The 288,358-nt window shown below is 43.3% G+C and overlaps 4 protein-coding genes and 1 long non-coding RNA gene across 8 annotated transcripts; 3 read left to right on the top strand and 2 right to left on the bottom strand.

Annotated features, from left to right (window-relative positions):
* Window positions 1–28,786: 28,786 nt before the first annotated feature.
* Window positions 28,787–54,696, top strand: LOC141133930 (uncharacterized). The gene is made up of 7 exons (XM_073623544.1): window positions 28,787–28,902; window positions 32,174–32,239; window positions 36,791–36,889; window positions 43,482–43,586; window positions 48,583–48,678; window positions 52,554–52,664; window positions 54,514–54,696. The coding sequence occupies exons 2-7, from the start codon at window positions 32,219–32,221 to the stop codon at window positions 54,694–54,696; spliced, it is 615 nt and encodes a 204-aa protein (XP_073479645.1). The 5' UTR covers window positions 28,787–28,902; window positions 32,174–32,218.
* Window positions 54,697–64,478: 9,782 nt separating this feature from the next.
* Window positions 64,479–69,724, bottom strand: LOC141131696 (uncharacterized). 2 transcript variants are annotated; one of them, XR_012242802.1, is made up of 3 exons: window positions 69,433–69,724; window positions 66,285–66,417; window positions 64,479–65,535 (listed from the first exon to the last, which is right to left on the bottom strand). It is a non-coding gene; the product is annotated as an uncharacterized lncRNA (long non-coding RNA). The 2 variants fall into 2 exon arrangements; XR_012242801.1 differs by having other exon boundaries at window positions 64,480–65,535; window positions 66,285–66,392; window positions 69,433–69,723.
* LOC141131695 (probable serine/threonine-protein kinase pats1) lies at window positions 66,214–100,563 on the top strand. Its single transcript, XM_073619257.1, has 8 exons — window positions 66,214–66,469; window positions 66,580–66,673; window positions 66,787–66,950; window positions 72,448–72,562; window positions 79,710–79,858; window positions 84,732–84,785; window positions 93,564–93,689; window positions 95,025–100,563. Exons 1-8 carry the CDS (start codon window positions 66,263–66,265, stop codon window positions 96,216–96,218), a joined length of 2,103 nt encoding a protein of 700 aa, XP_073475358.1. The 5' UTR covers window positions 66,214–66,262; the 3' UTR covers window positions 96,219–100,563.
* Window positions 100,564–115,230: 14,667 nt separating this feature from the next.
* Window positions 115,231–203,604, top strand: LOC141131694 (protein tyrosine phosphatase domain-containing protein 1-like). Its single transcript, XM_073619256.1, has 13 exons — window positions 115,231–115,324; window positions 119,897–120,033; window positions 124,537–124,736; window positions 130,572–130,652; window positions 131,329–131,447; window positions 132,571–132,708; window positions 133,409–133,956; window positions 134,154–134,270; window positions 147,843–147,965; window positions 157,098–157,196; window positions 158,398–158,475; window positions 196,632–196,742; window positions 202,653–203,604. Exons 3-13 carry the CDS (start codon window positions 124,555–124,557, stop codon window positions 202,818–202,820), a joined length of 1,764 nt encoding a protein of 587 aa, XP_073475357.1. The 5' UTR covers window positions 115,231–115,324; window positions 119,897–120,033; window positions 124,537–124,554; the 3' UTR covers window positions 202,821–203,604.
* A 15,665-nt stretch (window positions 203,605–219,269) lies between these two features.
* On the bottom strand, window positions 219,270–285,000 carry TYMP (thymidine phosphorylase). Of its 3 annotated transcripts, XM_073619252.1 has the most exons (13): window positions 284,742–285,000; window positions 284,484–284,697; window positions 279,475–279,642; window positions 259,331–259,361; window positions 256,807–256,932; window positions 246,890–247,092; window positions 241,679–241,777; window positions 240,239–240,368; window positions 228,920–229,038; window positions 228,581–228,743; window positions 226,211–226,423; window positions 223,563–223,703; window positions 219,270–219,689 (listed from the first exon to the last, which is right to left on the bottom strand). In XM_073619252.1, exons 3-13 carry the CDS (start codon window positions 279,484–279,486, stop codon window positions 219,496–219,498), a joined length of 1,431 nt encoding a protein of 476 aa, XP_073475353.1. In that variant the 5' UTR covers window positions 279,487–279,642; window positions 284,484–284,697; window positions 284,742–285,000; the 3' UTR covers window positions 219,270–219,495. The 3 variants fall into 3 exon arrangements, with proteins under 3 accessions (XP_073475353.1, XP_073475355.1, XP_073475354.1); XM_073619254.1 differs by lacking the exon at window positions 279,475–279,642 and having other exon boundaries at window positions 284,484–284,522; window positions 284,655–284,999; XM_073619253.1 differs by lacking the exon at window positions 279,475–279,642 and having other exon boundaries at window positions 219,271–219,689; window positions 284,484–284,999.
* Window positions 285,001–288,358: the final 3,358 nt, after the last annotated feature.

Genomic DNA, 288,358 nt, shown 5'->3' with positions numbered 1-288,358 from the left:
GAGAACTGACCATGTTGTGTTCTGCTTAGTGTGGTCAGTTTTTAATTGGAAAGCAATACAAAGAGAACAGGATACTTTTTCATATGTACATGGTACAGCAGGCAGATATCAGGAATATGAAATATTGGGTCTACATATTCTTTAACACTAAACTCCAGCGAAAGTAAACTTGCTTACCTGTAGTAGGGTTGTCCCCACATTATGCGCATGGGTAATGCTCGTTTAGGTCTAGAGCAGTGATGGTGAACCTTGGCACCCCAGATGTTTTGAAACTACATTTCCCATGATGCTCAACTACACTGCAGATTGGATAAGCAACATGGGAAATGTAATTCCAAAACATCTGAGGTGCCAAGGTTTGCCATCACTGGTCTAGGGGATGGGAAAATCACTAGTACTTACATGATCCTCCCACTGGCTGCCTCAGCGTTGCTAGACCAGTCCCTGAAGCCTCTTGAACCCCATGCTCCAGTGGTTGTAGGTCCACTGATGTCATCCAAATCAATACAGAACCTATAGTCCAGCACTGGACATGAGGGCGCCAAAGGACAGTCCACCACCGGAACACAGGGGATAAGGGAGTGCAGCTGCCAGGGGAACAGAGGATCAAGTAAGTGAAAGTGCTACCCGCCTGGACCCAAGGCTGCGTTCACATACGTGTGGCCGCGGGTTGGAGCCTGGGGTCCAGTGTGTGTTTGTTCACCGGTTCAGGTGCGATTCAGGTCTGAATTTTGCCTGAATTCGCACCTGAACCAGACCCAAACAAACACAGGACCCTTTTGCAACTTGCTCCGTGGTCGCTCCAGACCTGTGCAAACCGGCTCCATTGGGAGGCGGTCACACTTGCATGTCATGCGAATTGGATGCGGAGAAATACACATCCGATTTGCATATGTGTGAACCCAGCCTAAAAGGATATCTAACCCCTGTAATACAGGGCAGTAAAGGAGGTCTCAACTCCAGGACCTAGGAGATATATAAATGGATCCATACCTCGGACCAATACTAAAACGCCTAAGATGGATGGTACCCGGGCCCCGTGATAAGAAGAAACAAGGTTTTGCCTGTAATGTCTCTCCTTGGAGGTCTGGGATCCAGGCTTTGGTGTACTAATATAACAGTGGCACGAAAAGTTTCTGGCAGAGTCTTCTACAGGTCCAGGGAAGAGGTTCCTGTGAGTAGGAACTCAGAACCCTGAAGGTTGGCACAACGCTATCCACCGTGATGGGTGAAGGCTGGAATCTGTCTGTTCTCAGTAGTTCCTGCGGCGGGGATAAGGTAAGTGAAGACAATCATAAAGTTTACACATTATGGATTATCTTCTGTGAGTAGTTTGTATGTCTTACCTGGTTTCTGCCACTAGAGGGAGTAAGAGACATACCTGGTGTATACTTACATGCCTTCCAGGATACACACTCTGTGAAGCCGCTCACCTCCTTCGCTGCAGGCTCTGCCACATAAACTGAAAGGGGGGATCCCACACAGTCCGGGGGTCCCACGCAGTCCTCAGGGAGTCTCCTTTCTCACCCTGGCCGCAGCCATGATGATCCTACATGCGCGCTTTTAAGGCAGGGTAGGCGGGAAAGGAGGGGGGGCGTGGCTGCGGCCCGTGCAAATGTGGCGCGCCAGTGCACAGGAAGCCCAAGACACCAGAGCTCCTGTAAGTGGTGGGACACAGAGCTGTGGGCAGTAAGCATCTCAGTGGATCGGATCCTGGCAAACCTAAGACACCTACTCGGCATCAGGTTGTGCAGTTTGTAGCTAATGTTTATATTGTAAGACTATAGCACAACAGTGATTGCACTTTACACTAGTACCGCTGCTTTGCAGCTTAGGACTATGTCTCCTCGTAAGAGGGCTTCAGGGGGAGGTAAAAGAGGCACCAAAAAATCACCGCCTACATCTAGGGGTTCTAGACATGCCTGCAGGATACCACCCCCCCCCCCCCCTGCAAGACTGGAGGCAGCCTCACAGGATGAGTCTGTACCCCTGTCAGGTTTTGCAGCATCTCCCAATGTTTCAGTCCCTGTTTATGTCACAGAAGACGCTTTGAAGGCTGCATTGGATGGTTTAAAAGGAAGGATTACTACCTTTGTCACAGCTTCCTTAAAAAATAGCAGAAAAAAGGGGTAGATCCCCTCCCTCTGCTTTGGGTTCAATATCGGATGAGCATTCTGATAATGAGGAAATATCCCTATTTGAGGATAGGGATCAGGTGCAGTCGGACGAATCAGGGGAAGAGGAGAATCTCTCTTCTACCTCCCAGGCCCTCAAAGTGCAGGTGCAATACTATACTGAATTGGTGCGTTCCACATACAGATTGCCCTCCCTTGTTTCCTCCCTGGGGTCCCGGAAATCCCCACAGGCTGCGTACGCCTTTACAACTCATCCTTTACTGGATGAATTGTTGTATGAGGACTGGGTCACCCAGATAAACTATTTTCTCCTCCTAAAAGGTTTTCTATGCTTTTTACGTTGGGGGAAAGTTTCACCAAGAAATGGGGAGTCCCAGCCATAGATGCAGCTCTTTCTTGTGTGAATAAGAGCCTGACCTGTCCTGTGGACAAAGCTCAAGGGTTTAAGGATCCAACTGACAAAAAGCTGGAAACTTTATTTAAAGCCTCTTTCTCTGTGGCGGGCGCTGTGGTCCAGCCTACGGTCGCAGCAATTGGCATGTGCCAGTTCCTCAAGGAACAAATGAAGCAGGTGCTTAGCCTCCTTTCCACTTAGGAGGCTGAGGTTTATGCAGACCTTCCTAAAGCCTTGTGCTTTATGGTTGCTGCCATTATGGATTCTGCTCAGCAAGCATCTCGCCTCACTCTCCTGCTGGTACACATGCGCAGGTCCCTTTGGCTTAAATATTGGGCAGGCTTCATGCAAAAAATATTTAACTGGGTTCCCGTTTGGTGGAGAATGCATGTTTGGCGATGATCTGGACAAATATATCCAGAAGATTACCGGGGGTAAAACCACGTTGTTACTGGCCAAAAGGAAGAGTAAACGTCCTTCATTTAGACGTTCTTTGTCCCCAGCCCCTGGAGCCTAATCGTCCAGGCAGTGGCGACGGCCTCCCCAACCAAATACTAGGGGAAAAGTCAAGCACAAGGGCAAAAGAAACCTTGGGGTCCAAGATCTGGTAAACAGAACCCCAAAGCCTCCCTATGAAGGGGTGCCCCCGCTTGGCCGAGTGGGGGGAAGGATGCTGCAATTTTCAGGTGCCTGGCAGGAAGAGATTCAGGACAGATGGGTAGCCTCCAGGGTGTCCCTGGGCTACAAGCTAGAGTTCCGGGAGCTTCCGCCATCTCGTTTCCTAAGGTCAAGAGTCTCCAGGGATCCAGAGAAAAGAAGGCCCTTACTTCTGGCCTTAGAACATCTGTTATCCCAAGGGGTAATTATAGAGGTGGCCCCAGAAGAGCAAGGCTCAGGGTTCTACTCAATCCTCTTTACGATTCCAAAACCAAACGGAGATGTCAGACCTATTCTGGATCTAATAGACATGAATCAATTTCTAGACATTCGTCCTTTCCGCATGGAGTCTATCCGCTCAGTAGTCTCCTCCCTTCAGGGGGGAGAATTCCTGGCATCAATAGACATCAAAGATGCATATTTGCATGTGCCAATATTTCCCGCTCACCAAAGATTCCTAAGGTTTGCGGTGGATCGGTGCCACTTCCTTTTGGTCTTGCTACCGCTCCTCGAGTGTTCACAAAAGTCCTAGCCCCGCCCCTGGTAAATCTAAGGGCTCAGGGCATAACTGTGACAGCTTATCTGGACGATTTGCTACTCATAGAACAGTCCATAACACGCCTAAGCCACAATGTGCTCTGCATAGTAAAGTACTTAGAGTACCTAGGCTGGGTCCTTAATCTAGAGAAATTCTCCTTGCAGACCCTAAAAAGGCTGGAGTATTTGGGCATGGTCATAGACACAGTCCAAAGTAGAGTGTTCTTACCCAGATCAAAAGCCAGGGCCATAAAAGATTTGGTCCGGGTAGTCTCAGCAAGGAGAAATCCCTCCATCCGACTATGTATGAGACTATTGGGGAAAATGGTCGCCTCTTTCGAGGCTGTCCCTTACGCCCAGTTTTACTTGAGGCCTTTACAAAGCAGCATCCTCTCTGCCTGGAACAAGAGGGTTCAAGCCTTGGATCTTCCAATGTGCCTATCCCCAGGGGTGCGCCAGAGCCTCAATTGGTGGTTACTGACCAAGATAAGGAAAGTCCTTTGTTCCAGTTACTTGGAAACTCTTAACCTCAGATGCCAGCCTAATAGGCTGTGGAGCAGTTCTGGAAGACGCTTACACCCAGGGAAGATGGTCCAGAGCTCTTGCCCATCAACATTCTGGAAATTCGGGCAATTCATCTAGCCCTCAAGGTCTGGACTTTCAGACTACAGGGTCATCCTGTCCGGATACAGACCAACAATGCCACGGCTGTGGCTTATATCAATCACCAAGGAGGAACCAGGAGCCTGGATGCCCAAAAGGAGGTGAATCACATTTTTTTCTGGGCAGAAAGGCCTGTCTGTGGTCTTTATTCCAGGGGTAGAAAATTGGCAGGTGGATTTTCTAAGCCGCCAGCAGCTGTGTCCAGGAGAATGGTCTCTATACCACGACATATTTCAGACCATATGTCAAAATTGGGGCTACCCCGGATGTAGACCTGTTTGTGTCCAGGTTCAACAAAAAACTGGACAGCTTTGTGTCAAGAACAAAGGATCTGCTAGCACAAGGGTCAGATGCCTTAACGATTCCATGGGATCGGTATTCTCTGATCTATGCCTTTCCTCCAATTCCGCTTCTTCCGCGGTTCCTTCGGATGGTCAAAAGGGAAGCAAAGTCGGTCATTCTGGTGGCCCCGACTTGGCCCAGACGACCTTGATATGCAGAGATCGTAACGATCGCAGTGGGAAGACCTTGGGTTCCTCCGCTGCGTCCAGATCTACTCTCACAAGGTCCAATATTCCATCCTGCTTTACGAAGTCTGAATTTGACGGTTTGGCTGCTGAGACCCACATTCTGAAAAGCCGTGGGCTCTCGGAATCAGTCCTTTTCACTCTGGTTAATGCTAGGAAGCCGGCCTCCAGGCTCATCTACTACAGAATCTGGAAAGCATATGTTTCCTGGTGTGAACCCAGGGGGTGGCATCCTAGAAAGTATGCCATTAGCAGGATTCTTGCTTTTCTTCAATTAGGCATTGAAATGAGGCTGGCTTTGAGCACTATCAAGGTCCAGATCTCGGCCTTATCAATATTCTTTCAAAGGCCACTTGCCTCACATTCCCTGGTCCAGGCCTTTGTTCAGGGGGCACTGCTCTTGAATCCGCCAGTCAAACTTCCGGTGTGCCCATGGGATCTGAATTTGGTTTTGTCCGTTTTGCAAGAACAACCCTTTGAACCATTGCACCATGCTTCTTTAGTTCTTCTGACAAAGAAATTGGTCTTTTTGGTAGCCATTTCCTCGGCTAGAAGGGTATCAGAATTAGCAGCTTTTTCTTGTAAAGAGCCATATTTGATTGTGAGAAGGAGTGGTGAAGAGAGTCAGTAACTTTCTTCTGTTGACATCGTGATCAGCTGTGATTGGATACAGCTGATCACATGGTAAAGAGTGGCTGATTGGCTCTTTACCTTAATCTGTGTTTGGCAGTGTCCGGAGGACAATGCAAACACAGTGCACCACCGGCTCCCAGCAGCAAATGCGCTGCGGTCGCCATCACAAACTGGACGACCGCATTGTAGCCGTCATTCGGCTATAGCGCGGTTGGCAAGTAGGTAAAGAGTAACTTCACTTTTGTTGAGAAAAAAAGTATTCCACTGTGGGTAATATGTGATTTTAACAAACTATGTTGCAGAGTCCTACCTTTTGTTATCCTGGAGAAATTGCTGTTTGTTTGTTTGTGTCCATGTGCTAAGTGAATCAGTAGTGGTTTAATAATCATCAGTCAGCTGCTGCACCTGCATGGCTCTAATGAGGAAAATTGCAGGGTCCGCATTTCTTTAGACACAATTTACCTTAGGGGGTATTTCACCAAAAATGCAATTTTTGTTGCAAGAGATGCTCAAATTTGTTGGGCGATCTGTGATTTTTATCATGACTGCGAAATTGCAGCGGACAGGTCGGACACTTTTGACACTATTTTGGGACCATTAGCATTATTACAGCGATCTGTGTTATAAAAATGCACTGATTACTGTGTAAATTTCCCTGGCAGGGAAGGGGTTAAACACTAGGGGCGATCAAGGGGTTAAGTGTTTTCCCTGGGCGTGTTCTAACTGTAGGGGGGATGGGCTCACTGGGACATGATAGAGATCACTGCTCCCAATCACTGGGAGCAGTAGATCCCTGTCATGTTGCTAGGCAGAACAGAGAAAGCCTTGTTTACATAGGCATCTCCTCATTCTGCCTCTCCGTGTCACGATCGCAGGCCACTGGCGGACATTGAGTACGCTCCCGCTGCCGCATGCGCCCGCTAGCTGCTGATGACACAGCGATGTACGGGTAAGTGATTTTGCGCACCCGTGCCACTTTGACACTGTCAGGGTGTTGAGGAGAGGAGAAAAGAGCCAATAATAGTCTTCTGCCAATCTGTGCCCACCACTGCTGCCAACCACTGCTGCCAACTACTGCTACCAATCAGTGCCCACCTGTTTCTCCTCATCAATGTTGCCTATCAGTGCCACCTACCAGTGCCATCTACCAGTGCTCATCAGTGCTGCCTACCAGTGCTCATCAGTGTCGCCTACCAGTGCCCACCAGTGCCGCCTCATCAATGCCCATCATGCAGCCTATCAATGCCCATCAATGCCACCTCATCAGTGCCCGTCAATGCTGCCTCATCAGTGCAGCCTATCAGTACCCATCAGTGCAGCCTATCAGTGCCCATCAGTCCAGCCTCATCAGCGCACATCAATGAAGGAGAAAAATTACCTGTTTGCAAAATTTTATAACAAACTATGAAAATGTTTGTTTTTTTTTCTAAATTTTGAGTTTTTATTTGTTTAGCAAAAAATAAAAAACCCATCGGTGATTAACCGCTAGCAGATCAGCCGCTGCAGTTATACTGCGGCAGGTTGGCATGGCTGCACAAATTGCCATAGCTATACGTCACGCCACCGCGTTTCCCCGGAGCCGATGCGCATGCAGGCGGGCGTGATGTCCGCCGGGCACCAGCGATCGCTCGTGACAGAACGGGAACGGGGATGTGTGTGTGTAAACACACAAATTCCTGTTCTATCATGGGAGAGGAGACAGATCATGTGTTCCTACTAAGTAGGAACACCGATCGGTCTCCTCCCCCAGGCAGTCACATTCCCCCTACAGTTAGAACACACCTAGGAAATGTAGTTAACCCCTTGATCGCCCCCTAGTGTTAACCCCTTCCCTGTCAGTGACATTTATTCAGTAATCAGTGGCTATTTTTAGCTCTGATCGCTGTATAAATGTCAATGGTCCCAAAATAGTGTCAAAAGTGTCCGATCTGTCCGCCGCAATGTCGCAGTCCTGATAAAAATCGCAGATCGCTGCCATTACTAGTAAAAAAAATATTCATAATAAAAATGACATAAATATATCCCCCTATTTTGTAGACGCTATAACTTTTGCGCAAACCAATCAATATACGCTTATTGCGTTTTTTTTTTTTTTACCAAAAATATGTAGAAGAATATATATTGGTCTAAACTGATGAAGAACATTTTGTGTTTTTTCAAAATTGTTGCTCTTTTTTTGTTTATAGCGCAAAAAATAAAAACCGCAGAGGTGATCTAAATAAAGCTCTATTTGTGGGTAAAAAAGGACATACATTTTGTGTGGGTACAACGTCACACGACTGCGCAATTGTCAGTTAAAGCGTCACAGTGCCGTATCGCAAAAAATGGCCTGGTCAGGGAGGGGGCAAATCCTTCCGAGGCTGAAATGGTTAAATACCACCAATAGAAAGCTCTACTTGCCTCATCCCTACTCTGAAATACTGAATTAATATTGCACTTGCATAATCGGATCATGTGTATTCCATTCCTTTTCTTGTTTTGTATATTGAGCTTCAGTATAGTGAATTCAGACAAATTAGACATGAACTTTTATTATATAGTTTTTCAGTGATGCTAAACTGAAAGCATATGGAGACACAACTCCTTCTTTTTATTTTTTTTTGCTGTTTAGAGTTTATATTTCATCACTGTCATCTGCATACAGTGAGGAGTTTCCTATTGCCGGGAAATCAGAACATTCAGATGAAGGCTAATGCCGCGTACACACGGTCTGACTTTTCAGCCCGTCCGACAGACTTTTGACAGACTTTCAAGGGACTTTTGGCGGACTTTCAACAGACTTTCTAACGACCGGACTTGCCTACAGGCGATCACACAAAAGTCCGACGGATTCGTACGTGATGACGCACACCGGACTAAAATAAGGAAGTTGATAGCCAGTAGCCAATAGCTGCCCTAGCGTCGGTTTTTGTCCGTCGGACTAGCATACAGACGAGCGGATTTCTGGGTCCGGCGGAGTTACGACGTAAAGATTTGAAGTATGTTCCAAATCTAAAGTCCGTCAGATTTGTGGCTGGAAAAGTCCGCTGAAAGTCCGGGAAAGCCCACACACGATCGGATTGTCTGCCGGACTTGGTCCGTCAGCGTCCGTCTGACTTTTGTAGCCGAAAAGTCCGACCGTGTGTATGCGGCATTAGAAGACAGCCATGGCATCCAAAGTTGTCGGATCAGGTAAGAAAATTGTTGAACAAAGTCCTAGTTCTATTCACTATAACCAGAAGCATACATAATAGTGTCAACTTTAGATAATAAACTTCAGAAAAAAGCATAATTAACATAGAATATAATATAAATAATTAGTTGTTTTTATTCTAGTTTATTCCAAAAGAATGTGTGTTTAATCCTTTTTGTTCTAATGATTTCTTGGAATGTTTGAATATGTTTTCTGGAAATAAAAGCTGTAAAAATGATCATAAACAGTTCTTTCAGATTTGTGATTAGGAATATGCATTGTGGGTCTTATTTATAAAAGTTAGTACAAAGGAATTGACCTGAGTACATACAGGTTTCAACTTTCAGTCTAGTTTTGCTTAGATATTAATGAAAATTCCTGAGTGGTTTCTGTTAGTGAAATCACTGTGTTTTCATAGATAAGTGCCTTTATGTTCTTTGTAGGTTACATAGTTACATAGTAGGTGAGGTCGGAAAAAGACACTAGTCCATCAAGTCCAACCTATGTGTGTGATTATATGTCTATATTACCTTGTATATCCCTCTATGTTGTGGTCGTTCAGGTGCTTATCTAATAGTTTCTTGAAACTATCGGTCCCCCCTACTGAGACCACCGCCTGTGGAAGGGAATTCCACATCCTTGCCACTCTTATGCCTCGTACACACGGTCGGATTTTCCGATGGAAAATGTCCGATCGGAGCGTGTTGTCGGAAATTCCGACCGTGTGTGGGCTCCATCGGACATTTTCCATCGGATTTTCCGACACACAAAGTTGGAGAGCAGGAGATAAAATTTTCCGACAACAAAATCCGTTGTCGGAAATTCCGATCGTGTGTACACAAATCCGACGGACAAAGTGCCACGCATGCTCAGAATAAATAAAGAGATGAACGCTATTGGCCACTGCCCCGTTTATAGTCCCGACGTACGTGTTTTATGTCACCGCGTTTAGAACGATCGGATTTTCCGACAACTTTGTGTGACCGTGTGTATGCAAGACAAGTTTGAGCCAACATCCGTCAGAAAAAAATCCTAGGATTTTGTTGTCGGAATGTCCGAACAAAGTCCGACCGTGTGTACGGGGCATTACAGTAAAGAACCCTCTACGTAGTTTAAGGTTAAACCTTATTTCTTCTAATTTTAATGAGTGGCCACGTGTCTTGTTAAACTCCCTTCTGCAAAAAAGTTTTATCCCTATTGTGGTATGACCAGTACGGTATTTGTAAATTGAAATCATATCCCCTCTCAAGCGTCTCTTCTCCAATGAGAGTAAGTTCAGTGCTTGCAACCTTTCCTCATAACTAATATCCTCCAGACCCTTTATTAGCTTTGTTGCCCTTCTTTGTACTCGCTCCATTTCCTGAGGACTGGTGCCCAGAACTAGACAGCATACTCCAGGTGCAGCCGGACCAAAGTCTTGTAGAGCGGGAGAATTATTGTTTTATCTCTGGAATTAATCCCCTTTTTAATGCATGCCAATATTCTGTTTGCTTTGTTAGCTGCGGCTTGGCATTGCATGCCATTGCTGAGCCTATCATCTACTAGGACCCCCAGGTCCTTTTCCATCCTAGATTCCCCCAGAGGTTCTCCCCCAGTGTATAGATTGCATTCATATTTTTGCCACCCAAATGCATTATTTTACATTTTTCTACATTGAACCTTATTTGTCATGTAGTTGCCCACCCCATTAATTTGTTCAGATCTTTTTGCAAGGTTTCCACATCCTGCGAATTTATTGCCCTGCTTAACTTAGTATCGTCCGCAAATACAGAGATTGAACTGTTTACCCCAGGGATCCTCAAACTACGGCCCTCCAGCTGTTACGGAACTACACATCCCATGAGGCATTGTAAAACACTGACATTCACAGACATGACTAGGCATGATGGGAATTGTAGTTCCTGAACAACTGGAGCGCCGTAGTTTGAAGACCCCTGGTTTACCCCATCCTCCAGGTCATTTATGAACAAATTAAACAGGATTGGTCCCAGAACAGAACCCTGGGGGACCCCACTACCCACCCCTGACCATTCCAAGTACTCCCCATTTATCACCACCCTCTGAACTCGCCCTTGTAGCCAGTTTTCAATCCATGTACTCACACTATGGTCCATACCAACTGACCTTATTTTGTACAGTAAACATTTATGGGGAACTGTTTCAAATGCTTTTGCAAAATCCAGATATACCACATCTACGGGCCTTCCTTTATCTAGATGGCAACTCACCTCCTCATTGAAGGTTAATAGATTGGTTTGGCAAGAACGATTCTTCATGAATCCATGCTGATTACTGCTAATGATACCATTCTCTTTACTAAAATCTTGTATATAGTCCCTTATCATCTCCTCCAAGGTTTACATACTATTCATGTTAGGCTAACTGGTCTGTATTTCCCAGGAATGTATTTTGGGCCCTTTTTAAATATTGGTGCTACATTGGCTTTTCTCCAATTAGCTGGTACCATTCCAGTCATTGGACTGTCAGTAAAAATTAGGAACAATGGTCTGGCAAAATGACTTGACTGAGTTCCCTAAGTACCCTCGGATGCAAGTCATCTGGTCCCGGTGATTTATTAATGTTAAGTTTCCCAAGTCTAATTTTAATTCTGTCCTCTGTTAACCATGGAGGGGCTTCCTGTGATGTGTCATGAGGATAAACACTGCAGTTTTGGTTACTGAAGCCCCCCGATTCCCTCATGAAGACTGAGGAGAAAAAAAAATTCATTACCTTCGCCATCTCCCCATCCTTTGTAACCAGATGTCCTTCCTCATTCTTTATGGGGCCAATATGATCTGTCCTCCTTTTTTTTTTTTAATTCTTCACTTATATTCATGATATTTGAAAAACACTGGTTGAAATTATACTTTTCAATAATTTTTGGCATTATAACACTAGCTTTTTACACATCAAACATGGACATTTGAAGTTAGCAAACAGGTGTTTTTCTCCACTGAACCTATATTATATTTGTTTTTATCTCATTTTTATTATTTTCAGTCAACGTTAAACATAAATACATTTTCACATCTTCCTAAAATCTTCAGAATACTTTGACTCTATGTTCCAGATATACATTGAAATATTTTCTATGTTCCATTCTCTTACATAGGGTCATTAATATTAACTTACTTCCATTCATTCTAAAACACCCACATCTCCACCCCCCCCCCCCGAACAACAAAAAAAAAAAAAAAACACCCCCCTCCCTCCCTCCCTCCTCTCTCCTCCCTTAACGCCTTGAGGTGCATGATTCTCTCATATATATCGTATTTATCGGCGTATAACACGCGCCGGCGTATAACACGCACCCCAAGTTTAGGAGGGAATTTTAGGGAAAAAAACTTTTAGGAGGAAAGTTTAAGGAAAAAAACTTACATTTAAGTGCCCATCAATGCAGCCTCATCAGTGTCCATCTGCAGCCTTGTCAGTGTCCATCTGTAGTGTTGTCCCTGATTGCAGCCTTGTCCCCCATTGCAGCCTTGTCCCCCATTGCAGCCTTGTCCCCCATTGCAGCCTTGTCCCCCATTGCAGCCTTGTCCCCCATTGCAGCCTTGTCCCCCATTGCAGCCTTGTCCCCATTGCAGCCTTGTCCCCCATTGCAGCCTTGTCCCCCATTGCAGCCTTGTCCCCCATTGCAGCCTTGTCCCCATTGCAGCCTTGTCCCCCATTGCAGCCTTGTCCCCCATTGCAGCCTTGTAAGTGTCCATCTGTAGTCTGTGCATCTTTGAAAATGGCGCCGCCATTCTCGGCCGCTTTCGGCCATTCTCGTCGGCTCTCGGCCGCTTTCGCCCATTCTCGGCGGCTCTCGGCGGCTCTCGGCTTTCGGCGGCTCCCGCGGGACTGCGAGAGGCGCCGAGAATGGCCGAAAGCGGCCGAAAGCAGTCGAGAATGGCCGAGAGCCGCTGAGAATTGCCGAAAGCGGCCGAGAGCCGCCGAGAATGACCGAAGGCGGGCGAGAGCTGCCGAGAATGGCCGAAAGCGGCCGAGAACGGTGGCGCCATTTTCAAAGCCGCCGAGAAAAGCTAAAAGCCGCTGAGAGCGGCCGAAAAGCTTGCAATCGGCGGGGGATCGGCGTATAACACGCACCCACGATTTTCCCCTGATTTTCAGGGGAAAAAAGTGCGTGTTATACGCCGATAAATACGGTACTTAAGTATATTTGCTGAGGACCTAAACTCTCCCCATTCTTCCCATATTTTTACTTTTTGGGCACTCATTTTCTCTTCAATCATTATCCTTGTCTCTGTTTGTTGGATTTTATTCATCTCACATATCCATTCTACTATTATAGGACTATTTGCTTGCACTTTCTGGCTATTATTGTCTTGGCTGCTGATATGGTGAAGGATATATGTCTTAACTGTCTTTCTAGCTCCCAGAATGATATTCAATGTTGAGATAATTATACTTGATTGTATCTCATGACTCAATATTTCCTGATAGATTTTAAAAACATTGTCCTAGAAGTCCTTCACCATAGAGCAGTTATGCCATATATGTGTCATAGTCCCCCTTTCCCTCAGACATCTTCAACACATTTCTGAATTATTTTCATTTATCTTATATATCTACTGGTGTCCTATACCATCTCATAATGATTTTATAATTCCTTTCTTGATTTCTTATTGCTATTGAGGTTTTATGTTTCAGGGAAAATGCTCTATCCCATTCTGCCTCTGGGATCGATATCCCCATTTCCTTCTCCCATTTCTTCATATATATTAAGTCATTTAGAGGTTCCTTAGGAAGTAGGAGCTTATATATAGTTGATAAATTATGGGTCTGTCTTTGTTCTTTTAATAATAATTGTTCAAAACTAGTTAGCTGTCTATCAAGTAAGGGGGGTTGTATACTAGTCCTAATATAGGTGTCTAGTTGTTGATATTGCATCCATTTATGCTCATGTTCAGGCCCCAGTTCGGATAATCGTGGAAGCTTACCATCCGCTAGGATCTGAACTATGTTTACATTTTCCGTCTTTTTCCATTTAAGGAAATTTTTCACCTTTAGCGCTGGAGGGAATTCTGGGTTCGAAAATAATGGAGTCATCGAACCCATCAATGTGGATAGACCTCCCTTTTCCAAGACTTTATCCCATATCTTTAAAGTTGATATCGTAAATAGGGTTAAATCTTTATTCTCTGGTCTAAACTGAGGTTTAATCCATGGAAGGGATTTAAACTGCAATCCAATAATGTCTTCTTCCAAGATTACCCACTGTTTATATTCCATATTATGATGCCAGTCTATAATCCTGTTTAAGGATGCAGATTGTAGATATTTTATAAAATCTGGCAAAGCAAGCCTCCCATCCTTTTTTGTGTCCCTAATTAACACATCTCTTCTTATTCGTTGGGTTTTATGAGCCCAGATAAAGCTTCCTACTGCCTTGCGTAGCTGCATCATTAGATTTATTGGGGGGATTAACGGTATGGCTTGGAATAAATACAGCAGTTTTGGTAATTTATCCATTTTTACTGTATTGATTCTCCCCATCCATGAGTGGACCAGTTTATCATATTTTGGGAATAGCTTTAAAATCTTACATATCATTGGGGAATACCGTATTTATCGGCGTATAACACGCACTTTTTTCCCCTTAAAATGAGGGGAAAATCGCGGGTGCGTGTTTTACGCCGATCTCCGCTGATTGTGATTAAAGGAGCGAGCGGAGCCAACATGCACAAAGCCGAGTGTACTTCGGCTGAACTCGGCTCCTCCCGCAGTCCCGCCCATCTCCTCTGATTGCGAGAGGAGAGAAGCGAGCACCACCGACATACACAAAGCTGAGTGTACTTCGCCTGGACTCGGCTCCTCTCGCAGTCCCGCCCCTGACTGTGAGCAGAGCCGAGTCTAGCCTAAGTACACTCAGCTTTGTGTATGTCGGCGGCGCTCGCTTCTCTCCTCTCGCAACCAATGGAGATGGGCGGGACTGCGAGAGGAGCTGGGTCTAGCCGAAGTACACTCGACTTTGTGCATCTCGGCGCCGCTCCTTCCTCTCCTCCAGCAGCGCCAATTTTAAAAGACACTGGGAAGGCTGCAAAGACACTGGGAAGGCTTCAAAGACACTAGGAAGGCTTCAAAGACACTGGGAAGGCTGCAAAGACACTGGGAAGGCTGCAATGACACTGGGAAGGCTGCAAAGACACTGGGAAGGCTGCAAAGACACTAGGAAGGCTGCAATGACACTGGGAAGGCCGCAAAGACACTGGGAAGGCCGCAATGACACTGGGAAGGCCGCAATGACACTGGGAAGGCCGCAATGACACAGGGAAGGCTGCAATGACACTGGGAAGGCTGCAATAATGACACTGGGAAGGCTGCAATAATGACACAGGGAAGGCTGCAATGACACTGGGAAGGCTGCAATAATGACACAGGGCTGCAAAGACACTGGGGAAGGCTGCAGATGGACACTGATAAGGCTGCATTAATGGGCATTTAAATGTAAGTTTTTTTCCTTAAACTTCCCTCCTAAAATTTTTTTCCTTAAAAATCCCTCCTAAACTTGGGGTGCGTGTTATACGCCGGCGCATGTTATACACAGATAAATACGGTAATTAAATTCCTGTAGTTTAGCCATGTCAGTTGGGATATATATCCCAAGATATTTAATTGCCTCTCTTTACCATTTAAAAGGGAAACTTCTCTGAAGATGTTCCTGAGCTATTTTTGGGAGTGAAATATTTAACATCTCTGACTTATCGTAATTGACTTTAAAATGATTTAAATTCCAGAATCTCTTAAATTCCTTCACCAGATTTGGAATGGTTATTATTGGTTTGGTAACATATCAAATCGCGGGTGCGTGTTTTACGCCAATCTCCGCTGATTGTGATTAGAGGAGCGAGCGGGGCCGACATACACAAAGCCGAGTGTACTTCGGCTGGACTCGGCTCCTCCCGCTGTCCCGCCCATCTCCTCTGATTGCGAGAGGAGAGAAGCGAGCACCGCCGACATACACAAAGCCGAGTGTACTTCGGCTGGACTCGGCTCCTCTCGCAGTCCCGCCCCTGACTGTGAGCAGAGCCGAGTCTAGCCGAAGTACACTCAGCTTTGTGTATGTCGGCGGCGCTCGCTTTTCTCCTCTCGCAATCAATGGAGATGGGCGGGACTGCGAGAGGAGCTGGGTCTAGCCGAAGTACACTCGGCTTTGTGCATCTCGGCGCCGCTCGTTCTTCTCCTCCGGCGGCGCCAATTTTAAAAGACACTGGGAAGGCTGCAAAGACACTGGGAAGGCTGCAAAGACACTAGGAAGGCTGCAAAGACACTAGGAAGGCTTCAAAGACACTCGGAAGGCTGCAAAGACACTGGGAAGGCTGCAATGACACTGGGAAGGCTGCAAAGACACTGGGAAGGCTGCAAAGACACTGGGAAGGCTGCAATGACACTGGGAAGGCTGCAAAGACACTGGGAAGGCTGCAATGACACTGGGAAGGCTGCAATGACACTGGGAAGGCTGCAATGACACTGGGAAGGCTGCAATGACACAGGGAATGCTGCAAAGACACTGAGAAGGCTGCAATGACACTGGGAAGGCTGCAATAATGACACTGGGAAGGCTGCAATAATGACACTGGGAAGGCTGCAATAATGACACAGGGAAGGCTGCAAAGACACTGGGAAGGCTGCAATGACACTGGGAAGGCTGCAAAGACACTGGGAAGGCTGCAAAGACACTAGGAAGGCTGCAATGACACTGGGAAGGCCGCAAAGACACTGGGAAGGCCGCAATGACACTGGGAAGGCCGCAATGACACTGGGAAGGCCGCAATGACACAGGGAAGGCTGCAATGACACTGGGAAGGCTGCAATAATGACACTGGGAAGGCTGCAATAATGACACAGGGAAGGCTGCAATGACACTGGGAAGGCTGCAATAATGACACAGGGCTGCAAAGACACTGGGGAAGGCTGCAGATGGACACTGATAAGGCTGCATTAATGGGCATTTAAATGTAAGTTTTTTTCCTTAACCACTTGCTTACCGGGCACTTAAACCCCCCTCGTATCCAGACCAATTTTCAGCTTTCGGCGCTGACGCACTTTGAATGACAATTGCGCGGTCATACAACACTGTACCCAAATGAAATTTTTATCATTTTTTCACCACAAATAGAGCTTTCTTTTGGTGGTATTTGATCACCTCTGCGGTTTTTACTTTTTATTAAAAAAATTTTAAAAACTGATTTTTTTTTAAAAAAAAAGTTTATTTTTTTTATATTTTGTTTTAAAAAATTTTAAACGGGTAATTTTTCTCCTTCATTGATGTACGCTGATGAGGCGGCAGTGATGGGCACTGATAGGCGGCAGTGATGGGCACTGATGGGTGGCAGTGATGGGCACTGATGGGTGGCAGTGATGGGCAGCACTGGCAGGTGGCAGTGATGGGCACTACAGGTGGGCATTGATAGGTGGCACTTGTGGGCACTGATAGGTGGCACTTGTGGGCACTGTTAGGTGGCACTGTGGGCACTGTTAGGTGGCACTGTGGGCACTGTTAGGTGGCACTGTGGGCACTGTTAGGTGGCACTGTGGGCACTATTAGGTGGCACTTTTAGTGGGCACTGATGAGGCAGATGTGCCTCTTCCACTTGGGGACCGATGTCCCTCACATCCGATCCGGTGATCGGCTTTTTTTTCTACTCGCGCTGTCAGCGTGAGTAAAAAAAAAAAACGATTACCGATCTTTTGTTTACATCATGTGATCAGCTGTCATTGGCTGACAGCTGATCACATGGTAAGGGGCCGGGACCGGCCCCTTACACAGATCGGTGATCAGCCGAGTCTCAGTGACTCGGTGATCACAACGCGCCCGGCGCGCGCCCTGTAGGGCGCGCGCAGGGAGCGTGCACAGGGGAGGACGTCATATGACGTCCTCCCGGGAATGTAGGTCCGCGCTGTAGCCGTCATTCGGCTATAGCGCGGATACCAGGTGGTTAAACTTCCCTCCTAAAATTTTTTTCCTTAAAAATCCCTCCTAAACTTGGGGTGCGTGTTATACGCCGGCGCATGTTATACACAGATAAATACGGTAATTAAATTCCTGTAGTTTAGCCATGTCAGTTGGGATATATATCCCAAGATATTTAATTGCCTCTCTTTACCATTTAAAAGGGAAACTTCTCTGAAGATGTTCCTGAGCTATTTTTGGGAGTGAAATATTTAACATCTCTGACTTATCGTAATTGACTTTAAAATGATTTAAATTCCAGAATCTCTTAAATTCCTTCACCAGATTTGGAATGGTTATTATTGGTTTGGTAACATATCAAATCGCGGGTGCGTGTTTTACGCCAATCTCCGCTGATTGTGATTAGAGGAGCGAGCGGGGCCGACATACACAAAGCCGAGTGTACTTCGGCTGGACTCGGCTCCTCCCGCTGTCCCGCCCATCTCCTCTGATTGCGAGAGGAGAGAAGCGAGCACCGCCGACATACACAAAGCCGAGTGTACTTCGGCTGGACTCGGCTCCTCTCGCAGTCCCGCCCCTGACTGTGAGCAGAGCCGAGTCTAGCCGAAGTACACTCAGCTTTGTGTATGTCGGCGGCGCTCGCTTTTCTCCTCTCGCAATCAATGGAGATGGGCGGGACTGCGAGAGGAGCTGGGTCTAGCCGAAGTACACTCGGCTTTGTGCATCTCGGCGCCGCTCGTTCTTCTCCTCCGGCGGCGCCAATTTTAAAAGACACTGGGAAGGCTGCAAAGACACTGGGAAGGCTGCAAAGACACTAGGAAGGCTGCAAAGACACTAGGAAGGCTTCAAAGACACTCGGAAGGCTGCAAAGACACTGGGAAGGCTGCAATGACACTGGGAAGGCTGCAAAGACACTGGGAAGGCTGCAAAGACACTGGGAAGGCTGCAATGACACTGGGAAGGCTGCAAAGACACTGGGAAGGCTGCAATGACACTGGGAAGGCTGCAATGACACTGGGAAGGCTGCAATGACACAGGGAATGCTGCAAAGACACTGAGAAGGCTGCAATGACACTGGGAAGGCTGCAATAATGACACTGGGAAGGCTGCAACAATGACACTGGGAAGGCTGCAATAATGACACTGGGAAGGCTGCAATAATGACACAGGGAAGGCTGCAAAGACACTGGGAAGGCTGCAATGACACTGGGAAGGCTGCAATAATGACACAGAGCTGCAAAGACACTGGGGAAGGCTGCAGATGGACACTGATAAGGCTGCATTAATGGGCATTTAAATGTAAGTTTTTTTCCTTAAACTTCCCTCCTAAAATTTTTTTCCTTAAAATTCCCTCCTAAACTTGGGGTGCGTGTTATACGCCGGCGCATGTTATACACCGATAAATACGGTAATTAAATTCCTGTAGTTTAGTCATGTCAGTTGGGATATATATCCCAAGATATTTAATTGCCTCTTTTTACCATTTAAAAGGGAAACTTCTCTGAAGATGTTCCTGATCTATTTTTGGGAGTGAAATATTTAACATCTCTGACTTATCGTAATTGACTTTAAAATGATTTAAATTCCAGAATCTCTTAAATTCCTTCACCAGATTTGGAATGGTTATTATTGGTTTGGTAACATATATCAATAAATCATCAGCCTATACCCTTAACTCTTATTCCTTGAATATCCCTATTATATCGGATAGCTGTTGTCAAATGCTCCATAACTATCGTATACAACAAGGGAAATTAAGGGCATCCTTGTCACGTGCCATTTGATATTTTAGGATAATCTGAAAGTATCCCATTCGTTCTTATTTTTTCTCTAGGATTTGAGTATAGCGCCATGATCCTATATAGCATCCCTGGCCCTATACCAAAATTGAATTAGAGCTTCCCTCAGAAATCTCCATTCCACTTGATCAAATGCTTTCTCAGCATCGATCGATAGAAGGCATGCTGGAATATCTGTCTTTTGGGCATGTTCTACTAGTATACATGTTTTTATTGTGTTATCTCTAACCTCTACCCCCATTGTAAAACCAGTTTGATCCAGATTAATATGTGCAGGTCAAATAGTTGTAAATCTATTTGCAATAATCTTGGAATATAGGCGTAAGTCTACATTTGTAAGAGAGATGGGTCGAAAATTACTACAGATCGTATGGTTCTTTTCTAGTTTATTATAGATATTGCTGTTTCTCTCATATATTGACGTATTTCTTCTAAATTGTCTTTCTTACCTTCACTCTCCTGCTGTATCGACAAGTTATAGAGCTTAGAATAGTATGTGTGAAATGTTTTAGCAATTTTCCCAGGGTCATATGTTATTTCTCCTGATATCTTTTGAATTTTAATTATAAGAGTCAAAGGTTTTTGTTGTTTTAAATTTCTCGCTAATATTTTTCCTGGTTTATTCCCGTGTTGATAGAACAAGGTTCTATTTCTATCTCTTAATTGTAGGGACTGTTCATCCAACATTGTTTGTAATAGTCGTTTATCCTTTAATTTTATTTTATTCACTGAGTTAAGATTTTGTTTATGCATATTCTCTAATACCGAGATTTCTCCTTGTAATTGCCTTATTGCATGCTCTTTCTATTTTTTCAATCTGGTTCCATGTTTGATGAACATTCCCCGCAATACACATTTCAATGTTTCCCATTGTATGGATATTGATGTATTATCTGTTTCATTGATTTGCAAGAATTCTTTTATTGTTTGCGAATCTTCTTTTCACATTTATCTAAGGAGGTTATCATTTAGCCTCCAGGACCCAGGAGATTTCCTGTCTTGGGTCACTGTTAGTTCCAGAAATACTGGGGCATGATCTGACCACAAAAAATTGCCAATATCGGAAGAGGGCATCATCATTAGTCCTATCTAGCTGATTAAAAAGTAATCTATTCTATGATATGTATTATGTATATTTGAATAATATGTATAGTTTTTCACCTTCTGGTGTTGAATTCTCCATATATCTATCATTTGATGCTTCTCTAATAGTTGTTTAAATTCCTTTAATTGACCCCTGTTCCTCTGTATTCTATTTGAAGTTGTATCCTATTTTGTGTCCATTACAAAATTAAAATCTCCTCCGACAATTACCATTCCTTCTGTTTTTTCCTTTGCCTCCATCACAGTCTCCATCACAGTCTGTATTCTTAACTTGATCATAATTTGGAAGGTAGAGATTAATAATTGCGTATATTTTCCCATATATTAAGATTTTCAGAATTAGTGATCTACCGTCTCCACCTTTCAATATTTGTAAAATTTGATGGGGCACAGTCTTATGGATTGCAATGGAAACTCCTCATGATTTAGAATATGGAAATGCATTGTGAATCCATACTGGATAATCTTTATGTTGTATATTGGGAATATGATCCAGTCGAAAATGTGTTTCTTGGAGCAATATAATTCCAACTTGAAGCCTCTAGCATTGAACGTGCATAATTTTATCATGTCCACCCCTAAAAGAAAAAAAAAAAAAAAGGGAAACTTTTACACAATCCCCAAACCAAAAAAGAAAAAAATAAGAAAAAAAACCTACATATAAATCTCATACTTTACTTCACCTATCTGACTTCTTAGTCTGTCTTACTACAGTAAGGTCCCTATTGGGGGGGGGGGGGGGCTACTACCCCACAACATTGTTAGGCTAGCCACAGTATTATATTATATATTGACTCACTGAGAACAACTTTCCCCTTCACTTATATTCATTTGCTTTATATATCCCTCATTTAAGCAATAGCAACAGGCAAAAAAATAAAAATAAAGAAAAAAAAGGGACCGGGGGGAGGGGCCTGAAGGGGGTTGTGGGGGTTACTCCCGCTCCCATTTAAAAATTAATTATACAATGTCATCAATACCTTATTAAAAAAATGGGGGACTCCATCTCTGTTGATTGTCCCATCTATTCTACTTCTAATTGTGTATTAATAAGTGTGTATTATAATTGTGTGCCCATAATATCTGCAAAACAAAAATTATAAAAAATAGTGCTATAAATACATAAGCTGGATAAATCATGTGTATAATATTATGTAGTGTATATCTGTGACATTATCATTTACTAAGGTTTTACCCTCCCCTTCTTAATTTAACCCCACCTTCCCTCCCCCCTCCCCCATCCCTTCCCCCAAACCCCCCTGCCACTGCCCCACCCCCCCAACCCTATTGTCCCCAAAGATGCTTTCATTCTCTTCTTCTGACCCTGGTCCTTGCTTCAAAAAATGTCCTAGGCCATTCTGGTAATTCTATTTCTGGGAGCTGGAGGGTCTTCACAAGTCTGGGTAGATCCTCTATGTCTTGAAAAGTTGCTATAGCACCTTTATATTGAACCTGGAGTTGAAATGGAAATTTCCATCTGTAGTGGATGTCTCTCTTTAATGTTCTTCTTAGGCTCGGTTCACACTAGGACGACTTGGGATCCGACTTGTAAGCCCTCAAGTCGCCCCAAGTCGCCCCAGAAAGAGATTCACATTACAGTGAATGGGAGCGTCTTAATAGACACTACTGAAGTCGCTCCGACTTCAGAGCGTACTCCCTGTACTACTTGGATCCGACTTGGTAGGCGAACCTGTACCATAGAAATCAATGGAAGTCGCCTCCAAGTCGGATCTCTCTCTACAGTCAAGCGACTTTGCAGGGAAAAAATTTAGTTTGCCCAGGCAAACCCCTCCCTCCCAGAAAGCTGATTATCCTGTGATTGGCCACAGCCAAAGTCGCCTGTCCTGGAGGCGACTTGAAGTCGCGTTGTAATTTGCTTAAAGTCGCGCTGAAGTCGCGCTGAAGTCGCGCTGAAGTCGCGTTGAAGCCACGTTGAAGTCGCCGTACAAAGTCGCGCTGAAATCGCGTTGCCCCTGTGTGAACCGAGCCTTATGCCGCGTACACACGGTCGGACTTTTCGTCTACAAAAGTCCAACGGACGCCGACGGACTAAAGCTGGCTGGTAATCCGATCGTGTGTGGGCTTCTCCGGACTTTCAGCAGACTTTTTCAGCCTCAAATCCGACGGACTTTAGATTTGAAACATGCTTCAAATCTTTACGTCGTAACTACGACGGACCCCGAAATCCGCTCGTCTGTGTGCTAGTCCGACGGACAAAAACCCATGCTAGGGCAGCTATTGGCTACTGGCTATGAACTTCCTTATTTTAGTCCGGTGTACGTCATCACGTACGAATCCGTCGGACTTTTGTGTGGTCGTGTGTAGGCAAGTCCGTTCGTTAGAAAGTCTGCTGCAAGTCCGCCGAAAGTCCGCCAGAAGTCTGTCGGACAGGCTGTCGGACTTTTGTAGACGAAAAGTCCGACCGTGTGTACGCGGCATTAGAGTTAGAGTATGCCTAGAAATATCTTGATACAATGTTATATGTGCTTCTTCAAACTCCATATTCTTCTCCTGTCGAGCTGCTGACATGATCTTTTCTTTTATTTGATAATAATGAATCCTACAGATTACATCTCTTGGTTTCGTAGGATCAATTTTCTTAGGTCCTGCTGCTCTATGGGCTTGATCAAACATAATGTCTGTGCTTGATGGATTTTGCAGCAGAGTATTAAATATACTCCGTAATGTTGGTATTAAATCCTCTGGATTTACACTTTCAGGAAGACCTCTAACTCTTATATTGTTTCTTTTATTTCTATTTTCCAGATCATCCATAGTGCATATAACATGTTTTAAGCATTGATCTTGTTCTTGTATTCTATCCTCCATTCGTGCAAGTTTTTGCTCCATGATCTCCGATCTATTATTTATTGTTTCCATCCTTCCAACAGATATTTTAAGATCTTGCATTTCTGTTTTATATGAGGATTCTAACCTATGTACATATAGATTCATATCTTCCCTCATAGGGAGAGAGCAGATATAGGCTTTCATGTCCCAATTTTCTTTCTCCGTTTCCTTTGTCTCCTCTATTGATCGTATTATATTAATTGGAGAGCTGTTCGCAAATTGGCCCATTTCTTCCTCTGTTGTGCCTGAGGTTATAGAGGTTTCCATTGTGTTAGACAGACCCTGTATTGGTTGTAGTTGTTGAAAATATTCCTTTATGTCAGTAGTTTGAGTTGATTGTGCCGCTGTAGTGTTTTTATTTACTTCACTGATTGCCCACTTTTTAACTTTTTTTTTCCTCTGAGATTGAGGGGTTTTGTTTTTTTTCTGTGCCATAGCGAGACACACCACTGCACAACCACAGCAACAAGCCACAAAAGCAAAAAGAAAAAATTATTCAAAATCAATGTGTTAGATGCATACAACCGCAGTCTCTCACACTCAGATATTTAGTGAATATTAGTCAAGGTTTATCTTATCATATAGTTTTTCTTCTTATTTCTTATCTCCTTCAATGAAGTAACATATATTGATATCTATGCAAATATCCTATTTTATGTCCATTCATTTATACTCTGTTCCACGCTCTATAATCAGGGCATACTCAGATTACTCAGATATATATAGATACCTAAATAGCAGTTTACTTTGACATGTTCCTTCCAATTTTAGTGTCGGTATTAATGATATGTCTCAATACTGTCCCAATATTGTCATCAATTTAAACCAACACTTGGGTCTAGATGTTTTAAAAACATCTATTCCAGAGATCTTATCTCTTACCCTAGAGATTTCCGATCCTCCAGACAGCTCCTAAATCTCACCCAGCCAGGGTGTATATTCCGGGTCCCCGGTTGCAGCAATAGGTCTCCACCATAGACCGGAGAGAGCCGAAAGGGGCCGAAGAGTTCAGAGCGCTCCGGAATCTCCCGAGATTTCCCGAAGCTGTCAACCACGCTGTTGTGCTGGGACGCAGACGTCCTCCTCCACTTCAGGGAGACAGCCGAAAGTATCCGAGTGCCCAATCCGACTGCACACGAGGCTCCGGCAGCAATCTGAGCTCCAAATCCTCCGACTCTCACGCCGATAGCGTACAGGGCAACATCACAGTCTGCCTCATCCAGGAGCACAGAATGCCCTGAAAGCTCCACACCAGCCCACCACTCAGCCGAGGGTCACCCCAGCTCCAGGTATCATCTGCTGCTTCCCTCAAGAGTATTCAGGGAATATTCATATGATCTGCCATAGCAATACTCAGTGGTTGGAGCTACAGAGCTGCATGCTTGTGGCTTCACCAGCTTATTGCGCGGGCATCTTGGCTAGCAGCTCCTCATCCCCGCTATGTCCTCCCTTTTTTACTGTTTACATACTTAAAGAATTTCTTGATTTTTTTTGCTCTCCTCCGCTATGTGTCTTTCATGTTCTATCTTAGCCATCCTTATTGCACCCTTACATTTCTTTTTGCATTCTTTATAAAGTCTGAATGCTGATGATGATCCCTCAACCTTTAAGCCATCCAGGACTTGTGTTCGCTCTTTTAAATTTATTACCCAATGGGATGCATTGGCTAATGCCCTTATTTAATATGCTCTTAAAGCAAACCCATATCTCCTCCGTGTTTGTTGTTCCTAAGATTTTATCCCAATTTATGCCTTCTAGCAAGGTTCGTAGTTTAGGGAAGTTGGCTCTTTTGAAATTCAGTGTCTTTGTATTCCCCTTATGTTTCCTATTTGTGTGATTTTTACTGAATCCAATTGACCTGTGATCGCTATTACCTAAATTGCCCCGTATTTCCACATCCGTGATCAGGTCTGTATTGTTGGTAATCAGTAGATCCAGTAATGCTTTTTTTCTAGTTGGTGCTTCTATCATCTGACAAATAAAATTGTTCTGCAAGACATTTAGGAACTGGCGAGAGGGAGTAGAGAAGAGGGAGGGAGAAGGGGTAGAGAGGGGGTGTGTAGCAGGCAAGGTAGAGGAGAGGGAGGAAGAAGGGCTAGAGAGGGGGATGGGTAGCCGGCAGGGTTGAGGAGAGGGAGGAAGAAAGGGTAGAGAGCGGGTGGGTAGCCGGCAGGGTAGAGGAGAGGAAGGGAGAAGGGGTGAAGAGGGGGTGGGTAGCTGGCAAGGTAGAGGAGAGGGAGGAAGAAGGGGTAGAGTGGAGGTGGGTAGCCGGCAGGGTAGAGCAGAGGGAGGGAGAAGGGGTAGAGAGGGGGTGGGTAGCCGGCCACGTAAAGGAGAGGGAGGGAGAAGGGGTAGAGAGGGGGTAGGTAGCAGGCAAGGTAGAAGAGAGCGAGGAAGAAGGGGTAGAGATGAGGTGGGAGAAGGGGTAGAGAGGGGGTGGGTAGCCAGCAAGGTAGAGGAGAGGGAGGAAGAAGGGGTAGAGAGGGGGTGGGTAGCCGGCAGGGTAGAGGAGTGGGAGGGAGAAGGGGTAGAGAGGGGGTGGGTAGCCGGCAGGGTAGAGGAGAGGGAGGGAGAAGGGGTAGAGAGGGGGTGGGTAGCCGGCAAGGTTGAGGAGAGGGAGGGAGTAGGGGTAGAGAGGGGGTGGGTAGTCAGCAAGGTTGAGGAGAGGGAGGAAGAAAAAAAATCACATATCACCCAGAGTGGAATATTTTTTTCTCAACAAAAGTGAAGTTACTCTTTAACTGCTTGCCGACCGTGCTATAGCCGAACAACAGCTACAACGCGGTCATCCAGTTTGTGATGGCGCCCGCTGCACGTTTTCTGCTGGGAGCCGGCGGCGCTCTGTGTTTGGCACAGATTAAGGTAAAGAGCCAATCAGCCACTCTTTACCATGTGATCAGCTGTGTCCAATTACAGCTGATCACAATGTCAACAGAAGACCGACTCTCTTCACCGCTCCTTCTCACACTGTCAGGGAGTGGAGGAGAGGAGAAAAGAGCCAATAATCGGCTTCTCCCAATCTGTGCCCACCACTGCTGCCAACTAGGAGTGCAACGGATCAACCTCCGCGGATCGGCACACCCGCGATCTGCGGAGCGCTCTGCAGCCTCGGCCATAGGAAAGGCTGCGGCTTCGGCCTAGCTCCTGAGCGGCAGCCATCTTGGTACACCCGGAAGCGGCCGCTGTCTCGTCAGGAAGTGACGTTTCGTCGCCGCCATCTTGCTACACCCCACACTCCTGTACAGTACAGTAATGATAGAGTGAGAAGGGGGCAAGCGGACATCTTGTTACACCCACCGGAGTTTTTTATTTAAAAGCTATTTTCAATACAAAACCGAGCTTATATGCATGAATACAGTATTTGTAAATCGGACGGACTGTTTAGATGTTAGATTTTAAAAGCAACAGCAAACCTGCTGACCTTACATGGTTGCTAATGTAACAGAACACCTCTGATTTTCACATTTAATGTTAAATGTGAAAATCAGAGGTGTTCTGTCACATTAGCAACCATGTAAGGTCAGCAGGTTTGCTGTTGCTTTTAAAATCTGACATCTAAACATTCTGTCCGATCTACAAATACTGTATTCATGCATATAAGCTCGGTTTTGTGTTGAAAATAGCTTTTAAATCTAAAACTCCGGTGGGTGTAACAAGATTTGTGTGTTTTTTTTGTTTTTTTTGTTTTTTTTGTTTTTTTGCTGATCTGAAAATGATCCGATCCGTGACTCTGATCCGAGGATCGATCCGATCCGTGAGTTTTTTGATCCGTTGCACCCCTACTGCCAACTAGTGACCACTACTGCTGCCAATCAGTGCCCACCTGTTTCTCCTCATCAATGTCGCCTATCAGTGCCACCTACCAGTGCCCATCAGTGCCACCTACCAGTGCCCATCAGTGTCGCCTACCAGTGCTCATCAGTGTCACCTACCAGTGCTCATCAGTGTCGCCTACCAATGCCCACCAGTGCTGCCTCATCAGTGCCCATCAATGAACCTCATCAGTGCCCATCAGTGCAGCCTATCATTACCCATCAGTGCATCCTATCAGTGCAGCCTCATCAGCGCACATCAATGAAGGAGAAAAATTACCTGTTTGCAAAATTTTATAACAAACTATGAAAAAGTTTTTGTTTTTTTTCTAAATTTTTAGTTTTTATTTGTTTATTTAGCAAAAAAAAACCCATCGGTGATTAACCGCTAGCAGACCAGCCGCTGCAGTTATACTGCGGCAGGTTGGCACGGCTGCGCAAATTGCCGTAGCTATACGTTGCTCCTTTAAGACGTCATAGCAGGCGCGCACGCGCCGCCGCGTGTCCCCCAGAGCTGATGCGCGCACCAGGCGGGCGCGATGTCCGCCGGGCACCCACGATCGCTCGTGACAGAACGAGAATGGGGATGTGTGTATGTAAAAACACAAATCCCTGTTCTCTCACGGGAGAGGAGACAGTAGGAACACCGATCAATCTCCTCCCCCAGGCAGTCCCATCCCCCCTACAGTTAGAACACACCTAGGGAACATAGTTATCCCCTTGATCGCCCCCTAGTGTTAACCCCATCCCTGGCAGTGACATTTATACAGTAATCAGTAGTTATTTTGAGCTCTGATCGCTGTATAAATGTCAATGGTCCCAAAATAGTGTCAAAAGTGTCCGATCTGCCTGCCGCAATGTCGCAGTCCTGATAAAAATCGCAGATCGCCTCTATTATTAGTAAAAAAAAATTAATAATAAAAATGACATAAATATATCCCCCTATTTTGTAGACGTTATAACTTTTGCGCAAACCAATCAATATTCGCTTATTGCGATTTTTTTTTTTACCAAATATATGTAGAAGAATATATATTGGCCTAAACTGATGAAGAAATTTGTTTTTTTTAATATTTTTTGGGGATATTTATTATAGTAAAAAGTACAAAATATTATGGTTTTTTTTTTTCAAAATTGTCACTCTTTTTTTGTTTATAGCGCAAAAATTAAAAAGGTGATCAAATACCATCAAAATAAGGCTCTATTTGTGGGGAAAAAAGGACATAAATTTTGTGTGTGTACAACGTCGCCCGACCGTGCAATTGTCAGGTAAAGCGACACAGTGCCGTATCGCAAAAAATGGTCTGGTCAGGAAGGAGGCAAATCCTTCCGAGGCTGAAGTGGTTAAATACCACCAAAAGAAAGCTCTATTTGCCTCCTCCCTACTCTGAAATACTGAATTAATATTGCACTTGCATCATTGGATCATGTGTATTGCATTTATTTTCTTGTTTTGTATATTGAGCTTTAGTATAGTGAATTCAGAGAAATTAGACATGAACTTTTATTATATCGTTTTTCAGTAATGCAAAAATGAAAGCAGATGGAGACACAACTTCCTTTTTTTTTTTTTTTTTTTGCTGTTTAGAGTTTATATTTCATCACCGTCATCTGCATACAGGGAGGAGTTTCCTATTGCCGGGAAATCAGAACATTCAGATGAAGGCTTAGAAGACAGCCACGGCATCCAAAGTCGGATCAGGTAAGAAAATTTTTGAATAAAGTCCTAGATCTATTTACTATAACCAGAAGCATACGTCAACTTTAGATAACAAACTTCAGAAAAAAAGCATAATTAACATAGAATATAATATAAATAGTGAGTTGTTCTCATTCTGCTTTATACATCGCATTCCAAAAGAATGTGTGTTTAATCCTTTTTGTTCTAATGATTTCTTGGAATGTTTCAATATGTTTTCTGGAAATAAAAGCTGTAAAAATGATCATAAACAGTTCTTTCAGATTTGTGATTAGGAATATGCATTGTGGGTCTTATTTATAAAAGTTAGTACAAAGGAATTGACCTGAGTACATACAGGTTTCAACTTTCAGTCTAGTTCTGCTTAAATATTAATGAAAATTCCTGAAAGGTTTCTGTTAGTGAAATTACTGTGTTTTCATAGATAAGTGCCTTTATGTTCTTTGTAGGTTATTTTAGTTTTCACTATCCAATTTCACTGTTGACATTAAGCACACGTCCCTTAAGAACCTAGCGCAAAAATGTTTGTCATGCTTTTTATTTAACTATTTCACACAGGCATACCTTTTCTTTTATAAAAATTGTATTTATTTTCAAACTTAGAATACAAGCTCAAGAGTAGGTTATACTAGATATTACGATTTGTAGCTTGAGTCAACAGATGAAATACAATGATGTGTTCTAATCTAAACAATAAGCAGCAATATCTTTGCAGGGATGGCACGGCATAGAGCCATGAATATACTATTTGGTATATGTTTAAGACTTGTCAATGTAGAAAAGAGAGAGATAATGCTAAAAAGAGCAAAAGAGGAATGTGTCAAAGAAGGGTAGAGGAGAGGGAGGGGGAAGGGGTAGAGAGGTGGTGGGTAGCCGGCCGGGTAGAGGAGAGGGAGAGAGAAGGAGTAGAGAGGGGGTGGGTAGCTGACCGGGTGGAGGAGAGGGAGGGAGAAGGAGTAGAGAAGGGGTGGGTAGCTGGCAGAGTAGAAGGGAGGGAAGGAGAAGGGGTAGAGAGGGGGTGGGTAGCTGGCAGGGTAGAGGAGAGGGATTGAGAAGGGGTAGAGAGGGGGTGGGTAGCCGGCAAGGTAGAGAAGAGGGAGGACGAAGGGGTAGAGAGGGGGTGTGTAGCCGGCAGGGTAGAGGAGAGGGAGGGAGGAGTAGAGAGGGGGTGGGCAGCCTGCAGGGTATTGGAGATAGAGGGAGAAGGGGTAGAGAGGGGGTGGGTATCCGGCCGAGTAGAGGAGAGGGAGGAAGACAGGGTAGAGAGGGGGTGGGTAGCTGGCCAGGTAGAGGAGAGGGAGGGAGAAGGGGTAGAGAGGGGGTGGGTATCCAGCAGGGTAGAGTAGAGGGAGGAAGAAGGGGTAGAGAAGAGGTGGGTAGCTGGAAAGGTTGAGGAGAGGGAGGAAGAAGGGGTATAGTGGGTGTGGATAGCCGGAAGGGTAGAGGAGAGGGAGGGAGAAGGGGTAGAGAGGGGATGGGTAGCCGGAAAGGTAGAGGAGAGGAAGGGAGAAGGGGAAGAGATGGGTGGGTAGCCCGCCGGGTAGAGGAGAGGGAGGGAGGAGTAGAGAGGGGGTGGGCAGCCTGCAGGGTATTGGAGATAGAGGGAGAAGGGGTAGAGAGGGGGTGGGTAGCTGGCCGAGTAGAGGAGAGGGAGGGAGACAGGGTAGAGAGGGGGTGGGTAGCCGGCCAGGTAGAGGAGAGGGAGGGAGAAGGGGTAGAGAGGGGGTGGGTATCCAGCAGGGTAGAGTAGAGGGAGGAAGAAGGGGTAGAGAAGAGGTGGGTAGCCGGCAGGGTAGAGGAGAGGGAGGGAGAAGGGGTAGAGAGGGGTTGGGTATCCAGCAGGGTAGAGGAGAGGGAGGAAGAAGGGGTAGAGAAAGGGTTGGGTAGCGAGCAGGGTAGAGGAGAGGGAGGGAGAAGGTGTAGAGAGGGGATGGGTAGCAGGCAAGGTTAAGGATAGGGAGGAAGAAGGGGTAGAGAGGGAGTGGGTAGCCGGCTGGGTAGAGGAGAGGGAGGGAGAGGTATAGAGAGGGGGTGTGTAGCCAGCAGGGTGTAGGTGTTCAGGCTCTATGTCGTATCAGAGAGAGAGAGAGTAATGATCGACTGAAGTTAGGGTTGGGGTTATAGTCTTACCATAGAGACCATGTTTATAGGAATTTTGATTGTTCAAGACAGAAGTTAATTTCTCTTGAACCATGGTTCCTGTTTCACTTCTATAAATATCAGGGATGGCTGCCTCCAAACTTTGGTGACAGTCTGACATGCTGCTAAAAAAATAAAATAAACCAATTTCCTCTTTGATCTCGTCAGGTCCAAATTAGGTTTATGGAGCAGGGCTTCCCATGGATTCCGTTCTAGAAGTTTGTTAAAAGAGAAGTATGGGAATTTTTTTGGCTTAGGTGGATGCAGCATCGGTGCGATGCTGCATCTGTCCCCCTCCGGCTTTAAGGCTGAGAACCGAGTGATCAAATACTGCCGACCGTTCAGTTCTCAAGCTCCCTGAGCAGAGAGCTGGTGACTGTCAGTCACTGCTCCTCTACTCTGCCCCACCAGGTGTCAATCCAGGCATGTGGGTGGATCCCAACCATATGGTCGCGATCTTTCCCAAGCCTGGACCTGCTCTGTGACATCAGCTGGCACTGGGATTCAGCCCACTGTCTGCTGAAAATAATCAGCACTCCTGTGATCCACGAGAGGTACAGCCATGTGCTTTGGCTGTACTTCTCCTTCGATATCAGTGCAAATCATACTGTATACTCGTATCCATAACTAGCACTTCTGCCTAGCAGCACTAGGCTCATCAGTTCGAATCCCGGCCACGACACTACCTGCCTGGAGTTTGCATGTTCTCCCTGTGCCTGCGAGGGTTTCCTCCAGGTACTCCAGTTTCCTCCCACACTCCAAAGACATGCTGGTAGGTTAATTGGCTCCTCTCTAAATTGGTCCTAGTATGTGTATGTATGAATGTGAGTTAGGGACCTTAGATTGTGAACTCCTTTAGGGTAAGGGACTGAAGTCAATGCACAATATATATATGTATAAAGCGCTGAGTAAATTGACGCCGCTATATTAAGTACCTGCAATAAATAAATAAAATAGAATAAATAACTTCTGGGCTGTGGCATTGCCTCCTGATATGAAATAGTGTGCCCTAGCCGCCACATCCTCAGAAACACAGGGGGAAAATACTACAAAAGACGATGCCGATACTGCACACACTATCTGTAGCTGTAATTGTATTGTGTAATGTGTTTCTCATGTATTGATCCATCCTCAGACTGACTGCAACTTGTGAAAGCAGCAAAAGAAAAATCTGGGAAGAATGCCTTCAGCTACTGATGAGGTAACAGTTTCAGTCCAATAATCCATTTTCTTTTAACTTTCAGTAATAGAGCAAATTATCCACTAGGACTTGTGTCGATAGGGTTTTGTTCCCTTTAAGTGGGTTATGCATTTCCATACAAGTCTACAGGATTGTAAAACCTACTTGAAGCGGGTCAGAAGGAGGTTAAATAAACCTGTCAATGAATTCTGAAGTATCTCAGAAGTGTGTCAAACTGATGCCATCGACACTAGCCCAAAACCCATTGACGCAGGCTCTTATAGTTTATATAGCTCTTATAGTCTGCAAGATATTGTTTTCTATCTGTGTCCCCAATCATTGAGATTTTCGCTCACTGGGACAGAAAATAAGGAAAAATGTCTCCAATTGGAGGTCATTGGAACAGGTGCTTCACTGGAAGATTTGTGCGTAAATGACAACAATGTAAGAGGGATTTGCCTTACATTCGGAGAGATTTCCTTCACCTTATGTCTCAAACTCAGAAGTGAGGGAATATATTCCTAATAGGACAGAGACAGCAATTCAAAGCTTGAATAGGTACTATCCATTCCTTACTGTATCCAAAACCAAAAAAAAATTTGGACTAGAGATACATATTAATGTGATACTAAACACACACTGTTTCATTTACATTGTCCCTTCTATTTCTGTATGTGGATGATGGCACTGTAATTATTTTAATAAAAAAATACTTTTTCCTAATTGATATACAGCTGTCACATGACCCAGATTTTTCCCAGCCTGTTTGCACAGAAACATAGGCAGGAGGAGCTTCTAGTCCTCTGCTACTGGTCACATGTTCAAAAAAAAAAAAAAAAATCACAGCCTTTTGGGATGCAGAGTAAACATAAATAATTAATATCGATAAACTGTTTAAAATTGTCATACAAATATATATTTATAATCAAATCTTTATTATTTTTTGGCAATAACTAGACATGTGCAGAATGGAAAATTTTGTTTTGGATAAATGCATTACGTTACTAATTTCATTTTGTGGATCTGTTTCTGAATTTGTTTCGTTTATTCATTTTCTAACAAATTCCACATTTTCAGAGCGTTTCAAAACGGTCAAAAATGTATCGACCGATCCGAATTCTGTGTGAAGAGTAGCTGGTTGTTAAAGTGGTTGTAACCCTAAAAACACCTTTCACTGGCAGCCCCTCTCCTTTATCTGGCAACAACTCACTCTGTAAGTGTTTGTTTAAAAAGATGCTTCTAAATACTTTTTTCCAGTTATCTTCAGGCTGCTCACGTGATTCCCGGCTGCTACTATGATCCAGGGCTACAGTGGGAGGAGCTGAGATCTTCCCCTGACGTCGGCCCGGACTGTAGCCCACTGTAGCCTAGGATCGTAGTAGCAGAGCGCCCGGGAGTCACGTGACCGGCCTGAAGATAACAGGAAAAAGGTATTTAGAAGCATCTATTTAAACAAACACTTACAGAGTCAGTTATTCCCAGATAAAGGAGAGGGCCTGCCAGGATATTTTTTGTAAAGTTTTTTTTTTACGAATAGCAACAGGAGCGGGGGGGTTGCGGAGACAGAGACACAGACAAAATCCATACTGGACCCTTATCCGAGCATGCAGCCTGGCAGGTCAGGAAAGGGGGGGGGGGATGAGCTTTGGGGAGTGCCTGGTATGTGGCCTGGTATGGTTCAGGAATGCGGCCTGGTATGTGGCCTATTATGGCTTGCCCCCCCCTTTACTGACCTTCTGGACTGCATGCTCGGATAAGGGTCTGGTACGGATTTTTGGGGGGACCCCATGCCTCTTTTTTTCTACATTTTGGCGTGTTTTGTTTTCATTTACTTCTCATTGCCGGCATTCTTTGGTTTACATTCAGCTGTCAGTGGGGAAATCCGCTGACAGCTGATGAGTCATCGACTGTTAAGGATGCGATGCCTGGCTTCCTGGCCTGCTCCTTAACAACCAGCTATTCTTCAAACAGAATTTGGATAGGTCCATACATTTTCAACCGATTCAAATTCGAATCATTCAAAAAATTTGGAATTAGTTAGAAAATGAATAAACGAAACAAATTTGAACAAACTTCGTTACTATTGTTATTCACATATTCGGATACATCCGAACCTCTGAATAACCAAAAATTCATCCAAATTTAGATTCGGGCCAAAACGAATTGCACATGTCTAGCAATAACATGGTGTGGGCGGATTTATAACACTTACAGACTGTCATCACATGCCCCTCCAGCCTGTGTCTTAGAATAAGAGGGAGTTGAAGCCACTATTAATCTACATGTAATATTCCACCCCTATTGTGTTTAGCTGGTTAGTGGGCATGGAGGAGGAGGGAGGGAGTGGGCTGTCATTTACCACTGTGTATACGCCCACATGTGTGACTCTATAGTCACATGGGCTGCTCAGATGTGATGGGGAGGAAATTCTTAGGGTTGAAATACACTATAAAAAGAGGTGAGGTGCCAACACTGTTCTGCACTGTTCTGCAAAATCCCTAGCTGAATTGGGGATACAAACAGAAGGTTGAGATAGTGAGCAGCAGGATCAACCAGGATTTTTGCAGAATACAGAAAACGAATCTCATAGTGAGTGAGTATGAACAGCATGTACCCTAATACACCACTTATTGATAGTTTTTTTTTGATGTGGGCTTAGTGACACTTTAACTAACTGATTATATACCAAAAACTTTAATGCCAGTTTTGTTGGTGGATTGACCTTTTTGAAGAAGATATATTGATAAAAAAAAGGAATACCAGCAGAAGGTTTAGTTAGCGATAGTTGGGAAAGGAAAGTGTAAATACATTTCCTGCTGTCTGTGCTGGCAAACACTACTCAACTGAAGAGGAATGGTCCCCTGAATTCTGCTGTGAATCTGATTTGTTTATCTCCTTGGTCCCCCACAGATCTCACTGGTTTATCCTGCTGACCTCCACATCATTACTGTATCCTGCAGTAAGTGGAGGTCAGAGGATGGGAACAGTGAGAGCTGCAGGGGACACAGGAGACTGACCCTCAGTTCTTCCTTTACAGGGTATTTGTCTTGGAACGTCTATAATTCAAGAGAGGGTCACTATCAGTGGCGGCTGGTGCTCAAAATTTTTGGGGGGGCGCAAACAAACTGAAAAATTCTGAAAAAAAAACATCAATCGCAGCCACTGTCATGAAAATGCAGCCACTGTGTCATCAAAAACGCAGCCACTGTGTCATCAAAAACGCAGCCACTGTGTCATCAAAAACGCATTCACTGTGTCATCAAAAACGCATCCACTGTGTCATCAAAAACGCAGCCACTGTGTCATCAAAAACGCAGCCACTGTGTCATCAAAAATGCAGCCACTGTGTCATCAAAAACGCAGCCACTGTGTCATCAAAAACACATTCACTGTGTCATAAAAAACGCAGCCACTGTGTCATCAAAAACGCATTCACTGTGTGCACTGATCCCAGAAACCATGATTGTCTCCTTAATAGCAGCCAGCATCTCTTTGAACAAGGGGGAAGGGGGGCAAGTTATTAAAGAAAGATAATCACAGTGATTTGGGGGGCTGGGAGAGGATGCTTTATGTGCTAGGGGCCACTTTGGGAGCAGAGAGGATTTGTGCTGGGGGGGGGGGGTCTAATTTTATATTCAACCCCCCTTCTAGCACAAATCCTCTCTGCTCCCAAAGTGGCCCCTAGCACATAAAGCATCCTCTCCCAGCCCCCCAAATCACTGTATCTTTCTTTGATAACTTGCCCCTCACGTCCTGTGTATGTGTCCATTCTCCTCCCCCTCCCCCTCCCCCTCTGTCTGTGTATAGGTGTCTTCAGTCCGTGTGTAGTGAGACAGGAGGGAGGGGGGGGGGGGATGGGGAAGAGAGGGACAGATACATGCAGCTGTGCTGTGCTGGAGCTCACCCTGCTTGCCAGACAGCAACCCATCCCTCATATGGCTCTTACCTTCCTCCTGCAGCTCCGCTCAGCCGAAGAACGGAGCTGCCGACATCACTTCCGGCTCTCGTCTTCTTCATGAAAGCCGGAAGTGACCTCACGATTTGAAAAGCAATGCTCCCGCCCATAGAATCACACTGATTCTATGAGCGGAAGCTAATCGGCGTTTTCGTTTGCGCCACAAGGCGGGTTAAAAGCCTGCAAATGAAGCGCCGCGTCTGCAATCTCGTGATTGCATTGACGTGGCGCTTCCCATAGTGCACTGGCGTCCGGCGCCACAGTGCACTTTGTTAAAGGACTTTTTTTTTTTTTTTTTGTTCTTAAAGGGGCCGTTTTAAAAAATTTATTTATTTTTTTTTTTTGACTACAGGAGGGGGGGGGGGGGGGGGGCGACGCCCTGGCGCCCCCTATGGACGGGCCGCCACTGGTCACTATATTTAAGCAATATGCATAAAAACACATAAATGCTTTCTCATCTGTTGTTCTTATATCAGTTTGTAACATTTGCATACCTGTAATGTTCATTGTGTGTTACATATATTCAATGCTACATAGCTAGTCCTAAAGCTCAAAATACATAACATAAGTGAATTAGCGCACATGTAAGTTCTTATGTCTGTGTGTATCCTTTTCAGAGTGGGAATACACAGTTGCATTACGCTGCCCATGCTGACAACTTGGAGAGAGTAGTCAACCTGCTGCAGGACAGAAGTGACATTCTGGGCCGAAATGCGGTAAGCATGTGTTTGTAAATGCTAAGTCACCTAAAACTGAACATTTTATGGCGTTAGAACTAGGGCTGCAACTAACGATTATTTTTATAATCGATTAGTTGGACGATTATTGTTTCGATTAATCGATGAATCGGTTAATAACCTTAAAAGGAAGTGTGGTGTATAATTTAGTTAATATGTAAAGTTTAAAAAAAGGCAATTTATTCCTAAATATCTTTATATGCAGGGGTAAATATAAATAACCAACTATATGGTTAGGGAGTAAAATCTTTAATCCTCTCTGAGAATAACAGACAGAATACATATACTCTATATACTATTAGAGGCTGAATCTGGTAAATATCATCAGACTCAGATCAAATTTTTTTATTTAAAGAAAAAAAAAATTCTAGACTGTTTTGTAGATTTTCAAACAGAACTGTAATATTTTTTATTACAATCTGGTACGTTGTTAGCATTGGGGAGGTGGTTATGGTGTTTATCATTAATAAAACGGAATTACGCTATATATGCCTTATCTCGTTTTTTGAATGGTTTGGAGCCCCTGCATCTCCCTATTGCCCAGAGAAGTGCTGTATTGAGGTGGTCCAGAATATCTCTTAAAATTGGATGCTTTGATTTTTAAAGTTCTGGTGAGTTTGACCCCCGAAGGGGAGTGTGTTCACATATGGTGGAGTTGGAATGTTCGGTGGAAGGTGCACGCTGTGACATGCTCTAGGATCTACTCAAATACTCTCTGAATCACAACTGATACTGCACTAGTCTTATGGACTTTTTATGTGTGTAGTTGGCCACACTTCTGTTTATGTTCAACCTAGCGCTGTTTTGGTATATGACCATCTATTATCATATGTATGTCTTATATACTGTTTATTTATATTGATTTGCTTTTTTAAACAGCTGCTTTTCTTTTTCTCCTTACCCTTGGTTTTTATATCTTTATTTCAGAGGGTCAGGTAGATAGCTCTTTGTATGTCCTTTTATCTGCTGAAGGATCTAGATTAATGTGGTTAGAGGTTCTGTGGCGCTGAGTGGTGTACTATAGGCCGAAATTTACACTGTTCTGTGAGAACTGTAATATTACATGCTTTTCTGCAGCTTCTCCATTGAAGTATATTGAACCATAAAAGCACCGTTTTGCATTGAAAAAGGTCCTTGACCCTTTCCAAATACACAGCAGCTGAAAAAAGCATAGATGTTAACGTTAAATGAACTGTAGTGCATTTCTGCAAAAAGCACCAAAAAACACATGGGTGGGAACCAGGCCTAAGACATTTAGTAACATAATGGAGTTAAAAAAAAAATTAAAAAGTAGCCCTTTGTTTTTTTACTGTGCAACAGTGAAAGTAATATTTACAGTAGAGATTATTTGCTCTTTTTGTACTATGTAGAGCTAATTTTAGCTTCTTTAACCCCATTATGTTACTGGCTGATTAATCGATTATGAAAATAGTAATCGATTAATTTCATAATCGATTAGTTGTCGATTAATCGATTAGTTGTTTCGGCCCTAGTTAGAACACAGTGTAATAAGGATTCTCAGCTTGAAAGTAAAAGTGATGCAGAGGCTATGTAGCCACCGATCACTTTCACAGTGCAGGCGGCACGGTTTCCCCCTCTTACTGGGAGCCCCAGGGCACAACCGCCCACTTCAGGATGGAGAGCAAGGGGAGACAGAGGCACATCCACAGCCTCAATCTAACTGAGCAGATCTGTGCTTGGTTAGATGCTGTTACCTGGCCAGTGCTATCACAAGGGAGTTTAATAACCCCTTGGTATAAGGTAACAATTACATACATATATATGTAAATAGTAAAAAAAAAAAGAAAGAAAGTCATGATAAAATATATATATCCCGGTTAACTTTAAACTGCTGAGCTGTAAAGGCTTTTAAATTGTCACCTATGGAGCTATTTGAGTACCATAGTTTTTTGCGATATTACGGGTGTGATATCACCCAAAAGGGAATTTCAGGTTTAAGTCCTCCTCCCCTCCTCCTCTACCACATTTGGCATGTAATTTTTTGGTGGAACGGGTACCTAGTTTTGAAAGGTAAAGATTCCTACTTCCACTTAGATTGCCTAGGCAATCCGGGTGGAAGTTCACCCCCTCTTTTTACCCGAAGAATTCTGGGATACGTCACAAGTCCCAGAAGGCAGTGGGGCCATTTACAAAGTGCAGCACGGCTAGCAGCAGTAGGAAGCCAGTTCTAAAGCTGTCACAGACGGCTTCCCTCACTAAAGATGCTGACACAGGGAACCTGGAACTAGCCCAGGTGATCCCTGGAACAGTTAGTGTCCTTTTGTTAAAAGTCAGCAGCTATAGGATGCGTAGCTACTGACTTTTATTTATTTTTTTTCTAAAGTGAAGAACCTCTTTAACCACTTGCCGACCGCGCTATAGCAAAATGACGGCTACAGCAGTGGGCACGCCACCTGCGTGCCCACTGCTATGTATGTTTTGTTAACTGCATTTTTTATTGCAAGTTGGAGATTCAAGGCATAATAAAAAAAAAAGAATCAGTTACATTCATTACAAATTATTTGATCTTTTATGTAACACCTGACAAATTAGCTGTTTTTTGCTTAAAGTCTTATTAAAGCAAATTCCACCTTTTTTGTTTCTGGTGATCCTGCCCAGAACACACTTCCTTTCACTTACTCATTTGTATCTATGGAGGAGCAACATTGTCACCCACGGACAGGAAGTTTTTAGAAGTGCAAAACACCCCCCTCCTCTACTCATCTCCAAAACATAGCAGGAGGTGTTCTGTAGTCCAGGGAGAGAACTGGGAACAATGCTAACTGTTGTTGAGTGCAGTACAAGCAGAAAGCACGGGAAGTTATCAGCTCTCAAGATCAACAGGTTTTTTTTGTACTTATCAATCAATCAATGCTTTCAACTGGATACCAAAGGGAGCAAATAAGAGACGTTCATAGCTAGGGTTTACATCGGGGTGCCCAACTGATGTGGCCCGCCACCTCCTGCTTCGGGATGGCGAGTCGGCAAGCCCAGTTCCCGACCCGGCATCCCCAAGCATTGGTTTAAAGAACAGAGCCGGCACTAGAGGAAGCAGAGCCTATGCCTCCTGTATAGCGCCGGCTCCTGTCACAGGCAGAGTGATACCAAAAATGTTCTCTGCCTGTGCCAGGAGTGATACAGGGAGCATCAGATCTGCTCTCTACTGCATGCGCATGCTTCCTCCAGCACCGGCTCCTGTCACACTGATGCTCGGGGATAGTGGGTTGGGAACCTGCCAACAGTATCCAACAGCAGTACTCAGCAACAGCACCCAACAGCAGTACCCAGCAATAGTACCCAGCAGCAGTACCAGACAGCAATACCGGACAACAGTACCCCCAACAGTACCCACCAGCAGTACCCACCAACAGTACTCACCAGCAATACTGATCCTAGAGGATATCCAACAGCAGCCACCAGCCATACCCGCCTGGGGGACAGCAGCAGCCAGCGATACCTGCAGAAATCCTGAGGAAGAAGTGAAGATTGAGGTCAGTTGAGGTGCAGGTACCGCAGTGCATAAGCGTAAAAGCAGCCTTAGGCTCCTTTCACACGATCGGTCCGTTCGGGTCAGCCTGTCTGTTTTTCAGGTGGACCCAGACCCTTAATTCACCTCTATAGAGCGGCAGATGTAAACGGACCTGTGTGCTTTTACACCCGCCTCTCCAAATCCGATCCACTTAAAAAAACAGAAGGGGATCGGATCAGACAGCCCATAGAGTAGACATGGCTGTGTCCATGTCTGCTCTGCATATGCAGAGTGAACACAGACCCATAATCTGCCTGCTCTGCTCATTGTGGCCCGCGACCGGTTACCAAGTCGCTAAGGTGGCCATCGCTCCTCAATAAGTTGGACACCCCTGGTTTATATACAGTGTATCCGGAAAGTATTCACAGCGCTTCACTTTTTTCCACATTTTGTTATGGTACAGCCTTATTCCAAAATGGATTAAATTAATTATTTTCCTCAAAATTCTACAAACAATATCCCATAATGACAACATGAAAGAAGTTTGTTTGAAATCTTTGCAAGTTTATTTAAAATAAAAAATTTAAAAAATCATATGTACATAGTTATTCACTGCCTTTGCCATGACACTCAAAATTGAACATCCTGTTTCCACTGATCATCCTTGAGATGTTTATACAACTTGATTGGAGTCCACCTGTGGTAAATTAAGTTGATTGGACATGATTTGGAAAGGCACACACCTGTTTATATTAGGTCCCACAGTTAACAGGGCATGTCAGAGCACAAACCAAGCCATGAAGTCCAAGTAATTGTCTGTAGACCTCCAAGACAGGATTGTATTAAGGCACAGATCTGGGGAAGGGTACAGAAAAATTTCTGCAGCATTGAAGGTCCCTATGAGCACAGTGGCCTTCATTATCAGTAAATGGAAAAAGTTTGGAACCACCAGGACTCTTCCTAAAGCAGGCTGCCTGGCCAAACTGAGCGATCGGGGGAGAAGTGCCTTAGTCAGGGAGGTGGCCAAGAACCCAATGAAACCTCTGACAGAGCTCCAGCGTTTCTCTGTGGAGAGAGGAGAACCTTCCAGAAGAACAACCATCTCTGCAGCACTCCACCAATCAGGCTTGTATGGTAGAGTGGCCAGACGGAAGCCACTCCTCAGTACAAGGCACATGGACTATCAGACCATGAGAAACAAAATTCTCTGATGAAACAAAGATTTTACTCTTTGGCCTGTGTGGCAAGCATAATGTCTGGAGGAAACCAGGCACCGCTCATCACCTGGCCAATACCATCCCTACAGTCAAAGCATGGTGGTGGCAGCATTATGCTTCAGGGATGTTTTTCAGCGGCAGGAACTGGGAGACTAGTCAGGATCGAGGGAAAGATGATCCAGAGCGCTCTGGACCTCAGACTGGGATGAAGGTTCACCTTCCATCAGGACAATGACCCTAAGCACACAGCCAAGATAACAAAGGACTAGCTACGGGAAAACTCTATGAATGTCCTTGAGTGGCCCAGCCAGAGCCCAGACTTGAACCCAATTGAACATCTCTGGAGAGATCTGAAAATGGCTGTGCACCGACGCTCTCCATCCAACCTGATGGAGCTTGGGTGGTCCTGCAAAGAAGAATGGAATAAACTGCTCAAAGATAGGTGTGCCAAGCCTGTAGCATCATACTCAAAAAGACTTGAGGCTGTAATTGGTGCCAAAGGTGCTTCAACAAAGTATTGAGCAAAGGCTGTGAATACTTATGTACATGGAATTTTTTTTGTTTTTTATTTTTAATATATTTGCAAACATTTTAAACAAAGTTCTTTTATGTTGTCATTATGGGGTATTGTTTGTAGAATTTTGAGGACAAATAATGAATTTAATCCATATTGGAATAGGGCTGTAACATAAGAAAATAGGAAAAAGTGAAGCGTTGTGAAAGCTTTCCAAATGCGCTTGAACACTTTAATTGATCAACCTTACAGACAGCATTCAAGACGTGGATAAAATAAGAGAATGCATACAAGTGTAGACGTGATCCAATTGCCCTCAGGCACTATGCTGCCTTTTGCCAACATTCACACAAAAGCTTTCATGTGTACCTTTATGCAGAGCGGAGGATCGGGAAGGGGCCAAATGCTAGCAGCACTGTTTATCTTGGCCAAGGTAATAATAGCAGTTTGATTGTTTTTTCCAACCCATTTGGTCTCTTAAATTGGAACTAAGGCACAGATACTGACCTAGGCACGAGGTCCCTTGCTGGTGCTGATATCTTTTCCCTAGTTTCCTACAGGTGCCGGTTTTCCCCTGTTTTTAATTGGCTGGTGCAGGGTGACATCGCTTCCACATATGTGCAGAAGTGCAGTCACCCCGACACACTGGGTTTGATTTACTAAAATTGGAGCATGCAAAATCTGGTGCTGCTGTGTATGGTAGCCAATCAGCTTTTAACTTCAGCTTGTTTGAATAAGCTTTGACAATAAAACCTGGAAGCTGATTTCTCTGCAGAATTGTACCACATTTTGCACTCTCTAGTTTTAGTAAATCCACCCCTTTGGCAGTGTGCTGGAATGTAAACCTGAGCTGCGCACAGCTCAATGTACACTCTGAAGGGGATTGCGAACAGGCAGGTAAGTGTATTTTATTGCAGAAGAGAAATTGCATGTCTCTTCTGCAATAAAGAACCTGCCTGTTGACTGTTGTTCATATTTTAGCTTTAGCTCCATGTCAAAGGCATTGCCTGCTGTCTGCTGGAACCATAGATAAGAGATTATTGCCTGACTGGACTAAAATAGGGGGGTTAGTGACAGCCATCTTACGTCAGCCGTACCATAGTTAATCAGACTCTTTCTTTGTTGTGCAGAAGTAGCCTATAAACTTACATCACTATTTTTGCTTTTTTAGCTTAACTTATGCATTTTAATTTGTATTATAGGATAATATAGTATTATTAAAACAATAATGTATACAATAGTTTTCTAATCATTTATTTTTTGGGAGCTGGCTCTTATAATATGCAAAATGTATAATAATCGACATTGTAATTTATCCTCATCATTCATTATTTTGGTGTGTTTATAAGTATGATATTGTATTCTCTACAGAGTGGCTTAACTCCTTTGCATTTTGCGGCTTTTGGAGGAAATCTGAATGTACTTCAAAGGCTTCTTTTGGAGGCTCCTGATGCAATAAATGTCCAAAGTATTAAGGTATAACTAGAAATGATAGAAACAAAATTTAAGCTAGCCTATTTTAGAAATGTATTTTGTCTTACCAACTTCTATTCTCCTACTTTATAACTAACAGAATTAATATCTATATCATGTGACGGACCCCCGTACTCAAGATGAGTATGTCTGCCATATAAGCTTCCTTTGCTCAATACCAGCGCGATCCAAGTTCCCTTTGCCCACCCAGTCATTTGTCGAGACATCAGTGTAGGGTGAAGAGAAGCATAAGACTGTTTATTCAAACACAGGTATAAAGAGATATACCCTCAGGGGACAATCCCCCCTTCTTTACATAATGACACAGGGCGGGGTAAACTACATTCAGTAACAAGAGACACACAGGTGTATACAACTTTCCAACAGTAGACCGTCTTTAGGAGGGGCTTCTGGAGAAAACCCCCTTCCCCTCTATCATCTAATCCACATAGACATATACATCCCATAATACTTTTCTCCCAAGGCAGACAAACAATAGAACAATGGGATACAGGCACTAAACAAACACATAACAACCCCCACCCCACCTCAAACTATCTAGCAATGGTCTGAGACAAAAAGTGGAATTTATCTTCATATATTTCTTGAGGGATATTGTTCAGAAATATTACTGTCCCAAGTGAAAGAGCTCCTTCATTCTTTCAACACAAACCACACATATAGAACCCTGAAATACAAAGGTAACACGAAATGCTGAGTCAGGTGTGGTTGTACGGTGAGTCTGGTTAGTGCAGACTCAACTGGGGTTCTCGGTCACCCTGTGCCCCTAATAGACACAGGGTGACTTACACATAAGAGGGCCCGGGGGAGCTGGACAAGGAGTTTCCCCGACCTCTCTAAGGTAAGCTGGGTTCCACGGGCCAGCCGCCCAAAGTGACTCCCGTCACAATATCTATTTTGAACAATGAATTATGTAATTAGTTGCTTATTAGCATGTCCAAAAATGTCTCAATTGTTAAAGTATACCACAGTATACATCCTCACTTTATGGGATGTTAAAGGCAACCCAAATACACTTTTTATGTATAAACATATTTTATTCTTATTCTTTAAAAATATTAAAAAGTAATTCAATAAAATCTTGTACAACCATGATTTTATATATATACATGAACAATGTACACCATAATAGCACATCTGTAATGCAACAAGTGGTATTCCCCAGCTGCTTGCTGTTCAATCCCACCACCACATGAAACAGTAAATGGTTCCAAGAGTTGGTGATGTCTGTATGTAAAACCATGGTTGTAGAAAAATATTTTGTTGAATGACTTTTTTAGTATTTTCAAAAAATAAGAATAAAGAATAAAATATTTTTATACATAAAAAAATGTGTTTGGGTTGCTTTTAAATTGAGGATGTATACTTTGGTGACCAATAAAGGATGATGGCAACCACGCCCCCAGTCATACGACCTCTTTTTTCTTTCAATTGCTAAAGTACTGAGGGAACTGAAGTTGAACTCCAGGAAGGTAAAGACAAGACCCCCCACCAAAAAATAAAAGTTTTGTATTCATTATGTAACTTGTATTATATTAGAGACTAATTAAAAAAAATGACATACATTTTAAATGCAACTAGTTTAAGTTTCTAGATTTGACTTGATATCTTCCCATCTTAACACTGTGCACAATGGCAGTACTAGGGGCCAGTCAGGTGTGTTGTATGCAGATGCACTGACAGGGAACATGCGTTTGTGAGTTTATCTTTTTGCAGGGGCTCCTTCTTCATTGTTCAATCACAGATTGAGGGCAGAGAGGGGTCACAGAGAAAAGTCAGGTCACCAATCTGTCACCGCTATCTAGTAGGGCTGTGTAAATCTCAGGACTGGCTGAACAAAGAATACAAAAACTTTGGTATATATCACACATATCACTATAAAGCAATAATAAACAGTGTTCCAAAATCTATCTTCATTTGAAAAAAAAGCATCTGTTTAACCACTTGCCGCCCGCCATTTAGCAAAATGACGATGGCAAAGTAGTTTCAATATCCTGACTGGACGTCATACGACATCGCCAGAATATCAAGCCTCTGCGCTTCTGGGGGCACATCGCGGTGATCGTTGTTGCGCCTCTGACGGGGAGGGTCTGTGCTGATTGATTATCAGCGCAGCCCCCCCCCCGAGGATGCCCACACTGGACCATCAGGGACGCCACTAGGACCACCAGGGATGTCACCACCAGGTATGCCACCCTAGACCACCAGGGATGCCAATCAGTGCCCACAATGGATGCCAATCAGTGCCCACAATGGGCATCACTGATCGGCAGGCATTATTGTTTGGCACTGATTGGCATCCATCCGTACCATCAATTAGTGTACATCAGTGCCACCTATCAGTGCCCATCCGTGCCCATCCGTGCCCATCCGTGCCACCTATCAGTGCCCATCCATGCCACCTATCAGTGCCCATCCGTGCCACCGTTCAGTGCCCATCAGTGCCACCTATGTGTACCCATCAGTGCTGCATATCAGTGCCGCATATTAGTGCCCATCATCAGTGCCACCTCATTGATGCCACCTCATTGGTGCACATCAGTGCCGCCTTATCAGTGCCCGTCAGTGCAGCCCCATCAGTGAATGAAAAAACTTACTTATTTACAAAGTCTTGTAACAGAAACAAAAAAAAACATTTTTTTTTCAAAATTTTCGGTCTTTTTTTTATTTGTTTAGCAGAAAATAAAAATCCCAGAGGTAATCAAATACCACCAAAAGAAAGCTCTATTTGTGGGAACAAAGTGATAAAAATTTAGTTTGGGTACAGTGTAGTATGACTGCGCAATTGTCATTCAAAGTGTGACAGCGCTGAAAGCTGAAATTAGGTCTGGACAGGAAGGTGTATATGTGCCCTGTATTGAAGTGGTTAAAAAGGACATATATTCCTTATTCCTTTATTCTTTAATTTTCTCCTTTTCCGTTCCCTGGCATTTCTTGGAAAAGATGGCCTTGATAGTAATTTGAATCTAACCCCATTTTTGTAGGTTTCATATTCTTCCCGGGACTTTGCTTTTCCCCTATAATCTGTCTAGCCCTCTTGGGTGCTTGGCTTGCCTTCTTCCATCCTTTTAACTGGACCTAATTGATATAGCCACCTAATTGGTCATCGAAGCTTGCAGCTGTGGGGATTTCATAGTCTCTGTATAGTCCTCTTCCCTGAGCCATTTTCAAGTTGAGTGTTACGCCTTGTCGATGATATTCTCAACTATTGCATGTATTATCTTGGTTATGGTATAAGGCTCAAATGTCCATTGCTGTTATTACCGTCACTGTGCCATATCTTTCAATAAAACGTTACTCTTTTAAAAAAGAAAAGGACATACATAGAAATCATGGTAAATTGCATACATAATTAAAAATAGGTGCACTAATTAATAGTATTTAGAACAGTGCAAAAAAAGGCATACAGTTCTCAAAACTGAATCAATATGTAAAAATTGGTGAATACCATATATATATATATATATATATATATATATATATATATATATATATATATATATAATATATATATATTAAAAACCTCATGTTAGCAAAAATAAAATAAAAATAAAAGAATTATATAAAAAATTAAATTCAATCCAAAAATTTAGTGAATGACCAAGTGGAAGACCCTTATAAAAAAGCCCTTATAAAAAATGATTGAGGTGAACCTGGTGAATTAATATTTCAGTGTCCTTCAAATTTCCAACAGCATAAATCGTAAATATCACCTCACCTCTTATATGCGCCTCTTACCAAAGCAAGTGGATCTCAGGTTATAGAGCTCCCCAAGCTAGATGACAATCCCGACAGACTCTGGCAGGCTGGGCCGTAACAGCGGATCGAATTTTCCAGCAATCACAGAAACCGCCGCATCAATGGATATACAGACATCCAATAGATGAACTCAAAGATAGGCTCAAAACATGTGTGGATAGGAGAGGGAAGCCTCGTAGTGCAGTAGGTTTCAACAAGGGATTTATTTAAAACACACTACACACTTACATCAAGGCAACTCAAAATCAGCAAAAAAGCAACAAGCAGAGCGGCGGTCTGCACCAGCCTGCATTAAGGATGGATTCATGCCTATGCATTTTTAGTGCTTTTTGCATTTTGCAGATTTGCACTACAGTCCATTTAACATGGTTTCCCATGGAACATGTTCTGTAGTGCAAATCTGCAAAATGCAACAAGCACTAAAAATGCATAGATGTGAATCCAGCCTTACAGATTGACGTCTCACAATTGGCTCCACCTGACGCGTTTACCCGTAATAGGCTTCAGCTGGGAAAGGAGACTCAGGTGGGTTGCTTAGGTGAGTCTCCTCTTTTTTTAAATATATATATATATATATATATATATATATATATATATATATATATATATATATATATTTATTTTTTTTTTTTTCCACCAATTTTTACATATTGATTCAGTTTTGAGGACTGTATGCCTTTTTTTGCACTGTTCTAAATACTATTGATTAGCGCACTTATTTTTTATTATTTATGTTTGTGTCAGGGGTTCGGACCTTTATGGGTTGCAGCTTTTCTCTATTGTTTCATTTACTAAAAAGTCACAATTATTATTTATTTATTTTGCCCCACCTAGGTGGGCGGATAAGGGCAGGACTTTCCCATTTTGTTGACATCTTTAAATTGCATATATAAAATGTGCTCCGAAATTACTGAAAATAGTCCAATAAACAAAAAAGACAAGAGAAAAGTCAGAAAAACAGCATTGATGTTCTATTAGTATTTGATTTTAAAGTTTTAAAAACATTTTTGTTGTATCTTGCAATGATGATTGACCTTGTTTTTCATTAACTGCTTTAATTTCTCTTAACAGCTTTGTGTGATTTTGCAATTTTGTTGCTTTTATTCTCTCTTTGTTATAATCATGTTACTCTTTTCATTCATTTATTCTTCTTGTTGATTGCTGTAGTTTTTCCTATTTTGTTGCATACAACCACCTTTAAGATGTTTCTCTGTTTTAGGGTTCATCCCTTCTTCATGAAGCCATTCGGGGTAAAAGCTTAGAAGTTGTCAATTTCCTACTGGATAGAGGAGCTGACGCAAATCTGCAGGATAAGGTGAGCGAGTTGAAGCAACTCAAAATTCAACACTAACAATTTAATTTAACAATGTAATGCAAGCCATTTATGGCCAACTAGGGAAAATAATATGACCAGTTCATATGTTACTTGTAACAATCAGGCCAGTTAGAAATGTTTCCTATCAATACAAATAATTTACAAAATGTTAGAAAATGTTAGAAAACCTTTTGGCGAAAAAAGTTGATCACAGAGAAAAAGGAGTCAAGCAGTGATTTATATTTCAGATTTGTCAAGCTGTGATGTCATAACTCTGCCCCCAGCTACATCAATAACCTGGTCCCCATCTACCAACCAAATTGCTCTCTTCGATTTTCACAAGACCTTCTGCTCTGCTCTCTAGTTCCTTGTCACCTCCTCACATGCTCAGCTCCAGGACTTCTCCAGAGCCTCTAAAATCCTCTAAAACTCCTTACCCCAATCTATCCGGCTACCTCCCACTCTTACCACTTTTAGGTTAGTAAAAGTTAGTAAAGTTAGTAAAAGTTCGTAAAAACCCATCTCTTTATAATAGCCTATCTAGCTTCTAACTAATACAATGTGAGGTTGATTTACTAAAACTAGATGCGAATCTGGTGCAGCTGTGCATGGTAGCCAATCAGCTTCTAACTTCAGCTTGATCAATTAAACTTTGACAATAAAACCTGGAAGCTGATTGGTTTCTATGCAGAGCTGCACCAGGTTTTGCACTCTACAGTTTTAGTATATCAACCTCTGTCTTTTTACTTTTTCCATCAGCTCATCCCCCACAGTTATTACTGTTTGTATCACTTGACCATTTCTCTTAGATTGTTAGCTCTAATGAACAGTGTCCTCCGATTCCTCTTGTGTTGAATTGTATTGTAACTGTAATGTCTGCCTTAATTTTGTAAAGCGCTGCGCAAACTGTTGGCGCTATATGAATCCTCAATAATAATAATATGTACTCTGAAGGAGCAGTGAAAGGATGAACAAATCTTCCCATTTTTACCCTTATATCTGGTGATTAGAGCCATCGGACATCAGAGAACATCATAAAAGTATTTATTTTTTGGTAAATTTTTTCTTTTGCTTCCTTATAAATGGTAATTACAGAGGCTTCTTGGCTCACTTCAAAAGCTCAAAATAAAACTATATTTAACTGCCTGCCGACCGGCTCACGCCGATATACGGCGGCAGAAGGGCATGTACAGGCATATTAATGTACCTGTATGTTGCCCTTTAAGAAGCGGTTTGCGGGTGCACACACTGCGGTCTCCGTGAGTGTGATACCTGCGATCGTCTCGCGGAGAGGAAGAACGGGGTAATGCTGATGTAAATAAGCATTTCCCCTTTCTGCCTAGTGACTGGACACTGATCACTGGTCCCTGTAATCGGGAGCGGTGATCAGTGTTGTGTCACACATAGCCCCTCCCCTCCACAGTTAGAATCACTCCCTAGGACACACTAACCTCTACAGTGCCCCCTAGTGGTTAACCCTTTCACTGCCAGTCACATTTACACAGTAATCAATGCATTTTTTATTGCACTGATTGCTGTATAAATGTGAATGGTCCCAAAATAGCGCCAAAAGTTTGTGATCTGTCCATCATAATGTTGCAGTCACGATGAAAATCGCTGATCGCCGCCTTTACTAGTAAAAAAAAAAATTATTAATAAAAATGCCATAAAACTATCCCCTATTTTGTAGACACTATAACTTTTGCGCAAATCAATCAATAAACGCTTATTGCGATTTTTCTTACCAAAAATATGTAGAAGAATACATATCGGCCTAAACTGAGGAAAAAAATGTTTTTATATATATTTTTTGGGGATATTTATTATAGCAAAAAAGTAAAAAATAATGCGTTTTTTTCAAAATTGTCGCTAATTTTTTTGTTTATAGCGCAAAAAATAAAAACCGCAGAGGTGATCAAATACCACCACAACAAAGCTCTATCTATGGGGAAAAAAGGACGTCAATTTTGTTTGGGAGTCCTGTTGCACGACCGCTTGCAAAAAGTGCTCTGGTCTTTTGCCAGCCAAATGGTCCGGGGCTGAAGTGGATAAACATGTACAGTGGAGAATAAGAATATCCTGGTTCTTTCTAAAGTATGGAAGGCTTCTCCTCTTCTCCTCTATAAGCACATATTGACCTAATTTTGTGTTTGGTCACATTCTTGTGGGAAGTGCAGACCAGGGGTGGCCCATCCACAGCAGCAGGGTTTTTTTTAAGCACCTGATTAGAGCCAAAGGCTTTAATAGGCTTCAAAATAGAGTGGGCTTGGGACACAGAGAATTGCGTCTGGAGCCCACCCAGTTGTGTTGCCACAGTGAATAAATATTCGCTGTTGCAACACTGATCCTCCTCCTGGCCATTCGGGAAGCGGGCCTGATACCTGTCACCCAATTGGCTGAAAGGACAGGTGATCCTATTGGACGTCTAGGAGGAGGGGAGGAGACACACGGTGGAAGCGAGGAGAAGAAGAGCTGCTGGCGATGCCTGGATGCCTGTTCCCCGCCGCTGCTTGGTTCCCCCGATCCTCACCGCTCCTCGCATGCCCGCGGATGCCTGATCCCCTCCGATGCCCGCCACCTAGATGGGGTAAGTGCCGGTGGACCGACCAACAGACAGCGGGGGTGATGGGGGCTTTGAGTTGCCTCGGGGGGGTGGGGGGTGCTTCAGTTGTTTGTCATCCCCCAAAACAAATAACCACCAGCCGCCACTGGTGCAGATATATTTATGTCAGATTATTGCGTCTCAAATCGGTACATTGTTTTGCATAGAAATTTGGCATTTTAAATTGTACGCTTGTAATTCTTAGGAATAACTCACTTAAATCTGTCCCAACAAGAGTCTAGTAAACATCCCAGGTATGTTAACGTTTGAAACACAAAATCATGATATATAATATAATAAATAACTATAAATAATTATCAAAAATAATAATAATATAATAATAATAAAATGTATTCAATAATGTAATCAACTCAAAAACACTGAAATTTGCTCAGTCGCAGAATTGTGGCTGTCGTTACTTTCAGTGTTTGATGACTAATATCCCCACAAATCACTATCGCTCAATTCTGCAAGTGATTCTAATTTACTATCGCTGTTTTCTATCTGGTCAAAAACTGCTTTTGACGTAAAGAGACGCTTTTTGGATGCCATGGACATTCTCAAGTTTCCAGGCAGAAAGAATGGCTTATATAATAAAAAAGTGCATTGGACAAAGCACTAGGGACACAAGGGATGTGAAATAATTTGATACAGTAATGTAATCTTACAGATTACAGTGTACTTAATATGTGTAATGTGTTTTTCACTTTTTGAATTTGCCATTGGGCTCCGCTCTCATGCGTCACGATGCTCGCAGGGAACAGAGCCTGGCACACAGTACATCGGGCGGAGTACATAGCCCGCGGACACAGCGGGAGGACATCACAGGATGCTGGGGACAAGGTAAGTAACTTTCCCTGGATCCTGCGATGCAATCCCGAGTGTGGCTCAGAGGTTACCACTTTTGGTAGGGAGAATCCACCCCGAGCCACACTCAGGAATACCGCTAGGGAGGTTAGTAAAACTGGATAGTGCAAAATCTGTTGCAGCTCTGCACAGAAACCAATCAGCTTAAGTTTTGTTTTGTTAAAGTTTAATTGAACAAACTGAAGTTCAAAGCTGATTGGCTACCATGCAGAGCTGCACCAGGTTTTGTAAATCAACCTCATTGTTTTATAATGATTTGATATTGTGTAACATTGGGGATATAAACAGTACTTTAGATATTAACAATACTTTTGGACTTCATAAGAGATGCTTGAATGCTTAGAAAAATCATTACTAAATGTTACAGTGTCTATAAAGTCATACATCTGTGATGTTGTTTTTCCAGCGTGGCAACACTCCTTTACATTTGGCTGCATCCTTGAAACCTGCTGGTACTTCCTCTAACATGTGCCAGGCTTTACTGGAAAAGGGAGCAAATCCTACAATACAAAACCAGGTAAGAATTCATCCTGTAGTAAGCAAAGGCCTTATTCCAGAGCATCAAACAGAGTGCAATGCAGAGGAACTACTTGTAGTAGGGGGCAAGGGCTGTATAGGCCGATGCCTCCTCTGTAGTGCTGGCCCCTGTCCCATGCAGAGTGATACCAACTGCACTCCACCTCTTATCCCGGTCATTGGTCTCCAGAGTGGTGCCAGCAGCAGGAAAGAAGAGATCTTCAGGTCAGTGTGAAGCAAAACAATGGGCATAATAGTATAGGGCTGCTTTCACACTGATGTGCTGTGGTTTACTCACGCCACAGTTGCAGTGCAGTGCACCTTCTGCTCTCCTGTGGATTTGCTGCACTTAGCTGTAGACTGAAATTATATCCAGCGGGTTTGATGCACTTTCTGAATGCAGGAGTTTTGGTGCTCATTCAGAAAGTGCACCAAACCTACAGGATATAACAGAAGTCTATTGCAAAGTGCAGCCAACTCAGGACAGTCACAGACGCACTGAGCACATCAGTGTGAAAGCAGCCTTATAGGTGTCTCAGAACAGTAAGGGTTTAGTTAAATTTGTAGTTTGGGGGGGGGGTAAAATCCCACATTTAAGACATGTTTTTACCACCCCTGCCCGACCGCACCCCCTTTAGTTGCAGTGGCCAGGGGTGTACACATGTCACAGCCACAGCAAGAGTTGTATGCCCCGTCATGGTTGGTGGGTGTAGCACCTCCGAAGCATGACCCATTCAAGTAAATGAGGTCGCTCAGCAAACAAGGGGTTAAAGCAGGCAGCATTGTGTTGCTTTCTCGCCACCTGCTTTATCCCCTTTGACCCCACAGAAGCATGCAGTTGAGGGGCATTTGCAGAGTGGCGCCATTTACTTGAATGGGTCGCATTTGTCAGGCGGTGGCACCCACCAAAAGCAATAGGGGGCTTAATTCCTGCTGCAGCATGTGTACACATGCCACTGCCTCAAATCAACTGCAGGGTTTTAGCACCCCCCAACTGTGTGTGAATGAGCCCTAAGTGTGCCACTGCCAAATGCAACTAAGGGCTTATTCACAAGTGCAGCAGGCACTGCTGCTCCTCTGAAAAGGGATCTGAGTGTGTTTGACAGGTGGTGAGGTGGCGATATGTTGCCTCCTCACCGCCTGATTTAAACCCATGTTTGCCGTGCAATGCACGTGATTGTAACACTGTAGTACGGTAATTAGAGGTTTAAATCAGGTGTGAGGAGGCGGCACTGTGCCCGGTGATCTTTTACTTCTCCCATGTTGTTCAGGTAGATCTCCACCTCCTTTAAGGTTGCCTACCCCTGCCTTATATTATTACACAAACCTTCAATTTGAGCTGTCATTTGTGCCACTTAAATTGCTTTACAGAATAGTACACAAAGATTCTTAAAGTAGATGTCTACCACTTGTGCTTCTGTGTTGTCACCCAGTCACATGGTCCATAAAGATATGAATGAGCGACTTTATGGTGGAGGAACTGGACAGGCCTGCACAGAGTCCTGACCTCAACACGATAGAACATCTTTGGGATGAATTTGAGCGGAGACCTCACAAATGTGCTTCTGGATGAATTCCCATAGACACTCTCCTAAACCTTGTGGACAGCCTTCCCAGAAGAGTTGAAGCTGTTATAGCTGCAAAGGGCGGGCCAACTCAATATTGAACCCTACTGACTAGGACTGAGATGCCATTAAAGTTCATGTGTGTAAAGGCAGGCGTCCCAATACTTTTGACAATATAGTGTATCTAATGTTGCCAGACACTTACCTGTATATTGTATTACAGTAAATACTAAGGAACTGGATGTGTTTCCTCACATTATTTCACTGTGTGAATGTTCTTAACAGGACAAAGAGAGTTTTATATTCACCCTTCTGAGAAGATCAGCTACCGAGAACATAGAACTTCTGATTACACTTGCTCTACAATACCAGCCTGACCTGCTGAGCAGAAACTCTGTGAGTATTATTGAGAGCAGTATGATATTTTGGAAGTGGATTAAACAGTGCAAAGCTTTTGCCAAAGAATAACTATGAAAAGACTATGATGCAAAGCCTATACTGAAATCATTATAAACATGCAAACAAAGGAATTAAATAGTAATGGATGCAGTCAGCTTGGAAAAGTCATTTCTCTTTTTTCCTTTTGGTCTGCCATAGCTTTTTATGTCTGATCGTGTGTACGGGGCATAACAGTTTTCGTTAAAAACAGGGGTTTAGGTAGCACACATTTGCAAATACATTTATAAGCTGCAGAGCCACTCCAAGGCACAAAGCACATAACGCAAACATTTAGACTGTTAGGATAATTCAGTTGGTTGCAGACTGGTTGGTGAGTTGAGCTGGGAATTGTCTTTGCTGTTTCTTCTCCCAGCAAAGCAGGGAGGAAAAACAGACAGATAGTTAAAGTGATTGTAAAGTCTCGTTTTGTTTGTTTTTTTATTAAAATAACAAACATGTTATACTTACCTGCTCTGTGTAGTGGTTTTGCACTGGGCAGCCCAGATCCTTCTCTTCTCGGGTGCCCAGCTGGAGCTACTGGCACCTCCCTCCTGTTGAGTGCCCCAATAGCAAGCAGCTTGCTATGGGGACACCTGAGCCCAGCTGCAGCTCTGTGTATCCATTCAGACACGGAGCCACGGTTCGGCCCTGCCCCCTCTCTCTTCTGATTGGCTAACTTTGTTTGATTGACATCAATGGGAGCCAATGGCGCCGCTGCTGTGTCTCAGCCAATCAGGAGGGAGAGTCCTGGACGGCCGAGGCACTCGTGGACATTGCTGGATAGAGAGGGGGCTCAAGTAAGTATTATGGGGGCTGAGGGGGGCTGCTGCACACAGAAGGTTTTTTATCTTAATGCATAGAATGCATTAGGATAAAAAAACTTCTGCTTTTACAACCACTTTAAGTAAAAACAGCAAATATTACACACATTACACATTGTTAGGTACGCAGTTAACTCTTGATTGTGCCTAGATGTTAACACCTTCCCAGCCAGTGTCATTAGTACAGTGACAGTGTATAGTATTAGCACTGATCAATGTATTAGTGTCACTATTGATGTCAGTGTCAGTTAGTGTACCTCCCAGCCAGCATCAGCTAGCATCAAATTGCCCGCCACCCTATCACAGTCCCACTATAAGTCGCTGATCACTGCCATTACTAGTATAGTACTAGTATACTACTATACTAATATAGTCTTCTGGATCCCATTCAAGGAACGCTTTGTATTTTTCTAATGAATGAAAAGTGTTCTCTGATTGGATGGAGTGGAGAGGCAGGGCAGTGACATCACAATCTTTACCCCATGCAAACAGAGAACACCTTGTACTCATTGAGAGAAATACAAGGCATTCCCTAAATGGTGCCCATGCCTAGTTTTAGAAGTCTCCGCTTCAACTTGGGAATCACAAGGGGACATTTGGACAGAAAGAAAGAATGGTATGTGCTAGTACTCTGCCATTCGGCCAACAACACATGCTCATATATTTTATTTGGAGACAGGTGCGCATTTAATAGCACACTATTAAATGTGGTAATATGGAAATGCAAAAAAATATTTTAGTCCTTATTTTGACACTGATCAGGACTGTCAATAAACATGGAAAGACAGCCACCCGGATGATTGTTTTTGACTGCCACAGGTAAGCAATCTTACACCCCATAGGTTAGTCACAAGCCTGTTGGCTGTCTGAGGGAACAGATAAGCAGTATCAATTGTGTCTACCTGCCAGTGTTAATTTCATTGATTAAAATATTTTCATCTACTAAAGTAACACTATTTTAGTAAACTAAAATACGATTAAAACTAAAACAATTCAGATCACTAAAACTAAAATGGCATTTTAGTCAAAAGACTAAAATATGACTAAAACTAAAATGGCATTTTGGTCAAAAGACTAAAATATGACAAAAAATAAAATGTCATTTCAGTCAAAAGACTAAGATATGACCAAAACTAAAATGCCCCCCCCCCTTCCTTTCCCGTCTCCTTCTTTCCTCTTTCCCTTGTCTTCTTTCTCTGTATCTTTCCTTATTTTTCAGTATAATATGCAACATTGTTTTCATACCAGTTCAGTATAAACTAGCACCAATGGGTTGCCTGCTAACCCAGATATCTTGTCTCTGACTAAGATGATTATTATTATTGGGGTTCCCTCATAATTGCTGTTTTTTCACTATAGTCCAGGGGCTTGTGTTAATACGTAGGCACGAACCCGATTAAGGGCATATGTTTCTTAAAACCGAGGTTTAAAGTTGAAAACATTTTTCTCTCTCTTCTTTTTTTTTGTTCTACGTTGTTTTTAGCTTACCATTATATGAGTGTCCAAATTCGGATACATTTATTCAGTAGCAACCTGTATTTGTATTGTAAACCTGTATGTTCTGCAAATACTTAATAAAAGAGATTAAACATAAAAATAAAATGGCATTTTAGTCAAAAGACTGACTAAAACTAAAATGAAATTTGACATCAAAATGAACACTGCACTTCCACATAAGAATAACCACTTCCCGCCCGCCGGCCATCATATGACGTCCTTGACTTTGAGCGGGTATATCTGAATGATGCCTGCAGCAGCAGACATCATTCAGATATTGTCTTTTTCAGCCGGTGACTCCCTACACCATAAGAATGATCATAGCGGCTGTTCAGGTGCTTGATCATTCTTACGGTTGGCGTGAGGGGATGTCCCCCCCCCTTCCGACGCCCTCCAGTGCTTCTACCGACTCACAGATGGCATCGGTGAGTTGGAGACAGGCTTCACCGGCCCCAGATGTTTACAATAGAGATTTCCTCACTGAAGTCTCTATGATTGTTTGGAGGCCGGGCGCGATGTTATGACATCACGCCCAGCCTCTGCAATCAAACAAACGGCACCACCTCGGCTGGGAAGCTGAGATTGTTTTTTTTTATTTTTTATTTCAGCCTTCCCAGCTAAGAGGTGAGAGGTGGGGTCTTACTGTAAAGAAGTCCTGACATGCCATATTCCTATTACAAGGGATGTTTACATTCCTTGTAATAGGAATAAAAGTGATCAAATTTTTTTTTTTAAAGTGTCAAACTAAAAAAATCAAAGTAAAAATTAACAATAAAAAAAAAAAAAAATGTAAAGCGCTCCTGTCCTCGTGTGCTCGCACACAGAAGCGAACACATACGTAAGTCCCTCCCACATATGAAAACGGTGTTCAAACCACACATGTGAGGTATCGCTGTGAACGTTAGAGCGAGAGCAATAATTCTAGCTCTAGACCTCCTCATGTAACCAGTAAAAAATTTGAAAGCGTTGCCTATGAGGATTTATAAGTACCAAGTTTGGCGTCATTCCACGAGCGTGTGCAATTTTGAAGCATGACATGTTGCATGACATGGCATGACATGACATTTTCTTAAGTTTGGCACCATTCCATGAGCGTGTGCAAGTTTGAAGCATGACATGTTGGGTATCTATTTACTTGGCGTAACTTCATCTTTCACATTATGCAAAAAAATTGGGCTAACTTTACTACTTTTTTTTTTTTAAAAAGCGTTTGAAAAATCGCTGCGCAAATACTGTGCGAGATAAAAAGTTGTTATGACCGCCATTGTATTCTCTAGGGTCTCTGCTAACAAAACATTTATAATGTTTGGGGGTTCTATGTAATTTTCTAGCAAAAAAATGATGATTTTTACATGTAGGAGAGAAATGTCAGAATTGGCCTGGGTGGCAAGTGGATATATAGGGAGCATTTACTAAGCTGCTGAAAGAAAAAAACATAGGAAAAAAGCTTTTCTTATTTTTTTTCTTAATATTTAATGTTAGTAATATATTACAGAATACAGAGAATACAGAATACTTTATTAATCCCAAAGGGAAATTGTGAAATTGTTACCCACACAGACACACTGAACAAAGACAACACAAGATCGCAACAATAAACTGAACAAGATGCAAAAACACAACAAAATTACCAATAACAGCCATTAGCACCAATTTAACAAAATTAAAATTACACTACAAATAAAATATCCATACAATTGAAATACAACATAGAATAAATAACACAGATTAAAATAACAGACAATCAAACACCACCCCAGATAATAACCAACACAATACCAACATACTATAAAAACAATACAAAATCTTGATCATAAACCAGAATTAAATCTTCACCTCCAGCCCTCATAGAAAATAATTATAAATCTTGATCGCCACAGGATATGTGCAATGGCATTGCAGCCAATAGAGTTTGCAGTTTTTTGGGTTTTTGTATATTTTGAAGTTGCACTTCTGTTTGACTTGAACACAGTAAAATGCATGAAAACGCATTTTTCATGCACTGGAATGCATGAAAAACGCACGGGGCCCCAGTTTAGTGGGGAAAAAAACAGAAAGAAAAAAAATCATCTGGAATGCACCCGGAAATGCATCAAAAACGCACATACAAAAACGCATTTTGAACGGATCTGGAGGGCGTTTTTGTGGTGTGAACCAGCCCTTACAGGAGAGTGCACCTCAAAGATTATTTAAAAATGGGTGTACTTGCACGCTGCTATGTTGTACTGTTGAGTGCTATAAGACTACAAAACTTACTAAGCGGATCGCTCACACCTATATACACTCTCTAAACGTGTATCAATGTGCAAAATTGTATTCAAAAATGGTGCTGTGCTCCCAAATGCTATTGTGTTAGTATCCCTTCTAATCTGTTTGCATAGCAATTTTCAAACTCAGCATATCATACCAAATCATATATAACATTAACAAAACAAAACAAACAATGCATCAGTCCATAAAGTGTCCTTAGGTATGAATTTGCTTGCATATGCTCAATCTTTCATAAAAAACAGGCTTGTGTTCACATATCCAAACGACTGCTTCCTTAATTAGTAGGGATGCACCGAAATTTCGGCCACCGAAACATATCGGCCGAAAATGGCCCTTTCGGCAAAAAGCCAAAAGAGAATTTTTGCTGATACCTAAAGGGGCGGGGCTCCGCCCCCGGTGCCGCCTATCAGGGGAGCTTCCTATATTGTAGAAGAGAGGAGAGCCGCCGCCTGTTTGATTACAGCGCCGGGAACATCACAGCTTTAATTTCAATAGCTGTGTGTTCCCCGCTGCGCGCCGTCACATACAGCCCCTTGTCCGGGCATTTTGATAGACAGATCACCCGTCCAATGGGACGGGTGATCTGTCTATCAAAGTGCCCGGACAAGGGGGAGGGGCTGTATGTGACGGCGTGCAGCGGGGAACACACAGCTATTGAAATGAAAGCTGTGATGTTCCCGGCGCTGTAATCAAACAGGCGGCGGCGGCTCTCCTCTCCCTTCACTGGCTGCAATGGGGACACTGGCTGCACTACTGGGGACACTGGCTGCACTACTGGGGACACTGGCTGCACTACTGGGGACACTGGCTGCACTACTGGGGACACTGGCTGCACTACTGGGGACACTGGCTTCACTACTGGGGACACAGGCTGCTCTACTGGGGACACAGGCTGCACCAGCACTACTGGGGACACAGGCTGGCTGCGTCTGATGGGCACTGGTGAGGCTGCATTGATCTCTTGTATCATGTCCGCAGTCTCTGACCATCTCCTGTACCATGTCGCCAGTCTCTGACCATCTCCTGTACCATGTCCCCAGTCTCTGACCATCTCCTGTACCATGTCCCCAGTCTCTGACCATCTCCTGTACCATGTCCCCAGTCTCTGACCATCTCCTGTACCATGTCTGCAGTCTCTGACCATCTCCTGTACCATGTCCCCAGTCTCTGACCATCTCCTGTACCATGTCTGCAGTCTCTGACCATCTCCTGTACAATGTTTGCAGTCTCTGACCATCTCCTGTACAATTTCTGCAGTCTCTGACCATCTCCTGTACCATGTCCCCAGTCTCTGACCATCTCCTGTACCATGTCCCCAGTCTCTGACCATCTCCTCTACCATATCCCCAGTCTCTGACCATCTCCTGTACCATGTTCCCAGTCTTTGACCATCTCCTGTACCATGTTCCCAGTCTCTGACCATCTCCTGTACCATGTTCCCAGTCTCTGACCATCTCCTGTACCATGTCTGCAGTCTCTGGCCATCTCCTGTACCATGTCTGCAATCTCTGACCATCTCCTGTACCATGTCTGCAGTCTCTGACCATCTCCTGTACCATGTCTGCAGTCTCTGACCATCTCCTGTACCATGTCTGCAGTCTCTGACTATCTCTTGTACCATGTCTGCAGTCTCTGTCCATCTCCTGTACCATGTCTGCAGTCTCTGACCATCTCTTGTACCATGTCTGCAGTCTCTGTCCATCTCCTGTACCATGTCTGCAGTCTCTGACCATCTCCTGTACCGTGTCTGCAGTCTCTGACCATCTCCTGTACCATGTCCTCAGTCTCTGACCATCTCCTGTACCATCTCTGCAGTCTCTAATCATCTCCTGTACCATCTCTGCAGTCTCTGACCATCTCCTGTACCATGTCCCCAGTCTCTGACCATCTCCTGTACCATGTCCCCAGTCTCTGACCATCTCCTGTACCATGTCCACAGTCTCTGACAATCTCCTGTACCATGTCCCCAGTCTCTGACCATCTCCTGTACCATGTCTGCAGTCTCTGACCATCTCCTGTACAATGTCTGCAGTCTCTGACCATCTCCTGTACAATTTCTGCAGTCTCTGACCATCTCCTGTACCATGTCCCCAGTCTCTGACCATCTCCTGTACCATGTCCCCAGTCTGACCATCTCCTGTACTATATCCCCAGTCTCTGACCATCTCCTGTACCATGTTCCCAGTCTTTGACCATCTCCTGTACCATGTTCCCAGTCTCTGACCATCTCCTGTACCATGTTCCCAGTCTCTGACCATCTCCTGTACCATGTCTGCAGTCTCTGACCATCCCCTGTACCATGTCTGCAATCTCTGACCATCTCCTGTACCATGTCTGCAGTCTCTGACCATCTCCTGTACCATGTCTGCAGTCTCTGACCATCTCCTGTACCATGTCTGCAGTCTCTGACCATCTCTTGTACCATGTCTGCAGTCTCTGTCCATCTCCTGTACCATGTCCTCAGTCTCTGACCATCTCCTGTACCATCTCTGCAGTCTCTAATCATCTCCTGTACCATGTCCTCAGTCTCTGACCATCTCCTGTACCATCTCTGCAGTCTCTAATCATCTCCTGTACCATCTCTGCAGTCTCTGACCATCTCCTGTACCATGTCCCCAGTCTCTGACCATCTCCTGTATAAAAATATTTTTAAAAACAGTCACTTTCAGTATCGGTGTTGTTTCGGTATCGGTTTCGGTTTTCGGGATCAAGGAAGATTTATTTTCAGTATCGGTTTCGGCACCAAAAAAAACATTCGGTGCATCCCTATAATTAGTGTTCACCACTATGTGCTCCAGTCATCCACATGCATCAGTGATAATCCCCTCTCCTGATGTGTCCCCGCTCACCTGGGGGATAAGACCTACCAATGGTCTATATTCGCTTTTGTCTCTCTCTGGGGATCTATTTTATGCTGTTTCACTCCTTTGCCGGCGATCCTGAGATTAGAATCCTCCTTCTCTTACAATTATCTCCATACGCCCAAATCATAAAGCGAGAAAGCTGGACAAAGTGCTTTTCACAGTTTCCATAGTAAAATAGAAATACAAAGTGAATAAACAGTTTCATGGTGATATTTGCAGCACCACACATTATAACAAATGTAAACTTTCTATAAAATGGTACTGGCATTTTGCCACCTGAGGTACAATTTTTATTATTAATGCTACATTAGTGCTTTTCGTGTTGGGTCTATGCCCAGAAAAAATTAACGTTTTTATATCTCTACAATATGACTCTCATTATTTTGCCAGAGTCTAATTAGAGGTGACGAGAAGAGATGATTGATTATAAAGAATGACAGGTTGAGAAAGAAGGAAAAGAGTAAAGAGTTATGCCATGTACACGCGGCCGGATTTTTCGATCAAACTTGTCCGAAGGAACGAATCCGTCGGACAATTCGACCGTGTGTGGTCTTCATCGGACCTGCAGCGGACCTTTTCTGTGGAAAATGTGACGGACTTTAGATTTAGAACATGTTTCAAATCTTTCCGACGGATTCGAGTCCGGTCGAAAAATCCGTTCGTCTGTATGCTAGTCCGACGGACGAAAACCGATGCTAGGGCAGCTATTGGCTCCTGGCTATGAACTTCCATATTCTAGTCCGGTCGTACGTCATCACGGTCGAATCCGTCGGCGTGATTGTGTGTAGACAAGTCCGATTCGACGGAAGTCCGTCAAAAGTCCGTCAAAGTCTGACGTTATTCAGTCCGTCGAAAGTCTGGTCATGTGTACACGGCATTAGAGATTTAGAAAGTGACCCCCGCATCCTGATTCCTGCCCCCCATCGGCTAGTCTACGCCGATATGGCTCTGGGGTCTCCCGTTAAGTATCGGATTCAAGTAACCCAAATCTTTTCAATCTGTTGTATTTTATCATTTAAGATTGCAGTCATTTGTTCATTAAGCATGATCCAGGAGAGTTTGTGTTTGAGCTGATCAAACGGCACCACCGCCGATTTCCATGATTTCGCTATTGTGATTTTTGCTGCTGTAAATACATACGTTATGAGACGTTTCCGGAATCTTGAGGCTGATTCTACCTCGGCACCCAACAGTGCTTGTCTAGGGGACTTAACAAGGTTTACCTGGGTGAGGGTGTATATAAAATTGTACACCCTAATCCAGTAGCGCCTCACCTTGGGGCACTGCCACCACACGTGATACATCATCCCCAGCCTCAAAAACATCGAGGGGATGCCTTGGGAATGAAGGTTGCCAGTCTTGCCGAGACCATGTACCATCTCATTATGACTTTGTAATTTGCTTCCATTAATGATGTATTTATGATAGATTTCGTGGCCCCCTGGGCTATTTTTGCCCCTCGCTCAATACTCTCCTGGAAGTCTATAACGAGCAATAATATATGTAAGACCGCGCTTAGGATGAGTATGCGTAGGTGTGCTGCCTCCCCTAATGAGACTCCCCTGAGGGAACTCTAAATGATGAATGACAGAAAGATGGGGAATATGGCGCTATCTACTAGCAAGAGATAGCACCAATATCAAAAATAACAAATATAACAAGGCGTGGGTGGGAGAAATGGGGGGAGCATGAATGCTGCACTGGAACTATGTGTACACCACTCATACACAAACCCTTACCTCAAATAAAGTGACTGTATATGTAAAAAAAATTTTTGTAACATACAAGTGGGTAGTGAAATCACATCATATATACAGATATAATATGTATGTGCCCGAAATTACTGCACAAGTTGCCCACCACGTAGTCACAAAACACAGGTGTATACCAAATATATTTAAGTGTGTCAGGTGCGTGCCATTAACTACAAGCCCAAAGGAAAAAGACACATGTGTGTCCAATGAGCTATGTGTGATATCCTGAAACTTCCTTATTAATAAACAATTCAGCTGCCAGGATGTGAAAATTCTTGAAGAAAATATAAAATAAAATATTATAGAAATAAAGTAAAGATAAATATCACATGTAAGCGTGAAAAACAACCACAATCAAGGGTGTAAAAATAAGGCTAAGATAAAAGTTCATATATATATGGATAAATGACAGTCCATATGGTGTACGTCTGATGCTCCTCGAATATGACACATACAAAATATGTTAGGTGACTTGAGTGCTCGTAGTGTCCACAGGTGACTTCTGTGCTCCCCCTCAAGGGTCCGCACTCACCTGATCCAGTGCAGCATTCATGCTCCCCCCATTTCTCCCACCCACGCCTTGTTATATTTGTTATTTTTGATATTGGTGCCATCTCTTTCTAGTAGGTAGCGCCATATTCCCCATCTTTCTGTCTTTCTCCTGGAGGTCTGCCTCCCATCTCTTCATATATTCCAATTTTCAGTAAAATTTGTTAGGACTGTATATAATTCAGAGATATGCCCTCTAATCTTATCATACTCAGGTTGGTGATGGGATCCTTCCGTTATTCCTGGGGCGTTGTGAGGACCAAATGGGGGATAAAGCTTGATTCTGGTGGTTGGTAGACGGTGTGGACGGGTGGTCCCTAGAGATGATTCCCAGTTCTAGTAGAAGCCCTTCTCCATCGTGGTAATTTGAAAAGGAATAGTTTTTGCCTCTGTATGTAAAGGAGAGATGGAAGGGGAAAGACCAACGGTATTTAATTTGGCAGTTCAGTAGTTGCTGTAAGAGTGGCTTTAGGGTACGGCGTTTTTGCACTGTGGAAGGGGCAAGGTCTGTGAATAGTTGTATCGGAGCTCTAAGTAAATTCAGATCTTGTTTGTACCTGGAGGCCGCCATTCATTTTTCTTTAATCTTGTAGTAATGCGGTTTCACTATTATGTCTCGCGGTAGTCTATCAGACCTTGGGGCTATCAAGACTCTATGGATTCGGTCGACTTCCAGGTGATGTGGTGATATGTCAGGTATTAGTTCTTTCATGAGGATGCGTATGGCTCCTTCCAGGTCTGTGTGGGTTTCTGGGAGTCCCCGTATGCATATATTATAACGTCGGGACCTATTCTCCAAATCCTTGATTTTTGTGTAGGCCTCCTCCAATCTCCCTGTAGTTCTGCTGCATCCTAGAATTTTGGTTAATTCTGTTCACCGTTTTATCAACTTTTGTTTCAGTAGTGTCCAGCCTAAGTCCAAAGCTTTGTATATCTTTCTTTCTTTCTTTCTTTCTTTCTTTCTTTCTTTCTTTCTTTCTTTCTTTCTTTCTTTCTTTCTTTCTTTCTTTCTTTCTTTCTTTCTTTCTTTCTTTCTTTCTTTCTTTCTTTCTTTCTTTCTTTCTTTCTTTCTTTCCTTCTTTCTTTCTTTCCTTCTTTCCTTCTTTCTTGAGGCTGTGTGATATGAGGCTTTAGGTTTACTTCCTGACAATGATGTACCCCTATCTCTCGATGTACTTAGCTATGAGTGACCTACAGTTTATTGAAATGTTATTTCATGATTATTAAAAAAAAAAAAAAAAAAAATTATTTTACGTTTGCAACCAGTTGCTGATACTTCTGGGTTTATAGCCTTAGACATATGGTTTCTTTACTAGATAGAGCCTAAATGTTAGGCTAAATTCTTCTTGATGTAGCTCCTCTTTGATTACTATGTTATGGCCTATGATTATATTGGAGGAAGCAATAGGAAGTTATATTGGAGGAAGTATATGAGTTTGGCATTACAATTTAACTAAACCCATTTGATTTTAGTCACTTAAAATGTAGGAGATTTTAGTCGACTAAAATACTACTAAAACTAAAACAATTCAGATGACTAAAATATGACACAAACTAAAATGGCATTTTAGTTAAAAGACTAAAATATGACTAAAACTAAAATGGCATTTTAGTCAAAAGACTATGACTAAAACTAATTCGAAATTTAATGTCAAAATTAACACTGCTACCTGCACTTTTCTCCTGTTCCCATAGCTGCTGAATAAATTCAGACACTTGGCTGAGCATTCATGTTTGTGTAAGTGCTGGGCAACAAAAGGGTAGTCCTATCGTGCCTACATGTCCAATCAACTTTAAATGTCTAGAGTCAATTTTATTCTGATCTGTTTAGGAGCAGCAGATGGTGTTCTTGAAAGACCGACCTTTGCCTTTTCCTGTTATGGAGGCTGGTAATCCTGTTATGGAGGCTGGTAATTCTGTTCTGGAGGTTGGTAATCATGTTATGGAGGTTGGTACTCAGAGTGGAAAGCCTAGGAAGAAGGTGAAGCTCTTTATCTGTGGGCATAGTGGAGTTGGAAAAACCACATTTGTCAACACATTAAAAGAGGTAAATGAAAGCTATACAAGCAGAATTTAAATTCCACATTTTTACATCACATATTTGTTACTGATTTGTCCTACACTACTATTATTTTATTCCCCATTTTTATTTAACAGACTGGGCTACTTTCAAAATTTCAGTATTATTTTAATGGAACTGAATCTCCTCCATCTACACAAGGGGTGTCCTGTTCAGAGACTAATCTAAAGGGTGAGTGGCTACGCATTTAACTTTGTTTGTGGTGGTGAGACAACAATAAGAGTGACATTTTTGTGAGATCAAAATAAGTTACACTATTTTTCTTTTCTGTCCTCTTTCTTCAGATGGTTCGTTGGTTATATGGGACTTTGCTGGGCAAATGGAGTACTGTTTTACTCATTCTCTCCTTCTCAACACTAGTGGACCCAACACTATATATTGTGTGGTCTTCAGTCTCAAAGGGATTGAGAGTGACCTGCATGGAGCACAAAAGCAAGCAATTGACCAGGTACAGAAGTCCCACTGTCTTTCTTGTTATTTTAATTAAAATATTATTAGCAGACAACTGATAAAGGTTTACAAAGTTCTCATGTCTTCGCTCTTATTTATATGCTTTAGTAAATCAACTTCACTAGTCACAACTAAACATAAGAAACCATAGTAGTATGCTTTTCTAGATTGACATTTGGTGACTATCACCACCTTACTTTTTTTATAAACTATTTAGATCAAAATATAGCTGCTTCTGTAGCATTTTTGAGACTTTTATTAGCTAGAAAAGAAAACATTATTATTTAAGGTGATTAGATGTTGTGGAGATGTTGTGTTTTTAATTAATTTTGTAAATATAATCATGATATTTTAACAGCAAAATTGTGTATTCAAGAGTGTTGTTCCTCAAATTCTCTTTACCAATATTATTATTTAAAGAACATCTATCACTTAGCAATGAACAGTGCCCTAAGGGATTGGAACGGGAAAGGCAGACATTGTACTTTTGTTATTCAGCAGTGTGCTAGTTTAACTAGCAATTGTGCATTAATGCAATACTGTACTAAAATGACACTTTTATCATTTTTTTTCAGGCAAATAGAGTTTCTTTTGGTGCTGTTTTTAATCACCACTGGCTTTTTTATGTTTTGCTATATAAAAAAAATTGGAAAAAAAACTTTTTTCTTCATAAATTTAAACCAAATTGTGGTCTGTTACCTTTCTTTGGTAAAAAATAACCCACATCAGTATATAATATTTAGTCTGTGTGGAAGTTAGATAGAGTCTACAAACTATGGTATATATATATTTGAAAACGGATCACTCCTGATGTACTGACTGCCTCATTTTGTCAGGCCCTAAAATGCCAGGACAGTATAATTTTTTTCTTTTTACATACTGTCACTGGTGTGGCGGTGATCAGTGATACTGACTAGTGACAGTATGTATAAAAAAAAGTATTTCATTTTTTTTACATCCTGTCATTAGAGTAGTTCAGTGTCACCATAGTGACACTGTACTAAACTGGGAGGATCAGGGATTTTCTTTTACACTATTATTGCTTATAATAGTGATGATCACTGTTATTAGGAATAGTTTTAGCTATCATGAATGGCTTTCATTTATGGCAGCTTGATTACTATTGTGACCTGAGATTGGTTACAGCTAATCACACAGTACAGAGTGCTGTGATTGGCGCAGGTACCATGTGATACCAATCACAGCATCACAATACTAAGCAAAACAGTTATAAATGGAAGCCATTCATGACTGTTTTGCCGACATTCTAATCATGTGATCGCTATGACCAATCATAGCAATCACATGATACCCCAGCAGCTCACAGTGGCCAGGTACCGGTCACAGTGATCCGCTGTGTGCAGCGGACACAGCGGTCACGAAATCACATCACTGCAAGCCCCAGTGGGTGCACCAGTGCACATGCTCACTGCAACATACCACTACTTCGCAATACATTTACTGTGAGCGGGTCAGCAAGAGGTTAAAGTAGAACTAAAGGCAAATCTTTTTTTAAATTTTGGACAGAGTAAGGGAGTGTTTTAACCCCTGTCAGATTTTTCCTGCAATCTGTGTCCCACTGGGGAGATTTCCATTCACTTCCTGTTCCATAGCCAATATAGGAAGATAGAGAAAATCCCCCCAAAATTAGGGAAATGCTTGGTTGGCCCTAAAATTACAAGATCTAGCATCCCCCATTGGAAGATTTCCCTTTATTCCTGTTCTAGGGACAACTCATAATGTGGGATTTTCTTTTACTTTAACTTTTGATAATAATGGTAAACAAATAGAGAGGGTGAATCTCCCTAATGGGGACACAGACAGCAATAAAAATCTGACAGGTGTTATAATCCCTCTACACTCTATCCAAAACCAAAAAAATGCCTTTAGTGACACTTTAAATTTATTTCTCTGGGCTTACATTCCAATAGCCAGTGCTGGCATTTGGATGGAAGATGACATGGTAGCAATTGAAGTAGTAGATAAATTGACTGCTCTTGGGTCATAACCTTGAGTTAGACCCGACTGTGACAGTGATTCACACACCAATGGAAGTATCATTGTGTTGTGCTTATTAGCAAGAGTGGGCTGTCATGCTCATAAGTTTGTGTAGCGCCTACCCCAAATTTCTGGGGAGCCTAGTGGTGACCCCCAGAGGTGGGGAGGGCTGACTTCCTCAGGGTGATGGTTACTAGGCATGGTGCTTGATGAATAAGATAGAAAATTGGGCGCCAGTTTTTTTTTTTTATGCTTGAACAGAGAGAAGTTTATTTCTCACAACAGGAAAAATGCGGGAGAGAGGGTATAGGGCGCAGGACACCCTTAGTCAAAAATAGTAATGATCAGCAGATAGGCAGACTCCTTAGACGAAAAGGTAAGATAAGGCAGACAGCAGTAGTGGAAAAGAACCTTTAAGCTGAACCAACACATCTGTACTTTGTAGAATAGGCTGTCTCCTATGGTAGCTGAACTTAACTCACAGGTGGTGCAGGAGCTCTATGGATGATTCCATCTTGACGCTTTACCAGGCTCTTCATGGGTCCCTGGTTCATGCAAGAGTCACCTCTGGTACTTAATCTCAGGTCTCCATCCTTTCCTTCATGCCTCTAGGTAGTAAGCAGGCTCTCTCTTGCAGAACCTTAAGCACATGGTTAGGCCTCAGGCTTTAGGCCTACCGAGTAGGAGCTGTTTCACACACATCCCACCAGACTGCAGCCTGAGCAGGGAAGTCTCCAATCACCTGACTCCAAATAAATACTTTTTCCCAGCATTCAAAGCAGCCAGTCTGATTGGTTGAGAAAGGTATGTTTATTCATAACCTGAATTCACTGTAGCTTGTCAAAGACAACAGCGCCACCTACTGACAAAAAGGAGGCCACAGCTAAACAGGATTAGGAAGGAAGCCATTTGACCACTAAACACTACAAATTAGCCAATTAACTAAATTTACCTGTATGCCTGCTTTGGGACAAGGGTGCTACATTTGTTTTACTTATTGCTGCATAAACATAGTTGCATGCTATGTTGAGATGCTCATATTCATGTTTTTTGTATAATCTTTATTTTTGCAAAAGACAAGTAACATGTCATGTTCAACATTTGTAAAATAAAATCTCAGGCCCATGTGGGCTCATTGTGCATAAACATTGCATACAAATGGATTGAACACATAAGTAAGAATATAGTATAAGGAAGAAGTACTCTGGGAATATCTGGCAAGGTAGCCGAAAGGCTATCCTCTTAAAAGGTTCTCAGTGGGGGCAGTCCCCGTGGATATCTTAGATATGTGTGCGAGACAACTGATGCATATAAGCCTTGGTATGGTAGCCTCACCATGGGTGTTGAGCCGATGGGGGCTATCATTAATTCCTCAATGAAAGTATGGTCCCGGGCCCACGGCCGTGGCGGAGGGGGGCTAACATAGCCTCCTGCTAACCTTCCCCTGCCCACGTGTGAGCCAGGGGCACAAGAGAGTAGTATATTGAAAGCTACGCGGGGATAAACAGTGCCCCCCTTAAATAGGTGGCCTTCCACGTGACTGTAGAGGCATCAGGCATCATGTCTATTAACATCATATTGGGTAAATCCTAGACCGGCCTCTATGCAACAGAAAATATGTGTCATTACTGAGGGGTTTCGAAAAGAGAACAGGAGAAGAAAGAAAGGAAAAAAGAAGGGGAGGGGGGGGGAGGAACGATCAGGTCATACCTGGAACCTTGTAAGGAGCTTTCATCACACCCACACCGAGCACATCGCATCTGGTTAAGATAGATGGTCCATCTGGAGTCCGGCAACTGCTGTATGGCAACAGTTGTCTCCCTGTCCTCTATGTTTTCAAAAGCCTACGGGTCTTAAGGGATGGGTCTGCCAGTTCTAGTAGAGCTGTGTCTAAGCTGGAGGGCACGTGACTTGGGTCTGAAACATATTCAAACCAGGGTGTCCATACACCGGTAAATCGGTCCCTGGAGCCCCCGGCAGGTCGCTATCCATTCCTCTGCCTCCCAGATGTCATTCACCCTGCTGATCCACTCTTCCTGGGTAGGGATTCTGGGTTGCTTCCAGTAAATTGGAAACAGGCGCCTTGCTGCGTTTAGTAAATGGGGCAGTGTGCTTTTCTTATATCGGCTAACTGGGATCGGGGGAACATGTAAGAGGAAGTGTGTCGGAGACAGAGGAACGTCTAGCCCCAGTACATCTTTTATTTGATCTTTAATGTCCTCCCAAAAGGATTTGATTAGGGGACATTCCCACCATATATGGATAAGCCTGCCTCTGTGTCCACATCCTCTCCAGCAGAGCTCAGACCCGGAGGATACGTGCCAAGTCCACTAGTACCGGTACCAGCGGGACAGTATCTTATAGTTTGTTTCCTGGGTTTTGGAGTCAATAGAGGATGAGTGAGTGAGCTGATATAGGTGAGTTAGTTGTGTTTCCGTGAGTTTGTGACCTAAGTCCCTTTCCCATCTCCGGATATAGGCGTGTTTAGGTTTATGCACGGCAGAGCCCAGCAATCGGTACAATTCCGACACCATGTGGGGTATTAGTTCGTCATCTACAAAGAGTTGTTTGAATGAGGTGATGGTGGAGGGGTCCCTAATGGAGTGGCCGTGTGTCTCAAAAAAGTGGTGTAGCTGTCTATACCTCCAGAAGTTCATGCGGGAGCCTTGATGTCTGTCTTGGAGGGTGTCAAAACTTAGAAGTATACCGTCCTTCATGAGTTTGCCACAACTGGCATTGCCGTCTCCTACCCATGGCCCAAAAAAGGCCATTTGTTCGCCTGGGGGAAACCATAGGAACCCGCCCAGTGGGGCCAGCGTGGATACAGGGGGGGCTATTTTTTGGAGTGGATTGATCCTGTCCCAGACTGAGAGCACATGTGTAGGTGGAGAGGTTGTATCAGACAGCCCCCTGTGTTCCCGGGTTAGCCATGGAGCGTAGGTTAGATTTCTGCCCACCAAGCTCTTCTCTAGGGAGACCCATAGCTTGAAGTGGATATGGAAGCACCAGTTAAGTATCCTCTGGAGGATCATGGCCCGGTAGTAGCGCCGTATCTCTGGGATTCCCAAGCTACCCTCACGCTTTGGGCGTTTCAGCACCCTTAGGGCTATTCTGGGTTTTCGTGCATGCCATACAAATTCGGACAGCATGCTGGACAGGCGGTCAAAAAAAAAGTCTAGGTAAGGGTATCAGTATCATTTGGAGGAAGAAGAGTATACGTGGCAGGATATTCATTTTTATAATATTTACCTGTCCCAACCACGTGAAAGCAGTCTGCGTCCATTGTAAGAGGTCTCTTTTAACAGTAGTAAGCAGCTGGGGATATATTCATGTTTTTTAATTAGGTCTGTAAACAATTTAGCGCCACCGCTGCCGATATGTCATTGTCAATTTGTAAATTAATTTGTTGGATATACTTATTAAAATGTACCTCTTTTAATACTTTCACTGTTTCTAATATCTTTTTGCATATGTTCTCTTTTAATATTCTCTATTAGATGATTTTCTGGCTGCGATTCCTGAGCTTAGCCTATAACCCTGACTCTTTGCCACATGTTATAATCATAGGAAGCCACTTAGACACCCTGCCTGAAGAAAACCACATGCTGATAGGTAAGAAAAATGAGAACCTGTAAGAAAAAGTTCAGTTTACTAAGGGGTTTATTTACTAAAGCTAGAGAGTGCAAAATCAGTCACAATTCTGCAAAGAAACCAATCAACTTCCAGGTTTTATTGACAAAGCTTAATTGAACAAGCTGAGGTTAGAAGCTGATTGGTTTCTATGCAGAAATGTGACCAATTTTGCACTCTCTAGCTTTAGTAAATACACCCCAATGTGCCTCATTTGTTAAAAAATGTTACCCTTACCCCTTAGCCTCCTCTGTCCTTCACAGTTAATCTGACCCCTAAAGCCAGTCATAGACAGATCAAAAGGAATTGATGGATTTCGATCCATCTATGGTCAGGCTAGCTGTACTGAAGTTGATCTACTGATCAGCTTCAGTGCAACTTGCCTGTCGGGTTTCTTTCGTATGATCACTGCCGCTTGCTATAACCCGCAGCCATGATCCTTGTATTCTGAAGGCGGGGAAACCTCTCAATGTCAGAATACAGTAGAGCCGAGAGAAGGATTCCCCCCATCAACAATGACTGTGCAATTTTCTTTCCTTCAACCTGTGGTTGAAGGAAAGAAAATTGCATAATGTATGGCCAACACAACTCTTATTTCTCTCTATCAGATAACTTTTGCTTTAACATCTAAACCCAAACACTTAACCTGAGCCTAAAATGTAGATTTTACCTAAAGACCACATGACAGATCAGCAGCCAGAGGTTCCCTTAAGACTTATCTGTATGCTTTTTTAAGCATGAATTATGAGTGTGGATGTTATTAATGATACCAAATGTTGTTTGTTACAGCATCTGCATTAGGGCATACTCATTGTTTTTTTTTACTCCTCATTTTAATATCAATACAGGAGTAAGACATCTAGTTGAAAAAAAGACGCGCTATCATTTCCATATAAACAAACAAATTGTACAGAAAGAGTCATAGGGGGTTATTTACGAAAGGCAAATCCACTTTGCACTACAAGTGCAAAGTGCACTTGAAATTGCACTGAAAGTGCACTTGGAAGTGCAGTCGCTGTAAATCTGAGGGGCAGATCTGAAATGAGGGGAAGCTCTGATGATTTTATTATCCAATCATGTGCAAGCTAAAATGCTGTTTTTTATTTTCCTTGCATGTCCCCCTCAGATCTACAGCGACTGCACTTCCAAGTGCACTTTCAGTGCAATTTCAAGTGCATTTTGTACTTGTAGTGCAAAGTGGATTTGCCTTTAGTAAATAACCCCCATTGTGTGGCTAGGAACTGGCACAAGGGCCCCCTTTAAGGAAAATAAGGTAAAGATGAACTTAGCAGAATTATTATTGTGGGACAACAAGTCCTGGCATGCCTGCTCGCTATGTAAAAAATGGGGGGTAAAAGGTCCTTGAATCCACACTCACCAAAGTAGCAAACAGCAAATAGAGTACCAGCCGATTCGTCAATATGTGACGGGATACCTGCCCTAAAAGCAATGGCACTATATCAACAACAGAAAGAGGAGACAAGGGAGTCCCCAGAAAGCAAAAAAGGGGAATGGTCAACTACGGCTTATGGTACAAAAATGCAAAAAGGCTTTATTAAGGGTAGGGGGGGGTGGGGGTATTTACATATACAAAAAATTCCAAATATATGTAAGATAAACAATGTATCTAAATAACACAGTCCGTCTCACTACACTAAACCAAAATTAAAAACCATGCTGCAACATTGATGAATAAAACTGCAGAGCGTGCCTGCAGGCCAAAAACGCATGCAGTGTCCATTTGAATCCAAAGAAAAAAGTATTGCACCAAACATTACATGGAGTAAGCTACTGATGGGATATCAAGTCCTATGTGGTCTAGTATTAACTGTGCATCAGATTGAGCAGTACTGAGAAAAAAAAAAAAAAAAAACACATATATCCACATAGACAGGACCTTACATAGCTGAATTAGGTGGGGTTTTTTTAAAAAAACCTCTGTTAGAAGGAAATCCTCCACAAGCAGCTTCCAAACTCAGTGCACTAAATGTGTGTTTACACCAGTTGTTTTGGAAATGGAAAGACCAGCGTTCCTATTACTAGGTATGTCCAGTGCACAAACACTATTTCCTCAATGCAGCATAAAAGGAGCAAAGGACAAACCACTCCAAAGAAAGGGCTTAGTCTCTTTTCCAATCTAGACCAGGATGATATTTTCACAGTTCATCAGTTTCAAGTGTGTCAATCCATGCAGGAGGGTGAATGGCAAACAGATGCAAAGACTATTGATAAGCAGGTAAGGAGGGAAAGAGAAACTGCCCATTGGGCTCTCACCTCTTTCAAGTACTGGGGATGTCCTCAGACTCTGCTGTCTTGCTGTTTGGCATGGAGCGGCTCACAGTCAGTTCAGAGCAACATTCAGTGTGTAGTCACAGCACACCATTCTCCTCAATAGTAGACACTGCAGACTGTGTGATCACATGACCGGTCACATGGTTAGGAAGAGACCAGGAACCAGGAACTTTGCATTCAATTGCTGATGCGGAATTAGCTTGTGAAGTATGGTGCTGTATGCAAATCACAGGGAAACCCTTTTACATTGCTGGAAAAGGAAGCATGTTGAAGGCCTGCTGACAAGCCCTGCAGGGGCTGCGTTGATGTTTCGTACGCCTCCGCGTACTTCTTCAGAACAATTTGGCATTGAATTAAGGTTGATTTAAATAGGGAACACTGTCCAATCAGATCAAACCATGCCAAATAGCTATTTTCTGCCATCTTGTGGTCACATCAGGTAATGCAGTGGAAAAAAGGTGCCAATCAGTTGCTCAAACGAAAAAGTACTTATTTGCAAGGGGGGAGAAAGAAATACAATCTCACATATCACCAGGCATCAAGTAAAGAGCGCAATAGACATTGTAATAAATTTCCTCATAAGGTGGAATGGCCCTCATGGTCAGAAATAAATTCTATCAAAAACAACCAAAACAAGAGATCAGCCGGGGAGCCTTTATAAAACACTTCAAACCTAATGTTTATGGTTCAAGAAAGACACTCAGGCTTAGTTCGTGGTTCAAGCCATTAGGTTGAAGAGTACCAAGCCTGAATATCCATTTTTTCTCTTTGCGTAGGAGTACCCTGTCAAAGTCACCCCTATGGTCTGTCAGAGAAAGGGCATAAAAGCCCTTTACCCTCAGACCTGTGGTTTTGCCCTGATGAAAATCCAAAAAGTGTTGAGCCACTGAAGTTTCTTCCTTTAGCCTGATACTCTTCAGGTGTTCCCCGAATCTAACACGCAGCTGTCTCTTAGTTTTGCCTACATACAATTTATGACATGGGCATTCGAGAACATAGAGTATTCTAGTTGTTGCACAGTTAATGAAAGACCGAATCTCAAATTGTTGACTACCATCCGAATTTCTAAAGGTTTTTGAGCGGTCCACATACTTACATGTGCCACAGTGGCCACACGGAAACATGCCGTTGACCCGAGGCATATCAGTGAGCCAACTTCTATTTGAGGACCGTACAAACTCAGATTGCACCAGCATGTCATTGAGGTTTTGGGCTCGTTTAGCAACCATTGACGGTCTCTCACCGATAATTTGCCTCGACCCAACAGCCCGCAACAGTATGTGCCAATGTTTTGAGAGGATTGTATTAACCTGGTGCCACTGGGACCCATAGGGGGTGATAAATCTCACCAGTCCCTCAGTCTCCTGTTGTGTCTTTTTCTGGGGTAAGAGGAGGTCAGCTCTCCTCTTATGTCCTGCGATGCTCATTGCTCGCTTGAGGGTACGGTGGGGGTATCCCCTTTCCCTGAATCTCTGGTAGAGTTGTTTAGATTCGGAAAAGTAGTCCTCCTCAGTAGAGCAATTTCTGCGGATTCTCATGAACTGTCCAACCGGGATCCCACGTATCAGAGACTTGGGGTGGTGGCTATCCGCCTGTAGTAATGTATTTGCGGCTGTTTCCTTTCGGAAAGTACTAGTAATCAACCTACCACCCTCAAGTCGGATAGATAGGTCCAGGAAGGAGAGTTGATGGGGATCCGCAGTATAAGTTAGATGTATATTTCTAGTGTCGTTTTCTAGCTCTGCCATAAACACCTCCAGTTCATCTGAAGTCCCTGCCCATACCATCAGGACATCATCGATGTACCTCAGCCAGCAGCATGCATGGCCGAGGTACATCGATGAGGCATAAACTTTCTCCTCCTCCCACCGGCCCAGGTGCAGACACGCATAGGCCGGGGCCCATGGGGCTCCCATAGAGGTGCCACGCAGCTGCTGATAGTTAGACCCAGAGAACTGGAAAAAGTTGTGCTTGAGTGCAAGCTCTAGGAGATCAATGATGAATTCATTTTGGGCTCCCATTTCTGGGAAGTGTTTCTCTAGGAAGTGATATACCGCCAAAATGCCCCACTCGTGGGGAATAGATGTGTAAAGCGACTCCACATCGATCCCCACGAGTAGGGCACCCTCCGGAAAGCCTTTTTGCATTTTTGTACCATAAGCCGTAGTTGACCATTCCCCTTTTTTGCTTTCTGGGGACTCCCTTGTCTCCTCTTTCTGTTGTTGATATAATGCCTGCTCGCTATGTCCCTATTGACTCTTTATGTCCTCCCCCCATTGGTTAACATCAGACTATGAGGAGGAGATGCTGTTAAAAAAGGGATTGTAGGAGATGTAGTTTCACTATGTACAGGCGGCACTGCATAACAGCTGGGAGGAAACTACAGTTCCCAGGGAGGAGGAGTGGAGTGTAGCTCAGTGAACTGCTCAGGGAGGTTCGGGACACTTGGCGCCAGACCAGGGGGAAGGAAGCAGATGTCCAGGCTAAAGTGCTGAGTCCTCAAGTAATTCGCCTTCCAGCTTGGCCCAAATAGCAGCATCTCCAGCAGTGCAGAGCAGGTTTGCCATCCACTTTTCTGCATGTCCAGCAGTACAGAGTAGGTTTCACCGAAGCTCAAGGCATTAATCTATGATTGGCCCCTTTGCCATAAGCATCTACAGCTGAAGTGCAGGATTGATGAGATTGTTGTCAACCTATCACACACACACACTGTGCAGCAGAAATTGAAACAACGCAGCCTTAATTGTCCTCCCGTTCCTTAGGAATTACCCTAGGAATTATCACTAAGTACAACCATTCTGGATTACCCCACTAATCCAGGACTACCTTTACTTTTTCCTGAACCTGTTGTATTTTTGCTGCTGTTTAAGTTCTTTTGCAAATTAACTTCACCAAATACCTCATAAATAGTTTGACCTCTTGAACTGAAAGCAGATGGAAACCACCAAGCATTACCAATTGTGCACCATCGTGTTAGTATTAACGATTGGCTCCAACACTGAGAAAGACAGCTGCCACAAAGTGGCAAACCCATAATCTTCTCCAAATTTTACTAAAGGCAAAAAGGAGTCCCAGGTCACACCTATAGTCCTGGGCCACCCCTACAGAGGCAGAAGAAGATATTAAAAAATCACCTAGGTTGGGAAAAAGGATGAGTATCAGATCGTAGGTCCACAAAAACGCAACATATCCACAGTAATAGCAAAAGGGAAAAGAGGAAAAAAGGGGGAGGGAAGTAGGGGGAAGAAGAGGGAGGGAAAATTGGGGGGGGGAGGGGGCATCTGCAAATCCCATGGAACAGATTCCAACCATATAAAAAGCCCTAGGGGTTGTACTGTAGCCAAAGAGGGCGAAGGTTGTTTCCATTTGAGCGGGATACATGCTTTTGCTGGATTGATCATGTGAATCAAAAGGAAGTTTTTGTATTGTTTTCTTGATAAGTAGATGCAGTAAGAATGCAGCAGGGTTGTTCCCCAGGTCAACATCAGTAAGCTTTTTAGTATAGGCTTGTACCCCACTCGAGAAACTTTTAAGAGTAGGACATTCCCCAGATATGTGTAGGAATGTACATTCTTCTTTTCACATTGCCAACAAACTGGAGGGACCTGTGGATAACATTTTTTGAAGGGTCATGTACCATCGAGAGAGACGTTTAAAGCCCAACTCTTGAATCCTATTGGCAATGGAAGACTTATGGGAAAAGTAACGAATATTGTCACATTGTTCAGGAATGAAAGAGATTCCAGGTCAACAGAAACGGTGGAACATAATCGGTAGGCAGTTGGTTCAGTGTACTCCAATTTAATGTGCGAGAATGTGCGGGAATACCCTTCTCATCTCCCTAGCGGGGACACATACCGCAATAAAAACCTGACAGAGATTCTGTCCTTTCCCCACTCTGACTAAACCTAACGTTTTCGCTGGAGTTGCACTTTAACTAGAAGCCAAATTATTATTTATTGAAATGCTATTGTCTTGAATATCATGCAAACCATATTACAGTTAGGGATTGGCAAATCCAGCATGAAGTCTGTGAACTCCAAACTTAGAGCCTAACCTCACTGAGTCTGTGGGAACTGAATCTTGTTATTTTGGGCCATTTTCAAGGGTAGTAGGCACACTATTATATAAAAAAAGGACACGGAGAACTGGACACTGCCATGGGAGGCATGTACCATGCAAAAAGAAATTTAAAAAAAATACTATTTATCAGGGAGAGGGTCTGTTCATGTGGCGTAAAGGTCAAAATGTGGTCAAAAGTTAAAAATACACTAATCTTTTGAATAACAAGCTTGTCAAATGCCTTAAAGCTGCATGGTGGTTTGCAATGTAGTCCTGACAGTACACATTAAAAGAAAATTCCCCTCAAAACCCCACTTGGACCCTTGACCCCCCCCCCCCCCCCCCCGAATCCCTTTATCCCTTTTTCTTGTACTAGACCAGGCCACGTGTCTTCCAATATTGAGTAGGGTATTTTGCAAGGGGGTGGCAAAGCACAGTGTTGAGGGACAAGGGCCTCTGCCTTGCATCTAATGCCTCAAGAAGCAAGTCTTAAGGACATGTGAGATTTCTATAATAGGCTTGTTCATAAAAAGTTGTTCAGGGAAAATAACGTCACAGATGTCCGTTGAAAAAATGCTTTGTCTGCCAAATCATGAAGTTTGAAAATGGTTCTTAAAGTTCCTGCTCAGTCATATCTACTTTTATGTTATCTGATGAAGTAGGAGGATACCTAATGAGAATTGCAGCGCCCAGATTGTTATGTTAGTTTTACATGACAAGTTACTGGAAAATACCCAGACAGTTATTTAAAACATTTTGGTGAATTCTTTTACAGCACAACGCTTTTATGAAAATGTGATGAAGAGAGAGACAGAGCTGTTTAATTGTTTTCAGAAACAGTTTTTCCCAATAAACTGTAAAAAGAAGACAGATGTGGAGCCCATCAAAGACGTCCTGGAAATAATTGTTGCAAAAACGAAACAGGTAATCACATCTGTAAGCAATGCATATCTGTTGCCCCATGATTATAGGGTCTAGTTTTTCAAAGATTAATCTGCATCTCAATTAAACTGTCAACCCAGGGAGATACATTTACCAGTTCATGGGTACCGGTCATATGGTAGCAAATGACATAAAAGTGCAAAACAGGGAGATGCAGACAGTCACTATGCTTTTTGTAGTTTTGAAGGTATTTATAGATTTTGTACATTTGCATTTATGTATGTATAGTTTCAAGTTTAGTTTATATATTTAAAGTGGATAATGTAATTTAATGAACATTGACTTTTTCTGACATTGCATCACTTTTAAGCTGGCCATAGATGGATTGAATCTTGGCCGGTTCAGCAGGGACTGAATCTATGGGCAGGCTGGTTGTACTAAAATCAATCCATTGATCAACTTGGCTGTTGGATATAGCCACCAGCAGGGATCATTCTGTTCTGCCAGTGGTGAAGGCTCCCTACCAGCAGAACAAAATAGTGTTGCCAGAGCGATTTCCCCCATCAACACAAATAGTGCTAATGGGGGATTCAAACATTTTTTTTCCTTCCACCAGTGGTGAAAGGAAAAAAAATTGCATAATCTATAGGCTGCTTTACAATATAAAATGTTTGCTTTCCGTTTTTTATCTGCCTGGAGTTCAAGGATAACAGCAATTGAGACAATATATCAGCTGTAGAGGGAGCAAATTGTTTTCAATAAATCAGCTGTCTCCGTGACCTGCATTGTGAAAAGATGCTGTAAAGCACAACTATTAGGTAGCAAACCAAACTAGTAAACAGAAACTATGTAATAGGCTAATATGACTGCGTCCAGGTACACCTATAATTACAAGTTATATGCAGAAAAAAAGATTTTTAAAAACATTTGCATGTACTGAATATATTATTTATATCAAGTGGATCTTTTACATATTTAAAAAAAAAACATTGGACAGACTATACATTCTCTTTATATGTATATTGTTTGTTTGAGTTATGTTTCAGCTCTACATGCCAATGTATGCACAACATGCCACATCAACGCTCCTTTGCAAAGTGCGGTCCCTAAACCTAAACTATCTGAGCTCTCCAATTAGAAAATATACAGAATGTGGCAATGAATACATTCTGAGCATACTTACCTTAGAGGCAGCACATCCTTATAAAGGGCTTTTGAAATGCAAAGCAAACAGATTTCCATCCACCTCAATGGTGCAGTGTGGATGCACACACTTTTTACACTTACTGTAATGTATTTCTGCATTTAATTGTAACACCCTCAGAGCTACTGTTTTTTTTTTTTTTAATTTCGTTTTTGGCTTCTCCCTGTACCCAGGGAGAGCACCTATTGATTAGTCAGGTCTGCTCTAGACTTTACTGGCTTGGCTCAATTTCTTCCCCCTGTATCCCAGGGGATCCTAGGACATAGTGGGTGGGTGACCAGCAGGGGATAGAGGGAGGTATAAATGGGCTTGGGCCTAGAGTGGGGGGATCTTGTTCCAGGGAGAGTAAGACCCAGCCACATGGCTGTGGCAGCCCTGGGAGTTTCACTTTGGACTGCAGCACTTTTGTGCAGTCCCAGCTACAGCTTGGCTGGGGGACCTCTGCCCTATCCTGGAGTATTCTTTAAAAGTCCACCACAGATCCAGGATACATGCTGCTGGAGTACAGACATTTGCTGACCCCTGCACATGGCTGCCTGTAAATTAGAAACAGCGAGTACCAGCCTCTGGAATCTAGAGACATTCCTAATCTCCTCTGAAAGATCTTTAGCTTCTTCTTTCTTACTTCATGGCTGCATCTCTATTGGGATTCCTGTTTGCCTGTTGCTCAGTGTTACAACTTCAAAGGGGGTGACTTTACCTCGAAGTTCTGGTTCAGAAATAAAGTCCTCTTTGTTTGTGCCATAGTTTTCTGGAGTATCCCCAGGCTCACCCCTACCCCATCCAAGTTCTACCCAAAAAATCTTAAAAAAAGAGCTACACAGCCCGTTTAATGTCTCTGAGTATGAAAATGTTGTGTGTCTGGCTGCTGTGTGCCAACTAGGGAATGGAACCCAGGATCAAACCGCCAGACCAGTCTGGTCTGTGAACTACATAATTCATATCCACTTAAAGCTGTAGTTCCATACAATATTAGACAATCACATGTATAATTACAAATCAGCCCATCATAAAGATTTATCAGCTATATAACGTTTAGGTACCATCTAAACTTCTACTCATATATACACTCATATACAACTTAACAAGCAGTATCGTGGGTTGCGATACCAGGCAGGGAGACCAGAGCTTTTCACATTTTTTGGCCATCCTTGAGCCTCATATATTAACTTATACATAGGGATTACTTGAGGTTAACAGCTCTGAGCCAGCTCTAAGCCATTGAGCTAGGGTAGGAGGATTGTGTGATTTTTAATGAATCGGTAAAGCCTTTTTGGCATAAAAGAGTTTCATGCAGTTTGGTAAATCAAAGTCCTCCAAATACCCAAATAACAGACATCTACATGAGTTGCATATCTTAGGTGTTTGAAGGATGGAGCTTCTGAAGTCTGTATCAGCCAACCAAAAGTAATACAACAGGGCATTCCTGGACCATGTAGTAAAATGTGCCATTTTCAGATGGGCATTTAGGGCAAAGGAGGGGAGGATTGTTTACCCATTTTGAATAGAATATATTGAGTGTAATATGCACTAAGTAGGAACTTCACATGGATAACCTTATCGCCGGAGGAGATGACTGTGAGGGCAGAATTTCCTGCCAGTTGTCATCTGATATTTCAGGTATATCTTGTTCCCAGTGAGATTTAGTTTGCTTATGCCTTTTAGTTTTGTACTGGAGTAGTGAGGAATAGTATGTAGAGATTTATTTACTGTGATTTGGCTGAGAAAACAAATCCTCTAACTTGGTAACTTGGAAGTTTACATTAGTTAAAGTTTGTTATCTTTAGTTTAAGCATTATCAGTGTGCACTGGCTTTATATAACTTTTACTATCAAGTGTAAAAATCTTGCTTGTGTTCTAAGAAGGGAAAAAAAGCCAGTTGATCCACAGTAAGGTGAAAAAATGCTTCAGATAAGAGATATTTTATGTTTGGAAAATTATTTGGTCGTACCTTTTGATTTTTAACAAATTTGCTTAACAAGAAACTGGTACTAAGACAAAACCCGCTATTTCTGGCCTTCTGCTAAAAATGCCAGTTGCCTGGTTGCTCCCGGATTCAGAGTTTTCTGAGTCATTGACTTGTCTGAAGTATGCAGATAAGAACGTCAGAGAAGTTCATATTCTCCAGCCAGCATATTTAGAAACAGGGCAGGTCTTCTCTAAAGGCTCCATCACACATTTTCCATCGGATTTTCCGACACACAAAGTTTGAGAGCAGGCTATAAAATTTTCCAACAACAAAATCCGTTGTCGGAATTTCCGATCGTGTGTACACAAATCCGACGCACAAAGTGCCACGCATGCTCAGAATAAATAAAGAGATGAAAGCTATTGGCTACTGCCCCGTTTAGAGTCCTGACGTAGGTGTTTTACGTCACCACGTTCAGAACGATCGGATTTTCCGACAACTTTGTGTGTGTATGCAAGACAAGTTTGAGCCAACATCCGTCGGAAAAAATCCTAGGATTTTGTTGTCGGAATGTCCGATCAATGTCCGACCGTGTGTACGGGACATTAGAATTAATGGATCATTTTTGCTGCAACTTGCAACCTACCCCCCCCCCCGCACATCTCTGCACCCCCTTGCACACCTTCACAGCCCCAGTACACTTCCATACCCCCCTCACACCTCTGCACTCCTCAGAATCCTCTGTATTCCCAAGTACTCCTCTGTGCCCCCAGCAAGCCTTTGCACCCTCTGCACACCTCTTCACCTTCACACACACTTCTACACCCCCAGCATGCCTTTGTAAATCCCAGCAGGCCTCTACAACCTCAGCACACTTCCGTACCCCTTGTAAACCTCTGCAACCCCCCAGAATCTTCTGTATCTTTTAGTAAGCCTCCGTACTCCCAGCACCCCTCTGCACCCCCCAGCACATGTACTCCAATGCACATTTCTGCACCCCCCACACCCCTAACACACCTCTGTACCCACTTGTACACATATATCTCTCCCCCCCTCCACACACACAACTCTGCATTTTCAGTATCCTTTGTACTCCACACCCCCCACAGAAATAAGCTCTCTGCAGCCTATTTAAAGAGGATCTGAAGTCACCCTATGGCCACTCTACTATGCTGCACTATTAGACGGCACCTCTGTAGTGCCAGATATCTCCCTTTACACCTCCGACCAGCATGTCACACTATTGGGTGGAGGGGGAGGGGCATCTGACCCGGGTAGACACAGGCAAGTTCACAAGCCAAACGACTCACTTGTTTGCTAAAGCCGGTGCCTACCAGGGTCAAACTCCCCTCCTACACCGCTGTATAGTGTGAACTGCTGGCCGGAGGTGTAAAGGGACATGGTGGGTACCTTATAGCTGATCCACACCCCACTGTATAGCAGGTTCGAGTCCTCTCCCCGAGTTCTGCCTCGCTCATTCCCTGCACATCTCTGCCACACAGAGAAGGAATGCAACCTGCTTCATGGGCTACAGCTGACAAAAAAAATCAGAATCCCCAGCAAGTGGCTGATGATTCAGATTTTACCCCCCCCCCATCCTTGCGCCCTAAGGTAGCTGCCTAAGTAGCCTTATGCTGGCACTGGCCCTGTCAATCATGTAAGAGATGTAATGTCTTCATTATATTAATTTAGAGTTGAAATAATTTAGATTCTACATTTTGACAAGAGATATTGTATGTGGAATTATATCTCCAGTTTATTAGTACTTATGAATAACTGTCTACTTTTGTGTTTAATGCCAGGAACCTAAGCCTAAAATATGTCAGCTTGTCATGGAGCATCTGGGCCTGCAGAGGGTAAGTGATGATATGCTTTATGATATTTTATCCACACACGTAATGGATAGTCACTCTGTAACATCTATGTCAGGACCCGGGTCTGAACCTGCGACCTCCGCTGTGTCTGGCGATGTCTCTTCTTGCTGAGCCTGGACTAATTAGTCCCCTTTTAATTTCAATCTAGTTAATGCATATCAAATATGCAAAAGGAAACCACCACTTTTTTTGGTGTGTTAATGGGCAAGTCATGTTTGCACCCTTACTGGTTTACTGCACTCCCTGTACAGCTTCTCTCTGGCCTTTGGTAAGAGAGTGAGTAACCAATAGGAATTACTTATTTACCCCTTTGGATAGGTCCCAATGCATTTTGAGTTTTCCTCCATGCTATCTGTCATAACCGCTTTAAGTTCATAATAGAATATGTGGTTAAACTGTCTTCTTTTAGTTAAAAAAGCAGTTGTAAATGACAGTGGAACAGGGAAACTTCCCCTAAAATAATCACATTTTGTTGCTTTGCAGCCTGAAATAAAGACAGACAGAGTTTTGTTTTATCCAGCAACTTATAACATCCAAGTGAAAGATATAACATGTCAGAAAAAAAATAAAAAACAAAATAAAATTTCAAAAAGAGAATCACTGAGTTGGAAAAAGGATCACCCCTTGTGTCAGTATTTTGTGTAAATGCGCCTGTCACAAATGAATGCTCAGATGTCATTTCTCCAGCTCCTGCACAGATTACGAATGTGAATACGCCTATCATAGGTGGATGCTCAGATGCTGTTTCTTCAGCTCCTCTACTTCTCTCAATAGGATGGCAGGTTAATGGTCGCATAAAGAGGTAGAGAAATCTCCCTAGTGTAATTCAGTTTTATTGTTAAAAAGATTTAAAACATGCAAATTTCCCACTCACAAGTTTCCTGTGCAAACAAGCATGTAACGCCGGTATAGAACCAGCAGAGTAGCATGCGCACCAAACGCTGATTGTGACGTCACCGGAAGTTCCCACCTAATGCATTTCACCCTCTTCAGAGTGAGGGCACAAAAGGGGAGCATGGCACCTTATCACACATAAGAAGATTTGGAGCACCGATTGCACTTTGTGGCTGGGTTCACATACTGTATAAGCGAATTAGATGCATTTTTCACCACATTCAATTCGCATAACATGTGAATATTACCGGCTTTTAATGGAGCCAGTTCACACATGTCCGTGGAGGCTGCAGTGCGAATTTTAAAAGGGTCCTGTGCATTTTTGGGTCCAGTTCAGGTGCGAATTCAGGAAAAATTATGCACCTGAATCGCACCTGAGCGGTGACTGCAAACTTTGATGATTTTTTGAGCAACTGAATTCTATGAAATAATTGTTTTATGATTTATGGTGTATATGTATGAATTGTAAAATTTAAGGGGACAGCGCTGTGGATCTGCATATACAGTATATCATTTAAAGGGACCACACATCTTTTTTTAACAGCAGCAGCCCATGCACTAGTTTGTAGCACTTCATTGTTAATATTTTTTAATAGACAGTTTTTTCAACTTTAGCTCGGGCATACAAATTTTAGATCTAGTTGAGTACTGCTCACTTCTGCTTGCACTTCACAAACCTCTGGCTGTACTGCACAAACTATTGGCTGCACTTGCACAAAATAATGTCTCACTGGATCTCTAGGCTGACTGTGACTGTGACCTGTTCCAGAGTTTCAAAGCTACACACTGTCACAACTCTTCAGCACTGGGTCGTGTACTGACTTAACCTAAGGATCATCCTTTGTCTGCTGCTGATATCCACCAGGCTCTTCCTAATGAGGGAGATGCAGACTCAAACCACCAAAGGACAGCTTGGGCTCTCTCCTACAACTTACTTTTGGCTCTCTCCTGTGAGCTTCTCCTGACCCAACTTGATCCTTGGATCTGGACTTGCAAATAGTCCCCCCAGCTAAGTCTAGCTGGGACCTTGGTGTCTTCTGGCTGGCTTCCCCCCAGATTCCTGCCCCAGGGGGCAGAGCCTCTGCACAGGGGTCTACTCCTGCAGAACAGGACTCAGGAACACTGCCCCTTGCTGCTCAGGCCTCAGATTATTTATGGGCTCTCTCATCACCTTCGGGGCTCACCTCCCCAGGGATTGACTGGAGTCCTATAAATATTCAGGCTGCAAACTCTGTCCTTCCTCCCGCTATGTTCCAGAATTCTCTAGAAGACAGGGAAATAACAGAGCAGCAGCCTGTGAAACAGGCCTAAGCAATCCACCTCTGCTCCTCTGATTACATTGGAGCTAGCTAAATTTACCCATCAGCTTACTCTAAACTAGGAGGATGATACACACATATGTTTTAGTCAAAAACCTTTGGAGATCAACAACATACTCTGTAAGAGTGGACTGGAGGCCTTCAGCTGCTGAGAAAAATAAAATTACATGCTGCCAAACAAAATCTCAAATCCAGTATTTCCCTTATGCTGCGTACAAATGAGCGGTTTTGCCTTCGGAATAAACTCTGAAGGTTTCTCCAACGGAATTCCGGCGGAATTCCGCTCAAGCTGTCTTGCATACACACGGTCACACCAAAGTCCGACTGTCAAGAACGCGGTGACGTACAACACGCACAATGGCACTAGAAAGACCGAGCGCTTCTGTCTCGTACTTGCTTCAGAGCATGCGTCGTTTTTGGTACGTCAGAACAGCATAAAGACGAGCGGGTTTCCCCATAGTAATTAGTTCCGTCGGAAAAATTTAGAACATGTTCTCTATCTAAGTCCGTCTGAATTTTTGACGGAAAAAGTCCGATGGGGCATACACACAGTCGGAATATACGATGAAAAGCTCCCATCGGACCTTTTATAACGGACATTCGGCTCGTGTGTATGCGGCATGAGGTGCCATCGTAACCTAATAGAATATTAGTAGGAGACATTCAGGCCATAGTTTTCTAGTTTCTGAAATCAACTTAGCTACTCAATTTTTACAGTTTCATAAGGTCTTTCTACTTTTCCACTCATTTGTGGACAGTAAGGGATGTGAAAAAACTTGTTCTATTCCCAATGCATTCAAAACTTGGAAGATCTCTCCCTTAAAGTGAGTTCCTTGTCATTCTTTATAGTTTCTGGGACTCCTTACTTACAAACTGTGTCTGATAACTCGTTTTTGTGGCCTTTGCAAGCATTTGCCACTGGTCAAGCTTCTGGCCATTTAGAAAACATTTCCACACGGACAAGTGCATACAAGTGCATTACTTTGTAATCTCTGAAGGAGCTAATCAGATTTTGGTAACACCTTTGGTAACAGGTAAAACAAAAAGCGTTATATTTTAAGGCAACTGTGGTGGAACCTGGCACTATCCAATGGCTATTTACTAATGCAGCCATAACTGTTTTTGCTTAATGGTCGAGTTGTCAAGCTAGCCATCAATCATGGGAAAAGAGTCACTGGCAGATATAAAAGCTTGCCATTTTTCCAAAGTCTTGTTTCATCATGAGTTGCCCCCCACTGTGGACCACTTGTTCTTCTTGTTCTGGGGTACTTTTATTGAAAAATCACAGCTCTACTGTGAGTTGCATAGACCTTGCAAGTGTCTGGGGCTGTAATGTGGCATTCTTGGCCGTCTGGTCTGCTTTATGATTTCCGTCTGTCTCTGGCATGTTTGCTCTAGTGTGTGCTTTAACTTTTATTAGGGCTACCTCAGAAAGATGTTGGAAGGCTCAAGACAGCCAATCAACTACCTTGGCATGCTTAATTGGTTTACCTGCTGAACTAAAAAAACTTCTAGCCCTCTAAATGAGAATAAAATCATGCACCACCTGCAAAGCACATCTGCTGTCTCTGTTAGTATTTACTTTTTTTTTCCTCCTGCCTCCTCTAATACAGGTAGTAGGGTGGCTGAGTTCAAAATGGTACACCTTTTGATTGTTAGATATTTGGATGATAATGGAAGATAAACTAGCCCTATACGTGGATGATGCATTATTATTTTTAGGTGACTTTAATAAATCCCTCTCCTCCCTCATGTCCCTTATTAGGACCTTTGGATCCTTCTTGGGATTTATGATCAATTAGGACAAGTCTGTGCTCCTCCCGATAAGCAGCAGGTGGGTCTCCTTCCCTGCGCACGGCAAATAAAAGTAATTTCTAGTTTTAAATATCTGGGAGTCTGGGTACTTCCTGAATGATGTCCGAGATTACTTGAAATACAACCTGCAACCCTACTAGATACATTTAAATCTAAAAGCAAGGCATGGTGTAAGCTCTCTCTAACGGCTTTGGGTAGGGCGAACCTAGTTAAAATGATTTGGGCTCCCCAATTGCTGTATGTCTTACACAATTCCTCCATATGAGTTCCGCAAAAAATGCTTCAAAAAGACGGATTCCCTCTTTCGCATTCAGATTTGGAAGGGGAAACAACCGAGAATCTGTCTTCCCATTTTGCAATTGCCTAAAGATGGTGGTGTATTGGCTGTCCCCTTGGCTAGACTTTTTTTTTAGCATCCCAGCTGCAACATTTTTTGGGCTGGGGAAATGTGGACACCCACTATCCCATTTAAGCAGTGTTGTCCAGATCTATTAAATATAACTTGTTAGCACAATTGGAGGCAGGTGGGTTTAGGACTAGATGCCAATATCCTACTCTACTCTACTCATGATGGCTAAGGTTTGAGATTTTTTTTCAATACTTCCAGCTTCGTCACAAACTTTCTATCCAGGCTAGTTCCATGTCCCTCAAACAGATAGACACCCCATTAATTGACCACATGGCTAATGTTACTGGCAAAAAGGTCTCATATCCTCGTATGGGTCAACGGTGCATCATCTTCACAGTATGGTACAGGTTCATGGCAGAAGGGACTGGTCATCAGATATCCCAACATTAGATGGTGGGATATGGCAGACTATTTTGGAACAGGTCCCCCTTGTCTCCATCTCAACTACTCCAGATTGCCCCAGAAGCGGGGTTACTCCAGCTGACCATCTGCATATGTTCTGGAGGTGCCCCAAGCTTGTACGATACTGGAACAAAATTATTTCGGTCATTAATCAAGCTTTTCAGGTCTTCCTTCAAAATGACCCTCTGACCTGCATTCTGTGTTTTCTTGATGAAGAACTATTTATATTTCATTTCCAAATTCCTAAAATTCTGAGGTACCCCCCTTAAATTTAATAAACTATGGGACCCCTGGTTACAGGTACCAAGGTTAGCTCCAAGAACCCTTGTCTCTATGCAAATTCTGCATGGCCTATAATGGTATTTTAAGCCTCGTACACACGATATGATTCTTCGCAGACAAAACCTCAGACTTTTGTCCGAAGTGCATTGGCCCCAAACTTGTCTTGCATACAAACGGCACACAATTGTCGGCCAACAAACCCGAACCTAGTGACGTACTAGACGTACTATGAGCCGATAAAGAGGAAGTTCAATTGTCATGCGCCACCCTTTGGGCTCCTTCTGCTAATTTCGTGTTAGTAGAAGTTTGGTGAGTGTTGATTCATGCTTTGCATTTCACGCTTTTCATTTCACGCTTTTCATTTAGCGCTTTTCATTTCGTGCTTTTCGGTTCGTTTCTGAACGGCCGTTCGTCAACCAGACATGTTGAGGAATCGGAGGAGATAACGTTTTATTTATTATTGGCCTTGGAGTTATTGCTTTGACCCAAATCCAGTCCAGGAACAAGAGGAGGAGGATTTATTGGACCAAAAATTGGTTGCTTTATTAATCGTGATCAATTATGTTATATGCCTTTGCTGCGGGAGCTCCAGGAGGATAATCTGGATGATTTTTGGAATTATCTCTGGATGACGGACCCCTGCTTTCACCAACTCTTGGCATCGTTGACCCCTATATTAAGAAGCAGGACACATGCATGAGGCTTTTATTTATTATTATTTTATTATTGTTATTTTTTTTATCTAAAATTAACAAGGGACACCAACATAGTTGTATCTTTGATCTTAAAAACTAGGGGATAATGGTGTTGTGGTAACTTGCCCAAACAAAAAAAAAAACAAGCATAATAATATTATTCTTGATATCACTAGAAAATAAAAGCCTTTTAAGATATGTTTGGCAGAACTCCATCAGTATCACCAGCAAAGCAGCTTCATTATTATCCCATTAAAGAAGAAGAGAATGTGCGCTGCATTTCAAGATTTCATAATTTGATGCGTCACGAATGTTAATTCTCCATTACGAACGCTAGTTTACAAGACTGACCGCTTCTGGCTCCTCCCTGCTTCCGAGCATGCGTGTTTGTACTTTGGACTTTTGTCTGACGGACTTGTGTACACATGATGGGAAAATCTGACAACAGACATTTGTCCGCGGAAAATTTGAAAGCCTGCCATCCAACAATTGTCTGATGGAGCGTACAAACGGTCAGATTTTCCACCAACAGCCTGTCATCACACAATTCCCGTCGGAAAATCCGATCGTGTGTACGAGGCTTAAGGCATACATATGTAGGCAAATCCAATATACAGTTAGTTGATATGTCTGGATTGTGAAGGAGGGCTACATTTATTGATTCTTGCTGTATACCTTGCTATTAGCAGTAAGAACACTTTGTCCTACATATATGATGTGTACATTACTCATACCCGAGCGACATTGACATTTATGTTAACATGTTTTATTGACTCATCTTACTGACCTTACTGGTCCACACCTAAGTATGCAAACAGTTCTGTGCGGTTTGTGAGAAAAGTCTGTAGGGCTTACCCCCGAAGGAGCGGCTGATTAATTATTATATCCGTAATTCACGTTTACCACTCGACCCATCACAGCCCATACAATCATAAACAGTCCATATTGCATTTTTCTCTTGCTTTTATTTAAGTAACTTGAACTGGGATAGGAGAAGGGTTTTTTTGAGATGCTCTTTTGTTGCTTTGTAATCTTTTCTTTGCCTTTCATGCAAAGACCTAGAATCACTGCGGGTAATAGGAAATCACACTATGTGATTTTCTTCATCAGGGAAGATGGAAGTAGATTTGATAGAGAATAATTGATAAAGAGTCACTCTGAATAACTTCTTCATCTGCAGAACTTTTCAAGAACAGTCTGTATCTCTATATGTGTACTAGTAGTTTTACCGCCACCTCTTTACCACTACTTCCCATCTGCATGGTACTTTCAAGTTGAGCTAAAGAAAAGTCACTCTGAATAACTCCTCCCGCTTGACTGATTGGAATTCTGGGGTATTGTTGAACCCAAAGTCACAGGCCACCACCACCTGTCTCTCTAACTTGCGTACCAACATCCCTCAGCCTCTGGCAGTACCTTTCCCTTGGGCTTTCACTCACGTGATCTATAGTCCATGTGCCACTCATAAACGATTGATCGCCCAGTTTCCTTCCGCTTAGCTGTTACTTCTTCCACAATGATTCTTTCATCCCTTTCCTCCTTTCTGGCACGCTCCCTTCCCCCCCAGGGGTGGCCAACGACACCAGCGACTACATGCTGTACGGTGTCATATACTCCTCTACAGGTTCCCCACCCTCTTCGCAAGGGGGGGCTCCGTTGGCTCCCCGGAGGGGGAACCTCTCCCCTCTGGGAACCAGGCTGGGCTCCTCTCCAACTCGAACTCCTGACTCACCACGTGACCCGGCTTTTTATATGAGAGTCCCGCCTCCTGCCAAACAAATTAATGATTGGCCAGAACTCGCATACAAACTAACTGTCACTCTGATCCCAAATAAACAAACAGGCCTGCTATATGGCACAGGCCTGCCTAAATTTACCTGAAATTGTAAGCTAACAAAAAGGTCACCTACATAAAAGTAGGTGCCCGCTACAAGTCATAATACTCTTGAAACTTGTGCCCTTTTGTTTTAAAATGTCAAATGTTTTGTTTGGTTGTTTGTATCTATGTAAAAAATACAAAACCCTTTAATCAAAAATATTTGAAAAAACAGCGCATATTCGTTTTGTGAACCTTGCCCTGGACAAATGTTTTTGTTGGGGCTCTCTGCAAAAATTTCTGAATGGAACATTACTGTTTAAATAATGGTCCAAAATAATGTCTGCAAATTTGTCTAATAGCACTTTGCATGCAGCTACTAGGTCTCATACAGCTGGGTAAATTCTTGATTACTGGGTTCAGATGGCATGAAATATATCTCAGTGGCTTGTTTTTTCTTGTATGTTCTTGTGTAAGAGCTCCAGCTGCAGGTTTTTATGGCAGAAAAGAGTAAAGGATTTCCCATGGTCTGGTAGTGTCAATGCAGGGACAGTGGTGAAGGCTTGTATTAGCACCTGCATCTGTCTTTTATATATTTATTTATTTTTTTGGTGTAGTATAAATTACCTTTACTCTGTTGTCAGTAAGGTATTTTGTACCTTGTGAATGCAGCTAGATTAAACTATTTTCCTGATATCACAACATAATAATATAACAACGCTATGTGGTCATTCTGGGCCGTCCATTGATCCAAAATTTCCTTGAGCTTACCACTGTAAGTGACATGATACTAGATGACATGTGACATGTTCTTCTAAACTACTTGGATGGACCGCAGAAATGGCCTATTAAAGCGGTAGTAAGCTTCGCTTTTTATCCTGTAACTACAGGTTAGCCTATAAAAAGGCTTAGTTGTAACCAGCAGAAATTTGGGAGTGTGTACAGGTTTCTCTATCCATGCATGAGCAGGAGTTTAGCCATTGCGGCTCGGCCATGCATGCTAGCAAATTATGACATGAACCTGTGGGGGACCAGTTTTTTTAATGCGATTTACTATCGTTCTAACATGCTGTGTGGGGTCAAATTTTAAAGATTGCCAGTTAAACCTATTTCATATTTACTTTCTAGGTTCGCTTCCAGCGCTGGCAAAAATTTATTGAGAGTATTACACAATGGCTTGCAGCAAGGGGATGCCAGCCAGTCTGCCCTCCTACTTTACTGACTGCCGTGGAATATCTGCACAACATCTCTGAGGTATTTAGAATTATGACAGCAGTGGACATAAAATGTTATAACTAATATATCACCTACAGAAAATACTTGTTTCTTGTTTTGTTAAATATTTGTTAAAATGTAGATTATGATTGCCATATGTAATAGTGTCATCAGTGTCAAGGGTTGTTAGATAATACTATTACTACTAATAAATGTGTTCATAACCAGCATAAATTTGGGAGTGTGTACAGGTTTCTCTATAATCACATTATAACTAAGGGCAGCTTCAGATGGTGTTCTTTCTGTAACAAGTACCTACCTTATAGGGAAACTCTACAGGTTGTGAGTCAATAATATTTTATTTTTTCCAAGTTTATATATTTTTAACTGTTTTTTTATATCTACACCCATGTCACGTGACAGCAATCAAGCAATCAGGCCTTTTAACGTGACTATTCATTATGTGGGTGCTGCAGAGTGAGGAAGCAAGATGAGCGTTAGGTTTTCCCCCCTAACTAGAATATTCACTTCTAAAGGTCCCTCCTGTGAGGTGAACTGGCTTTTTGCCCTGTATCTCCCATGTACAGGTACAGTATAATGAAACATCAGGCTTTGATAGCTCACTTTTGTTTAGAAGTCTAGTTCTTTAGCAGTAAGGGGGGGAAGCTTGGGAGCTTGAGGGAGTGAATAGATAGTGCTAAATCCCATGTGGTTTCCTTATTACTATTCAATAGGATGGAAGTGTTGTTAATATACAACCTCAGGCCACCAGGCTGGTTGCTTCTGCACACTGAGGAGCTCACATAAATGAAATTGATGTGCTTGCGACAAAAGCCTCATGATCCGGTAGTCTAGCTCAGAAGACACTGCCCATTTGTACTTGAGATAAAAAGAGAAGGTGTGAGAAGTCTGTGCCAAACAGAGATCACAGGTCAAGGGCATTTGGGAAAACACTGGGGAGAAATAGATAGAGGCATTGAAGAACAGAACACAAATATGAAAAGAGCAGATTGGACACAGAAGTATTAAGTAAAGAACTAGAAAGAGAAATATTCAGATTACATTTAGTAGGAGGACTAGAGCGTGCAGAGAAGAAGAGAAGGAGAGTAGGGGCAATACGAATGGCAGAGGAAACATGCTAAGGGATGGAAGAGAGAACAAAAACAAAGATGGAGTACACTGAATTGGAGTGTGGTAAAAAAACAACAACCTGGGGAACAATGGTTGCAGAGCAGGGTAATGTGGATATTAGAGGAGTCACAGTTGAGGGGATTGCAATTTTTAGGATAAAATTTGATGGAGGCTGTTTTAAGAACAATATCTGTTTTTAAATTGCTGAGTTGTGGCTTGATCTATGCTCTCTTTTTTTAACAGTTGTTGTACTTACCTCAGTACGGTCCTTCAAGAATAATCTCATCAGTCTCTTGTGACTCTACCTCTCCAGTGCCATCAGGTGTGATTATCTTGGACATGAACTGGCTCCTACAGAAAATCTTTGCTAGATTTGGCAACTTTGCTTTGAGCCCAGCATCCGGAACAAACAAACAGTTATGGAGTTTTGAGGAGGTGGTTGGAGCCCTTAGCTTGAATGATGGCGAAGGAGATGCTGAGGCTGCTTTGGAGTTGCTGGAGACATTGGAACTAATTTTAAGAACAACGGAAGGAGATTATGTTGTGCCAGCTTGGTTGAAAAGAGGGGGACTTCAGAGACGAAGGTGGGAAAATCTGAGAGGGGTAGTATATCGCTGGAGAAATGACAGCAGGATATTTTTTAGTCATTTCTTTGTTGGCAGACTTCAGATTCAACTTATTCGCATATTTGGAAAAGACAAATGCAAACTGTGGAAGGAAGGAGCGCTGTTAGTCACAGAGGCTCAGGTTAGAATTGAGGTCTCAGAAGACAAGAGATCTTTATACCTAATTGGATGCTGGGGAGACAAAGACAAAGACGGTGACTGTTACAATCTCTTGGAGAAGATAGAAAAAGAAGTTGAGACTCTTCTCAGGAATGGGTGGGATCAAAGCTGTGAAAAATTGTACCTTTGTCCTATCGAGCTACGTGATATAACTGAGGCATCGTGTACAAATTGTGACAAGGAACAACAACTATCAATGCAATCTGGCATAACTAGGGAAATCAAAGGATATAGTTTTGAGGAGATCCTGAATGCTGAAATAAACAATGGGTCCCTTTGTGGTAGTAATATTCGAACATGGGAAGTCTTGTTTCCACAGCATGACACAAGAATTTTACGCCATCTTGGATGGAATTGCAACACACGTTTTATTGAAGGTTCAACATTAAAAAAACTTTACCACCTACTGGATGAGATACATCCAACTGGACATGATTGGCGATGGTTGGCAGAATTGCTTGGGAAAGCAACCATCAGTATTGTCAAACAAATTGAGGAAGAAGCTACAAAAAAGGGATTATCACCAACAAGCCTTGTCTTAAATCGGTATCCTGTGACTATTTCACAGCTAAAGCAGTCTTTAAGTATAATGAAGAGAGAAGACTGCCTACCTGAGATTGAAAAAATGATGATACGTTTCAACTCCACTTAGTTCCAACTAAGATCTCTTTTGTATGTTTATTGAGGCAATTTTTCCTCAATGGGTATGGTTACTGGGACAGGAAATAAGCAGAATCTCTCCAGAGATGGGAGGGGTTAGAACCTCTCTAATGTTCTTATTGGTTTGAGCTTTGGTGAGCTTCTTCTCTCTTCCTATGCTTTCTTTAACAAAAAACTCTGGGGAAATTTTCCAAATATAGTTGCCAGGAATAACAACTCAACTGGTTCTAACCTTCTATATGTTACTTAGACCAAGAAAAAACATGTTGGCTGACATTAAGCTGTAAAAAATTGATACAGAGTTTTTAGTTATGATTCTTCATGGCCTAAAGTAAATCTGTGACACATTTAGCCAATTCCCTCTAGGCATACCATATGATGAAAGAATTTGTAAGTAAAGATTACCTTTAGTGAAAGAGGAACTTCACACCCCTCAATTCCTAGGGTTAAATTAGCTTCTAACGCTCCTTTAGCTTTTGCACTGGGGATTCTTGCAACTAGCCCCGGATGATGATAGAAAATAAAGGGAATCCTGGCCACGGAATTGTTTTCTTTTGGTTTATGTCACTGCTTGCAATATTTTTTAAGGTATAATACTTAATATTTTACTGGTTACATCATGCACTGTTTCTCACATTTCATTTTAAGCTAATGTTTACTTAAAATAAATATCAAGTTTTTGTAAGGTATTACAACGTACCTATTTAGCATTCATTTGCATGGCATAAAATATGTACACATACTGTATGCTTAAAGTGATATTAAAGGCAAGTTTATTTTAATTTTTTATAATAAACATGTCATACTTACCTGCTCTGTGCAGTGGTTTTACACAGAGCAGCCCCAATCCTCCTCTTCTCAGGTCCCCCCGCCGGCATTCCTTGACCCTCTCTCCTGCCAAGTGCCCCCAGCAGCTTGCTCTGGGGGCACCCAAGCAGGCTCGGTCCTGAGCCGCTTCTCTGCGTGTCCATTCACATACAAAGCCATGGCTTGTCCCCTCACCCTTCCTCTCCTCATTGGTTCACTGGCTGTGATCTCAGCCAATTAGGAGGGAGAATCCCTGGAGAGCTGAGGCTCTCGTGCACATTGCTGGATAGTATTAGTATTAGAGGAGGCTGCTGCACACAGAAGGTTCTTTACCTCCATGCATGGAATGCATGGAGGTAAAAAACCTTGAGCCATTAAAACCGCTTAAATTTGTCTGTAAAAAGTCTAATGCAAAAAGCAAACACATTATTATGCATTGCCTAATAGGACAAAATGCTTCAGGCTTTTTACCACCCTCTAAAAATGCTTGTTTAATATTTACCCCGTGCATTGCACTAACATATCACAGCATGCAATACAGAGTACAGTGATACCTATTCCTGCTCCATGAGCCGCTTTCCAACACACAATTACATGCACAAGGGCATGTTAAAGCGGAGCTCCGCCAAATTTTTTTTTTTTTAAAGTCAGCAGCTACAAATACTGCAGCTGCTGACTTTTAAAACATGGACACTTACCTGTCCAGGGCGCCCGCGATGTCGGCACCCGAGGCCGAACCGTCTCTCGGTCCTCGGGTGCTGCCACCTCCATCTTCGGTGAGGGAATCAGGAAGTGAAGGCTTGCGGCTTCACTTCCCGGTTCCCTACTGCGCATGCGCGAGTCGCGCAGCGCAGTACGGATGGTCCCTGCTGTCTCTGGGATCTGTGTGTTTCCCAGCAGACAGCGGGGGGACAGGAAGTGGCGTAAATAACCACAGATTCTGCGGCTATCTATGCCGGAAGTGGGTACAGATACCTGTAATATACAGGTATCTGCACCCCCCTCCCCCCTGAAAGGTGCCAACTGTGACACCAGAGGGGGGGAGGAATCCGATGAGTGGAAGTTCCACTTTTGGGTGGAACTCCACTTTAACTTGACAGTAAGTTTTTTGGACTGTGGGAGAAAACAAAATAACCCGGACCTCAACACTACAGGGCAATGCTAGCCAGTGAAAATTTATGTCACACTTCGCTTTCCTTCATCCCAGAGCCAGGTCTTCCCTGTGCTTCCTTTCCCATAGCCAAAACAGGAAGTGAGAGACAATCCTTCCAAAGTGAGGATATTCCTCGTTGTCACCAGGATCACTAGAACTAGTGTGGACCTGTGGACAGCCCAAAATTTGGGATTTTCTTTTACATTCACTTTTGATGACAAAAAGAGAATGGAATCTCCCTAATAAGGGCACAGACAGCAAGACTGACAAGAATTTTAATCCCTTTACACTCTATCCAAATATAAAAAAAAAAGCTTTGCCTTTATTTATACTTTAAGGACAGCTTTGGAAAAAAAATTCACTAAACTGTCCTCCAGCTAAACTTATTTTTTTTACTTTTTTTTCTTTAATATTACATTGTACACAAAGAACGAAGTACATGGCTGTAGCTAAAAAAATATTCTTAAAATGGCTTGTAATTGATAATAGATTTAAATGCCTATTATTATTTAATGCAGTTGAAAGACAATGGCCCTCATTCAACCATTTGGGCCTCATGCACACTGGTTTATTGTAAATGCTGTTTCTTCTGACAGGAGAAATTCAGCGTTAAAAATCACCTACGTTTTCAAAACAGTTTAGGAGAGTCTAGCAGCAGTTGGGGTTTGGACATTTATTTATTTAATTGGCCAGATTTGTTTGCTGGTCATTGAAAAGAATATCACGCTGAAGTGTTAAACGCACCTAGCTCTTAGGCGCATGTAGATGTGTTTAGCCACGTTTGGCGGTTTTTTACCCAAAAGCTCCTCTCCTGAACGCAATTCCTCTTAGTTAAGGAGAAGGAGCTTTGACTGCCTCTAAACTCTGCTGCTCCTAAACTCTTGTAAAAGCCTACAAGTGCATGGTTTTTAGTTAGTTAAGTTCAGGGGCTTTGGCAAAAAAACGCAAAAAGCTCCTAAACATGAGTTTAGGAGCAGCATTGTGCATGAAGCCTTATGCCCCGTACACACGGTCGGACTTTGTTCAGACATTCCGACAACAAAATCCTAGGATTTTTTCTGACAGATGTTGGCTCAAACTTGTCTTGCATACACACGGTCACACAAAGTTGTCGGAAAATCCGATCATTCCGAACGCGGTGACGTAAAACACGTACGTTAGGACTATAAACGGGGCAGTGGCCAATAGCTTTCATCTCTTTATTTATTCTGAGCATGCGTGGCACTTTGTCCGTCGGATTTGTGTACACATGATCGTAATTTCCGACAACGGATTTTGTTGTCGGAAAATTTTACATCCTGCTCTCAAACTTTGTGTGTCAGAAAATCCGATGGAAAATGTGTGATGGAGCCTACACACGGTCGGAATTTCCGACAACAAGGTCCTATCACACATTTTCCGTCGGAACATCTGACCGTGTGTACGGGGCATTAGAGGTATATTTATTAAGCAGTAAATGTAACGTTCACAGAATGTTCACTGCAGGTAATTCAAATAAGGCACATGCACAAGGCAGATACACCTGCAGTGAATGTTTGGTGAATGTCACATTCACTGCTTTATAAATACGCCACTTAGTCTATAAGATTCTTCATTGTAGACTAAGTGGTAATACTGTAGTAATATTCTTCTTAGTGTTCTTGAATATTTAGAGAAAAAAACTGCATTTCGGATCCTTCATTTTGGGAATCCACAACCATCTGAATCATTACGGGCAACTGCACTTGGGGTTATAGTCACGTACTGTATTTAAAAGCAATCTGGTATATGACATTTCATCCTGTAAAAATCAAAAGTAAGTCAACTGAATACATCAACAACAGTTTTCTTTGCTTGTCCTCCCACTTTAGCTCCCCTTTGGAGATACTAAAGCCTCGTACACACGATTGGATTGTTGGCCAACAAAACCGTGGAATTTTGTTGGGCGTTGGCCCAAACTTGTCTTGCACACACACAGCCACACAATTGTTGGCCAAGAATTACGAACGTAGTGACATACTACATTGTTTTTCAGCTCTTTAGCGCCACCCTTTGGGCTCCTTCTGCTAATTTCGTATTAGTAGAAGTTTGGTGAGTGTTAATTCGCACTTTTCATTTCGCACTTTTCATTTCGCGCTTTTCAGTTTGTTTCTGAACAGCCGTTCTTCAACCAGCCATGTTGCGGAATTGGAGGAGATAATGTGTTATTTATTATTGGCCTTGGAGTTATTGCTTTGACATTATTTTTTTGGTTGAATAATGATTTGATTTAGTATATTTTCTATATTTTTGGATGCATAGAATTAACCTTTTTCTTTAAGTTCTATTGGCACATATCATGTCTAATTTGATGTGTTTTCTTTTTTTAATGCACAATAAAAAAAATTGTGGAGAATAATACTTGACTATGTGTTTTACTTCAAATGACAGTTTGGGAGTAGGCAGTTATACTTAAAAAAAATACAATGTAAAATTGACAAGGGACACCAAATAGTTGTATCTTTGATCTTAAAAACTAGGGGATAATGGTGTTGTGGTAACTTGCCCAAATAAAAAAACAAAACAAAAACATAATAATATTATTCTTGATATCACTAAAAAAAAAAAGGCCTTTGAAAATTAGTTTGCAATAACTCCATCAGTATCACCAGCAAAGCATTATTATCCCAAAAAAGAAGAAGAGAATTGTGCGCTTCATTTCGAGATTTCATAATTTGCCACGTCACGAATGGTAATTCCAACGCCAGTTTACAAAACCGACCGCTTCTGGCTCTTCCATGCTTTCGGGCATGCATGTTTGTACTTTGGACTTTTGTCCGACAGACTTGTGTACATGTGACCGAAAAAATCCGACAACACACATTTGTCCGCAGAAAATGTGAAAACCTGCTAGCCAACATTTGTTGGCGAAAAGTCCGACAACAATTGTCCAATGGAGCATACACAAGGTCAGACTTACTGCCAACAGCCTGACATCGAACATTTCCCATTGGAAAGTCCGATCGTGTGTACGGGCCTTTAGACATTGTCAGGCCAGCTGAGGTTTTTGTCAGTTCTGAAACACCCAAACCATATAATCTATTAAAACGCAGGAGCTGCAGATCTACTTTAGGAAACCCTGTAAGCAATTTTCTATTAGATAGAGATTTTTTAAACTTCTCTTTTTTGTCATTTTGAACGCATGAAAGGGAAGTAAAAGATACAACAGTAACTGGTATTTCCTCTATATTAAGAGTTTGTAAATTCCCACATGAATAGACTTGAGCAAGATGTACAACTCAGAGTGAAAATAACATGCATTTTATAGATACTATTTTTTGTAAAATTTCTAAGATTTCCATTAAAATAAACTTTTTGTAAAATTCTACTCAGATGGTGCATATTATTTAAAGGGGCTCAATTCAGAGAATTTTTGCAGCCATGTATTATGGGATCTTTACATAAAAAAAAACACACTTAGGCCACGTACACACGATCGCACATTCCGACAACAAAATCCATGTTTTTTCCGCCGGATGTTGGCTCATACACACAGTCACACAAATCTTGTTGGAAATTCCGAACGTCAAGAACGCGGTGACGTACAACATGTACAACGAGCCGAGAAAAATGAAGTTCAATAGCCAGTGCGGCTCTTCTGCTTGATTCTGAGCATGCGTGGATATTTTGTGGGTCGGAATTGTGTGGACACGATCGGAATTTCCGACAACGAATTTTGTTGTCAGAAAATTTGAGATCCAGGTCTCAAATTTTGTTTGTCGGAAATTCTGACGGAAAATGTCCGATGGAGCCTACACATGGTCGGAATTTCCGACAACAAGCTCCCATCGAACATTTCCCGTTGTAAAATCAGACCGTGTGTATGTGGCATTAGCGTACCCAGCCTGGGAACGCAGCACACTAAATGCCCGCATACAGGTCAAAACATAATGATAAACTAAAAATAGGTGTGCTATCCCTTTAAAATAATATTCAATGGAGCAAAGACAGCTAAATGTCAGAATAAGCACAATACATATGCAAATATAAATAATTATTAGGTAAAGGGGTTGTAAAGGTTTGTGTTTTTGCACCCTAATGCATCCTATGCATTAAGGTGAAAAAACACCTGGCAGTCACCGGCCCCCCAGCCCCCCCGTTTCACTTACCTGAACCCCTTCATTCAGTCGGTGGGGATGTGCTGTCTCTCTCTCCACGGGCTCCCGGCTCTTGATTTGATAGATTGATAGCAGCGCAGCCATTGGCTCCCGCTGCTATCAATCAAATCCAATGACGCGGGCACCGGGGGGGCGGGTCCTGCATTCGTCCTCTATGGACGCCAAATGCTGGACTCGGGAGCGCGCCCCCAAGGTAATTCCCCGGGAGAGCGCTTCTCCCAGGGGGTTATATGATGTGGGGAGGAGCTGCGAGAGCCGCCGAGGGATCCCAGAAGAGCAGGTTCGGGGCCACTCTGTGCAAAACGAGCTGCACGGTGGAGGTAAGTATGATATGTTTGTTGTTTAAAAAAAATTTAAAATTACCCTTGCAATCACTTTAATTCAAAGAATAAAGCAAAACAATGCAGATATATTAAAATGTGTGCAGTGCTACCCCCCACAGGGGGGTACTGGTAATAACTGGTTCTCAAATAAATTGAGAATGCTTGTCCCCACAAGCACCTGTTCATACACACCGGCTCCAACACCTCAGCCTAGGGGATGGCTTTTTGATATCTATGCATGAAGAACTTTAAACAGGAGGGGGGTTAGGGTGTGGGATACTCTTAAATGCTGCACATTAGGAATGAGCTCGATGTTCGAGTCGAACATCGGGTGTTTGCCCGTTCGCCGAATTCAGAACATTATGTGGCGTTCGCAGCAAATTCGAGCACCGCAGAACACCCCATAATGCACTGCGAGTGCATTGGCGTCTTATGATTGGCCAAAGCATGCCCCTGACCTGCATGCTTTGGCCAATCACAGCATGCTCTGCTGAGAGAGCCATAATTGGCCAAAGGCACGGTGCCTTTGGCCAATCATTGCTCAGGGGGCTAAGTCCACGCCCCACACTATATAAGGGTGCTGCTTACACGCCAGCCGTATATAGTGTAATGAATTATGAGAGATTAGGCTAGTTAGTGGCATGCAGGCAGTGTATTTGATATAAATATACTGTCTAATATATATATATATATATATATATATATATATATATATATATATATATATATATATATATATCTTAGATTAGATATTCAGTGTAGAATCTATATTCAGACAGTGTAGTATATATAATATAGTGTATTGAAGTGGTTAAGGGGAACTCTGCGCCAAAATTTTTTTTAAAAATGGCGTGGGGGTCCCCCTAAAATCCATACCAGGCCCTTCAGGTCTGGTGTGGATTTTAAGGGGAACCCCGTGCCAAAATAGAAAAAAAAACTGGCAGTCTGCAGGAAGAGAGGGGGACGAGAGAGTGCCCCCCTCCTGAACCATAGAAGGCCACATGCCCTCAACTTGGGGAGGGTGCTTTGGGGTCCCCCCAAAGCACCTTGTCCCCATGTTGATAGGGACAAGGGCCTCATCCCCACAACCCTTGCCCGGTGGTTGTGGAGGTCTGCAGCCAGGGGGCTTATCGAAATCTGGAAGCCCCCTTTAACAATTGGGCCCTCAGATCCCGGCCCCCCCATGTAAATGGGTATCGAGTACATTGTACCCTTACCCATTCACCAAAAAAGTAAAAATGACAGGAGACAGTTTTGGACAATTCCTGTATTAACCACTTCAGCCCCAGAAGGATTTTCCCCCTTCCTGACAGGCCGTTTTTTGCGATACGGCACTGCGTCAATTTAACTGACAATTGCGTGGTCGTGCAACGTTGTTCCAAAACAAAATTTATGTCCTTATTTCCCCACAAATAGAGCTTTCTATTGGTGGTATTTAATTACCTCTGCGGTTTTTATTTTTTGCGCTATAAACAAAAAAAGGCCGACAATTTTGAAAAAAAAAACACAATATTTTGTACTTTTTGCTATAATAAATATCCAAAAAAATAATAATAAAAAAAGTCTTCATCAGTTTAGGCCGATGTATATTCTTCTACATAAGAATCTAAAAATCACAATAAGCGTATATTGATTGGTTTGCACAATCAGGCTCACTTCTGCATAGAAACCAATGAGCTTCCAGGTTTTATTTCCAAAGCTTAATTGAACAATCTGGAGTTAGAAGCTCATTGGTTTCTATGTGGAAGTGAGCCTGATTTTGCACTTTCCAGCTTTAGTAAATAAACCCCATTGTGTACTTAAAAGTGGGGTATGCCTGTATTTTGGAACCATTGACATTTAAACAGAGATCAGAGCTAAAAATAGCCACTGATTACTGTATAAATGTCACTGGCAGGGAAGGGGTTAATACTAGGGGGCGATCAAGGGGTTAACTGTGTTCCCTAGGTGTTACTCTAACTGTAGGGGGGGGATGGGACTGACTAGGGGAGGAGACTGGGCGGTAGGTCGGTAGACCCCCTTGTTAAAGGGGGCTTCCAGATTCTGATAAGCCCCCCACCCACAGACCCCCACAACCACGGGTTGTGGGGATGAGGCCCTTGTCCCCATCAACATGGGGACAAGGTGCTTAGGGGGGGACATGTGGCCTGGTATGGTTCAGGAGGGGGGCCGCTCTCTCATTCCCCTTTTCCTGCGGCCTGCCAGATTGCATGCTTGGATAAGGATCTGGTATGAATTTTGGGGGGACCCCCACCCAATTTTTTTATTTTGACATAGGGTTCCCCTTAAAGTCCATACCACACCTGAAGGGCCTGGTATGGATTTTGGGGGGGGACCCCCACACCATTCTTTTATTTTGTCCAGGGGTTCCCTTTAATATCCATACCAAACCTGAAGGGCTTGGTATGGATTTTGGAGGGGACCCTACACCATTTTTTTTTGTTTGGCATGGGGTTCCCCTTAATATCCATATCAGACCCAAAGGGCCTGGTAATGGACTGAGGGGAACCCACGCCATTTTTTTCAATGATTTTTTTATGTATATTGCTAGGATCCAGCAATACATTACAGTCACGAGCAATTTTAAATGACATTTTTTCCTTTAGAAATGTCATTTTGCTACGAGACTGTATGGGAAAAATGTGCTACTCTACAGGCAGACTAAGGGGACCCCCCCCCCCCAAGGCACAATATTTAAAGGAATATTTCATTTTTATTGTTTCACTTTAAGCATTATTAAAATCAGTGCTCCTGAAAAAATGGCCTTTTTTAAAACTTTTTTTTTGCATGGATACATGTCCCCTGGGGCAATAACTTGCATATAAGCCTTTAAAATGAGCACTTTTTATATTTCATGTTCGTGTCCCATAAACTTTAATGGTGTTCCCACAAATTTTTTGCCTGTTCGCATGTTCTGCTGCGCACCGAACCTGGGGTTTTTTCGGCTCATCCCTACTGCACAGTAAAAGCAGGACAATTTTCCCCAGGCTCCCATTCTGCTCTGGACACAGGGGAATGGCTAGTACTCTGAAATCCTCTGAGAGCTGTCTCAGTCCATAGCTACCCCTGGCACTTACATTCCAAAAGCACACAGTCACCAGGGATCTGTCAGGGCTGGGCTTTTAGCAGCTTCCTTCTCAATGTGTTTAGTACCCCCTCCTCAATGTATTCCTGTGAAAGACTTTGCCCGGCTGATGTCCCTTCTGGTTCCTGATCCTGTTCATCTGCCTCCGACTATGCTGATCTATAATTTCCTGATTACTGGCCTGTCTGACTACCCACTTTGGTTACCGATCCCTAGGTTATTGTTTTGACTATGTTTACTGATCTGTACCATTTTTACCATTAAAATAAAAGGTGCATTTTTTTACTGCATTCCTGTCTGATTCATGGTTCCTGACAGGATCACAACTCAGGGTCAGTACTCAGAAGTCCCCAGGACAGCTGCACAATTTCCAGCTTCCTCCAGACACACCCCAGAGAGGGAGACCTTCTCTAGACCAAATCCTGTAAGGTGAGACCTCAGAGAACACCTATGCAGTCCACAGGCTGCCTCAGGGGTCAGCAGCTTCAGAGGCTTCAGAACCCTTACACGACCGTAATCAACAATACTCCTCCAGGGCCATCACTGGTATGTAAGGAACTCACTCATCCCAAACACAGAGCGATGAAAAAAAGCCAGGCCAGTGATACTGTATAATTCAATATTGTTTAATAAAAGAATAACACTCACATTAACAATAGAGAGACTGGGCTTAGAGAGCACTGCTGCAATTACCTGCAGGCATGATGTCGTCACTGGCCAGGCCATGCCCAACATGTTTTGTCACCGAACAGACATCATCAAGGGGAGAGATCTATAGAGATGTATTTCAGATGTGAGGAATGAAATGTAGTCTCTAATCAAACCTTTCCTGGGAGAAACATGGAGGCTATCCTTGCTAACATTTCATTTTGTAAATGCTAGTTAGCTGTAATGCAGACACCTCTTCCTTTAAAAATATGAGCCCAAAATAGGTATGCAAATAAGAATGTCTTATTCACACTTGTTCCATTTGGTGACTTTTGAAGGAGCAGAAGGTCGTCATAACAGCTAGGCAGCTAGCATTTTCAGAACTAGGCTATCATTTGCAGCCTCTATAGTTCTTTTAGGAGAACATTACTTTAAATCCCAGTTTAATATAGGCCTCCCCACTCTTTTACAATAAAGCTGACTACATGAATACAATGTATTTAATAAAACGAATAATGTAAGTGTAGCGCTGTAGATTTGCAATCTACCGCATGTTAGGTAAATTTAGTAAATTGTGCGTTAGGAAAGTTAAAGTTTGCCTCTGTTCTAGCTTGGCTAAGTTGTGTGTGTTTCCGTGCTGGCCGGTGGGTGTCGCTGTTGTCACTGGTCAGGGTTGAAAAGGCAACATGTTGAAGCGTATGGTTGCTCCTCTGTCCCGGAGGCACGCTCGGTGGGGGTGGTCCTCCGAGTTGCATTCTGAGCGAGGGTATTTATGGGACAGACGCCATATTTTGGGGTTCATTTTACAGCCACCTGCTGGCCCTCCTGGCCGACAGGTATGCGTTAAGGAGCTACCTCGTGGTCCTCCATTCGGGAGGCTCACGATACAGCGGCGCAGGGGTGGGTCCAGAGGCTTGTCTGGAGCCTACCACCGCGGCCGAGGAATGGTCCTGAGCTGTCGGTCCTGTGTGACAACCAAGGAGATCCCAGGGGAGGACCCATCTTGGAGAGATCACGCAGCGTGCTGGTCTATAGAGGGGCCTGGTGACTCGGTTGGAGGACGTATCCAAAAGTAACTATACAGCATAGTGTTGCCGGCTCGGCTTAAAGGTTCAAGCACTGTGACTGACTTTCACTACAGAAAAACCTATACATCCTGTGGCAGAGGATCGTACGGATTTTGTTCCCAAACAAGTCTGTGGCAGAGACTTTGATTTGTGCTGCGTGCTGGCTGCTAGACCGGTGAGAGAGGCCTATCCAGACGAGTAAGGAGTGTGTCCCACGAGGGGAGCGCATTCCGTATAGTATTTGAATTCTACCAGGACATTTTGTCAAGAGAACCCTACCAGAGAATATTTGAGTTTCTTCTGCAAGTTTCCTTTCTGCCTCTTTCCTGCTACTTCCTAAGTCGTTTGTTTTAATAAAGCATTGAAAACATACTCCAGTGTTGGTGCGTGTGTTGTCCGGGAGTAAACTCAACGGAACCCTAGACCCGGTGCCGGTGAAACAGAGGGAAGCAGAGTGAAGGTAACAGACCCGCTTAAACCAGCAGCTCCACTGTGAGTCAGTGCTGCATAAGTAATAGGTACTAACCTCCATCTTACCTTGGTTTCCAAGTCTCCATGGTTGCCCCTGCGTCACCATTTAACAAAAAGACATCATCAGCGGCCAACTTCTTCTTTCTTGTTCATGCTGGCCCACTGGTGATGTCCTCACCTTATCTCATGTATACGCTGCATGACATTAGCTCATCTGTTGAACAAAAAAGCTTTTCAGCCCTTAAGTATATACAGTAAACACAAATGGGCTTAGCACACATCCTTGTGGCAACCCTGTACTAAGGTACACCTACGGAACAATTAACCTTTACCCTCTGCTGATTATTGGCCAGGAAATTGGCCAGGAAATTTAAAATCCAATTACAAATGATTGTGCTTAACCCCAGCGAATTTAAGTTAGCAAAAATTTGTTCGGTAAGATTGTATTTGTAGCGCTACCTCTGCAAGGGCCACTGAGTTGTGTTCCAGGTTCTTCTTCCACTAGTGTGTGGGCAGGGCCTACTCACCCGTGCAAGTGGGGGTACCTTTTTCATGTACATTGCTGAGCCCATGCCCTCTCCACCAGTCCAGCTTACCTGTGCCACCTCATTCCCAGCGACAGAATGGGATCTCACCCAGCACTAGCGTGGGCATCCTGCATGCTCAATATTAACTCCTTACACTCTCCCGTACCATTTAGCCAGGTATATGGGGTCTCCGTACCCCAGGTTCAGTCCCTGTGTCAAAAAAAAAAAAAAAAACAAGTTCGATACCATTTACTTTGTAGGAACTGACCGCTTGGGAGGGAACCAGAACCTTGACCACCCTCGCTACCGGAGGACCTGTCCCCATCGTCAGGTACCACTCATGAAGCCTGGCTGCTGTACACTTCTCACCAGCTCTTGGTTACCCATGACAACTGCTCTCCAACTCCAAATCCTCTGCCGAGTTAACCCTTTTTAGTGGCCTTGCTTTATACCACATGTGTGCTTTACAGGCCCTGTTCCTCTGACAAGCCATGTATCACCATGCACCCCTTGAATAACTTCAGACCAGGCGTGAAACAGCTTTACTGAAGATTCATCAAACACAGTTCAACAGCACAGTACACAAGAAACAGCATCCACTGTCTAAATCCTGCCGCCTCAACCTCCGCAACATCTCCAAAATACGCCCCTTTCTAACCAATGACACAACAAAGTTCTTAATTCACTCGCTGGTCATCTCTCGCCTCGACTACTGCAACTCCCTTCTCATTGGCTTACCTCTACACAGTCTATCACCTCTTCAATCCATCATGAATGCCGCTGCCAGACTCATCCACCTTACCAATCGCTCTGTGTCTGCCACTCCTCTCTGTCAATCCCTCCACTGGCTTCCACTCAGCCAAATAAGTAAATTCAAAATTCTAACAACTACGTACAAAGCCATCCACAATTTTGCCCCCAGCTACATCACTAGCTTAGTCTCTAAATACCAACCTACTCGTTCTCTTCATTCCTCTCAAGACCTCCTGCTCTCTAGCTCCCTCGTCACCTCCTCCCACGCTCGCCTCCAGGACTTTTCCAAAGCCTCTCCAATCCTATGAAATGCCCTACCCCAATCTGTCTGCTTATCCCCTAGTTTATTAGCTTTTAGACGATCCCTGAAAACCCTTCTCTTCAGAGAAGCCTACCCTACCCACACCTAACCACTGTATTTTCATTTTTTCCATCAGCTCATCCCCCACAGTTATTACCTTTTGTTACCACTTGACCCTCCCTTCTAGATTGTAAGCTCTAACAAGCAGGGCCCTCTGATCCCTCCTGTATTGATTTGTATTGTAAGTGTACTGTCTGCCCTCATGTTCTAAAGCTCTGTGCAAACTTTTGGCACTATATAAATCCTGTATAATAATAATAATCCAGCCCTAACTAACTAATGCAGGCTGTCCAGATTCTTGCCTTTCAGAGAAGCAAAGTCCATTCAGCATGAATCTAGTGATTGTAGGTTCCTAGTCCAGGGAGAATCCCAGCAGGTGACCCAAAAGAGAGCCACGTGCTCTAGTAGGACTACATGTTGCATAGTTGCCAACATTGTAAAAAAATCATAGGGACACTTTTTTGTCTGTAGGTGAAGTCTTATAATAAATAGGGGCGGGGCATTAATTTGAAGGCGTGGTGTAGAAAGAAAAGGAAAATGCGGTGCGCGTAGCTCGTCGCTGCAAACAGTGGGCGTGGTTTAAATGAAATAGCGGGCATGGCTTAAAGAGGGCGTGGCTCAAGGGTGTGTGGTCCGAGCCCGAGATGAACGAGGGATGGAGGGAGAAAGAAAGAAAGAGATAGGGAGGAAAGAAGAGAGAAGGAAGGAAAGAAAGAGGGATGGGCGGACAGCAGGCCCAGATCCTACACCACAATAGAAATATGTGTATGTCAGAAAGTTTAACAATCAGCAAATAAAGATATTCCAAACACCTGGTGTTGGTGCTTCAATCATGTTTGTTATGGTGTCAGGATGATTGAAGCGCATTATTTCTATTATTACATTGTAATATAAAATGAAATCGTTCAACTCACCATAATACAGAATTAGTGGGAGCTGTGAGTGTGTCACTTGTCACGTCGCCTGGCACCAGATGCCATCAGGTGTCCCCAGTGGAGTCCCTCCTTACATCAGGTGTCCCCAGCGGAGTCCCTCCTTACATCAGGCGTCCCCAGCGGAGTCCCTCCTTACATCAGGCGTCCCTAGCGGAGTCCCTCCTTACATCAGGCGTCCCCAGCGGAGTCCCTCCTTACATCAGGCGTCCCCTGCGGAGTCCCTCCTTACATCAGGCATCCCCAACGAAATGCCTCCTTACATCAGGCCTCCCCAGCAGAGTCCCTCCTTACATCAGGCGTCCCCAGAGAAGTCCCTCCTTACATCAGGCGTCCCCAGCGGAGTCCCTCCTTACATCAGGCGTCCCCAGCGGAGTCCCTCCTTACATCAGGCGTCCCCATTGGAGTCCCTCCTTACATCAGGCGTCCTCAGCGAAGTCCCTCCTTACATCAGGCGTTCCCAACGGAGTGCCTCCTTACATCAGGCGTCCCCAGCGGAGTGCAGAAAGAACAAAAAGAACAGTGCCCTCTAAGTGCAGTATGCAAGTATTTTAATGTAAATGAAAGGTATATTAAAATTCACTCACAAAGGTGTAATGGGAATGGGCATGTCATTCGCTCTGACTGCCGGGTGAAGAGGAGGTCCAATGATGTTATTATTGACGTGTGTCCGCGATCCTTTCGTTCCTCCGGCCACACTGCTGGTATACAGGGCTTCCGGATGACGGGGACAGCATTCAGCGGCGTGCACAGACAATCGTTACTTCCGGGTCAGACCAGCGGGCGGTGCTTCACGTTCGGGACATGCGTGTCCCCCAGCGGAGTCCCGCCTTACATCAGGCGTTCCCTGGGGAGTCCCTCCTTACATCAGGCATCCCCAGCGGAGTGCCTCGTTATATCAGGCATCCCCAGCGGAGTGCCTCCTTACATCAGGCGTCCCCAGCAGAGTGCCTCCTTACATCAGGTGTCCCCAGCGGAGTCCCTCCTTACATCAGGCATCCCCAGCAGAGTCCCTCCTTACATCAGGCATCTCCAGCAGAGTCCCTCCTTACATCAGGCATCTCCAGCAGAGTCCCTCCTTACATCAGGTGTCCCCAGCAGAGTCCCTCCTTACATCAGGCCTCCCCAGCAGAATGCCTTCTTACATCAGGTGTCCCCAGGCAGCGGAGTCTCCTTACATCAGGCATCCCCAGCGGAGTCCCTCCTTACATCAGGCGTCCCCAGCAGAGTCCCTCCTTACATCAGGCGTCCCCAGTGGAGTCCTCAATGGCACCCCACAAATACATTCAATGGCACTTGCAGCGGCAGCCAGGAAAACAGCAACATTCACTCCTCTGGCTCAGAAAACAGTCTATGGGTTGCCTTTTTGTAAAGGTTTATTGCAGAATAACTTGAATGGGGCCTAAAGAAGCTGTGGGATACTCCAGAACATTGAAGAGGAATGTGAGGACACTTCCTTTTTTGCAGCTACTTCGTAACACAGTCCCCTGAGCCATAGGACATAAAGTAAATAGCACTGGGACACCATTAGCAATGTTCCAGGCCAGACAAGCCTTAAACTTAGTTCATCAGGGGTTAACAGCAGCAACAGTCACTAGGATTCCTCTTTCAGGTCTGTATGCACAGTGTCCCTGGGACTTGGATGTCTCCCTCTAGACTTAGGCAGACAGTTTCTCAGTGGAGCCTCCAAACCAGATTCTCAGTGAAACCCCACTTCCAGGTCTCAAAAGACTTAGCAGCAGGAAAGTCCCCCCAGTAATGCACAGCTGAAACCTTGATAAAATAGACCAGATCTTCAGCTGGACTTTCAGGAAGGGCAGCTGCCATTCTGGCTGGGAATCTCTCATCCTGGGGAAGCACCTTGCTTTTTGAGGCTCAAAATAACTATACACTCCCCAACCACCATCTGGGCACACCTCCTCAGGGATTGGCTGGAGCAGCATAAATATTCAGGCTTCTCATTTGACTCTCCCACCCTCTACATTCTGAAAGCCTCCAGAAAACAGGGTAAGCAATAAAACTCACAGCCTGCAGAGCCCAGAGCAGCTTATGATTGCTGCTCTGCTGATTACAGGCAAGCCACAGAACTAAAATTGGCCTAACCAAACCTAGCAGCCAATCTGGAAGGGTGCTACATAATAAATGCTGAACTAAAATCATGGCTGTAAGGCTAATGCAATAGCATTTTCTGTGGACAGATTGGCTCTTAGGCTCTATTCACACCAATGTTTTTACATGTTTTTTGCAGAAACGCAGGACATTATTTTTAACATGTGTTCCTCTGGAACACTTTCACATCAATGCATTTTTGTGCCTTTCTGTGTTTTTGGTTCAAGAGACTTCAAAGAAGCTGCAGAAAAGCATGTAGTGTGATTTTACAGTGTTTTTACCGTGATTTTGCCGCAATTTGTGTTTTGTGTTTTTTAATCTGCCCAACAACAAATTTGCCAAACCCCCCCCTTCATAAACAACGCAAATCACAGCAAAATTGCATGTTCAAAAATGCAAAAAGCACAGCAAAAAGCACTGCAGAAACGCTCAATAGAAACATGCATAGATGTGAATCGAGCCTAAAGGCAAATTGTTAGTTATCCAACCCTGATCTAATACACTTTTTAATGTGGTTACATCTGCTACACACTTACTCAGGTATCCCATTACCACAGAACAATTGGTAAAAATGAATAATAATTACCACAGAACAATACTCCTCTACATTTAGGCTGGGTTCACACTATTGCGAATTGGATGCGATTTACCGCATCCAATTCGCATGTCAGGAGATTGTGAACGGCTCTCTATGGAGCCGGTTCACACATCTCTGGAGCAGCTCCGGTGCAAATTGCACAGGGTTCCTTTGTGTCTTCTGGTCCATTTCAGGTCCGAATTCAGCCAAAAATTCGGACTGAAATCGTACCTGAAACTATGAATAGGGACGTACCGGACAGATACACACAGGTTACATACGCCGCAATCGTTAAAGCAAGAGCAATAATTCTAGCACTAGACCTCCTCTGTAACTCTAAACATGTAATCTGTAAAAAAAATGTAAAGTGTCACCTATGGAGATTTTTAAGTACTGAAGCTTGGCACCATTTCACGACTGTGCGCAATTTTAAAGTGTGACATGTTAGATATCTATTTACTTGGCGTAACATCATCTTTCACATTATACAAAAAAATTGGGTTATCTTTAATAGTTTTTTTTCTATATTCATGAAAAAAAAAATGCGTTCCAAAAATTGCTGCACAAATACCGTGTAACATACAAAGTTGCAACAACCACCATTTTATTCCCTAGCGTGTCTGCTAAAAGAATATATAATGTTTGGGGGTTCTAAGTAATTTTCTAGCAGAACCAGCAGATTATTGGGAGACAAGTGTCAGAATTGGCTTGGGTGGCAAGGGGTTAATTACCATAAGTAATATACAAATAATTATTATATATTGTCTTAGGTAATTTACTATATTTTCAAAAACTGTACTCAAGCAGGTGGCTTAACGGACAAATTACTGAAGTTTGAAGTTATAACTTCAAACCAGCAATTTCACAGTAAATAGATTTATAATAAATTATTATGTTATAACATGTAGCATAATAATATATGATTTAGCTTGATTATAACAGTGCCTTTTCAACAGCAGCAGATTGATTCTTATTCTCCCTCTTAACTGTGTGAGAAAAACATGGGATTGTGGGTAAATTTTATACCCATAAACCCATGTATTCCCTTGTAGTTAAGAGGGCTGGGCTGGAAGGGAGCATTTGTCTTTTAGACACATGCCCCTTCTATGACACTGCAGTGAGAGGCGTGCCTCCACTGCAGCATTTTTATTAGACAGCTGGGGCTAATGGTATTTTATCACAGGTCCAAGACTCCAAGCTGTCCATTGAGCTCAGTGCCTCTGATAAGAAGTGAGGAGAGGCCCATTTGGGGTCTCTGTGACCTCAGGTCTCTGAGCTATGACCCTCAAAGCTCTTTTTTCTTTTTTAATGTTCATGGCAGGTGAGGCTCTGCCTCACCTGCCTCCCCTGACTGCACGTCCCTGGCCAAAATTGCACTGCAACTGCACCAAAGTAGCACTAGACCTTTTTTCAAAAATGCTTTCCGCTGTGCTACATTGATGTGAATGGGCACCATTGAAAACATTCCATTGTCATACTATTCTGTGCGACTCAAGTCACATCTAGTGTGATCTAGGCCTAAGTCTCACGCTGTAAACAGGAGAAAATATTACAGGATCTCTTTGCTTCATTCAGTTTCTAAATTTCTTCCAATTTATCCTATTTTGACTGACTGACTCAAGTGCATGCACACATTTTCCAGGTTTGCACTTGATAGTAACAATCTTATTACTATCCTGTGTTTTTTAAAGCCATTATTAAATACATCATAATTTAGATCACAAAGCAGTTAATTGCCAGTATCCTTTTACTCTGGCAGGATTATGTCTAGAAGAACTGGGAAGACCAGGAATGTAATTACATTGTACTAGTCTGGCAGTTTGTACACATTTCCTAGTTTTAAATGTTAAACCAAAGTAATGTTCAGTAAGACAGCTTGTGGATGTGCAACACTACAGGTTTATCATGAAAAAGCATTTTACTTACTACAGTACATTGTATCAGTTAATATTCTATTTTAGGCTTTAAAATAAATAACTGGAGTGTTGGTAATGGGAACACTAAGCGGCTGAAAATAAAGACTAATGTATTACACTAAGGAGATTACAACAAGCAGGCTGAAATGCATGAGGCCAGCTGGAAGAAGTAATTCTCTGTGAAGAACAGCTACGATGGAGACGTTACCAACACTGAGCTCACTACACACAAGGTAGAGTACCATTGATGAGTCCTATTTACCTTTGTGTAATATTTGTCCTATCTATCTTGTCCACAGCAAAAAGTCATATTCTGCTTTTCATTCTCTACCATCTAGATACAAAGAAAAATAAGCCACTATTTTTTAACTTGTCTTACATTAAAAAAGTGTTACCTACAGCACCCCATTTTAAACCTTCTTTGGAAAATACCAATTACAATCTAAAAACCAATACAGTCACCAGATGTTAATGAAGGCCTAACAAGGCAAAGGGGTAGATTTACTAATGCTGGTGCATTCAGAATCTGGTGCAGCTGTGCAGGGTAACCAATCACCTTCTTACCTCAGCTTGTTCAATTAAACTTTGGCAATAAAACCTGGAAGCTGATTGGTCTCTATGCAGAAGTGAGCCTGATTTTGCATTGATTTTGAATTGTAATGTTTGCTATTCATTGATCTATTTTCTGTAATAGGTTATCATATTATGGACCATGCAACTATGTTGTTTCTCCATTTGGAAGAAATAGTTTGGTGTTTTTAGTTGTAAAATGATTGACCAGAATTCTAAATGCAGGGTCAGATATAATAATCTTGACCCCTTGTCAAGTTTTGATTGATGTCTGCGTGCCCGCTAGGTAGACAAACAAGATATTTGGGGGGCACACCCTAAAAGATACATTAAATATGGTTCAGCCATAAGACCATACAGTAGAAGAAAATATTACAGCGCACACATACAAAAAAGACATTTACCTCCAGCAAGGCTAGTTTAAAAGACCTAAACATTTTCAACAAAAATTATTAAAAAATATGGGGATTTGGTCACACCATATTGCTATATGGTGCTAATCCCACTTACTGACAAAGTACCCCATGATTAGTGGGTCCTACACAAATCCTGCTCCTCTGAACCATGAGAGCAATACACTCTTCTAAATGGGAGAATCTTGAGGTCTCCATCCATGACACAAGTGGACACTAATGAGAGGTACTTAATGAGGGAGTGGGGTGCTCCTCACCCAAAAGGATTTGGTCAGAATCCATACAATAGACAAACAAGATATTTCGATCCTTCGAACACGTTTTCGATAAACGAACACGTGGTTGTGGGAGCAAACGATATTGTCATCATGTGATGAACAGATTTCGAATGATAAATCACTTAATGGACAAAAATGAATCTGTTTCTCGTTCGTTTTTTGCCTCTGGGTCACATATGCACTGTACCAACAGTTCAATTTTTAACGGGAGAGAAACACATTAACCTTTCAATTTATCATTCGTTTGGCAAAAGGTTTCCAAACTTTACCTTCGATTTTACCTTCGACTGTCCAAATGACAGATTCTTGAACGATCTTTCGTCTAGTGTATGGGCACCATTTCTTTTTCTGTTAGTGCATTCATCACTAGAATAGAAAGTAAAGGGAAATTCTACATTTTAGAGTTTTCCCCAGAACAAGAGGTGAGTGTATATCTTCCAGTGGGAAACCTGTTCTAGTGGAATTCCCCTCACTTTAATTAGTTTTCCCGCTCGCCTTCTGTTGTGCCTCGGGGTGCAGGAGGTGCAGGGAAATCTTCCTAATGAGATGTAAACAGCAAAAAATAAACTGACAGGGATTTAACCCTTCTCTCTATTCACAACCAAAAAAAAAAAGTTTTGGCCTTGCATACACTTCCACAACCTAGTCTGCTCCATATTTAGTTTTGTGTATACTGTAATAGCGTGTATTGTGTATTTAATACAATTCAATATCATTTATGATATTATGCTTATATTTCATTTTTTTTTTTTTTTTTTTTACAGAAAATTGTATTTTATTAATAGTGCAAGCTCTTCTGATTGATATGTTATGCAGTTTTCTGCAAAGCCAAAATACAGAACTTGTGAGTGGTTCTCAACTTTTTTCTAGAATAGGAATCATTAGGCTGGCCACAGTTGCCCTAACTGACAAGACTTGGCTGTACAGAGGTGCAATAATAAAATATTGCATGTGTCAGTGATTTTTTTTTTTTTTTCTAAAATTTTGTTGAGCTAATGGCCAGTTGTTTCTATGGAAAAAGGAAAGAGATTTTTCCTTGAATGCATTAAGTTCTTTTGTCAATTGAATAGGTGAGAGGATCATGGTGGGTCTAAACAGTGCATAAATCATTCATGAGCGGATAGACATTTAACGATTTGATGTTTTCAGTGAGAAATTTGCCTATTCATGGCTACCTGAATCAAACCAATATCTAATGCCCCAGCTAGTTTTAGTAGGGAGTAATTTTAACTGGGATTCCCTCACACAGGGAACCTCGGATTATTTTAGAAGGAAGGAGATACAATCAATGATTGTGCATGCTCCTAAAAGGTACCAGTTGTTTTCTGTTCAATAGATATCTTACAGTCTATGTTAAACCTAAGGATGGCATTTATCTTTAACAATAGTTAGAGAATCTACAGAAATTAGTCTTACTGTACTGTATGTCTCTAATACTCCTGTTTAATCACTCTTTAATATGTACGGTATATGATTTATATTTACTAATTGGCTTAAAAGCAATACTGCAGAAACCACAGAAAACACCAAGAAAAAAAGCTAATATTTTAATGTTAATGATGATAATTTATGTACTTGTTGGGAAGATAAAGTAATGTTCTTCACTGTTAATGACCTATGGCACTAAATACTTTTTTTATTTTTAGTTTTGAGTAGAGTAGGGAATGGTTAGAAGGGTTTATTTTTTACTGCCTGTGTACCAGTTGGGATATTTCCACTTATCCCAGAGGTGTAGCAAGAAGTGAGAGAAAATATATCAAAGGGAAAAAAATTCCCCTTAAAGACAACTATCCCCGTTGTCATAGTACACATAGATGGGTGAACCTCCCTGATGGGGACACAGGCAACAATAAATACCTGGACTGGAATCCGCAATAAATAAAGAGCTTCAAGTGTCCCACAAAAACTCATAAACAAAAAAACAAAAACCACAAAAATATTGTTATTCACATGATTGTACCCCAAAACCCTAACCCATGGCCAAACAAGGGGCTGAATTGGCTAAAGAGTCAAAGTTTGGACTGCATCTAGGACTAAACCACTGGCTTATCCCTAATTAGGACCGAGTTTTCTTGTGGAGCAGTAAAAACCTGACAGAGAAGCTAACTCTTCCATCAATCTATCCAAAATGAAAAAAAGATTTTGCCTATATAATATTTTAGGTCTTTTAAAACCGCTTAAGGACCACCCTATGTACATATACTGTGGCAGGGCGGTCCTTGAGCGCAAAATCACAGACCTGTATGTAATTCCATCTTCAGGGTCTCGGGGGCGCACGTGCCGCTGGAGACCCACTCCCACTGTGATTGGACACAGCGAGAGCCAATCAGCGGGTCGAGCAGATGCCATGTCCGCTGAGAACACAGCGATCGTTTGAAGAGAGGCAGATCGGCGGTCTGCCTATGTAAACAAGGCAGATCGCCGTTCTGCTAGTAAGGAGGACAGAGATCCTGTGTTTCTGCTAAGCAGGAACACGGATCTCTGTCTTTCTTCAGTTAAGCTATCCCCCACACAGTTAGAAAACACTCCCAGGGAACACAGTTAACCCTTTGATTGCCCCATATGTTAACCCCTTCTCTGCAAGTGTCATTTGTTTTAGCACTTATCACTGTATTGGTGTCACTGGTCCCCAAAAAGTGTTGCTTAGTGTCAGATTTATCTGCCTCAATGTCGAAGTCCTGCTAAAAATCGCTGATCGCCGCCATTACTAGTAAAACCACACAAAAAAAGTCCATAAATCTATCCCATAGTTTGTAGACGCTATAACATTTGCATAAAACAATCAATATATGCTTATTGGGATTTTTGTTTACCAAAAATATGTAGCACAATATATATTGGCCTAAATTGTTGAAGAAATTAGATTTTTTACATTTTTTTATTGGATGTGTTTTATAGCAGAAAGTAAAAAGTATTGGGTTTTTTTTCAAAGTTGTAAGTCATTTTTTGTTTATAGCGCAAAAAATAAAAACCAGAGAGGTGATCAAATACCACCAAAAGAAAGCTCTATTTGTGGAAAAAAAAAATGACATCAATTTTATTTGGGTACAATTTTGCACGACAGTGCAATAGTTAGTTAATGCAATACAGTGCCGTATCGCAAAAAATGGCTTGGTCAGGAAGGGGGTAAAACCTTCCGGAGCTGAAGTGGTTAAACATCAGCCTGCTTTTATCTGCTCTGGACAAAAGCTAGATATTACCTACAATGCAATTCCATCTATCAGTGACCCCCCATCCATCTACAAAATGTATCAGAGCTGTTAGGATGTAAAGTCCTGAGCAGATACGTTTGCAAAAAAATAAATAAACAAAAGACAAATGTAACAGGTGGAGTTTAGTCCTAAAATTAGTTCGCTTTTAAAAATGAACAAAATATTCGAAGATATCACTGATAACTATTTTCTCAGTAATCCTATTGCTGTCTGATGCCGACATTTGTTTAGACATACGTATTTTACAATTTTTCAGTTTAATGGTATGTGTCTGTAGAAAAAGACCAAATGAGCAAACATATGACAAGGTTTTCTTGTAATCTTTTCCTCAGTTTTCCCATTTTGCTGTAAAGATTTGAAGCTACACATTGTTAGTCCACCAAATGAGGCTGACCATGTCCAAGTCAGATTTTAAGAAGATCTGGAGTAATTGACTGGCAAGAAAGCTGATTGTCTTAATGGAAAAAAGGTAAAAGTAAATGCTATGAATTAGAGCTTGTTGTGATGATTAAAGTGTTACTAAACCCACAGAACATGGAAATGCAAATATTTTAGTAAATATAAACCGCTAGATACCTTTTCTCATCAGCAGAATATATCAGTCTTGTGACTTCTATCAGTGTCTGGTTAAAGCTTGTAGGAGGGGTTTTCATTCTCCTCTGACTGTCCTATGAGGCTGCAGGACCCCTGACCCTCTCTCTGGACAGTGCTGTGACCCATCCCCCAAAAAAATCTCTCTAGAAATACACACCAAACTGAGCATGTGCAGAGGGCCCCCAATGCTCTGTATTATCAGCAGCAGATGGATTGGGGACTGTGGAGGAAGGGGAGGATCAGAAAAGAAAGGATCAAACAGCCTTTTTGCACAACGCAGAGGATTAAACTATTAGGTTCCACATTGATTTTACTGTTGTGGGTTCAGTAACACTTTAATACAACAAAATATGACACACCAGTTATTTAGTGCAGAGTAAAAAATGCAGTAGGTCAAAAGCCCTACATTTCAGAAGATATGTAGACAGAGGATATGCTCACAATTTGTGCCTTAGGACAGTATTGATGTGTATAGGGTGTTCATTAGGACACAAGAATGTCTTATAATTTAAGCCAGAAATGTTGTCAAAATGTTTAGTTGAAAAACTGGTTTAGAAAATGCAATTCAGTCTGTAAACAACAGGTTCCTACTTCAAAATCTGAAGTTCACACTGAAAGGTCTGTTTCACATGGGCTTCAGCTTGTATGAGAGCAGTGTGAATAGTGAGCTTTTGCAGAGCTTTCAGCAAGCCTTGTTGAAGCTTTTAAAGTACCATTCAGCTTCAGTTTGTAAATGTTGAACACAGATCCTAGTGGGAACTCTGATTGTCACTTTAAATAAGCTACTAGCAGGCTTCAGCACTATTTGAAACCTGTTGCATGCAGTGGTGGTGCGTCCATTAAGGGTGGACGGGCACCGCCCCCTCTCTCCAGCCACCCCCTCTATGAATAATGTATAGATTCATGCATAGCATAAATCTATCCATGGCCGCCGCTGCCATGGCGCCTGAATTCCAGCAGTGGGGGTGTATTTTTGAAGCGCCCGATTAGAGCCATACGTTCTAATAGGCTTAAAAAAAAGTAAACTGCGAGGGCAGAGCATTGCGTTCGTAGTTCACCCAGATGTGTTAGAACAGGGAATGAATATTCACTATTCTAACACTGAACCGCCTCTCCGCCAATCAGGAAGTGCGGGTGTGTTACCCGTCACCTGATTGGCTGAAAAGACAGGCACTGTGATTGGACGCCTATCAGGAGGAGAGGAGGGTGAGGAGACGCATGGAGGACACAGCTGGCCGCTGTCACCCGCTGCCCCACTGAGATAGGTTAAGTGCCGGGCAGACGGCAAGCGGGCGGGGGGGTCACAGTGGCAACTTTTGATGGGCACAGTGGCAGCATTTGATGGGCTCAGTGGCAGCATTTGATGGGGCACAGTGGCGGTATTTGATGGGCACAGTGGCGGCATTTGATGGCACAATGGCTGCATTAGATGGGCACAGTGGCTGTGTTTGATGGCACAGTGGCTGCGATTGATGGGGACAGTGGCTGCGTTTGATGTAACAGTGGCTGCGTTTGATGGCACAGTGGCTGCGTTTGATGGGCACAGTGGCTGCGATTGATGGGCACAGTGGCTGCGTTTGATGGCACAGTGGCTGCAATTGATGGGCACGGTGGCTGCGTTTGATGGGCACAGTGGCTACGATTGATGGACACAGTGGCTGCTTTTGATGGCACAGTGGCTGCTTTTGATGGCACAGTGGCTACGTTTGATGGCACAGTGGCTGCATTTGATGGGCACAGTGGCTGCGTTTGATGGGCACAGTGGCTGCGTTTGATGGGCACAGTGGCTGCAATTGATGGGCACAGTGGCTGCAATTGAGGACACAGTGGCTGTGTTTGATGGGCACAGTGGCTGCGTTTGATGGGCACAGTGGCTGCAATTGATGGGCACAGTGGCTGCAATTGAGGACACAGTGGCTGTGTTTGATGGGCACAGTGGCTGCGTTTGATGGCACAGCGGTTTCAATTGATGGGCACAGTGATGGGCACGTCATTCATTCACATGTGAATTGGAAACTACAAGTCCCAAAAGCCTTTAGTGTCAATGTACAATGTATGGCACTGTTGAGTGCTCTGGCAGTTCATTATCTTTTCCTGACAATGGGTATCTGCCTGCCCCTATGAGATACAAGCAGACAGATAAACTGAGAAGTCTGCAGGAGTCCTACACGGCACCAGGGATTTGCTGATTTGCGGATGCAATGCATTTACAGGCTCCAAGTTAAAAAAAAATTATAAATGCAAATTTTTTACCTGCAAATTTATTTTTTTTAAACGTGACCCTATCTTTTAATGCAACATAAATACAAAATGGATCTGAATCAATTTGGATCATTTGTTATGTCGTTACATTTTTTCGGATGCTTTAAACATTAACAAAAGGTCTGAATGAAACGAATGAATACAGATTCCTTTTGTTGTTTTGTTATAATTTATTTCGGATTCATTGAAATTCATAACTATTGTGATTTGGAGATTCAGATACATATAAATCTCCGAATAACAACATTTTTGCCTGAATCTTGATCCATAATGAAATGGATCGCACATGTCTAACTCCTGCCGTGTGCATTAGTCAGTCATTGCGGCCCACAGGGACTGTTCTGGTGATGTAAGCTGAAGTGTGCATGCTCAGCTCAATTGACATGCCGGCGCCGCAGAAGACTGTGAGCAGGCAGGTAGGTGTACTTTATCATGAATGAGATGCTGCATGTTTCTTCTGTGATAATAGCCTGCCTGCTTGCAAGCTGTTGTAAAATACCTTCAATTCTGCTTTAATATTTTACTTTCTGTTTTTGAACCAGCAGGTGAAGCTTTAGATTTCCTGTTTTAAAGGCTCTCAGTTGTTTCTTTGATGACAGGAGCTTGTTATTGACACAGATGTATGCTATTTTTTCAAACCTTATTAGAAGGTTTGTTTGGGCAATATACTGTATATAATCAGTATTTTTTGCATTGGTACATGTTCCACAGTGTCTACTACTTTGCTATTTTTAATACTCTTTTGCATATGTTTCCATTTCATATGTAGCGCATATTTTATAATAAGGAAAAATGTTAACCACTTAAGCCCCAGAAGTTTCCCCCCCCCCCTTCGTGACCAGGCCATTTTTTGCGATATGGCACTGCGTTACTTTAACTTACAATTGTGCTGACGTGCGATGCTATACCCAAATACATCTTATGTTCTTTTTTTTCCCACAAACGGAGCTTTCTTTTGGTGGTATTTGATCACTGCTGCGTTTTAATTTTTTTGCGCTATAAACAAAAAAAGACTGACAATTTTGAAAAAAAATACTATATTTTTTTACTTTCTGCTATAAAACATACCCAATAAAAAATGTAAAAAATCAAATCTATTCATCAATTTAGGCCAATATGTATTCTGCTAAATATTTTTATCAATATATTATATTTAATATATATATACTATCTAATATTTTTATAATATTATAATTTATAACATTTATAATATTAAGCCCTCATGCACACAGGCTGTTAAAATAATGTTATGAAAACGCCAGTATCTTTGCAGTGATTTTTTTTTACTTTTTTCAGCTTTTTTCAGCATTTTTGAGCATTTTTTAGCGTTTTTTTTTTTTTTTCAAATTTTTTTTATTTTTTTTTTTTCAATGGATCAAAAACATTAAAAAATGTTGGTGAATGACGTTTTTGAGCGTTTTTGAGCGTTAGAGTGTTTTTACAGCTGAAAAACGTCTCTCAGAACCCACTGGTCCTGGGTTTTTTTTACAGCTTAAAAACGCCTATGCCACTTGCAGCTCAAAAACGCCTAGGTGGGCATGAAGCCATAGACTAACATAGACAGGCCTTTTTAAGCTGCAAAAAAAGCTCAAAAAAGCAGCTGTAAAAACGTCCGTGTGCATGAGGACTTATTGATATTTTTATCAATAAGCATATATTGATTGGTTTGCAGCGACATTTTGCAAAAGTTATAGCGTCTACAAACTATGGGATATTTTTATGGCATTTCATTTTTTTTTTTACTAGTAATGGCGGCAATCAGCGATTTTTAGCGGGACTGCGACATTGCGGTGGACACATTGCCAGAAACATGTTATGAAATACATATAGGTGTAACATGTAACATGTTATGAAAGCTGGACTTATCCTTTAAAATACCACGTTTTCACTACTAAAATACTGCATCACTTTAAGAAATAGTACATGCGGTATTTTAGTATTGTACAAATTTTTTTTTTCTAGATCATGTTCGATAACAAAAGCAATTTTTAACACTGTCAGTTCATTCCTTTTCACCATTGTGTGCAAAGTATGATGTATTTTAATGCCAGATATTTCCAGTTCTCTTGCAGCTATTTACTGACTGACCTTATTTACCAGTTACATATTTTTTCAGGTTTCCAGCACGATTTAGATGATGAGTTCTTCCGGAGAAGAGCCCCTCCCATCTTATTCTAATACCAGAGAGCGGATTGTTAAGGTTGTACCTCATCATTTAATTTGCTCCCTTACATGTGGAGGACGTGAGTGTCGCTATGAGGGACCTGAAAACTGGTCCATAGAACAACAAGCAATTTCAGGGTTGTACTCCTCCTGGTAAGACACTGTAGGCTTTGGTAATGCTTAAGGGCAGGGTAGAAATGCCTTCCTTCAATAACACTAAGGGGTGTATTTAAAAAAAAAAATTGCAGATCTATTCATCATGTAAATCTGCATGTACATTTGTTACCTGTGAATACGGGCAAAAAAATGACAAATATGGGCTATTTTCTCTCCAGGTCGAATGTTTTTTTAAATTTATAGAGAAAAGAATGCATCAGGAAGATGCTACATTATAGCCACTTGATGGACCTGATAACATAAATAAGTATTTATTTCCTATTATTATAAGCGCCATCTAGTGGCACTAATATGGAATTTTCACAATTTACTGTATTTTGTATTATTGAAAAACATTCGACCTGAAGAAAAAGAAGCCTAATAACATTGTTTTTGCCCCCATAGGATGAAGTTTTATGCAGCTAAGTTAGAGTAAACTTGATAATCCACAAAATCAGCAATAAGTAATTGCATTAGAAACATAGGTAACAGTGGTGATGAAATGTAAAACTCCCTAAAGTGGTACCTCTTACTATAGACAATAGCTAAAGTTCTCGTGGAGCAGTCTTTAGCCCTAGTTCTTCAGCTGGCTGGCATCGGGGCCCAGTCTTTCTGGTGGTGCACATGAGTACAGTACCAGTAAAGTCTGCATAAATAATGCTGATCGTTAGATAGCCAGTCCCTATGTGCTCAGTCCCACTCAGTCCCTGCTAGTAGCAAGAGAGCAACAGCAACAGAGGTCCCGCTGTTCGGATGTCAGTTCACTTCTGGGTCTCCCTGAAGTGACTCCGGTCCTCAGCACAGGGTTACAGGCTTGTGTCAGGTTGATGTGCACACAGGAGCAGTAATGGTCACACCTCAGACTCCCCTCTCAGTATTCAGCTTTTTATACTCAGCTCACAATGGGTATTGTAGTCCAATCATCCATAGACTGCCAAAGTAAAGTTTCTTTCCAGAACTTCATCTCCCATGATTTAGTGCTGCCGACCATCAAGTTGCACATCCCCATATCTGTAGTGATTCAAATTAGATAAATGTATAATAAATTCTTAATAACCACAAATAACAACGACAGAAAAATTATATATAGAATGCAATAAAAAAACAGTCCCCAAAAAAGTCTTTCACATCAATGTATGCTATAGATCACCAATAGTACCCATATATAATCCACATAATCTCCCTCTTCATGCAGTGCTCGTAACAACCACTCCCACTGTGCAGATTCAATGAGTGAGTCATTGATTCTGCACAGTGGAAGTGGTGGTCACGAGCACTGCATGAAGAGGGATATTGTCCATATCAGAGTCAATAAATATATAAAAAAAAATTTTATTGAAAAGTAATTACAAAAATCGCATTAAAAAATAAACAACAAATCCTGCACCTTAGACCATCTAAAGACAACGTTGTCTGGGGACAAAGACAAACACAAACAGAGCGTCTAGACACCATCCACGTATCCAAAATGATACTATATAGCACTATGTGTAAGTGCAAATGGAGGGGGATAGCACCACCGGGAGGAGGTGGAATTCTTATGGATAGAGATCCAAAGATATGAAGCTAAGGGGAAAATAATACTGGGAGTATGCTTTAGGCCCCCTAACCTGAGGGAGGAGGGGGAGATGGATCTCCTATCATAAGTTGGACTAGCAGCAAGGATGGGAAGTGTTATCATAACGGGGGATTTTAATTATCCAGACATAGACTGGGCGGAGGGAACCACGCATTTGTCTAAGGCTCGCCAGTTCCTAAATGCCTTGCAGGACAATTTCAAGGGTCAAATGGTAAATGCACCAGCAAGAAACAAAGCGTTACTAAACCTACTGATTACCAACAATACAGACCTGATCACGGATGTGGAAATCCTGGGCAATTTAGGAAACAGCGATCACAGGTCAATTGGATTCAGTATAAATCACACAAATAGGAAACATAAGGGGAATACAAAGACATTGAATTTCAAAAGAGCCAACTTCTCTAAACTACAAACCTTGCTAGAAGGCATGAATTGGGATAAAATCTTAGGAACAAATAACACGGAGGAGAGATGGGTTTGCTTTAAGAGCTTATTAAATAAGGGCATTAGCCAATGCATCCCATTGGGTAATACATTTAAAAGAGTGAACAAAAGTCCTGAATGGCTTAACGTCAATGTAAAAATGCATATAAAAGCAAAGGAGAAGGCCTTCAAAAAATACAAGGTTGAGGGATCATCATCAGCATTCGGACTTTATAAAGAATGCAACAAGAAATGTAAAGCTGCAATTAGGGCTGCTAAGATAGAACACAAAAGACACATAGTAGAGGAGAGCAAAAAAAATCCCAAGAAATTCTTTAAGTATGTAAACAGTAAAAAAGGGAGGACAGACCATATTGGCCCAATAAAGAATGAGGAAAGACATCTGGTTACAAAGGATGGGGAGATGGTGAAGGTATTGAATTTATTCTTCTCCTCAGTCTTCACGAGGGAATCAGGGGGGTTCAGTAAGCAAAACTGCAGTGTTTATCCTTATGACACATCACAGGAAGCAACTCCATGGTTAACAGAGGACAGAATTAAAATTAGACTTGGGAAACTTAAAATTAATAAATCACCAGGACCAGATGACTTGCATCTGAGGGTACTTAGGAAACTCAGTCAAGTAATTGCCAGACCATTGTTCCTAATTTTTACTGACAGTCTACTGACTGGAATGGTACGAGCTTATTGGAGAAAAGCCATTGTAGCACCAATATTTAAAAAGGGCCCGAAAATACATCCCTGGGAATTACAGACCAGTTAGCCTAACATCAATAGTATGCAAGCTCTTGGAGGGGATGATAAGGGACTATATACAAGATTTTAGTAATGAGAACTTAATCATTAGCAGTAATCAGCATGAATTCATGAAGAATCGTTCTTGCTAAAGCAATCTATTATCCGTCTATGAGGAGGTGAGTTGCCATATAGATAAAGGAAGGCCCGTAGATGTGGTGTATGTAGATTTTGCAAAAGCATTTGACACAGTTCCCCATAAATGTTTACTGTATAAAATAAGGTCCGTTGGCATGGACCATAGGGTGAGTACATGGATTGAAAACTGGCTACAAGGGCGAGTTTAGAGGGTGGTGATAAATGGAAAGCACTCAGAATGGTCAGGGGTGGGTAGTGGGGTCCCCCAGGGTTCTGTGCTGGGACCAATCCTAATTATTTTGTTCATAAATGACCTGGAGGATGGGTTAAACAGTTCAATCTCTGTATTTGCGGACGATACTAAGCTAAGCAGGGCAATAACTACTCCGCAGGATGTGGAAACCTTGCAAGAAGATCTAAACAAATTACTGGGGTGGGCAACTACATGGCAAATGAGGTTTACTGTAGAAAATGTTAAAATAATGCATTTGGGTGGTAAAAATATGAATGCAATCTATACACTGGGGGAATCTAGGATGGAAAAGGACCTGGAGGTCCTAGTAGATGTTAGGCTCAGCAATGGCATGAAATGCCAAGCTGCTGCTAACAAAGCAAACAGAATATTGGCATGCATTAAAAAGGGGATTAACTCCAGAGATAAAATAATAATTCTCCCGCTCTACAAGACTCTGGTCCGGCCGCATCTAGAGTATGCTGTCCAGTTCTGGGCACCAGTCCTCAGGAAGGATGTACTGAAAATAGAGCGAGTACAAAGAAGGGCAACAAAGCTAATAAAGGGTCTGGAGGATCTTAGATATAAGGAAAGGTTGCGAGCACTGAACTTATTCTTTCTGGAGAAGAGACGCTTGAGAGGGGATATGATTTCAATTTATAAATACCGTACCCCACAATAGGGATAAAACATTTTCGCGGAAGGAAGTTTAACAAGACACGTGGCCACTCATTAAAATTAGAAGAAAAGCAGTTTAACCTTAAACTACGTAGAGGGTTCTTTACTGTAAGAGTGGCAAGGATGTGGAATTCCCTTCGACAGGCGGTGGTCTCAGCGGGGAGCATCGATAGTTTCAAAAAACTATTAGATAAGCACCTGAACGACCACAACATACAGGGATATACAATGTAATACTGACATATAATCACACACAGGTTGGACTTGATGGACTTGTGTCTTTTTTCAACCTCAACTACTATGTAACTATGTAACTATATATGGACACTATTGGTGATCTATAGCATACACTGATGTGAAAAACTTTTGGGACTGTTTCTGTATTGCATTCTATATATAATTTTTTGTGTCGTTGTTGTTATTTGTGGTTATTAAGAATTTATTACACATTTATCAAATTTGAATCACTACAGGTATGGGGATGTGCAATTTGATGGTTGGCAGCACTGAATCATGGGAGATGAAGGCTCTATCAGTGTGGCACTTGGCACTGTGCCTCCTCTCTGGTACAGTGTCTTACTATTTTTGTAGGCTGGTTTGGCCACTGAGCCCCACTCTATTGGAGTGAGTGGATGAATATCAGGTGGTACCTTTGTGTATCTTGCATTTGTTGGTTTCCTTTTCTTTTGTTTATACAGTGTACAATATTACACTGTATATATTTTCTTTAACGTCTTCCCACCTGCGCTATAGCCTGCCCTATAGCCGAAAGCCCCCTGGGACACAGCTGATCACAGTTCAGGGTAAAGGGCCAATCACAGCGACCCTTTACCACATTATCAGCTGTGTCCAATCACAGCTGATCACGATGTAAACACAGGCTGATTATCGGCATTCCTTTCTTCATGCTAACAGCGAGAGGAGAGGAGCGGAGAGCCAATAACCGCCTTGTGTGAAAGGGACACCTACACTGATAATCAGGGCACTGATAATCCGTGTCCTGATTATCAGTGCAGTCCCAACAATGCCCACCAGTTGGGATTTCCAATTATTGCCTCCTCATCAGTGTCACCTATCAGTGCCCATCAGTGCCACCTATCAGTGCCCATCAGTGCAGCCTCATCAGTGCAGCCTATCAGTGCCCATTAGTACCGCCTCTTCAGTGCAGCCCATCAGTGCCACCTATCAGTGCCGCCGATCGGTACCACCTATCAGTGCCCATCAGAGCCACCTGTCAGTGCAGCCTCATCAGTGCCCACCTGTGCCGCCTATCAGTTCTGGCTCATCAGTGCCCACCAGTGCCGCCTCATCAGTGCAGCCTATCAGTGCCCATCAGTGCAGCCTCATCAGCACACATCAGTGAAGGAGAAAAATTACCTGTTTGCAAAATGTTATTAGAAACTATGAAAAACTTTTTATTTTTCAAAATTTTTGGTCTTTTTTTGTTTGTTTAGCAAAAAATAAAAAATCCAGTGGTCAGTAAATACTGCCAAAAGAGAGCTCTATTTGTGTGAAAAAAAATTCATATGGATACAGTGTAGCATGACCTCACAATTATCATTCAAAGTGCGACAGTGCTGAAAGCAGAAAATTGGCCTGTGCAGGAAGGGGGTAAAAGTGCCCTGTAGACAAGTGGTTAAACAACATGGTAAGGATTAAAAAAAAACAGTTTAAACAGTTTAAAGTATAAATTAGATAAAAGTTAGCAAAATCATAGTACTCTCTGAATTCAATGTCATGGGCTTATCATTTTTTTTTCTATAAATAGTAAAATAATTTACTTATAAATTATTTATGTAAACATTTTTTTACAAAACCTATTAAAATGTAATTGGTTTATGAATTATCTTTAACATCCTTTCAATTAGAAAAGAACCATGCAACTTCATAATAGGTGCCCAAACATTTGATTGTATATACTGTACCATTTAAAGAGCTGATCACTTGACATGCTGATTAGTATTGTAGTCATTTTATGTGTTTACCTATACTATTATGTTTGTGGCTTTATTTGAGGTTTTAGGATTACAGATGAAATTCTGGCTATGAGCCGCCCATCCACTCGTCTGATGCAGGAGTACAAGATCACTGAGCAATTCCACAGGTAAACAGAGTTCCTAGAATATGCATGACCTATTAGATTAGGTACATCTCCAAAATTCGAAGTATGGTAATTCAGTATTTTACAGATGTGTGTTTGACAGCTGGCCATGCTTACATCTACTTATTCAAGGCTTAATTCCTAAGGCCAATGCATTGAGGCTATCTTGTCATTTCCTCTTTGTGGCATACCATGGCAGGATATTTGTACTGCTGCAGAACCTTTACAGTAATAGCGGCTAGTAAGCTGACCACTATAGACTATAGACCTATAGTTACTATAGACCGGGGCCAATTACATTGGGTAGTATGAACATTCCAATCGTACTATAGCACAAAGTGTTTTGTGTACTAAGGCAGCCCATTGATTTTGAATGGGCTTGCCATGCAAGAATGGGTCCCCGCCCTAGGACCATTCCTCTGACACATTTCACCAATCAGGGCTAAATCCTAGAGATCAAGCCCTAATTGGGTGAATCCCATCATTGGGGTGGTCCTAGGGTGGGGACTGTTATTGCCATGCTTGTGGATGATTTATACAATAAATAAAGACTTGTGATACCTCCAGTGTTCACTGGCTTTTCTCTTTGCTTTACAGTGATTGTGAATGTGTAATGCCTACACAGTGCAATGGAGTAAGATTAAAATAAAAAAACTAATTGTGCTGTATAATTTGACAGATATGGGATACGTTCAGTTGTCAATGCACAGATTCCCTGGGAACATGGCTATTGTGGAGACTCCCTTGATCCTCAGAGTGGCTTTTCATACAGACCCCAGGATTTTATGGATTCTGGCAGTAAGTGTTTTTCTGTATATATTATGTTAGATGTAATTTCATGGTACACCCAGAGCATATATACATATAAACAAATTTATAACATATAAAAGAGTGAAAAGATCATTCCTTCAGTCACTGACACAAGAAAGGTCTCTTGTCAAAATAAATAATGTAGAGCTGCTTCAGGTCATCTAAGTTATTATCAGCTTTAGTGCATTTGCAACATTCTACCTATTCTCCCTAATTTCCCCAACTGTCAGTTGATGCTGAAAAAGTGTGAACAGTATTTTTTTAATTGTTACATCTGGTTAATTCATAAGTATATGGGAAGGTGGTAGGCCATCTCTCCCTTGTGCCTAGGAATGAGGACCCTGCATTGGCCTAGTTGTATTTGACCCAAAATCTACAGTTAAAACTACCACCATTCACACAGGTTTCAGTCTCTGGACAACCTCTGCATTCCATAGGTTGGCTTTTCACTGGCTTCCTCTACACACATGGTAATTAAACAGCATACAACTTAAGTGAGCTAACTTCTTCTCTTCTCCATTTACGTTAAATCAAACCTTGTCTTTACAGTGTCATAAGACATACACTAGTTCCTAATTAGTCCTAAAAATAAGATAAACTGTTTCCCTAGATTCTATTTCTCCCATGTGACAGGGCAACTCCTCTCAAAGAGCTACTCACAAATAATGACACAGTAGGAATAAGGCCTGTAGTAATGGGGAAATCACACGGCTTACTACACTGTAGACAACCTTCTCTGGATACATTTTTTTTTATTCTTTTTATTCTTATTCCTGTTTCTAAATTACCCATGGCCAATGACAGACAAGCCTGTTGCCTGGATCCTGAGGTACAGAATTAAAACTAAGACCTAACACCTTGAACCAATTAGGAAGTCTTTATTGCTTTGGTATGACCATGAAGGTAAAAATGATCAACTTCTAAAAACACTCATTGCAAATATTAATTAGAAATTGTAAATTTTTTGAAGTAGACCTGGTTTTTAATGATTGTACTGTACTTTAAAGCAATAGCTATGTTTGTGTACATGTTTAACATATACCTAGCAAGTGCTTTCATTACTGCCTTTCATTTTAACCACTTGACTTTGTTCCCATTTCGTTCTTTCTAGTCTGCTTCTATAACTTTGGTCTTCCGGACTTTGGAGTAGCTCCTGTTCCCAGAATTCTGGATGCAGTGAAAGTCATTGCATTTGCTCTTAGAGAGGGGAGAATCGCTGTGCACTGTCATGCAGGACTCGGACGCACAGGTAACAGTGACAAGCTGCACCACTTTCTGAATAGTGTAGAAATGCAGATTGCTATATCTTTCTTGTGATCAAGTTACACAATAGTTACACAGATTTGTTTATATTTTTATACACATTTCAAATGCACCATAATATGTACTGCTGCAGCTATATTTTATTTATTAATGTTTTGACTTGCTTTTCAGGATCATAAACTCCCTCTACTAATCCCAGTGTTATCAGTTTATTGGGAAATATCAGGAGCAGTCAGAATAACTTTTGTGACTTTTGTGCCTTCTTCCTTAGGCCCAATTCACATGTGCTCTATCTGGTCCGATCAGTAGGGGATCCATGAACAGAACGTTTGTGCCATCCATGTCCATTCAGTTTCCTGTTTCTTTTAAAAAACAGAGAATTTCAGACCCATGTTAGATGTATGACTTACATCTGTTTACCTCAGAGACATCGCCTTTAAGTATGAAAATACAGAAAAGAATGTAGACATTTTTTTTTACCTGGACGGACTCGGAGATAATCCGATGTAAATAGATGTCCATAGGTTTACATGGAGTTTTCAATCAGGCCTGCCTGAAAAACTGACAGGCAGACCTCATCAGATCACCAGCGTGAAAGGGTTAGGATCCATTAGAATAGTTAAAGTGATTGTGAAGACTCAAGGTTTTTTATCTTCATGCATTCTATTCTTCTGCTTTTCCACCAGGTGTTCTCATTGCTTGTTACTTGATCTATGCATGTCATGTAAGTGCTGCAGATTCCATTCGTTTTGTGAGACTGCGTCGCCCTGGATCTATACAGACAGGATCTCAGGTGTCTCTGGTGTGTGATTTTGCATTATTCCTAAGTTCACAATGGCCAGTCTTTCCACAGGCCCCCCTTGGCCACCGTTCCTTTACTCTAGCACAGTACCTGGTTCAGCAACGTAACCTTCTCCATGGTCAGGAAGCTCGGAGCTTGCGCCATCTTCCCAAGCCAGTAGTAGTAATATGTCGAAGACTGGCACAGTTGGCAGGGGGCAGGAGAGCAAGAGGACCATGGGTGGAGCTGGAGAGAGAGGCTGCACACAGGCTCCTCCGCCAGGTCATTGTCAGAGCAGCAAATGACCGCCAGTGTAAGAAGATGCCCACACCAACTTGTGAGACTGATGACAATGAACAGGAGAAAACAGTAAAGAAGAGAAGGGGTCTCCTACAGAGTCAACTTAGTTGTGACACTGGAATACTGCAACTGCTACTCATGGGTGACACATCAGTAAGTGATTATGGCACAGATATATTACTATGTAACTCCTTACAATAACTTGAACAGAAGCCCCTTATCTTTGATTATATACAATATATAATTTGAAGGCCATCATTTGTTTGTAGCAGTTTTGTGCATTTATTTTTTAGCTTACATTATCTTTATGTCCTGGATCTATGTGATATATTGTTTGTTTTTTTCCATAGGTAGATGTGGCAAGTAATGGTATTAGTCAACTTGAGCTTGCCAAAACAGCAACAGCTTTGACAGACACTAATGTCCCTGAAGATCTGCAGAAGGGAACATACAGCAATATGCCAAATGTGAGTCCCTATGTAAAGAAAATAATGGATACATTATTTTAATAAAACTATTGTTTACAGCTGTATTTACTATAAGGCACTTCAGGGCCGTCTTTACTATTGATTGGGCCCTGGGCAAAAAAAATTCTTGGGCCCCCCCCATGCAAATTGTCTCTCCACCCCAACATTCTAAAAAACAAAACACACACGTAAACTTATGTATTGTATTGTAACTGTACTGTCTGCCCTCATGTTGTAAAGCGCTGCACAAACTGTTGACACCATATAAATCCTGTATAATAATAATAATAATGATGGGGGGAAGAGATAGAGAAGTCCAGGATTATGGGTGTGGGGGGGGGGGGATACTGGAGTCCAGGATGATTGGGGGGGAGAGATGGGGGAGTTCAAGATGATGGCGGGAAGGGGGAGATAGGAGTCCAGGATGACACACGGGGATTGGGGGGTGTACTTTGAGGTGTTTGTATCATGCAGGGCACAGAAAAAAATCAGCACAAGGGGCAGTACTTGCATATCCTCCTCCCTCCCGCAAAGTTACCATCTATTGGTCACCTCTGCACATCACTTTGCTTACCTCTGCTCCCTCATCCACAGCTCATCTCTGTACCCCCCTCCACCCACAGCTCACCTCTGTATTCCACGTTCACGTCTGTACCCCTCCATCCACAGCTCACTTCTGTATTCCCTGTCTACCTCTTTCTCTCCCCCCATACACAGCTCACCTCTGTACCCCTCTATCCATAGCTCACTTCTGTATCCCCCATCCACCTCTGTACCCCCCCCATGTTCACCTCTATATCTTTCCGTCCACCTTTGTACCCCTCATCCAACTCTGTGTTCACCCCTGTACCTCCCCATGTCCACCTCTGTACCCCCCATCCATGTTCACCTCTATATCTTTCTGTCCACCTCTGTACCCCCCATGTCCACCTTTGTACCCCTCATCCACAGCTCACTTCTGTATCCCCATCCACCTCTTTATCCCCCCATCCATGTTCATCTCTATATCCTTCCGTCCACTTCTGTACCCCCCCATCCCCCTCTGTACATCCCCATGTCCACCTTTGTACCCCCGTCCACCTCTGGGTTCATCTCTGTAACCCCCCTCCACCTCTGTACCCCCCATGTCCACCTTTGTACCCCTCATCCACCTGTGTTCTCTACTCTGTACCCCCCTCCACAGCTCACTTCTGTGTCCCCCATCCACCTCTGCATCCCCCATCCACGTTCATCTCTATACCCTTCTGTCCACCTCTGTACCCCCCCCCCCCGTCCACCTCTGTACATCCCCATGTCCACCTTTGTACTCCCGTCCACCTCTGGGTTCATTTCTGTATCCCCCCCATGTCCACCTCTGTACCCCCCCATGTCCATCTTTGTACCCCCGTCCACATATGTTCACCTCTGTACCCCCTCATGTCCACCTCTGTACCCCCTCACCACCTCTGTTCCCCCGTCCACCTGTGTTCACCTCTGTACCCCCCATGTCCACCTTTGTACCCCTTCCACCTCTGTACCCCCCATGTTCATCTCTGTACCCCTCCCATGTCCACCTCTGTACCCCTTCCACCTCTGTACCCCCCATGTCCATCTCTGTACCCCTTCCACCTCTGTACCCCCCATGTCCATCTCTGTACCTCTTCCATCTCTGTACCCCCCATGTCCATCTCTGTACCCCTTCCACCTCTGTACCCCCCATGTCCATCTCTGTACCTCTTCCATCTCTGTACCCCCCCATGTCCACCTCTGTACCCCTTCCACCTCTGTACCCCCCATGTCCATCTCTGTACCTCTTCCATCTCTGTACCCCCCCCCATGTCCACCTCTGTACCCCTTCCACCTCTGTACGCCCCATGTCCATCTCTGTACCCCTTCCACCTCTGTACCCCCCCCCCCGTCCACCTCTGTACATCCCCATGTCCACCTTTGTACTCCCGTCCACCTCTGGGTTCATCTCTGTATCCCCCCCATGTCCACCTCTGTACCCCCCCATGTCCATCTTTGTACCCCCATCCACCTATGTTCATCTCTGTACCCCCTCATGTCCACCTCTGTACCCCCTCACCACCTCTGTTCCCCCGTCCACCTGTGTTCACCTCTGTACCCCCCATGTCCACCTTTGTACCCCTTCCACCTCTGTACCCCCCATGTTCATCTCTGTACCCCCCCATGTCCACCTCTGTACCCCTTCCACCTCTGTACCCCCCATGTCCATCTCTGTACCCCCCCCCATGTCCACCTCTGTACCCCTTCCACCTCTGTACCCCCCATGTCCATCTCTGTACCCCCCATGTCCATCTCTGTACCCCCCATGTCCATCTCTGTACCCCTTCCACCTCTGTACCCCCCATGTCCATCTCTGTACCTCTTCCATCTCTGTACCCCCCCATGTCCACCTCTGTACCCCTTCCACCTCTGTACCCCCCATGTCCATCTCTGTACCTCTTCCATCTCTGTACCCCCCCCCATGTCCACCTCTGTACCCCTTCCACCTCTGTACGCCCCATGTCCATCTCTGTACCCCTTCCACCTCTGTACCCCCCCCGTCCACCTCTGTACATCCCCATGTCCACCTTTGTACTCCCGTCCACCTCTGGGTTCATCTCTGTATCCCCCCCATGTCCACCTCTGTACCCCCCCATGTCCATCTTTGTACCCCCATCCACCTATGTTCATCTCTGTACCCCCTCATGTCCACCTCTGTACCCCCTCACCACCTCTGTTCCCCCGTCCACCTGTGTTCACCTCTGTACCCCCCATGTCCACCTTTGTACCCCTTCCACCTCTGTACCCCCCATGTTCATCTCTGTACCCCCCCATGTCCACCTCTGTACCCCTTCCACCTCTGTACCCCCCATGTCCATCTCTGTACCCCCCCCCATGTCCACCTTTGTACCCCTTCCACCTCTGTACCCCCCATGTCCATCTCTGTACCCCCCATGTCCACCTCTGTACCCCCCATGTCCATCTCTGTACCCCCCATGTCCATCTCTGTACCCCCCATGTCCATCTCTGTACCCCCCATGTCCACCTCTGTACCCCCCATGTCCATCTCTGTACCCCTTCCACCTCTGTACCCCCCATGTCCATCTCTGTACCCCTTCCACCTCTGTACCCCCCCCATGTCCACCTCTGTACCCCTTCCTCCTCTGTACCCCCCATGTCCATCTCTGTACCCCTTCCTCCTCTGTACCCCCCATGTCCATCTCTGTACCCCTTCCTCCTCTGTACCCCCCATGTCCATCTCTGTACCCCTTCCATCTCTGTACCCCCCATGTCCATCTCTGTACCCCCCATGTCCATCCCTCACTTCTGTACCCCCCCCCCCCATGTCCACCTTTGTGCCAGCAATTCTCTGCAGTCTGCACATATGGATCCCCTGCCCCTTCTCTCCACATTGTTATTTTTTACCTGGTCACACGGCGGTGCAACACAGTCTCCGCCTATCAGACCCAGCACACAGCCAGAAAACTTCACTCGGCTGTGTGCTACACAGGTCTGCCAGGCGGGGGTGGGGGCGGGAGGAAAACAGAGTGCCGCTCTCGCTCTGTCATTGACTCTGGTGCTCAGCTCCTGACAGAGGGAGAAGCGGGACGAGCAGGCTCAAACACATGAAGCCCGCAGCTGTCCCGCTCTCCTGTATAATGAATGTAGCCGCTTGGGAGAGCAGGGGGGGGATCGGCTCCCCCCGCTACTCCGCAAAAACTGCGGGCAGCGCAGGGCTTAAGTGGCAGCTGCTTTGGGCCCCACAGCAATGACAGGGCCCAGGGCAACTGCCCCTTTTGCCCTGCGTTAAAGACGGCCCTGAGGCACTTGTAGGCCATGGTCCAGCTTAGGAGAGCAAAACAACACAGCACTAAAGGCTATTTTGAGTTTGATATTTTTTTTTTATTTTCATCTTGTTTGTCCAACTCTGCACTTATGTGGGTAAAGGAAAGAGAGATGGGGTGGAGAGTGAGCTTAAAGGGCATGGTTAAAAAAAAAAACGGGCCTCTGTGTACCCATAAAATGTGCTCATATTGCTGTGTCACAAGGTAGGGTCTCAGACACCTGTATAAACCTCCATCCTTGTTAAAAAATGGGGTCAGGAGTCCATAACACATGGAGTGCAGGGGTCAGGGATACATAATGTACAGAGTGCTGTGGTCAGTGCTGGATTTAGGAGAACATAATGCACAGAGTACAGGGGTCAGGTGTAAATAAGGTACACAATTCAGGGGTCAGGTGTGTGTAACATACAGAGTGCAGATGTCAAGAGCACAAAATGAAGAGAGTGCAGGATTCACTTAGCAATAATTTATCCCTCTTTCCACTCTCAGCTACAAACCCCCCTCCGCCCCCAAAAAATCCAGCACCATCCTACCAGTACAATCTCCCCCATCCGCTGAGCCCCTCCTCCCAGTACAAATCTTTGCAGCGCTTCCCCCTAGATCCCCCCCCCCCCACCAGCATGCTTGTCTGCCACAGAAATAACTTCCCCACAAATCTTGCCTCCCAGCACATATCCTCCTCCCTCAACCCCCCCCCCCACATAAAATCCTCTCTCCCCACAAATACCTCCTCCCAGCTTAAATCCTACCTAAAATCCCTAAAATCCCCCCTCCCAGATCAAATCGTCCTTCCCACTTAAATTCCCCTGAAAAAATCCCCCTTTCCAGATCAAATCCTTCTTCCCACTTAAATTCCCCTGAAAAAATCTCCCCTCCCAGGACAAATCCTCTCCACCCATTAAAAATCTCCCTCCTAATAAAAATCCTCCCCCCAAGATCTCTCCCATTCAGCAGACTTCCTCTATCCCCACCCAAATCTCCTTCACACCACAAATCCCCCCCCCCCAGAACTTCCCTCCCAACACAAATCATCCCCCCATACTCCATCCCAGCACAAATCCTCTCCCCCAAGCAAGTATTTTTACCATCTTTGGTCGTTGTGTCCCCAGTACAATTCTCCTCTCCCTTGCTTACAGATCTCAGACAGATCACAGCAGAATGCTAGGGGAAATCCTTCCTTCCAGGTCCCCCTCGTTTTGTGTCATGTGACACATCAGAATTGAGAAGGAGCCTAGGGGAAGCTTCCCTATAAACTTTAAATATATTGTTCTAACAAGCAGCTGACGGAGAGAGCTGCAGAATGCTTCAGTGGTACAGTGGAGTGTGTTAATCATGTTGAAGACCTGGGGCACCCCACAGAAAATGCAGGCCACATGCCCTGGGTGACCAATGCTAGCAACGCCACTGCTCTTCACATAAGGTAGACAGCATATTTCCTTCAGTACCACATTCTGATTTTCATGGGATATACAGTAGCTATATAGATAGTTTTTTGATATGGCTGGTAACCAATAGGGCTAAGTCATACAAGCCTCGTTGGGGCCTAGGTCAACATACAGTAATTTATAATATAGCCCTGATCATGATACCAAATGCTGAACTCTACATATAGTATAATCCATAGTCAAGCGGTGCTTAAGTGGCTAAGTATTTACAATGTCCATGATATGGTTCCTTTTTTGCAATTTACATTTCTAGCTTTAGAAATGCTTTTATATCCACATTAAGTCATATCATTTTCTTCATACAGTGTTTTACTCTACAGTGGAAACTCAGTGTGTTGTTTAGTCTGCTGAATGGGAAACTGGTTCCCTCGTGTCTGGTCATATTTCAACCACTGGCTGCAAGCATGCAGTATATTTCTGAATTTATATTAATAAATGTAAAATGTGAAATTCAGGGACACAGCTATTAACTACATGGCCTTATCGCAAAATGTAACTGATGCTTCCTCATGTCTGATATCACTGACATTGTGCACACTATCATCTAATTCATGCACTTATAAGTCCACTGGGGAACTAAAAGACTGGGGAAGTAAAAGAATGCAAACAGGAACAAACCAAAATCACACTGGTAAACAAGTTTCAGTGGTCCAAAACTGCCTCTAGCTTGCAGCATACTATTGAAAAATGATAACCTTATACAATACATAATTACATGTGAAGTGGAGTAAAACAGTCGGGATTCTTTATTTTCTTTATCCTTGCTCTAGTTCCAGAACTCAGCAGTGGCAGATTCAATACATTTCTCATGACAGAGTCACTTTAAAGTGAAGGACAAGCAGGAATGTGAATTAGGAAAGCAGGAGGCAAAAATGGAATGGGAAAAAGACATAGGCCCCATAGGGGAGGACGACTGGGATGAAATAATGGAAGGGACCAGATTGACATCCCCTAAGCTATCAGACAGACTGACACAAATATACATTATACACAAAGCCTACTTGACTCCCCTCAAAAAGGCAAAATTTCTCCCTACATATGACCCATCATGCCATCTGTGTCACGCAGCACCAGGTACGTTCTTCTATCTCATATGCAGCTGCCCAAATATTCAGACATATTGGATGCAGATTGTCCAATTCCTACATGACAGTATGGGATACCCAGTGGTTTTGGACCCCAAATTCTGTCTTTTGGGACTTCTGCCAGATGTAGAAATGGACAAATACCAAACTACATTTCTAAATGAAACTCTGTTTATGGCGCGTAAGGGAATAGCCAAGGTGTGGATGCAGGCCCAGCCTCCCTCCATACGCCAATGGAAGAGGGATGTTAATGATGCACTGCCATTTAAAAAGTTAGTCTATGCCCAATTAAAAAAAAAAAAGTAGGAAAGCAGGGAAAAAGATTTTTTTTTATAGTTATTATACATTAGAAATAATATTTCAGCATTTTATTTTTTTCATCTTTTTTTTAAAAAAAACAGTAGTTTTCCTTGTCAAAAGAAGTTTATTGAGTATACAATGTTATAAAGATACATAAAGTAAGTTTACAAGGATCTATAAAGTAAGCTCATTGTTTTACAGTAGGGTTTATATAGGTAAATATCATGAAATTTCAAATATTAAACATTGGGTTCACGTAAACCTAAATTAAAGATATATATCATTTCCTTAATTACTTTTGTAGGTATTTAAATGATTTATACCTACTATACATATTGCTTACAAGTAGAGTGTATATAGGTCATATAAATTCTGATAATGAGCTTTAATCGTAAGGTGGAGAATAGGAAAGAGAAAGAAAAAGGGTTGAAAGGTAGAGGTATGGTTCACAAGGTTGTCCCGCTCGTCAGTTTATTATTCTTTTTAGTTCTCTTTGAAGCCTTAGAATGGGTGTCTCTGTAAGTCATTTAATCTGTTACCATGGCAACAGGACAGAGTCATTGAAGTTTGACAGGAACTGTTGTTTTATCCAAGGATGCCAAAGTTTTTCACATTTTGGAATTTGATTTTGATCGATGGCTACCATCTTAGCATGGGACATTGTATTATTCATTCTGTGAATTGTTTCTGCTAGTATCAATGTAGGAGATTTCCATGCCTTGGCCACTGTTTGTTTTGCAGCCGTTATTAGTTGGATCATAAGTTTGAATTGAGAGAGTGTTAACCATTCCGGTTTTAGATTAAGTAAAGTTAAATATGGATCTGGTTGTATTATTTTTTTAAATATTTTAGATGCAATCACGAAGACTTCCTTCCAGAAGGTTTGGATTACTGGGCACGTCCACCATATGTGTAAATATGTGCCTATTTCTGGGCATCCTCGAAAACAAAGAGCTGAGGTATTAGGTGAATATTTTGCCACTCTAGCGGGTACAAGGTACCAGCGAGTTAGGACTTTATAATTTGTCTCCAGTGCTAAGATGTTGGGTGAAGATGACTTAGATGTGAGCCATATGTTAGACCAGTCCGTGTCTTCTAAAGTTCGTACCAGGTCCTCCTCCCACCTCTGAACATAAGAGGGTCTATTAAAATTTGCTACTCCATATAATTGATTATAAAGTGATGAAATTGTACCTTTAGCAAATGGATCTTTTGTACAGATTGATTCAAAAATGGATAATTGGGATAATGGTGTATCCCCCTTTAGGAATGGTGTATAGAAATTTTTGATTTGGAGATATCTAAATATCTCAGAGTTTGGTAGATCATATTTTTCTCTAAGCGATGGGAATGAAAGGAATGATTTAGATGCTATGAAGTCATTTAGTGTCTGAATGCCTGATGTTGTCCAAGCTTTAAAAGAATTTGGGTAGATCCATGCCGGATAAAAGGCCGGATTTCTGATAAAAGAAAGGAGAGGATTGTGTGGACATTGTAACTGATATTTGGTTTTTAGTTTATCCCAGAGAGATAAGAAGTGTTATGGGATTATGAATTTTAAAGCGGTCTTTAGGATCAAGCCATAATAAATTTGATATTAATAGAGGGTCATTTTCTGAAGCCTCTATAAATACCCATAATGGGATTTCCTGTTTTGCATGGTATTTGGACAGACTGGCCAAATGTGCTGCTCTGTAGTAGTTAGTAAAATTAGGGTATCCCAGGCCTCCTTTATTTTTGGGAAGATGTAGTGTGTATAGGTATACGTGGTTTAGAAGAGCCCCATATAAACGAAGTTGCTCTTTTTTGTACTATTCTCAAAAAATAGGAAGGAATTGGAATAGGGAGGACTCTGAATAGATAAAGCAATTTGGGTAGAATAGTCATTTTGATTGCATTAATCTTCCCTATCCAGGATAAAGGAAGTTGCGACCATTGTTTTATTAGATTTGTGATCTGTCTTAATACAGGAGGATAATTGGTTGAGAATAAGTCAGAATGAGATGCTGTTAAATGAATTCCAAGATATGGGATTGATTTTTCTGCCCATGTGAATGGGAGTGCAGCCCTAGCCGGGATCAATTCCATGTTTGTGAGTGAAATATTAAGCACTAAGCATTTCTTAGGATTAATCATAAGGCCGGATAGGGCTGCAAATCCATCAAGAGCTGGTATTAAGTTAGGACCAGAGACCTGTGGTGATGATAGAAAAAGTAATATATCGTCTGCAAATATACATAATTTGTGTGTAATACCTCCTACTTCAATGCCAGTTATAGTTTGGTTTGTTCTGATGTATTGGGCCATGGGTTCGAGTATAAGGGCAAATAATAAGGGAGATAATGGGCAACCCTGTCGGGTACCTCTTTCGATATTAAAGGCTTCAGATTTGTATCCAGCATATTTTATATAGGCTTTGGGTTTATTATATAATGCTTTGATCCATGTTAAAAAGTGGGGTCCAAAACCCCATTTTTGTAATGAATATTGCATATATTGCCAGGATACTGTGTCAAATGCCCTCTTAATATCGAGAGATAGAAAACATAAAGGGATTTTCCGTTTTTTAGCAATATGTGCCAATAACACTGCCCTGCGTATATTATCGCCTGCCTGTCTATTTGGCATGAAGCCTACTTGATCTCTATGTATTAATTTTCCTATAATGCTATTGAGGCGTTTTGCTATTATTTTTGCTAATAATTTAATATCGAGGTTTAACAGAGAGATAGGCCGATAATTCACACAGGAAGTATCATCAGAAAGGGGTTTTGGGATCATACAAACAATTGCCATTAGTGTTTCTTGCCGAAAAGAATGTCCATCTAGAAGTTTGTTAAAAGTTTCAGTGAGAATGGGAGAGAGTATTTCTGAGAATGTTTTATAGTATAAAGCCGAGTAGCCATCTGGGCCTGGTCTTTTGTTAAGTTTTAGGTCTTTTATGGCGTAAGCAACTTCATCTATAGTTATAGGCTCATCCAAACTGCTTTTTTGATTCTGAGATAACTCAGGTAAGGTTATTTTTGAGAAGAAGGATTCAGCCTCTGTAGGATCTTGTATAAAGTTGCGAGATGTGAGTGAAATTTATGGACTATTTTAACTGGATTACATGTGTAAACATTTTTTGATAATTTCAAACGTATTGGTTTGAAAGATTTGTTAGTTGAATTTAATGCCCGAGCCAAATATGTACCTGGTTTGTTTGTATTCATGTAGAAATTGTGTTTGGAGCGTTTGAGGGATTTATCAACTGACTCAGTGAGAAATAGATCGTATTCCAATCTAGATTTTTCCAGGTGAGATTTTGTACTCTGAGATGGATTATCTTGAAATGATATGTAGGCTGCATTAAAATTGAGTTCTAGTTTTTTTGCTAGATTTTTGCGTTCCCGTTTAAATAGTGCCATTTGTCTTTGTATTGTACCACGCAAGACAGGCTTATGAGCTTCCCACAGTGTTATTGGGGAGATGTCTGTTGTATTATTAATTGATATGTATTCCTTTAAAGCTTGTTCAATGGCCATCTGATGTAGTGGGTGTTTGAGCATTATGTCCGGTAAGTACCACGTTGGGTCATGCGCTTTTGGTATGGCTGAGGCTATAGTAGTGTATACTGCATTATGGTCAGACCACGGAATCGGAATTATATCTGATGCAATAATTTCTGGTATCATTCCTATTGTTAGAAAAATATGATCTATTCTGGTGAAGGTTTGATGAGGGTGCGAGAAATAAGTGAATTTCTTTTTCATTGGGTTACTTTCTCTCCACGAATCTACCAGATTGTATTTGGAAAGAAGTTGAGAAAAAGGTAATCTAGAGGTTATTTTGGATGGTATAAAAGGTGATTTATCTAGAAATGGGAGGAGGACCTGGTTCGAATCCCCACACATTATCACTGTTCCTATTTTGTGTGTATTAATCTCTTGTAATATATGTGAGAGGAATGGTGTAGGTTGTTTGTTAGGAGCGTAGTAGGAAATCACCGTGATTGTTGTATCCATTATATAACCCATGAGTATCAGGTATCTACCTTCTGGGTCTTTAATTTCTGATGATAAGGTGAATGGTGTGGATCGGTGAAATGCAATTAGAGTTCCCCTTTGCTTGGTACAGGCAGAAGCCGTGTAAATTTGTTGATAAAAAGGAGAAATATATTTTGGAGTAGAATCTTTGGTGAAGTGTGTTTCTTGGAGGCATACTATGTGAGCCTTCTTGTTATGGAAAGTACGGAAGGCTTTGGTCCTTTTTTGAGGGACATTTATTCCCTGAACATTCAGGGAAAGTATATTCAGTGGTGCCATGGCAACAGATCAAATAGTTTTGACTTACTTTTTGTTATGCAGAGCTGACTGCGCAGATCAACCTGTGTGGACTGAAGAGATGAATAGATAGAAAAGAAACCAGTGAATTCTGGAGTAAAGAGTGAACAAAAAACATATGAGATTAGATGATACATTGTATAAATTATTTTTTGCAAGTAATCACAATTTACCCGTGAAAGAGAATAAATATCTCTCTCAGGGGAATAAGTGCCTTCGTCACACTCCCACATAATATGGTTGGGAGAATGAGGAGGGCTAATGGGGGTACACGGATCTACCGCTTACAGGAGAGAAGTGCTATGTCAAAAGACATCAAAATGATGTTTCATTAATTGGAGTGCAGAATATAGTTTTTGTTGAAATTATTTATTCCAGGGTGGTTGTATATGGTTAGTCTTGCCCTAGGCTAAATAATTCAGTTAGAAAGGTACTGTTAATAACTTTGGTATTGATGAAGATAGTTTGAATTATTTTGGGATTTTAACCCTTTTAGAGTAAACAATTACATATTTTATTCATATGCAACTGTTTAGATATGTTAACTCATAAAATTGAGGTTGTATTGCTTCAGATTAGAATAACCAAAAACATAATTCTAGGAACTAGTTAGGTAATAATATATTTGTTTTAAGAAAAGAAAGAAAAAGCTTCCATTACTTCTGGATTATTGAACATATTTGTCCTAAAAAGTAATAAATCTATTGTTATTACCTGATAATATATAACTGAACAAGAATTTCCTTATTTCACTTATATATTCTAAGGCTATATGAATCAGAAGTAATAAGAAATATAACTGGAATGTAACATGATCCCACACAGTGTGTGACTATCAGACTGCAGTTACATTCAGTTATAAATACAGGTTTTTTATAGAGAACCATCTCTTAGTATAATAAATGAAGAGATATCAGGAATTAGGATGTCAGTCCATTGAATCTTCTTGGTCCATGGATGATGTGGCATAACGGCCTCTTTTGTGAGAATGATGATTCCCATTTTGTTCTGAAATTTTCTGAGTGCTGCCTGAAGGTGAAGATGATGCCATTCTTCTGTGTGTGGGAGAGTTGCTGCTTGTGGGTTCTGTCAGATTTAATTTTAAAAGGGTTTGTTGTAGTTCATCTGCTGATCTGCTTCTGTAAATTGTACCTTGGTAGTTAAATCTGACTGAAAAGGGGAAGCCCCATTGATACATAATGTTCTGGCGTTGCAGTTCCATTAGTTGGGGTTTCATGGATCGTCTTTTAGTAATAGTAAGTTGGGATAGGTCAGCAAAAATGTGATAATTGTGTCCTTGAAAATTAAGTTCCTTTTTTTCTCTTGCAGCAATTAGTATTTGTTCTTTCGTTCTGTAATAATGAAATTTTGTGATTATATCACGTGGGGGTCCATCTTTCTTTTTGGCTGTGAGGGCTCTGTGTACTCTGTCCAGTTCTAAACGTTCAATAGGGATATCTGGCTTTAGTTCTTGTAATAGAGCAGTAATAGTAGATTGCAGGTCTGTCACAGTTTCAGGTATTCCCCTTATGCGCAAGTTTGAACGTCTGGCTCTATTTTCGTAATCTTCGAGCTTAGTTTGAAGTATTAAATTCTTTTCTTTTAATTGTTCCAATTCTGTTATATTTACTTGGGTTGTAATTTCAATTTCATCCATTTTTATTTCTAAGGCTGCGGTGCGGTTTCCCAGCTCTCTTATTTCTTTGGTTAGGCTTTTTGTTATTTGGTCTGAGGTTTGTTTTAAAGCCTTATGAAGCATCTTTTCAAATTGTAGTAATATTACTGGAGATGCTGAGGAGGCTTGTGGAGAAATTTGTGAGAGGATTTGTTCTGTATCTGACTCAAATGGAGAGTCTTGCTGTGACATTTTCTGTCTGTGAGAGCGCCCTGATGCTGTATCTTGTGAGGTGACTGGAGCTGCTTTAGTTGCAGTGAGTGCCTGTGAGCTCTTTGTGAGGTGATTTTTATTTCTGCCACGGTTTCCTCCCAGTACCATATTTCCTGCCCAAACTTTCAGTTTGTTCCCTGGGGCAAAAAGGTTCAAATGGATACCTTTTGAGCCTGCAGGCTCCGCTTTGTCCTTCTCTTCTCTCCTCAGCGGTGCAGAGCTCTAACAATGCATGTCTGCTCCGCTAGGCTCCGCCCATCTCCCCCTTCAAAACAGTAGTTTTCAATTCACCTAAATTGTTCCACTGCAAAATAACCAACATCCGTGAAACATCTTTTAAATAGAATATGTTGCATGTTTATTAAGCAGATGAACCCATAGATAGGTGTAAAAGTTAGAATTAATCTTATATGTGATGTAACCCTTTAAACCCAGAAGAAGGTGTAAGTGTGGGGTATGCAGTCTATTGTTTTTTGCCAGTCATCCTATTGGTGCTTTTGTGTTTGTTTTATGTCTGGGTTTTAAATCAATTATTTGTGCCCACATAATGGTCATATATTTCACTGCATTTCTCCTTAACACCATTGTGCTACTTCTAGAAAGTGATTAGTGACCATACATGGATTCTATTAATCATGTGTGTACTGAGTTACTGTTTCATCATGCCATGTCTTGGTGACTGATGTTCTTGCCTGTTTGCAGAAAGACAATATAACTGAGCCATGTCAGCCGGTTACTCCACACCATGTTTTGTGCATTGCAGAAGCCCTGGCCGAATTGCAGGCTGTTGAACTGGTGATAAAGCAAAGTGTGCAACAACTGCAGGTATGGCATCTCATCTAGTTATCCAAAAGAGGCTGGGTTCACACTAGTGCGAATTTGATGTGGGTTTTCCATGACAGGAGATTGTGACTCTGACTTTTGATTGTGAAATGGAGCTGGTCCGTACATCTCCGAAGCGTTACACAGGAGTCCTGTGTGTCTTTGGCTCCATTTTAGGTCCGAATTCAGGCAAAAATTTGGGCCTGATTCATCCCTGAAACGGAGAACAGGGACTCACCGGCCCCTGCTGTCAGCCGCATCGGTCTTTATTGTGAACCCAGCCTTTAACAACGTGTTTTAGCCCTCTTACAGTTACCCAGTCCCCAACTAAAACCTAATGTATTTGGGTAAATTCATGCCCTTCTGGGCATTGACAAAATTGCTTCTGATAAAACAAGGACAATTTTACCCATGCACACCTACTGCATTGATCTTTGATTTCTATATAAAGGACATGGGTACTAGTAGGATACACATGCTGCTGTATGATTATAGTAATTGAAGCTTGCAGGTGTTGTAAAATTCAGGACTTCAATCAGGGGCGTTTTCTGAGAGCAGTGGTCCTATGTACAAGACTAAAATTTGGGCCCCTTGGGTTGTGAATGATAAAATGTGGTGCATGTAGGGTTGCCACCTCACCCCTTTAAACCCGAACACATATTAATTACACAGGTTCTGTGGCTGATTAAGGTGGTAATTCAACTCACTTGGTGCCTTATCTGCATTAAATTAGCCTCAGAAGCTGTGTAATTCATATGTGTTCGGGAATAAAGGGATGAGGTGGCAACCCTAGGTGCATGTAGCATGCCAAAGCTAAATTGGGCATGTTTCTAAGAGTCTGAGTGCACCTACATAGCATAGAATTAGACAGTAAGAAACAGGAGGAAGAGAGAATGGGATTTTATATCAAGTATGTCCCTGAATTAATACCTCATTTGATAAATCATTTGATTATTTATTAATTACAATTAAGTTAACAATATCAATGATCTTTTGTAAAAACATGATATATTATAAATAACGGTCCACTCATATAGATACAATTATTATACAGAATTAAAATACAAAAATCAGAACAGCATGATTAGCAATACAAATTCATCAAACACTCATCCATATATTATAAATAAATATATAGAAAATGTATTTTGTGAGCCGAACTTGTCTTGGCATCTTGTAATGTAAACTCGATGTGTTTCATGGCTCACAGCCATTCGTCAGGGGTATGATGCAAAAAAAACACTCTAGAAATGAATTAACAACATATTTATTAATATAGGGTACCCCTTAAAAGGAAAAACATCTCTCAAGGAGGATTTAAAACTTACAAAACAACTCAACAGCAACACCCGACCTGTATCCAAGGGAAGGCTTGGGCCAGAGATGGATTATCTCACCCGGCTCTGAGGTGAGGAATCCCAACCAGAACAAAGAGGGCAGCCAGGGAAAGGCCAGGTGACCACATCTCAAACGTGTGGATGCTGTGTGGATGCTAAGCAAACCACACTAATCTGCAAAAAAATGTGATAGATAGATAGATAGATAGATAGATAGATAGATAGATAGATAGATAGATAGATAGATAGATAGATAGATAGATGCGTGAACAGGGGAGTGATTGAGCCTAGAACAGTTGGGTGAAAGGGATAATGCAAAAGTGTGTGATTACTATGGTGAACTAAAATTGGCTTATTGAGGGGATAAATAGCGATATTAATTTATTAATTTGGGTAGGTTTCCTTAAAATTAACATAAAAAAAACCACATGTAAAACCATACCCAACATGTACAGCCTATGTGCTCACCAAAGTAATGGTGTAAAGTGTAAATACAGCCAATGAAGTGTTGAATGTAGAATGTGAATGAACCCTCTATTACCTGTGTATTTCAGTGAGCATTGACGTGCATGAATCCCTCTCATGTGAATAGCCTGTATGAAGCGGTCAGCCGGCCAGCCCAAGCCACTCTTATCTCTGGTACAGAGCGGGTTCCCGCCAATGTAATGCGAGCCCACCGGATTTATAATGTTTTACCTCTTTTTTTCCCTCCATGTGCTTTCAGAGCTGCCATCACAAGCCCAAGCTATTGTAAACATGTTTCCATCTCCTTTCAGCTTGTATGTTGCACAAGGAAGACACAAGCTTTACCCCACATATCTGTTTGAATCAATGTCTTCACTTCCATAAATCTTAAAGATGATTTACATACTACACTGCACCTGTGTAATCGCTTGGAATCACAAGCTGCTACAACCAGCAGTCCAGATCTAAGAATCTCTCTAGACCTGCATTCTGCTTTCCACAGCTGTCTGTTTGAAAGCACATGTAAGGAGCAGATGGGTGGGTGCTTTGCTTCCTGCTTTTAGCTGATTGTAATCTTCAATAATTGCATGAGTGCATGGTAGCACAGAAATAATTATTTATGGCTCTTGATACGGAAGACATTGAAACATATATAAACACTATGTGGTGCAGATACTTTACTTGACTTCACACTAACTTTGGTTGCTACATATTTGTCACAGGTCAGTGACTCAGAAGTATGTATTGAAGGCATATTAGCAGCATGCCAGCCAGGGACCTATTATTTTTTAGACAAGGCAGCAGTGGCAGGCTAATATGACAGGCTTCCATTACCTTCATGTTCTCTGACAACCACAAGTTAGAGGTTATCATATATTCATATATATTTGTAGAAAAAATGGTCATAATTGATTTTTTACATAGTTACATAGTAGGTGAGGTTGAAAAAAGACACAAGTCCATCAAGTTCAACCTATGTGTGTGATTATGTGTCAGTATTACATTGTATATCCCTGTATGTTGCAGTCGTTCAGGTGCTTATCTAATAGTTTTTTGAAACTATCGATGCCCCCAGCTGAAACTACCACCTGTGGAAGGGAATTCCACATCCTTGCCGCTCTCACAATAAAGAACCCTCTACGCAGTTTAAGGTTAAACCTCTTTTCTTCTAATTTTAGTGAGTGGCCACTATTATGAAACTCCCTTCCGCAAAAAAGTTTTATCCCTATTGTGGGGTCACCGGTATGGTATTTGTAAATTTAAATCATATCCCCACTCAAGCGCCTCTTCTCCAGAGAGAATAAGTTCAGTGCTCACAACCTTTCCTCATAACTAATATCCTCCAGACCCTTTATTAGCTTTGTTGCCCTTCTTTGTACTCCCTCCATTTCCAGTACATCCTTCCTGAGGACTGGTGCCCAGAACTGGACAGCATACTCCAGGTGAGGCCGGACAAAAGTCTTGTAGAGTGGGAGAATTATAGCTTTATCCCTAGAGTTAATCCCCTTTTTATGGCATGCCAATATTCTATTTGCTTTGTTAGCAGCAGCTTGGCATTGCATGCCATTGCTGAGCCTATCATCTACTAGGACCCCCAGGTCCCTTTCCATCCTAGATTCCCCCAGAGGTTCACCCCCTAGTGAGTAGATTGCATTCATATTTTTGCCACCCAAATGCATTATTTTACATTTTTTCTACATTAAACCTCATTTGTCATGTAGTTGCCTACCCCATTAATTTGTTCAGATCTTCTTGCAAGGTTTCCACATCCTGCGGAGAAGTTATTGCCCTGCTTAGCTTAGTGTCGTCCGCAAATACAGAGATTGAGCTGTTTACCCCATCCTCCAGGTCATTTATGAATAAATTAAACAGGCTTGGTCCCAGCACAGAACCCTGGGAGCCCCACTTCCCACCCCTGACCATTCCTAGTATTCCCCATTTATCACCACCCTCTGAACTCGCCCTTGTAGCCAGTTTTCAATCCATGTACTCACCCTATGGTCCATGCCAACGGACCTTACTTTGTACAGTAAACGCTTATGGGGAACTGTGTCAAATGCTTTTTCAAAATCCAGATACACCATGTCTACAGGCCTTCCTTTAGATGGCAGCTCACCTCCTCATAGAAGGTTAATAGATTGGTTTGGCAAGAATGATTCTTCATGAATCCATGCTGATTACTGCTAATGATACCGTTTTCATTACTAAAATCTTGTATATAGTCCCTTATCATCCCCTCCAAGAGCTTGCATACTATTGATGTTAGGTTAACTGGTCTGTAATTCCCAGGGATGTATTTTGGCCCTTTTCCCTTTTTTAAATATTGGTGCTACATTGGCTTTTCTCCAATCAGCTGGTACCATTCCAGTCAGTAGACTGTCAGTAAAATTTAGGAACAATGGTCTGGCAATTACTTGACTGAGTTCCCTAAGTACCCTCGGGTGCAAGCCATTTGGTCCTCGTGATTTATTAATGTTAAATTTCCCAAGTCTATTTCTAATTCTGTCCTCTGTTAGTCATGAGGGTGCTTCCTATGATGTGTCATGCAGTTTTGGTTACTGAAGCTCCCCGATTCCCTCGTGAAGACTGAGGAGAAGAATAAATTCAATACCTTCACCATCTCCCCATCCTTTGTAACCAGATGTCCTTCCTCATTCTTTATGGGGCCAATATCGTCTGTCCTCCCTTTTTTACTGTTTACATACTTAAATAATTTCTTGGGGTTTTTTTTGCTCTCCTCTGCTATGTGTCTTTTGTGTTCTATCTTAGCAGCCCTAATTGCACCCTTACATTTCTTCTTGCATTCTTTATAAAGTCTGAATGCTGATGATGATCCCTCAACCTTGTATTTTTTGAAGGCCTTTGCTTTTTTATGCATTTTTACATTAGAGTTAAGCCATCCAGGACTTTTGTTCGCTCTTTTAAATTTATTTCCCAATGGGATGCACTGGCTAATACCCTTATTTAATATGCTCTTAAAGCAAACCCATCTCTCCTCCATGTTCTTTGTTTCCAAGATTTTATCCCAATTTATATCTTCAAGCAAGGTTTGTAGTTAAGGGAAGTTGGCTCTTTTGAAATTCGGTGTCTTTGTGTTCCCCTTGTGTTTCCTATTTGTGTGATTTATACTGAAGCCAATTGACCTGTGATCGCTGTTACCTAAATTGCCCCGTATTTCCACATCCGTGATCAAGTCTGTATTGTTGGTAATCAGTAGATCTAGTAACGCCTTGTTTCTAGTTGGTGCGTCTACCATCTGACTCATGAAATTGTTCTGCAGGACATTTAGGAACTGGCGAGCCTTAGACGAATGCGTGGTTCCCTCTGCCCAGTCTATGTTTGGATAATTAAAATCCCCCATTATGATAACACTTCCCTACCTTGCTGCTAATCCAAATTGTGATAGGAGGTCCGTCTGCCCCTCCTCCCTCAGATTAGGGGGCCTATAGCATACTCCCAGTATTATTTTCCCCTTAGCTTCATCCCTTTGGAGCTCTACCCATAAGGATTCCACCTCCTCCCTAGCTCCCTTGTTGATGTCATCTCTCACATTCACTTGTACATTATTCTTGATATTTAGGCATACCCCTTCCCTTTCTTTTAAATATTAATTCTCTAATTTTTTTTACATTGACAAAGCGAAAACAATTTGTTGTATTACAGTCTAGAGCAGTCATTCTCAACCAGAGGTTCCTAGGGTTCCTCCAGAGGTTTCTAGGGGTTCCTTGAGCTGTGGCTTATTGACCTCCGATTTGGTGGTGCTTACATAGTTCCAGGGCCAATGGCATTTGAAAAAGCCAGGTGCAGGACACAAATGATCTTTTTAGCTGTCTGCAAGGTTGGCATTCCCCTGGCTGACAAAATAAAAGGTCATATTTCACACTGACCCCCAATTATTTTTTTAGTTTTAGCAGGAGTTCCCTGATACTTGAAAATTATTTCAAGGGTTCCTCTGGGAGCAAGAAAGTAGTCCTGGATGGCCGCACACCGATACAACACCTTTACTCAAGATTTAAAAATCCAAAAAACAATCAGTCCATACTGTACAAAAGAAGGGGCAGACCGTGAGTTGGTGCTTAGTTATAGCTAGAGTAGCATTGTTTGGCGGTGTATATATATATATAGGGGGGTAAATGGCCAATCAAGATAAGTCTCCATTGAGATCACCTCCCCATACACAATCACCACAAAAATGAAGATCACCTGAGGGGGGTGGGCGGTAGAGAGCTCAGAGGCCAGCACAAGCATGTGAAATCCTAAGAAATAATATTCACAGACCACCTCCCTCCAAGAAAATCTCCCACCCAAGTAAAATTGAACTCATATTATCATATATGTCAAAGAATCAGTATGCACATCTAAAACTGGTCGATCAATAAATCATAAACCGCAAATAAAACCAGAAATATGATTTAAAATTATAGTCTTGGAAAGATGTGTTTATTCCAATGCCTAATCCATAAAGGACATCATGTGCAGTCACTATAACTGTATAACTATATATAATCCATATTTTAACACATAAAAATGTGTATAAATAATTATAATGGTCCCCGCATTAAAAGCAGGAAACCAAAAGAAAAAAAGAGTGATTTCTGGTTAATCCGTGTATAGATATAAGGCAGACCCTCAAAATGGATGTAAGAAGAAAAAAGATCAGAAATGATGAAAGGAATTCATGAGAGATATAGAGTGTATACATGTAAGCATGTCCATAATGTCAAATCTATCAATGTGATATTGTGTACATACTAGAAAACAAAGGGATACAAGAGAGAAAGAGACAAAGAATATATTGATAGATCTATTGGTCAATTAAAAACTTTTTTGTGTATCTAGCAGTCGTATAAATCTTGTCATTTGGTGTGAAAACCTGCACAAGGACAGATGTATTATAGCAATTGTTATCACACCAGTGATTTAAATCACTAGCCACTGATTGAACAGCCACCAATCAAATTGTCTCCAATCCCTGATATTAGATCTCAGTTTTATTAAACTCTTCAGCAAAATATACTGTTGTAAATACATAAGGCTCATATTGTTTACATTGAGAAACTGGGTGGGAGCTAAAAGTAGCACACAAGAAACAACCAACCGCATTTAAATTAGAAGGAGTAATTAGATTGCGGTATGATCTGTAATGCTGCTATATCACAAGCCTTTGTTGGTGGCAACAATAGGGGTCGGAAAAAACTTTTAAATGTGTACTGAGAGGCCGCAAAGATATGTCTCATCTATAAAACTCATCTCACTCATAAAAATGAAACACATCCCACTTTAGGTTGAGGCCTGCATGTTTTCTAGTATTTAATCTAAAGATCCAATGAACTTCTTGTTTACACAATATTTTGGATTTATCGCCACCCCTGGGTGGCCTCACTATTTTTTCCATACCCTGTATCACCAAGCTGGATACATCTTTGTGGTGATGATCATTCCAATGACGAGCTACGTTAGTGGAATGATTCTTCTCTATATCGTAGAGGTGATCGTAAAGACGATCTCTTAATCTACGTGTCGTCCTACCCACACATTGAATGGAACACAATGTGCATGTGATCACATATATTACAAAACGAGTGTTACAATTAATGAAGGACAGGATTTTATGGGACTTACCAGTAGTGACTGAAAGGACTGTGTCTCCCCTTTTGATGAAGGGACAATAAGCACAGCTATTAGTCCCACATTTAAATGTACCTTTAAACTGTAACCAGTGGGTGGATGCTGCTGTACTTATGTAGAGACTAGGTGACAACCATCTGGCAAGCGAGGGTGCCCTCCTAGAGACAGTCCGGATCCCTTTGGAGAATATTTGGGAATATATTGGGTCACAAGATAGTACAGGCAGATATTTGATAATGATTTTTTTTATTTTATCAAATTCTGCACTATAGGGCGTGAAAAAAATGGGGATGTAGCTGAACTGACTGGACCTTTCATGTTTGAAATTGTCCCTCGAAGAAGGTTTACCTAAATTACACCGATACCGAATACCCTATTAATGACCGATTTAGAATATCCTCTTTCCTCAAGTCTGGAAGCCATATGAATGGCTTCCCATTTAAAGTCAGAATCACTACTGCATAAACCTTTAAGCCTAAGGAATTGTCCAACTGGAATACTTTTTATTGTATGTCCTGGATGCCCGCAACAAGGTGTTGCCTGCAGTAGGCTTTCTATATATATTGGAAGTGACTCCATCATTATTTCCAGTTAGAACCACCAAATCATGGCGTCCAGTGAATTTTAGATTTAATTGATTCATTCATGTATTGCAACCATGTATCGAGGCTAATGTGTTGTCCAGAGACCACAAAGAGGAGGTCATCAATATACTACAGTCAAATACAGTATCAATTCAACGGGGACTATCGGGTCCAAAAATGCAGAATTTCTCCCACCATCATGTACAAGTTAGCCAGGGATGGTGAGAATTTAGCCCCCGTGGAGGCTCCGCATTTCTGGAAATAATAGTCCCTGTCGAACATAAAAAAATTGTGTGTGAGCAGATACTCTAAGCTCATCAAAATAAATTCCTGCAAGACTAGTGAAAACCTTCCCGATCTACTTAGGAAGTAGGAAACGGCTTGCAAACTGTTATGCTCCATACACACGGTCGGATTTTCCGATGGAAAATGTCCGATCGGAGCGTGTTGTCGGAAATTCCGACCGTGTGTGGGCTCCATCGGACATTTTCCATCGGATTTTCCGACACACAAAGTTGGAGAGCAGGAGATAAAATTTTCCGACAACAAAATCCGTTGTCGGAAATTCCGATCGTGTGTACACAAATCCAATGGACAAAGTACCACGCATGCTCAGAATAAATAAAGAGATGAAAGCTATTGGCCACTGCCCCGTTTATAGTCCCGACTAAGGTGTTTTACGTCACCGCGTTCAGAAAGATAGGATTTTCCGACAACTTTGTGTGACCGTGTGTATGCAAGACAAGTTTGAGCCAACATCCGTCGGAAAAAATCCTAGGATTTTGTTGTCGGAATGTCCGAACAAAGTCCGACCGTGTGTACGGGGCATTAAAGTCAACCCAAAGTATGTGGGATTGGAGAATAGAGACTTGACACATCACAAGAAATCCAACTGTAGTTACTGTTCCACTTTAAATCTTTCAGTTTTGACAGGAGTTGTTTAGTATCACTGAGAAAACCTAGTTCCTCTGGGGTAATCACTTGGGTAAGACTGGTCTAGAAGTTAGTATGTACAGTATTATGGAAATGCAAAGTAACAAACTTGTTTATAACACATATGCATCTCATGAATGGTAACATAACATGTTATGGAGTGTTACTTGTTTTATTATCTTCTGCAGAATCTTGTGAATGAGGAGGGAGCTTGGGCAGCGGTATCCACCGAGAGCAATCCCAAAATTCTTTGCACTCTGCTTTGGGATTGGTTGCATCAGCTCTCGGTAAGTCAGTATTCATAAATAAAGTTAAAAGAGAAGTTTGGGGCTTTCAAAAAAAAAATCATACTCACATCTATGTGGCAGCTGCAGCATCAGTGTGATGCTGCAGCTGTCTCTCATCGGCTCTAAGACTGAGAACTGAGTGATGACAGAACCATTAATTTCTCAGTTCTTGGGTGCTCTGAGCAGGAGAGAGTGGGAGTGGCGGCTCAGGCTTTCAGCTGCATATGGAGAGGCGGAGCCAACTGTCAACCAGGCATCTGGGTGGATACCGACAATATTGTCAGGGTCCTTAGAGATTCTGGAGCAGAGTCTGCTATGTCAGCTGTGAGCAGGCAGTAGCCCACTCTCAGCTGACTCTGGATCACAGGAGAACAAAAGTAATAGGTAAAAAGCCAAGGGGTGAATACTTTTGCAAGGCACTGTATGTAGTGACAAAATAGCAGATTATTGAAGTTTCAGGGACCTTTCATATACTGTAAATTTTATATCTGATCCAAGTCCTCCTTGTGATTAGACATGTGCATGATGAAAAAATGTGTTTGGTTTCGTTTAGATTTGTTAATCTAGTTATTTAGTTTAGTTAAATTCTGTTGATTCATTGAATTCGTATTCGGGATTTGTATCGGAATTCGTATTTGGAATTAGTTTTATGTCTTTTTCGAATCGTCTTTGAATTTACCAATTTCTTTCGATTCAAAGCGTTCGAATTGATAAATTTTGAATCGGCCGAATTGAAAACGTTAGATTTTTTTTCTGTTTCGAATGTGGCAAAGTGAACCAACAAAAGAAAATTCTTCATCAAATGCTTACAATGACTCTTTAAATCACCTTTGGCTTAACTAAAACAGCATTATTTCGAAATGGTACTCTAATAACACACACAGTCTTTGATTTAAGAAACATGTTTACAGTTCAAATTCGACTGGAATTCGATGTAATATTCTATTCGAATTTCAATTTGAATTTTGGAAATTCGTACGAATTTCCAAAATTGGAACGAATTTTGTTTAGTTATTATAGCATTTGGTAAACTTTGTTTATACTGTAATTCGGGTATTCAGATATATCCGAATCTCAGAATAATAAAAAATTTGTCCGAATAGTTATTTGGAACGAAATGAACCGCACATGTGATCTTTTCCTCTTTTGCCACGTTTCTTCTGTTTTGTACCATACCTTCTGACTATATTTCCTTTTTTAGGAGCCTGTACTAAATCAAGAAGACATAAATCGCTTCTGTGACGGGGACTGGAGAAACAATCTGACAAAACTAAGCAGGGTGAGACCACAGTCTTTTTTTTGGAGGTGATATAAACATCAACATTTTTTTGTAATAATCATTGTGTAAAGCAGGCTTATCAGTGTATCTTGAGCACTCTGAATTAGATTTCAGATATGCATTTTAGGGCTACTAAATATGCTAAAATATATCTTATTTTTATTTATAATTTAGTTTCATTTATTAGTCTTTTAAAATGCATGTGTAGGAAATGGAGACATTTTTATTATCCTTCTATTATGTTCTTCTTTCAGTTATGATGGTGTTAAAGTATTTTTGGAAATATGAAAATACTCCTTATATACTATTTAAGTAGAATCAGCCACAAATATGCAGTTGTAATAGTCAAACAAAGTAGTAAGAGTAACAATGCTTTAAAGCCCAAAGAGAGTCCATCATACTTTCTGCTGAAGATCAGAGCTGATCAGGCCCGGACTGGGACAAAAAATAGGCCCGGTATTTTGGATTGAGCAGCCCATGACACATTAACTGGCCCCTTCCCCACTCTCCACCCTGACAGATTCCCTTAGAGAGGGGAGGGGGGAACCCAGCAGAGGTGTGGGGGGGGGGGTGAGGCGGGACCAGGAAAGAGCATGGGGGGGGTGGAGAGCACAGGGAAGAACCTTGAGAACATGGGGTGGGGCGAGAGCACAGGGAGGAAGAGAAGAGCACAAGGGGCAGCGGAGAGCATGGGGGGAGATGGAGAGCACGGGGGGAGGTGGAGAGCACAGGAAGGGTGGCGGAGAGCATGGGGGGAAGGTGGAGAGCACAGTGGGAGGTGGAGAGCACAAGAAGGGTGGCGGAGAGCATGGGGGGAAGGTGGAGAGCACAGGGGGACTGGTGGAGAGCATGGGGGGATGTAAAGAGCACATTGGGGGAGGTGGAGAGCACAGGGGGGCTGGTGGAGAGCAGGAGGAGGTGGAGAGCACAGGGAGGGCAGCGGAGAGCATGGGGGGAGGTGGAGAGCACAGGGAGGGCAGCAGAGAGCATGGGGAAGATGGAGAGCACAGGGAGGGAGGCGGAGAGCATGGGGGTATGTGAAGAGCGCATGGAGGGTGGCGAGGACAGGGAGGGCGGCAGAGAGCATGGGGGGAAGGTGGAGAGCACAGGGGGGCTGGTGGAGAGCATGGGGGAATGTGAGGAGCACATGGGGGAGGTGGAGAGCACAGGGGGGGCTGGTGAGGGTAATGCACTCCTGAGGGTAATGCACTCCTGATCCCTGCATTTTGAGCATACCTCACTCCTGATCCCTGCATACTGAGCGTAACGCACTCCTGATCTCTGCATACTGAGCATAACACACTCCTTATCACTGCATTCTGAGTGTATCGCACTCCTAAACTCTGCATTCTGAGCGTAACGCACTGCTAAACACTGCACTCTCTTGTAATACTTTTTGTTTGTGTCCACTGCGTCTGGGCTCTATTTTGGGGTTAACAATGTATCATCACCCACAGTAGATCACAAAGGCAGTGCGTTTTGAACACTATGCAGGAAACACACATGGAACATGCCTTTCTAGCATCACGTTCTGGTGTGAACCGGCCCTAACAAGAGGACACTGTGCCCAGTGATCTTTGACTTCATCATTGTTGTTCAAGTAGATCTCCATTTCTCTAAGGTTGCCTACCCCTGCTATAGAGTATCACTTTGACTGTTGGGGCCACTGACATAACATCCAAGTCACCAAACTCATTCTGCACTTCATTCATAACCTCAGTTGTCTCCAAAATAGGGAGGTAGAGTCATCAACATTTTGCTATGTAGGCCCATGAAATGTCCTTGTATTTATTTTTCCTTGTGAAGATAGCCAGTGTTCTCAAATAATTGCCAAGCACATCTTGCTCAAGAAGCAATGTATCTTGATAATGCAATTTTTCAAAAGCTTCCTTCCTCGCTGTGCACGAGGAGCTATTAGAGTTTTCCCTTTCAGGAGAAAGGTGACACACTGAATTTAAAAACAGCTGCAGTGCCAACTTTTTCCAGTAAAGAGGAAAGAAACAGTGTCAAAGGTCTCAGCCAGTAGGCTTTCCACTAAATAATGAGAAGAGCGTAGGAACAAAATGAGAACACTTACAGTTAAGAAAATTCCACTTTGTTTCGTGTTGCAGTGTTGAATGTTCAGTCTTTTTTTTTTTGCATATACTATATGTATATCTAAGTACAATTAAAATAATCTTATCAAATATATTAGGGCTTGCTTGCACCAACCACCACAGTATACCATGGGTGCTGCTGTGCGCTGTGAAGCAATGCACTGTTTGCTTTTTTTTTTCAACTTAATGTGGAGGGCCACCCTGAAAAAAAAAAAAATTCACCAAAAATCCTAAAAAAAAAAAATTAAAAAAAAATTTGAAAAATTTTTTTTTTTAAACTTACCTAAACCCTTGTTGCTAGGCAGTCTTCCTAATCTGCCTCTTCCTGTTCCGCGGTGTGTTCTGCTCCTCGGTGAGCGGCCCTGTTGTCTTCTGGGAACTGTGTATGTTCCCAGAACACCACGGGGCCATTCACAGAGCGCCGCGCGGTAGGAAACTGGCAGTGAAGCCGCAAGGCTCCACTGCCTGTTTCCCTTACCTAGGATGGCGGTGCCAGGACCCGAGAGCCGAGGGACGGGTCGGCCTCGGGCATCCGACATCGCGGGCACCCAGGACAGGTAAGTACTTATTTAAAGTCAGCAGCTACAGTGTTTGTTTAAATCACCTTTGAGGCCTGGTTCACACTGGTGCAACACGACACCTGTCTTACTTTGGATCCGACTTTGCCCCGCGACTTGAAGCCGACATACGTCCGACTTTCAATGAACGGGGATCCGACTTGGATCCCCGCCAATACCAGGCACTGTGTTTGGTATGTATCTTGAGGGGGAACTTCACGCCAAATTTTAAATAAAAAAACGGCATGGGTTCCACCTCCAAGAACATACCAGGCCCTTCGGTTTGGTATGGATTTTAAGGGGCACCCTCTACGCCGAAAAAACGACGTGGGGGTCCCACCAAAATCCATACCAGACCCTTATCCGAGCACGCAACCCGGCTGGTCAGGAAAGGGGGTGGGGACAAGCAAGCACCCCCCCCCTGAACCGTACCAGGCCGCATGCCCTCAACATGGGGGGGTGGGTGCTTTGGGGCAGGGGGGCGCCCTGCAGCCCCCCCACCCCACAGCACCTTGTCCCCATGTTGATGAGGACAAGGGCCTCTTCCCGACAGCCCTGGCCGTTGGTTGTCGGGGTCTGCGGGCGGGGGGCTTATCGAAATCCGGGAGCCCCTTTATATGTCGTGCGCAACGACTTATATAGGGATGGGGAGTGATCACCGGGTGATGTCACCCGGTGACCCGCCCCTTATGACGTCACAGTCCCGGGGCATGATGGTACTGTGATGTCATAAGGGGTGGGGTCACCTGGTGACATCACTCGGTGACCACGTCCGACCCCTATATAAGTTGTTGCGCACTGCGCACATGGCATTCCAGTGGGAGAGAGCGTCGTGTCAACATCAAAAGAAGAGAAGAGGGAAGAAGACAGCGGAGAAGACTGGGCCACCGCTAGCAAAAGAGCGCGCAAAAGAGCAGAAGATAGCGGAGGATCCGGGCAGAAGATACCGTAGAGCGGGAGAAGAACCGGAGAGCGCGGAGAAGAGGCCGGAGACCGCAGAGAGTAAGGAAGAGACCCCCAAAGTCGGAAGAAGACCCTTTGAGCTGCCTAATAAATTACTTTAAAAACCTGTCTAGTGTGTTTTTTTATTGACACTTTTTTTCCTAGGTGAATGGGTAGGGGTACGATGTACCCCATACTCATTCACATAGGGTGGGGGGCCGGGATCTGGGGGCCCCCTTATTAAAGGGGGTTTCCGGATTCCGATAAGCCCCCCACCCGCAGACCCTGACAACCATCGGCCAGGGTTGTCGGGAAGAGACCCTTGTCCTCATCAACATGGGGACAAGGTGCTTTGGGGTGGGGGGGCCGCAGGGTGCCCCCCGCCCCAAAGCACCCACCCTCCCATGTTGAGGGCATGCGGCCTGGTACGGTTCAGGGGGGGGGGCGCTCGCTCATCCCCACCCCCTTTCCTGACCGGCCGGGCTGCATGCTTGGATAAGGGTCTGGTATGGAATTGGGGGTGAACCCCATGCCGTTTTTTCGGCGTAGGGGGTTCCCCTTAAAATCCATACCAGACCCAAGGGCCTGGTATGCTCTTGGAGGGGGAACCCATGCCAGTTTTTTATTTAAAATTTGGCGCGGAGTTCCCCCTCAAGATAATCTGAGTACAAGTCACATGCCAAAGTCGGATAATGCAAGACGGCGATCCGACTTCAATGATAGTCAATGGGCTGAAGTAGGATCAAAGTCGGACCAAAGTAGTACAGGGAGCATTTTCAAAGTCGGACCAGTTAGGATGGCTCCCATAGGGGAAAATTGAATTTCACACATCATGCGACATGAGCTCCCAATGTCGGAGCGTTTGTCGCACTAGTGTGAACCCGGCCTCAAACACCAGGGGGTTGCAATGTGATGTACTGCATCACATAATGCTGAGTACATGTCCTACTCTTATTCAGTACACACCATTGCAGTGCATGCAGTGAACTCATAAAACTGAAGGCAAATTGCTTTATTTTAATAAAAGCTGCATATTTAAAAAGATTGATAATTGCTTTTGAAGTTACAGTAACATGTTAAAGCTTATATGAGATTTTAGTGATTGGGTTTTCATATACCATATATACTAGAGTATAGGCCAACCTGAATATAAGCCGAGGCACCTAAATTTACCACAAAAAAAAAATGGGAAAACGTATTGATTCGAGTATAAGCCTAGGGTGGGAAATGCAGCAGCTACTGGTAAATTTCAAAAATAAAAATAGTTACTAATAAAATGACATTAATTAAGGCATCAGTAGGTTAGTGATGACATGACTGTTTGCATAGAGCAGCCTGTGTAAGAGCTCATAATATATATCCTACCAGTGCCCATGAAATGCAGCCTGCCAGTGCCCATCATGTACAGCCTACCAGTGCCCATCATGTACAGCCTGCCAGTGCCCATCAGGTACAGCCTGCCAGTGCCCATCAGGTACAGCCTGACAGTGCCTGGTAATGCGATGTCACGCTGTGTGTTAGAGCTGGATCTGAATCGCCGTGCAGCCGCTGTAACAATGTCCCGCCTCCTATGACACACGGCACAATGATTTCTAGCATTGGATCAGTGTGCCGTCTATCATAAGAGGCGGTCTAGGAGGCGGGACATCGTTACAGTGGCTGCACGGTGATTCAGATCTAAGACACACAGCATGAGATCACGCTACCAGGCATTGGTAAGGCTGCACATGACACTTGTGAGAAGAGCAGGGGGGAGGGGAAACTGACAGGGGCGAGCCAGGATGATACATGTGCGGCACTCATCGGGACGGCCCCGCCCCTTTTTCGGCTCCATTTTCGGGACTTTTTTTCTTAAGTGGGACCCTCACTCGAGTATAAGCCAAGGCGGGGGGGGGGGGGTTTTCAGCATAAGAAAATTGCTGAAAAACACGGCGTATACTCGAGTATATACGGTACTTTAACAGAGATTTAGAAATTGCACATAAAGTGATAGCTCCCTCCAGTGGTGAATCAACAAACATACAGTGGGGACGGAAAGTATTCAGACCCCCTTAAATTTTTCACTCTTTGTTATATTGCAGCCATTTGCTAAAATCATTTAAGTTCATTTTTTTTCCTCATTAATGTACACACAGCACCCCATATTGACAGAAAAACACATAATTGTTGACATTTTTGCAGATTTATTAAAAAAGAAAAACTGAAATATCACATGGCCCTAAGTATTCAGACCCTTTGCTGTGACACTCCTATATTTAACTCAACTTTAATTTATTTAAAGGTGCTGTCCATTTCTTCTGATCATCCTTGAGATGGTTCTACACCTTCATTTGAGTCCAGCTGTATTTCATTATACTGATTGGACTAGATTAGGAAAGCCACACACCTGTCTATATAAGACCTTACAGCTCACAGTGCATGTCAGAGCAAATGAGAATCATGAGGTCAAAGGAACTGCCTGAAGAGCTCAGAGACAGAATTGTGGCAAGGCACAGATCTGGCCAAGGTTACAAAAAATTCTGCTGCACTTAAGGTTCCTAAGAGCACAGTGGCTTCCATAATCCTTAAATGGAAGACTTTTGGGACGACCAGAACCCTTCCTAGAGCTGGCCGTCCGGCCAAACTGAGCTATCGGGGGAGAAGAGCCTTAGTGAGAGAGGTAAAGAAGAATACAAAGATCACTGTGGCTGAGCTCCAGAGATGCAGTCGGGAGATGGGAGAAAGTTGTAGAAAGTCAACCATCACTGCAACCCTCCACCATTCGGGGCTTTATGGCAGAGTGGCCCGACGGAAGCCTCTCCTCAGTGCAAGACACATGAAAGCCAGCATGGAGTTTGCTAAAAAAACACCTGAAGGACTCCAGGATGGTGAGAAATAAGATTATCTGGTCTGATGAGACCAAGATAGAACTTTTTGGCCTTAATTCTAAGCGGTATGTGTGGAGAAAACTAGGCACTGCTCATCACCTGTCCAACACAGTCCAAACAGTGAAGCATGGTGGTGGCAGCATCATGCTGTGGGGGTGTTTTTCAGCTGCAGGGACAGGACGACTGGTTGCAATTGAGGGAAAGATGAACGCGGCCAAGTACAGGGATATCCTGGACGAAAACCTTCTCCAGAGTGCTCAGGACCTCAGACTGGGCCGAAGGTTTACCTTCCAACAAGACAGTGACCCTAAGCACATAGCTAAAATAATGAAAGAGTGGCTTCACAACAACTCTGTGACTGTTCTTTAATGGCCCAGCCAGAGCCCTGACTTAAACCCAATTGAGCAAGTCTGAAGAGACCTAAAAATGGCTGTCCACCAACGTTTACCATCCAACCTGACAGAACTGGAGAGGATCTGCAAAGAGGAATGGCAGAGGAACCCCAAATCCAGGTGTGAAAAAATTGTTGCATCTTTCCCAAAAAGACTCATGGCTGTATTAGATCAAAAGGGTGCTTCTACTAAATACCGAGCAAAGGGTCTGAATACTTGGGACCATGTGATATTTCAGTTTTTCTTTTTTAATAAATCTGCAAAAATGTTAACAATTCTGTGTTTTTCTGTCAATATGGGGTGCTGTGTGTGCATTAATGAGGAAAAAAAATGAACCTAAATGATTTTAGCAAATGGCTGCAATATAACAAAGAGTGAAAAATTTAAGGGGGTCTGAATACTTTCCGTCCCCACTGTATATTTTATAATGACTATGGACAATAAATGTTTACATAATGTTAAAGTGGAACTTAAAGGGTAACCTCTTTCGTGGGGAAAAAGAATTTGCGACACTAATCACATTGTGATTGAATGTTATTAAAAATTACCTTTTCCTTTTAATCTGCACCCACTGTAATTTTCTGAGAATGCAATGCAATATGGCTACATGGATTTGTTCTGTACACAGAGTGTGTACTGACCACTCCTTGTAAACATAATTTCCTGCTTGTATGATTGACTCACCAACTTTCCCAGAAGTCTGCCTAAGATACAAGTAAGATTTCAGGCATCCCCTGCAAAAAAAATGTAATTTTCAGAGAGAGAGAGACTTTTAATAGGAGCATGTCTAAAGGGATGCAGGCCTAGCAGATTTACTCATTAGTGCCCTGCAGCTGCACCCCTGACAGTTAATTATGAAACCCATTAGACCCACTCAGAACAAACACACATGGATTTCTTCAGAATAACAAAAGGTAGCAATCTGCAACAAAGTTTGTTAATATCCTTGCAATGTACATAGATCACCCAGAGGGGAATGTTTTTTTTTCTCAACAAAAGTGTAGTTACATTTTAACTGTGTCTGGGCACCACAAACTGAAAAACTGAAAATGATATTTAAATCATTTTTAATATTCAAAGCAAATTCACCCATCCATACATGTATCCATGTTTTATTTTGTTAAGAATTCACTTTGAAAAACGCCCACCTAGCATTTCTAGCCACGGCCATCTTGTGTAAGGGCAGATGATTCATGAAGTATTTACTTCTTGGAATCCATCTGCCCTAAGGCCAAGCATGCAGTCAGGTGTGTGTGCTTGGCTGATCAAGTCCTTCCTTGTCAAAAGAAGTTTATTGAGTATACAATGTTATAAAGATACATAAAGATACATAAAGTAAGTTTACAAGGATCTATAAAGTAAGCTCATTGTTTTACAGTAGGGTTTATATAGGTAAATATCAAGAAATTTCAAATATTAAACATTGGGTTCACGTAAACCTAAATTAAAGATATATATCATTTCCTTAGTTACTTTTGTAGGTATTTAAATGATTTATACCTACTATACATATTGTTTACAAGTAGAGTGTATATAGGTCAAATAAATTCTGATAATGAGCTTTAATCGTAAGGTGGAGAAAAGGAAAGAGAAAGAAGAAAAAGGGTTGAAAGGTAGAGGTATGGTCCACAAGGTTGTCCCGCTCGTCAGTTTATTATTCTTTTTAGTTCTCTTTGAAGCCTTAGAATGGGTGTCTCTGTAAGTCATTTAATCTGTTACCATGGCAACAGGACAGAGTCATTGAAATTTGACAGGAACTGTTGTTTTATCCAAGGATGCCAAAGTTTTTCAAATTTTGGAATTTGATTTTGATCGATGGCTACCATCTTAGCATGGGACATTGTATTATTCATTCTGTGAATTGTTTCTGCTAGTACCAATGTAGGAGATTTCCATGCCTTGGCCACTGTTTGTTTTGCAGCCGTAATTAGTTGGATCATAAATTTGAATTGAGAGAGTGTTAACCATTCCGGTTTTAGATTAAGTAAAGTTAAATATGGATCTGGTTGTATTATTTTTTTAAATATTTTAGATGCAATCACGAAGACTTCCTTCCAGAAGGTTTGGATTACTGGGCACGTCCACCATATGTGTAAATATGTGCCTATTTCTGGGCATCCTCGAAAACAAAGAGTTGAGGTATTAGGTGAATATTTTGCCACTCTAGAGGGTACAAGGTACCAGCGAGTTAGGACTTTATAATTTGTCTCCAGTGCCAAGATGTTGGGTGAAGATGACTTAGATGTGAGCCATATATTAGACCAGTCCGTGTCTTCTAAAGTTCGTCCCAGGTCCTCCTCCCACCTCTGAACGTAAGAGGGTCTATTAAGATTTGCTACTCCATATAATTGATTATAAAGTGATGAAATTGTACCTTTAGCAAATGGATCTTTTGTACAGATTGATTCAAAAATGGATAATTGGGATAATGGTGTATCCCCCTTTAGGAATGGTGTATAGAAATTTTTGATTTGGAGATATCTAAATATCTCAGAGTTTGGTAGATCATATTTTTCTCTAAGCGATGGAAATGAAAGGAATGATTTAGATGCTATGAAGTCATTTAGTGTCTGAATGCCTGATGTTGTCCAAGCTTTAAAAGAATTTGGGTAGATCCATGCCGGATAAAAGGCCGGATTTCTGATAAAAGAAAGGAGAGGATTGTGTGGAGATTGTAACTGATATTTGGTTTTTAGTTTATCCCAGAGAGATAAGAAGTGTTTAGTTATGGGATTATGAATTTTAAAGCGGTCTTTAGGATCAAGCCATAATAAATTTGATATTAATAGAGGGTCATTTTCTGAAGCCTCTATAAATACCCATAATGGGATTTCCTGTTTTGCATGGTATTTGGACAGACTGGCCAAATGTGCTGCTCTGTAGTAGTTAGTAAAATTAGGGTATCCCAGGCCTCCTTTATTTTTGGGAAGATGTAGTGTGTGTATAGGTATACGTGGTTTAGAAGAGCCCCATATAAACGAAGTTGCTCTTTTTTGTACTATTCTCAAAAAATAGGAAGGAATTGGAATAGGGAGGACTCTGAATAGATAAAGCAATTTGGGTAGAATAGTCATTTTGATTGCATTAATCTTCCCTATCCAGGATAAAGGAAGTTGCGACCATTGTTTTATTAGATTTGTGATCTGTCTTAATACAGGAGGATAATTGGTTGAGAATAAGTCAGAATGAGATGCTGTTAAATGAATTCCAAGATATGGGATTGATTTTTCTGCCCATGTGAATGGGAGTGCAGCCCTAGCCGGGATCAATTCCATGTTTGTGAGTGAAATATTAAGCACTAGGCATTTCTTAGGATTAATCATAAGGCCGGATAGGGCTGCAAATCCATCAAGAGCTGGTATTAAGTTAGGACCAGAGACCTGTGGTGATGATAGAAAAAGTAATATATCGTCTGCAAATATACATAATTTGTGTGTAATACCTCCTACTTCAATGCCAGTTATAGTTTGGTTTGTTCTGATGTATTGGGCCATGGGTTCGAGTATAAGGGCAAATAATAAGGGAGATAATGGGCAACCCTGTCGGGTACCTCTTTCGATATTAAAGGCTTCAGATTTGTATCCAGCATATTTTATATAGGCTTTGGGTTTATTATATAATGCTTTGATCCATGTTAAAAAGTGGGGTCCAAAACCCCATTTTTGTAATGAATATTGCATATATTGCCAGGATACTGTGTCAAATGCCCTCTTAATATCGAGAGATAGAAAACATAAAGGGATTTTCCGTTTTTTAGCAATATGTGCCAATAACACTGCCCTGCGTATATTATCGCCTGCCTGTCTATTTGGCATGAAGCCTACTTGATCTCTATGTATTAATTTTCCTATAATGCTATTGAGGCGTTTTGCTATTATTTTTGCTAATAATTTAATATCGAGGTTTAACAGAGAGATAGGCCGATAATTCACACAGGAAGTATCATCAGAAAGGGGTTTTGGGATCATACAAACAATTGCCATTAGTGTTTCTTGCCGAAATGTCCATCTAGAAGTTTGTTAAAAGTTTCAGTGAGAATGGGAGAGAGTATTTCTGAGAATGTTTTATAGTATAAAGCCGAGTAGCCATCTGGGCCTGGTCTTTTGTTAAGTTTTAGGTCTTTTATGGCGTAAGCAACTTCATCTATAGTTATAGGCTCATCCAAACTGCTTTTTTGATTCTGAGATAACTCAGGTAAGGTTATTTTTGAGAAGAAGGATTCAGCTTCTGTAGGATTAAATTCATTGTTTGTCTTGTATAAAGTTGCGAGATGTGAGTGAAATTTATGGACTATTTTAACTGGATTACAAGTGTAAACATTTTTTGATAATTTCAAACGTATTGGTTTGAAAGATTTGTTAGTTGAATTTAATGCCCGAGCCAAATATGTACCTGGTTTGTTTGTATTCATGTAGAAATTGTGTTTGGAGCGTTTGAGGGATTTATCAACTGACTCAGTGAGAAATAGATCGTATTCCAATCTAGATTTTTCCAGATGAGATTTTGTACTCTGAGATGGATTATCTTGAAATGATATGTAGGCTGCATTAAAATTGAGTTCTAGTTTTTTTGCTAGATTTTTGCGTTCCCGTTTAAATAGTGCCATTTGTCTTTGTATTGTACCACGCAAGACAGGCTTATGAGCTTCCCACAATGTTATTGGGGAGATGTCTGTTGTTTTATTAATTGATATGTATTCCTTTAAAGCTTGTTCAATGGCCATCTGATGTAGTGGGTGTTTGAGCATTATGTCCGGTAAGTACCACGTTGGGTCATGCGCTTTTGGTATGGCTGAGGCTATAGTAGTGCATACTGCATTATGGTCAGACCACGGAATCGGAATTATATCTGATGCAATAATTTCTGGTATCATTCCTATTGTTAGAAAAATATGATCTATTCTGGTGAAGGTTTGAGGAGGGTGCGAGAAATAAGTGAATTTTTTTTTCATTGGGTTACTTTCTCTCCATGAATCTACCAGATTGTATTTGGAAAGAAGTTGAGAAAAAGGTAATCTAGAGGTTATTTTGGATGGTGTAAAAGGTGATTTATCTAGAAATGGGAGGAGGACCTGGTTCGAATCCCCACACATTATCACTGTTCCTATTTTGTGTGTATTAATCACTTGTAATATATGTGAGAGGAATGGTGTAGGTTGTTTGTTAGGAGCGTAGTAGGAAATCACCGTGATTGCTGTATCCATTATATAACCCATGAGTATCAGGTATCTACCTTCTGGGTCTTTAATTTCTGATGATAAGGTGAATGGTGTGGATCGGTGAAATGCAATTAGAGTTCCCCTTTGCTTGGTACAGGCAGAAGCCGTGTAAATTTGTTGATAAAAAGGAGAAATATATTTTGGAGTAGAATCTTTGGTGAAGTGTGTTTCTTGGAGGCATACTATGTGAGCCTTCTTGTTATGGAAAGTACGGAAGGCTTTGGTCCTTTTTTGAGGGACATTTATTCCCTGAACATTCAGGGAAAGTATATTCAGTGGTGCCATGGCAATAGATCAAATAGTTTTGACTTACTTTTTGTTATGCAGAGCTGACTGCGCAGATCAACCTGTGTGGACTGAAGAGATGAATAGATAGAAAAGAAACCAGTGAATTCTGGAGTAAAGAGTAAACAAAAAACATATGAGATTAGATGATACATTGTATAAATTATTTTTTGCAAGTAATCACAATTTACCCGTGAAAGAGAATAAATATCTCTCTCAGGGGAATAAGTGCCTTCGTCACACTCCCACATAATATGGTTGGGAGAATGAGGAGGGCTAATGGGGGTACACGGATCTTCCGCTTACAGGAGAGAAGTGCTATGTCAAAAGACATCAAAATGATGTTTCATTAATTGGAGTGCAGAATATAGTTTTTGTTGAAATTATTTATTCCAGGGTGGTTGTATATGGTTAGTCTTGCCCTAGGCTAAATAATTCAGTTAGAAAGGTACTGTTAATAACTTTGGTATTGATGAAGATAGTTTGAATTATTTTGGGATTTTAACCCTTTTAGAGTAAACAATTACATATTTTATTCATATGTAACTTTTTAGATATGTTAACTCATAAAATTGAGCTTGTATTGCTTCAGATTTGAATAAACAAAAACATAATTCTAGGAACTAGTTAGGTAATAATATATTTGTTTTAAGAAAAGAAAGAAAAAGCTTCCATTACTTCTGGATTATTGAACACATTTGTCCTAAAAAGTAATAAATCTATTGTTATTACCTGATAATATATAACTGAACAAGAATTTCCTTATTTCACTTATATATTCTAAGGCTATATGAATCAGAAGTAATAAGAAATATAACTGGAATGTAACATGATCCCACACAGTGTGTGACTATCAGAATGCAGTTACATTCAGTTATAAATATAGGTTTTTTATAGAGAACCATCTCTTAGTATAATAAATGAAGAGATATCAGGAATTAGGATGTCAGTCCATTGAATCTTCTTGGTCCATGGATGATGTGGCATAACGGCCTCTTTTGTGAGAATGATGATTCCCATTTTGTTCTGAAATTTTCTGGGTGCTGCCTGAAGGTGAAGATGACGCCATTCTTCTGCGTGTGGGAGTGTTGCTGCTTGTGGGTTCTGTCAGATTTAATTTTAAAAGGGTCTGTTGTAGTTCATCTGCTGATCTGCTTCTATAAATTGTACCTTGGTAGTTAAATCTGACTGAAAAGGGGAAGCCCCATTGATACATAATGTTGTGGCGTTGCAGTTCCATTAGTTGGGGTTTCATGGATCGTCTTTTAGTAATAGTAAGTTGGGATAGGTCAGCAAAAATTTGATAATTGTGTCCTTGAAAATTAAGTTCCTTTTTTTCTCTTGCAGCAATTAGTATTTGTTCTTTCGTTCTGTAATAATGAAATTTTGTGATTATATCACGTGGGGGTCCATCTTTCTTTTTGGCTGTGAGGGCTCTGTGTACTCTGTCCAGTTCTAAACGTTCAATAGGGATATCTGGCTTTAGTTCTTGTAATAGAGCAGTAATAGTAGATTGCAGGTCTGTCACAATTTCAGGTATTCCCCTTATGCGCAAGTTTGAACGTCTAGCTCTATTTTCGTAATCTTCGAGCTTAGTTTGAAGTATTAAATTCTCTTTTTTTAATTGTTCCAATTCTGTTATATTTTCTTGGGTTGTAATTTCAATTTCATCCATTTTTATTTCTAAGGCTGCGGTGCGGTTTCCCAGCTCTCTTATTTCTTTGGTTAGGCTTTTTGTTATTTGGTCTGAGGTTTGTTTTAAAGCCTTATGAAGCATCTTTTCAAATTGTAATAATATTACTGGGGATACTGAGGAGGCTTGTGGAGAAGTTTGTGAGAGGATTTGTTCTGTATCTGACTCAAATGGAGAGTCTTGCTGTGACATTTTCTGTCTGTGAGAGCGCCCTGATGCTGTATCTTGTGAGGTGACTGGAGCTGCTTTAGTTGCAGTGAGTGCCTGTGAGCTCTTTGTGAGGTGATTTTTATTTCTGCCACGGTTTCCTCCCAGTACCATATTTCCTGCCCAAACTTTCACAGTTTGTTCCCTGGGGCAAAAAGGTTCAAATGGATACCTTTTGAGCCTGCAGGCTCCGCTTTGTCCTTCTCTTCTCTCCTCAGCGGTGTGGAACTCTAACAATGCATGTCTGCTCTGCTAGGCTCCGCCTCCTGCCCTCGTCGGCTGATCAAGTCCTTCATCCCTCCTCAGATGCATAAGAAAATGCCTATAAAGACTCCTGGAATGTATGACATAATTTTGGTCTAGGCCAGAAACCAGGAAGCAAGTGGAGAAATCTAAAAAAATGTTTAAAGCAAGTAGTGTATTTCTTGGCGTATAACACGCACTTTTTCACCCTGAAAATCGGGTGCAAATAGTGTGTGCGTGTTATACACCGATACTGCAATTTTGGCTGCCTAGGAGGGAACAGGGAGGGGGGAGTGCCGTCAGATTACATACAGTGAATATACAGTGTAATAGGAAGTCCCGTCTCCTGGGCCAGCATTGGACCAGTGTTCTGTCTATCATAGAAGCCGGTCCAGGAGATGGGACTTTGTATTAAAGAGGCCGCAGAGTAAACAGGAGATTCTGAGAGTAATCTGATGGCGCTCGTCCCGCCCCCCTCCCTGTCCCCTCCGAGGCAGCTGAGGGTGCAGATGGGCATTGATCAGGCTGCTTTCATTGCAATGGTGAGGCTGCAGATGGGCATTAATCAAGCTGCATTGATGGGCAATTGTGAGGCTGCAGATGGGCATTGATCAGGCTGCATTGATGGGCAATTGTGAGGCTGCAGATGGGCATTGATCAAGCTGCATTGATGGGCAATTGTGAGGCTGCAGATGGCAATGGTCAGGCTGCAGATGGAATTGATCAGGCTGCAGATGGGCAATGGTGAGGCTGCAGATGGGCAATGGTGAGGCTGGATTAATGGGCACTGACCCTTATTTTGCTTCAAAGTTCTTTATTTAAAATTTAAGTTTTTTTCCTGAAACTTCCCTCCTAAAATGAAGGTGCGTGTTATACGCCTGTGCGTGTTATATGCCGATAAATATGGTAAATATAATTTATGGTCCCAGCCCTTCAACCGGGATGTATGTGAACCACATAAACATGCCACAAGACTTACAACTAGGGATGAGCTTCGTGTTCGAGTCGAACCCATGTTCGACTCAAACATCGGCTGTTCGATCGTTCGTCGAATTGCGAACGATATGGGCCGTTCGCGCCAAATTCGTGTGGCGCGTCACGGCCCATAATTCACTGCGGCATCGCAGTGCATTGCTTGCTGATGATTGGCCAAGCATGCACTATGACCCGCATGCTTGGCCAATCACAGCGCCGCCTTAACAGAGAGCCATAATTGGCCAAAGCCAAGGAGGCTTTGGCCAATTATGGCTCAGGGGATTTAGTACATGCCCCACACTATATAAGGCCGCCTGCACGGCGGCCCTGTGCAGTGTGTTCCGGTGTGCTTAGAGAGAGAGAGAGACAGTGTCATTTCATTTGAGTTAGCTAGATTAGGCAGGACAGTCAGTCAGTTAGCTGCACTTAAAGTGTATTGTGTATATATATGCATCCCAGGTGTTGCATATATATATATATATACACTGTATTCAGTTTAGCTAGATCCATTCCTGTTATCTTCTAGACTATTTACATTTAGTGCAGTGCGTCCTGCTCACAGTGTTCAGCTAGATCCATTCCTGTTATATTCCTACTGACAGGCAGGCTTGTCTTGTTACAGCATTTTGAAGAAAATTACTGGTGTTCTTTTGATCCTATTAGTACCACAGTCAGGCAGCTAGACTATTTACATTTAGTGCAGTGCGTCCTGCTCACAGTGTTCAGCTATCTGTTATCTTCTTACTGACAGGCAGGCTTGTCTTGTTACAGTATTTTAAAGAAAATTACTGGTGTTCTTTTGATCCTATTAGTACCACAGTCAGGCAGCTAGACTATTTACAGTTAGTGCAGTGCGTCCTGCCCACAGTGTTCTGCTAAACCTACAAGTAAGTGGGGTGCGTCCTGCTCACAGTGTTCAGCTAAACCTACAAGTTAGTGGGGTGCGTCCACCTCACAGTGTTCAGCTAAACCTACAAGCTAGTGGGGTGCGTCCTGCTCACAGTGTTCAGCTAGATCCGTTTCTGTTATCTTCTTACTGACAGGCAGGCTTGTCTTGTTACAGTAAATACAGCTACCTGAAGAAAATTGCTGGTGTTCTTTTGATCCTATTAGTACCACAGTCAGGCAGCTAGACTATTTACAGTTAGTGCAGTGCGTCCTGCTCACAGTGTTCTGCTAAACCTACAAGTTAGTGGGGTGCGTCCTGCTCACAGTGTTCAGCTAAACCTACAAGTTAGTGGGGTGCGTCCACCTCACAGTGTTCAGCTAAACCTACAAGCTAGTGGGGTGCGTCCTGCTCACAGTGTTCAGCTAGATCCGTTCCTGTTATCTTCTTACTGACAGGCAGGCTTGTCTTGTTACAGTATTTTAAAGAAAATTGCTGGTGTTCTTTTGATCCTATTAGTACCACAGTCAGGCAGCTAGACTATTTACAGTTAGTGCAGTGCGTCCTGCTCACAGTGTTCTGCTAAACCTACAAGTTAGTGGGGTGCGTCCTGCTCACAGTGTTCAGCTAAACCTACAAGTTAGTGGGGTGCGTCCACCTCACAGTGTTCAGCTAAACCTACAAGCTAGTGGGGTGCGTCCTGCTCACAGTGTTCAGCTAGATCCGTTCCTGTTATCTTCTTACTGACAGGCAGGCTTGTCTTGTTACAGTATTTTAAAGAAAATTACTGATGTTCTTTTGATCCTATTAGTACCACAGTCAGACAGCTAGACTATTTACAGTTAGTGCAGTGCGTCCTGCTCACAGTGTTCTGCTAAACCTACAAGTTAGTGGGGTGCGTCCTGCTCACAGTGTTCAGCTAAAGCTACAAGTTAGTGGGGTGCGTCCACCTCACAGTGTTCAGCTAAACCTACAAGCTAGTGGGGTGCGTCCTGCTCACAGTGTTCAGCTAGATCCGTTTCTGTTATCTTCTTACTGACAGGCAGGCTTGTCTTGTTACAGTAAATACAGCTACCTGAAGAAAATTGCTGGTGTTCTTTTGATCCTATTAGTACCACAGTCAGGCAGCTAGACTATTTACAGTTAGTGCAGTGCGTCCTGCTCACAGTGTTCTGCTAAACCTACAAGTTAGTGGGGTGCGTCCACCTCACAGTGTTCAGCTAAAGCTACCTGTAGAAGGTTGGTGGTGTTCTCATACTACAGGCAGGCAGTTGATTTTGCTAGCTGCAGTATCAGTACATATATATATATATATATATATATATATATATATATATATATATATCCCAGCTTAGTGCAGCTACAGGCCATTAGTATGTCTGGAAGGCCAAGAAGGAGAGGCAGACAGTCACAAGCCAATAAGAGAGGGCAAGCAGGCTCTGTGTCTAGTGCTGGTCGTGGAGACGGTGCATCCTCATCAGCACGTGGCCATGGGACACGCTTGGCCTTTTTTTCGGCAGCTGGCCATGTTGAGCCGCAACATGCGGAAGACTTGGTCAAGTGGATGACCAAGCCGTCCTCATCCTCCTCATCCTCTCTCACCCATGCCCAGGGTACTTTGTCTGGCAAAGCAGCGGCCTCTTCCCTCGGCTCAATGTCATCAGTGACTCCTTCCCTAGCCCCACCATGTCCTCCTGAGGAGTCCCTCGAACTGTTTGACCACAGTGTTGGGTACATGCTCCAGGAGGATGCCCAGCGTTTGGAAGGCTCTGATGATGATACTGAGCTCGATGAAGGCAGTAACACGAGCACGGACAGAGGGGGTGCCCAAGAAGGACAGCAATCTGGCAGTCATGCTCCCCCTGCTGCAGCATACTGCCAGGTTTGCTCCAGTGATGAGGAGGGAGGGGATGATGAGGTCACTGACTCAACGTGGGTGCCTGATAGGAGAGAAGAGGAGGAGGAGGAGGAGGAGGCGGCACATCACCAACGAGGCAGGATGCCCTCCAGGGGCCAGCCTAAGGGCAGCACATTGACTGCATCACACCCCAAAGCTCCACATGTGCAGGGCGCTGCAGTCTCTGCGCGTTATTCAAAACGTTTTTTGGTGTGGGCCTTTTTTGAGACGAGTGCATCAGATCGCACCGCTGCTATTTGCAACATATGTCTCAAGCGTATCTCGCGTGGCCAAAACATCTCCCGCTTGGGTACCACATGCTTGACCAGACATATGTTGACCTGCCATGCAGTTCGTTGGCAAGCGTATCTAAAAGACCCACACCAAAGAACAAAGAGGACCTCTGCTTGCTCCTCATCAGCTGAGATTTCCAACCCCACTAGACCTTCAGTCCTCTCTGAGACCTGCACTGAGAGGAATGAAGGTGTAGAATTAGGTGTGTCACAGCCACGTACTTGTGGGCAATCTGATTTTGGTACACCGACGTCAGATTGTACCAGGCAAATTTCCCTGCCCCAGCTGCTGCACCACCGAAAGAAGTTTGCTCCCAGCCATCCACATGCCCAGCGGTTGAATGCTAGCTTGGCAAAATTGCTAGCACTTCAACTGCTGCCTTTTCAGTTGGTAGACTCTGCCCCCTTCCGTGAGTTTGTGGAATGTGCGGTTCCTCAGTGGCAGGTACCCAAACGCCACTTTTTCTCACGGAAGGCGATTCCAGCTCTCTACCAGCATGTGGAAGGCAATGTCCATGCCTCGCTGGACAGGGCGGTCAGCGGTAAGGTGCATATTACCGCTGACTCATGGTCCAGCAGGCATGGACAGGGACGTTACCTAAGTTTCACGGCGCATTGGGTGACTCTGCTGGCAGCTGGGAAGGATGCAGGACAAGGTGCAGTAGTGTTGGAGGTTGTTCCGCCACCACGCCTCCAAAATGCTAATGATTGTGACACACCTCTCTCCTCCACCCCCTCCTCTTCTTCTTCCTCCATGGCCTCTTCCTCGGAACCAGCGGTGCTCTGTAGTCGTTCAAGGGGCTACGCAAGTACGCAGGCCAAAAAATGCCATGCGGTGCTTGAGCTGGTGTGCTTGGGGGACAGGAGCCACACTGGGGCAGAGGTTCTGTCAGCTCTGCAGGGGCAGGTTCAGAGGTGGTTGAAGCCACGCCAACTTAAGGCAGGAATGGTGGTTTGCGACAATGGCACCAACCTCCTCTCTGCCCTCCGACAGGGACAAATTACCCATGTGCCCTGTTTGGCTCACGTCCTTAACTTGGTGGTGCAGCGGTTCTTGGGCAGGTACCCGGGCTTACAGGATGTCCTGAGGCAGGCCAGGAAAGTCTGTGTGCATTTCCGCCGGTCATATAATGCCAGTGCTCGGCTGACGGACCTCCAAAAGGAGTTTAACCTGCCCAAGAACCGCCTAATCTGTGACATGCCCACCAGGTGGAACTCAACGTTGGCCATGCTGCAGCGGCTGCACACGCAGCAGAGGGCCATCAATGAGTACCTGTGCGACTATGGCACCAGGACAGGGTCAGGGGAGCTTGGTTTTTTTTCCCCACGCCAGTGGGCCATGATCAGGGATGCATGCACTGTCCTGTCACCATTTGAGGAGGCCACGAGGATGGTGAGCAGTGACAGTGCATGCATCAGTGACACTGTCCCCCTTGTCCACCTGTTGGAGCACACGCTGCGTGGAATAATGGACAGGGCACTTGAGGCAGAACAGAGGCAGGAAGAGGAGGACTTCCTTAGCTCTCAAGGCCCCCTTTATCCAGACAGTGTTCCTGCGTGCCCGCCGATCACACAGGAAGAGGACGAGGAGGAAGAGGAGGAGGAGGAGGAGGAAGATTGTGTCAGTATGGAGGTGGAGCCTGGCACTCAGCATCAGCAGCAGTCTTTAAGGGATCAGTCCCAAGAAACACATGGACTTGTACGTGGCTGGGAGGAGGTGGCTGCGGACCATGTCGTCCTTAGTGACTCAGAGGACTCCGGACCGAATGCCTCAGCAAACCTACGCTGCATGGCCTCCCTGATCCTGCAAAGCCTGCGTAAGGATCCTCGTATTCGTGGTATCAAGGAGAAGGACCAATACTGGCTGGCAACCCTCCTTGATCCACGTTACAAGGGTAAGGTTGCGGACCTTATCTTGCCATCGCAGAGGGAGCAGAGGATGAAACATCTTCGGGAGGCCTTGCAGAAAGGTCTGTGCAACGCGTTCCCAGAGACTGGGAGGTTACAAACTCCTGTTTCTGGACAACGTGTTGCTGAGGCTTCGGTCAGTCAAAGAAGGAGCGGTGGAGAAGGTGGCCGTCTGACCGATGCGTTCAGACAATTTTTTGGTCCGCAGCCCCAAGGTATGATCGGTTCCAGCAACCATCGCCAGCGTCTGTTTTACATGGTGCAGGAATACCTAGGGGCAAGATCAGACTTGGACACCTTTCCCACCGAAAATCCTCTGGGTTACTGGGTCTTGAGGATGGATCACTGGCCAGAGCTTGCACAGTATGCAATTGAGCTACTGGCCTGTCCTGCATCCAGCGTTCTTTCGGAACGCACATTCAGTGCTGCTGGAGGCGTGGTAACCGATCACAGCGTGCGTCTGTCCACTGACTCGGTCGATCGACTGACCTTCATAAAAATGAATGAGTCTTGGATCACCACCAGCTACCAAGCACCTGATGCTGATGTAACCGAATAATTTTTTTTGAAATCTCAGATCCCTTCAAAGACTGCCTATGCTGATGCTGAGTGACTATCCCTGAGTAATTATCCTCTTCCTCCTCAATCATCACGCTGATAGCTTGTAAGAACATTTTTGGTTCTGGGTGCCACCACTAGTGCCTAAGGCACAATTTTTCAGCCCCTGTTTAACAGGGGCGTGTAATTACGATTTTTGATGTAATACTTTGCAGCAGGGCTCGTTCCTGCATTCCAACTAGAGTGTCTGTGAGGGGTTGCAGTGTTGTGGCACCAGCACCAGTGCCTAAGGCCCAATTTTTCAGCCCTTGTTTAACAGGGGCGTGTAATTACAATTTTTGATGCAATACTTTGCAGCAGGGCTCGTTCCTGCATTCCAACTAGAGTGTCTGTGAGGGGTTGCATTGTTGTGGCACCAGCACCAGTGCCTAAGGCCTAATTTTTCAGCTCCTGTTCAACAGGGGCATGTAATTACAATTCTTGATCTAATATTTCACAGCAGAGCCCTGTGAGGGCTTACAGTGTTGTGGCCACAGCAACACCTAAGGCCCAAATTTCTGCTGAGTATATAGGGCAGGACCCTACTTTCAAACAACTAACTTACAAACAACTCCTACTTGCAAACGGAAGGAGACAACAGGAAGTGAGAATAAATCTACCCCTAGGAAGGGAAATTCTCTCCTGTAAGAGTTAATATGGGAAAAACATTTCTCCTTTCCACTGATGCTTTCCAATCCATTGGGACAAAAAGTGAGGTGAAATCTTCTGAAGAGGAGGAAAGACAGCAAAACAAATGTCACAGGGGTGATAACCCTTCCCTATGTTTTCCAAAAAGCTTAAAAAAGATTTTTTGGCTGGAGCTAAACACGTTAAAAATGTACCCGTTCAAAATTACAAAGAGATTCTACTTAACAACAAACCTACAGCCTGTATACTGCTGTTCAGAGTATATAGTGCCTGTGGCCCCACACCTTTCCTTATTTTAATTTGGGTGCGGGGTTCCCCTTAATATCCATACAAGACCCAAAGGGCCTGGTAATGGACTGGGGGGTACCCATGCCGTTTGTCTCACTGATTTTCATCCATATTGCCAGGACCCGACATTACATTAAACCCGCAAGCAGTTTTAAATGAGATTTTTTCCTTTAAAAATGACATTTGGTGCAGGGACTGTTCTAAACACGGGAAACACGCGTCACTTTACAGGCATACTATAGACACCCCTCAGGTACGATATTTAAAGGAATATTTCACTTTTTTTTTTTTTACTTTAAGCATCATTAAAATCACTGCTCCCGAAAAAACGGCCGTTTTTAAAAGTTTTTTTTGCATTGATACATGTCCCCTGGGGTAGGACCCGGGTCCCCAAACCCTTTTTAGGACAATACCATGCAAATTAGCCTTTAAAATGAGCACTTTTGATTTCGAACGTTCGAGTCCTATAGACGTCAATGGGGTTCTAACGTTCGTGCGAACTTTCGGTCCGTTCGCAGGTTCTGGTGCGAACCGAACCGGGGGGTGTTCGGCTCATCCCTACTTACAACATGAAATGGACCTGAAGTGTGCCCTGGTCTGCTAGTCGGTATACCAAAAAAGGGGGCATACCCAAGATAAATAGATATTTGTGGAGAAAAATTTTATAATTTATAAATGCCCTGAAAAAGGGGATGGAAGGGAGGGTATCGCGCACAGGAACCGACAAACACCACAGATGAGTGAGCTGCTTAAATACCCTTCGGACTCCTCCCATAAATTCAGGCCAACATACAGGCCTTTTTATTTATGGTCGAAGCACTTCAACCGGGATGGATGTGAACCACATAAACACGCCACAAGACTTACAACATGAAATGGACCTGAAATGTGCCCTGGTCTGCTGGTCGGTATACCAAAAAAGAGGGCAAAAACATTAAGGTAGGGGCAGGCCCAGATTGGCCATAGGGAAAACTGGGCACTTGCCGGTGGGCCAGGGCCACTGGGCCGCATGTCCTTGCGGGCCCAAGACAGCTGGGCTGCTCTTTGAGCCTGTGCCGCTCACCCGGCCTCTCCGCGGCCGCCCAGCTGCCAGTTCAGTTCGGCACCAGTGGGACAGAAACATGAAGGTGAAGGTGGAGGAGCTAGAGGAGACACCTTCGGTCTCTCCACGGGGCGTGTAGTTCAGCCGTCTGTGCCAGGGGGGTGACCACGAAGGGGGAGGAGCTAGAGGAGACACCTGCTGCAGACACCATGGAGCCAGATGAGAGAGAACATGAGCGTGGCCCCATGTAACCTGGATAGGAAGAGCGGTGGGGGTGGCTGCATATAGAAGAATTATTCTCTCCATCTTCCTCCCGCAGTCTCTGAATGCCTGCTTCTGCTCCTCTCCCTCTCGCAGACTTTCAGAGACTGCAGGAGGAAGATGGAGAGAAAGATTCTACTATATGCAGCCACCCCCACCCCTCCTCCTATCCTGCTTCCCCTTAGTGCTTTCAAGCCCCCCTCCCTGTGCCCTCTAGCCACCCTAGTGCTCTCCAGTCCCCCCCTGTGCTCTCTAGCCCCCCAGTGCTCTATGCCTCCCCCTGTGCTCTCTGCTGTCCCCTTGTGCCCTCTGCCTCCCCCCAGTGCTCTCCAGCCCCCCAGTGCTCTCCAGCCCCTCCAGTGCTCTCTGCCTCCCCCTGTGGTCTCCACCTCCCCCATGCTCTCCACTGCCCCCTGTGCCCTCTGCTTCCCCCCAGTGCTCTCCAGCTCCCCCCAGTGCTCTCCAGCCCCTCCAGTGCTCTCTGCCTCCCTCCTGTGCGCTCCCACTTCCCCCATGCTCTCCACTGCCCCCTGTGCCCTCCACCTCTCCCCCAGTGCTCTCCAGCCCCCCCAGTTCTATCCAGCCCCCCTGTGCTCTCCACCTCCCCCCTGTGCTCTCCAACTCCCCTGGTGCTCTCCAACTCCCCCCCTTGCTCTCCAGCCCCCCCAGTGCTTTCCAGCCCTTCTGTGCTTTCCAATTCCCCCCAGTGCTCTCCAGCCCCCCTGTAATCTTCACCTCCCCCCTGTTCTCTCCACCTCCCCCTGTGCTCTCTGCCTCCCCCCCCATGCTCTCCGCTGCCCCCCTGTGACCTCCACCTCTCCCCCAGTGCTTTCCAGCCCCCCCAGTGCTCTCCAGCCCCCCTATGCTCTCCACCTCCCCCCTGTTATCTCCACCTTCCCCCTGTGCTCTCCACCTCCCCCCATGCTCTCCGCTGCCCCCCTGAGCCCTCCGCCTCTCCCCTGTGCTCTCCGGCACCACCCCCATGCTCTCCACCTCCCTTCTCAGTGCTCTCCAGCCCCCCTGTGCTCTCGCCCCACCCCATGTTCTCAAGGTTCTTCCCTGTGCTCTCTGCCCCCCCTCTCCCAGGGGGAGCCGTCAAGGTGGAGAGTGGGGAAGGGGCCGGTTAACATGTCATGGACTGCTAATTCCAAAATACTCGAGCCTATTTTTTGTCCCAGTCCAGGCCTGGGTAGGGGTGAAAGCTCTTTATTGGCTTAGTGTTATTTACTGAGCAAGTTTGGTAAATGCTTGCGACATTTCTGCCTTAGGATTGGGGATGTACCGGGCAAAGCAGGCAGATTTCCACCTGCCTAAGCTCTTGATGATATGGTCTGAAGCCCGTGCTGGGATGCAGCTGAGGCTGCTCCAATTCAGAAGGAGTGTCCAGAGTACCGACTGGGGTCGAGGCCTAGGTTGCGCAGGAGGATCCCGAGGTGCTTGATGAACTGGCAGCCACTCAAGGGGTTGGTCAGGAAAGCTAATAGGGGACTAGAGTTTGATTGGCTGGGTAGGAGCGACAGTAGGCGGTCGAGTATTGCTACTGGTCACCAGATGTAGTTTGTCTTGAAAAGATGGATGTTGACCCCGGAGCCAGATTGCTGGGTTTTGGATACTGTGAGGTGGAGAATGAAATGATCTTGGAAGCGAGCCAGGTAACATCTACACAGTACCTGGCCTGCAGGGCTATTACAGGTAAACTCACTAGGCCGCAAAAAAACGCAGTAGGCCAGGTAGATGGCCGCTTGAATGACCAAGCTGGGAAGAAAGCCAAATGGGGAACGAGAGAGGATGGTCGACATGTCTCTTAAGATGGTACTCGTGATGGGCAAACGTTTGGAGTTGGCTATTGGCTGTTGCTTGGATGGCTTGGATTGCTTGGTTTGTGAACAAGGACGGCTTTGCGGGATCCTATAAGGTTAGGAAGTGTTGGATGCCGGCTAAGTATAGTCTGATGGTGTTGTATGATAGAGCCAATTGAGTGTTGCTCATGCCTTTAAATGCCCTGTTACCACGCGATGTTATTTTATTTCTTGTGATCACGTTTTACCCATTGAGGTGCACTGTTTGGCACCTTTTAATAAAGCTTTTTTTAACTGATTCATGCCCTATGTGGAGGATTTTTTTCTTATCTCCCCTCATGAACGGGACCTTGCTGAGCCCCAACCATTTCCACTTTCAAACCCCTTCCATCTGAGAGAGAGATCCTGAGAGACCGGGAATTTCCATACCATCGTACAGCGATCCTGATCCTGGATGCGACTTCCCGTCAGGACTCCCCCAGCCGGATACCCTTGGGATCGGTGTATCCCTCAAGCCTGTATGACACTCCACTATATGGTGACTGTGTCCACCTTTTCCGGTAAGGATATTCATTTCTACCGATTACAGTTCCCATTGTGAAATTAGAAGACTCATGTGCAGAGTGTCTCCTTATACAGAGCCCTCTCCAGTCCCCACTTTACGTGGAGGCACGACACCATCTACGCCCATGAACCCCCATGTGCGTTTGGGACCAACAGATGATTCACTATACACCTATGGACTTTTTTCTTAATATGGTTACATATTAGATTTTTACCTATCACCTTACTTAATGGGTATAGTTTTTCTTTTTAGCACTTCCCCACAGATATAAACTGTTCATTTATATGCACTTTTTGAGCGCTGCATGTTTTTTATTTCATTTTCCCTGTACATTGTCTACCACTTTGTTGCATGCCAGCAGCCACTATCTACATTATTTTCTGTAATAGCGCAATTATTGTTTGGTTTTATAATATGAAATGAAAGCTAGTATGTGCTTATTGCCTGTTGATGTTGCCACGGGGCAGGATGCCAGAAACTTGCAGAAGGCATTCTAAGCTGTGCAGTAGGCTTTGAGTGTGTTGAGAGATAAGGATTGATTGATGAGCTATGTTGCGCTGTAAAGGTGCTGCTTTAATCCAATGTCAGCTGAGACCAGGATGGGATAAGAGATGATGTTGGGTCGGCTCCGGGTTTCTGCTGAAAAAATTAAATGAAGTTAAAACGGGACATTGCGTCTGCTGCGCCGTTGCACTTGCCCGGAATAAATGTGCAGTGCACATTGAATTGATGCTGCAATCATAATTGTACCATCCTGCATAGGAAGGACATACTAGGGAGCGACTTGGACCTGCCCTTATTAATGATATCGGCTTTGGCCTGGTTGTCAGTGACGAAGGTCACTGTTTGTCCAGTCCAGGTATGGCCCCAGACCTGAGCGGCTGCCATGATCGGGTATAGTTCGAACAATGAGGAAGACTGGATGAACCCGGGGATTAGGAGTATTTCTGGAGACCATGGTCCTGCAAACCAATGATGGCCAAAAATTGCAACGAAGCCTGTGGAGGCTGCGACATCTGTTACTACCTGCGGTGATAGAAGCGATACTGATGGTATGAACATGGATATGCCATTCCAACAGTGGCGGAGCATCCATTAGGGCGCCCCGGCGCCGCCCCCTGTCTCCAGTCACCTCTCTATCACCAATAGATAGATTCATGCATTGCATGAATCTATCTATGGCCGCCGCTGCCACCCCCTATTCAGGTGCCTGGCCCCTTTTCGGGCCCCGGGCGCCTTAATTACAGGGGCGAAGTATTTTTTTTTAAACACCTGATTAGAGCCATAGGCTCTACTAGGCATCAAAAAGGGTAAACAGTGAGAGCCATGCTTTCCACGCTTTCCTAACACTGAACCGCCTCTCTAACCGTCTGTTACCCATCACCTGATTGGCTGAAACGACACGTGCTGTGATTGGACGCCTATCAGGCGTCCAATCATAGGAGAGGACGAGAGGAGCGGACAGGAGAAGACATCGAGGACATGGAGAAAACCACTGGTCGTCAACCGCTGCCCCACCGAGACAGGGTAAGTGCCGGGCAGATGGCGGGCAGGGGAGGGCACAGTGGCAGCATTCGATGGGCACAGTAGCATTTTATGGCACAGTGGCTGTGTTTGGGCACAGTGGCGGCAATTGATGGGCACAGTAGCTACCTTTGATGGTACAGTGAGGCTACAATTGATGTTTTTTTTTTTTTTTCAGTTTGTTTGCGCCCCCCCAAAAATTTTGAGCACCAGCCGCCACTGCATTCCAACTAATAAGGATCTAAGGATTTCATCCCACATAGACAAATCTGCTACTGCTGCTGTGTCTAATTTAAGGATTTGATCGGGGTCCTGTGTCTGAGAGCGGAAGACCAAGAGGCGCAAAATAAAAGATCGTCCTTGGGGAATGATTCTCATTGCAAAGTTGAGCATCCCTAAAAGGGATTGAAGCTGTTTCTTAGTACACCCCTGTGCACGGGTAAATTCATGAAGAACTGACTTGATGCGGGTCAATTTGTTGGGGGGCAGGCTGGCCTGCATGGAGCGAGTGTCCAGGTTGACCCCGAGGAAGGTGATAGAGTGTGCTGGGCCTTGCACTTTGTGTTCTGCTATGGGCACATTGAGATTCCCAAACACCACTTTTAACCTATCTACTGGGGGCACGCCGGGCTGTTCGATTTGCAGGAAGTCATCCAGATAATGAATGACCATCTGGCACTGGGCTTGGCGCAACAGGATCCAGGTGAGGGACTGTGTGCAGGTGTCAAACAGCCACGGGCTACTTTTAAAGCCGAAGGTCAGCTTGGTGGCAAAGTAATATGACTCTTTCCATTTAATGCCATTCCAGCCTCAAAGGCATGGTTGGATGGGTAGAAGCTTAAACGCGGGGGCGTGGCTTAGCAATGGCCGAGTGAGGAGGTGTTTTTGGAGAGCTCCTGGCCTACCCTTCTCCCAACCGCTCAATATACGGTTTAATCACATGAAAGTGAGGTATGATAGCATCTAAGAGGTACAGAACAAGAGCATCGGTCAGCGGGAGCCAGCCACCATCTTCACGGAACGGGATCCGGAGATACTTCCGCGACTCGCAGCAGAGATCACCGGGCGCCGTTGCAACAGCGCCGCGGGGCCTACATCGAGCAGAAGCCGACACACTGGACTTACCTACCTCTCCGGCCCCGTCCACTGCCTCGGAGGACTTCTCAACATCACCGGCTATATTCCGGTCCGAGATGGCGAGCCCTTACCAGACCCAGAGCGTTCTATCGGACGACCTACGCGCCATTTTACAGGCCCTGCCCACGAAGGCGGACATTGAGGCGCTCCCATCCAAAATGGACATTGAAACCCTCATACTCCGTGTGAAGGAAGCACACACTAGGGATATCCAAGAGGTCAGGGCCGAGCTGCAAACGATCTCAGATCGGATGGGGGCGGGAGAGGCCTCAATTTCTACTCTTACACAGAGAATCACAGAGCTGGAGCACTCCCGAGATTCCCAGGCGACCACGGCGGTGGAGCTGCAGCTCCACTTGGAAAACTTGGAGGACCGCAGCCGCCGCAATAACTTGCGACTGCGGGGCCTCCCTGAAGCAACAGGCGCGGAGGATCTGGAGGAGACGGTGGTTGCGATCTTCCGGAAAGTTTTGGAAGCACCTCCGCCTTCAATAGAGCTGGATCGAGTCCATAGAACCCTGGGGCCTCGCTCACCAGATCCGGGGAGACCCCGTGACGTGCTATGCAGGATCCACCGCTACACCCTAAAGGAACTGATACTTAGGAAGGCATGGGAGCATGGGGAAGTGGATTTCGACGGTGCTGCCATCAAGATACTACCAGACTTATCCAGGGCCACCCTACAGAGAAGAGCGATGCTGAGGCCCATCCTGGAGCTATCCAGGAGACAGGGATGCACGTACCGCTGGGGCTACCCTCTGGCGGTCACCTTCAGAAATGGCAATACCTCCTTTACCCTATGTACTCAGGCAGAACTACCAGCCTTTTTTACATTTATCGGTGTGGATCCGATCCCGGTCCCTAATTGGCTTGCGTTGGTGCCGCGCACAACAGGCCGCTCTACCCAGCGGGCTTATCAACCCCCCCGCCAGCAGCGATTGAGAAGGAGACAGCGGACCCCCTCGGCTGAGGGGCCACGTGAGGCGTGACTTCTCTATGCTGTAACAGACCTGGCGGATGCCTGATCGGATTTAACTTAAGTTGCCTCCGAGATTACTGCTGTCTCATTGATCCCGCTTGCCGCCCTGTGGAAATGACACATGAGGCCTCCACCTCCTAAATGAGAAGCAAGATCTGAACCAGAGAAGATGTACCACTCCACATAGATACAGCTTCCTGTCTCCACAGTCTGCCAGCACGTAGAGGTCGGAGCGGGACGCGGGACTGAGACACCTACACCTTGCCTCCTGGGTATGTGAACCCGATCCAGCACTTAGTGTTCTGAGATGACTCATGTTAAAGATCATCCCGATAATAGATAATCAGTCCCAGAGACACCTGTTCCGTTTTTTTTTTTTTTTTTTTGCGGGAGAAGAGAGGATGGTGTCGCAAGACCTCTCCCACACTCTTGGAGGCATTCACTGACATTACATGCTAAAGCTTGCAAGTAATACTATTTCATCATAGGGGAATAGATTGAAGATGAGATGAGGGCAGGTACTCTGATTCAACTGATGTATATTGGGATGGGAACGAACGGCAATGTCACAAAGGTTAGCAAGGTTTCACTGGCAGTGCCTGGCTCTACCCGTCCCGCCCCCGATTTCTCAAATCAACCTGGAAGGTCAGAGGGATACCATCTGTCCCCAGGACTTGGAGATCTCCATAGACCCAATATCAAAAAGAAACAGGGGAAAGTATATCCTTATAGCCTCTTCCCCCCTTCTGTTCAAGTCCTATATTTTGCGGAGCGAGGCTCTGACTGGAGGAGGCGAGGGGGATGAGCCATGTAGTGCTGACAGACAGGTGGAGACCATGTGATCACTGTTGGAGGACCTGGTATAAGGAGGGGGAGGGCTTGGAACCGGGGGGGGTGGTGGGAAGCTATGGCCAGTAAATTGGATAATTAATATCTATTTAGGCTCTTGAACCCTTGGGGAGTAGGGGCAGTATTACCCCCCCCGGATCTGGGAATTGAAGCAGTTCAGTACTAAGGCAAAGTGGGAAGTTGGATGGCATGGGATTAGTTGATCAGGATCAGGCAAAGGGATTGATTGGCATGCTTACATGATTAGATGGATTTACTGTACTTTAAACCTCTGATACTTCAAGTTTATTTGTTTTCTCACTAACAGTATATGTTACAACTGTGATTTTAAACCGTTAATAATAATATCTTTGACAAGTTACGTTTCAATGCGGAATGGGAGTGGGGAAGCCGGAGACCTCGTTGCCGGTTGTTTCTTTCCACGCCTCCACATAGGCCTGCGCTCGATTACTAGTCTCCTACTAGTGAGCGTTCTAGCACTTCAGTGCTATACATTTAGATTACTTCTCCTATCTCTCTTATTCCTCCTATTCTCTTTCTTGCCTTCTATCCCCCTCCCTTTCCCCCTCTTTTCCTTCTCCCTTACCTCCACCCTACCCCCCCTATATAGTTTACACCTATTTTGAGTATTTTATTTACGCGGGGGGGCCATGGAGGCGGTGACCGTGTTGTCCTTAAATGTGAAAGGCCTAAATGTGCCAGAAAAGCGACGTATGTTGCTGAATGATCTCCAGCGTCACAAGGCCAATTTGGCATTTATACAGGAGACCCATTTCAAAGAAGGTAATCTCCCCATACTGAGGAGCAGGTGCTACCCAACGGTATACCACTCTATGTATGGGGCTGTTAAGTCTCGGGGTGTGTCTATACTGATTTCACGCTCTGTTCCATGGAAATGCACAGAGGTGAAAGCTGACCCGGAGGGCAGGTATTTGTTCCTAAGAGGAGATATCGGGGGTATAGAGGTGACGCTGGCAAACATTTATGCACCCAACAGCCAACAAGATCAGTTTATATCCAGGACCCTCGAGATTCTAGAGGGGTTCACTAGAGGCCAATTGATTCTTGGGGGGGATTTTAATGTTCCACTGATCCTTGCTGAGGACACTTCATCCGGACACTCATCGATTACACCAGCAGTAAGGAAACGTATACCCCGCTCTCTACACAAGAGACAACTGATTGATGTGTGGAGAATTCTCCATCCGTCAGAACGGGATTATACCTTTTACTCTAATCCACATAAACACTATTCTAGGATTGATTACTTCCTAGTCCCTCATGCCCAACTGCATGCCATTCGTAGCTCCTCGATCGGTTCTATTACATGGTCTGACCATGCCCCTGTTCTAATGACATATGCCTTAACTGATAGCCTCACTTCTAGAACAAGGACCTGGAGACTGAATGAAAGTCTTCTACAAGACGTGGAGATCCACAAAGAGGTAGTTAGGGAATTGGATTTTTACTTTCAAACTAACGACACCCCTGATAGTGACCCTGGTATTGTGTGGGAAGCTCACAAGGCCGTATTACGAGGTGTCCTAATTAAGCATGGGGCACGTATTAAGAGGCAACACTCGGCACAACTGACGTCGCTATTAGAAGATTTGCATAGGACTGAGGCTAAACATAAACATGCGCAGACTCCTACAGGGGAAGCGGAACTCCTGTTACTGCGTGCCAAAATTACAGACATAATGCAATTTCGCACCAAAGCGGCAATACAGAAATGTAGACGGGTGACTTATGAATCGGGAAATAAGTGTGGCAGAATCCTCGCCAACTCATTAAAGGAACAAGTCCTGGCAAGTTACATCCCTCACATTAGGACGCCCTCAGGCCATAAAATTACACTCCCCAAAAGCATTGCACGAGAATTTAAAGATTTTTATGCCTCCCTTTATAACATACAGAAACCAGCCCCCGTACGCTCTCAAATTGAGGACTATTTGTCCAAATCTGGACTATCTAAACTGTCAGCTGAGTCCAGCGCCTTACTAGAGGATCCCATCTCCATAGATGAAATCAAATTGGCGGTAGGTACCATAAAACTAAGGAAAGCTCCGGGCCCAGACGGGTTTACTGCCCAATACTACAAGCTCATGTTGCCATACTTTGGAGAACACCTACACAAATTTTACAACTCCTTGGGCTCGGGAGGGAAAATCCCTCGTGATACCCTATCAGCACACAGTACGGTGATACCCAAAGAAGGGAAAGATGCTACTGCATGCGGGAGTTACAGGCCTATTTCACTACTCAATGTAGATCTAAAGATTTTCACCAAAATAATAGCCACTAGAATCCAACAATATATCCCGTCCTTAATTCACCAAGACCAAGTTGGGTTTGTCCCAACTAGAGAGGCTAGGGACAACACAATCAGAGTCCTTAACTTAATACACGTAGTCAATAAAAAAAAGATCCCCTGTATATTTTTAAGCACAGACGCGGAGAAGGCCTTTGACAGGGTGGATTGGAAATTTATGACTGCGGTTTTGGGCCACGTGGGACTGGGCGATAGAATGCTTAATTGGATCAATTCGGTCTACATGGACCCTACGGCCCAAGTGCGTGCCAATGGAGTCCTATCAGATCCTTTTACGATTAAAAATGGAACCCGTCAGGGTTGCCCTCTGTCCCCGCTCCTCTTCGCCCTGTCATTGGAACCCTTCCTGTGTACTATACGCGCCAACCCGGACATAACGGGGATTGCCCTGGGGGACTCACAACATAAAATCGCTGCATATGCAGATGACATGTTGTTTTCACTTACCAAGCCACTGGTCTCCCTTCCTAATCTTTTGCAGGAGTTTAGAGCATATGGGAGTATTTCTAATATGAAAATCAATTTTGACAAGTCCGAAGCAATGAGTGTGGGTTTACCTTCAGAGTTACTCCGAACACTTAAAGACAACTTTAAATTCAAATGGACTTCGACGGCCCTAAAATATCTGGGAACATTTATTCCCCCTAACATCTCACAGATATTTTCCCTAAATTTTCCACCGTTACTGTCCGGGGTTCGCGCTCTATTGTCCAAATGGCAAACAGGTATACATTCATGGTTCGGTAGATGCAATATCCTGAAGATGAGTATATTACCCAAGTTTTTGTATCTACTACAGGCACTACCGATTCAAATCCCCTCCTCCTTTTTTGCCCAAACTAGAGCCCTATTTTCTGACTTTATTTGGGCTCACAAAAGACCCAGACTCAACAGACGTCAGATAACACTCCCCAAATCTTTCGGAGGTCTGGCAGTACCTGACCTCCGCAAATACTACTATGCGACCCACATGACTAGACTAATCGACTGGAATCGTCATCAGGCCATCAAACAATGGATTAGAATGGAACAAACCCAATGCATAGTCCCCTTACACAGAACACCATGGATTCACACTATCTTACCTAAAGAGGTGAAGAATCATCCCCTAATAGGTTTGACAATACGAACGTGCTCATTTTTATTTACACGGTACCGACTCTCGTCACAACATTCCCCGCTCCGCCCGATATTAGGAACACCAGAGTTTACACCTGGATACACAGACCCAAGCTTTCACCTCCTGCGCCAGTCAAACTGCTTCCAAGCCTCTCACTTTCTGAGGAATGACCGATGGCCCACCATGACCGAACTTATGAGCCCAGACGGACAATTCCGTCTGGATTGTTGGAGAGCTCTTCAACTCTCTCACTTTCTCAAGTCACTTTCCCCTCCTGGTACTTACACTTCCACCCTGACCACCTACGAAACATATTGCTCGGAGGAGGGCCCAATGTCCCACGTTCTTTCTGCTACATACCAATTATTAAATACACCACTAGAGGAACCTACCTTGCATTGTCTCGAAGCATGGGAAAAGGACTTGCACTGTACCTTCACATCTTGTCAAAAGCAGAACATATTACGATTCACACACAAATCTTCAATATGCACAAAGATGCAAGAGACTAATTATAAGATTCTAACCAGGTGGTACAACACCCCTACAAAGTTAAAGGTCATGTTCCCATCTGTCTCAGATAGTTGCTGGAGATGCCAGGGTGAAAGGGGTACTCTACTACATGTCTTTTGGAGTTGCCCCACACTGGGACAATTCTGGAAGATTGTCCAAAGTACGACACAAAGATTCACTGAGCGCCCAATAGCGGCAGACCCAGCCCTCTTTCTCCTACATTCCTCCAATATTCCTGGTAAGGCATATAAAAAGTCATTGGTCTGTCACCTTCTTGACGCAGCCAAAGCGTGTATTCCCTTACTCTGGAAATCCAAACAACCTCCCACAGCTGGTATGTGGGTTAGGAAGGTGGAGGATATCAAAAAAATGGAAGATCTTGTGCTTACAGCCCGAAACCAAAATGAACGGTTCTCCAGGACATGGTCTAAGTGGAATATGTTTATTTTCTCAGCTGAGGGCCAATCCCTTCTGGAGAGCGATACCCCTATTTAATAATTAAGAACAAAAAACCAATTCAATAGAAATACAGCTCAGCAAGGAGGAAAGACTAAATAGAACAAATTAAGATTTGGGGCGATTGGTGGTGATGAGGGCGGTAGCGGTTGGTGCCTCCATGCGCCCCTGGGCTTGTCTTTCCCCCCTCCCTTCCCCTGCCTCCTCATTCCCCCCCTACAGACTTCCCTCTCCTCTCTTCAGCTTTGTTTCCCCTTCCCCCCAGCTAGCTATCTAAAGGCCTCTCCTTCCATCTCTCCCCTCCCCCTACTACTCTGTCTCTTCTCTCCCCTTCCCTCCTCTTCATCTTCATCCTTTCATTCTGATCTAATCTCTTCTGTATCTTTAAGAAAATCGGAAATGGAGAGGGACAGACGTATCTGACAAGGTAATAATATGTGACTAGAAGCATGGAATGTACATCAAAGGAGTGACAAACTAATCGATGGAACCGAGATGATTACATAGTTAGCAGTTGAGCCTTTGATTGCTTTGTGTACTAATAGAGGCTGCGTCCTCACGTGCTTCTACATGTTTATGTAAACACAAAATGTCATGCTGATGTCTTTTCCTCTCCGGAAGTTGAATAAAATTATATTTGAAAAAAAAAAAGCAGCTTAAACGCATCTGATATGGGTGCTGAAATGAAATGAGCCAAATTAAGCCGACATGAATCGAAGTGCTGCTAAAGTGACTGGACTCGGATCGGTGTGTGGGGTATATGAAATGAAATTATCGAAATGATTGCCATGACAGAGGCACGAATCAGTGTGTCACGATAGCGCCCGACAGCGAACCTGTCTATGGAACAGGAAATAATAATGGCTAACACGATTCAACATGAATTAGTGCGTCGCAGGTGTGAATAAATTCGATACAGAGTGAAGGGTATGCGAAATGTAACAAATGAAATGCTTGCCATGATAGTGGCACAAATCGGTGTGGCTCGATTGCGACTGACAAGGAACCGGACTGTGGAGCGTGGAATGCATGAGACGGAATGACTAGCATGAGTCGACATGAATCGTTGTGTTGCAGATGAGACTGGATTCGGATCGGAGTGACGGGTATATGAGACTAATGGAATGATTGCCATGACAGAAACACAAATCGGTGTGCCTCAATTGCGACTGACAATGAACCAGACTGTGGAGCATGGAATGGAATGAGATTGAATGACTAGAACGAGCTGTCAGGAATTGGTGCGTCGCAGATGCAACTGGATTCGAATCGGAGTGAAAGGTGTGCAAAGTAACAATGGATGCCATGAAAGAGACCCGAATCGGTGTGCCGTGATTGTGACTGACAACCGGACTGCAGAGCACGGCATGAGGTGACATGACAAAACTGGCCGGGATGAATCAGTGAGTCGCTGATGTGACTGGATTCGGACCAGAGGTTTAGAGGGTTATGCGAACTAAAATAACTGAAATGATAGTGTTTTTTTAAGTGAAATGGGCCAACTATGTGGGGTGTAACAACAAGGTACGAGAATGTACGAATGAAACCGATGAAAAACAGCTCGGTGTTTGTGCTCACAAACTGAGCCACGAGTTTGTGGTTTTGCATGAGGCTAACTAAGGCTGCATATGGAAACTTAATGAATGACTCGTAAGTTCCATAGCAGGATTTTGGTGATACGGGGTACCTGGCAAACAACGATGCGTGAAATAGAGAAATTATATACGAATCCTACCTGTGACAGTTGAGCAAAACTCGATCTACGAAAAACCACGAACGGAGAACCGAAAGCCTCTGGAAGTTCGGGCACGCAACTCACAAACACCGAGTGAGTTGGAAGAGTCGGCCTAGTGACATAACGAATCGCACACAGGAACCAACAAAGACCACAGATGAGTGGGCTGCTTAAATATGCCCCGGACTCCTCCCATAAAGTCAGGCCACCATACTGGCCTTCTTATATACCTTCCTATCTATTTACTAATGCTAGCAGCATAAACTAGTTCATGTTGATTGAGAGAGCTTAATTTCACTTTAAGGAGCAGGAACAGGTCATCCTTCTTGCTGCCTACAATGTGAAGTTATTCTTTCTCAAAATCCTCAAAGATCACAATAAAGACTGTCCGGTTTCTGCAGGTTTTCTAACAGCTTAGAAGTTCCTACTGGTTGTTTGCATTAGAAGGAAGACAGGCTGTTGTCATAGAAAAAAAGCTAAGATTTTAGTGCTTCTGTTGTAAACTTTGAAGATGAATTTCTCCAGCATGCCTATAGCTACAAAGATGAATGGGGGCTTGTTTTAAACTGCTTGTGCAGATTCAGTTCAATAAAATAGAAGAGATATTTTACTGACACAGATGTGGGTGGGGCCAGTTTATTGATATCCAAGATACAGTAAAGGCACATGTTGTTACTGCGGCACTGTTATTATTTTGTAAAAAAGAAGTAACAAATACTCGTGGTGGACAGCAGCAAAGTGCTTGCTTATGCTTAGCAATCCCAAAACATTATGGCTTCAGAGTCTTGGTAATACAAGCAATTTGGGTATAACAGCCTGTAGCAGCATTAACGGTACTTTAACGCAGGTCCAGTACTTAGCATTTCACTTTAACAATGTTTACATTACTGGGGAAGCAACTGAGTGAAGAGGGTGGCAGATAGGCAGAGCAGTTGTGAAGGCAGACTGACAGAGTTCTTTGTCCCAGGATAGCGAAGAAAGCAGTAGTATTCCTGTTCTGTCCTTCCTCATCAGGAACCTCTCCCTGGTGCTAAGTGCACTGTCCCTCACCAGCATGGATCCTGCCCCAACTCTAGCCACTTTGCAAACGCGCGCTGACTATAGTGGGACAATATTATTTATTTGCGCTACCCTCATGAAAGATGACCACAGAGGTAATCTTGTGTTGCCCGGTCTAATTGGACAGTTGCTCTCCTGGTGACACCTATGGAAGCTTCAGAAGAACAATGTTCCTCTCATCCTCCATTCTGTCTGTACAGCGGCCTAGCAACACAATGCCACCTAGAGAGGGGAGGATAAACTGCACCTGCCTACACACATTCACAAACACACTGCATAACTTCCACCCACCACTAACAGCACATCCCTCCCTAGCCACCTTATAATTTTGCCCACACCCCTTTCAGTTCACACGGCATTCCTTCCCGTTCTTGCAGTGCAAACCTACCCAGCAACTTCCTCCTTACATGTCATGACATTTCTCCCATTTATCTCATCACTTCCTCATAGCGTGTCCCTCCCCAGCCAGCTTACCTCCACCCTACACACAATGCATTGCTCCCTGGCCACCCCACCACCATTCTCATGCTGAATATCTCCCACCCTTTCCCTCCATGACTCCCTAACCCCCTTCACAGTGCTTCCCTTTCTGGCTACATCAGTCCCCATGCATCCAGCAATAACTCTATGCTCCCAGTATATCCCTCCCACCATCCAGCATTAATTTCTGGTCCAAAGTCCCTGTCCTGCTGTCATGACCACCTCCTTCACTCCATCAGCATTAAACAGTGTACTCTCCATTGCCTCTTTCTAGATCATATAAAAAAACAATTTTCTTGTTTGTGTATTCCAGAGTCAGGGGGAGATATTATGTTGTCTTCTGCAGTGTGTTAGCAAACTTCCTTCCCTGCCATGTACCCTAGAAGAGATGGTGTTAAAGCGACTCATCAGAGCATTGACAAAGGTAGGTAACGCCCTGAATTCTGCAAGAGATTTTGCAAACAAAATATCCTGTCAGCTACTTCTATTTATTGCAGTAAAAATGCTAAGGGCTATGGCTATGGATAACTGTTTAGCGTTCTGAATTCTCAGCATCAATTATTTCTTCTAAAACAGGAATTACTGCATAGTTTTGATACATACCATTTGCAGCTAACATGAAATGCTAGACAATTGCATCAGAAAGCTCAAAATTCCCTCCAAACTGAGTATTACAGAAGCACCCTGTAAAAAAATGTTATTGGTAAAATAAAGGTTTCATACAAATAAATACAAAATATTAAACATGTGGACTTTTATGAGCTTGAACCTAAATTTTCCCAAAACAAATTCTTTTAGGACTTCAGAGGTCATGATACATATTACAATCCTGTTTTGAAATCCGCAGAGCTTTAACAATAGCTATAATTTGGATCACATGACTGCTGAGGTGCAATGGGTCTAGGTCCCAATTAATGTAACCCAATGGGATCAAATCCCCCACCACCCTAGCCCTTTTACCCTATTAAATAAAACACTTACAACCATTCGGTTGGAAAGGGCAAGGCCACAGCTTTATTAAATACCAACACGTAACATGTAAACACATTTAACCAGTGCCAGTCACAGTCGTACTGTGAGCACTTAAATCCAAAAGGGGGTAACGGGGCCTGTCCTTACCATAAGTGCTGGACAGACAGCCTACTTCCAATTTTTCATTAAGGACATAGCCCATTACAGCAACTTTAAATGCTGGCAAGGTCAAGAAACCGCAGCAAGCTGTGCATACCGTAACAGAGGAAAAAAGGGGCGGGAGGGTGGGCAGCTCTTCCATCCGATTCTTCCGAAAGACCCAGAATTCCCTGGGGAACACGTTCCGTGAGCTCAGGCCCATCCCACCCCCAATCATTTCCCTTGTCCGGCACCTGGCCATGCCCCCATCAGTCAAGGCTCTCTTTCCCTAGGGAGGGGGCTCCAGAGGCCTTCAGCTTTGGCCCCAGACATGCATTGCACACAACCACTGTGGGTATGTCATTATCATGAATGGTTTAGCATTAAAAAAATTCTGCAGGCTGCCAAATGAACACATACTCCTTGTAATTTATCCAAACCCCTGTGCAAAGTAAAGTTTTTTATGCACTGAACACCATTGCAGTGCAGGGGATGCACAAACAGGAGCATTCAGCATGACATTTGAACAGCACAATGCCTCACTTTGTTCAAATAAAATGACAAAATGATTGTCTTGTGCTTCATTCATAACAATGAGGTTACATTGCAGATGGAAATAATGCTTTAGGGGACGTACTGCCAGATCCTATTTGTCATTATTCAGTAAGAGTGGGGTGGTAAGAAATCATTGTCAGTATTTAATGGCTGGCTCTAGATAACACTAGGTTGCCAACGAAAGCATTAGATCCAGCCTTTTAGTAGTGGGGGAAATGGGCATGAAACTTGCAGCTGCTGTACTCTCTAATGCATAAAACTAGCAAATATCTATCATAAATCTACAGAATTCTATTTAAAGTGGAGTTCCAGTCGTTTTTGTGTTTATTAAAAGTCAGCAGCTACAAAAAGTGTAGCTGCTGACATTTAATAAACACACTCACCTGTCCCACGATCCAGCGATGCGGCCGCCCGAATCCTCGGTTCTCTCCTTCGCCTCCCCCTGGCACCAGCATCACAAGTGTGGACACCCGGCTGTGATAGCTTGCGGCTTCTCTGCGCATGCGCGAGTCACGCTGTGCCTCCTTAATGGCTAGGCAATCTTCTGGGACCTATGACGTGTCCCAGAAGATTGTAGGGAGGGAGGGGCAGAGGAGAACTTCCGTTCGAATTGCCTAGGTGGCCCGAGTGGAAGTGGGAGCTGGGTAACTGTCAAAGCTAGCTACCCACTCCCCCCCCCCCCCCAAAAATGACAGGCTAAATGTGGCATGTAGGGTAAGGAGTCCTTAAAGTGGAACTTACACTTTTGGGTGAAACTCTGCTTTAAAGGCTAAGTTCAACTTTTTTGGAACATGTCATATGTTACACCTGTATTTAGGCTGTAACATGTAATATATTCCTAAACACCACTGATTGTGGGTGCAATGCTTTGCAGGATCCTGTGGGAAAAATAATAAATGCTCACTTTTTCCTGAAAAAATATTTGCATTATTTTTTTTCCTTAAAGGTGGACTTAGTCTAAAAAGGCTAAGTCCACCTTTAAGGAAAAAGGTGGACACTAAAAAGTGCATCTAAAGCCAATTTTTTTTTTTAATGTTAATGGTTAGACCCTCTATTAGCTTCGCTTTGACATCTGAATCCCCATTCTATTTGTCCCGGTGACCAATGTTACCATAAAAGAATGTAATGGGAAATCCAAAATTTCACAGATATCACTAAAACAGGAATACAGAGAAAATACAGTGGAGATTTTTCTCACTTTCATTTCCTCTCACTTGGTGTTCTGTTTCTAGGACAAGAGTGTTAACCATTCCGTACCTATCCAAAACAAAAAAAAATTGATGTTTGTACTTACTGTAAAATCCTTTTCTGGAGATCATTGGGGGGCACAGGATTTGAAAATGATTGGGGTATACTGTTGTCTATAGGAGGCTGTGGATACCAGCGAACAAAAAACAGTGAACAGCCTGGCATAACCCCTTCAATTTCCAACATGCCTCAGTTTTGCTATAAGCAGTGCCTAGAGAAAGACCATAAACACAGAGGGGTGGAGTCTGTGTTCCTTAAATCATTTTAAGGAAACAAATTTACAGTGAGTAAAAAAATTCAATTTTCTTCCTCATTCATTGAGGGACATAGGATTCAGAGACTATGGGATGTCCAAAAGCAGTCCAAAAGAGGGATAGGCAACACAACAAACAAAAAAAACAACAGATCCAAAAATAATTAACAGAAAAAATGGAATGGCCTGCAGCTCAAAAAGCCACCTGAAGGATGTTATGTCTGAATCTTGCATCATGTGAGGCTTGAACATCCAACTAGTAAAATGCATTGAACATGTGAACAGAGTGTTAGAGTGTGAGGGATCATACCAATGTTTTTTGTTGCCAGTGTTCAAATCTTCCTATGGGTGCAAGAAAAATCCAATTGGTTCTGAATCCTGTGTGTCCCTCAATGAATGTTTTGGGTTTAGACATGCCTTAAAGTAGAAGTGAACCCTTACCTTGTAAAATAACCCATTCAGTTTGACATAGAAATGGAAGGCAAAGGGGCCTTTTAAGCTGGGGTGGAGACTGCAGGGGGTGTGTCAGTATGAAGACAGAGAAACAGCAGTACACTGATCTTCCCAGTGAAGAGCTGTGCATGGTAGTGTGTGTCAGCAGACTGACTATTGGAGTACAGACTTGTAGGGGACCTGGGTTGGTATAGCAATTGGTGCCATGCTGTCACAGGTTCTACCCTGCTTCTTCTTGGATAGAGACCCCATATACTTGTCTTTGGATCCACCATCTTAGATACATTTCCTCCGGCCATAGTCCCGCTCACTACATCCCTGACCAGAGACCTTAGTATTCAGAATAAAGGAATGTACACTCTTAGATATATTTTCAGCACTTTACTGCAAATAATACTCCGCCAAATAATACATGAACATACTGGCAGAATCTTTAGTGCAGAACATCATTAGTAATAACATTCATCCTGCAGCAGTCTTTATCAGTGCAGCGCACAAGTACACATTTTCAGCCATCTTCCCTTTCTCCCTCTTCTCAGAAGCCCCACAGAGACAGGACAGATTCTCAATACTATGCTAAATTCCTGAGCCCAGGACCTTCCTACATCGAGTGATAGACCTGCAACTGGGGGTCAGGGTTTGGCAAGGTCTCTCCATTAGCATACTGCTTGCTCTCAAATTGTCCTATTTTGCATCCTTTCCAGCTGGGCACACTCTACGATGTTACTTTCTGCCAGGGAGTGTTTTCCTACACACATTAGAGGAATTCTACAAAGGCCCCGAGGCCAAACATACCAAGCTATGGACCCACAGAAGAAGGTCAGGGGTAGACAAGGCGACTCCATCATTCCCCAAGTGTTCTGACTTTCTCTCCCTGGGAGTTAGCCCTGCACATGACTCGTTGTGGCAACTTCAGCGTAGACTTACAAGATCAAGATTGTCGTGTTCACCTACCCTGTTCTAAATGGGCCCCACCCACAGTTGGTATTATATGAGTTCCACCAATTATATCACTAAGGAGGGGTAACAATTAAAGAGCTGTAACATTTGCTAACAGGCAGGCTGTGCTCTTAAAGCAGAACCAAACTGTATTTGAGCACCACAAACTGAAAACACTATTTAATTAATTTTTAATATTCAAAGCAAACTCCCCCTAACATTCCTAGCCTGGCCATCCTGAGTAAGAGCGGGTAATTCATGTAGCACATACCTTATGGAATTAATCTACCCTTAGCTCAGGCATTCAGCCAGGAGGGTATGCTTAAGTTGAAAAAGCCCCTCCTCCAGATGAAAGAAAAAAAATGCCCGTGAAGACTCCTGGAAGGTATGACATCATTTTTTGCCTAGGCCAGAAACCAGGAAGCCACAAAGAACTGTAAAAAAAAAGGTTAAAACAAGTAAACATAATAAACATTTCTATCTATTTACTAAGGCTAGTAACATAAGGATTTAAAATAGCCAATGTTCATTGAGAGAGTTAATTTTTGCTTTAAGTAGAATGGAAAAAAGGAATCCTGACTGCGCTGGGATGGATGTGCTTCCATGCCTAGTGTGGTTAGTTTGAAGTTTAAAAGCAGAGGGACTGGCAGGATCTCCAGGTATTTCACACAAATGAAGCAATGCAAAGAGAACAGGATACTTTTTAATATATGTACATTATAACACAGACACAAATTCGAAAAATGAAATCTTGGAGTAACATACAATTTAAAGTGGGGTTCCAGCCAGGGGAAAAAAATTAAAGTCAGCAACTACAAATGCTGTAGCTGCTGACTTTTAATAGGACACTTATCCAGGGATCCCGCAATGTCGGCACCCCAAGCTGATCCATCCATCGGCTCCGGGTGCAGGCGCTGGTATCTTCACTAAGGTAAAAAGGAAGTGAAGATAACAGCCTGTTTTCTACTGCACATGCACGAGTTGCGCTGCGCTTTCTGAATGATTCCGCTGTCTTCTGGGACCTGTGTGTCTCCCAGAAGGCAGCGGGGGAAGGAGGAGGGGCCAGAAATTGCGTAGATCGGCGCACAACAATTTCTGCGATCTTATTTGAAAGTGGGAGCGGGTACCTGGTTTTGACAGGTATCGGCTCCCCCCAAAAGGTGCCAGCAGAGGGGGTCAGGAAACAAACAAGCGGAGCTTCCACTTTTGGGTGGAGCTCTGCTTTAAGCACAACCTTCTCATAAACATAAACAATATTTCTTTATGTTGTTTTTCAAGCTGATGTTACAATGTGTATATTCTGGAGCTCACATGTTGCAATACCATAGATCAGGGGTCTCCAAACTGTGGCCTAAGGGCCAACTGTGGCCCTTTGTTTGCCTTTTATCCGGCCCTTGGGGCACTACTCCTCCAACTGACACCAATTCCACTGATGTTAAGGGCATTTTCTGCTCCCACTGGCCACAATCCGCCCCCCCCCCCCATAAAAGCCTGAAGGACAGTAAACTGGCCCTTTGTTTAAAAAGTTTGGAGCCCCCTGTCATACATCACCAGTAGGTGAAAACTAAAACTCAAAACACTTGGCCTAGGGAAAACAGGGGCACTGGATGTGAAAAATCATTTGGACATTCCAAGAGAATCCCTTTAAAGTCATGGATAAAATAGATGTAATTTTTGGTTCGCAATCTACAGGACAGTGTTCACTAGTCTCCTAAATCAAGCCAGTCCTTCCTGTGTCTCTCTTATGTTCAACATTGTATTTATTTCCTTTCACAGCAGCCACCTGATATGCCACATTTGCCTCCAGTACTGTTCCTGCAGCTTCGCTCTATTGTACAAGAGATAAGAGCTCAGGGAGTCATGTCCCGGGCACAACGCAAAGCAACAGATACAGCAAAACATGTACAGCAAAATACAGAGAAGAGTGAAGAAAAGAGCAGTTAATAGTGACCTGTATAGTAGTGTAGTGCTTGTGCACAAATCACAAGAAATATGTATTCATATTTAACAAAGACGGCAAGCATTTGTATTTACTATATGTTTACATTTTCTTGATAAAACAGTGCATGGAATATAAACCAGATATGGCCTCATTTATCACCAGTAGGAAACACATGTATTGCCTCACCAGTCAGGCTTGTAACTGTGTGCAAAATCATAACTTGCATATTGTTAATCAGTAGCATCAACAGCAGCAGTTGCTTTTTAGAAAAAAAGATTGAAGAAAAAGTCTCACTTCCATTAACGTGTTCTGTTTCCCAGGGGAGAAAGTACATCTCCCCAGTGGTGTATTCAGGTTTTGTGCTGCCCTAGGCCTGACTAAACTCATGCACCCCTAATTTAAATACGACCCACCCTTCCTGTCAAGGACACACCCCTTCCTATTTAAGATACGCCCTGTCATCTGTAAACCACACCCCTTCCTCTTTAGGCTCCACCTTTTCTTTTTAGAGCTCTACCTCTTCCTCTCTGTATTAGCACAAAAAAAAAAATCACACACCATTCACTCCATACTTGCATCAATCACTCCATCATGAAACTGAGATGATGATGTTTTTAATAACTTAGATAACTTTAATTAACCTAAAATTATAGCATGGAGCACTTTGCAGTACATTAAATGCCTCCGCCAATTAAATTACGTGCACCCGGTCTGGCCAGTCACTGGTCATTTTTTTGCCGTCCTCCTGCAAAGTGTCGACCTAGGCCTGGGCCCTGTTGTCCTAGGCCAGTGATGGTGAACCTTGGCACCCTTGATGTTTTGGAACTACATTTCCCATGATGCTCATGCACTCTGCAGTGTAGTGGAGCATCATGGGAAATGTAGTTCCAAAACATCTGGGGTGCCAAGGTTCACCATCACTGGCCTAGGCTGACAGACAGCACTGTCCACAGTACCACCCTGTGAGGACAGACCAAAAGTACTTGTATTATGCACATACATTGGAAATGAAGGCATTTACATATTTTTAAGAAGCAATAAAAAACATGTACTCCACAACTTCTGAGGCTGCAGATACTGCAATGAAATTGATCTTCAGCCCATGTTCAGACTGATGCGGTGCGGGGAACCACAAGAGATTTGGAGAGGAATCGCACCGCATTCCTGTTCAAATCACATGTCGTTCTTTACAGTGCAATTTGAGCCCATTCATTTTGTATGGTTCAAATTGCACCGCACCCGCACAAAAAAGGTACATGCACCTTTTTTTGCCATGCTGAAATCAGACACCCATGCAGTCCAATTCAGCAAGTCGCACTGCGTTTTGTAAACAGCTTTTGTGGTGTCATTATTTTAACATAGATGCCTGCAGCGGTTTGCATGAACGGAGTGCGACACTGATGAGGTGTAGAAAATGCACAGAAATTGCTGCAAATCCTACAGTGGCAGCAATTGATGGGCACAGTGCTGCGTTTGATGGCACAGTGGCGGCAATTGATGGGCACAGTGGCTGCATTTGAGGGCACAGTAGCGGCAATTGATGGGCACAGTGGCTGCGTTTGATGGCACAGTAGCGGCAATTGATGGGCACAGTGGCTGCGTTTGATGGCACAGTAGCGGCAATTGATGGGCACAGTGGCTGCGTTTGATGGCACAGTAGCGGCAATTGATGGGCACAGTGGCTGCGTTTGAGGGCACAGTGGCTGCGTTTGAGGGCACAGTGGTGGCAATTGATGGGCACAGTGCTGCGTTTGAGGGCACAGTGGTGGCAATTGATGGGCACAGTGCTGCGTTTGAGGGCACAGCGGTGGCAATTGATGGGCAGAGTGCTACGTTTGAGGGCACAGTGGTGGCAATTGATGGGCACAGTGCTGCGTTTGATGGCACAGTAGCGGCAATTGATGGGCACAGTGGCTGCGTTTGATGGCACAGTGGTGGCAATTGATGGGCACAGTGCTGCGTTTGAGGGCACAGTGGTGGCAATTGATGGGCACAGTGCTGCGTTTGATGGCACAGTAGCGGCAATTGATGGGCACAGTGGCTACGTTTGATGGCACAGTGGTGGCAATTGATGGGCACAGTGGCTGCGTTTGATGGCACAGTGGTGGCAATTGATGGGCACAATGCTGCGTTTGATGGCACAGTGGTGGCAATTGATGGGCACAGTGCTGCGTTTGAGGGCACAGTGGTGGCAATTGATGGGCACAGTGCTGCGTTTGATGGCACAGTAGCGGCAATTGATGGGCACAGTAGCTGCGTTTGATGGCACAGTGGTGGCAATTGATGGGCACAGTGGCTGCGTTTGAGGGCACAGTGGTGGCAATTGATGGGCACAGTGCTGCGTTTGAGAGCACAGTAGCGGCAATTGATGGGCACAGTGGCTGTGTTTGAGGGCACAGTGGCGGCAATTGATGGGCACAGTGCTGCGTTTGAGGGCACAGTGGTGGCAATTGATGGGCACAGTGCTGCGTTTGATGGCACAGTGGTGGCAATTGATGGGCACAGTGCTGCGTTTGATGGCACAGTAGCGGCAATTGATGGGCACAGTGGCTGCGTTTGAGGGCACAGTGGCTGCGTTTGAGGGGCACAGTGGTGGCAATTGATGGGCACAGTGGCTGCGTTCGAGGGCACAGTGGCTGCGTTTGATGGGCACAGTGGCTGCGTTTGAGGGCACAGTGGCTGCATTTGAGGGCACAGTGGTGGCAATTGATGGGCACAGTGGTGGCAATTGATGGGCACAGTGGCTGCGTTTGAGGGCACAGTGGCTGCGTTTGAGGGCACAGTGGCTGCATTTGATGGGCACAGTGGCTGCGTTTGATGGGCACAGTGGCTGCGTTTGAGGGCACAGTGGTGGCAATTCATGGGCACAGTGGTGGCAATTGATGGGCACAGTGGTGGCAATTGATGGGCACAGTGGCTGCGTTTGAGGGCACAGTGCTGCGTTTGAGGGCACAGTGGTTGCATTACTAAAGCTGACTGGGTATACAAGATGTTAAATTTGACTCCTGACACTCAATCCTTTTATATATATCCAGGACCTGGGCCGGGGATAATTCACTCGCTCTCATCCTTACCTGAGCCGTTCCCGCCGCTGTCCTCCTCTCGCTCCTCCTTCTCTGGGCTCTCTGGCAGTGGTTACAGAGAGCCCCGTCCCCGTCCGTCTCCCCGAGAACGTGTAATGCCGCGCGGAGGTGGGTAGGCGGAGCATTAGGCTCCGCCTCGCCCTCTGTCATTTAAGCTACTAGTAAGTGCATTGTGCACCACAGGTATTGGCCAGCCAGTGACACTGACGGTCACTCACGGTCCGTTGTATGGGGGCGGCAGTCGCTCCCCCCCCTCCGCCAAGTACACGCCCGGCAAGTGCTGAGTTCAGTGCACAATTGCACATGACAATGATGACATAGCAAGGCAAGCTGCGGGAGGCTGTATATGTACGGGACTTGAGGAGTACAGGTGTGGGGGGGTTTCGTGCGGGGGGGGGGGCGGCAAAAAGCCGCCGCCCCCCCGCAAAGTGCCGCCCTAGGCCTTGTCGGCCTAGGCCAAGACACAGCTCTGCATCTCCCAACTTTCTGGGTGCTACCTAAGGCTAGCTGTGAAGTCAGACAGGGCACCCCTCCTCACTCTGCGGCCGTCTGACAACACTGCTAGCAAGGAGACAGCTGCTTTTGCAAACACTTTTTTCTATCTCTTAGCACTTGGCTCTGCTTGGTGGTATTTAATAACTGCTGGGTTTTTAATTTTTTGTTAAAAAAACTAAAAAAGACCGAACATTTTGAAAAAAAACAAAACAGTTTTATATTTTGTTATAAAATTTTGCAAACGGTAATTTTTCTGCTTCATTGATGTACGCTGATGAGGCTGCACTGATGAGGTGGCACTGATATGCTGTACTGATGGCAACTGATAGGCGGCACTGATGGGCACTGATAAGGCAGCACAAATGGACACTGATAAGTGGCACTGGTGGGCACTGAGAGGTGGCACTAATGGGTGGCACTGATAGGTGGCACTGATGGGTGGTAGCGATGGGCACTGATGGGTGGCAGTAGTAGGCACTGATGGGCAAAGATTTGGTAACACTGGTGGGCATTGATAGGTGGCATTGGTGGGTATTGATAGGTGGCACTGCTTGGTGACATTGATATGCGCTGGTGAGCACTGATTGGTGGCACTGATATGCACTGGTGGGCACTGGCAGGTGACACTGGTGGGCACAGATGAGGTGGCTGTAGCTCTTCCTTTTTTGGGAACAATGTCCCTTTCACAGAAGCCGGTGATCATTTTTTTTCTCCTCACGCTGTCAGGAAAAAAAAAAAGATTACCGATCTTCTGTTTACATCACGTGATCGGCTGTCAATGGCTGACAGCTGATCACGTGGTAAGGGGCCAGCCCCTTACTCCGATCTGTGATCAGCCGAGTCTCAGTGATCACAGAGCGCTCTGCGCGCACCTCCCCAGGGGGCACGCAGGCAGTTCAAGCATGGGAGGACGTCATATGACGGCGTCCCAGCAATGTAGGTCCACGCTGTGGCCGTCATTCAGCTATAGCGTGGATGCAAGGAGGTTAATCTCAGTGTGGCGCTGTTGGGAAGTGAGGGCACACTGCCCTTCTTCCTGTCTACCTGTCATGTGACATATGACACGCCCAGAGATAGGAAGATAGGTCTTCATTCCCAGTGGGCACTGCGCTGAGAAGAAGGTCACATGTGCGCTGCAGCAGAGCCTTATTGGCTCCTAAATCTGGACTTCCATCTCTCAGTCTAGCTGTACACAGGGCTATAGGAGGCTGCTATTACGAAAAAAGTACTTACACTAGCTGCGTTTAAAAAACACATACAGTATTTTAGTTATTGAATTCATAACTGTATTAACTGATGTTTTCAATATCTATTTAGGATTTAGCTTTAAGCCCTCAGATTTTTGAACTGTTATTATTTCCTGTGTAGTGATGCTGTTTGCATTGTCTTATGATAAAATGACTAAAGATCACACCACAGTACTCATAGCTTTGTAGCTGCAGCACCATAGACTTTAAGTCCCACACCATCCTAAAGGATTTATGTACACATACTGCTTTTCTTCCTCATGCATGTCAATAATGAACATAAAAACACTCAAAGGTCTATGAAGCAGTCTGAAGCAATTGATAAGCTGATTATAGCAAACTCACAAGCAGGTCAAAATGACACAAAAGCATACAACTTACTTCTGAGTATGCTGTCTATGTACATGAACCCTAACATGGCCAATATATTTTCTTCTATTTTCCCAGTTCAATGAGATGGAATCATCTGTGAAGAGCTCCCAAAGTATGTGCTTACAGAGCAATCCCAGGCAATAGGCAAAAGCACTTGTGATCCACTATTGCTATAAAAAAAATAACACAGCTGTGCTAAAAACAGGAAGCTCATTCACCTTTCCTTGTTCTAAAGTCTGTGTAATTCACTGCAGAAAGATTTTCACAAACCTTCTAACCAGATCATTGTGAGGACAGTGGGATTATACATCCTGGAATCTGTGTTTTATAACTTCCTCTCTCTGATTCCTACATCACCAGGTTCACTAACGCATCCAAGGAAGATCTTAGGATAGGTTCACACGTTAAACGGGTGCGGGACTTGCTTTCCCGCACCTGCATCAAAAAAATGTGGTGCCCCTGATGACGTAACGTATGTTGAAATGCGTAGGGCAGAGCCAGTGGCTGTGACACTATTGCACATGCACACGCATCCTCAAGGATTCTGGGAGTTGTAGTTTATGTGAGTGCTTTTAACCTACTTTAAATTAAATTTACATCGGACTTACACTATGGGAAGTTGTCTTGTTTTGTTTTTTATGCCATGTACTTGGCCTTGATTGCATGGAGGATTAAAGCGGACCTGTGATCTAACCCATCTCACGCTGCTGCATATTGATGTTAATACCAAACGTTTGTAAACTTCTCTGGTAAGCCTCAGAGTGGTTGGGGGAGCACAAGTTGATGTCTGCTTGCACCTATTGTGGATTTAAAGAGGAAGATCACATATATTAGCTTTTGAAGAACTCACTGGTGGAAATTATTCACAGAAGTCACTGTGGACTATTATATGATTATTTACATTTATTTCTCTGTTTTGTGGATTATTGTATGTCAATTCATTTGTATCTCTTATTTTAAGCGCTGCAATTTTTGGATTTTATAGTTCATTGCTATAGTGTGTCCTATACTTGGTGTGCTGGCTGCAGCGCAATGATTTTTTTGTTTTGCATCAAAGATGCGCTGCTGTTAGCAGAGGCATAAGGATGCCACCCACACACTGGAACCCACACCGCAGTTTCCCGTGCTGGGACTGGCATAGTACTATGTGGTTTCTCTGCTGCTGCAATTTTGGAAAAGGTACAGGGACCTCCCCAACCCCCCACCCCCACCCCCCGCAAACATGGCTGCCGGCATAGCGTGAACCTAGCCTAAACCTGATTTTTGTCTGCATAGACTTTAGGAGGTGTATACCCAATGACCCAGTGAGGTGCTTTTTGAAGTCTTGCTGCAGCTGACTGCACAAAGCTCACATTAGTTAACTGAGTAAGCTCTATGATTATAAAGCACTAGTGTTTTCCGGATAGCACTAGCACTTTCATTTGTTGCCAAGAATTGCTTTTTTAATCAGAACCGAATGCATGAGTGCATTTTATGGGAACATTAGCAGGATCAGAAGCGGAAGGCTATTGATAGCAAATCAAACACAATTCCACAATATAATTCATTTTCTAATTCTTTAAAACTTTATTTAACAAAATAAACATTATAAATTATTAATTCAGGTACCTTTGTCGTATTTAAAATACAGAGTATGACAGGATACACACAGTATTACCACTTTCCTTTTCTACATTTGTGTTTAACTTGTTCTTAGAAGAGAGCTAAAATATTACCATTTCTGATTTTATTTCACTGTTGCAATTTTATTAGATTACATTTTGTGATCACATTATTTTCTGTCAACAAACAAGCTGGATTTTACAATAAAATGCATTTTTTCTATAATATATTAAAATTATTTGATCAAGTTCTGTCCTTTTTGTTTGGGGTAGACCAGGGAAGGGATTCACAGGGGTCACTGGGGTTGATTTACTAAAACTAGAGAGCACAAAATCTGTTGCAGCTGTGTATGGTAGCCAATCAGCTTCTAACTTCAGCTTGTTCAATTAAGCTTTGCGAATAAGCCCCCTGTTCACACCGGAACAACTTGTCATTACAAGTCGCACCCTATTATCGGCAATTGTGTGACGCATCGATTTGAAAAAGTAGTTCCTGCACTACTTTTGGTGATTTCTAGATTGTAAGCTCTAACGAGCAGGGCCCTCTGATCCCTCCTGTATTGATTTGTATTGTAACTGTACTGTCTGCCCTCATGTTTTAAAGCGCTGCGCAAACTGTTGGCGCTATATAAATCCTGTATAATAATAATAATAATAATATAATAATTTCAGATATGACTTGTATAGACACATAGGCATGCACAGGGGTTGTGCCTGGGAGCACCCTAATCACCCCCGTGCGGCATAGTTTCCCCCTGCTGCCTGGGTCCTTGTCATTTACTGGCCACATCCTTTTCTGAATGAGCACAGTGAGAGATTGGTATAGATCACTCATTGTGTTCATCCCTAACTGAAGTATAGTAAACTGTGTTTACTATGCTTCAGTTTGTAAATGAACAGGAAGCCGCTCAGTACAGAGCATTTCCCCTTCATACACTGTCCAGTGCAGCTGATGCTGCGGAGAAAGGGGCTGTGGAATCCCTGTCCTCAGCCCCTTTCTTTGTTGCAAAAGTGAGGCATCTGGGGTCTGTTTAGACCCCTGATATTTCACCAAAGCCCCCAGTGGGGCTCCTAAAAGAATTGTAAATAAAAAATATATATATAAAAAAAAACTACTGCCACTACCCCCAACTGACACCAATATCTGCCCTACTACACCATCCACTGCCCTACTGACACCAACCACATTTTATTACATTTTAAAATGTTTGTTTACATTAGTGAGGGTGTGTCCCACACACACAGACACGCATGTGTGTTTGAGCTTGTGTGTAATAGTCTGCGCACACCTATGGATAGACATCTGTACATGAAGCCACACAGATGTCTTCCAAGTCACACCTGAAGTTGCACTGACATGTGGCTTTGAAATCATGCAATTTCAGATGAAGTCGCATGGTCTCAAAGCAGCATTCAATGTGAACGAGGGCTAAAACCTGGAAACTGATTTCTATGCAGAGGTGCACAAGATTTTGCACATCTCTTTTAGTAAATCATCCCCATAGTGTCAGGAAATTTTTCTAATGCAAACAGCCTTTAAAGAACTGTAAGAGATTGTATATTGGCACCAGCCACCAAGAAAGGAATGGAATGGGCATTTTTGCAGTGGGGACACTGACAGAAGTAAGCTTCTTCCATTAGTCCTACATGTAAAGATGCAAAAAAAAAATTTCTCTTGTTCAGCACAGATTTCCCGATCCATACTTACTGCAGTCTTGATGACTTTTTTCCACCCAGCTCCTTTGATTTCTCATTCGAAGTTTGTTGAGCCGGGTGGTGTTGGCAGAGCCACCCATGACTCCAACGTCATCCAATTCACAAAAATCAGGCAAATGATGTATGTGTATGACTAGTTTTATTCTTTTACCACTTCCATACAAAGCATACAACTTTTGGTTGGTGGTCCAGTTTATTATAAAGACCAAGGCTTTTTTTCTCAAACAATAGGTGCTGGAACTCAACCACGACCCTCCAAAACCTCTCAACCCACACACACCCTCCAAATCACATCAAATAGTGGGTGTGGTCATATTTCACAAACAGTAGAAAGGTCTTAAAGGGGCATTAAATATCAGGATTGCATCACATACAGAATGCAGAGTTCATGGGGCTTATACACAGAGTGCAGAGTTCATGGGGGTTACACACAGAGTGCAGAGTTCATGGGGGTTACACGCAGAGTGCAGAGTTCATGGGGGTTACACGCAGAGTGCAGAGTTCATGGGGGTTATACACAGAGTGCAGAGTTCATGGGGGTTATACACAGAGTGCAGAGTTCATGGGGGTTATACACAGAGTGCAGAGTTCATGGGGGTTACACACAATGTGCAGAGTTCATGGGGGTTATACACAGAGTGCAGAGTTCATGGGGGTTACACACAGAGTGCAGAGTTCATGGGGGTTATACACAGAGTGCAGAGTTCATGGGGGTTACACACAGAGTGCAGAGTTCATGGGGGTTATACACAGAGTGCAGAGTTCATGGGGGTTATACACAGAGTGCAGAGTTCATGGGGGTTACACACAATGTGCAGAGTTCATGGGGGTTATACACAGAGTGCAGAGTTCATGGGGGTTATACACAGAGTGCAGAGTTCATGGGGGTTATACGCAGAGTGCAGAGTTCATGGGGGTTATACGCAGAGTGCAGAGTTCATGGGGGTTATACGCAGAGTGCAGAGTTCATGGGGGTTACACACAATGTGCAGAGTTCATGGGGGTTACACGCAGAGTGCAGAGTTCATGGGGGTTACACGCAGAGTGCAGAGTTCATGGGGGTTACACGCAGAGTGCAGAGTTCATGGGGGTTATACACAGAGTGCAGAGTTCATGGGGGTTACACACAATGTGCAGAGTTCATGGGGGTTATACACAGAGTGCAGAGTTCATGGGGGTTACACACAGAGTGCAGAGTTCATGGGGGTTATACACAGAGTGCAGAGTTCATGGGGGTTATACACAGAGTGCAGAGTTCATGGGGGTTACACGCAGAGTGCAGAGTTCATGGGGGTTACACACAGAGTGCAGAGTTCATGGGGGTTATACACAGAGTGCAGAGTTCATGGGGGTTACACGCAGAGTGCAGAGTTCATGGGGGTTACACACAGAGTGCAGAGTTCATGGGGGTTATACACAGAGTGCAGAGTTCATGGGGGTTATACACAGAGTGCAGAGTTCATGGGGGTTATACGCAGAGTGCAGAGTTCATGGGGGTTATACACAGAGTGCAGAGTTCATGGGGGTTACACGCAGAGTGCAGAGTTCATGGGGGTTACACACAGAGTGCAGAGTTCATGGGGGTTACACACAGAGTGCAGAGTTCATGGGGGTTATACACAGAGTGCAGAGTTCATGGGGGTTATACACAGAGTGCAGAGTTCATGGGGGTTATACGCAGAGTGCAGAGTTCATGGGGGTTATACACAGAGTGCAGAGTTCATGGGGGTTACACACAGAGTGCAGAGTTCATGGGGGTTATACACAGAGTGCAGAGTTCATGGGGGTTACACGCAGAGTGCAGAGTTCATGGGGGTTATACACAGAATGCAGAGTTCATGGGGGTTATACACAGAGTGCAGAGTTCATGGGGGTTATACACAGAGTGCAGAGTTCATGGGGGTTATACACAGAGTGCAGAGTTCATGGGGGTTACACACAATGTGCAGAGTTCATGGGGGTTATACACAGAGTGCAGAGTTCATGGGGGTTACACACAGAGTGCAGAGTTCATGGGGGTTACACACAGAGTGCAGAGTTCATGGGGGTTACACACAGAGTGCAGAGTTCATGGGGGTTACACACAGAGTGCAGAGCTGTAAACACAGAAACCAGACTTCAGTGTTTACAAGTGATTGTAGTGAGTAGGCACCAGAGGGTCTGAGCCAGAGGTGGTGGAACTGAGTTCCACCAAGTTCCCCCTGAAAAAAAGCCCTGATAAAGACTAATTACATATGAAAACACCTTCATTTTTCAATATTGACAAAACTATTTTCAAAGCGAATCAGTCATGAAGGGTTTTGATAAAAGTATGTGACTTGTCTCACATATTTTTGAGACAGTAAAGGGCTTATCTACATTTTAAGGCTACTTTCACACTGCTCCATTGCAAAAATGTGGTAAAAACGTATATGCAATTTTTCCACGTTGCTGGTGCAAAAAAAGGACACGTAATTCCGAAACCGCAGGTGCGTTTTTGATGCGGTTTCCATTCATTTCAATGGGAAAGTGCTTTTTTGGTGCGTTGTTTTGACCAGTGTCAAAAGAGCTTCATGGGATTTAATGGTCATGTGTTTTTCTTATGCTTTCTAAAACACAAGAACAGAAGAAAAACTGATCAGCATGGAAGCAGCCTGAGTTGCTTGTGAAAAGCAATCTGTGGTGGATCACTTTTCACAGAGAGTCTAGGGGGTGGCTGACAGGTGTTCAGGAGGCTTTTTTAGTTGGAATACTGCACTGCCTTCCAAACGCCCCAGTGGTGATATGTTTTGCTGTGCTGCAATGCAAAGCATCATGGCTGCAGTATGTGTATACCCCTGTATGGGGTCTTTGCAGCTTAAAGCGGACCTTCAGTCATTTTTCAACTTTCCATCTATTAAATCTTCTGCCCTTGTTGTTGTTTTAAATTTGGATAGTAAAACATTTTTTTCTGCCAGTAAATACCTTATACAGCCCACTTCTTGTTTCTTGTCTGGTAAAAAGCCTAGGCGTATGACATCATGTACAGCTCTCTCTCTCTCTCACACTATCGTGAGAGTTTGCCAGAAAGGGAGGGGGGATGAGTCATAAGAGGGCCAATGAAAGCTGCAGAGCTGAAGGTGCGCCTCTTGTTTGTCTGTGTAAATCCAGGAAGTGAACAGGCAGCAGCTTCACCTGCCCACAATTAAAATGAATACAGCCAGACTTAGTTGAGGGAGATTTCTGCAACATATTTGGCAAGTACAGAAGCACAGTGTATATAAAATAATATGCAAAGTGCTTGGAGGAAAGCTTCAGAATGGCAAAGCTGTTTTTATTACAAATTATGTGAGCAAACTGCAGTTCCTCTTTAAAGGGGGAGGGGGGCTGTTGGTAAAATGTAGGTATTTGATCACCTCTGCGGTTTTTATTTTTTGCGATATAAACAAAAAAATAGCGACAATTTTGAAAAAAAAAACGCATTATTTTTTACTTATTGCTATAATAAATATCCCCTAAAAATGTATTAAAAAACATTTTTTTTCTCAGTTTAGGCCGATACATATTCTTCCACGTATTTTTGGTAAAAAAAATTGCAATAAGCGTTTATTAATTGGTTTGCGCAAAAGTTATAGCGTCTACAAAATAGGGGATAGTTTTAAGGCATTTTTATTAATAATTTTTTTTTTTTTTACTAGTAATGGCAGTGATCAGCAATTTTTATTGTGACTGCGACATTATGGCAGACACATCGGACAATTTTGACACATTTTTGGGACCATTTACATTTATACAGCGATCAGTGGGATTAAAAATGCATTGATTAGTGTGTAAATGTGACTGGCAGTGAAGGGGTTAACACTATGTGGCGCTGTAGGGGTTAAGTGTGTCCTAGGGAGTGATTCTAACTGTGGGGGGGAGGGGCTTTGTGTGACACGATTACAGGGAGCGGTGATCAGTGTCAGTGTCACTAGGCAGAACGGGGAGATTCTTGTTTACATCAGCATTTCCCCGTTCTTCCTCTCTGTGAGGTGATCGCGGGTATCCCCGCGGACATCAAGTCCGCATGACCCGCGATCCTACTCATGGAGCTCGCAGCGGGTGCGCACGTGCGCCACCAGCAGGGCGCACACGCCACGGCACGGCGGCCAATTCAAAGGGACGTACAGGTACGCCCATTTGCGCAGCCATTTTGTCGACGTACATATACAGAAATGCGATGCTAATCACATGCGATGTCTGGCATCGCAACCAGTGTGAACCGGTCCTAAAGCTGAAGTTTATTTTTATTTTTTTATTGGGGGGGGGGGGGGTGTGGGCAGCTCCAAACACATTCATTGCCAGGAACTGCTTATCAATCAGAATTTCATGTATGAGTGAATTTTATGGGAACGTTAGCATGGTCAGGAGTGGAAGGTTATTGATGTCAAACAAATTAGTTATGTGTATTGGTGTGTACCTCTTTACATGCAGGTGGCTGCTTCTGCTAAAAAAACTTCCTGGTGTTCCTTCACAGCCACTGGATACCACCCTGAGCACTGTGAGGGTTAACAGAAGCTGGAGCTTCTGGAAATAGCACCTTTCAGAGTTGTTCACAAACCTTCCGCACATGTCAGTGGGGCCTTGAAGTAAAATTCTTTTTAAAACACAAGATCATCAATCATACAGTAAGGACCATTCATAGGAAATCCAGTCACATTGAAAGGAATTTTGTCTCCCTCTTGTGGTGGTCACATGGTCTCCACTAAGGCCTGGTTCACACCTATGTATTTTTTTTTAGTGCGTTTCAGTTTTGCAGAAACACACTACAGTCCATTTAATATGGTTTCCTGGTTCCTCAGACTTCAATGGATCAAAAACATGTATTGAAAAATGCAAAATTCACCTGGAATATGCAAACTGCATAGGTGTTAACCAGGCCTCAATGGGCTTGAGGATTAAAATTTAGGTAGAGTCACCAATAGGTTTCCCACCTGTCTGGGATTCACCTGGACAGTTCAAATTTTGGAATCATGCAGACTGCCTGAAACCTGTACACATTATTCAGATTGGACTATGGCCTCCCAGCATTATTGCTGGCTGCAGTTGTCTAAGCTGAGAGTGTCTGTTACTCTCTCTTTCACACTGCCCAAAGCCAGCACTAACATCCCCTACATACAGATGGGAGAGGAGAGAGGGCTCGATCTGCTCCTCTTCCTCCCGCTCTTACCCCTCTGTGTCTGCCCACACTCCAATCCCCAGCACTGTGCCTCAGAAAAGGGAAGTGGGGGGCTGGAAATTTGAAGTCCAGCAGCCTCAGATACATCTGAATGAGAGGTGCTGACTGCCAAGGGGTGAGTGAGCTCACCATCCAACCCTGTCTATGACTGAAGTCTCCCCCCTTCTCTCTCCTGCCTCTGAGTGAGTACACTAAGGAAAATCAGGGTTCTCAGAGCACCCCATATATCACAGTTCCCCTTTACACCAGAGGCCACAGTGTTCCCCCTTACATCAGAGTCCTCACTGTGCATCAGAGTTCTCAGTGTTCCCCCTTAAATCAGGGTTCCCAGAGTTCTCCCTTATGTTAGAGTCCCCAGAGTTCTCCCTTACATCAGAGTCTGCAGAGTCTCCCCTTACAGTGTAAGGCAGGGATATGCAATTAGCAGACTTCCAGCTGTTGCAAAGTACCATCATGCCTCTGCCTCTGGGTGTCATGCTTGTGGCTGTCAGTGTATTGTTATTGCCATGTAGTTCTCATAGGTGTGCGCAGCCCATTGCATTAGGGTGTGCACTCCAAAGCTCAAACACACATGCCTTTCTCTGCAATCTCAGCTGCACAGGGCAGTGAATGAATGGGAAGTGCTCTTTGTATAATGGCTTCATGTTTATTCACAAACTGAAGCATAGTAAACACAGTTTACTATTCTTCCATTATGAATGGACACAGTGAGCTAGTGTGTCCACTGTGTTCATTTAGAAAAGAAAGGGGCCAGTAAATTATATATCTACTAACTCCCTTCCCCCGCTCTCCATCCTGAAACATCCCCCGCAGCAGCCAGAGGGGGGGAGGAACGGAAGGAAGCCAGCATCACTGAGAGGCGGGGGGACCAACATGGGAGGGTGGGGAAGCCCGTGCAATAGGGGCACACGGCACCAAACATAGTGATTAGGGTGTGCCCTGGCACACCCCCTGCACACGCCTATGGTAGTTCTGCAACAGCTGGAGGTCCACTAATTTCATATCCCTGGTGTAAAGAAACTCTGTGACTTCAGATGTATAACGGGAACCCTGTGGATTCAGATGTAAAAGGGGATCTCTGCGGATTCAGATGAAAAAAAAAGGGGAACTCTGCGGATTCAGACGTAAAGAGGGAAGTCTGCGGACTCTTGTGATTAACTTCATATGATTGAATGTTATTTAATTGCAAAATATATGTATAGTTTATACTATAAAAAAAATTGATGTGTGCCGCTAAAGTGTTCGGGTTTGACTTGAAGAAAAGGTGGCAACCCTAGTCACCAAAGGAGAGCAAGTGAGCAGTGCAGTGTTGAGGCAACTGTCACAGAGACCGTCCATTGGGGAGATTCCCAATTCTTCTTCTGCAGGTACATTTTTTAGCAGTTTCATATATATTTTCATAGATTACATTTGCTGCATTTTAAAACATTTTTCAAGATTGGCCAGTTTAAATTCAGAAAGCCAACATTTGTTTGTGCTATTTCTTTTTGCTAACATTTTTTCAACAATTATAAATACTAAAAATCCAAAATGATTGGAGTGCCAAACATGGGCTGTGATTATTTACATTAGTTTTTCAAGCGAATACATTATTCTACAGTTTTACAGTACATATTAGTACAATAATATTTTTAACATTTTTACTACTTACAAATATTATATTAATGTGCAATTATACATGTACAGCTTAAAGTGTTAATAAACCCAGCTGATAAAAGCCACATTTAGTTGTTTATGCATTTAGTTCACAAGCTTAACTAAATTTTTATTGCACCATATGAATTTTGTTTTTGCGGTGGCTCCTATCAGTAGCCGGGTCTCTATGGAGCCACCGCAGTATGCACGCTCCCTCTGGGACTACACTGACACACACAGACCACACAGAGATGCTGAAACAAAAGGGAACCTGTGACCTGCCCACTTGCTTTTGAATTACATTTCATTGGTAATATGGACAATAAGGCCTCTTTCACACTAACGATCCGTATGTCCGTTTTTCATCCTTCCGTTTTTGGATGAAAAACGGACATACACGAATCTCTATGGAGCGTCGGATGTCAGCGGTGACATGTCTGCTGACATCTGACCCGCTCCGATCCGAAAAGTGTAACGGAGGAAAAACCTACTATTCCATCCGTTTTCGGATCGGATCGGGTGACGACGGACACTACGGTCCGTCATCATCCGATCCCCCCATAGGGGAGAGCGGCGCTCTGACAGGTCCGTCGCTGCACAGTGTGCAGCGATGCACCTGTCATCTTCCTGCTCAGCGGGGATCGGCGGAGTGATCCCCGCTGAGCAAGCGGATATTCACGGGGCGGATCATCACTGATCCGCCCCGTGAGAAAGAGCCCTTAAGGTTATTTTAACAAAATAGTTGTAATATATATTTAAAAATAAAAATAAACAAACGTGTTTTTTTTTTTTTTTAAACTAACTTTTCTGCTGGTCCTCCGCTGCAGTTAGATGAGAGCAGAGAGAAAAGCATTAAATCAATGAAACTTCCACATGCATGCACATTGGAACTCACAAACACAATATGATGGGACATTTTGTCTCGTGGTCAATGCGTCTGCTAAACCAGTGGTCATCAACCCTGTCCTCAGGGCTCACTAACAGGCCAGGTTTGCAAGATAACTGAAATACATCACACGTGAAATCATTTGCTGCTCAGTGATTGCAGTATTCTCGTCTGCAGCTCCCCAAGGTAATACATAAAACCTGGCCTGTTAGTGGGCCCTGAAGACAGGGTTGATGACCACTGTGCTAAACTACCAGAAGTTGGGGAAGTGCTGGACCAGGTTGAAAGAGTGGAGAACATTAAAAAAAAAAAAAAAAAAAAAAAACATTAAAAGTAAAGTATATGAAAAAGAAGCAACTAATGTAAATAATACATAGATATACAGTACATAGTAAGCTATTATTTTATGGAGGGTTTACTAATACATTAAACTAGAAGGTCTGAGCTTTAAAAGGATGCACATAGGTCAGTTATTTGCCTTCTCTCTCTGCACTGTGGTATCATTTCCTTCTTTCTTGTCATGAGAAACAATGATATCCCTGATTAAAGATGGTGGTGTAAAAGCAGGCCGGTCTGTGATGCAAAGGGCATTTTGGAGGGCCTGCCTCTGTGTGTCATGAAGAGGAGGTTTCTCATAATGAATCCTGATCCAAGGAAACCCTAGAAGAAAGAAAACAGGTTTTAGTCAACAGCTGGTCTATCCTTCTTTCTGAAAAACAAAACAAAGTTTATTCCATTTTGAGGCAAAAACAATTGAGTTAGAAGGGTAGACTTTTCATCAAGTAGAGTTGGAGGTTTGTAGAGTGTGTAAATTACATTCACTTGCTCCCCCGTCACAACCTTTAAAGGTTGTGGAGATGCGACCCCATGTCACAGGTGCATATGAGCAGTGTATGCCTAATTTTGGTAGGCTTGCTAATTGTACACCTGTGTGCTGGCTTCATAATCATCCCAGGAATAGAGGTCAGTGCTCAGACTTGGAGACAGCTCCGCCCGGCAGACAGGAAGTCTGGCCTGGGAGGGTCCCAGTAGGAGACGGCTCCAGGAGAAAGAGACAGGAGGTCTTGGAGTCTAAGGCTAGAGGTGGCAGCCTGTTTGTGCACGTCTGTAGCAGGCAGATGTGGCCCGTGACCAAAACAGCACAAAGCTGACAGTGAGTAAGCCAGGGGGCTATAGTTTGTGTTTATACAGTGATGGTGGAACCCCCCTGCGAGGGAAGATTACTGTTTGTTTGAACTTTTTCGCTACCTTTAAATAAAAGTGGGCTGCCATGCCCTAAAAACGCAATCTGGAGTGGCATGTTTCTGGAAAACTGCATGCACCATTTGAAACTAATCACCCCGGATCGTCACACGGTATATACAGATTTTATAGATTGTTTGCTTGATCCTTTTTACATTTGTAGCACCCTTGTCTTAAACAGGGCTGCTAGTAAATGTAGCTTTGCTGGGTTGTAACTAGCCTGGCTAATATGTAGTCTTTGTGATCATTTTGGGTTTTCTCCTAAACCTGGTTTAGCTGTGGTTCCTCCTTTTTTTTCAGTAGGTGGCACTGTTACCTTTGACATTAGTATGATGAGCTACAGTGACTCTAGGTTAAGAGAGTACATATTTGGAGGAAGTCAGGTGATCTGGGTCCTTCCATTCAGACTGTGGTCTGGGGTGAATGTGTGGGGAACAGCTGCTGCTGGGTAGGCCTGAGGCCTAACCATGTGCATAAGGTTCTGCAAGGGAGAGCCTGCTCACTACTTGGAGGCTTGAAGGAAATGATGGAGACCTGAGATGAAGTACCAGAAGTTACTCTTGCATGGACCAGAGATCAATGGAGAGCCTGGGAAAGCATCAAGCCCAAATCATCCAGAGAATTTCTGCACCTTCTTGTGAGTTATTTTCAAAGCTATAGGAGACAGCTGTTGCTACAAAAAAGTAGAGATTGCTGGTTCCAGCTTAAAGGCTCATTTTCTGTACTGCTGTCCACCTTTTCTACATTTTTATCTTAGGAGTCTGCCAGTCTATTAGTCTGCTGCTTTATTTGACTAAGGGTGTCCTGTGCCCTACCTCTCCCACGTTTTATTCCTGTTGTGAGAAATAAACTCTTTTTTTTTTTTCAAGCATAAAAGTGACTGGCGCCCATTTTTCTACCTTGTATACCAGTGGTTCTCAACCCTGTCCTCAAGTACCCCCAACAGGCCATGTTTGCAGGTTTTCCTTTATCTTGCACAGGTGCTTTAAATCAGAGTCAATGGCTTGGTGTTTTGGACAACTATTTTATCTAAGAGAAACATGGCCTGTTGGGGGTACTTGAGGACAGGTTTGAGAACCACTGTTGTACACCACCCACCATGCCTAGCAACCTGCTCCATGAGGTGAAATGTCAGCCCTCCTTGTCTCTAGGGGTTGCCACCATGCCTCTGGAAGTCAGAGGGGCGCTACACATTAATGCTTTGGACAAGAGCTGATTGACTGGGATGGATTTACCTGTCCAATTGGTATTGGTTTACCCTTTGCTAGGCTGGCACCAGTGTTGCCTCTTCTCTTTCCATAGGCACAAACATGCAAGTTTGTCTCATATAATCATGACGGGCAGTTAAATTTGAAGTAGTTACACAGTAGTTTTGTTCTCTTCTTTGTAAATCCTGAACACAATCTTGTTTAGTTTTAGATTAACTTGAGTTAGCTAAAGAACCCTTGCTGATGGTGGCAGTGGCACAGTATGACTGGTGAGCCTATGCATAACTTGAAGGTGTATCTAATCCTTCCTGAGCAGTGGGTTGGAGTGGAAGTTAAACACCAGGTAAATAATGACCCTGATGATCATGAGCAGGAAAAATGTGAACTAGTCATGACCCATTTTATTGATGATGTAGTATATTTGGTTGGAGCTCCAAAAGAGCAACCTAGTAGACTCATGGTTATCAGACTCCAGTAGGTCCAGGGGCACCATCAGCTGCTAGACTGCAAACTTTAATGGACTTTACCTCTAATGCAGGGAAGAGGTAACAGCAGCTCATGTTCCCCAAAGTCAATTGCATTTTGAGCTTTGAGGGACAGATAAAAGATTTAACGACAGGGGCATTAGTGTAATATAGTGTCTGTGCTCCATACTTCATTTTGCATGGACATTTTTTGAAGTACAATAAAAATGTGAAAAAAAACTTGTTTAATCTGAAATGACTGGTGGGGAACTAATTCATTTTCGGAAGGCTCACAAGATGCTGCAGAAGGCACTCACAAGGCAATGCAGAAGATCAATACATATCATTATTTATAGTATTGCTTATAAATAGGTGATTGGGACTACTTTCGTAAATGTAATTATTCATATACAGGTATCATGGACCATTCTCAGAGCATATATCGGAATCGATAATGATGCAGGGCAAATAAAACAGTGTCTTTTAAATTAATGAGTCCCAAATGATGAAACAAAAAAATCCTTAACCACTTGCCGTGAAATCACGCACCTGTACGTCATTGGCTTCAAGTGGTTGTACCGCAGTGATGCCCTCAGCTGCTCTAATCCATCAATTATAAAAATAAACGTCTTTATTCAAAATGTTTTACAGTTTTTTTTTTTTTGTTTTTTTTTAAAAGGTTTGCTTTAAAAACAAATTCTCAAACTGGTTGTCCAGGAAAATTTTACCCTGGCTCTGGGATCAGATTTGTTAGCTAACGCATTTCATGGGCTGACCTGCTTCATCAAGGCTTCAGATCCTGTTAAATACTGCAACAGTGTACAAGAAAAATCACCTATAAAACAATAAATCACATTATATAGTATCAAATCATGAAAACACTTAGTAAATAATGTCTTAGAGCAGGGGTAGGCAACCTCGGCAGTCCAGTTGTGGTGAAACTACCAATCCCATCATGCTTCTGCCTCTAGGAGTCATGTCTTTGATTGTCAGGGTCTTGCAATGTCTCATAGGACTTGTAGTTTCACCACAGCTGGAGGGCCAAGGTTGCCTGCCCCTGTTTTAGAGAGTTCACCCTCTAAGACATTATTTACTAAGTGTTTTCATGATTTGATACTATATAATGGGATTTATTGTTAAATACTCATTGTTTTATATGTGACTTTTCCTGTACACTGTTGCAGCATTTAACAGGATCTGAAGCCCTGACGAAGTGGGTCAGCACGTGAAACGCGTTACCTAACAAATCGGAGCCCAGAGCCAGGACAACATCTCCCTGGACAACTAGTTTGAGAATTTGTTTTTTAAACAAACCTTTTTTTTGTATAACATTTTGAATAAAGACGTTTATTTTTATAATTGATGGATCAGTGCTTATTAGACCCAAGGAGGTACACCTAAATTCCCAAATTACTATTTATGTTTATATACTCTCTCTTTCAGAGAGGTACCTCCTTAAGGTAAGAGTTGAATTACACTTCACCCCCATACACGATATATTGACCACACTGGATTTTGCAGTGTTCCAGACACGGAGAAGGAGGAGATATGTGCATATTACTTGAAGTGCACAGAGTATTCTGATTTCTGTCATAATACTGTCTATGAGTTCCTTTTACCTTTCTCCACATGCTGTCCCACTCTCACCAGGAGTTCTGCTCCAATACTGTGATTAATTACATCAGTTGCCTTTTTCCTCCCAGCTCCGAGTGTATTTAGGATTTCAGCGATGGTTCTGGCCCGAATCAGCTCCACTGTCCCTAGAAACAGACAAAAATAAACAAATAACACTGAGAAATATTCAAGGTGTGAAATGCATTGATTAAGCAGGAATGTGGATTTTGTCAGAGTTCTCATAAATGATTCATACCCTATGGTGTACCTTACTATAGTTGACATGAAAACAAACATTTATATATAAAGGTGAGTAACTGAGATTATCTTAAATGATATCCTATACGAGCTCCGTGTGAATTTCTATAAAATATATAAGAAGTTGATTGGTACCAAATCAGCCATTCGTAGTAAATGCAGATACACATTAAATAGCCAGACAGAATGGCTGCATTGTTTTTGGGGTCACATAAATTCTGCATGACTTCATACTCTGTAATGGTTTTACACAAAACAACAAGGTGAGGCCCCTGTGCTGTCTATCAGCTACGTGCAATTTCACATGCTTCACACATAGCCTTTCATACAGCTTAGCATCAAGTCAATGCACAAATACACCCAATGCATCAGACTCAGTTGTAAAAGCCATCTCTGCCACATAGACATGCTTATTTTCTCCAGGTTTTTAAGTATATTGCTAGCTAGCTGGAAAGGTAGTAGTAGGTAGTAGGATTTTAAATACCCCTCCAGTGATTACACAAGTACACTTATGTAAGAAAAAATATGTACAAAATCTTTATTTTAACAATAAAATATTTAAAAACACGTGTCAAATTGTCATGGCTTGCATATTGATACCAGCAAAACATTATCCACTACAAACATGTATAGCTGTTTGTCGAGATGAGGAACTAGGCTCAACGTGTTTCACGGAAATGACAGCTTCTTCAGGAGCACTTAAATGTACATGATCACAAAAGTGGATTCTTTTTCTGGAAGATTTCAACTTACATAATTTTCATGCATCTTGTAACTAGACCACACAGTATGCAGAGATGTACTGGTGGAATATCCAGTGAGGTATAGTCTCGCTGGCCCATGGGAGAAAGATCATTCCCAGAGTAGAGCTCTTCATACAGAAAGACCCCAAAGTCTAGACATGGGGGGTTATTTACGAAAGGCAAATCCACTTTTGCACTGAAAGTGCACTTGGAAGTGCAGTCACTCTAAATCTTATGCCCTGTACACACGGTCGGATTTTGCGATGGAAAAAGTGCGATCGGATTGTGTTGTCGGTAATTCCGATCGTGTGTGGGCTCCATCGGACTTTTTTTCGTCTGAATTTCCGACACACAAAGTTTGAGAGCAGGATATTTTCCGATAACAAAATCCAATCGTTTAAATTCCAATTGTGTGTACACAAATCCGGCGCACAAAGTGCCACGCATGCTCAGAATAAATTAAGAGACGAAAGCTATTGGCTACTGCCCTGTTTATAGTCCCAACGTATCTGTTTTACGTCACCGTGTTCAGAACGATCGGATTTTCCGACAACTTTGTGCGACCGTGTGTATGCAAGACAAGTTTGAGCCAACATCCGTCAGAAAAAATCCGATAGATTTTGTTGTCGGGATGTCCGATCAATGTCCGATCGTGTGTACAGGGCATAAGGGGTAGATCTGAAATGAGGGTAAGCTCTGCAGATTTTATCATCCAATCATGTGCAAGCTAAAATGCTGTTTTTTATTTTCCCTATATGTCCCCCTCGGATCTTCAGCGACTTTACTTCCAAGTGCACTTGCAGTGCATAGTGAATTTTCCTTTAGTAAATAACCCCCATGGTGTTGTAGTATGTAGTAGGTAGTAACCATTTTCCAGCTAGCTAGCAAGTATCATCCAATATGTTACCAACTATTAAGTGATAAAGAAACTACACTGTATATATACAATTAATCCCCAGTGCATCAAGCCTCACATATTTTATTTACGTGCATGATATAGGCAGCTGTCGATTAGTGTACTCTGACAGCAGCGGGTGCTGCTGTCAGAATACAATGTCCAGGCTAGGGGAATTTCTCCATCCACCTAATTTGTATACAAGCTGCTCACTGGCTGAATGAAAACAACTATTTATGGCCTAGTGTCTGTGATGAAAACTGAATCTAAACTAAAGGAGAAGGGAGGGTCGAGGTTGGACTGATATAACTAGCACAAAACAAAGGAAGAAAGCAAAGAAATATACAATAACCAGTTGTATAGGCCCTTGCTACCACTAGGTGTCAGTAGATACACAATTCTTAACGATGCAATGCTATCCAATACAAGGACAGTATAATATGTACAGGTGGGCTCATGTATGGTATATTGAAAACAGGCGGTGCGTACCTACAGCGATCATTTGAAAATGCATCAGATGCATCAGTAAGTGTAAAGAGCACAAAGAAATCCTGTCATGTCCTAATCCAGATTTAAAGTTAGATCTCAAAGGGAGCTGTATTGACAATTGCCTTGTAGACAGGATACCCGTAACAGTCAGATGGTAATACAGCTTATAGGGATCCCACAAATATTATGGGTAAAAAAAATGTGGTAACTTCATATATTATACTATATAATCACAGACAGCCATTTTGAGTGAGACAAATATGCTGACCTGTTGTCTGCGCTATCAGCTCTTCTATGTGAGATGCTTTTCCTAAATTGCTGTTAGAATTAAGACTCCTTGCTATGTCAGGCTGTACCCCTTGAGCTTCCACCATCTTTCGAAAACATTGCAAAGCAGATCCGTCATCCAGCACTTTGGCAATTTTCTCAGCACCTTGTGATTCTGACACAGCCTGACCACAAAGCCAGAGGAGGTATCCACCTGTAGGCAGAGGGAAAAAGAATCTTCCTTAAATAGATTAGATACAGCTCAATGAAGTTTAATATTTCACAGATTCTCGCAGTGTTGATTTCATAGGTGCGCAGGGGGTGTGCCTGGGCACACTGTAATCACTATGCATGCTACCCATCAGGGCCAATCCTAGGGTCAGAGATGCCCGAGTGCAGAAATATTTCTGGCCCCCCCACATGGGCGTGGTCATCTTACTAACTCCTCCCCTTTACAAATGTTTCTATGGCAACGAGTCAATGGCACAACACCTGAGGATAATGCTCAACAGCTTATCACCGGTAATTCTAAACTTTTGAGTTTACAGTTGTTTCAGTAAGCCTAAACTGCAAGCATGCCAAACACATCCCGAATGTTACCAGCATTAACTAATCACAGCTCTACTACTTAGCAATGTAGGGATTTGGAAACAAGAAATAAACAACTTGAATGCAGTAAAACTCTGCAGCTCCCATTGGCTCCTTCAACATTACTAACACTGATCAAGGAAAATGAAATAATTATTTCAAAGGACGTGTTAGCACTTAAATCATCCCAACACCATGCTTAATCTGGGGTCGGGATGATTGAATCACATTATTTCTATTACTACATTGTAATATATAATGAAATAGTTCAACTCACCATGCAGAATCGGTGGGAACCCTGAGCTTGTCACGTGCCACAAAATGCAGCGTGCCACAGACGCCTGCCACCAGATGCAGCCTGTCACTTGCCACCATTGCCTGCCACTTGCCATCATTGCCTGTCCTTTGCCACCATTGCCTGCCACTTGCCACCATTGCCTGTCACTTGGAACCATTGCCTGTCACTAGATGCAGCCTGTCACTTGCCACCATTGCCTGCCACTTGCCACCATTGCCTGTCATCAGATGCAACGTGGCACTTGCCACCATTGCCTGCCACAAGATTCAGTGTGTCACTTGCCACCATTGTCTGTCACCAGATGCAGGGTGTCACTTGCCACCATTGCCTGTCACCAGATGCAGCCTGTCACCTGCCACCATTGCCTGCCACAAGCTGCAGCGTGTCACTTGCCACCATTGCCTGCCACAAGCTGCAGCGTGTCACTTGCCACCATTGCCTGCCACAAGATGCTGCGTGTCACTTGCCACCATTGCCTGCCACAAGATGCTGCGTGTCACTTGCCACCTTTGCCTGTCACCAGATGCAGCCTGTCACTTGCACCATTGCCTGTCACAAGATGCAGCATGTTACTTGCCACCATTGCATGCCACTTGCCACCAGTGCCTGTCACTTGCCAGCATTGCCTGTCATCAGATGCAGTGTCAGCGTGTCACTTGCCACCATTGCCTGACACTTGCCATAATTGCCTGTTACTTGCCACCATTGTCTGTCCCCAGATGCAGTGTGTTACTCATAGCCTGACTCTCTCTCCCTCCCCTTCAGCTGGGCTTGTTGGGGGCTGCAGTTTCCCCCTAGGATTGCAATAAGCCAGCCAGTCCTCGGGACTACATGTCCCATGATCCTCTTTTTTCCTCCTATTTGTTTGTTTTTTTTCCCCTGCAGGGAGAGCAAGTGGGAGGGGGTTCCGCGGCACCTGAGCACCCGCCCAGGATTGGCCCTGCTGCCCATTCCCCCTACTGACTGGGCTCCCCCCCATTGTTGTCCCTCCCCCCCCAGCAGTGCTACTGGCTTCCCTCCTCTTCTCTTTTTCCCTGGGGGCTGCAGGGGGATATTTCAGGATGGAGAGCAGGGGGAGGGGCTAGTAAATATGTGATTTACTAGCCCCTTCATTTTCTAAATTAACTCAGTGAACACACTCGCTCACTGAGTCCATTCACAACTGAAGCACAGTAAACTGTTTACTATGCTTCAGTTTGTGAATGAACAGGAAGCTGCTCAGCACAGACCACTTCTCATTCATCCAGTGCCCCGTGCAGCTGAGGCTGCAGAGAAAGGGATGTGTGTTTGAGCTTTGGGGTGCACACCCTAATGCAATAGGCTACGCACACCTATGGTTGGTTTATAGGCAAGCACGCTGATATAACAAAAGTAGCTGTCTATGTGTTGGTTGGAGTCTAATAGTTGGACAGATATGTACATGTAAGGTCCTGCATCAGGCAGTATATTCTGTACACGTCCCACAATATGAATATGTTTCCCGACCTGTGCGTGTGACAAGTTCCCTGAGATCTTCTGGTCCTTTTCCTTCCAGACATTTCAGTGCTTCAATAACTTCCAAACTGTTTCCAACACAATGACCGATAGGATTATCCATATTAGTTATTAAAGCAATTGTAGGGATTCCGAGAGAGACTCCTACACTCACCTGAGAAAGACACATACGTAAATAAATGTATACATCTCACTGATGACATTAACTACAAGGTAAAGAAGAGAACTGGGAGGTTTACTGAATAAAACACAATACAGCAATCAGACTCTCTTCAAGTGCTCAAGAATAAGCATACATAACATGGTTGGGGTTTTGTAAGAAACACTTACAAGACTATGCGCCAGCCTTCTTGCATCTTCAATGGTTGGACTTTGAGCCGCTTCACCAAACTTGACATCAAGGATCAGTGCAGAAAGGCTTTCAGCCACCTTTTTGCTCATCACTGAGGCTGTGAAAAGATCAGCACCATGGACATTGTTATGGCTATAGTGACTCACAGCATAGCTTTCTTAAAGTTTTAAGAAACCTACAACAGTAAAATCACTATATGCAGTAAAGTCTCTATATGCAGTAAAGTAGGCTTGTTAAACTCAAGGGAGCACTCTGCACATGCTTAGTTTGGTATGTATTGCTAAAGAGTTGTTTTTTTTTTGGGGTGGGTGCATGTGATCGGTACAGTGCCAATCAGCACAGTCCAGACAGAGGGTCAGGGGTCTTGTAGCCTCATAGGACAGTCAGAGTAGAATGAAAACTCCTCCTACAAGCTTTAACCAGACACTGATAGAAGTCACAAGACTGCTATATACAGCTGATGAGAAAAGGTGTTTAGCAGGTGTTTATATTTACTATAATAATTGCATTTCCATGTTCTGTGTACTGTGGGAGACCAGATATAGTGAATGCAGGGTCCTGGGTTTAGTAACACAGTTTTTTATATCATCACTTCATTCACAAATCTAAGCACTAAAGCCATGTACACACGAGCGGAATGTCCAACAGAAAAAGTCCGACGGAAGCTTTTCATCGTATATTCCGATCATGTGTATGCATCATCTGACTTTTTTTTTTTTGAAAATTCTGACTGACCTAGAAGTAGAACATGTTCTAAATATTTCCTATCGGGAAAACCGCTCGCCTGTATGCTGTTCCGACGGACCAAAAATAATGCATGCTCTGAAGCGAGTACGAGACGGAAGCTATTGGCTACTGGCTATTGAACTTCCTTTTTTCTAGTCCCATCGTACGTGTTGTACGTCACCGCGTTCTGGACGGTCGGACTTTGGTTTGACCGAGTGTAGGCAAGACCGTTTGAATGGAATTCTGTCGGAGTTCCGTCGGAGAAACCTTCGGAGTTTATTCCGACGGCAAAACCGGTCGTGTGTACAGGGCATAAAGGGGTTATTTCCTCATTTAAGGATAGTGATTTTGCAACAGGACACGTAATTGGCTGAAGGATCAGACAGAGGGTAACTGTAACTGTTTACTAAACAGGTGCAAAGTTAGAGTCAATAATTGGAAAATAGGGTCAGAGTGGCAAAGAGCATGCATATACTGGAGAATATTGCAAAACATGGATTCTTCCCAGCAATGTCTCTATGACATGTTGCTGCATAGTATAGTATCTATACAGGGGACATTTTACAACCTCTCCTGAACAATTTAACTTGACAGATAGTAACCGACGTTCAATAAAGACGTCCGTTTTGCAACGTTTACATGCCGCGTTTGCGTTTAGAAGTGTTTTTTTTTTTTTTTTTCAAATAGTCAAAAATTAAAAACACCTGTAAGCGAAACATGGCTAAACACGAGTTACCACATATACAAGCTGTTACAGACGTTTGTCATTTCAAATGCCTCTGAACATCTGTGCTGAATGCATTTTTTTGCTTTCCAAAAAATGCTTTTAAACTCAACTGCCTTACGACTATAAATGACCCTGTGTACACGTACTGATAAGATAACATAGGGGAGAGTTCAGGGGCAGCTGAAACAAATGCCCAACTGCTCCTAAATGTCCGTTTACCAGCAGCAGTGTACATGAAACCTAAAGCTTCGCACACACGATCTGATTTTCCGCAGACAAAACCTCAGACTTTTGTCCGAAGGGCATTGGCAGGAACTCGTCTTGCATACAAACGGCAAGGAATTGTCGGCCAACAAACACGAACATAGTGACGTACTAGATGTACTACGAGCCGATAAAGAGATAGTTCAATTGTCATGCGACACCCTTTGGGCTCCTACTGCTAATTTCGCGTTAGTAGAAGTTTGATGAGTGTTGATTCGCGCTTTTCATTTTGCGCTTTTCATTTTGCGCTTTTCATTTTGTTTCTGAACAGCCGTTCGTCAACCCGCCATGTTGCGGAATCGGAGGAGATAACGTGTTATTTATTATTGGCCTTGGAGTTATTGCTTTGACCCAAGTTCTGTCCAGGAACAGGAGGATTTCTTGGACCAAAAATTGGTTGCTTTATTAATCGTGACCAATTATGTCATATGCCTTTGCTGCGGGAGATCCAGGAGAATAATCCGGATGATTTTTGGAATTATCTCCGGATGACGGACCCCTGCTTTCACCAACTCTTCGCATTGTTGACCCTCTATATTAAGAAGCAGGACACATGCATGAGGCTTTTATTTTATTTCTTGGTTGAATAATGATTTGATTTGGTATATTTTCTATATTTTTGGATGCATGGAATGCACTTTTTGGTTAAGTTCTATTGGCAGATAGCATGTCAAATTTTATTTGTTTTCTTTTTTTAATGCATAGTAAAAAAATTGTGTAGAATAATACTTGGCTATGTGTTTTACTTCGAATGACAGTTTGGGAGTAGGCAGTTACATTTTAAAAAATACAAAAAAATGTAAAATTAACAAGGGACACCAACATAGTTGTATCTATGATATAAAAAAAACTACGGGATAATGGTGTTGTGGCAACAAGACCAAAAAAATTAAAAAATATTATTCTTAATATCACTAGAAAATAAAAGCCTTTTTAAATACGTTTGGCAGAACTTCATCAGTATCACCAGCAAAGCAGCTTCATTATTATCCCATTAAAGAAGAAGAGAATGTGCGCTGCATTTCGAGATTTCATAATTTGCCGAATGCACGAATGTGAATTCTCCATTACGAACGTTAGTTTTACAAGACCGACCGCTTCCAACTCGTGCTTGCTTCCGAGTATGCGTGTTTGTACTTTGGACTTTTGTCCAACAGACTTGTGTACACACGCACAGAAAATCCGACAACAGACCGTTGTCCGCGGAAAATTTATAAACCTGCCATCCAACATTTGTCCATGGAAAGTTGGCCAACAATTGTCTGATGGAGCGTACAGTCAGATTTTCCGCCCACAGCCTGTCATCACACAATTCCGATTGGAAAATCTGATCGTGTGTACGAGGCTTTAGACTCTATAGCACAGAGAGACACCTGGGAATCACAGCTTCAGTAAAACAGCACATTACTCAGCTACATTCAATTGTCCTCACAGACAGCACACCTCACAGTGAAGTCTAGGGTAGCTCTGGTAACACAGACAAACAGCTGGAGGGATCCAAGGCCTAAGGATGAAGTGTAACCCCACTATATTACTCTGGCAGCAATTGGGGAAGAGGGGGTGGAAGGCTCCCCACAGTAGCTGGGTCTTTTGGAGAAGCTGAATGCTATTAGGCTCTAGCCTGGCTGCCTGCATGCTAGTTGTGACAGTGGAGGGCCGCCCACTTGGTTGCAGATCACTTTCTGAGCTGCCTCTGCCCCATCAGGTGTGGCCTCTCTGAGCTGCTTAAAGGACAGAAGCAGGAAAACATACAGTATCTTCCCGTGGAATGTCCTGAACCCCAGGAAGTTTTGGGAAATGGAGTTAAAGTGTCCTATGTCTGCATGATGAGTAAATGGGCACTCTGCTACAGGTGACGTCATCCTAAAGCATTCTTTTTTTGTCCCTGGGCCAACTGTGCATCCAGAAGCACTGGTGTATAGTATGGTTACAGCCTTATTACAGAGCCATATATTCCAAACTGCATACAGCTGTTCCAAAGTCTTTGGCCATAGTCTCTATATGTACAGTAAGTGTATAATAGACTCCAAGCAAACACAAGAAATTTTAAACATTTTACTTTATATCAATGTTTAAAATGTTACTAAACCCAGGACCCTGCATTCACTATATCTGGTCTCCCACAGTACACAGAACATGGAAATGCAATTATTTTAGTAAATATAAACTGCTAAATACCTTTTCTCATCAGCAGTATATAGCAGTTTTGCAAACCTCTACTAGTGTCCAGTTGAGCACTGGTTAAAGCTTGTAGGAGGATTTTTCATTCTCCTCTTACTCTTATGAGGCTGCATGACCCCTGACCCTCTGTCTGGACAGTGTTTATTGGCCCAGTGTTGATCACATCTCTAGCAATACACCCAAACTGAGCATGTGGAGAGTGACTGCTAGGGCTCCTAGCAGATGAATTGGGGACAGTGAGAGAAGGGGAGGATCAGAGAAGGCAGGATCAAACAGCCTTTTTATACAATGCAGAGGATTAACCCCTTAGGTTCCACAGTGAGTATAACAAGCATGCTTTACTACATATACAGATTGATTTTACTGTTATGGGTTTAGTAGCACTCTAAGAAATTCAAATGCAAATAACAATCCCTGATATGTACTTATAAATAGTGGGCAATTTTCCCACATCCCTATTAGAAAAGGCGTAGTACACTTCTCTGGGCAGTAAGGTTAGGAGAAGATAGGGTAACCATGTTCCTTTAGTGGATTGTGATCCTATGTGTTGTTTATAGGCCGATGCTGCCACTAGGCAAAGTAGGCAGCTGCCTAGGGCATACTGCTGCCACTGGTGTTCCTACTCTCTTCTGTCTGCAACAAGCAACTAAAGCCTCGTACACACGGTATGATCGTTGGTCAACCGAGTGTCTGATTTTTGTCAAAAGGACGTGTGCCAGGATCTTGTCTTGCATACTAACTTTACACAAATTGTCGTGCCGCAAACACGAGCGTAGTGACACACTACGAGGAATTTCAGCTCTTGAGCGCCACCCTTTGGGCCCCTTCTGCTAATTTTGTGTTTGGTGAGCATTGATTCCGAGCATGCGTGTTTGGACTTTCAACTTTTGTGTGATTGATTTGTGTACTGACCATACGAAAATCAGACGTCAAGCTCTTGTCTGCCGAAAATTTACTAGCTTGTCATCCAACATTTGTTGGCCGAAAATTGGACCGGGGGGGGGGCAAAATTAGGTTTCGCCTAGGGTGTCAAAAATCCTTGCACCAGCCCTGGTTGTTTATGTACAGCCCAACTCTCTACAATATAAAGTCAGACAGTGAAAAAATACAATACAGTGTATCAGACAAAGGGCCCATTCTTACTAATGAAAGCCACAGGCCAATGCAGATTAGTATATTTCAGCAAATCCCTTGAATAAATGGTCTCAGTGTCCATAGTGGGCTGTGTCCTGGATGCTAGTCTTGTGTGTTTTTTGTCTCCCCTGGCATAAAAAAAATATTAGCCATGATTGAGAGGTACATATGTTGGTTTATTCTGCAACTCAGGGCTGAGAGGTGTTCTTTGTCTAAAGACAAAGAACACAGACGTCTTAGGTGTGCTTTAAGATTGCTGAAGGATTTAGCATACTTACTACAACTTATGCTGACCATAGTCAGCAGGGGATTTTTATTAATGGGTGGCCTTCCCTGCTTGACAGAAGTCAATAGTTTAATCAACTCCTGTTGATTTCTGTTGAAAGGACATGCTGGAAAACTTTTCTCAATCGATGCAGCCACTGATCAATGTATTTTGACAGCGGACAATGTCCCGGTGGGGGGGGGATACCTCCATGCACTTTGCTTGTGTGTGTGTGGCGGAATTTGTTGCTAATACTGATTGAAGATCCGTCTATGGCCAGCTTTATGGAAAAGGGACATTCTTTCAAGGACAGCGAGGGGTACATATAATGGACAGAGAGGACAACTGGACAAGCGGTGTGAAAGAGTTCATCTACCTCAAACTGGAACAAGCATCCCTAAACAGGGGTGGCGGCCTTCCACACTAACTGTCACCCACATTTAATGCTGCTTTAAAATCTCTATCCTGGCAATTTGATGTCAATTCACACCTTCAGCCATGTAACAGGACAATCAACATGTGTCCCTGACTTTGTGGGAGGACTGGGACGGAGGTTCACAAAACTTTAAAGCCAGCCATACATGGGTTGAAATTTGGCCAGTTCAGCAAGGACCGGCTGAATTTCGATTCATGTATGGGCAGGCTGATTGTACCCAATCGATCCATCGATTGACTTGGGTACAACCAGCTTGTCAAATTTTTGGCATGCAATTACTGTCGGTGGCTATAGCCGCTAGAAATAATCATTGTGTACTGGCGGCAGCCTGTGCCCTCCCCCCTCCCCCCTCCCCCCGCCGGCAGAACACAATAACGCTGTGGGAGGCATTCCACTATCAACACTAACTGTGTTGATGGGGGAATTAAATGAAAATCGAATCATGGGCTGCCTAACACCTCACTGCATGTTCTTGGACAAGTAACAGCTGCCGCAATACATTCCATTATGGTTGGATTACTTATTATTATTATTTCTATTATTATTATTATGATACAGGAATTATATAGCCCCAATAGTTTGCTCAGCGCTTTACAAAATGAAGGCAAACAGTACAGTTACAATACAATTTGGTACAAGAGGAATCAACCCTGCTCGTTAGAGCTTACAATCTAAGAGGGAGGTCAAGTGATACAAAAGGTAATAACTGTGGGTGATGAGCTGATGGAGAAAGTAAAAACACAGTGTATTAGTTAGAAGCAGGATAGGCTTCTTTTAAGAGAAGGGTTTTTGGGGATCGTCTAAAGATGGAAAGATTAGGAAATAGTTGGACAGATTGGGGTATGGAGTTCCAAAAAATGGGAGAAGCTTAGAAGAAGTTCTGGAGGCAAGCATGGGAGGAGATGACAAGTGAGCTAGAGAGCAGGAGGTCTTGGGAGGACCGAAGAGAGCGGTTTGGATGATATTTTGAGACCAGTTAGAGATGTAGCTGGTGGCAGAGTTGTGGATGGCTTTGCAAGTTGTTATTAGTATTTTGATTTTAATTTGTGGGGTGAGCTGAAGCCAGTGGAGGTTTACGATGATTGAGTTGCCATATGGCTATAAATCAGTGGCAGCTGGTGCACAAAAATTTTGGGGGGGCGCAAACAAACTGAAAATTACCGAAACCCCCCCCATCAATTGCAGCCTCACTGTGCCCATCAAATGCAGCCATTGTGCCCATCATATGCAGCCACTTGTGCCCATCATATGCAGCCACTGTGCCCATCAAACGCAGCCACTTGTGCCCATCAAACGCAGCCACTTGTGCCCATCAAACGCAGCCACTTGTGCCCATCAAATGCAGCCACTTGTGCCCATCATATGCAGCCACATGTGCCCGTCATATGCAGCCACTTGCCCATCAAATGCAGCCACTTGTGCCCATCATATGCAACCACTTGTGCACAGTATATGCAGCCACTGTGCCCATCAAACGCAGCCACTTGTGCTCATCATATGCAGCCACTTGTGCTCATCATATGCAGCCATTGTGCCCATCAAATGCAACATCTGTGCCCATCCAATGCAGCCACTTGTGCCCATCAAATGCAGCCACTTGTGCCCATCATATGCAGCCACTTGTGCCCATCAAATGCAGCCACTTGTGCCCAGTATATGCAGCCACTGTGCCCATCATATGCAGCCACTTGCCCATCAAATGTAGCCACTTGTGCCCATCATATGCAGTCACTTGTGCCCAGTATATGCAGCCACTGTGCCCACTGACCCCCCCCCCCGACTCGCAGGGTTTGCGGCTCTGGCAGCACCCTCCTCCCCCCACGTGTGGATCGCGGCTCTGGTAGCACACACACACACCCCCCGCGCGCGCGGCTCTGGTAGCACACACACACCCCCCGCGCGCGCGGCTCTGACAGAGCCGAGGGGACTTACCGTAGCACTGCAGCAGCTCCTCTCAGAGACCTCCGCTCCAGTGCGTGTCTCCTCCGCTCCTCTTCCTAAGCACCAGGCATCCAATAGGGTTGCGCTTCGGCCAATTGGGAAGCAGGTCTGACACCCTGCCTCCTGATTGGCAGGGAGGAAAGTTAGTGTGGAAATAGCAAAAATTAATTTGCTATCATCACACAATTGGGTGGGATCAGGGTGCAAACTCTCTACGCCCTGAGCCCACCCTATTTGAAACCTATTAGAGCATCTGGCTCTAATCAGGTGCTTCAAAAAGTACCACCCCCTCCCACCCCTGCCATAGGAATCCATGCGTCTGGCGTCCTGAAAGGGGCCAGGCGCATGGATGGGGGTGTTGGCGCCCGTGCGCCCACAGTGCACGGGCCGCCACTGCTATAAATGCTGAGGTATGTTCCTGATACCTAATGAAAATAAAAAAAACTGAATAGGTATGTCAACAGGATGCAGCACACAACCAGTCTGAATACAAGACCTAAATACAAAATAAAACAAAAATAAGTGCCCAGCTCACAGGACATGAGAAGGAACAAAGGCAGACCGAATTATATAATACCGCTGCACCTGCTTTTTTATGATTATGTATGTAAAATGACGAGATCAGAAAAAGACATCTCATGAAATGACCATATGTCCTCAAAGGGTTTTTTTTTTTTTTTTTATAATTCATTAAGCCTGCACTACGGGGTAAACCTTTTATCTGGGGTTGTCTAAAAGATCTCCCTGTCTGGGACTTTACTCTGGTTGATTTCTACAAATCCATTTAAACTCCTGGAACAGTTTTAATGAACTATTAAAAAAACAAAACTGTACCTCTTGAGGTCATCTTTTCTTTGAAAATGGCAGCTGATGTCCTCTTTGGTAGCAGGAAGATTACTGGTGGTACCTGAATCCTAAAGGCCTTCTGAGAAATGATGAACTAACCACAGGACATTTTATGGGATGCCTTTTTCTTTTCTCATCATTTTACATCCAAAATCATAAAAGAGCAGGTACAGTGCCTTGAAAAAGTATTCATACCTCTTGAAATTTTCCATATTTTGTCATGTTACAACCAAAAATGTAACTGTATTTTATTGGGATTTTTTGTGATAGACCAACACAAAGTGGTACATAATTGTGAAGTGGAAGGAAAATGATAAACAGTTTTCCAAATGTTTTACAAATAAATATGTGAAAAGTATGGGGGGCATTTGTATTCAGCCCCCCTGAGTCAATACTTGGTAGAACCACCTTTTGCTGCAATTACAGCTGCAAGTATTTTTGGGTATGTCTCTACCAGCTTTGCACATCTAGAGAGTGACATCTTTGCCCATCCTTCTTTGCAAAATAGCTCAAGCTATGTCAGATTGGATAGAGAGCGTCTGTGAAAAGCAATTTTCAAGTCATGCCACAGATTCTCAATTGGATTTAGGTCTGGACTTTGACTGGGCCATTCTAACACATTAATATGCTTTGATCTAAACCATTCTATTGTAGCTCTGGCTGTATGTTGAAGGTCGTTGTCCTGCTGGAAGGGGAACCTCCGCCCCAGTCTCAAGATTTTTGCCCTGATTTTCTACTACTCTACTAAGATTGCCCTGTATTTGGGTCCATCCATCTTCCCATCAACTCTGACCAGCTTCCTTGTCCCTGCTGAAGAAAAGCATCTCCACAACACGATGCTACCGCAACCATGTTTCATATTGGGGATGGTGTGTTCAGGGTGATGTGCAGTGTTAGTTTTCTGCCACACATAGCGCTTTGCCTTCAGGCCAAAAAGTTAAATTTTGGTCTCATCTGACCAGAGCACCCTCTTCCACACGTTTGCTGTGTCCCCCACATGAATTCTCTCAAACTGGAAATGGGACTTCTTATGGCTTTCTTTCAACAATGGCTTTCTTCTTGTCACTCTTTCATAAAGACCAGATTTGTGGAGTGCACGACTAATAGTTGTCCTGTGGACAGATTCTCTTACCTGAGCTGTGGATCTCTGCAGCTCCTCCAGAGTTACCATGGGCCTCTTGGCTGCTTCTCTGATTAATGCTCTCCTTGCCTGGCCTGTCAGTTTAGGTGGACGGCCATGTCTTGGTAGGTTTGCAGTTTTGCCATACTCTTTCCATTTTTGGATGATGGATTGAACAGTGCTCAGTGAGATGTTTAAAACTTGGGATATTTTTTCATAACCTAACCCTGCTTTAAACTTCTCCAAAACTTTATTCCTGACCTGTCTGGTGTGTTCCTTGGCCTTCATGATGCTGTTTGTTCACTAAGATTCTCTAACAAACCTCTGAGGGCTTCACAGAACAGTTGTATTTATACTGAGATTAAATTACATACAGGTGGACTCTATTTACTAATTAGGTGACTTCTGAAGGCAATTGGTTCCAGTAGATTTTAGTTAGGGGTATCAGAGTCAGGGGGCTGAACACAAATGCACGCTACACTTTTCACATATTTATTTGGAAAAAAATTTGAAAACCATTTATCATTTTCCTTCCACTTTACAATTATGTGCCACTTTGTGTTGGTCTATCACATAAAATCCCAACAAAATACATTTACGTTTTTGGTTGTAACATAACAAAATGTGGAAAATTGTAAGGGGCATGAATACTTTTTCAAGGCACTGTAAGTGTTATTACACAATGTGTTCTGCCTTTGCTCCACCTTATGTCCTCTGAGGTTACCAGTGGCTCCTTTTGTGAGCGGCGAGCTGACTATGCTGCACTGAAATCCCAAGAAGCTTTGTCAGCTCTCCATGATTTTTATCACTCATTGCTCCCCTCCTATACCAGCTGCCTGCCTTTATTTTTTTCAGGGCAGCAGTGGAGGCGTTTTCAGCCCACTACTGGATGTTGGGAACTCATTGCATTTTGGGCAGGATTACCAAGTATTTTTCAGTATTTACATTAAACGAGAAATTGTGCAGGTATTAGAGAGCTGTGCTGAATTTTTTTCAGATGTTGTTTATACATATACTTTCATTTTGAAAAAAAGGAAAAGGTACGTGTTTGGAAAATGTCTTTGTTTTCTACACAATACTTAGAGATAGCTGTTTTAGCAAAGCTGAGCCTATAGGTTTTCTTTATCATAATTTATATAAAGAGAAATTCACTCCCCTTTAAGTTTTTTTTTCTTCCCGATACCCTGACCACTAGGTTGTTCTTAAAAAAAATCACGGGCCCAGCAAATCCAGCATCTTCTGATGGATCCTGACACTCAGTGCATTCCAGGTCCCACACTGCCATCTTTTCCTCCCATGTCATCAGGAGGTTGGCTTGCTGATTCTTGTGACTGCCTTCTTGATGATGTGCCCCTGCACTATCGCAGCGTGCCCAAGACTGCCCCAAAAGCCTCCTGGGATGAATGACGTGAGTATCCAAGCATGCTTTGGGAAGTACAGGGATGTCATTCTAGCTTAGACAAGAAAGCTGGAAGCACAGGGCCTGGTCCCCCAAAAAAAGTATTTTGAGATTTCTTTTTCAATGTCCTTTTATTGGGAAGGGGTATGTAGAGTTCTTAAAGAGCGAGAGGGTCCGTTTTAATAGTGCACTTTGTGCATATTTTATTAAACATCATTAGTAGACAAAAAGCTAACATTTGGTGTATGTTGCCGCTACCTGTTATCAGAGGCAAACTGTCCACTGTCGCTGTAACATCCCGCATCTCATAGAGTATCTTATCAGCTGGGACAAGATTTGCAGACTGCCCAACAATACAACAGCCAACAGAATGAAGGATTTCTAACATCTGCAAATATAATAGAAAGATTTACTGATAGATATAATAAACCAAACTACATTACAGTACTCAGTTTAAAGTGGTTGTAAACCCCAGGCATGAAATATGAACAAAGCACATCCCTCTATAGTGTGTACTTGTCTTAAATAAGAGCACTATGTGTCATTTCTGTCCGCTGCTTTATTCCTCTGCTATCGCCATTAATCACTTCCGACAAGTTTTCCTGACACCAAGAGAAAAAAGTGACAGGGGAGGGATCTCCAGCTGATTGACAGCCTTAACTGTGTTTCTGTGTGTTGTGTGAAGGGGGTCTGTCTCTTCCCTCTAATCAGCTCTCATAGCTTGCCTCACTCCCCCCCCCCCCCTGTTTTATGACAGCTCAGACAAGCTTTAAAAAATGTTGGGCTTTGAAGGGATGTAGAGAAGGGAAGACAAGCAGATAAACAAGTACAACTTATGTAGGAGGATTTGTTTCATCTCTGTGTATCACCTGAGGCCGGTCACTTCACTGGGTATATGAGAGGGTTTACACTTTAATTTGTAGATAAAAACCACACTTTTTTTATCTTGTTTTTAACAGTGTATTAAAGTGGTGTTCCACCCCAAAAAATAAATAAATCCATGAATGTGCCTAAAAAAAAAAAAAAAAACATTTGGAAATTTTTTTTTTTTTACTCACCTCTAAATGGCTGTTGCTAGGGGGTCCCTCGTAGTCTGCCTCCTTCAGTGATTGGGCTCTTCACGTCACTTCCCCCTCGGCGCAGGAAGGGCTCAGCTCTGCCCCCTCCCTCTTGTCAATCATCTGGGACACGTGACAGGTCCGGCCAATCACGGCGCACGGCACCGCTCGCACATGCGCAGTGGGTGCAGCCGGGCGCCCACAGTCACAATGCCGGTGCCGCTGAACGGAGGGGGAGACGAGCTGGGCTTCGTTCCCCGCATCGCTGGACCCTGGGTCAGGTAAGTGTCCGATTAGTAAAAGTCAGCAGCTGCAGTATTTGTAGCTGCTGACTTTTATTTATTTATTTTTTTTTTTAATTTATCCTTTAAAGGCACTTGTTCAAAGATCTGTGGCATGGTGTCTTATATGCAAAAAAATAAAAAAAACGAAGCAATGGACCAGGTAATTTGTGAGCACAAAAGCACATTTTTTATTTTATTTTTTATTACTTTTTAACTGTTGTGTAGTTAAATACTAGGTTAGCATTAGAGGTGTATTTTACAGGTGCTTTTGAATTTCAATCAATCTTTGACTGCTCAAAACAATAAAATGATATTATTTATTATGTCTGTTCGTACATTGTATTTACTGTACATACCTGCTCAGGGCTCTGCTTGGAGCTAAACCCTGGAACTGATTCCAACTTATCCAGAGTGCCACCTGTATGTCCCAGTCCTCGTCCACTGATCATAGGAACCTTTCATAAAAAGAATACAAACATTGGAATGCGTTTTGCATAACCTAAGATATAGTTGCTAACTCAGAGATGGATAACCAAGGTTCCCAGAGTTTACAAAATTAGTTTGGGGTACCCCTATTTTAAAAAATTTAACTTTTCTTTGGAAGAATAGAGTTAAAGCAGTATTAAACCCCAAAGCAAACATTTATTATATTGCAGCTTACCAATTCTTAGATGTGATGTCTACATTCGTTTTCTTTTTTAGGCTTTCTATCTTTGATTTTTATCTGGTGTTCTGCCCAGTAAGTCTGTTGTTTTTTTAAAGAACAACCTCTCTTCCAGATGTATTAAACTACACGGATGAGACAAACCTTTTAATACTGGCAGGGGTGCTTAAAATGATAAGTTTTATCTATTTATGCAAAACCTTTATCCCAAAAGTAATAAAAAAAAACTGTTGCTGAAACTGCTTATAAAGTATTAGCTGGAGTTCAGTTTTAATTTGATAGTGTATTTAAATCTGCTACTCCATCTAACACGTTCCTCTCCCCAGATGAACCCCTTCGCGTGCAAGGGTAAAGCAAATCTTAATGCCAAAGCACAATTTTGCAACTTTGACATGTGTATAATTCCCCATTCAGGTGGATTATACTGCGCTTTTTTTAGGACAAATTGGGCTTTCATTTGGTGGTAAATGATAATGGATAGCTCCTAATTTTCTTTTTATTAATAAAGGAAAACTGGCCAAAAATAGTAAGAAAATATCATTTTTCCTGTCCAAAAATAAATACTGACCCTGACCTTTGACCCTAACCTTGGCCTTTGACCCTGACCCAAACAATAACCCTGGCACTGACCTAGATCAAACCCTTATCTGGGTATTTTTTAATATTATTAAAAAAATTTTTTTTTACACACATTTTTTTTCTCTGCAAGGAGATACAATGTATCTCTGTCCTCTATTCACAGAGAGAGAAAACATGGGGGCAAGCTTCACACTGACTGATCACTGTGATAGCCAATCAGAGGCTATCACAGCGATCAGGTGACCTGGAGTTGTGAGTCCTGGGTCCCAATTATTAGTACGGGGCCCGGGGCTCCCACTGAGACCCCGGTCTTAATGCTGGGAGATATGCAAATATGCGGCCCCATGGAAAAAAAAACCCAGTCCAGTGGGGCCACATATTTGCATACACTTGGCATGAAGGGGATTAAGAATGCTGCTGTCCATGCCATACTTACGTATGGTTCATATCTACACATTTATGCATACAATATTTTTGCATTCATATGATGCTTTTTCATATGCTTCTCTGCATACTCCTTTATATTGCTACACTTTTTATTAGCTATTCTCTAATGCCCCGTACACACGGTCGGATTTTCCGATGGAAAATGTGTGATAGGACCTTGTTGTCGGAAAATCCGACCGTGTGTGGGCTCCATCACACATTTTCCATCGGAATTTCCGACACACAAAGTTTGGGAGCAGGTTATAAAATTTTCCGACAACAAAATCCGTTGTCGGAAATTCCGATCATGTGTACACAAATCCGACGCACAAAGTGACACGCATGCTCAGAATAAATAAAGAGATGAAAGCTATTGGCTACTGCCCCGTTTATAGTCCCGATGTACGTGTTTTACGTCACCGCGTTCAGAACGATCGGATTTTCCGACAACTTTGTGTGACCGTGTGTATGCAAGACAAGTTTGAGCCAACATCCGTCTGAAAAAATCCATGGATTTTGTTGTCGGAATGTCCGATCAATGTCCGACCGTGTGTACAGGGCATTAGTCAAACAATTAATCCAATTTGATTAACACACTATAATGATATACACACAGATCCCAGCCTGGTCTGATCGGGCATTGATTGGCCTACATATGTGCTATCTAGTGGTTGCCACCTTGCTAACTGGCATCCAGCTATAGGCAGAGGAGATCTTATGTGGGTGAGCGACAATGAAATAGCATGGCAGCTGATATTGTCATTTACTATGTTGTGTAATGATTGTAGTGTATCTAATTATGTTTTGTTCTATGCAGCACTACATCTTCTGTCTTTGAATATATCCCCTGAGGGATATAATTTCTAGTTGTTTCTATATACACCTGCTGCCGTCTGTTTTTTAAAAAGTCCCCCTGGAGGACAGATAATCTGCAGGAGGAATTTGGTCTCTGTTCTGTGTAACATCTGACCTAGACTTCTTTGATTCTGACTTTATCTGTCCCTATACTAGTCCTTTTCTTGAGAATGCTTGAGAGTAAAGCATTCAAGCTGTTGCGTTTTTTTACAAAAAAAAAAAAACGAAACCCACTAGTTCTGGGTTTTTTTCCAGCCAGAAAATGCCCTAGCCAAAAAATGTTGATAACAGCCTATGTGTGCATGGACACAAAGAATAGCATGTTGGGGAGTTTACTGGCTGCAGAAAAAGATGCCAGAAACCAAAAACAGCAGCTGGAAAAACATCCCGTGTGCATGAGGCCTTAAATGACAAGTGTTATGCAGATGCTAATTTTTATTTATCTGCTAAAATATATCATATACATCATATTTAAAAAAAAATTTACACAATTTACACACATTTTCAGAATTAGCCTTATTTGGAAATCAGTAAAGACCTTTATGGCAATAGGAAAAACTGCAAGTTTACATGGAGTCACTGAGATGCAAATTTTTTTTTTTCTAAACTGATTAGAAATTCATGCTTCTATTTTAATGGGCATTTTGGTTTTTGCAAGAATAAACAGTAGTTGGTGCCTTATCAGTTTCTTGCATCATTTCACAATGTATTTAAACAGCAGAACGTGTTAGCTTGAACAGGTCAAGGTATAAACTGAACTTTAAACCATGTTTGCTTTTCCTTTTGCTATGCCATACAGGTGCTATCAGCAGCTTCCTAGAATCAGTCAATTCTGTATATGTATCGCCAGCTGTATTTTTGGAAGCCGGGAAATGCCCTTTGTATGCTTCTAGACCAGGGGTACTGAATTAAAATTCACGGAGGTCCGGTTGGTAACATTTTCTTTCTGTAGAGGTCTGAATCTAAATTTTCTTCTATGACTCAGGTCTTTCACATTACAGCCCCCTTTACATTAGTGTCCTCAGTCCCCCCTTTCCCATCACAGCCCCCATTACATCACAACCCTCTTTCACATCAGAGCCCCTCACATCACAGTCCCTCCTTAAATCACAGTCCCCCTTGCAATCACAACCCCCCACATCACAGCTACCCCCCTTGTGACATCACAGCCCCCTTTTAATCACAGCCTTCCTCCTCACATCATAGTCCCCTCTCAAATCACAGCCCTCCATATCACAGCTCCCCCTGCACATCACAGCCCCCCATATCACATCATAGCCCGTCCATCTCACAGCTCCTTCTATCACATCATAGCTACCCCTTCTCACACCACAGACCCCTATATCACAGCTCCCCCTTTCACATCACAGCTCCCCCTTCTTACATCACAACCCCCCACATCACAGCTCCTCTTTCCCACATCACAGCCCCCTTTTAATCACAGCCCTCCTCCTCACATCACAGTTCCCTCTCAAATCACAGCCCTCCATATCATAGCTCCCCCCGCACATCACAGCCCCCCATATCACATCATAGCCCCCCTCTCACATTATAGCCTGTCCATCTCACAGCTCCCTCTATCACATCACAGCTCCCCCTTCTCACACCACAGACCCCTATATCACAGCTCCCCTCTTTCACATCACAGCACCCCCTTCTCACATCACAACCCCCCACATCACAGCTCCCCCTTCTCACACCACAATCCCCCACATCACAGCTCCTCTTTCCCACATCACAGCCCCCCATATCACATCACAGCCCCCATATCACAGCCTCCCCTCTCACATCAAAGCCCCTCTCTCACATCGAAGCCCGCCCATCTCACAGCTCCCTCTTCTCACAGCACAGCCCCCTATATCACAGCTCCCCCCTTTTACATCACAGCTCCCCCTTCTCACATCACAACCCCCCCACATCACAGCTCCCCTTTCTCACATCACAGCCCCCCTCTCACATCACAGCCCACCCATCTCACAGCTCCCACTCTCACATAACTCCCCCCTTTTTCATCACAGCTCCCTCATCTCACATCACAACCCTCCACATCACAGCTCCCCTTTCTCACATCACAGCCCCCCATATCACATCACAGCCCCCATATCACAGCTCCCTCTCTCGCATCACAGCTCCACCATATTCCAGCTCCCCCTTCTCACCTCACAGCCTCCCATTTCACAGCTTCCCCTTCTCACTTCACAGCCTCCCCATATCACAGCTTCCCCCTCCGATATCCCAACCCTCCCCCATAATCTTTACCCTACCGTAACTCAGCATTGTGGAGCGCAGGAGGAATGGCAGGGTGGACTCCTCTTCTGAATGTCCTGCCGCTGAACTTACTGCTGGGAAGAGGGCGGAAGGGTACGAAAGGTCTGCACTGAGGGCGGGAGCTACCCAAATCTTTTTGTTAAAAAGCTTGTTAATATAAAAGATTGGGCAGCTGCTGCTTCCCCTGTAGACCTTCTGTGCCTCCCATTCTCCTCTCTGCTGTGAGTTTGGCGACAGCAGCAGGCGAGTGCATTCAGTAGAGAAGTCCATCCTGCTATTGCTCCCACCCTCCTCCCTGCTGTGATCTCAACAGCAGTGGCGGCAGGCAAATGCTTACAGAAGAGGAGTCCACGCTGCCATTCCTCCCGCCCTCTACAATGTTGTGATTTTTACCAGCTGCAGCAGCGGGAGGAGAGGAGTCCACTCAAGTGGTGCGACCACAGTCTGGACAGGACTGCCACTTGGTCCATGCCTGGACCGTGGTCCGCCATTTAGTGACGCCTGTAGTAGACGCTTAACTGTCGTAAAGGCAATCTAAAGAATGCTTTGCTCCTGTCATCAGATATGATTTATTCTGCACATACAGTATATTGAATTTTTTTTATTTTTTAGCAGCTCTGAATAATTTGGAATTGAAACTTAGTTGTATGGTTACATATATGGTTTATTTGTGCTTTATAAATGATCATATAACATAATGACATAGTGATTAAGTAATAACAGTGAATATTATTATAATTATGCAGGTTGAATGTGTTTCTCTATATGCCAATACCTTGCATCCACAGGCAGCAAGTGCTGGTGCCAGAGGCAGGCTTACTTTGTCTCCAACCCCTCCTGTAGAATGCTTGTCCACCAACAACCCACGCCATTCCTCTGGCCATGTCAGCACACATCCTGAAGCTACCATTTCCTTGGTCAGGGACATGGTCTCTTCTGGGTTCATTCCACGCAGCCAGATTGCCATAAGGAGTGCACCTAATGGTAAAAATATGCAATCTACTTTATACTGCATATAATATTAAAGTCATTGCACAGTTAGTTAGCTAAGTCTCCTTAAAGTTATTGTAAACCCTTTTTTAAAATTAAAATAATGGTACTGCACAGAGCAGCCTTTATCCTCATCTTTTGGAGTTCCACACCAGTGCTCTTCACTCCTCCTCTCCTGCGTGTTCCCCTATAGCCAGCCATGTGCTATGGGGGCACACGTGTGAGCATGCTCCCGAGTCGGGCTGTGTGCATCCATAGACACACACAGCATGGCTCAGCCATGCCCCTCGCTACCTCCTCACAGGATTTGCCTGACAGCAGCAGAAGCCAATGGTTCTACCACCAAGAACTGAGCGATAACATGACCACTGATTGCTCAGTTCTTGGTCTGCTCAGAGCAGAGAGCAGTGACTGTCAGTCAACACTCTCTACTCTGCTCCTCTAGTGCTTACTGGAACGATGGCCTGGAGAGGCAGTGGGCACAGCTGGCTTCGGCTCTCCAGTGGCATCACTAGGGCTGGTGTCACCTGGTGCGGTAAAACATGGTGTCACCCCCCTCTCCAATAATTTTTTTCCCATATAACACAGCATATAATGGCAATAGTAGTGCCGCAGTGAAAGTAAATTCCCATCTCCATCCTGCATTACTGGCCAAGGCAGTGACATTTTAACCCATCAACCCCCCATCTGCATTTGTGGTCACACAGCGAAAGTTAACCCACCTCCCCCCAGCCTTGGTGGTCATAGGGGGGTTACATTTAAAAGCCATTCAATCCTAGCCTCCTCCACTGCCCAATTGTTGATTACTTACCTGATCAGAGGTTCCCGCGCTGCTCTCTCTCCCTCCATGCCGGGACTTTTCTCCTCCCACAGTACAGTGTTCATTTCATTGCTGGGTGCTGGAATGAAGAGAGTGTTCCAGTGCCCAGCATCTAGCGCCTTGAGGCGATTCAGTACGCATTTGCAGCGCTTTACAAATCATTCATTCATGATCGGCATGTTCTGGGCACAAGGGACATTGCTAGACATGACTGTTGCTGTCCCCATGGCTTGGATCCCAGGACATAGCTGCGGGAAAGCTGGCACAGTGGCAAGTAAGCTCTCTCACTACACTGAACCCCCTGACCCCCTCTTTTCTACATCCCTGTACTTGATGGTGTCACCTCTCTGAAGGTCCACACCCCCAAAGCTTCGCCACTGTGGCTCTTAGTGCATGGCTGAGAGACAGAGACAACTGTCAATCAGGTAGCTAGGTAAATCCTAACAATATGGTTGGGATCCTTCCAGAGGCTGGAGAGACTCTGCCACATCAGCTCACAAGAAAAGAATGGGCAAAAAAGCTTTGGCCTCACTCCTTTTTTAAATGTACAGTACAGTTGTCCTTTAGTGTAAACTGGTGTAAAACCTCTGCAGTGTATTTTGATATTTATGGACAATCATAACATAAATTGAGTATTGGTGTATTCAAAACCTATAGCCATGTTTGTTTTTGAGATAGTCATTCTTTCAATCCTCCTTTCATTTTTTCATAATTTTAATAAATATACTGTATGTGTGCACTGTAACATTAAAGCTGAACTCCAGGCAAATAACTAAATACACAGCTGATATACATACAGTATATATGAACAGTTTTACCTGCCAAAAGATTTGTAATTGTGTTCAACGAGTCTTGTGATTCAGACATCTCAGCTAGACACCACAACCAGATAGACGTCTTTGATTTCTGTACCACAGTTCAAGGACAAGTATAGAGATGTGCACAACCAGTGGTGTAGTATGGGGGGTGCAGGGGACCGTGGCCCCGGGCGCAATATCTAGAGGGGCGCAGAAGTCCTGACTCCTACCATTCCGATTTCCGACTCGGGACTCCAGGACCGGGAGTACCAAGCGTGCCACTGTCTGCGCCCTGCCTCTGCCGGTCTCCATGTTTTCGTGCTAGTGCTGCCAGAGTTTCCCCAGCTGTCCGGCCTCAGCAATAGACACTCTCTGTGATTGGCTGCACTCAGTCATGTGTAGACGCGGCGGCAGGCAGAGCTGGCTTTGGCGGGTTATTGGGGCTTCCTCCCGCCTCGCTGTCCATGTCTCATCGCTGGCTGTGCCTGGGCGGGCTTCCACCACACTCCGCAATCCACATATGGGAGACAAGAAGAGCCCAGGTGAGTGGTGGCTGTGTATTGCCGTGCCGGGGCCGGGCTGGCTGGAGACCAGCAGGCTCAGCAGTGACCGGGAAACGGATCAGGTAGGATGGGGATGGCCAGGGTGACACGTTCTCTGCCAGGCTGAAATGAGATCATTGAGGAAGTTTATCTGAAGTGCCGCTCTTCTATCACTTCTGGGAAACCTCACATCCTGGAAGGGGGACACATTCCCACAGACTTGGAAATCATAATTGCCAACATGTACCCAGAGCTTTCTGTCTGCTCTGTGCTTCATACATGGGGGGGGTGGTGGTCATTGTATAGATAGTACATGGGATGATGGGGGAGCAGTATGTGTGTGTGTGTATGTGTGTGTGTATATATATATATATATATATATATATATATATATATATATATATATATACAGTTGTGCTCATAAGTTTACATATCCTGGCATATCCTGACCTCAATATCATTGAGCCACTCTGGGGAGATCTCAAACGTGCAGTTCATGCAAGACAGCCCAAGAATTTACAGGAACTGGAGGCTTTTTGCCAAGAAGAATGGGCAGCCTTACCATCTGAGAAGATAAAGAGCCTCATCCACAAATACCACAAAAGACTTCAAGCTGTCATTGATGTTAAAGGGGTCAATACACGGTATTAAGAACTGGGGTATGTAAACTTTTGATCAGGGTCATTTGGGTAGTTTCTGTTGCCATTATGATTTAAAAAGAGTAAACAAAGTTGATTGATTATAAATGGCTTCAGCCAAATGCTAACCATGAGTGAAAGAAACGTTTTTGTGTTATCATTCATATTCTTTGAAAAATGGCCAAGAAATCATAAATTCTGCCAGGGTATGTAAACTTATGAGTACAACTGTAAGCAAGAGGCACCACTAACCAAACACTGCCATGAAGACCAAGGAACGCTCTAAATAAGAGACAATGCTGTTGAGAAGTACAAGTCAGGGTTAGGTTATAAAAAAATATCCAAATCTTTGATGATCCCTAGGAGCAGAATCAAATCTATCATAACCAAATGGAAAGAACACGTCACAACAGCAAACCTGCCAAGAGATGGCCACAGACCAAAACTCACGGACCGGCAAGGAGGACATTAATCAGAGAGGCAGCACAGAGACCTAAGGTAACCCTGGAGGAGCTGCAGAGTTCCACAGCCGAGACTGGAGTATCTGTACATAGGATGACAATAAGCCGTATGCTCCATAGAGTTGGGCTTTATGGCAGAGTGGCCAGAAGAAAGCCATTACTTTCAGAAAAAAAAAAAAAATGCCACGTTTTGAGTTTGCGAAAAGGCATGTGGGAGACTCTCAAAATGTATGGAGGAAGGTGCTCTGATGAGACTAAAATTTAACTTTTTGGCCATCAAAGAAAACGCTATATCTGGCGCAACACATCAAATCGCCAAAGAACACCATCCCCACAGTGAAACATGGTGGTGGCAGTATCATGCTGTGGGGATGTTTTTCAGCAGTCAGGACTGGGAAACTGGTCAGAGTTGAGGGAAAGATAGATGGTGCTAAATACAAGGATATTCTTGAGCAAAACCTAAACCACTCTGTGTGTGATTTGAGGCTAGGACGGAGGTTCACCTTCCAGCAGGACAATGACCCCAAACACACTGCTAAAGCAACACTTGAGTGGTTTAAGGGGAAACATGTAAATGTGTTGGAATGGCCTAGTCAAAGCCCAGACCTAAATCCAATAGAAAATCTGTGGTCAGACTTAAAGATTGCTGTTCACAAGTGCAAACCATCCAACTTGAAGGAGCTGGAGCAGTTTTGCAAGGAGGAATGGGCAAAAATCCCAGTGGTAAGATGTGGCAAGCTCATAGAGACTTATCCAAAGCGACTTGGAGCTGTGATAGCCGCAAAAGGTGGCTCTACATAATATTGACTTTAGGGGGTGAATAGTGCACATTGACTTTTTCTGTTTTGTCCTATTTGTCGATTGCTTTTGCAAGGCACTATATATATATATATATATATATATATATATACATATTACATGGGGTGATGGGGGGAGGGGCAGTGTATAATACATGGAAGGAGGAGGGGTCAGTGTGTATATACAATACATGAGGGTGGGGGGCAGTGTATATATTATACATGGGGGGGGTCTGTGTATGTATAATATGTATAATACATTGGGGGGGGGGTGTATATATAATACATGGGGTTAGTGTATATATAATATATGGGGTTAGTGTATATATAATACATGGGGTTTGTGTGTATATCATTTATGGGGGTTAGTGTATATATACCATATGGGGGTTAGTGTAAATATAATATATAATATAATATATGGGGTCAGTGTATATATAAAACATAGGGTGAGGGGGGGGGCAGTGTGTAATACATGGGGTGATGGGGGGGTCAGTGTATATATAATACATGAGGTGATGGGGGGGCAATATATATATATATATATCTATATATATATATATATATATATATATAGATATATATATATATATATAGATATATACATGGGGGGGGGCAGTGTGTAATACATTGGGTGATGGTGGGTCAGTGTACATATAATACATGGGGTGATGGGGGGGGCAGTGACACAGACGCATTTTTTTAATTAAATACATGTGCTTAGGGGGTAAGGGGTTTAATACTGTACTAGTGGAAGGGAGTACTAAAAGTAAACGAGTTAGGGGGCGCAAATTACTTGACTTGCCCCGAGTGCTGACAACCCACGCTACGCCACTGTGCACAACAAAAAATGTGTTTTGAATTTATTCGGATTCATTTGTCATTTGTCACAGCAGATCACATAACAATTGTACACAGTGAAAAGCTTTGATTCATGCCATCACATGCCATCTGTACCATGTGATTAGCTGTGACCAATCACAGCTAATCACAATAGTAAACACTGAATGAATAGTTTTCATTCAGAAAAAAATGGTTATTATGGTAACACTGTATTGCTCTGGTCACTGTATGTAAAAATACATTTTAACCACTTGCTTACTGGGCACTTAAACCCACCTCCTGCCCAGACCAATTTTCAGCTTTCAGCGTTGACGCATTTTGAATGACAATTGCGCGGTCATACAACTCTGTACCCAAATGAAATTTTTATCATTTTTTTCCCACAAATAGAACTTTCTTTTGGTGGTATTTAATCACAGCTGGGATTTTTATCTTTTGCTAAACAAACAAAAAAAGATGGAAAATTTTGAAAAAAAAAATCATGTTTCATAGTTTGTTATAAAATTTTGCAAACAGGTAATTTTTCTCCTTCATTGATATGCGCTGATGAGGCAGCACTGGTGGGCACTGATAGGCGGCACTGATGGGCACAGTTAAGGCGGCACTGATGGGCACAGTTAAGGCGGCACTGATGGGCACAGTTAAGGCGGCACTGATAGGCACAGATAAGGCGGCACTGATGGGGACAGATAAGGCGGCACTGATGGGGACAGATAAGGCGGCACTGATGGGGACAGATAAGGCGGTACTGATGGGCACAGATAAGGCGGCACTGATGGCCACTGATGGGCCCTGATGGGTGGCACGGATGGGCACTGATGGGTGGCACTGATGGGCGGCACTGATGGGTGGCACTGATGGGCACTTGTAGGTGACACTGATAGGTGGCAATGATGTGCAGCACTGTTGTTAAGGCACTGACTGTGGACACTGATGGGTGGCACTGTGGGCACTGATGGGTGGCACTGTGGGCACTGATGGGTGGCGTTGGTGAGCACTGGTAGGCGGCACTGCTGCCTATTGCTAGGTAGCACTGGCAGGGGGCACAGGTGGGCACTGATGATCTTTAGCAGCTTGCCGTGATCGGGACTGATGTCCCTCTCACGGCTGCCAGTGATCGGCTTTTTTTTCTTCCTCACGCTGTCAGCGCGAGGAGAAAAAATAGCCGGTTACCAGCTCTGTTGACATCACATGATCAGCTGTCATTGGCTGATAGCTGATCATGAGGTAAGGGGTCGGGATCAACCCCTTACTCCGATCTGTGATCAGGCGAGTCTCATAGATGGATTTGAAATGAAACCAACAAGATGTGCTTTAACTGCAGACTTCCAGCTTTAATTTGAGGCTATTTACATCCAAATCAGTTGAACGGTGTAGGAATTACAACAGTTTGTATATATGCCTCCCACTTTTTAAGGGACCAAAAGTAATGGGACAATTGGCTGCTCAGCTGTTCCATGGCCAGGTGTGTGTGTTATTCCCTCATTATCCCATTTACAAGGAGCAGATAAAAGGTCTAGGGTTCATTTCAAGTGTGCTATTTGCATTTGGAATCTGTTGCTGTCAACTCTCAATATGAGATCCAAAGAGCTGTCACTGTCAGTGAAGCAAGCCATCAGGCTGAAAAAACAATACAAACCCATCAGAGAGATAGCAAAAACATTAGGTGTGGCCAAATCAACTGTTTGGAACATCCTTAAAAAGAAAGAATGCACCAGTGAGCTCAGCAACACCAAAAGACCCATAAGACCACGGAAAACAACTGTGGTGGATGACCGAAGAATTCTTTCCCTGCTGAAGAAAACACCCTTCACAACAGTTGACCAGATCAAGAACACTCTCCAGGAGGTAGGTGTATGTGTGTCAAAGTCAACAATCAAGAGAAGACTTCAGCAGAGTGAATACAGAGGGTTCACCACAAGATGTAAACCATTGGTGAGCCTCAAAAACAGGAAGGCCAGATTAGAGTTTGCCAAACAACATCTAAAAAAGCCTTCACAGTTCTGGAACAACATCCTATGGACAGATGAGACCAAGATCAACTTGTACCAGAGTGATGTGAAGAGAAGAGTATGGAGAAGGAAAGGAACTGCTCATGATCCAAAGCATACCACCTCATCAGTGAAGCATGGTGGTGGTAGTGTCATGGCGTTGGCATGTATGGCTGCCAATGGAACTGGTTCTCTTGTATTTATTGATGATTTGACTGTTGACAAAAGCAGCAGGATGAATTCTGATGTGTTTCGGGCAATATTATCTGCTCATTATCAGCAAAATGCTTCAGAACTCATTGGACTGCGCTTCACAGTGCAGATGGACAATGACCCGAAGCATACTGCGAAAGCAACCAAAGAGTTTTTTAAGGGAAAGAAGTGGAATGTTATGCAATGGCCAAGTCAATCACCTGACCTAAATCCGATTGAGCATGCATTTCACTTGCTGAAGACAAAACTGAAGGGAAAATGCCCCAAGAACAAGCAGGAGCTGAAGACAGTTGCAATAGAGGCCTGGCAGAGCATCACCAGGGATGAAACCCAGCGTCTGGTGATGTCTATGCGTTCAAGACTTTAGGCTGTAATTGACTGCAAAGGATTTGCAACTAAGTATTTAAAAGTGAAAGTTTGATGGATGATTGTTAATCTGTCCCATTACTTTTGATCCCTTAAAATGTGGGAGGCACATATACAAACTGTTGTATTTCCTACACCGTTCACCTGATTTGGATGTAAATACCCTCAAATTAAAGCTGAAAGTCTGCAGTTAAAGCACATCTTGTTGGTTTCATTTCAAATCCATTGTGGTGGTGTATAGAGCCAAAAAGATTAGAATTGTGTCCATGTCCCAATATTTATGGACCTGACTGTATATATATATATATACTGTATATACAGTATATTCCATAGTTTGTGGACCCTATAAATTTCCCACACACTAAATAATATACACTGATTTGGGTTATTTTCACCAAAGAAATGTAGCAGTATACATTTTGGCCTAAATTTATGAAGAAATATATTTATTTGCAAAATGCTATAATAGAAACAAAGAAAACATTTTTTTTTTTAATTTTCGTTTTTTTTTCATTTATTTAGCAAAAAATAAGAAACTAAGCAGTGATTACCACCGAAAAAAAGCTCTATTTGTGTGGAAAAAAAAATGATACCAATTTCATATGACCGCACAATTGTCATTCAAACTGTGACAGTGCTGAAAGCTGAAAATTGGCCTGGGCAGGAAGGGGGTAAAAGGGTCTGGTATTGAAGTGGTTAAGTAAATAATTTTGTTTCATCATATTCAACGATGATCGGAATTTGTTTCGTATATATTTGCGCCCTATGTCCCAACTATGACTTAGATAAACAGAATTAAAAAAAAAACACTCATCTGTCAGAGGGGTTCCCCGCTGACAGCAGAATGTAAACAAAAGAAGAGTTGCATTAGAAATTTCTTTTAAAAAAACATTATGGGGGTCCTCCCCCAATCCATACCAGGCCCTTCGGATCTGGTATGGATTTTGAGGGGAACCCCACAAAAAAAATGGCATGGGGACGCCCCCAAAATCCATACCAGGCCCTTATCCGAGCATGCCTGGAAAGTGGGGGATGGGCGAGCGCCCCTCCCCCTTGAACCATACTGGGCCACATGCCTTCAACATGTTGATGAGGAAAAAGGTCTGTTCCCCACAATCCTGGCCCAGTGGTTGTGGAGGTGTGGGGGTAGCTTATTGGATTCTGGAAGCTTCCTTTAACAAGGGGGGCCCTAGATCCTGCCCCCCATGTGAATGAGTATTGGGTTCATCAAAAAAATTTTGAAAAGTAAATAGAAACACAAAGACAGTTTTTGGCAAGTCCTTTATTTAAAAAGAAATAAACATGTTTTTTTTTTTTTCGGGCAGGCCGGTCACCAGCATTCTTCATGATTGACGCTGAATTTACATTGGGTCAATGTGAATGCAGCGTCAATCACGAAGAATGTTGGCCACCGGCATGCGCGAAAAAATAAAATTTTGCTGCCTGCTGAACAAAAACCGGTCCCATCCAGAGACACTCGCCAAATGACAGCTGGTGAGTATACATGGGGCAGGGACACCTGGTGACAGCACCGGGTGACCATGCCACCCTATGACGTCACTCTTTTATAGTACATACTTGCCCTTATCCAAAGCACCTAGCGTGGTTCCTATCTCCATTCTCCTCCTTCTGCTTTTTGCATGAGTCATTTCTTTGTTTATGTTGACACCAGATAATCCCAGGAGATGGCCCGCCCCCAGCACACAGAAGGTGATTGACAGCCTCAGCTGTCCATGTTTCCTTATGAGACTGTGGAGAGGAGGGAAGTCTGTCCCCCTCTCTGGTCTCCGATTTCATTCAGCTCTCTGCTCTATACTGTGAAGTGTGTGACATCAGATCCCCACACCCTGCTATCTGAAACTCAGAAGTGCTGTATAAATTCACTACTTTGAATGGCTGTAGAGGAGAGAGGGCCACAGATAAACAGGTACATCTTAGGTAGGAGGATAGTTTTATCTCTCTGTATCACCTGAGGCTACTCACTTCAGGTGTATATATAAGGGTTTACAGGCAAGTTAATTTTGATTTTAAGGTTTACATACAGTTGAATGTTTTGTAGTGAATACATAACAAGATAAAATGGTGTATGCAGATGCAGATACCTAGTGTTTAACTTTAAATGGCTAAACCTTTTGTTTGTACATTGGTTCCAGAGTACTTGTACATTTCTGAACCTCTCGATATCTGGGATTAGCTGTAAAGGATAGGGATTAGTCATTGTTTATTTTGATTACCCAATTGACTGTCTTGAACTTGGCCTCTCATTGTCTCTTTCACCACATGCCTGATCTCCTGTGATGATAGTGGTAATCCATTACGCTTCTTACCAATTATATCAGCAATTCGAAACTGGAAAGTATCTTGAAAAGACAACAAGAAAATAATAAATCAAAAACATATGCAAGTATTATAATGACTCATACAAAAGTAACAACACTGGACATTTTTACAGCGGCTATTTTTGGCTTGAGGCATTTTTTTTCTGCAGGGGTGTTTTCTGGCTGGGAAAAAAAACTAGTGAGGAGTTTTTCAGCCTTAAAAACGCTCTCTGAAAAAAGCTGAAAAACGCGGCTAGTCTGCATTTATGAGCGCTTTTGAGTCATAAGCTTTTGTGGGAGCACAGTTTTGCTAAAAAAAAAGCTAAAAAACACAAACTCTAAAAAGCGCTACTGCAAAAACGCTGCAAAACTCATTCTACAGCTACAGCTTTCTACAGCTAATGCTACTGACGTTTTTATAATGCCCAGTGTGCATGAGGCCTAAGACACAGGTAGTACCCTCTACTTTAGGTAGGTTCTAGAAGTAAGACTTTTGTAAGTGCAGGTAAATTTAATCAGGCTTAGCTGTAAGCTAGGCCTGTTTGTTTTGATTTGTGTGGGCTGGGAGTGGCTCAGAGTAGGCTGGTGACTCACAGATAGCATCATCTTTCACGTTACCTCCCTCTGGCTTTTAGAGGATTCTAGAAGAGAGGAGGGGAAGAGAGGCGGAGCTGTCTGAGGTGTCTCAGGTAGCCCTGACCAATCCCCAACTAGGAATGGCAGGGGGCAGGCCTCCTTGATATACCCAGGGTCAGCCCAGCTGAGGAGGAGTTGTCAGGTGGAAGAAGCTGCAGATGGAGCACTAGGTTGTTGGGGCCTTTGAGGCACTCCCCAGTCTAGGGGGGGTGATCTTGGGCCTGTGGAGTTCAGGTGCAAGTCGGAGCCTTTCTGAGAAACAAGGGAAAGATCTGGAAGGAGGCACAGAGAGGAACCGAGAAGAACAATGGGAGCTAGTGTTGTCGGGCAAGTCTCCAGGAGGGATCCACCGGAGTGCAGCCAGGAGGGCTGGTGAGTGAAAGGCACAGTTGGGAAAGCTGGGGAGGCATGCCAGAGCGAACTGGGAGTGTGCAGTCTGAGATGGATGTGGAGCCAGCAGGAGAGACTGTGGTGTCATGGATAGTGAAGTAAGGCAGCTGCAGTCAGGAGGGCTGACAGGACCTGAAGAGGACTGACTGGAAGCAGTAGTCCACCATAGGACAGCTAGCATTAAACATACTTTTCTTTGACTATATGTTGCTACACTAAAGGGGCCCGCAGTCCCTGCCTGAAAATGGCAGTTGCTAAGGCTGGACAGAGTCAGGGTTGGACCTACCATGTGCTAGCTGTACCTGGAACCAAGTATTGTAGAGGAGAGAAACAGTCCACAAATAAGTGTTGTGCTGGAGGAGGCTGGAGCTCCATAAGAGTAAATAGAGGTTCCAACTGATCATTTAAATGATTCTACTATTGATTCTGGGTATCCCATAATTTCCCTTACCCTATCCAAGTTAGAAATCCTTCAATAAAATACAAAACAAACACACGGGGACTGTTCATTGTCTCTAAGGTGAATGGGAAATGAATGCCAGGCAAGGCCACAATATCCAGCAGCCCCTCACAGTTTGCTTAAGTGCGCATGTGCCGATGACGTCGGCACATGCAAATACAGGGATATCTTCGAACTCCGCTGGATATCTCCGTTCTGGTTATCCGGTGTAGCTACAGGTAAGCCTAATTATAGGCTTGCCTGTAGTAAAAAGTGGTTCTAAAGGGTTTACAACCACTTTAAATGCAAAAGCACAATGTAAAAAAATTCAGTTATAATTATGTATCTTTTCCTTCAGTGTTTTGGTGTTGTTCCAAATCCAATTTCCTGCCAGCTGAATAGACTGGATACACCTTTAGGAATTACGGTAATTTGTTTAAGAAAAATTTTCCATCCTGCCTCTTCGAATATTCTTTTGTTTTTTTTTAACAGGAAGTGACATTTCAGTAAAGTTTTTATGAAAAAGGAGTTTGTGCATTGGCACAGTTTACTCGCAGTGCACATCAATGGCTGTGCAATCAGCGTGGCTTGCTAGTGTGAACTAGCCCTTAAAGTCTATCTCCAGGCAACACTTTGATTTATTTTTTTGGCCAGAGTGTGAAAAGCTATGAGCACCTGTCAACAATTTTTGTCTGTTTGTGATTTTTCTTCACTCAGACCAAACAAGAATCACGGCAATATTTTCTAGGTGAATGGGGAAGGTTTATACATGATAGCTAAATGTTATAATATACAATTTAGATGTGCAGATGCCCAGATTATGTACACAATATTGCTGTCTTAATACATGCTACATAGTTCTATACTCAAAAGAAAATTTGCAGTAGGAAACATAAGAATATTTCATGTTAAATACATCTGGCAGTATGCAGTATAACATAGCAGTAAAGTATAGTACAATATCCAAAACCATACCATTACATCCCTCTGCTGTTGTGGTTGCCATCTGAAAAATAATAAAAAGAAAATGAAAAATAGTTTTATATACATACTAGAGCTGCACGATTCTGGCCAAAATGAGAATCGCGATTTTTTTGCTTAGAATAAAAAGATCACGATTCTCGTGACGTAAAATCTTTCACATTATACAGAAAAAAATTGGGCGAACTTTACTGGTTAGTTTTTTTTTTTTTTTTAAATTCATTAAAGTAATTTTGTCCAAAAAAATTGCATTTGAAAGACCGCTGCACAAATACAGTGTGACATAAAATATTGCAACAACCACCATTTTATTCTCTAGGGTGTCTACTAAAAAATATATATAATGTTTTGGGGTTCTAAGTAATTTTCTAGCAAAAAAAAAATGATTTTAACTTGAAACCAACAAATGTCAGAAAAAGGTTTAGTGTTTAAGTGGTTAAACTTTTTTCACTAACACACCAAGTCTATTCCATTGACAAATTGCTACAATGTTTATACTTAAGTTCAACTGATAGGCCCCTTTCACACGAACGGATCGTTCAGGTCTGCCTGTCAGTTTTGACGGTGGACCTGAACGGGCACTCCATGTAAGGCTATGGAGCGACGAATGTCAGCGTTTTTTTTCGGGAGCAGTGATTTTAATAATGCTTAAAGTGAAACAATAAAAGTGTAATATTCCTTTAAATTTCGTACCTGGGGGGTGTCTATAGTATGCCTGTAAAGTGGCGCATGTTTCTGTGTTTAGAACAGTCTGACAGCAAAATTACATTTCTAAAGGAAAAAAAGTCATTTAAAACTACTCGCGGCTATAATGAATTGTCGGTCCGGCAATATACATAAAAGTTCATTGATAAAAACGGCATGGGATTCCCCCACAGGGGAACCCCGAACCAAAATTTAAAAAAAAATGCGTTGGGGGTCCCTCTCAAAATCCATACCAGACCCTTCAGGTCTGGTATGTATTTTAAGGGGAACCCCACGCCAAAATTTTTTTAAAAAATGGCGTGGGGTCCCCCCAAAAATCCATACCAGACCCTTAACCGAGCACGCAACCTGGCTGGCCGCAGGAAAAGAGGGGGGGCGAGCGAGTGGCCCCCCTTCTGAAATGTACCAGGCCACATGCTCTCAACATTGGGAGGGTGCTTTGGGGTAGCCCCCCCAAAGCACCTTGTCCCCATGTTGATGGGGAGAAGGGTCTGCGGGCGGGGGGCTTATTGAAATCTGGTATCCCCTTTTAACAAGGGGACCCCCAGATCCCAGCCCCCCGTGTGAATTGGTAATGGGGTACAACAAATGTACCCTTACCATTTCACAAAAAAGTGTCAAAAACGTTAAAAAAAGACAATAGACGGTTTTTGACAATTCCTTTATTGATGTCTTCTTCTTTCCCCGCTTCTTCTTCCATCTTCTTCTGGTCTTCCTTTGGTGTTCTTCTTCTTCCTCCATCTTGTTCTTCCCCCGCTTCTTCCTCTATCTTCCTCCGCTTCTTCCTCCGGTCTTCTTGCCTGGCATCTTCCTCCGGTCTTCTTCTCCGCTTCGGCTTCTGGACAATCCGACTCAATGTGAGTCTACCGCTGTGTGACGCTTCTGTTCAGATGACAGCTCTTATATAATGGAGGGCGGGGCCACCCGGTGACCCCGCCCCCTCTGATGCACGGGGACTTCCCTATGGCTTTCCTCGTGGTGTCAGAGGGGGGCGGGGTCACCCGTTTATGTAATGTGTCCTTACATTTTAAGGGTTAAAGCCCAACTCCCCTCCCCCCCACACACACACACTGTAAGGGTTAAATGCTCATTAACTCTTGGGAATCAGGAATAGGATATAATACTTATCTTACTACTTGCTCCAATAGGTTCCAGTGCTTATCTCCAGGTTTGTGAGTGGTTCCTTGCCAAAGTTGCGTACATTTAGCCATGCATTGTACTTGATGAGATCATTTAGAAGAGGCTTCAGGGAACCATTGGCACAAATGGAGGAAGCCTGCTAGAACAAGGAGTAAGGTATTCCTCATCACCCAGATCTAAAGAGCATTTGATCAACCCTTCCAGTATGGGCAGGAAAGTGGATGGCTGATGGGTGTTTTATTTTTTTGTTTTTTATTGTCATTCTTGGAGTTGGCCTTTAAGGTTAAGGCGCAACAATCCATTTACTTCCAACATCATGTATTATGTAAACTACGTTGACAATATTGTTATCATCTGGGATGGCAGAGAGTCATGGATACATGAATTTGTGACCCACTGCAATAATAATGATATTTGTCTTTGCTTCACTTCCGTCACTGATAAAGACACAAGGCAACCATATTCTTGCCAAAAACTAAACTAAACCCACCGCTGGAAATTTGTTTCTCCAAGTTCATGTATCAACGTTGCCAACATCCACGGTGGCTTAACAACATCCTTAGGAGTCATTTTTGTAGACTCAATATTGTGGAGCAAGCATAACCCCACTAATTCTGACAATTCTGAGATACGTTTTATTAGTCAGTTCCATTCTCGCCAGAAGATGGAACACATATTGTGTAAACATTGGCCCCTTCTTAAACAGGATCAGCATCTTGAGTCTGTTATACCGGACAAGCCCAAGTTTGCTTATAGAAAGGCTTCTAGTAAAGTAAAGCAAACTGGCTCCGAATAAGCTTAAAGCCTCGTACACACGGTACGATTGTTGGCAGGGGATTGTCTGTTGACAGACTGTTGTCCTAAAATCTTACCATTAGTACGCTCCTTTTGACATGTCCAATTTTCGGCCAACAAATGTTGGATGACAGGGTAGTAAATTTTCAGCAGACAACGGCTTGATGTCAGATTTTCATATGGCCAGTACACAAATCCATTGCACAACAGTTGAAAATACAACCACGCATGCTTGGAATCAATGCTCACCAAACATGAAATTAGCAGAAGGGGCCCAAAGTGTGGCGCTCAAGAGCTGAAATTCCTCGTAGTACATCACTACTTTCCTGTGTGTGGCACGACAATTGTGTACCATTAGTATGCAAGACAAGATCCAAGCACACCCCCTTTTGACAAAAATCAGACGCTCGGTTGGCCAACAATCGTACCATGTATGAGGCTTAAGAATAAACCGCAGCCACTTTTGTCATCTCTACCTACCTTTCTATCCATTATAGGCATGTATCAATGGCGTAAGCCCCTGTGCCTGACTTGTTGTTCTGTCCAGCATGGACAGAAGAAATTCTAAACTAAAGGCAAGACCTACAAGATCAAGGAATTCCATACATGCTTATCTGAGTATGAGTTCTATTATTTATCCTGTCCTTGTGGTCTACTTTATGTAGGTAGAACCATATGAACTCTTCGGTTTAAAGAACATCGCTGATTTATCAAAGATAAACACTTTAGGCACTTTTTAGAACATCGTGGTAAATTTACAGACAATCTTAGGGTCCAGGTTATTGAGGCTATGCCTAGGGGTCTTCCTGTGGCTGAACATTTCCAAAAACTATGCCAAAGGGAGACCTATTGGATATTTGCCCTAGATGCTCTATCTCTGGGTGGTTTAAATGAGAAATTGGAAATCAATTCTCTTTAACTGTTTTATGTAGAGCATCTATACAATATCATTCATAGACCTTCCTCTTTGTTTCAAGTTTTCCCCTTTTTCAATACACATTTAATTTAATTTAATTTTAATAAATATTAATCGCAATAAGTCCTATATTCTAAGCAGATGTATTTTTAGCATGTTATTGTCATGATATACATGGTATTGTTATTTTTTATTTTTATTCTGTCTTATTATTTCACCATTATAGTTTATCGTTCTCATTATGTTGCTGGTTCTCTTAGGCTCATACCACCTGACTACCAATGTTCTGGTTTTGAGCGCTGTCTCAAGTCCCCCCTCTTCCCCATTCATTTCCATGCTTACCTATAATTTTTTGGAGTAGCCACATTGATAAGTGTAATTCCATGAATGTATTCCCCCTTTTGAATACCCTTTTATATACAGTTGTGCTCATAAGTTTACATACCCTGGCAGAATTTATGATTTCTTGGCCATTTTTTCCAGAGAATATGAATAACACAAAACATTTCTTTCACTCATGGTTAGTGTTTGCCTGAAGCCATTTATTATCAGTCAACTGTGTTTTCTCTTTTTAAATCATAATGGCAACAGAAACTACCCAAATTACCCTGATCAAAAGTTTACATACCCTGGTGATTTTGGCCTGATAACATGCACACAAGTTTACACAAAGGGGTTTGAATGGCTATTAAAGGTAACCATCCTCACCTGTGATCTGTTTGCTTGTAATTAGTGTATGTGTATAATAGGTCAATGAGTTTCTGGACTCCTGACCCTTGCTTCTTTCATCCAGTGCTGCACTGATGTTTCTGGATTCTGAGTCACGGGGAAAGCAAAATAATTGTCAAAGAATCTGCGGGAAAAGGTAGTTGAACTGTATAAAACAGGAAAGGGATATAAAAAGATATCCAAGAAATTGATAATGCCAATCAGCAGTGTTCAAACTCTAATCAACTAATCAAGTGGAAAATGAGGGGTTCTGTTGAAACCACGCCACGGTCAGGTAGACAAACTAAAATTTCAGCCACAACTGCCAGGAAATTTGTTCAGGATGCAAAGAAAAACACACAAATAACTTCAGGTGAAATACAGGACTCTCTGAAAACATGTGGTGTGGCTGTTTCAAGATGCACAACAAGGAGGCACTTGAAGAAAGATGGGCTGCAAGGTTGAGTCGCCAGAAGAAAGCCATTACTACTCAAATTCCACAAAGTATCCCACTTACAATACGCCAAACAGCACAGAGACAAGCCTCAAACCTTCTGGCACAAAGTCATTTGGAGTGAGGAGACCAAAATTTAGCTTTTTAGCCACAACCATAAACGCTACATTTGGAGAGGAGTCAACAAGGCCTATGATGAAAGGTACGGTGGTGGATCGCTGTTTTTCTGGGGATGTGTCAGCTACAAAAGGCACAGGAAATTAGGTCAAAATTGTTGGCAAGATGAATCCAGTATGTTATCAAAAAATACTGGAGGAACATTTGCATTCATCAGCCAGGAAGCTGCACATGGGACATACTTGGACATTTCAACATGACAATGATCCAAAACACAAGGCCAAGTTGACCTGTCATTGGCTACAGCAGAATAAAGTGAAGGTTCTGGAGTGGCCATCTCAGTCTCCTGACCTCAATATCATTGAGCCACTCTGGGGAGATCTCAAACGTGCAGTTCATGCAAGACAGCCCAAGAATTTACAGGAACTGAAGGCTTTTTGCCATGAGGAATGGACAGCTTTAGCATCTAAGATAAAGAGCCTCATCCAAAAATACCACAAAAGACTTTAAGCTGTCATTGATGTTAAAGGGGGCAATACATGGTATTAAGAACTGGGGTATGTAAACTTCTGATCAGGGCCATTTGGGTAGTTTCAGTTGTCATTATGATTTAAAAAGGGTAAACACAGTTGATTGATAATAAATGGCTTCAGAGAAACACTAACCATGAGCGAAAGAAAAGTTTTTGTGTTATCATTTATATTCTCTGAAAAATGGCCAAGGAATCATAAATTCTGCCAGGGTATGTAAACTTATGAGCAAAACTGTATATCCTTGTCCCTATATATTTCCTATACATCACACTTGAATATTGACCTCCAGATTATACCTTTTTTACAGTCTTTTATTTTTTATATATCCCTTTTTTTTATTACGGTATTTACTTATTTTTTTACAAAACTTCTTTACCAATTTTTGCCTCTATTTGTGCTCTGAGGTTCTGCTGGCACTTATGGTTCCACGAGCATAGACCATCCCCTTTGTTTTATGTTTGTCTTTTCGTTTGTAAATTAAGCTTGTACTCTTGTTGTTTGTCCCACATTAACTCAGTTTTCTCCTTTTGGTCTCATTATTATAAATTTTTTCCCCTCTTATAAGAATCTGTCATTTAGCAGATGTGTTTTATATAATGCTGCCATTGCCGCCATTGCTCCCACCCTTAGTCCCGCCTTAGTTACTATAGAAACCTTACATCTGCCCTTAATCCATGGTTATGAAGAAGGAGCTAGAGCACATGCTCCGAAACGCGGCACCGCCGCCCTCTGGCTTCACACCTGGGTGCCTAAATTTCATGCTGGCTCCGGCAGCACGGCGGCTCTTCCTGCTTTCTTGACACACTGCTCCACACCGCTGGTTGGCTATGGGATACACTGCCAGGATAGTATAGGGAGAACTTCTCACTGGGAGTCTTTCTTAATCTGACGAGCCTGTACATTTATCACTTCTTCTAAGTGTTTTTAAGATAAAAAAACGTTTTTTTGCATATTGTTTTACTGCACTTACAGTGGAAGCACCATCTTTGTGTTTTAATTCTTTACTAGATCTTGCTTCTCACTTATGGAGTGCTGCTGATGTGCATCTCAAGACACATGCCTGCTATTCCTTTGTCCACATCATGATTTAGACTTTAAACTCTATGGTCTTTGGAGGGTCTTTTTTGCCAAGAACCCCCCTATACATAACTATTTTCTGTGCCTGCCAGTGAAGCCTATCTAATGTTGCACTGCTTCTGGATTCAGAGTAGAATTGCTGTGCCTGCTGGCACTACAGTGGGATAGAAAAAGTTGCAGGTGGTGAGGCTGTCAGCATTGTCACCTCTGGTTTACAAGCCTGTGGCCTGCCAATAAGCATCTGACCATACTTAGCCCCAGCACTGCCTCTGTTGTGGAAACCCTCTCGCTGTGAGCTGCATGTCTGGGAGAGGGAATGTGTGAGAAACAAATGGAGAATTTGGCTCATTCAGGGAAGGTTGGAAGTTTTTTGTTTATTCTGTGAGGCTTGTGCATCCCATACTAATTGGATTTAGGCCACATTCACGCGGCTGTTTACATGCTTACATGCTTTACATGCAAGAAATGGTAAGCTGCAATATAATAAATGTTTACTTTTGGATTTAATATTGCTTTAACTTCTAATTCTTAAAATTAACCCTACCATTTAAGGTACAATTAAAGACTCTTGTTTGAAAGTCTCAACAAATACTAAAGCCTTCTTCACGTGGCCATTTACAAGCAGCCACTGGATTCCAGAGGGATGAATTAGAAGATTCCTGAGGCTGGGATGATCAGGGCATGAGAATAGCCGTGACTGCGTCCAGGCTCAGACATCTATCCCTAACCGCAGGGGTCTGATTTGTGTGCAGCTACATGCGAAAGCCATGCTCACTGTCAGCCTGTTATTAGTTTTAATAGGCTGAGCGGCTGCTGCTATTCGCATGTCCTGGACATTCCAGCTGCAAGAAACCCCAGACAGTTAAGGTCATAATATGCTAGTGTGAACCATATACTAGCACATTATGACAGACTTACCTTGAAACAATGCCCTCCAGTGGCACACTGTCTCCGCGTTTGGCACTTCCATCCTGGTGTTCCTTCCAGGTTCAAGCTCTCGGGCCATTTGAATGGTTGGGCAGCGATGACATCACTCTTGCGCACACGCATGGAATTAGCAGTTGTGGCACAGGGCTCTCAATGGACGGCATACTTCAGTGTGCCATCCACTCAGAGCACAGTGCACATGCGCTGATCACGTCACTGGCTGCTACAAATATGAATTTCTCCTAAACGGTACACGTTTAATAGATACAGTGCCTTGAAAAAGTATTCATAGGCCCTTAAAATTTTCAACATTTTGTCATGTTACAACCAAAAACATAAACATATTTATTGGGATTTTATGTGATAGACCAACACAAAGTGGCACATAATTGTGAAATGGAAGGAAAATGATAAATGGTTTTCAATTTTTTTACAAATAAATAATAAGTGTGGCGTGCATTTGTCAATACTTTGTAGAACCACCTTTCTTTGCAATTAACTCTTTTTGGGGATGTCTCTACCAGCTTTGTACATCTAGAGTGACAATTTTGCTCATTCTTCTTTACAAAATAGCTCAAGCTCTGTCAGATTGGATGGAGAGCGTCTGAACAGCAATTTTCAAGTCTTGCCACAGATTCTTAATTTGATTTAAGTCTGGACTTTGACTGGGCCATTCTAAGACATGTATATGCTTTGATCTAAACCGTTCCATTGTAGCTCTGGCTGTATGTTTAGGGTTGTTGTTGTCCTGCTGTCCTGCTGGAAGGTGAACCTCGGCCCCAGTCTTGTCTTTTACAGATTCTAACAGGTTTTCTTCTAAGGTTGAAAAAAGAAGAATGAGAAACGGCGCCAAAATAAAAAACTATAAATATGTATATATATATATATATATATATATATATATATATATATATATATATATATAAAGTGATGCTGCACCAAAAATTAGTAAACTAATAAAGCAAAAACATGTAAGCATGTGAGTATCAACCAGACCCACATAGGTGTGACATAATAATCAGCACATATATCATAAATTATATAAACCAGTCCAATATAAAAGAATGTGAAAAAAATATTTATATCTGTGAGACAAATAAAGATGGGTGTATTTCTTCTGCGTGGGTAAAATCTCCAACACCGTGCCTTCATAAAGTGCAGTATGCTAATTTCTTGTGATTAAAAGCTTCACCCGAAGTGACAAATAAATCTGCTCACCAGAAGTATCTGGCCACAGAGTGACCACCAGGCATATAGTTGGAAAAACTTCCTCAGCAAACCAGGATCCTCCTGTCCTGGTTATGCAGTAATCTTTCTCTGTCAGCTTACCTTCTCCTCATCTGTTCAGACTAAGAGCCCTTTCACACTGGGGCGGGCGTCGGCGGTAAAGCGCCGCTATTGTAAGCGGCGCTTTACCGTCAGCATGCCCCCGCTAGCGGCCGAGAAATGGTTAAAAACCACCGCAAAGCGCCTCTGCTGAGACGCTTTGCCGGTGGTATAGCCGTGCCGTCCCATTGATTTCAATGGGCAGGAGCGGTGAAGGAGCGGTGAAGGAGCGGTATACACTCCGCTCCTTCACCGCTCCGAAGATGCTGCTAGCAGGACTTTTTTTACCGTCCTGCCAGCGCATCGCTCCAGTGTGAAAGCCCTCGGGGCTTTCACACTGGAATGAAAGCAGCGGCACTTTCGGGTCGGTTTGCAGGCGCTATTATTAGCGCAATAGCGCCTGCAAACCGCCCCAGTGTGAAAGGACCCTTAGAGGCCAGCCACTCACACCTGGCTAGTTTTATAACCTCTCCTCTAAGCATGGCCCCACCCCAGGCCCTATCAGGGAACCCTATATTAACCTGTGCACTGCAAGCCAGCAGTGCTGATCAACCATTGTGTGTTAGCTTTCGTGTGTACTTGCTGTGTTTCCTACGTTTGATTCCAGTTACCGACTTTGGCCTGTTCTTGACTATTCCTGTCTGCTCGTGACCCTGACCTTTGGCGTGTCCCTGACTATCCCTGTTTGCCTGTGACCCTGAACCTTGGCGTGAACTCTGTTGTCTGCTTGTGGCCCCGACCTTGTTAGCTGGGGGACCCTGGGGGTTAGCTGGGGGACCCTGGGGGTCGCGACCTGGAGCCAGGTGCAGCCCAGTCCATCCTCACCACTAGAGGCTCTGGTGAACACTTGCTTGCTCTTAGACTCCGCACCCCAGGGAATCTTATGCTCTAACCTCGGTGGGATCCGTGCTGGTGTTCCAGCAGCCCTGCCTTCCTTACCACCCTGACTCCCATCTGCAGCAGTCAGCCGTAGGGTCCACTACCTTGCGGTGCACTCCTGATCCCTACGGTGTGCATCTGTCACCTAGCCTCAAAGTGACCTGACACCTCCAAGCCAATAAGAACTTTAATCGAGCATCTCCAAAATCGATCAAACTTCATACATTCATAGATGGTGAATGGTGATCCTCTGATAATAACATTTAATGCAAGTCCCAAACGCTCCTTATCCCTATCTTAATCTGTAAAGATTGGCTCTCCCAGAAATGAGCCAAAAACAGCAATAGTGTAATACTGTCTTTATTGTCAGAGCTATCCCCTCCACCCCCCAGCTGAGATGCATGCCGTGCCTCCTGGTTTCACATTCTAGTGACGGATCGGCCCCTGCCTCATCCCACAGCTGAGCTGTCATCTGCTGTATGTTTTAGGCATGTAAGTGCTCTGACAATAAAGACAGTATTACACTATTGCCATTTTTGGCAATCACCATCTATGAATGTATGATGTTTGATCGATATTGGAGATGCTCCATTAAAGTTCTTATTGGCTTGGAGGATCCTGGTTTACTGAGGAGGTTTTTCCAACTCTATGCCTGGTGGTCATTCTGTGGCCAGATACGTACTTCTGGTGAGCAGATTTATTTGTCACTTCGGGTGAATCTTTTAATCACAAGAAATGAGCATACTGCAATTTATGAAGGCACGGTGTTGGAGATTTTACCCACACAGAAGAAATACACCCATCTTTATTTGTCTCACAGATATAAATATTTTTTTCACATTCTTTTATATTGGACTGGTTTATATAATTTATGATATACCGTATTTATCGGCATATAACACGCACAGGCATATAACACGCACATTCATTTGAAGAGGGAAGTTTCAGGAAAAAAATTTTAAATAAGGAACTTTGAAGCAAAATAAGGGTCAGTGCCCATCTGCAGCCTCACCATTGCCATCAATGCAACCTGACCAATGCCCACCTGCAGCCTCACAAGTGCCATGAATGCAGCCTTATTAGTCCACATCAATGCAGCCTCACCATTGCCATCAATGCAGCAGCCTCACCATTGCCATCAATGCAGCAGCCTTGCCATTGCCATCAATGCAGCAGCCTTGCCATTGCCATCAATGATGCAGCCTCACCATTGCCATCAATGCAGCAGCCTCACCATTGCCATCAATGCAGCAGCCTCGCCATTGCCATCAATGCAGCAGCCTCGCCATTGCCATCTATTGACTTCCTATTACAGAGGCCGCCGAGTAAACAGGAGATTCTCACTGTATGAAGTCTAACGGCACTCCCCCCCCCCCCAGGTTGGCTCCAAGGGAGCCGAAATTGAAGTATTGGCATATAACACGCACACGCTATTTGCACCCGATTTTCATGGTGAAAAAGTGAGTGTTATACGCCAATAAATACAGTATGTTCTGATTATTATGTCACACCTATGTGGGTCTGGTTGATACTCACATGCTTACATGGTTTTGCGCCCAATTTTTCACATTTTTTTTTCTTTTAAGGTTGCCCTCTATTTGGGTCCATCCATCTTCCCATCAACTCTGACCAGCTTCCCTGTCCCTGCTAAAGAAAAGCATCCCCACAGCATGATGCTGCCACCACCATGTTTCACGGTGAGGATGGTGTTCAGGGTGATGTGCAGTGTTAGTTTTCCACCACGCATAGGGGTTGATTTACTAAAGGCAATTAGACTGTGCACTTTGCAAAGTGCAGTTGCACTCTGCAAGGACAGTTGCTCCAGAGCTTAGTAAATGAGGTAAAGCTTCACTTTGCAAAGGATAACCCAATCAAATGCTAGGCAAATAAAAAAACAGCATTTTTACAGGCACATGATTGGGTGATGGAAGTCAGCAGAGCTCTTCCTCATTTACTAAGCTCTAGAGCACCTGCTCGTGCAAAGTTCATGTTCTATTTGCCTTTAGTAAATCAACCCCATAGCGTTTTGCCTTTAGGCCAAAAAATTAAATTTTGGTCTCATCTGATCAGAGCACCTTCTTCCACATGTTTGCTGTGTCCCCCCACATGGCTTCTCGCAAACTGCAAACTGGACTTCTTATGGTTTTCTTTCAACAATAGCTTTCTTCTTTCCACTCTTTCATAAAGGCCAGATTTGTTGAGTGCACGACTAATAGTTGACCTGTGAACAGATTCTCCCACCTGAGCTGTGGATCTCTGAAGCTCCTCCAGAGTTACCATGGGCCTCTTGGCTGCTTCTCTCAGTCATGCTCTCTCTCTCTATTTTCTAATTAGATGTCTTCCAAAGGCAATTGGTTAAACTAGATTTTAGTTAGGGGTATCAGAGTAAAGGGGGCTGAATATAAATGCACACCACACTTTTTACATATTTATTTGTAAGAAATGTTGAAAACCATTTATTATTTTTCTTCCACTTCACAATTATGTGCCACTTTGTGTTGGTCTATCACATAAAATCCCAATAAAATACATTTACGTTTTTGGTTGTAATATGACACAATGTGGAAAATGTCAAAGGGTATGAACACTTTTTCAAGGCACTATATTCACTGTACCTACATGCAAGTCCTATTATAGGCTTACCTGTAGGTACGCGGAGCGGAGTTTATTACCACTTTAAAAATTTGGAAGTATTAAACACACAAGCAGACAGTTATTATATTGCAGCTTACCAATTTTTAGATGTGCTGGCTGCATTTAGTTTTCTTTTTTAGGCTTTCTTTCTTTTTTCATCTGGTTTTCCAGCCAGTAAGTCTGTTGTTTTTAAAAAAAAAAGCTCTCTTGCAGATGTATCAATTCCAGTGATAAGAAAAAACATTTGCCACTGACAGAGGTGCTTACAACGATCAACTTTTATTTATTTATGTAAAACATTTATCTCAATAGAAAAAAAATGTTCGCTGGAACGGCTTATAAAGTTTTAGCTGGAGTTCAGCTTCAATTTGTTAGTCCATTTTAAACTGCTAGCACATCTAACACTCCCCTCCCCCCAAACTAATAATGCTGTTGTCCAAATGTGCCCCCTGTGCTCCTTCATCCAGAGTGGGATGCTCTGATACAGGAGGTGTGTTACTGGTCAGATCAACAGGTAGAAACTGAGGCAAAAAAAACTAAAAAAAGAAAATAGGGTCCATGCGTCCCTGTTCATCGATTCAGGTGCAAATCAGGTCTGCATTGTTGCCTGAATTTTCACCTAAATAGGACCAGGAGATGCACAGGACTCTTCTTCAATGCAGACCACGGCCGCCCCGGAGCTGTGTGAACCGGCTCTATTGAGAGCCTGTCTTGTCATGTGAAACCCGTAATCAATTTGCATATGCGTGAACCCGGCCTAAAAGGTTAGAATAAAGGGAGTATTATGTTATGTTGAAGGTGGAGTTAAGGTTTAGGTTACAGGTTAGAACAAATAAATAGGAGGTTGGGACTTTAAATGAAGCACTTGGGTAGTGGAGGTGAAATAAACCGTCTGTAGATTGTAGTATGAAATATTTATTAATTGTAAAAAATATTACACACAATAGAGGAGTATTGATTTCTTATACAATAAAAAGATTCATTACATACATGTATAAAAGATGTACACGTGGTGTAGGCATAATAAAGAATATACACATATAGTAGCACATGATTGAATGTTGATGAAAGAAGTAGGAAAGCATGATGTTGCTAACAGCAACATGCCTGATATCGATACATGCACCCACATAGTAAGTGTGCATTAACTACGTAGGAAAATAGTTGATGTAGTCAGAGGAAACAGGTAGTATAAGTGACTATGGTTCCATATGGGATGTAGCTGGGGCATCAAAATAGCAAAGCTCGACGCATTACGTGGGTGTACCCCACTCATCAGGAGCTGATGCAGCCAAATTTTCCTATAAAATATGTATAAAAAAGTATAATGAACCATAATGTCCATATAAACAAATAAAAAATATAGATGAATGAACATTGACTATATAGAGCAGATTTAGCTAAACGCTCTCACTGATTTAGGCAGCAAGTGCAGTGCGCGGTGGTGGGCGCAAGGTGGGCCAGGGACATAGTCTCTCCACGGGAGCCGAGGCAGCGTAGATATAGATGCGACATCGGGCAGGCGGAAAAGAAACAAAACAAGATGGGGCAGAGTGTGTCCTCTGACCAGGAGTGTGTTTGTCATGGGAACAACCAGATCTAAGAATAGAATAGTATATTCCATTAGGTGTATATATAACATGTAATAGTGTTTTATTTATAATAATAATAATGGAATAATGGATCGCGAGCCCAGTAAGTTCCAAAAAAGGTGATACTGTAATAGGACAGGTGTGTGTGTGAGACAATCTGTACTTATAGGTGAGTGACATGAAAAAAAATGTGAAAGTAGCCAAAATGGGGTGGGAGTGTAATGGCAACTAGTGTATGAGAAGTAACAGATAAAAAGTGACAAGAGACTAGAGGAATGAATGAGGCAAAATCACCACGAAAATGAACACTAGAACCAAGAAGAACCAAAACCAAACAGAAGGAGAAAGAGGAAAAAGGAGACAATGAACCTACCCAAATGTGGCATCTAAAGGCACCACCAGCCGAACGAGGGCTGCAGGTCTGGTGTGCAGAAACCCCAGCAAGAGACTGGCCATGAGGACAGCCAGCTCCAAATGGGGAGTATAAGTACGCCGCCAACGCCACGTGGGTGACACAGAGGAGGAGCCACAGCACCTGAGCCGAGCAACCTCGGCCATCGGCGCGAAAAGGCTCCACCATTGAGACACCGAGATGGAGTCGCTGAACTTCGGCGCGGTGACGCCAGGAAATGACGTCACACGCCCGGCGTAGGATACGTGGTGCCGATGCGCAGAGTGGCGACTGCCCGATCTCCCAATCACACGTGGGGAAAAGAAGGGGAGGACCCACTGGCGCATCGCAGCTCCCGCAGAGAGGAGAGCCCAGCATCACCCAGCCGCCCAATCACCGCACTACAGGCAAAAATGCTGACCAGGTGGAGAGTGTTGTTAGAGCATCTATAAGAAAACAACCATGTGGGGCATGAAATCGATAACCAGGATGCTGCTTATAGAAATTGAAAAAAATAAACTGATGGATAAATCAAGTAAACAGTAATATGTCCACAACTAAGGAAAATATATACATGTAAGAACAGTTTCCTATGCATGGTGATACCCTATGAAAAAAGGGGGGGGGGGCAAGCCTCACACAGGGAGGGTAGGGGAGCACTACCAATCCCATATAACCAAATGCTTCCATCCCGGTATTCTATAGATTTCTATAGTATTCTAAAAGGTTAGAATAAAGGGAGTATTATGTTATGTTGAGGGTGGAGTTAAGGTTTAGGTTACAGGTTAGGGCCATTCTTGCACACACATTAATTTTTACTTGTTATGGTCCTAAAAATCCAGCTCTGAGAACTAACAGCACTGGGCTCCTGACACCAGAACCCAACATGCTGCATTTGTCATTGTGAGATCCTTTCCAGGCCAAGAATGGACTGAAACATCAAATGTAACCTCATACGGCAGTTTCTATGCAGTTTGACACAAGGTAACCTCTTTGCCTGGCAAATTTGTGAATAGAGCTATTCAGTTTTATTCAAGAGTGCTTGGTAGGCATGATACATATACACTTCTTTTACAGCCTGTATTTATGGGAAACTCCTTTGAAAAGAGCGTTAAATCAGAGCCCCAACTTTTGCCTCTTTCTCCACCAGAAACTCTGCTATTTGGTAGCCTGTGTTGTACTTCTGGGCATATTAAAACTAGACAGTTTTCTTCATCTGGAGACGGATACGCACAGTCCATTCTGGACAATGTCCAGCAACTTTGCATATGAGGGACTTCCTAACTGAAGATAAAAATATTTAATTTACTTATTTAGGTAGGTCCTGTAAGGCCTCACATAGGCATTCACATAGACACTGAGCGCTGTACACCATGAATTGGCTGTTTGTTTAGGTGGTTACAACTCCTAGATCACACATGCAGGCAGCCCCTGTAAGTCTAAGGCAGTGATGGCGAACCTTGGCACCCCAGATGTTTTGGAACTACATTTCCAATGATGCTCAACTACACTTCAGAGTGCATGAGCATCATGGGAAATGAAATTCCAAAACATCTAGGGTGCCAAGGTGCGCCATCACTGATCTAGGGGGTCACATTGGGTACATGGGCACAGCCATTCCTTCTAATTTGACAGGCATGCAGGTGGCTGTCTTAATGAGGCCCTAAGTGTGTCCAGCTCAAGAAGAGAGACTACACACACTTAGACTGATTTACTAAAGGCGCTTAAAGCGGAGCTCCACCCAAAAGGGGAAGCTCCGTTTGTTCAAACCCTCCCCTCTTCCACTGTTAAATTTGGCACTTTTTGGGTGGAGCAGGTGTCTGGTTTTCACTGCCGGGTAAGATTGCAGATGCATTTCCAGCCCCACCTCCTTCCCTCCGCAACCTTCTGGGACACACACAGGTCCCATAAGATGGCAGGACCATTCGGAAAGCACAGCACGACTCAGCCTGAAGGTTTCACTGCCTGTTTCCCTTACTTACTATCCTGGTGTCTGCACCCAAAGCCAATTGATGAATCGGCTCAGCGGTGCCGACATTGTGGAATTCCTAGACAGGTAAGCGTCCTTATATTAAAATTTATTAGCTACAGTATTTGTAGCTGCTGACTTTTATTTTTTTTTTCAGACTGGAGCTCCTCTTTCAGATCTTCACACTTCAATTATCCCATCGTGTGAAAAGCAAATTGTTGTTTACTTATTTCATCTGCACATAATTGGATATTCAGTGTAAAAAGGAATTTGTTTTCACATGATTAGATAACTGAAGTAAAGTTTTTGATTCTGGGGTGTACTCCACTTGCATTTGAAAATTTAAAGAAATTTGTTCTCAGAAAAATCTCATTAAGAAAAGAATTGAAAGGAAATCTCTCCAACAGGGACACAAAGAGTAAAAAAAGGTTATTGTGTCCTGGGAGGCGTTATATATACGATTCCCTGTGTTCTGGGGGGCTCGGTGTGCGCCTCATTGGCACATGGCTCCATGTTACCTCAGCTCCCGGGACAGACAACCCTCCTGGCCCTGGCCCCACACTTACCATATCCCATCGCTAACTCATTACATGTAAGTATTCAGGACTGGCAAATTCCCTTCTCCTGCTATGTTCAGTGCTATACTAGATTAATTCTATTTCATTCTTTATAGATATTCTTGAGCATCCGCCCCTGATGAGTGTTTACACGAAACGCGTCAGCCATATAGGATGCAGACACATAGGATGCAGACACATGCCTGTATGAGCAATCAATCCAGTCTATTGTCTACTAAGCAATCATGTTCATATTATTTTATTTCATGTTACTTACATTGCAATGTGCCGCCTCAATGACATGTGTATATATATGAATTCATACGTTTTATACATTATCGTGTGTTGCCAAGTTGATATATATCATGTATCCTTGATGTCCATGTTATATGTGTATATGTATGTGTAATTTTATGATCAAAATATTTTTTACTTCTGTACCATTGATATGAATTTTATACATCTTCCATGTTATTAAACATGTTTTCTACTAAAGTACCCCCACAATGTCAAGAGCTTCATTTAGGCCCCTTTCACACTTGGGCGTCGGCAGCTATATTTATATAAGCTATATTTAGCGGGGTTTTACTGTCATTTTTGCAGGGGTTTTTGGCTGCTAGTGGCCAAAAAACAGTTAAAACGACCCGCAAAGAGCCACTGCAGTGGCGCTTTGCTGGCAGTTCTGCAGCTGTGCCCATTCAGTTCAATGGGCAGGAGCGGTTTAGGAGCAGTGTATACTCTGCTCCTTCACTGCGCCAAAGATGCTGCTTGCAGGAGTTTTTTTAATTCCTGCAAGCGCACCACTCCAGTGTGAAAGCCCTCAGGCTTTCACACTGGAGAGACAGGAGAGGCTCTTTACAGGCGCTATGCAGGCGCTATTTTTAGCACTGTAGCGCCTGTAAAGCTCCTCAGTGTGAAAGGGGTCTTAAAGTCCCAAATCACCCTCTTTAGTTACCTGAACCAGGGATAGAGGCACACTACATATGTGCTTCATTTAAAGTCCTAAATTCCCCTCTTCGTTCCATACTCTTTTATGCCAAAAAACTTGCACCTAAGCCTGGGCATGTTTGATTTTTCCTGTTCGGGTCCTATAGACTTTAATGGGGTTTGTTATTCAGCTCTAAACTTTTGCGATTTTCAAGAGTTATGGCGTAAACTGGGGTGTTCAGCCCATCTCTACTTCAAACAACCTGATGCTGGTGTCTCCTTCTGTTATGTGTAATCTGTTTATTAGGGTGTGTTTCTCTCATTGTATAATTCCCCTGTCAGGAACCAAAAACAGAGCAAAACATAGCTAGAGTTCAGTAAACATGACGAGTAGCCAGAACAAGCCAGAGAAACAGGAGTCCAGAGATTAGCAAAGTCGGGTTCAGCAAATAGTATCAGGAACCAGAAAGGAACAGCCAAGCAAAAGTCTTTCACAGGAAAACACAGAGAAAATTGAATACTGTCCGTCATACGTTTTTTATACTTTTTCAATTTTCTCTGTCACAATTGCACTAATACGGCTACAATCACATCAAGTATGACAGGAAAACACAGCAGGGAGAATCTGGATATGTTGACCAAGGTAAAGGCACAGAAGATCTGATCCAAGGACACACACACACACACACACACACTTGTCTCACTTTTGGTTTTACTTGTGTTGTCTTTTTCCTGTGATGTTTGTTTGGGGCAGAGCCAGTTAAGCACTTTCATGTCATTCAGCTGTGTTATTACTATTTAAAACATGAGACTGCTAGTGCTTATGGGTTATGACTAACCAAAGAAATTTGTGAAATGCGTCAGCCATGCTCCCCTCTGTGCTGTCATGAGGCTGTAACCTCAATGGTTTTTCATGTTGGATGTTTTTATACCAATAAAGCAATTTCCCTTATCCTTGGAGTGTGGTCAATCGGTTTGTCTCCTGCATCAAAGGACACAGCACACTATCGATCGCCGCACACGTGCGGCAAAAAATGAGATGACATCATATGACGTCCTCCCAGAACAAGAGCGGTCCTGCCCGACCATTGTTTTACAATACAGCGGGTGGGAAGCAGTTAAATGGCATGCTTGGGAGATGCCATTAAGCTGTATGTGATTGTACGCAACAGTGCAGTGTTCACAGACAGTGCCAGTGACACTATTCTGACATCACATATTTTAGATGTTCATTCGATATTCTAGCTTGTCTTAAATACAATAGCACCCCAAGCTGATTCACTTCAACCAAAAAAAAAAACCCCTTTTTTAAATAGTTTTGTCTGCAACACCTAATAGCCATAATAGGTCTGAATTCAATGGTGGAATTAGCAGCCACAACGGATCTAGAAGCAATACGATAGTTTACTCCTAAAAATAAAATAATGCTGAAGCCCTCAACTTCATAAAAATTGGCCAGTGAGAAAACAGTTTTAAGGTTGTGAGCTTTTTATTTTATAGTTCTACACTGCATTGTTGTAACAGTTTAATAAAATTTCAACTCCTCCCTCCTGTACCCATATCCCCAATTATTACCAAAAATATAAAAAATGTTGACTTCAGATATGTGTTTGGTAGAAATTGGCTAGCATCAGGACAGAACACGAGCACTTGAATAGGCATGAAAAACAAGAGACAAGACAGTTTTTATCTTGCAATAAAAATTACAGTGTATTATCTGAGCAGCAATAGCCATCAATATTGTTTAGTGGCTGGGCAGTATTTAAGCATCTTGGTTAGACTGCCATATAAGAGGGAGAAATTAGAGAAATAGAAATGAGAGGGGAGTGAAGTCACACGGCTCCGGACAGTCATAGAGCCGGAGTCCGCAGAAAGGAAGATGGGAGAAGATGGACGTGGCATGCACAGGGGACAGCGTGGGCTTACTTTGCAGGTAAGTGTCACATAATGGGCTAGTATGCGATGCATACTAGCCCATTATGCTTTTAATTTGCAGGGTTTGCACGGAGCAAAAGAGGAAGTAAAACCCGTCAGGGACATGGATGCTGACTAACATCATTGACCAAACATGGCCATGGGTACATTAAGTGCCTAATCATGTTATTACATAACTGTAACTGGATGATTTTCACACACACACTGTTTTACTGTCTTTGCTTATCGAACTTTGGGGTTTATTTACTAAAGCTATAGAGTGCACAATTAGTCATAATTCTGCAGAGAAACCAATCAGCTTCCAGGTTTTATTGCTAACGCTTAATTAAACAAGGTTAGATGCTGATTGGTTTCTCAGCAGAATTGTGACTAATTTTGCCCTCTCTAGCTTTAGTAAATAAACCCCTTTGTTTGCTCCTTTTGTAAGTCAACCCAGTGAATGTTTATGTGGCACACAAGTCAAGGGAATTACTTTTTTCTTTATTTGTGCAGGTCTTTTGCTAGATGACAGATTTCAGTAATTTTTTTTCTAAAATAACAAACATGTTGATTTTACCTGCTCTGGCATTGGTTTTTCACAGAGTAGCCTTGATCCTCCTGTTCTGGGGTCCTCCACTGGTAGTCCTGGCTCCTCCTCTTCCCTGAATGTACCCAAGTTGCTTGCTGGGGGCACTCATAGGGGCTCGATCTATTGCCACACACCAGGGTTTGACAAATTTTGAATCTAGGAGCCAGCTAAAAAAGTTAGGAGCCAGTTTTTTTTAACCACTTCAGGGCACAAAAATGTCAAGTCCTGAGCTGCTAGCCGGGCCTCAAGGGTTCACTCGCCACCAGTTGCCCCGCCCAACCCCTACCCTACCCCGCCCCTAATTTCGCCCCTAAACACACCCTCATAAATTATGAAATGACACTTAAATGTTTTATTCAGAATTAAGTTATAAAAATAAATACTAACAAAACTTTATCCGTGCCCAACAATGCAGCCTGCCTGTGTCCACCAATGCAGCCTATGCCCACCAATGGAGCCTGTGCCCACCAATGCAGCCTGTATCCACCAATGCAGCCTGTGCCACCAATGCAGCCTGTGCCCATCAATGCAGCCTGTGCCCATCAATGCAGCCTGTGCCCATCAATGCAGCCTGTGGTGTTGGAAACCTTCGTGTCCTGTCAAACAGAACTAACTGTATATTACCTCTCTGTTGCTCTCTCCCAGTGCTCCCACAGTCTTCAGTACGTAGCCTCACGCATGCACCATAGCAGAAGAAGGGGTGTTGGGCGTGCGGATGCAAACACGTGACAAAAGCACAGGTACCAGGATGCAAACTCTAGATACCATGGTGACTTGGCGCCTGGGATTTGTCGAGCCCCGCCACACACAGAGCTCCCTGCTCTCTGCTCACAAGAGTTGATTGCAGGGCTGGCCCAAGACAATGTGCTGCCTGGGTCCAAGAATTAAATGCTGCACCCCCCCACCCCCTAAAAAAAATCACGCCAATCAAAAGGCCTCCACATCCATTATTTTATATCATGATAATTAATACTAAAAATACATTTATCAGGAAGTCAGATTTACATGAAACAGCACCTTGTTTATATGCAAAATTCTATGACATACCATTATGCTCAATTCAGGGCAGCATAGGGGCAGGCTAGGGTGGTATATAGACAGGCTAGGGTAGTACATAGACAGGCTAGGGTAGTATATAGACAGGCTAGCGTAGTATATGGACCGGCTAGGGTAGTATATGGACAGGCTAGGGTAGTATATGGACCAGTGGCGGTGCGTCTATTAAGGGCGCATGGGCGCTGCCCCCTCTCTCCAGCCGGCCCCTATATGTAAAATGGATAGATTCATGCATTGCATGAATCTATCCATGGCCACTGTAGCCACCCCCTATTCAGGCATCTGGCCCCTTTTTGGATGCCGGGCACCTGAATTACTAGGGTAGTATATAGACAGGCTAGGGTAGTATATGGACAGGCTAGGGTAGTGTATAGACAGGCTAGGGTAGTATATAGACAGGCTAGAATAGTATATAGACAGGCTAGAGGAGTATATGGAAAGGCTAGGGTATAGGGGCAGGCTAGGGTAGTATATAGACAGGCTAGGGTAGTAGAGGGACAGGCTAGGGTAGTATATAGACAGGCTAGGGTAGTATATAGACAGGCTAGGGTGGTATAGGGGCAGGCTAGGGTAGTATAGGGGCATGCTAGGGTAGTATAATGGCAAGATAGAGCTATATAGTGATTTTTGAGCATGAGAGGTTATGTAACATTTGGCCATCCAGCAGATCAGCAGCCACTACTAGAAAAAAATGATGGACACCCTTCGTGTCCTGTCAAACAGAGCTAACTGTGTATTACCTCTCTGTTGCTCTCTCCCAGTGCTCCCACAGTCTTCAGTACGTAGCCTCATGTATGCACCATAGCAGAAGAAGGCGGGCCGGGCGTGAGGCTTCCCCCCCCCCCTCCATTTTCACTTAATAGAAATTCAAGCTGCATCCGAACAACGGCTGCTGGTGGAACCGATGGGGAAGGGATCTCTCATTGCTCTCTGTCTCCTGTGGGTACCCTGCCCCTGGCTGCGCACACACACTTGAGCTCTTCATGTGTTTGCGCGGGTATTTAACAGTCGGCGTTAGACTGTGCGTGAGCACCCTGACACTATTTAGTGTACTTAGAATATAGTTTGTAAACAATGAACAAAGTGACACAAGATTGGGCAAAGTTTGTTGATCTATACCAGCCATTGAGAAGTAATTTGTTCACCTCTATAATGTCGGTAAACTGCAATCTGATGGGTTACATTTACACTTGTAAAACACAGATCATTCATCATCATCATTCATCATCATCAAAGTCAGACACTTTTTTAGTACCCGCTGAAGTGCAATCCAAATGTGAATTAGGTTTCAAATGAAAGGGAGATTTAGACACATATTTAAATCTATCCTAAGGTTCGAAGATTTAGGCTGGGTTCACACTATTGCGAATTGGATGCAGGTTTCTCCATATCCAATTTGCATGTCAGGAGATTGTGACCGACTCCCTATGTGCGAATTGCACAGGAGTCCTGTGCGTCTTCTGGTCCGTTTCAGGTCCGAATGCAGCCAAAAATTCAGACTGAAATCTGACCTGAAACGGTGAACAGGGACGCACCAGAACCCTGCTGAGCCACTTTGTGCTTCAGTGTGAACCCAGCCTTAAAGTGAAAGAAATATCACAATGCTGTCCTGGTAATGGAATGGATGGATGTGTTAGGGTCTGTGTCTTTTACAATCAGCCGGGGATCCATGAACAGATGTCCTGCTGAATCAGTGCAGAACAGAACGAATGTCACTTTTATGAGATCTGAGTCTGTTCAGTGTTTTACTCACTGAGCTGCATGGACCCATGTTAGCTCAGCCCCTATGGGCAGGTGGATGCAAATTAATCTGCATATGTTTACATCTTTTTACCTTCTATGCATCACCTTTAGGTCTGATAAAAAGGAAAAGGACGAAAACCTTTTCTGTTTCTTTTTCCAGGATACTTCCACGTAAACGGATGCATGTCGGTTTACATATGCTTGCTCATAGACTAACATTTAAGCGGAGTTCCATGGAACTTCCGCTTTAAGTGACAGTGACCCCCTGACATGCCACATTTGGCATGCCATTTTTTTTGGGGGGGGGGGGAGCAGATACCCTCTTTTTAGAGGCATCCAACTCCCACTTTCTCCCGGGGCTCCTTGGCAGCGGAAGGAAGTTCACCTCTCCCCTCTCCTTGCAATTTTCTGGGACACGTCACAGGTCCCAGAAGATTGCCCAGCCAATCACAGCGCGCAGCTCAGCTCGCGCATGCGCAGTGTGTGCCCGGCTGTGAAGCCACAGCCGGGCGCCCACAGTAGTGATACTGGCGCCGCGGGGGGGGGGGGGAGGAGCAGGGCTTCCTTCGCCCGCATTGCTGGACCGTGAGACAGGTGAGTGTCCAATTATTATACACTTTTTGTAGCTGCTGACTTTTAAATGGGTGGAACTCCGCTTTAAGCTTCCGTTCAGATTTGCCTAAAAAAAAACTTAAAGAGCAAGTTCACCTTTACAGAAAAATGGGTGAAGGTGAACTTACACAGGACCCCCTCCTCCCCCTCCCCCGGTGACCTGGACCGTGGCAATCTCCCGTTCTGAGCCCCGGTATGTCCACGTCAGGAGTCTGGGGCTTAGAAATCCCCTCAGCATCAACGCGTCTTCTTCCCAGCTAACAGGATGAGTTCTGCGGCTTCTGACTCGTCGGCGCCACTCATGTGACGGCACTGACCAATTAGAATGCTCCGAAAAGTCCCTCCTGACGAGGTATGTTTTGGTACATTCAGCTGAAGGGATTTCTAAGCCCCGGACTCCTGACGCAGAAATACCGGGGCTCAGAACGGGAGATTGCTGCGTTTCAGGTCATCGGGAATGGGGGGGGTGAGCAGGGGGCCCTGTGTAAGTTCACCTTACAGATTTTTCTGTAAAGGTGAACTTACACTTTAAGAATAAGAAAACGAGAACAAAATTGTGAGTTGTTGCTAATAGCAACCAGTTTTGTTTTATGGAAAAATTGAGCAAGCTTATCTAATTGGACGCTATGAGCATTGACTTCAATTTAGTTCTCTTTTTTTTCTCAAGTTTTCATGAATAAGGCTCATAAAGCACAGGGTAGACAATCAGCAGCAACACAATTGTAATGATAAATGAACATAGCTTAAAAATAATAAATGATAAAATAATAAATGAGCTTTAAAGGATAGACAAACATTTCAACAGTAAACCACTATCGGAAAGTTTAAAAACAATATAATAGAAATATACAGTATTAGGTATGTATTGATAACATGCATTAAAAAAAATAACTATATATATATATATATATATATATATATATATATATATATTGTATATACACACACATACACAGTATATTATTATTGATTATTATTGTTCAAATAGGGAGTTGCACTGTATTAAAAATAAAATAAAACTGAATACTCCAAACAATAGTGATCAAATAAATTCAAACATGAAATGTAAATTCTTATAATGATATCCACATTATCCACCACCGTGTAATGTGTGATGCTTTAAAGATGACATCTCCACCATAGATAAAGTGCTTTCTTACCAGCTTGCATAGATCTCCTATCACAAACAGTAATGGTAGATCTATGCAAGCTGGTAAGCAAAGACTCTATCTATGGTGGAGGTGTCATCTTTTTCATCGCTATTGTTTGGAGTATTCAGTTTTATTTTATTTTTAATACTTCTGATTTGAACATTTGCTTTGGGACTGTGCTATATCTCACAGAAGAGTTGCTGCTTTGATGTTCCTTTATACATAGGTGTTTAGCGCTGTTTTTCTTGTGTGTTTGATATTATTATTATGTTTGTTATTATTGTTAATTATTATTATAAATTGTATTTTCCAACAAGATCTCTCTGTGACTTGTAGCACAGAATGTGTAATCCTTCCCCAATCCCCAGCCAGAGGATAATGCACATCCTGGAGTGAACGATGCCCATGCCATGCTGCCAATCATAACCATCTCACCTGTGTTCTCCTTGCAGAATGACCCCAGAGACTTGTGCCCTCTCTCAGGGAGACTTGTGCCCTCTCTCAGGGAGACTTGTGCCTTCTCTCGGGGAGACTAGTGCCCTCTCTCAGGGAGACTTGTGCCCTCTCTCAGGGAGACTTGTGCCCTCTCTCAGGGAGACTTGTGCCTTCTCTCGGGGAGACTTGTGCCCTCTCTCAGGGAGACTTGTGCCTTCTCTCAGAGAGACTTGTGCCTTCTCTCGGGGAGACTTGTACCCTCTCTCAGGGAGACTTGTGCCTTCTCTCGGGGAGACTTGTGCCCTCTCTCAGGGAGACTTGTGCCTTCTCTCAGGGTGAGTCTTGTGCCCCCTCTCTGAGTCTTGTGCCCCCTCTTTGAGTCTTGTGCCCTCTCAGGGAGACGTGTGCCTTCTCTCTGAGTCTTGTGCCTTCAGTCAGGGTGCCCTCCTCGGATGCTTCTGCAGTCATCTGAACCTTTTTCATATTTGTTTAATTAGCAAACCTTTTCAATGCCAAGTCCGAGTGACAGAGGCGTTCCGGGAGGAGGGACAGGGCAGTGACACCACACAATGATTGTGGTCAGGGGACATGACCTGCAGTGTTATTATGCTGATGTAGTGTAGAGATGACACTGATATCGTGCGATCTGTGTCCTCTTCTGCTTTCCACTGTTATAATGCAGCTGACAGGAGATCTGTCAGATTATACAGACTGCACACAGAGCCGTATAACATAGAGATGGAAATCATTTCTTAGATCTGATGACATTACAGCAATTATAGCATGACTTGAATTCTTGGGGAGCGTCAATGCTGCCCATGAGAACGTCCAGTCGGAATCCTCTTGTGCATCGGGTGACCTATCGTGTACAATCACCATCAGACTGGAAATACTGTGCTGTGGGCCGTGACACTGAACTGACATCGCCTATCAATAAGAGCATTAAACACTGGAGTGTGAGAAAATATTGTCATTTGTTAAGATTAGGAATATTGTATATCTTACTTTGCACATCATCTGGCTGCTAGTTTGCTTAGGTGGCAGTAATTATGAACACTCCGTGTACTCGGCCCCCACTCCCCACTGATGGAGCTGTCAAACAGCATCCCCAGCACAGCATCCAAGCCGGGGGCGGGGCCTGATTGGAGAAGCTAACTTTAGTTCCCCATCAGGTCCGCATCACTTGTGGTTGACAGCAGACAGTGGGCGGGTCCTTAGACAGCAAGACAGTGGGCGGGTCCTTAGACAGCAAGACAGTGGGCGGGTCCTTAGACAGCAAGACAGTGGGCGGGTCCTTAGACAGCAAGACAGTGGGCGGGTCCTTAGACAGCAGACTGCCAAACAAAAATGTAACTTAACCACTTGCCTACTGGGCACTTTTACCCCCTTCCTGCTCAGGCCAATCTTAATCTTTGAGCACTGTCACACTTTGAATAACAATTGCGCAGTCATGCAACACTGTACCCATATAACATTTTTTAATCACATCTTTTTTTTCACACAAATAGAGCTTTCTTTTGTTGGTATTTAATCACCGCTGGGGTTTTTTATATTTTTCTAAACAAACAAAAAAGACCAAAAATTTTGAAAAAAAAAAAATTTCATAGTTTAATATAAAATTTCCCAAACAGGTAAATTTTCTCGTGCTGATGAGGTTGCACTGATGGGCACTGATGAGGCGACACTGATAATGCGGCACTGTTAGGTGGCACTGATGGGCACTGTTAGGTGACACTGATGGGCTCCAACAGGCAGCACTGAGAGGTGGCACTGCAAGGCGGCACGGATGGGCACTGGTAGGTGGCACTGGGAGGCAGCACTGATAGGTGACACTGATAATGAGGCACTGATGTGCACGGATTTGCAGAACTGATGGTCACTGATAGGTGGCACTAGTGGGCAAAGATTAGCAGCACTGGTGGGCACTGATTGGCAGCACTTGTGGGCACTGTTGGGATCAATGTCCCTGTAACAGAAGCCAGTTATCAGCTTTCTTCTTCTGTCAGCGTGAGGAGAGAAGAGCCAAGAACCGGCTTGTGTTTACATTTTGTGATCAGCTATCATTGGCTGACAGCTGAGCACATGGTAAAGGGCTGCTGTGATTGGCCCTTTACCCCAATCTGTGATAAGTTGAGTCCGAAGCATTGGAAGCCCGCGCTGTAGCTGTCTTTGGCTATACTGCAGACGGCAATTGGTTAATGCCATTTATCAATCCTTAAATGTGGTGGCTGCATTAGTTTTCTTTTAGTCCATCTATCATTACCCTCTACACAGGTTGACAATGTTGCTGTCCAAAGAGTGGCTTTAATGCTCCTCCATAAAGCGCAGCCACCATAAGGCAGTGGTTGCCAACCTTTCAGACCTCATGGACCACTAAACTGACAATTCTGAATACCGGGGAGCTCTAACATGAATTTTACATGCCTTATACACACAATGCCCACAGTCTGTGATCATTGGTATGATCAGAAGTCCCCTTCTTCTTCATCTCCTGCTCTCTGTAGTACTCCCGGCACCACCCTCTGAGTACTAAGGTTCATAGGAGCTGGAACTATTGAGGAGGCAGCAGATATCAATGCACGCTGATAGTATTGACTGTCAGCGCTCATTGAGAACAACACTGGAAACAACATTGGGAAGTATACATCTGCAATAATGTTGATTTGAAGCAGAACCCCTGGGAACCATCAAATATTTTTTGGGCCACGGATCACTGGCTGGTGACCGCTCCCCCAAGGCATTAGGAAGTATGTTCTAGGCTGGACTATCAGGTGAAAATAAGGAAAAAAGGCCTAAGAAAATTAAACAGAGCCACTACATCTAAGGATTGGTAGGCTGCAACATATTACGTTTTTGTTTTTGGATGTAGAAACATTTTCAGTGTTAGGAAGAAACTGTGTTTTTTTTTTGGACATTTTTACAATGTAGGATTTACACATTCTTAGAGCTGAGAGCTCAGCATTAAAAGCTAACAGCACCAAGAGTCAATGTACCACAGTGAATAGGCATGATTTACTGAAATGGGAATTGTATAAAATAGAAGAGCAGACAATTATAATGGTGTTTGAAAACCAAATGTATTTCTGCTTGTTTGTGCTATCTGATCATAGCAGTTTTTAAACATACAGTACTGTATGTTACAGCAATTTCACTGCCCACCGCTCTATGCAATATTTCAGATTGATAACATCTCTCATTAGTGACCATTTGCTGAGACAGATAATCATGGCTGTGTGGCAGTAAAAATAGGCAGTTGAGCCACAGTTTTACAACCCTCGACCACCCCACCTGCAAAAATTATACTCCCTGTCACAGCAAAAATTATATTCCCTGTCACGTGCCACAAAAATGATACTGCCTGTTACAATCAGCAGGCAGTACTGCCACTGAATTCGACCCATTTAAATGAATAAGACCACGCCACAATCGCCCTGTAACACCAGTTGCAGCACAGTGTTTCAGGCTTTCATGGATTAAAACAGTGAGGGGGAGACATAACACCTCCCGGCATTTGTCAACCACCTTCTATAAAGGGATCCATTGCAGATCGCTTTTTAGATGGGTGGCAGGACTGCCTGGACTGTAAACAAACCCTTATGCCGCGTACACACGGTCGGACTTTCTATCCTACTTGGTCCGGCACACTTTCCGACGGACTTTGTCCGCCAGGTGCGCCGGACTTTAAAACGGACGGACTTGCCCACACACGCCCGGACTTTCCGGCGGGCTAAGTCCGCCCGTCTTTCCGACGGACTTTCGCCGGAGTTCCGGCGGACTTTCAGAATGAACGGACTTGCCCACACACGGACAAGTCCGTTCATTTTGAACGTGACTCAGGTGCGACGGGACTAGAAAAGGATGTCAATCTTGCCGCT

This window comes from Aquarana catesbeiana, linkage group LG03, assembly GCF_042186555.1.
Source record: "Aquarana catesbeiana isolate 2022-GZ linkage group LG03, ASM4218655v1, whole genome shotgun sequence".
In the NCBI taxonomy this organism is placed as follows: domain Eukaryota; kingdom Metazoa; phylum Chordata; class Amphibia; order Anura; family Ranidae; genus Aquarana; species Aquarana catesbeiana.
This window is presented reverse-complemented; position numbering and strand designations above follow the sequence as displayed.

Coding starts and splice junctions, on each gene's coding strand:
- LOC141133930 (XM_073623544.1), top strand. CDS start 32,219: ATGCCTTCAGCTACTGATGAG. Junction 36,890..43,481: donor ACATTCTGGGCCGAAATGCG/GTAAGCATGTGT, acceptor TATTCTCTACAG/AGTGGCTTAACTCCTTTGCA. Junction 43,587..48,582: donor TAAATGTCCAAAGTATTAAG/GTATAACTAGAA, acceptor TCTCTGTTTTAG/GGTTCATCCCTTCTTCATGA.
- LOC141131695 (XM_073619257.1), top strand. CDS start 66,263: ATGGTGTTCTTGAAAGACCGACCTTTGCCTTTTCCTGTTATGGAGGCT. Junction 66,674..66,786: donor TTCAGAGACTAATCTAAAGG/GTGAGTGGCTAC, acceptor CTCTTTCTTCAG/ATGGTTCGTTGGTTATATGG. Junction 79,859..84,731: donor TTGTTGCAAAAACGAAACAG/GTAATCACATCT, acceptor GTTTAATGCCAG/GAACCTAAGCCTAAAATATG.
- LOC141131694 (XM_073619256.1), top strand. CDS start 124,555: ATGATGAGTTCTTCCGGAGAAGAGCCCCTCCCATCTTATTCTAATACC. Junction 133,957..134,153: donor TACTCATGGGTGACACATCA/GTAAGTGATTAT, acceptor TTTTTTCCATAG/GTAGATGTGGCAAGTAATGG. Junction 196,743..202,652: donor TCATCAGAGCATTGACAAAG/GTAGGTAACGCC, acceptor TTCCTTTCACAG/CAGCCACCTGATATGCCACA.
- TYMP (XM_073619252.1), bottom strand. Junction 256,933..259,330: donor AACAGCAGAGGGATGTAATG/GTATGGTTTTGG, acceptor TGTCTTTTCAAG/ATACTTTCCAGTTTCGAATT. Junction 226,424..228,580: donor GGAACTTGTCACACGCACAG/GTCGGGAAACAT, acceptor CTCTGCCTACAG/GTGGATACCTCCTCTGGCTT.